This window comes from Tetrao urogallus (genome assembly GCF_951394365.1).
Source record: "Tetrao urogallus genome assembly, chromosome: Z".
Lineage (NCBI taxonomy): Eukaryota > Metazoa > Chordata > Aves > Galliformes > Phasianidae > Tetrao > Tetrao urogallus.
This window is the reverse complement of record NC_136816.1, coordinates 349,921-614,123: the sequence shown is the minus strand read 5'-3', so window position 1 is coordinate 614,123 and position 264,203 is coordinate 349,921. Positions and strand designations below refer to the sequence as shown.

At 48.0% G+C, this 264,203-nt stretch overlaps 8 protein-coding genes across 11 annotated transcripts in view; 3 read left to right on the top strand and 5 right to left on the bottom strand.

Annotated features, from left to right (window-relative positions):
- Positions 1-1,966: 1,966 nt before the first annotated feature.
- TRMT10B (tRNA methyltransferase 10B) lies at positions 1,967-8,088 on the bottom strand (the record flags this gene model as incomplete). The annotated part of the gene is made up of 7 exons (XM_079548583.1): positions 1,967-2,130; positions 2,725-2,848; positions 5,899-5,966; positions 6,773-6,851; positions 7,225-7,377; positions 7,455-7,567; positions 7,671-8,088. The coding sequence occupies 7 exons, from the start codon at positions 8,086-8,088 to the stop codon at positions 1,967-1,969; spliced, it is 1,119 nt and encodes a 372-aa protein (XP_079404709.1).
- Positions 8,089-13,767: 5,679 nt separating this feature from the next.
- On the top strand, positions 13,768-26,790 carry DCAF10 (DDB1 and CUL4 associated factor 10; the record flags this gene model as incomplete). Its single annotated transcript, XM_079548084.1, has 7 exons — positions 13,768-14,060; positions 15,804-15,917; positions 20,937-21,134; positions 21,441-21,643; positions 22,368-22,478; positions 23,745-23,890; positions 26,422-26,790. 7 exons carry the CDS (start codon positions 13,768-13,770, stop codon positions 26,788-26,790), a joined length of 1,434 nt encoding a protein of 477 aa, XP_079404210.1.
- A 6,156-nt stretch (positions 26,791-32,946) lies between these two features.
- On the bottom strand, positions 32,947-39,190 carry SLC25A51 (solute carrier family 25 member 51; the record flags this gene model as incomplete). The annotated part of the gene is made up of 6 exons (XM_079548582.1): positions 32,947-33,861; positions 35,151-35,234; positions 36,180-36,198; positions 37,145-37,467; positions 37,746-37,980; positions 39,168-39,190. The coding sequence occupies 6 exons, from the start codon at positions 39,188-39,190 to the stop codon at positions 32,947-32,949; spliced, it is 1,599 nt and encodes a 532-aa protein (XP_079404708.1).
- A 6,567-nt stretch (positions 39,191-45,757) lies between these two features.
- POLR1E (RNA polymerase I subunit E) lies at positions 45,758-58,533 on the bottom strand (the record flags this gene model as incomplete). Its single annotated transcript, XM_079548660.1, has 12 exons — positions 45,758-45,917; positions 48,394-48,525; positions 49,390-49,471; positions 50,924-51,057; positions 51,774-51,870; positions 52,290-52,397; positions 54,133-54,277; positions 54,665-54,720; positions 55,499-55,584; positions 57,612-57,688; positions 58,293-58,396; positions 58,473-58,533. The coding sequence occupies 12 exons, from the start codon at positions 58,531-58,533 to the stop codon at positions 45,758-45,760; spliced, it is 1,242 nt and encodes a 413-aa protein (XP_079404786.1).
- A 9,132-nt stretch (positions 58,534-67,665) lies between these two features.
- On the top strand, positions 67,666-69,690 carry ZBTB5 (zinc finger and BTB domain containing 5; the record flags this gene model as incomplete). Its single annotated transcript, XM_079548461.1, has 1 exon — positions 67,666-69,690. One exon carries the CDS (start codon positions 67,666-67,668, stop codon positions 69,688-69,690), a length of 2,025 nt encoding a protein of 674 aa, XP_079404587.1.
- Positions 69,691-79,492: 9,802 nt separating this feature from the next.
- GRHPR (glyoxylate and hydroxypyruvate reductase) lies at positions 79,493-85,285 on the bottom strand (the record flags this gene model as incomplete). Its single annotated transcript, XM_079548495.1, has 9 exons — positions 79,493-79,685; positions 81,622-81,752; positions 82,073-82,208; positions 83,103-83,207; positions 83,786-83,874; positions 84,418-84,534; positions 84,848-84,920; positions 84,998-85,128; positions 85,209-85,285. The coding sequence occupies 9 exons, from the start codon at positions 85,283-85,285 to the stop codon at positions 79,564-79,566; spliced, it is 981 nt and encodes a 326-aa protein (XP_079404621.1). The 3' UTR covers positions 79,493-79,563.
- Positions 85,286-103,281: 17,996 nt separating this feature from the next.
- Positions 103,282-206,207, bottom strand: ZCCHC7 (zinc finger CCHC-type containing 7; the record flags this gene model as incomplete). The annotated part of the gene is made up of 8 exons (XM_079548408.1): positions 103,282-103,727; positions 104,161-104,278; positions 108,897-108,992; positions 128,399-128,434; positions 139,300-139,470; positions 141,142-141,267; positions 142,380-142,423; positions 205,523-206,207. The coding sequence occupies 8 exons, from the start codon at positions 206,205-206,207 to the stop codon at positions 103,282-103,284; spliced, it is 1,722 nt and encodes a 573-aa protein (XP_079404534.1).
- A 26,236-nt stretch (positions 206,208-232,443) lies between these two features.
- The window catches only part of PAX5 (paired box 5), a gene marked incomplete at both ends in the record, with an annotated part of 107,753 nt that continues 75,993 nt past the window's right edge, over positions 232,444-264,203 (top strand). For 2 of the 4 annotated variants that reach the window (XM_079548811.1, XM_079548810.1), the window contains 5 exons: positions 232,444-232,489; positions 237,368-237,533; positions 241,468-241,665; positions 246,087-246,151; positions 247,241-247,369. In XM_079548811.1, coding sequence (XP_079404937.1) covers positions 232,444-232,489; positions 237,368-237,533; positions 241,468-241,665; positions 246,087-246,151; positions 247,241-247,369 — 604 coding nt within the window. Of the gene's footprint in view, positions 232,490-234,081; positions 234,125-237,367; positions 237,534-241,467; positions 241,666-246,086; positions 246,152-247,240; positions 247,370-264,203 lie in introns of those variants that run through there. The other 2 variants (XM_079548812.1, XM_079548813.1) reach the window with 2 other exon arrangements.

Sequence of the window (264,203 nt, the reverse complement as noted above, 5' to 3'; positions counted from 1 at the left end):
TTGCAAATATAGAGAAGGTTGTCCCAGGCTGGGGATGCAGCACCATATCCTGTCCTCCTGATGTACTTTCTGTGTGTCAGCCTTATCTATTTACAGTTGCTAATGCTGAAGAAAGTCCCTAATCAGCAGCCTCTCCCTTGCTAGCCTTGCCACAAAATAGCTACCTACCGATCCCTGTCTTCCAAAAAAGGGGATAAGTCTTGAAGACAGAAGTGCCAACTTTGCAGCTGTTGACATAACCCATTACGCCAGCCTCCCTTGAAGGCACGCTGCTTTTCCTGACCTTCTCATCAATAGCTGCACAAAGTGCTAGGTATGCCTAGCTAGATATGAGCTATTAGCCCTTAAACCTATCCTAATTGAGCACCTCTAGTGAATGTGTGCTATCCAGTGCACATCCTCAGCAATCTGGTAGTAAAGAGGGTTGCAGCATGTCCCTGACTGCTGGTGCCTGACCCGGGGACTTGTTTGGGAAGGGTGATGCTTGCAGGTCAGTCCCTGCACTGTGTGTTTGGGATGGAGGGCTCTGCCCAAGCAGCAGGCAGCTTCCCAGCCTCCTTGTTCCAGGCTCTGGTAAAGAATGTTCCCCACATGCAGCAGTGAAAGATGGAGGCAGCTGAGGAGGGGTGGGGGGCAGTGGTGGTGTGCTGGATGGGTGCTCTAGCAGCACTAAGAGACCCCGAACCAGGGAGATCGTAGAATCACAGAATGGCTTGAGTTAAAAGGAGGGGACCTTAAAGCCCACTCAGTTGCAGTCCCATGCTGTGGGCTGAGGCTGTGCAGCATGTTGTTCAGCCTGGCCTTGGGCACCGCCTGGGATGGAACATCACAGCTGCTCTGCCTAACCATGGGCAGCCTGCTGTCCAGGCTCCAAAGGCCAAAGTGCCTTCAGCCACATGGCATGGTAGGTGAACAGTTCACCCAAGGAGGATTTCCTGACACTTCATCAGTGGCAGATGGTTTCAGCTAGTATATGGTGTTGCCCTGCAAACTGAGGGGCTGAATCAGGAAGTTAAAATCTTACACTGAAGCCAAAATGCTGCCCTTGCTATCCCGGCAGAGCTGCAGTGACATCTACCTATCTACTAACAGCTGATGAGCATGGAACACAAATACAAGGAGGAAGCCCATAGCAAATAGCAAAGCAACAGGCACCTGCAAACACAACTGCAGCCTCTAGGGGAGGAACCACCTTCTGACAGTATGTCTCATGAATACCAAATTCCTGGTGGTGTCAAAGGCCCTTGCTGTGAAGGGGAGATGAAGATGGAAGCAAAGGTGACAGGAATTTACCTGCAAAGCCCTCTAACTCCTTCTTGGACAGTCACTGATAGTAGGTTTGGCTTTTCTGTGTACTTCTAGGATTTTTTAACTGACAGTGGCTGAAGTAACATTCTTTTATGTGCATCAGAAGTGTTCTCTGCTCAGGCCATAGCGAGTCAGTATGTGACTATGGACAAGACATCAGTTGCTGTAAGGAGGCAATAGAAATTTAAATACTTTATTTTAGATAGACTGTGACCAGCATGCATAAGATTCACTACAGCCTTCAGCAGCACAGCAAGACACCAACTCTTCAATACAAGTAGGAAGAAAATATGATGCACCTGGGCACTGTTTCTCTATTAATTTTGGATTGCTTCCCATTCTGTGCTCAGTTAGAATAGTACTGTCCTTTTCCATGGGAAGGACTGTTATTAACTGCTGTGCTCTATGATTCTTCCTATTTAATCCTGTTAAAAAAAAAAAAATCCTACCAACTCTGTTGATCTCAGGGCTCAGCTGGCTTCTGTTTTCTGTTCAAGGTGCAAAGTCATTTCCAGCACTGTGCTGCTGAGGCAGAATTTGTCACTCTTGCCAAGGTCCATACGTAAGTAAATTTAGGCAGAGCTGTTTTCTCTGCACACATTCACACTGGTGCCTCTGCTTGAAATATGCAGTTTGCTACTCTTGCTTGCAAAGCTCCTTAACTTTCAGGAAATAAAGAGTTTTCTTGTGCGTTGTCATGCTGAGGTATTTTCACTGATTTCTCTCCATCTGGAAGCACGTAGCCTTTTCCAGGAGAAACTCCAGCTTTCAAAGCATCTGGCCAACTTTGGGTTTTGTAGTAAGTCAATAAGACATCAAAGACTGTTGGGAACAAGAAGATGTACCGTGCTCTCATACTGTTACAAAGGCAAGCTGTAATAATCCTCCCCTAGCCGGGAAATATCAGGCGATGCCAGAGGAAGGTAGCGTGGAGCTTTTGCTGCCTTTAATTTTAAATCTCATGAACAAACGTGTGAAGTAGCTTATCTGAGAGAATATAATGTGTTTTAATGATGACTCTGTGAAGCTGACTGGGGAAAGCAGAGGCTTTATCAACCAAGCAAGCTGCCTCCAGTTACCCTGCTGGGTGCCATGCCTTGCTTTGATTCAGATTGACATAGGCCTGTCTTCCCTTGCCTGGAACCTTAAGCGACTTCTAGTAACAGCACACTCCTTGCACTGTTAATTGTTCTGTGCACAGCTGGAGTGGTGTAGCCCTGCTCCTCTCAGAAAAGGCCAGTACAGAAAAACAAGACTTTTAACACGGCAGTAGCAGGCACAAGGCCTCAGAAAACAAGTGCCTGCTATCACAGTTTCCCCCACTACTCATTATCATGCTTCCATTACTGATGACTCTTCAGGATGCAATAGCCTCAGCCACCCGGGCAGCGGGCAGGACACAGCTCAGCCCCTCACCTTGATTAATTGCCAGTGTCTCCGAGTAGTAGTTCTTGGTGTTCGTGGATTTTACCATATACTCACGAATTGGGAGGCGGGCTGTTTGCAGGGACTGCTCTCGTGCCCTTTGCAGGGTCAGGTTCTGCAAAGGAAGCAAGGGCAAGTTACACAACAGGCAAGGGCAAGTTACACATCAGAATCATAGAATCACCAAGGCTGGAAAAGACCTCCAGAATCATTCAGTCCAACAGTTCGCCTATCACCAATATTTCCCACTAACCCTCACTACAACATCTAAACATTTCTTGAATACTTCTGGGGACGGTGATGCCAGCACCACCCTGGGCAGCTCATTCCAGTGCCTGACTGCTCTCCTGGAGAATTATTTCCTAGTGTCCAACCTGCACCTCCGCTGGTGCAACTTCAGGCCATCACCTCTCATCTTATCACTAGTTCCATAGGAATAGAGGCTAACCCCCAGTCACCACAACCTCCCTTCAGGAAGCTGTAGAGAGCGATCAGGTCTCCCCTGAGCCTCCTCTTCTCCAGACTGAACAATCCCAGCTCCCTCAGCTGCTCCCCATAAGACCCCTCACATCTCCATTGCCTTTCTCTGGCCAAGCTCCAGGGCCTGAAGGTCCTTCTTGCAGTGAGGGGCCCAACACTGAACACAGCACTTGAGGTGGGGCCTCGATAGGGCTAAGTACAGGGGGCTGATCCCTCCTGCTCCTGCTGGCTGCACTACTTCTAGTACAAGCCAGGATGTCATTGGCCTTCTTGACCACCTGGGCACACTGCTGGCTCATGTTCAGCTAAATGCCAGCTAAAGTACGCAGATCATTCTCCTCTGTGCAGCTTGCCAGCCACTTTGCCCCAAGCCTGTAGCACTGGGCTTGTTGTGGCCAAAGCACAGGTCCTGGCATTTGGTCTTGTTGAACTTCACCCCACTGGCCTCATCCCAGTGATCCACCCTGTCCAGATCCCTCTGGAGGGCCTGCCTGCCCCCAGGCAGATCAACACTTCCTTGCAGCTGGGCGTTACCTGCAAACTGAGGATGAACTCAGTGCCCTCATCCAGGCCATCGCTAAAGGTGCTGAGCAGGCCCCAGTACCAGCCCCTGGGGAACACCACTGGTCACAGGACACTGGATGGCGCTCCATTCACCACCACTCTCTGGGCCCAGCCCTACAGCCAGCTCCTTACCCAGCCATGAGTGCACCTGTCCAAGCCACGGGCTGCCAGCTTCTGCAGGAGAATGCTGTGGGAGACAGTGCCAAAGGCTTTGCTGCAGTCTATGCAGACCCCTCACCCACCAGGTGGGCCGCTTGACTGTAGGAGATCGGGTTGGCCAAGAAGGATCTGCCTTTCATGAGCCCATGCTGGCTGGGCCTGACCCCCCGGTCGTCCCACACACACAGTGTGATCTCCCTCAAGACAATCTCCTCCATAACCTTCCCTGGCACTGAGGTCAGGCCTGTAGTTCCCTGTATCCACCTCATGACCCTTCCTGTAGATGGGAGTCACACTGGCAAGCCTCCAACCCTCTGGGACCTCTCCAGCTGACTGGCAGATGATGGAAAGTAGCACGGCAATCACTTCCACTGGCTCCCTCAGCACCCCTGGGTGGATCCCATCCTGCCCCATGGACTTGTGGCAGTCCAGGTGGAGTAGTAGGTCACTGTTTCCTCCCGAACTGTGGGGGTTTGCTCTGCTCACCATCTAAGACTTCCAGGACAGGGGGTAGAGCACCCCAAGGATAATGGACAGATGCAAAGGCACTGAGAACCTCAGCCTCTTCCTTATCCTCAGCGCTCACATTCCCCTCCACACCCAGTAAAGGATGGAGATTCTCCTTGGTCCTCCTCTTACTGTTAACATACTTGCAAAAAAAAGATTTTCGTTCTCTTTTATCCCAATGGCCAAGTTGAGTTCAAGCTGAGCTTCTGCCTTTCTGATTTTCTCCCTGCACATCCTAACAACTTCTCTGTACTCTCCCCAAGGTATCCATTCCTTCTTCCATAGGAGGAAGATTCTTTTTCTCCTGGAGCCTCAGGAAAAACTCCCTGTTCATCCACACCTGTCTTCCCTGCCAGCTTGTCTCTCAGCACAGCAGGACAGCCTGCTCCTTTAAAGACTTTGTCCTTGAGGAGCTTTCAACCTTCCTCGACCCCTCTATCCTCCAGGGCTGAATCCAATGAACTCTCCCTATAATGTCCCGAACATTCAAGTCTGCCCTCCAGAAATCCAAGGCAGCAGTTCTGCTGTCCCCTTTCTTGGCTCCACCATCAGTAACTCTACCATTTCATGGTCACCTTAACTTTAACCCTCCCCCTGTCCAAGACAGCTCCTGACCTCCACATCTCCCCGCCAGTCCTTCTTTGTTTCTGAATAGCAGATCTAGTGGGACATCTCTGGTAGGCTCTCTCACCAGCTTCAAAAGGAAGTTATCATCTCCCACACACTCTAGAAGCCTCCCAGACAGCTTCTTCCACATTGTGTTGTATTTCCAGCATGTACCAGGGAAGGTGAAGTCCCCCATGAGAACAAGGGCTGGCGACCACGCAACTTCTGTCAGCCGTCTGCAGAACGCCTCAAGTCTCTTCATGCTGGTTAGGTGGTCAGTAACAGACCCCCACCAGGATGTCTGCCTTGTTGGCCCTTCCCTTGATCCTTACCCACTGGGACTCAATCCTACCATCTCCAGCCCCCAGCTCAACATCAAAGAGCTCTCCAAAACAGAGAGCCACACCGCTGCCCCCACCCTTCCTTGCCTGTCCCTTCTGAAGAGCTTACAGCCATTCACTGCAGCACTCCATTTGTGGGAGTGATCTCACCCTGTTTCTGTAATGGCAACTAAGTCATAGTTTGCCTGCCACAGAATGGCCTCCAGCTCCTCCTGTCTGTTGCCCATGATGATGTGCTGGTGTAGATGCAAATCCATAGCATGCACATCACTTGTGGAACATGCAGCTGTGAGCCTGGAAACTGCAGGAGGGTTGATTTCACCAGACCATTCTGGCCTCAGCCTGGTGCTGGAGCCAAGCAGAACCTTGGGGTTCTGTGGGAAAATGGATAGTGACGCAACAGCAATGGTTCCAAGCAGCAACTGTGACTGCTGCCACTCGGATGTCTCTGCTCTCAGTCAAGAGTGAGGCAGACAAGACCTTCAGGTTTCAACAGCTTTCAACCCACCTTATGTATACTTTCATCCACCAGGCCTCCGAGCACGTACACTTTTTTGGGATCAATATCTTCAAGGACTAGAAGAAGATAAGCACATGCTCATGCAACAGTAAAATCATGCACTGCACCATTCTTCAGGAAAGGCCCATCTTACACAGGGAAGCCCAAGCCGCCGTCACCCTTCACCCTGCCTGCAGGAAGCTGAGGCTTCTAAGGCAGCAGCATCTGCCTGAATCTGCTGGCAGTGTGACAAGGCGAGAGCAGATGTGGGCTGGAAGCAGAGTGCAGATGCAGCTCTAGAGGCAATGCACTGCTCCTTTCATCGTTGTCCTGGTGAGTGCAATCCTAACCGGCCCCACAGGCCCTCCCCACCGCCAAGGTCACCTGTGGAAACCTCCCCCCACCTCTGCCAGATCCTTATCAGAGCTGACCCTTAAACCAAGAAAAGGATCTGTGTCCCCACAAACACGTGGCCAGGTTAAAAATGGAAAAAAAGGAGAAAGTCAATTACAGCAGCAAATGAACCAATAAAAGGAACGGCGCAGACATCACATCATTTCAAAGAAAGATGCCCTTCACACCACGTACACAACCACCACATCTGCACTTCTCTGCCGGCAGGATAACAATCTGCAGGCATCTAGAGAGTTTTTGCATTGTTTTTGCTGCAGATGGATGCAGCCCTCACACAAAACCTCATTTCTTCCCAGAACAGACTGATGCAGGAGTACGCTGAGCACCAGGTCTAAGAGAAGCCTTCCTCGGGTAATGAGAGAAAGGGAATGATTGGAACTGAACCACGTGATGCATGAGAAACTCCTAAAAATAACGTCTAGAGGATCAATCTTTGCCTCCATTCCCTTGAGGCAAGTGAAACACTTACCGTTCTCAGAGTCAGGAGTGAGATAAACAATTGCATCCAAAGGGAACAGATCCAGGTAGCTTTCTTGAGTCGTATCCATCTGAAAAACACAGCACAGTGAGAAAAGCCCATGAGCCACAGTCCATCTGCCACCTGCCCCTGCCCAGACAGAAGCACTCTAGAACCAACAGCACTGATTTGGGTGTTCATTGCCTACAGCTAAAGGCAGAATAGTGGAACCGAGAGGCCTTTATTTTTTTTTTTTTTTTCATTGAGAATAAATAGCTTAAGAACCATTAAATTCTCTCCTCGTGAAAACCTCTAGAAGTGCTTTTAGATAGTTATGGCGTATCTTTCTCCTTTTAAATAAGACTGCAATACCTGAGAGACTCAGGAACCTCGCAGTCATTAAGGCTGGAGAAGAGCCGTCGCCGAGCCCCCCCTTAGCCCCCCCTCCGTGCCAGCGCCCTTACCAGGTATCCGGAGAAGCCGTCGTTCATGCGGAGGCACTCGCGGTGGATGGGCGACCCCGGCACCAACTCGGTCAGGCAGAGCCAGAAGGGCCGCTCGGCCCGCCTGTTAGCGCCGTACAGCCGGCGGATCTGCGCTGCCAGCCGGCTCGTCTCCTTCCGACAGAGCGGAGCGCCGCGTCACGGCAGCCCCGGGGCGCAGCGGGGCTTCCCAGCGGCGGGCCGGCACTTACCTTGGGCGTCATGCGGTCGGCCACGCCGAGATCCACGCACAGCCGCGGGCCCGCCGCGCGGGCATCCAGGAGCCGCTCCTCCGCCAGGGCCCTGCCACGCTGCCGGGCGGCTCCTGCGGGGCACAGCGCGGAGGGCAGCCCGGCCCTGCCCAGCCCGGCCCTGCCCTGCTCGGCCCTGCCCCGCCCGACCCTGCCCCGCACCCCGCGCCAGCCCACCTCGGCCCTCGGGTCGCCGCGCTCTGTTCCGCTCCCGCTCCTGCGGCCGCCGCCGCCGCCGTGCCGCCAACACGCGCTCCCAGCGCCTCCGCTTCCGCAGGACGTTCCTCTGCGGGGCGGCACGGTCAGGCTCGGGGACGTCGCCGCGGCCCCCGCTCCGCTCCGCTCCGCTCCGCCCCGCACGCACCGAGCACGGAGCCTCGCCGGACCCCGTCGGCCCGAGCCGCAACAGCGCGAGCGCCCCGCGCGCCGCCTCCATCTCCGCTTCCAGCTCCACCGGCGCGGCTTCAGCTGCCGCGCTACCGCCCTCCATCGCCGCCGCGGGGCGGGACGGGGCAGGACGGGGCGGGGCCGGTTCGGCTCGGCCTCCCGGCTCGGCCCCCAGCTGCGCTCCGCGGCGGCGACGGAGGACGGCCATGAGCGGCTCCCGGCTGCTGCGCGGCCTGCCCGTGAGTACGGGAACCGACCGACTGACAGACCAACCGACCGACCCCGCCGCGGGGCCGTTTCCTCCCTGTGTCCCGTGCTTTGTGTGTGTATGTGTGCAGCTGTGGGCCGCTTCCCGCAGGCTGTGCTGCAAAGCCCCGGCACTGCTCGGTGCGCAGGAAAAGCCCTCCGGCCCCGCGCCGTCGCCCCGCCGTGCTTTGGTTCGGCTGTGTTGCCTTCCTGCTTAGTGCTTTCATGCTGGTCGGTTTTCCCGTGCTGCGGTCCCGTTGCGCGCACGGACGCTGACCTCGCTCCGCTCTTCGGTTCTCCCCGTTACTCATTGACGCTGTGGCAGGACACGGACGTTTCTGGAACGGCCCTGGGCTGGCACCCAGCTGCACCCGCAGCTGCGCGGCCGGCAGGGCTGGTAGCCATCAAACATCGCCGCGTGTCTGCACGGACTGCAGGCGGCAGCTCGTGTGAGCACCGAGCCTTTCTTCCCCATGGCTTCGGTGTGACAGTGGTATTTGCCTTTACTTTGGTGGCCCGAATCTGGAGCCGCTTCCCCTCCTGCAGGAGGGAGACTAGCTTTCTTGGAGTGAGATGTATCAGAGAAGAAGAAAAAAAAAAAAATCCTGAATCCTGTAGTGCTGTCAGCCACTGCAGAAGGAAAATTTCTCAGGGTTCAGGTTCAGTGGTGGTGCAGAACGAAGGCCTGCAATCAGCCAGGACTGCATGCAGCCCAGTCCACCCTCTGACATGGGCATGCAGGAAGGCGAGGCTCATGCAGGCCCGGTGTCTGCCCCGTAGCACAGCGCTAGGCCAGAAGCAAGGCTGGGTTTTCTTTCCCGTGTGCCAGCTGCCCTGCCAGCAGAGCACAGAGGGATGCGGGCACCCGCAAGTCCTGCTACAGCACCTGAGAAACAGTCTTCCCCTACCCCCAGGATGATGGATGTCCTTCTGCATAACAGACTTTCCCCCCTCCTCTCCCAGCAGCATCTTCCTTTCCTGGCCTCCGGGGGACTCCTGAGAAGGCCCCCCGTGGCTGCCCAGCGCCATGCGTACAGCACCAAGGATGACAGCTCTGTCAGACCTATTGGGCGATACCCAGTGCCAAATAAGAAGGACATGCCGTATGATATCGTGGAGCTCATGGAGGAAGTGGAAGTGAAGGTAAAAAGCTCTCGTGCAAAATTCTGTCAGTGGCAGACATCCACTGACATACGTTGTCGGAGACCAGTGCTGGACCACTTGGATACTTAGATGTCTTAGCTTTGTTGCATTGCAGCAATCTCAGGGAAGTTTGCATATGAGCAAAAGACAAATACAGTGTAGTGAGGAAGAGTGAGCACTGATTTCAGATGCAGTGAAGGTTCATAACAGAGCAGTGGATGGGATCAAATCAGCACAGAAGACTTGGGATTCCAAACAGTGCTGCCAAGAGATTCCTAGACAAACCATTGAGCCATGGATTAAAGGGAAGGAGCCTCCCCATAGTTAATTAATAACTAGCACAAGTGTGAGGCAGGAGGAATGCACTGGCTCTTGTTCGTGAGAGGAGACTGCTGGAGGAGTCTGTTACACTTGAGCTAGGCTGTCTTTTCAGAACACCTTCCAAACAGCAGCATATAGGCTGGCAGGGCCTGCGGACAAATGGAGTAATCACAACAAAAGTGGAATTTGCAGAATTGCAGTGGAATCTCGCATGCCTGGCCATCAGGGTGGCTGCAATCCTGCACTGAGTGCAACAGCACTGTGCCAGCACACACCTTCAGGGTGTGCTTGTACCTCAGACAGCATGGTGTTTGGCTTGGGTTGACTGTCTCATACCCGTAAACGTGAAAGGAAGAGGAAAGCTCCAGGAACTGTTAGGCAAAGGGTCGTAGCAGCTGTTGTGCAGAGTTGGAGCAGATTACAATCTTTCGGTTTGGAAAGGATTTTGTCATGATGCCTGAGGGCTGTATGACTGTGGTCATTGCTGGCATGGCTGAAGTGATCAGGGCTGCAAGAAACTGCAGCAGCGCTTAATTAAGGACAATATTATTGCATGATTTTTAGTCATGTGTACAAATAGGCTCAAAGCCCAAGGAGACTGGGTCTGTGGAGATTCCCTAGGACTGCAGTGCAAACTACTTGTTCTCTAAGCCTAATGTGTGAATGTGGCCTGCTGTGCTCCATGTTAAGTTGCAACTCTTGACTGGTTTCTCCTTTTCCTTGAACAGACTGGATTTCTGCCCAACGTGTTCAAAGCCATGTCTCACCGACCTGCTGAATTCAGAGCTTTTTTTGCTTATTACAATGTCATCATGAACAAAGAGACAGGTAAACCATATACAATCACCCCAAAATTGCCCTTTCCTCTATAGATGTAAAAAATGCTGGAACCAACTTCTCTGACATCCTCAGGTTTATTTCCTCACCATTGCTTATCCCAGCTCACAGCTCATAGTTAAGAAGCAGCCCGTGAGAATAGCTGAGCTACCTCATGACACTGTGCTCTGTGTGACAACAAAGGAAGGACAGGCTGCTTCCTGAGGGAAAGTGGGTCAGGAGCTGAGGGCAGGCACAGGCATCAGGAATAATGCTGCAGTTTCACACCGCTTGAGCAAAGTGAGCACAGTAGGTCTGCCAGTGGTGAGCATGCTCTGCCAACAGTCCAGATTTCCTAGGTAAGGCCTAGTGTCTGGTCCAGGATCCACATCAGCATGGTTACACAGCCAGGCACTGCAGCCATATAGCTTGGGCTAAGGCCCTAACACAGAGACAGCTCCCTGGGGGAGGGGAGGTGTTCCAAAGCTATTGCTCAGGCTTCCTCCAGCTCTTTCTTCATGATAAACGTTACCTGCGAGCTCGCCATGAGCCAGATGCAAAAGTCGCTAGAGGGTATGCTTGCCGGGCCCTGACAGGCTCTGCTGTGGATATGATTCCAAATGCAAGTGGATCTCCGTATCCTGCAGACACAGAAAGAAGACTGTTCTGCTTTCATATACATGGACATCTGTACAGCAGGTCTTTAGCAACTGACGGAACTGGGGATGTTCAGTCTGGGGAAGAGCAAGCTGAGGGGAGACCTTATTGCTCTCTTCCAGCATCTGAAACGTACTTACTGCAGAGCAGAGTTAGTCTCTTCTTACTAGTGACAGGTGAAATGGCCTCAAGTTGCAGCAGGGAAGTTTAGGTTGGATATGAGGAGATACTTCTTTACAGAAAGGGTTGGTAAGCACTGGAATGGGCTCGGTGCTTGAGTCACCATCCCTGGATGTGTTTAAAATCCATTTGGATGTGGTGCTCAGGGACATGATTTAGCAGAGGGTTGTTAGGGTAGGATGGTTGGGTTGTGGTTGGACTGGATAATCGCGAAGGTCTTTTCCAACCTGAGCAATTCTATCATTCTGTGATTCAGGTGGCCTCCAGGTGTCCCTCGAGTATGGAAGGGAGGGAGGTTGCAGCAGTGCATCTGGGGAAGGCTTCATGCAGGGAATGCTGCGCAGTGTTCGAGCCTTTCAGAAAACAGTTGAGGACTGCTTGTTCCTCCCTCCTGCTTCCTGTGCTGTGGGGCACTGAGCAGCTGGTTCTCATTGCTTGTGTTGTAAGGGTCTTACATCAGTAAGATCTGCGTTCTGTAAAACAAGCTGCTGAGCAGACTGCTCCTTAGCCTTAAAGTAGATGGGAGCTTGCAGGGAGAGTCCTTGTGGGCAGCAAAGTGCAACTTTTTGTTTCTCTCACTGTGATATGCGCAGTTTATGCATGAAGGTTTCTGCTCTGCTTGCACTGCTGAAGTGAAGCCCAAGCTATACAAGGGTCTTTTTTCTGCTCTCATTCCTGTGCTGCTTTTTGATTGACTCTGGAGAGTCACATGGAACTACCTGGCATCACACCCTTTTCAGCACTTACCCTGAAGTATCAGGAGTTGCCACTTTCTATAACTGAATTGTGTCAGAGCAGGAAGTTCTCTTCCCCTGAAAGGTTTTAGTAGTATTTTTCACTGTCCTGGAAGATACTTGTCATGTGCAAATATTTGTCCTTCAGTGTGAACTCCGGTTTCAAGAAATACTGTTTCTAACGATCTGATAAAAAGGCAGAGTATAAGAGCTGACATCGAGGTAAGGTAAGTTCCTCAGGTGCTGTGGACAGTCTTGTTGTGAAGCTGTTTGTGAAAATGATTAGTACTGATTCCAAGTATAACAAAGCACAGCCACCTTCTCCAGAGATTCTTTGGAGAATCACTGAAAAAGTTGTGTTTCATCTGTGTGGTGGTCACTAGAAGTTCTCAGAGGCACAGTCCTAGGGTACCTCATTGCTCCTCTGTGCTTCCTTCTCTGCCTTCAAAAGCTGCAGCGTTTTCTTGCTTGAAACGTGATTTTAGAACATTGCAGTAGAGTTATTATTACCCCAATGTGTTCCTTATCCTAATGAGATGCCTCCCAAACAGCGATCCAAGTTAACTGATTCTCTGGATCTGTGGTTGAAGTCTCCTCGTGTGCTTTAAGGAACTCTGGCCATAGTGCCTGCTGCCTGTCCCCAGAGACCCGTCTTCCGTGTTGCCCCAGCAGTACTTGCTGCCATGGATGTTTTTTTTTCTAACAGAGTGAGCTTAAATCCTTTTCTGTCCCTGTAGGGCGACTCAGCAAAGCGGACAAGGAGCTCATCATTGTGGCCACAAGTGCTGTGAACAGATGTCCCTACTGCGTGGTCGCACACGGGGCGCTTCATCGGATATATTCCAAGCAGCCGACGCTGGCTGACCAGGTCAGTGGAGCACGGTTCTTTTGGGGAGTAGGGATGATGCTCTCAAACGTATCTCTCCTCGCCTCAAGCTGTGACCATTAAGTCTGTGTGGCTCCCAGCGAGAGCAGAGAGAATCACAGCGTCACAGAATTATTAGGGTCGGGAAAGGCCACTAAGATCACGGAGTCCAGCTGCCAGCCTGTCCCCACCATCCATCAGTGCCGCAGTTCCTGAGCACGTCTGGGACGGTGCCGACTCCAGCACGTCCTGGGATCGCCCTTCTGACAGCTGACCGCTCCTTCGGAAAAGAAATTCTCCCCGATGCCCACGGAGGGACTGACGCTGGCATGCCGCCATCGCAGCACCGCATTCTCCCATTTCACTGTGCTCTGCCTCCTCTCAGGTCGTGGTCAACTGGGAGCTGGCGGACCTGAGCAGCCGGGACCTGGCGATGTTGGAGTTCGCCCTCGCAGTCTGCCGTGCAGATAACATCACGGAGGAGCACTTCCAGAAGCTGGAAGCGCACGGATTTGACCGCGAAGACGCGTGGGACATCGCCACCATCGCCGCCTTTTTTGCCATGTCCAATCGCATCGCCCATTTTGTCGATTTGCGCCCCAACGAGGAGTTCTACAACATGGGCCGGACGCCCCGCCAGGCGGGCAGGGACGGCGCCTGAGGCCGCCTTGCGGCACGGTTCCCTCGCGTTGTTTTGAACGTATATAAAAGCAACGAATGCCGATGGCGGCCGCGAGTCTCGCTTCTTCGCTTCTCTTCAGCGCCGGAGCGCGGAGCGGCGCCTCGGCCCGCTCGGGGTGACCCGCGTGCGGTACGCGCTGCAGCCGGCGGGGGGCGCCGCGGCCCGGAAGGGGGCGCCGGCGCAGGCGCGGAGGGCGGAGGGAGGCGGGAGGCGCGGCCCGGCGATGCCCGGCCCGGGCGCGAAATGAGCGCGGAGGCGGCCCAGGCGGGGTCCCGCGCCGGCACAGCGGCCCCGGGGCCCGGCCCCGGCATGCGGCCGCCCTCCGCCGCCCTCTCCCCGCGGACGGCGCCGGATGGCGGCGGTCTGTTCGGGTGGCTGCGCGGGCGCTGCCTGGGCCGCAGCGCCGCCGTGGACCCGGCGCGGGACAGCTTCCGCGCCATGACCGGGCTGTACGGCTCCATCCAGCCCGCCGACTCCGTGTACCTCAGCACCCGCACGCACGGCGCCGTCTTCAACCTCGAGTACTCTCCGGACGGGTACGGGCCGCGCCCCGATCCCCGGCCGTCGCCCGGGCCCGGCGCTCCGCGTCCAGCCTTGCGGCGCGGCCTTTGGCTGGTCTCCTGCTCTGCCGGCCTTTGGGGCGGCTCTGGAACGGAGCTGTCCTGGTCGAGGCCTCGGGGGGCTGCAGCACCTCCCCTGTGAGGACAGGCTGAGGGAGCTGGGCTCGTTCAGCCTGGAGAAGAGAAGCTGCGGGGTGACCTCATTGCAGCCTGCAGTACCTAAAGGGAGCCTACAGACAGGAGGGCAGTCAGCTCTTGGGAAGGGGAGATGGCAGCAGGACGAGGGGAAATGGTTTGAAGTGGAGGGAGGGGAGATTTAGGCTGGATGTCAAGGGGAAATTCCGTGCTGTGAGAGTGGTGAGGTGCTGGAACAGCTGCCCAGAGAGGCTGTGATGCCACGTCCATCCCTGGAGGTGTCGGATGGGGCCCTGGGCAGCCTGGTCTAGCATTAAATGGGGAGGTTGGTGGCCCTGCATGTGACAGGGCGTTGGAGCTTCGTGATCCTTGAGGTCCCTTCCAACCCTGGCCATTCTGTGATTCTCTGAGGTTTCTCTGGCGCTGCAGGGGATGGGAGTGGCGCGGCAGCCCGAAAGGTCTGTTCAGGAAAGTGTGTGTAACTGCAGCCTGCTGTGCGGTTTCACAGTGGGCTTCCTTGGCAGAAAGGCTTTCCGTCTCACATTGAGCTCAGCGGTGTCCTCGTTCGCACCTGAGATCTGTTACCTCTGCTGTAGCTTAACATTATTTTTCATGCAAGTTTCTGGCGTGAGAAGTTCTGCCTTCTTGCTGTCCCCTGTGCGCCTGCTGTTTGTGAGGCTGCACTGTGGACTGAGCCACAGATCTTGTCTGAAAATAAGCCCAGCAGTGGCACGGGGATGTCTCCCCTGACTCGGCCTTTTGTTGGCTGGCTGGCACGTTCTCAGCAGGCCACAGGTGCTGTTAGGCAGAAGATAGCAGCCTGGCACTGAACCCCAGTTGCCTTAAGGTCAGTTGGAACAGCTCAGACCTCGTTTGCTTTTGTGGTGGTTCGATTCAACTCAGCAGTTGCAGAGCAGTCGCAGACCTTCTCTGACCTTTGGTCTCTTGGGATTTCTTTGTAGCCTTCCTCAGCAGAGCTGGCTGTAGTGAGCAGAGCTTCCTGTTCTCTGCCCGTTCTCTTGCTGACACAAAGCAGTGCTCTGAGCTGAGGACCAGGATTGTACCTGTGAGCTGTTTGTTTGGCACTAGTGAGATCTGCCCCATGAGCCATAACAATCTGAGTTGTTGCGCTGTTGGGGGAGCATCTTAGCTTTCCTGGAGGTTGCCTTCACTAATTTAGCAGGGCAGGCTTAACCGTCACTGTAGTGATGGTGTATCAGACTTTTCCAACACATACAGAGCAAATAAATATTGGTGCTGTAGGACAGGCTAGACAGCCTTCCCAAACTGGATGGCTAATGATCTGATGCTAAATCTAGACTGTGCCTTCCTCTTGTCTTTGACCAGTAACAACACTGCTGTATCTAGAAAACTCTTTTTGTCAGAGAGCTCCCTTTTCTTTGTGCATTAGTATTGTGTCTGACTGTGATTCCTTACAGTACTGCTGTGATGTGAAGAGAAGCCAAGCTAAGTAATGTTGAAGTTATGTTTCCATGAATCTTAGATCTGGAAGTTTGCTGTGCGTGTGCGGGCGTTGTGTTCGTTCGTCAGATGCAAGTGTTAATGTTTTGTTCTCCCCTGCAGGTCTGTGCTCACTGTTGCTTGTGAACAGACTGAAGTGCTGCTTTTTGACCCAATATCTTCAAAGCACATCAAAACTCTCTCTGAAGCTCATGAAGATTGTGTAAATAATATCAGGTTGGTGAAAAGGAGGAAAAGATATCATTTTTCTCTTACTGCAGTTACTTCTCTACTAGAATCACAGAAACTTCTGTAATCTACAGAAGAAATAATAAATAATAATAAGGGTGCAGTAAGTTTCCATTGCTTTGGGTAGAGTGGTTTTTTGTAGCTGTTAGGCTGCAGTTTTGTGTTGCTTTCTTTCTGCATTGGAGGCTGCATAAGGCTGGGAAGGGAAGGAGGAGAAATCTGAAAGCAGCGATGGTGGTATGTAATGCTGCCAGGTGTTCTTGTTGGTGGAAAAGCTGCAGTTCGTGATGGGAGAAGGGTGTTGCAGTACTGCTGTCTGATTTAATTGGTCTATGGAGTGAATGAACACTAAACACGTAGTGAGTACGCATGACTTCTGTTTGGAGTGCAGGTTCAAAACTGTAGTGAGAGAAGGTGCTCGTGTGAACATGGTTGGTATTTTGATTTGTAAGAGTAATTGCCTTAGCTGTGTGGAAATGTCCAAAGTTTGGGGTCTTAAAGAACAATTACAACATAGAAGAGCCAGAAAATTGAAATGGCTTCTGTGGTTTGAGTGAATCTCAGCAGTTACGTCATAAGTCATGTGGGTGTTTCTCAAGATGCAGTAGGAAGCAGCAAACACAGGAATCTGAATTATCTGTCTGTTTGTCACGTGACGTTTTTCCTTCTTAATTCTGTTATTTTTACTTCTTCTTTGTCTGAGGATAGACTTTCACACGTGAATTTGTTCTCGAGACAGTTTTGTGACCTGGTGAATGACACTGCTGCCTCTTTCACTCCTCAGAGCGAACAGACAGCATTCTGAGCATTTCCCTCCTGCAAAGAGCCAAATGAAATGTGAGGTATTGATGCCTTCACGTGTTCTTTAGACACAGAGATGTTTTTCACAAAGCACCCATCCTTTTTAATAGAGGCTGAAATTTTACATCCAGACATGCATTTTACTGCATGTCTGTCAGAAAAGCCGAGGTGAGAGCTACCTGGCACAAACAAAAGAGGTGCTGAGAACGCGCTTTTCTGTGATGGAAATGCAGCTTTTTCCTCTGTCTTTGTAGGACATTGGTGTCCTGTGTTTTCCTGGATGTCTGCATTTCTTATCATAAGCTTAGCTACAAGCAAGCTCGCTTAGTTCTGTAGAACTTGGTTGGTGCAGCACTACGGACATCCATTGTAACTTTCCTTACAATTGTTGAGTTGTGCAGGCTGGAAGAAAACCTTTGGGATCATCAGGTCCAGCTGTCAGCCTGGCTGCTGAGCTCCTCACTAACCTGCCTCTTAGTGCCAGGTCCGCACATCTGAAGCACCTCTAGGCTTAGGGTCTCCACCACTTTCTGGACAGCCCATTCCAGCCCTGTAAATATATGAAGGGGCACCCTGTGCCAGATGCCTTCATACATATGTCAGAACAGGGAAGTATGTACTGATGTCTTCCATCACCCTTCCCTGTGCTGAGGATGTGCGTATAATCACGTAAAGTAGACGTGTTTTGCATGTGGATTTGGTCAATTTTTGAGCTGATTTAAGTGTAGTTGTTGCCCTTTTCATGTCAGAATTCCAGAAGTGTTGTTCTGGTCATACCTAAGAAGGTTTTGAAGACTTGGTAGACTGAGGCCCTCTGTTTTATGCTTGTTTTTGTTCTTTAAACACCAGAGACAGTGGACCATTAATCTCTATATAACTTTCTCTCTGGCAGTTGGTTTTATGTGACTGAATCATATGCACCTTCTGTTAGGACTTCATCAATTGAAACAATCTGTCTACTTTTTCATTCCAAACTAGTTGTAACTCCCCATGTCTTTTCCATTTCTTCTGAAACCTATTTGTGGTGTATGAAACAAGGCTGCATGCAGCATTCGAGACCAAAGGAAATGGTAGATTTGTACAGTAGAAGAGATGTAGTTCGTTTCACTCTCTTCTTAAAAACTGCTGTCTTTTGTTTGTTTTTTTGTGTTTTTTCCTTTCCTTGTAGCTACTTGGCATTGAACAGGCATGTTGCTGTTGTGATTTAACACTGCTGGGTTGCCAGCTGCTCTCACTCCACCTAAACAGTAGAACAAGGGGAGAAATAAGATGAAGAGTTTGTATGCTGAGATAAGGAAGGGGAGGTTGCTCGCCAATTATTGTCGTGGACAAAACGGGTTCATCACAGAAAGGATACATTTATTGCCAGTTAATGACAAACTAGAGCAATGAGAACTGAAGGCAAACTAAAATCACCTTCCCCCTGTATCCGTTGTCTTCTGTCTGCTCCTCAAGCAGGGCAAGGGAGTGAGGAACATGGCTGTGGTCAGCTTCATCTGTGCTGCTTCTCTGTGGCCACTGCCCCTAGTCCTTTGCTGTCCTTCCCAAACCGATCCTGCAGGGGCTTCCCAGGAGCTACAGCTCTCCGAATGCTTCTCCAGTACATAGCTCCATCTCTCAGAGGTGGAGAGCTGCTCTGGCACAGTTCTGGCACAGGAGGCAGCAGCTCCCCCAGATCTCTGCTGGACCACAGGCTCTGCTCTGTGAGCTGCAGTTCCAGCTCAGGATCTGCTCTGTGCGATCCTCTGTGGCTGCAGGAACTTCTGGAAAGCACCCTGCCGTCCTGCTCTCACCTTGGTGGCTGCAGGGCTGCCTATCTGATAAACTTTATTTTCTGTAATGCGAGCCAAATAATTTTACCTGCTGATTTTCTCAGCCAAGTAACTTCTGTCTAAATATTCTTTCAAAATGAAGCTTTTTCTTCACTTGGTGTTTTTGAATATAGACCTGCTTTGTCTTCAGTAAGCTTCTGACTCGGTTTGTTTCCTAGTAATGATTAGTGCTGATTTTTGTTCTTCTACCTTTTTGTGTGGTAGTCTTTATGTCAGGTACGAAGTCAGCCTTATGTGCTGTTTCATTTTGGAGTGATAGCTTGCATTCAACTTTATCTGGAGTCAGGATGGTCAGGATAAAGAAATGCCACCTGATCATATTAAGACCTTAATCTGGTAAATGCATTAATCCTGCTAGTGTGACCCAAGTTCATTCCCACTTTCTCATCTTCTTACATGACATTGTGACAAGCCTGTTACCTTTGAGGTGAGCAAGATCTCCAGACCCACAAAATGCAAAATGTTTGGTGTGCTTGGAGCACCGCACGTGGGATACACATTCATTCCTGCATCAGGGAGTAGAGCAGAGCTACTCTTTGGTGCATCAGTGCTTTGCAAATATCTTGTGAAATACTAAGCACTACACCTCTGATTCTTGCAGCATCTTAACAGAATGTTGCATTTGTATTGCACGTCAGAATTTATTCTCTAATGCACATCTGCAGTGAAGGAGTCAGTAAGTTTGGGTAGCTTGTGTCACGTCTGCAGTTATTTCCAAAAACAGTATTTTTGATACCTGCTTTTTTTATTTGAGAAGCACAATTGCATGTCTTTAGATTCAAATACATGAGCTGTACTGAGGGTAAACGAAAATAGGAGCAAAAGCCTCTTCTTTGTCTATGGAGACTGTTGAGACTGCTGCAGGTGGTAGGTAAAGTTATGGGATGCAGGAGGCTTACACGGCTCAGTCCCCAGGCTCTGCAGCTGGCAGTGAGCAGTGTCCTAAGGCTTTGTGAAGCCAGATGAGCTCTCAAGCAAAAGATGTACAAAGAAGGACTGAAATTTAGGTAAGGTTCTTGGGAAGTAAGCAAATAATGGCTGTGTTTAGGTTTTAATCTCATAATATCCAACACAGCAGTACTGTATGTAGTGTAAACCACATGATTAGGAGAAGAAGCCACACGTAGCACAGTTAACTCCATTAGTTCTCTCAGAAAAGAACTGTTAAACACCCTGTGTAAGACATTAGGGCCAGTGTTCCAGTGTGTTCAGGGCAGGAGTGCGGCTGGTCTCAGCAGTCTGCACAGAGTTGTAGTCATGTCACAGATAAGTTGGAAAGGGTGTCTGGAGATCATCTGACCCACACAAGAAATGAATAGAAAAGCAGGGTATTGGGCTTGTTTCCGACTTGTTCACCAGCATGCTGGGATGGCGACCCCAGTTCTCCGTGCAGCTCAAGAGGCCACTTTTGAAAATGGGCTCCTGACAACCAGCTTCTGTCACAAGCCCTGTGGTGAGGGCTGTGTTCTGCCTGCTGTTGTGAAGTCAGGATCTTACGAGACATTTCAGACGTGACTGGCTCAGTCGGGTGCTGTGTGAAGTGAAGACAAGCCTTCCAAAGCGAGGAGGAGTTTGGAGGTTTGTCTAAAGCTGGTGGGCTCAAAGTGTTTCAGCAAAACCAGTGGGCCAGTAAGGGATTTCCAGTGGGAATAACAAAAAGTGCCATTTGTTTCAAAAATGTGGTCTCAGCAAAAGAAACTGAAGTGTGTGGTGGGGAGAAGGAAGAAGTTGTGAAGAGTGCCAGGGGAAGAGTGAGGGTAGGTGTGTGGATGGAGATGAAGAGAGTCAAGAACGTGTCTTGATTTCTTACAAACTGATAGGATTTTGTGTGGTCTGAAGCACGCCTGTCATCTGTGTGTTTTCTGGTGTTGCTCCTTCTCAGTAGCAAGGGGATCTGGTAAACAGTGGGGAGGTGAAAGGCATAAGGGGCCGCCAGATCAGTCACTTTGAACGTCTTCCCAGGGACCTCAGAGCTGGCTGCTCTTAGGACATTTGTGCTTTATAAAGACTTTCTGAGTTTCAGTACAGGTGAGTACTGTGCAGGTGGGTAAGTGCTCTAGTTGCCACAGGGTTTCTTTGTGTGCCTTTGTGCTGCTGATGGTTGTGCAATCTTTAAACGATCTGTAATAAGGGGGGAGGGAGGGGAAGAAAAGAGGCTGCTGCTGTACTGCAGGTTGACTGGCTTGTTACTGGAGATGTCCAGATGTGTAGTAGCACAGTGCTGTTTTTTAACTATTTTTTTTCTTTTCGTTGGCAAATATGCTTCTGCTACGTGTTGATTCTTTTCTGCAGCCTCTATTGTTTTTCCTGTGTTGGCTTAAGTCCTGGATGACTCATACTGAAATTAGCCACAGTATTTCTCTCCCATTTTCAGGTTTCTAGATAATCGGCTTTTTGCAACTTGTTCTGATGACACTACAATAGCACTTTGGGATCTGAGGAAGCTGAACACAAAAGTGTGCACTTTACACGGTCACACCAGCTGGGTAAAGAACATTGAGTATGACACCAATACAAGACTGCTGGTGACATCAGGATTTGATGGAAATGTGATCATCTGGGACACAAACAGGTGTGCGGGCATACTTGTGCTGTTACATTTCTAACCCTTGTCAAAGCTTTGCACTGCCTTGATATATAGTCCAGAAAATAAAAAAGAGTTTTCTGACACTTCAGAATGTAGGTTTTTCCGTTCTGGAAAGGATTTCCTCACCGCTGAGATAAGTCTGAGCTAAGTAGGGTAAAGACAACATAGAAGAAGAGTTTTAGGATTGACCAAGGTGCTGGGCATGTCCTGGGCTCCTGTAGGCACTGTTAGGGATTTGAGTCACAGTCCGACTATTTCTTGGTTGTATTTTCTGTTCCCTCCCCTGTGCAGGTGCACTGAAGATGGGTGTCCCCACAAGAAGTTTTTTCACACCCGTTTTCTTATGCGAATGAGGTTGACACCAGACTGTTCCAAAATGCTGATCTCCACATCCTCTGGCTATCTTCTGATTTTGCATGACCTTGATCTAAACAAAACTCTAGAGGTTGGCAGCTACCCCATTTTAAGAGCTAGGAGGACTGCATCAAGTTCAGGTGAGTACTTGTTGAAATGTCAGTAACAGCTTCTGTGATAGAATTCTTGTGTTTTCACTTGGCAGGCAGCTAAATACTGCGCAGTCACTTGCTCACCCCCAGTGCTTTGGGGTAGAGAATAATATTAAAAAAAAAAAAGGTAACGCTTGTGAATTGAGATAAAGGCAATGTACTAAGACAGAAAAGGAAGGGAATATAATTGTAGCAGTAATCCCGTGTGTATATTTGCAAACAAGTGATGCTCAAGGCAAGGCAATTTTTGGTATCAAGACTTTAGCACTACAGGACATAGTCTGGAATTTTGTCACCTCAGGCTTGCATGGTGGTGCCCTTGTTGTCAATCAGCAGACCTGATAGAGTCCTGTGCTCTAAGACTTCACTGCTTCCTGCTGTTGTGTGACAGTAACGGCAGAATAGAGACAAACTACACTGTGGGGTGTCTGAGAAGCTGGGAGGAAAGTTCCTGCCCCATCTCCTAGTAGTAGGAGCACATCAGAAGCAATGAGTGCAGCTTCCCCCTTGCTCCCCATAGTATGATATGCTGGCATTTAATTTGTGTGAAGCACAACCAAATGGTGCTTGGTGACTGTAAGCAGAGCTTTGAAAGGTGTTCTGTTAACAAGATGCCTTTACTTAGCATGGCAAGGGAGAGCTAAGTGAAGGATGTGTGTAGTACACAGCCTGTTCTTAGCTTCTGTGTTCACGTGGCTGATGCTGTGTGCAGATATAACATCCTCGAGTCTGTCCAGTCCTCGAGCCGTTGGTTCCCCATGTCACCAGAATGATTCGAGTCCACTGTCTGAGAAGCAGATGTCACGGTCCTCACAGCGAGAAGGTAAGAAGACATAAAAACGAGCAGAACAGGATAGCAGGAAAACGCTGTTTTTCTTTGTAGCCCTTATTGGTGTTATATGAGCTCTGATAAACCAGTGAAGTATCACTGCATGCCGAAATCGAGAGTTGTAATCATTTTTCCTCCAAGAAAGCTGAAAGCAGCAGTGAGATTTTATTACGTATTAGTACGTTATTTTTGTTATGCAAGTGTGCTGCCATTTCCTTGGTTGTTTTGTTTTCTTGTTGTTGTTTTTGTTATTGTTGTTTTGTTTTTTTCCTAGCACCACTTGTGTGAGTGACCTTCAGGGGGGAAAAACCAACAGAGCGGAACATAGTTGTGTTTTGCTTTTTGTTTCCCTTAGTGATGGCGATATGCCTGTGCTGTTTCTCCATGAGAAGTCAATAGCATAGGAAAAGAACAGGCACATTCATCCTAAACGTTGACAGAATGGTTTTAGAAGTTTTGTTACAAAGCCAGCCCTGCCTAAATTCAGAACTATGAACAAAGCTCAGCACCAACTTGGCAAATTCACAAGTGTTCAGAAATCTTTAGTGAATCGCTTGCTAATGTCAAATAACAGCGATGGTAAACTTCAGTTACTTGTGGCTGTGAGTTGTTCCAACAAACATGAAAGAAGGGAGCTTATCTGGACCCCAAGGCAGGAGTTACCTGTGAAAATCTCTTTAAAGCAGGCAGGGGAGAGGAGGCAAGATACGCACAGCTGAGCAGGCTTAGCAGAATTCGAAGAGGCCACTGTACAAGTTTGAGAACGGGTAGTTCTTAGAAAAGAGAGCATTCAGGATTTTCTTTAAATGATGTATCTGTGTGGAAGTTAGCCCTAACTTCAGTTCACAGCATGGGATGATTTGACACACACCCTGGAAGGTAAATTTCAGAAAAGGACCCTAGTAGGAATCGGGGCTGAGCACACTGGTATTAACTTCAGTTGCATTTCATAAAGCTGCAGTCTTTGCCAGCAGTCAGACGAGGCTGACATGGCCTTCACCTCATGTCAGCAACAGGGTGAAGCGAGGGTTGAAACAATGTGTAGGCACTGAACGGGCTGCCCGGGGAGGCGGTGGAGTCACAGACCCTGGAGGTGTTGGTTTGGATTTTGTGTTGAGGGACGTGGTTTAGTGGAAAATGTTTGTTGACGGGTGGATGGTTGGACTGGGTGATCTTGGGGGTCTTTTCCAACCTTGGTGATTCTGTGATTCTATGAACGTGCAGAGTTCCTTTGGACTCACAGTTGACTTCCCTTCCTAGGTGGATCACCTAGAAATAGTTTGGAGGTCTTAACACCAGAAGTTCCTGGTGAGAGAGACCGAGGCAACTGCATTACATCCCTACAGCTACATCCGAAAGGGTGGGCTACCCTTCTTCGGTGCTCGAGTAATACAGATGACCAGGAGGTAAAACAAAAGGTTTTGAGCAGATACTTGTGAGTAAGCTGTATCAGCTGTGCAACTGTATGGGAAAACCTGACTGTGGCATAAACTTGCGTTTGAATAAAGAAGTTTGATGGTAGGCAGAAATTAATAGTTTTTAAACCAGGATTATGAAATGTTTTTCTGATTGAAGAGTTCTTGTACAAGACTCTGTGTCCTTTGTGCAGCATTCCTTTTGCCAAGCTTTAACGGAATACTTTTTATAGCGTACAGCTTGGCTAAATGTTTTCAAACAGTTCTTGGCCTCTCAAGCATGTGACTTAAAAATATGTACCTCCCAAATACAGGAGAAACGAACTTGGAAAAAACAGAAGACTACACAGTTGTACAGTGGTGGGCATGGTTTAAGTAGAGCAGAGAAGCTCCTCTGAATTATTCAAATGCATATCCATCGATGTCATCTGGTTAAACATCTGCTGTGCTGACAGACGCTTTCTAGTGGCTATGAAAAGCTTCCAGAGCATATTTCTGCATTTGCTTAAAACTCCCACACTGTAGGTTTGAACCTTATTAACAACAGTGATATTTAATGTAATTTTTAAAAAAGTGATCTCAACTCCTCTTAAAAACTGTGGTGTGGGCATATTGTGCAGCAGAGTAGGAGATCCTCCAAAGTAGTGCAGATGGTGTCAGTGACAGGTGACTGCATGCTGAGAGGAGGCATGAGGGACCCTTGGCCTCCTGGACAGTCCAAGAAGTTTTTTTTTCTACCAAGTGCCTGCATTCGAGATAAGAGGAGGCAATGGTTGGCTGGAGGACTGCTACCTGTCCTTGCTTTTTTGAGTAGAGTCACATGAGGCTGCATCATGGAGACTGCAAAATGTTTTTAACATTGATCAGAGACTTTATGTCCCTGAAGTAGCTGGCTGAACGTTGGGTGCCCCAAAAGTAATCCCCCCCATTAAGTTCCATGGGAGCCACAGCAGCTACTAAAAGCACAATTCCATAGAGCAAACTCTCAGCTGCAGAACACTATTCTTCATCAGACTCACCGTGATCAGCTGTGTGTTTTTGCCAGCAGTGCAAGAGCCTGCATGCCTCAGTTGCACACATCTGCACAGGCAGAGGTGACCCACTGTTGCCACTGCTGAAACGCACCACCCAGTGCCTCTCTGTGCCCACATCCACTTTCTGCTCCCCGTAAACCTTCAGCAAGCATTGATGAATGCCACTGGGTGCCATTTTTGTCTGCATGGAGGAATTAAATTGCACACCTCATTGTGGTCTCCCAGTGCTTGAGATTCCACTGGACAGTCATCTCGTTATCATCTATTTCTCTGAAGCTTATTTCGGTATTGTTATTCTGACAGTTGTGCAGATCTCCTGTCTAGCCTGCCAAGATGCAGATTTTGCATATATACTTTTTCAAAATTACAGATAATTCTTTAAATACCTGTTACACACGTGCTTAAGAAGTTCAGTCAATCTGATAATGACGTGAGTTACTTGTTTATTTATTTATCTTGCTTTGGAAAGAAGCCTCGCTTTGTACTGGCAGCCTACAGATGTGTAGAGAGCCGAGTGGAAGCATAGGAGACCTGTTTGACATTTCAGTGCTGGTTCTGTAAACTCACCACCAAACCACTGTGCAGTGTAGGATTTTCTGAAAGTGCCATTGACCGACCCAGCTAAACCATGCTGGAGTCCCGGTGTCTGCCTCACTCTTCTCTGTTAATGTTAATTTGCACTGTTCCCTTTGTCTTTACTTCAAGAGAGGGCAGTGAACAAAACAAAGAACTATCTTCTGTCTTGCTGTGGAGAACTCAGATTCAGACACAGTGTAAATTTAGCTGGTAAATGGAGTGGATTTTGCATTTGACTTGCGATTAAATAATTAGATTAAGCACTAAAATCCCCCATTGCCTCACGGGCAACAAGCTGGATATAGGTCTGGTAATAGCATTTCTTCTAATGCTATTTTTGTCTTGTTTCAAGATTTTCCTCCTTTTGAAGTCAGGGGCATAAGGTGTCCAAAGGCCATTCTAAATTGTGTGAGGCTGAATTCTGCTTTTCTATAGATTTCATTTGAATGTTCTACTACATCAGAGCAAAATCCTGTCTGGAGGAGCAGGCTTTGTTCTTTCCAGGTGAAAGAGATTGTATTTAGACACTAAAGCAGAAGAAGTTTTGATCTGCTTTACATAAATTGTTCAAAGGGAAGAACTGGCACAGGTTGCCCAGTGATGCTGTGGATGCCCCCTCCCCGAGGCATTCAGAGCCGGGCTGGATGGGCTGTGAGCAACTGGTCTAGAGGGAGGTGTCCTGCCTGCAGCAGGGGGTTGGGACTGGGAGATCTTCAAGGTCCTTCCAACCCAAAGCACTCCATGGTTCTGTGATAAGGAGATGCCAGACAGCCTGGCGGTGCTCGCAGTAAGTGCTTGTGGAGGAGCAGATAAGCAAGAGCGTTGGTGGCTGCTCTGTCAGACGCTTAGCGTGCAGCCAGGTGAACGTGTCCGCAGTGCTTCACCGTCTTTCCTTTCTCTCTCTCCCTTCAGTGGACTTGTGTCTATGAATTCCAGGAAGGCGCCCCCGTGCGCCCCGTCTCGCCTCGCTGCTCCCTGCGCTTGACTCACTGCATCGAAGAGGCCAACGTGGGCCGGGGTTACATCAAAGAGCTCTGCTTCAGTCCCGACGGCCGGATGATCTCGTCCCCGCACGGCTTCGGGATCCGCCTGTTGGGCTTCGACGCGCACTGCAGCGAGCTCGTTGACTGCTTGCCCAAAGAAGCCAGTCCCTTGAAAGAAATCCGTTCCCTGTATTCTCACAATGATGTGGTACTGACAACAAAGTTTTCTCCAACCCACTGTCAGATTGCCTCGGGGTGCCTTAGCGGACGCGTTTCTTTGTATCAGCCAAAGTTCTAGGCGCACTGTACATCAGCGGGACCTTCACGTGTTTGTGTTCTAACTTCAGCTTAGTTGAAGTGTGCTCTTTTGAAATCCCGTAAACCCGGACGAGATCATAGTTCGCGTGGTCTCAGTGATAATGGTGTGAGTTCCTGGTGCAGCACTGTATGCATTCTCATACTGCATCTGCAAGTCAGGCTCCATGCGTTGTGTTTTCGGCCTTATAGGCAGACCTTAGCTGCTTCTGACCCTGTGCCATCAAGTCGTCGTTCTGTTTGGTTTTGTACTGTAGTACTTGCTGGTAATTTTCTTCAGCATGACTTGAAGTGGGCTGTCTGGAAGAAACATAGGTGGGATGCAGGTAGGAGCTCAGCCACCACTCACCCAGGCTTCCCTGGTGCAGCAGCTCTCTGTTCCAGAGGACCTCTCCCTTTCTGAAGCTGCCATACGGTGATTGTTAGATATTGAGCAGGCTTTGTGTGTGCTAGATTAGTTGGCACAAAAACACAGAAAGAAATTGTTTTGCATTAATTTGTATATTTTTTTTGTGGTTGGCTAGAAAGTTGGTCAGCTTTCTGTAATGTTTTGCTGTACTAAAAAAATCTCTGTAGACTGCTTTTCCTTGAATTATTAGTAGAAGGAAGAGGCTCCCAGGTAACAGCAGTACAATTAGGTGACAGCACCAAGATGCACCAGGGGAGGTTCGGGTTGGGTGTAAGGAAAAACAAGTTCTCCAGAAGAGTGGCCGGGTGTTGGAATGGGCAGTGGCCCAGGGAGGTGTTGGGGTCACCATCCCTGGGAACGTGCAGGAGCTGTGGCACTAAGGAACAAAGTCAGTGGGCACGGCAGGGCTGGGCTGGGCTTGGGATCTTCGTGGTCTTTTCCAAACATAAGGATTGTATGGTTCTACGGATTCCTCAGATTGAGTCAGAAATGCCTGGAGCAGAGCAACAGGAGCTGAATAGGTAAAACTCTTCAGCTGCATCCGCTGCACATGAACCTTAGGGAATGTTTCTTACAGTGTGTAAGATTAATTGGCAACTTTTAGTCCTCAGCCAGTAGGATTTCTTTTGTGGGAAGCTTTCCACATCAGTTACATAAACCTTCATCCTGTGTTGGAGAATGAGCAGCACAGAATTCTTGCTTAGGGCCATTAGGTCTTCTGACTGCTCTGCACCTCATGTTACAGCAGGAGTTCCTTTTGGGAGTGTCTGTAGTACAACCAGGCAAGTATTGCTTCACAAGTGTAGTCACTGGAGCAGATTAGAACCATTCCTGTCTAAAGATCTGTGTGGATTTAACTGGGGTAATTATAAAATCTGAAATGTGATTTAAGGGAGTATGAATGCCAAGGTTTAACCCTTAGGTTCATCACAGGCTCCCAGACAGGTGGGGGTGGGGGTTAGGGTTGGGGGGTGTCCCCATGGGCTGGCACAGGCTGCTGCTGGGAAGGAGCCCTGCCCATGGCATGGTGCTGGGCCCTGGTGATCCTTAAGGATCTCCGCTACAGTATTTAGTTTTTGATGAATTTTTATTTAAAAACAAAAAAACAACAGGAAAAAAAACTCTTCAGCACTGGGTGTTTGATAATCTGAGGACTGTTAGTTACCTCCTGCACTGGGCTTTCAGTACCTCCAGCGGCTGGCTGCTGAAGGGCTGCCTTCAAATAGCTTAATGTATTGACAGAACTCCCATCAAATTATCATCTCAGCTGGAGGAGCAGAGTGCCCTTAACCTGATGTGCAGCAGCCCGTGGTCTTCTCAGACAACAAAGCGGTGGAACATTTTCAGACCTTCTGGGCTGCTCTCTCATTGCTGCCTTGAACTCAAGAGCACGGATGAAGTAACAGATGAGGACATGCCTTATTTTCCAGGGCAGAGCATCAGCCTTGGTTTCAGACAGTTGTCACTTTAGAATGCTTTTGGAGCTGTGTGCGAGGAGCACGGTTCTCCAGAAGGATGCTGTTTGTGTGTGCAGCTGAGCTCGGACATAACTACTCTTCCCATTTCTCTGTGGTGAGCTTTATCTGGAACTGGGAGATTGCAGTCATTTGACTACTCCTTTTCTGCGGTACTCGGAAGTTTTCAGTCAAATCTAACATATTTCACCTGTGGGTTTCAGAAAGCACTAGTAGAAACACCAGTGAATGATTTATGACTGGGATGGGTTGCTGTTTCACTGCTTGGTGGAAGCAGTGTTATTCAGGTTTTGTCTCTCTGAATCATTGCCTTGTGAAGAAATGTGTTGCTGAGCTTTTAGATTCACTCTAATTAGCCAAAAACGTTACCGTGCTGAAAAAGACGAATCCCTAACCTTGCACTCGGAGTGTCCCAGCTACATCAACCTGCCTGTCTCAAGCATAGGAAATTGTTTTATTTGATGTATTAAAGTCTGCACTAAGAGTGAAGTACAGCAGTGGCTTCAAACGTGTTTACTTTTGACCTCTCAAGCGTTACAGCGCGTGATAGATTTTGCAGTCTTTCTGAGCAGGATGGAGCTCCTTGATTGTAAAGCATGCAGATATGTTTTCTAAATGCATGGTTTCGTATTTATTGATTTCCACAGTACAGAAATTCCCTCGTTCACGGCACAGCTGGTCAGCAGAAGCGGATAGGCTGCGTCGTCGAGGTCTCTGCGTGGCACTGTCAGCTCTCAGCGGTGCGTATGGAACCAAACCAGTGCCCAAAGGTAGCTCTCCTTTTGTAATAGTCCAGTGGCTGTTGTAGGAGTAAATGCATTTCCCACCTGTTCCATTGGAGGTTAGTCTTTGCATCGTTGTAGGTCTGTTACGCGTTTGTAGGAAAGGAGGAAGAAACCTTTAATGGGACTGTGAAACGACACCCACGTCTGTGTACTTTTCCTGTGTGTGAATTTCAGTGTATCTGCATCCACTGGGCATCATCGGTCCAACAGGGGTAGTTCAGGGAAAAACAAAACCTCCATCAGAATTACTGGGGATAAAGCACAGTGATACTGACACTCATCTGTTTGCACTCTTTGAGACTTGGTAAGGACAATTTGCCTACCACCAGAATTGGAATGTAAACGTCAGGTTTTTTCTGTGTTTGTTTTTTTTTTTTTGTTGTTAATTTGGGCGACACTGGCGTGCAGCAGGTCGCAGCACTGCAAAGTGTGGACCTCCTGCTCTGTAACTTGCCCTCTTGAAAGCTTTTAAGAATTCTAGTTTACAAGATTCTAAGAAGTAGGAGTAAAAGAAGGTTGAGAACCCTAATATTTTTGTCCTGCAAGAGAAAGAAACTTCTAATTTCCTGATCTCGGTCAATGGTGCATTTTCTTATGCACTAGGTATCTTCATTTAAGTGTAAAGTTTTTAATACTAGAACAAATTGTGCATGTAAATATTTTGAAATACCTGAGATTTCGTAGTATGAAGTGTAGCCTTTTCATACAATATAAAAGTATCAGAACTGCTCTGAATATATTGTACTTACAGCCGTACAGTAACTTACTATTTGTGGAACGTTTTCCTTGCTTGCATAATAAATTAAACATTTAATAACTCAGCGAATTAAAATCTATTTTAATGTATTTGTCTGACACTGAGCTGTGTTCTGTAACACTCACTGCTTCTTGCCCGTTCACTGGAACTGAGGGGGAAGGAGCCACAGCTGGAGTGACATCTGCATCTACGTGTTTCCCTCTGGTGTTGGCCGAGCTTGAGCACAGGTGTAGCATGATGTCCTTCCAAGGGCCTATAAAGCCAGGCTTAGGGGCAGCTGCAGTAATTGCAGATGGTAATTACACAGAATGGCTTGAGTTGGATGGGACTTTGCAGCCCAAGCAGTTTCATAGATTTGGAGCAGTCTGGGTTGAAAAGGACCTTAAGAGACCACCTGGTTCCAGCTGCCCTAACTAGCTGCACGTGGAAGCGCTGACAGCTGGTGCTGTTAGGAGATGAGCTCTCCTGGCCTCCAGACAGCAGCCTTTAAGTCACAGACCATTTCCACTCTGGAATCTCAGCATGGTGTAGTTACTCCTGGTTGTGATCAGTTTGATAATACTGGAGAACAGCCTTGAACCCAGCCCCAAGTAACTGAAGCAGCACAGCTGGCTCTGAGCTGTCTGCCAGGATGGCAACACAGCCTGCTCAGTGCAGTTTCCCACATCGCCTTGTGTGTGTAGCCTTTGCTGTGACAAAGCTCTCTGTCTTTACTCCATACGAGTTTGTTCTTTTAACAAGTAGAAGATCTGTGATTTGTTAAACAGACAATCACTGTTGCTGTGCTGCAAAACCAACTGTAGTTACAAAGCAAAACAGACTGTGCTGGAACAACGCTGCACAGCCAGACAGCAACAGATAAGAATTGCGACTGACATTTTCCCAACTGTAATTAACACCATCCATTAGAGACAGCTTATTTCAAACTGTAAGCTCTTCAAATTACATCTTCCATGGGGAAAAAAATCCACTTCCTTTATTCCATCAAGAAGAGATTAAATAAAGTCACAACCGTAACACTGGTAAAAATCAGATTCTGACAGTGACAAACATCCAGTAAACGTTTTATTTCAACGCAAATAACCACAACATTCAGATACAGCAATGCTCATTTGTGCTGGGCCCTTTTGGGCTGTGAAGCGAGGGACCTCATTAGGACCATAATCATGACACACTGATTAGAGCAAGTATTTTGTGACAGTTCAGCAAACAAAAAATAACCATCACTACAAAGCTTACGAAAAGAGTAACTTGGTAAAAGTTTATCCCCATCTTTCAGAATAGGTGGTGAGGTTGTTTTGTTTTAATTTTTTTTTTTTTTGTCTGTTTTTAAATACAACATAATGACATAAAGTTCCCAGGACAACCAAGTTCTTCATTAAGACCCCTCTCCTGGTCTGGCTATGCCTATCCCCCTCCCGCTCCTTTCTCCAAGGCCTACAGCCTCACATCTCCCCCCGCTCACATCTGTAGGACGCAGAACACACATTTCTGTACACCTTTATCTGCACTTGCCCACAGAAGTCCATCCGTGCTTCCCCAAGTGCTGCATCATTCCAAAGGTCATCTCCGTCTGCCTCCTGGTACTACAATCACAGACTTCCCCCCAGTGGGTATTACCAGGAACTTAATGATGGTGCCACAGTGCAGCTCTGTCTTACAGAACTGTTAAACGCACACGTCAAGGAGGCAGAGCTCCGGCTTTCCTGTAAGAAGTCTCGTTGTGATCAGTTATGGCACAGCTCTGGTGAAACGCAGCCATCTGCGAAAGATGAGATACCTCTGTAGAAAAGAGCTGCCCGAGAACTACTTTCACAACAGGAAAATACAGGAAAATGAACTCTTATAATAAGCACTACAAAAAGAGACGTCTTCTTTCTGGCCTCACAGCTGTAGAATAGAAAAAGAAGTAGTAGAAAAAAAAAAAAAAGCAGAACAAGCTCCGCATTTACAAGTAGAAGGATTGTAACAAGGAAGGACACTTTAAAGCTTTCTCATCTCTGCTGTTTCTCTCCTTCCACTTTTCCCTTTTCACGTTAAACCACGTGCGTACATACGTGCACACAAATGTGAGTCAGGGCACACCGAAGGCAACATTCAGTACCTGCTTTTATGCTGCCGAACGAAACGTTCTGCTTGAAGCCGAGCACCCAAGCGGCCAGCAGGAGCCTTGGCACAGGCTTCATTTAAGCACAGCACTCAGGAACTCTGTCATCCTCCTCTGGGGTCGGTGTCCATTTGGCCACGAGCAACGGTGAGCACTGAGGAGCCTACATCTGTCTGAGCACGTAATCTCACGTCAGCATTCTGAAGTTCATCACATAAGGGAATGAATTTCCATCAGCCTCCCCCTGACTTCCGTGTTCTACAGGGCACACAGTGGAGCGCGCTCGGTCATGGAGTGTTAGGAACTTCTGGGAGTGATACTGAGCCAGCCGCTGGGCTGAGTGATGAGTTCGTGGGTTTTTTGGTTTTGGTTTTATCTGTTCATCTTGTAGTTTCATTACGGGTAAATCCACCTGCCAGCAAATAAATAATATAAGAAGCTACTCGTAATTGCACCAAGGTTTGGATGTACCACCGTTCACCCCATATGCAGTGAAGGCCAAGACTGAATGCCCTTCACACTATGCAGGCACTGCTCCCAGGGATCAAGCGTCATCAAATATGGCAAAAACCAAATGAATTGAAGGGACGAAGGAAATAAGTGTTCTCATAACAGCTTTAGCAAGAACTCATAAGTTGCATTGATTATGCCCCAGGATAGGACCGAACGATGGTAATTCAGATGGGCTCCCCTGAAAAGATTGATCAATTTCCTGTCGCGCTCCAGCCAGATCTTCACAAAAACTGTCGAGAAGGACTGAAATTCACCCCCGATCTGAGCTTGCATGCGAGCTTTTACAACATTCATTGGGAAGAACAAGAATCCCAGCATGGCACCCAACAGCCCGCCACAAATGAAGTCATTGACCAAATGAGTGCTGTAAGAAGTTGCTTCAGGCAGACATTGTTTAATAGGTCCTCTGAGGCCAAAGAAGAGTACGTTACTGGGCCCATTGCGGAGCAGAATAGGCACCAATCCCCGGTAGTACTCTCTCATCCCATAGACTTTCAGTACCTTGAAAGCCTGGTACGTGTTTGTGAACTTATCGTGGTGTTTGTAGTCCTGAAGCAAAGTCTGCACTCGCTCAAAAGGAGTAAGAACAGCTTCTGTGGTCCCTGCAAGCACTGCTGCCATGCTGCGTGTCAGGAGCTCGGGAGCAGTCGTGTGGCTGTGGAGCAAGGAGGAGAAATCCTCATACAAGCCGAACATGAGAGCCAGCGTGGTCGTCTTCTGCATTAAGGGAGGGAGGATGCCACGGTAGAGATTTCGAATTCCATCCTTCTGCAGCTGATGTATCGCATCCTTTGTTTTCAGACCATACAGCTGCTGTCGAAAGAGGACCTTCTGGATGGGAAAAGTAACTGCTATGTTGGTGAAGGCCGCACAGTAACCACACAGGTAATGTTTGCTGGAGGTAGCCGTAACGTCACTGCTTGGATCTTCCTCTGAACTTCCTGGGGAAAAGCCTTCTGAACCCATCATACTGTCTTTCTTATTGCTGTGTACCTCAGTCCTCTTTTCCTACATCAAAAAACAGAGAAGAACGCACGTGAGCAGAGCTGCGGATGGCCCAGCTGCTTTCTCTCACACCAGCACCCAGCACGGCACATCTGAGCAGAGCCCTTAAAACCTGAAGAGCAGTCAATGCCAAATCTTTCAGATGTTACGCCCTTTTCTGCAAGGGTCTTGGAAGCACAGGTTTTCCTCCTGGTGTTTTCTAATTGATACAGAAACAAAGAGGGAAACAAAATGACGTATGAATCTCTTGTGTGCTACATGACAGCTGACAGAGGGAAGCTCACCCATTCAACCTCCCACACTGCACGCCAGGGAATTCAGATAGCACACGGTCTGCTCTCAGCCTGTTAACAGCAAAAAACACAGCACTGAGGGTGGAGGCAGAAGAGAGTCAAAGGAAAAACAAGCAAACCCACCGACACACACACTATTTCTATATAGTCTGATCCGCAATCATAGGATTAATTTAAAGGACAGGCAACTTCTAACACAACTTTGAACATTTCTAGCAGGTCCAGGTAGTCAACCTGCAGGTTCATCTGCAGAGGAAGATGCACCTGTAACCCCTGCTTGATTTTAATGCAGAGAAGGCCTCAAGCTACGGCAGCTCTGAGGGACCCCTGAACAGAGAACGCCTCTCTACACTGAGCAGAGAAGCTCCAGAGTGACCCTTAGGAGGCAGTACTTGAACATCATTTAAACAGGGATCGCTGACTCAGCTGTTACAAAGTGCTGACAGCCCCTGGCAGCAAAGCGCGTGCAATTTCAGAGGCCTTAAAACCATACCAGGAGTCAGTCCTCCAAGTAGGCAAGAGCTGCCACTTCTCTCACTACAGAAGCCTGTACAAACGTGAAACTGTTTATCTTCAGCACTGCGGAGGCAAACTGGACTCTCGAAGTCACATGATGCTTTACTTTGACCATGTGCATTTTCTTCTGAAAATGAGTTGCATACATCTCTGTGGACTGACTTTTCTCCTGCACACACTATGTAATGCTTTACAGTCTGACACGTGTCCAAATCCTAGAATGGCTTGGGTTGAAAAGGACCTCAAAGATAATCTGGTTCCAACCCCCTGCAGGTCGCCAACCAGCAGCCCAGGCTGCCCAGAGCCACATCCAGCCTGGCCTTGAATGCCTGCAGGGATGGGGCATCCACAGCCTCCTTGGGCAACCTGTTCCAGTGCCTCACCACCCTCTGGCTGAAAAACGCAGTGTTTGTGTTGATGAGAAAGCTCACGACAGAGAAAGAATTCAGTTTATGTGGCTCGTGCACTACGCCATATACACACCAGCTCACAGCACCTTGTGGATGACAGCAGCTCTATCTGCACGCAACGAAGCAGCCACACCTGCAGGTACACTGGTCTCCTCCACTGGAAGGGGAACAGTGGGACGAGAGCTCAGCTCACAGTGCGGAGGTGCCACCAGAACACCGCCGTTACACTGAGCATTCAGAAGCCTGTGCCCAGGACATCAGTTTTCCCCTAGAAATAAGCTAATAAGAGACGTTTGGTTGACTCTCATGGCCCCTCTGGTGGGGCTGCTGGACGCAGAACAATGCACAGTGCAGCGACACCCCCAAAGGTGAGCCGTATGGCTCAGAGCTGGGGAGCAGCAGGTGTTGGGCACTGCGAGTCTGCCCGGCAGTGCTGGGGGCAGAACCCTGTCTGCAGACAGCCTGCAAGCACAAACCACCTACTGATGATACACAACCCACTTTGTTACAAGCCAATATCAGAGTTCAGCTCTTAAAAAGACAGCGAGAGGTTTGGGTCTATTGTACTGCCTCCACACAGACCCCCAGAGCTGCAGCAGCATTCTGTTTCCATGCAGGATGTTCCCTCCCGCATCTGAGGGTGGGGACACACGCAGTCCTTTCTGACTGTGTGCCACCCCTCGACCCCCACTCCCCTGACACGCACACGTGGCTCTTCTGCAGGACAGCAGCCCACCTAGCCTCCAGCTCACTGGCTCAGAAAGGCACAGGGGAAAGAAAGCAAAACAACAACTTTTTATCTGATACTGCCTTTTCACAGAATCAAATTTATGTTGAAAAAGAACAGAAACAATATTTTAATTTTTAAATGGAGAAGACCTAAGATCACAGAATTGTATGGACTAGAAGAGGCCTCAGAATATCAAATCCAGCTTCCCTGCTGAAGCAGGTTTCCTACAGCAGGCCACCCAGGAAAGCATCCTGGCAGGTTTGAATATTTCCAGAGAAGGAGACTTCACCACCTCTCTGAACAGCCTGCCCCACTGCTTTGTCACTCTCACAGTAAAGAAGTTCCTCCTGCATTCCAGTTTCTGCCCATTACCCTTTGTTCTATCACACCACTGAAAAAAAAAAAAAAAAAAATATCTATGTTTCAGGCCATTACTACTGCTATGCTCCACCTCATCCCTTTGTCTCCCACCTCCCTTCAGATATCCACAAATGTTTACCAGATCCCCCCCCAGTCTTCTTTTCCCCAGGCTGAACAGCCCTGGTTACTCAGCCTTTCCTCACACAGGAGATGCTCCAGGCCCTTTACCCTCTCTCTAGCTCTCTGCTGGACTCCTTCTAGGAATCCCTGTCTTTTTTGAACTGGTGAACCCAGAACTGGACACACTATTTTAAATGTGGCCTCACCATGGCAGACAAGAGAATTAGGATCACCTACCGCGACCTGCTGGCCATGCTCTTTTAATGCACCCCAGGCAGCCTGCAGCCTCTACTGGTGCATATGTAATTCTCAGCCAGGTGTAGGACTCACACTTGTTCTTGTTGAAGAGCATCGGGTTCCTCTTTCCCACTCTCCAACCCGCCCAGGTCTCACAGGAAGGCAGCACAGCCCCCTGGTGCGCCAGCCACTCCTCTCAGCTTTGTACCACAGGAAACTTGTGCACTCTATCCCTTCCTCCTGGTACCTGATCAAGACACTGAACGAGCCCGGCCCACCCCTGCCGTGCCCACTGAGCTGCGTCCATCAGCGCCACACCTCCACGGCTCCGGGACAGCTGCACAGACGCTGACCCCACCGCTCCCTGCACATTCTGTCTGACCGCCCTTCGGAGAAGTTTTTCCCAGTTCCCCACCTGAGCTTTCCCTGATGCAACCTCTCACAGAATCACAGAATGGCTGGGTTGGAAGGGACCCCAAGGATCACGAAGCTCCAACTCCCCACCAAGCTCCCCATTTCATACCAGACTCCATCCAACCCGGCCTTGAACAACTCCGGGGACGTTCGGGGCACCCGCAGCCTCTCCGAGCAGCACCCCTCTCTCGTCCCGTCGCCGTTACCCGCAGCAGAAGCCGAGCCCCAGCTCACCGCAGCCTCCTTTCGGAGAGCCGCAGAGAGCAGCGAGGTTCCCCCCGATCCTCCCGTCCTCCCGCCGCAGCCATCGCAGCTCCCCCTCCCGCCCCCAGCGGAATTCCCGACCGCCCGCACTCCGTTCTCCGGACTCGCTCTCCGCCCAGCCCGCAGCCGCAGCCCCGCGTCCCTCACCGCATGTCCCGTCATGCGGCGGCCGGTGCGGATCCCTCGCCCCGCGGGAAGGCCTCAGCGAAGGCGCGGCAGCGCAGCGGGCGGCGGGAGGCTCCCGCGCCGCCGGACGGACGAGGACCTGCTGGCAGAGCGGACGCGGAGTTACGGGGAGCGGAAGCCTGCGCGGCGCCTCCCGGGCCCGCCCTCAAGGTCAGGCGGCGGCGCGCCGAGCCCGGATTCCCGAACCGCGCCGCCCCGCCCCAGCGCCGCGCCGCCCCCAGAGCCGGGCCGGGCCGAGCCCAGCCGGGCGCGGCACTCGCGGCCCGGGGACGTACCTGCAGCTCCAGCCATGGCGGGGCGGGACCGGCCCGAGCCGCGCGTCGCGGTGTGACGTCCGACGCTGCGTGATGACGTCACCGGCGGCGCCGGGGGGAGGAGCCCGCCGAGGGAGGCGGGGCGGCCCCGCCCCTCCCGCAGCCAATCAGGGCGTGGCGCGCGGCGGTGCGGCGGCACGCGGGGTGCTGAGCGCGTCTCGGTGTGCCGCGTGTGCCGGCGGCCGCGGGACGACCGCGGGTCTCCTGGGTGAGGCTTATGGCATCCTGCTACGAGACCCTTGGGTCGGTGAATGATGCTAGCTTGCAAATACGCGCTCCTGGGGGAGAGGAAGGCTGCAAGCTCTTCCTGTCACAGAGTCACAGAATGGCCAGGGTTGGAAGGGACGTCAAGGATCACGGCTCTCCAACCCCCTGTCACGTGCAGGGCCGGCAACCTCCACATTTCTTAGCAGGCCAGTACTGTCCCTAAGGAGTGCTGCTAAGCTCCATCCGTTTGTTGAAGGAACGGTTGGATTTTGTGTGCAGGGACGTGGTTTAGTGAGAGCTATTGGTGATGGGTGGATGGTTGGACTGGGTGATCTTGCAGGTCTTTTCCAACCTTGGTGATTCTGTGATTCTGTGATCCTCTAAGTTCTGCCTGCTCCCGCAGGTGACTTCTGGCCCATGATAAGACTGCAGAAGTGCCTAGAAGTAACACTGTCAGCAGGGAAGAAAGACAGCAGATGTAACTAATGAGACGTGATCCTTAGAATCATTGAATCGCTAAGTTTGGGACAGACCACTAACGTAACTGAGTCTTCCCCAGCCCACCCCCATGTATCTATCCACATGTCTCAGCGGCATGTTCCTCGAACACTTCCAGGGACTGTCACTTCATCCCCTCCCTGGGCAGCCTGTGCCAGTGCCATGCCACTTCATCAGAGAATAAAATTTTCCTAATACTCAGCCTGAATCACCTCTGAATTGTTAGCACTTGTTAATTCTTGTTAATTAATGCTTGCAGCGCCGTGTCTCTGATGCCTGACTGCTGTTCTGTATGTGCATACGAGCTTCTTTTCTGTGGAAAGACTTCATGGTACTTCCAAGAAGTCCTTGTCATGGACAATGACCTCACCATGTGCTCTCACTTTCCAGACAACCTCAGGCTATGTCCAGTTAACAACTGCAGCTTCAAAACTTGAAGCTGTAGATCCACGCTCCTGGGACACACCAAGTGAGGCTCTGCACCTTCAGCTGGTCCAGCATCCATTTACACAGTGTGCCAGTGGGGCAGTCACTGCTGGGGATAGGAATAGCATGCAAGGGCATCATAGGGGAAGAACAAAGCAGTTTCCCTTCTCTGGTTACTCAAGACCTGCTGGGTTCAGCCAGGGAAAGCACTGAGTTTGCAGAAGACCTGTGGGCAGCAAATGAGGAGTGCTAAACCCTTGCTTCAAGTTCTGGAGGCTGTGAGGTAGGTAGTAAAAATGAAGAGGATGCTCAGGCTGTGTACATGCTGCCATACCAGACCCGCAGCCTGAGCCCCATGCTTGCCAGTATTACATTCAGCAGGCTTCAAAGCAACAGACTGCATGCCCTTCAGAGGACTCCATGCTGAAGTCACAGAATCACAGAATCAGGGAGGTTGGAGACCTACAAGATCATCCAGTCCAACCATCCACCTATCACCAACAGTTCTCACTAAACCACATCCCTCAACACAAAACTCAAACGTCCCTTGAACACCTCCAGAGTCGGTGACTCCGCCACCTCCCTGGGCAGCCCATTCCAGTGCCTGACCACTCTTTCAGACAAGCAGCATTTCCTAACATCCAGCCTAAATCTCCCGTGGTGCTGCTTGAAGCCATTCCCTCCAGTCCTATCACTGTTACATGAGAGAAGAGGCCGACCCCCAGCTCACCGCAACCTCCCTTCAGGTAGTTAGAGAGCAATGAGGTCCCCCCTGAGCCTCTTCTTCTCCAGACTGAACAATCCCAGCTCCTTCAGCTGCTCCTCATAAGGCCTGTGTTCCCTGCAGTGGGAGCTGCAGCAGAACAAGGAGCCGAGGCTTTGGCCAGCTCTCTGCAAGGCTGCATCATCCAGCAGTGCTTTCTCAGGGTTGAGAAGGGAGGAATCTTCATTTACACATGAGGGCAAGCAAAACTGGAAGGAATCATCTTCTGGGATCTGTCCCACGCAGTGCTGTGTGTTCAGAACAGTAAGGTGCTGTGAAGGCTGCTGTGGGAACTTCACTTCACTTCACTTGCTGCTACTCCCCTTCTCTCCCAGGCACAGCTTGGTCTGCCTGCCTCAACAGAAGGCTGGTTGCTGGCAGCCCCTGCCTTCTGCCTGCAGTAACCTCATGATCGGGATTGGAGACATTAACTTGGTGGCACACTGGAGTTGTGTAGTTAGCCTCCTCCGCCTGTATATGCAGCTCTCACCTTGCAAACACATTCCAGTACCTAAGTGGGAGGCAGAGCAACTTGTTACATAGGCAGAGAGTGGCAGCACAAGGAAGAACGCCTATAAACTAGAAGGGGAAATATAGGTGAGATGTCAGGAGGGAATTGTTTACCCACAGGGTGGCAAGGCACTGGCACGGGCTGCCTGCAGATGTGTGGGAGCTCCATTCCTGGGGGTGCTCATAGCCAAGGCTGGATGAGGCCTGAGCAGCCTGAGGTAGGGGTGGCAAGCTGCTGGACACAACATCCCTTCCAGCCCAGCCATTCTGTCACTCCATGGTGACAGTCTTCTTGACTGTCAAGAGCAGCAGATGGAGCCTTGCACTGGCACAGCGTCACGAAACGCAGGACTTTCTTTGCATTATAGCATTTTGTTTAATGCAACGAGTGCCCCTGCTTCCTTTCCAGAGAACATCTGGTGGGATGAAGGCTGGCCAGGATGGAGCTGCTGTGAGGATTTTGCTCCCCTGCACTGCAAGGCTCTGTCAAGACAAAGGGTTTGGGTCCAGGAACACCTCAAGTTCAAAAAATACAAATGAATATTTTCTGCAAGGTGTGGGTTACATTTTTCTGATTTTGCTGTAACAGTGCTAGTTCTATCTCTGGGTCTTCGGTCCCTGCAGAAGGACTGCAGGATGCTGCTGCCCAAGCAGTGCAGGAACATGTGCAGGAGTGAGCAGGCACCTCCAGGACAACTTTTTCAAGCTGTGCCCTACTGAAATGACAGGATTCGTAGGGCAAACCCAGCCTGTCCCCATCGTGCCTGCTGACCACGTCCCTCAGTGCCACATCTCCACGGCTGGCTGGCTCCCATCTCCAGGGATGGTGACTCCACCACCTCCCTGTGCAGTACATGGGTATCCATCCAAGAGGACCTGTTTGAATTAAGAATGGCCTTCAGCTGTGGCTGAGCTGCCGTGAACCTACCTGACTGGCACTTCAGGTTGTGATCGAGGCAGAGAGGTTTCAGAGATATGATGGTGGCAACAAGGACAGCTGTGCTGTCAGCTTCCAGCTGTATCCTATCCTTCAACTGGTGTTTCTCCTTGCCCCTGCTGGTGGTCATGCTGAGGAATGGCATCCAGCATTGCAAAGCTTCAGGGACATTTCTGTGCCTTTCAGCAGGGTGCCTGATAGCAGACAACAGCATTCATTCGGACTGTGAGGAGGGAGTGGGCATTTGTAAGGGAGCCAATCCCTTGTTCTGGTGCCATGGTGGAAGACAGATTTCTTTACACTGCTCCTTAATGAGTGAACTTTTGCAAGCAAGGTAATAAATCAGCACCATGCTGTAAATTGTTTGCCCCACACCAGGCATTGTGTTCTTTGCCCCAGTACTAGGGCAGGGTCTGGTCTCTTGTTCAGCAAGCTGCAGTTCCTGCTGGCTGCCACCCAGGTCGTTTGCTGGCGGTGGCTATGGGGAGGAGCGGCCTTCAGCCCCACTGCAGGCTCATGGTGCTCCCAGTGCCGTCCCATGTCAGAAAGGCTTTGGAGAGCATCGTTGTTCGGTCCAGGCAGCACTTTGAGCAACAGCCGGAGCTGTGGGAGGGAGAGGCTGCAGGCATGGTAGGAAGGGAGAGTTGGCACTGTGTACCAGAAACCCACAGGAGGTAAAATCTCAGTGTGCCTCAGCCCTTTGAGAGTGATTTCTTAGCTGCTGGATTAATGACCAGCTTACCCTCTTCTCCAGCACCTGGGAGCAGTTGTGTTTCTCTGTGGTCTCCTCTTTCTTGCTTGTTTGAGTGACCTTCCTTTGCTTTTATTCTCTCCACTGCAGTGCAGTAAGATACACGGTGGCCTTTGCTCATGCACTGTGGTCCTTGGCAGAGGAAAAGGCATCATCCTTAGCAATCAGATCTAAAGGAATAAAGAAGCTGGCATTAATATTCTGCATAATACAATGCCTACATCTTAGCTCGTATTCTCTTGCCTTCATCTGCTAGGAATGATTCTTCCCACTGTGTACATTTTTGTTTGGTATCAGTTGCAGATGTTAAAAGCTTCTTCTCTGTTTTACTGCCCCTTCTGCTCTCACCATTCTGTGGGTGGTAGAAATAGGAATGGCACAACTCACTGCTGTATCCTAGGATGGACCAGAGGGAGGGATGAGCACAGTGCTGCCCAGCAGTGTGACACACCACCTGCCTGCCTGGCCTGGTGAGATGGCAGCACCAGGATGGCGCTGCTCCTGCAGAGGTGGGATTTGTGCGGCAGAGACTCCTGTCTCACATTTCTAGGAGTCTGACTTGTCTTAGCCACCAGCTAGGGACCTGATGGTGGGGTAAAGTCTCCTGGGCTTCATTCCTTCTTATTTATAGTGACTGCTGCCATTTGCCCAGGAACCCTGGGGACAGCACACGGTGATTCTGCTGCAGCATGGGGCCTGACGCATGCTCCCTGGTTGCCTTTCCCAGCCTGGCACTGCCCGTGCTCCTTCCACCCTGTTCAGCGTTAGCACCATTGCTGCCTGCCTGCTTGCTTTGCATCTTCTCTATCCAATGCGGTGCAGCTCCAGCATGTTTCTGTGGGGGCACAAACCTACGCCCCATGCTGCTGCCCACTGAAGTACAGGCACCACAGGGCTGCTGCAGGTGATCCACCACCTGCTGAGTCTGCTCAGTGCACAGCCTTCTTGCTGTGGGACACTGTGAAATCCAAGCACACAGGACAGCAGTAGTCTGTAGGAGTAGGAGGTAGTTTCATCCTAAGGGGATGCAGACTCCATCAGGTGTAGCTATAAGCAGGAGGTTGGGTAAGAGGTGGAGCAGAGAGGCCATGCTGCAGCAGGCAGCACCGTGTGCTCCATCTCCTTACATTTCCCTGCGTGTGCAGATGCAGCTGTTCACCGCAGAGGACAGGATACTGTTTGGACAAGCTGTATGCCCATGCTGGTGGCCACGGGTTCATGAGCCCCTTCTGCTTTTCCAGTGGCTCTTATTACGTATTTCTCCATGCCTCTTCTGTGCTGTTACAAAAGTATCTCATTGCCATCATCGGGCTCACTTGCAAATGCCTCTTCCACATCCACACAGGTTAAGCTCAAAGCCATTAGCAGTTCCATGTAATCACTGCCTCCCTCTGTCATGAGTGTAAGGCAAAGTGGAAAACCACTCTCAGCAGTAGAAAAAAACCACCCTCATTAAGAGTATTATCTTGTTAAGCAGACAGCATGGGATGGAGAAGCTGCATTTCATGTGGCTGCAAGACCCCTTCCAACCCAACCTTGTGGTGATTCCATGAAAGTTATGTTGCCTTCATCAGCAGCAGAAAGGACAACTAGGAAATGCAAACTGGGAGACAGTTATACCTGGCATCACTCAAGAAACACAACAAAATAAATTCGGCAATCAAATCAACAGGACACTTGGGAGAAATGAGCTGGCATAACAAAGCCACTTTCATTTATCTGTCATTTGCTCTCTCCCATTCTCATTCACTGCAATCCCAGCAGCCTGTCCCTGGAAAACATGGTTCCCTCTGGTAGGAGACAAAAAGAAAACTGTCACCAGAAATGATGCCTACCTGTGCACAGTTTGTACAGATGCCAGAGCAGAAACAGAGTTGTTTCCCTCCAAAAGTAAACAGGCAAATAGAAATAAACTGTTAAAAATAAATATAAGTAAAGAGAGATAGCTCTGATACTCAGTTCTGCCTGAGCTGCACAGAGCAGGTTTGGGTGCTGGTGGATCCTTAAGATCCCATTCAGAAATCCTAGCATGACAGAACCACCGTGCCTTTCAGGAATAGAAACAGTTCTGACCTTCCTGGCAGAGCCTGTAATGCAGAGGTGACACAGTGACAGGCATGCCTGTACGCCCATGCTTTGCTGCTGCCCCCCCAGAAGGAGCTTTACCTCTGCAGACACTCTGCCATTCACTTTCAGCTGACAGTGCCAAAAAGTGATGACACGAATAACGCGTGCCTGTGAAGCAGGGGTATTTCTCCCTGGTAAGAGAGGGCTTACAAAAGTCTTGTAGAGAGACGTGACCCAATTTTTCTTTGGGTTGAATGTATGTTTACAACTCTATTCAATCTACCTGAAAATCTGCACATAATGCATTTATCTCAACTGAAAATGAAGTCCCAAATATACAAAAAAACAATGATTTGTTTGGAAACCTTGGAATCTGTTCTCAAATTTATCAGATCTGCTCACAAGGCTGTGGCTAGCCGGCATACCAAAATGCATGGAATGATTTTACCATAACTGGAGCTTGCCCTAATTTAAGTCCCATTTCAAGTGCTGTTGTTGTCTGAATCACAGCACAGATAAGGCGATCTCACCTCGGGGAAGCATGTTTAACTCACTTAAACGAGCAGTCAACAAAAATGCCAAATCTGTCAGCCATGTTTAACCTTCAAGTTCTGGCACAAGTTTTCCTTCCAGTTCCCTAAAGGACTCGATTTCACTTGGCAAATCATAAAGATTTTTTAGTATCTAACCCTGACTTTGCTGCTTTCCTTCAGGGAAGCCAACGATGACCTGCAGCAGCATCCACACTTTTAAGGACCCCAAGAACTGGCGATGGTTGGACTTCACCAAGTTCTAGCTATGATGATGATTTGCATGACATCAACCATTTTCTTGATGCCTGATGCAGTGACATTTTGTAAAAGTGGAGTTACCAGTGGTAGCTACGTCACCTCCTATGGATTTTATACATCCTCTTTGCACTGACCATTGCTGGCTCACCATCCGCAGCTATACCACATGTGCTGACAAGAGTTAAAGAAAATCACTCTTATGTATTTTTTTTACTGCTTCTTACAAATCAGAGATATAGCTGTGCCTCTCAGTGGCACCAAAGGAGCCATTTCTTCAGTGACATTGTATTTGTTATCAACATCTCCAATGAAAACAACCAGCAGTTATAAATGTAGCATCAGGACTTTTACCTACTGTCAAAACTTAATATTTGAAATTAGCATCTTTACTCTCCAATTGCTTTTTTTTTTTTTTTAATACAGATTTTTCCTGTTGCCTCAGTTCAACCAGCAACAGACTAGTGAGATAAAATTATTTTTAAAAAATTTTTTTGTTTTTCAATCAGGACACATTATATCTACCATGCTTTCCATTGCTTAACAAATTCAATGTCAGGAAATGATTTTGAATTTTTCTGTGATCAGGCTTCCTGTCAGGTAGCTAGCTTTCACAGTCCAGTTTAATTAAAAAAAAAAATAAAAAAAATGTAGAGGTGACTTTTTCCAGTTCTACCACTTTATTTTTACACAGCATCTCCTGATATGTGTGGAATGTGGCAGCATGTTTCTGCATATAATGTCTTTTGAAATCGTCATCTCTGAAAACTGACACACTTTCTTCCTAGCAAATTAAGCACAGTGCCATATCATTTGTCTGTGCTGCACTGCACCCTCCCCACGTCCTGGGGCCAGGCTGCTGGGAAGGGCAGATCTTAGGTTGAGGGACGAGGTTTAGTGAGAACTGTTGGTGATGGGTGGACTGGGTGATCTTGCAGGTCTTTTCCAACCCTGGTGGTTCTGTGGAACGTCTGCTCCCATCAACTGAGAGACTTCAACAGGGCTGTGCTGTGATGCTGGAAAGCCAAATCCAACAGAGAAGAAGCATCCCCGTGATGCTGTGTCTGCGGAATAGCTGTTGAGAATGAAACTGTTTCACCCCTGGTTTTTAGTTAATCTTTCTGCGTTTCCTCTGGCTTCCCGAGGCTTTCTGCACAGGCAAAGGGAGAGAGAGGGTGCCAAGCTTGTGATTTTGATCATTCTCAAGTCCTGGCATCCCCTTTGCCTTGGAGACCTTCAACCGCATGGCCCTTGCAATGTCCATCATCCTGGAAAACAACAGAAAAACACTGTGTTACTGGGGCAGAGAGGCCCTTTGAGGAAGACACTGCAGAAAGAGAGACAGCTTTTTCACCTCGAGAGAAAAGCTAAGAGGCAGAAGCAAGCAGGATGTCTGCTTGCATCTCAACACAACAACGACAACATAAGCTGGAAGTATTTAAAGACTACAAGGCAGAGCCTTGCTGTAGAGGCTAAAACACCACCAAACTGGACACAAGCACCTCAGAGAGTATTATAAACCCATGGTGCCTTACTCAGTGTACACCAGGCTTGGAAGAAAAAAAAGAAAGCAAGCAGCCTGTACTAGTTTCCCAATGGAATCTTATACTATGAGTGACAGGATGGAGAGAACCTAGAACAAAGGAAGCATCTTCTCTGGAATGGATGCCCAGGGAGGTGGTGGAGTCACCGAGCCTGGGGGTGTTCAAGGAAAGGCTGGATGTTGTGCTGAGGGACATGGTTTAGTGGGAGCTGTTGGGAATAGGTGAACGGTTGGACTGGATGAGCTTGAGGTCTTTTCCAACCTTGGTGATTCTATGATTCTCTTAACTGCTGAAATACAGCAGTCCTAGATGTGAACGGAAGGTCTTGGTTGAGATCTGTACTAAGTAGGGCTTGGTCAAGATGTCACAGGCCAGAACATACCTGGAGACTTGTCAAACACAGAACAAAGCATGTCTAAGCAAACGTAGCAAGGACATGAAAGTCTGGGACCATGAGGACACATCTCAGAATCCTCTCAGCTGACTTTACATCTTTGAAAGACAAAAAGATTCAGATGGCAAGAGATATCTGGTGCTATTCAAACAAACCTCCCACTCTAAGCTATGATCATTCCAAGGCTAAATCAAATGGCTTTTGGCCAGATGCCTCATCTTCATTTTTTCCAACAGGTTGCTGCTTCCCTCACTGTTTTTCTTACCACCATGCTACAGTCTATGCTCCCAGCTCCAGTACAGCACTTAAAAGCAAAAAACTTTGGTATTAACTGCAGAAAATGTCTTTTATTGAAAAGCTTACTTGCAAATAAAATTTTAAAAAGTATAGAAAACCAACACCAGATTACACTGTTAAAGCCACTATTAGGCAACAAAGAACAGAACTGGAGGCAAAACCCAGAAATCTTTGCAACAGGTTTGACTATAGAGCTTAAAAGAACAAGAGGCAGCTAACAGCTCTGATAACTTCCAGTTATCCCAGAATCTCTAAATTAAATCCTTCTAGGAGAAGCCCCAGCTTCTAGAATGTTTTTCACAGTGGTACTGAAGGGGCTTTGTCCTTTCCGTTCCTTCCCAGCGGCATCACCTCTAAACAACCCCAGTGGGAAAGATAAACGCAGTGGAGCTAGGCAGCAAGTGTCTTTGGAGTCACCACAACTTGCAGAACAGGAAAGGCTGGGACCCTATCATACACAGCTGAGCAGCTACCAACAGGGCCACCCGACCCACTCCCAAACAGAAATAACAAGCTCAAGCATCATCTGCCTGATGAGCTAATGTCTGCTGGGAGATTTCCCAGCAAGCTCAGCAGGCTGGCTGATTAGTTATGATCAATTCCTGATTTATTCTGCAGGAGCCAGAGAGATGTTACAGTGCAAACTGCAGTGGAAGAGCTCTCAGTGCCAGAGAGCTGTCAGGCTCTGCCTGACACCTGCAGGCTTACGCACGTCTTGCAGCTAGCAGCACAGAGACACCACCTGGCAGGAGAAACGTTATTTCTCCACAGAAAAGTTAAGCCTAGGGAGAAACTTCCCCAAAATTGAACATGACAAGCATTGTTTGCCTGGATGCTTACACTGCAAGTTGTTTTCTACCCGTTCACCTTCACTGAGCTGGCACTGGGAGGAGCAGCCAGAGCGCTGTGACATCCAGACACTGTGACAAACTGAAGAGATGATGTGAGCAGAGCCTCATGAAATTACATTGCAAAGTCCCACACCAGGGGAGGAGCAGCAACTACATGCCTGCAATCTGCCTGGGAGACAGAAAATCTGTTCCTAGCTTTCCAGCTACAGTTGGATACAAATCTGTACTTGCATCCAAACTGGTAACTAGCTGACACAAGATCTCTGCAGAAAGAAGGGATACAGGGGACTGCTCAGTGAGGAACAACGTGATTTAGCAGACAAGAAACAGCACTGGGTAGCACCTGGATAGGTTTTCTGCCATTTTGATGCTGCCTGCCTTAAGTTTTCCCACTTTCAAATAGACGAAAAGCCTTACAGTGCACCTGACCAGCTTTGTGAAAGCACCCTTTCAAAGCTCCGAGTTGTTTAACCACCCCATTACATGTAGCAGGGCTCGAATTTAAAACTTCAATACAGAGTCCAACTGCAATTTAGAAATCTCACAGCAGGTATCACTGCACTATTTGGGCACAGAAGAGGCTCCAGAACTCTCTTCCCACAGATTGCTTGCACGAGGACCATAGGCATCTTAACAGGTGTGAGCAAATATAACTCACCTGCTTTCATGGAGCTTCAAGTCATTCTGCAGGACAGTGAGGTCTATTTGGAAGTTTTTAATGTGCAGAGCCAATGCAATGACATATGCTGCAATTTTAGTCTTCAGTGATGCAGAGATTAAATTCTGAACACTAAACAGCAAGAGTGAGAACAGATGAAATGCAGAGAGTTAACAAACCCAAAAAATAACCATTTATGAGGTGCAGGCAGAAATGGAGCCCCAGTTAGCTATGACAAGCATTTCCTAGGCATGAGAAAAGAGCTTTAAGCAACACACATCTCTGATCACAGGGGCCTTCAAGGTCTTCCTCACCAACTGCCTGTTTCTGTTCAAAAGTGGAAATGTTTACTGGCTTACAGACCTGATTAAATCACTATCTACTGACACTTCTGCCTCCCAGGCACACTGGCAAGAGGACAGCAATGTGAAGCTGAGCTGAGGGTACTCACTGCAACCATTAATGGCACCTGAAATACACAGCACACAAAGCAGGTCTGAAAGCACTTATTTTGACTGTTCAGCTCTGGTCTGAGTCTTTACAGACAAATGCTCCCTCTGGCCCATTTGGACTCAAACTTTCTTCTTAACGTCCGGTTCACAGCAAATAGCAGCTGTATGTTGGCTGAACCATGGCAGTTAGGCTTGTTTTGTGCAGAGGCTGTTGGATTCTTGAGGAAATGCACTGAAGCAACAGCTATAATTCTTCTCACTCTTGCTGATAAAGTCAGCCTGGTGATGCTGGCTAAATTCACAGGCACAGGCTTGTTTATGCACACATGATTCTGCCTCTCCCAGTTACATTTTAGACCTGCATTATTCATGGATGAACACCAGTCATAACAGAATATTCTACCTGCCCTGGTCTGCTACTCAAGAGAAGCTTCTGCTGTTTCCACTTTGGTGCAGTGTTATTTGATAATGACTCTGTGGCCCTTCAAGCTGTATTCCACACCATTTGAACATCAATAACATCAAAGCAATCACAGCTCCTTACCTGCCATTGTTGTAGGTGATTGAAGTGAAGTTCTTCATGATTTTCCTGCTAATGATGTGAGGGCATTCAGGACCCATCGGATCTAGGATAGAAAGGGGTTTCACAGTGAGCACCAAGACTAGTTATTTTCACATCCATTTCAAGCCTTCTGGACTAATTCCTGTTGGATGACTCCTGCATCTCCACCCATGCAGAAAGATGTTTACAGACAGACTTACCTTCCTCACCCATCTTCCCTGTCACTGAAAATGATAACGTTGGAATTTTTGTATGAAACAGGAGCACAAGGTCTGTGAAATACAGCAAGTCCTGAAAACTACAACCAAAACATCTGTGTGGTGCTTTTGAGAAAAGCAGTTCCTGCCATTTCATAAGCAACATTTTGAAGACTGTCATTCACATACTGAGATATTAAGCAAAGTCTGACATGAACCCCCATTCTTGAGAACACAGAAACACCTAAAGATTGCACTGTGTATGTATGTCTCTTGCAGCTAAAAAATGGAGGCTAGATGAGGGAGAATGCTGATAGTTTCCCGCCTCCTGGCTCAGGAGTAAAGTTTGATAATACAAAACGTGTTTTTGGGTACAGAAACCATGAACTATCAACAAACGAAAAAAAAATCTCAAATTCAGATCTAAGCTATTTTATCTCCTACAGATAGGATCTCACAGCAGAACCCTGATGTGTGACAGTTAGAAAGGGACTGAAAAGAATGACACTTGTATCTCCCAGCAGATGCAGATCTAAAACTCCACAGTGACATGGAAATACTGACCCTCATCATAGAATCACAGAATCCCAAGGTTGGAAAGGGGCTGCAAGAGCATCCAGTCCAACCGCCCTCCCATCGCCACTGCCGCCACAAGCACTGAACCAGATCTCGCAGCTCCTCATCCAGACGCCTCCTGAACACTGCCAGGGACGGCGACTCCACCACCTCCTGGGCAGCCATTGCAGTGCCTGACCACTGAGAGAAAAAGTTCTTCCTTATGTCCAACCTCAACCTCCTCTGGCTCAACTTGCGGCCGTTTCCTCGGGTCCCGTTTGTTGCCTGGGAGCAGAGGCCAAACCCCTCCTCATCACAGGGAAGTTCAGGAAGTTGCAGAGTGCAGTGAGGTCTGCCCTGAGCCTCCTCTTCTCCACACTGAACAATCCCAGCTCCCTCAGCTGCTCCTCATAAGAACTGTGCTCCAGACCTCTCACCAGTTTTGTTGCCCTTTTCTGCACACGCTCCAGGGCCTCAGTGTCTTTTTCATAGTGAGGGGCCCGAAACTGAACACAGCACTCGAGGTGCGGCCTCACCAGAGCTGAGTATAGGGGACAATCACCTCCCTGCTCCTGCTGGCCACACTGTTTCTAATGCAGACCAGGATGCCGTTGGCCCTCATGAAACAAGCTGAACTGCAACTGCTGCAGGTAGCCATTTATCAAACGGGTAACTCCAGGTAGCTTCAGTATTTGTTATGATAGTAACTACAAACCACGTCCCAGCAAGTAGTTGAAAAGGGGAACAGCTGAAAATTCTCTTACGCTTCTTCTTGATGATTTTCAGAAAGCTGAACTTAATAAGGATGTCCAGAAACCACAGGCATCGAGCTATGCGATCCCTGCTCTTCTCATCAGCAGGCAGGAACTTCAGCTCCTCTAAGACAAAGGAGCAATGGCTGAAGAGGAAAGAGAGGAAGCATGAGGACCAAAGAATCAGGGACTAGCTACTTATTAGAACCGTACACAACACACCCTTAAATTCAATGCACAGCTCTTTCAGGTTAGAATAGTTCCCTGGATACTAATACTAATGCTGTGTGCACATTTTCTTTGTCCACCAGTCAGCACATTCCTGCTTGTGGCACTACACAGATCCCTGCACTGCAGAAACCACAAGTTTCTGCCTAGGCACAGAAGGGAAGCAGTGGAAGTGAGCTCCTGCTTGTGCTTTACCTGCTTACTTCAGCACCAGGACTTAACACAAGTCCATGTCCATTTGCAAAGCCACACCAAATTCCAGTTACGACAGTATGTGGTGCTCAGCCACAGGCATGCCATTCTTAGCACAGATCTGTGCCCCATACCTAGGCATCTGCCTTCATCCCACACTTTGGATTTACTCCCTATCTTTCCCTATAATCAGTTCCCAAAAGGACAACTGCACTGTTGCACACAGCACCTTTTCTCCCATAATGTTACACCTCCACGCTTCCAAAGATAAGCACAGAGAGATGGCTGGACCTAATGTCTTCCCTTTGGACTGGAGACTGTAACTATCCATACTGCGGAGCTGCTAAAGCTGCTAACAGCTGCCATCCTGCCTGTAAGAAGAACCACATTTTCACAACGCCAGCTATTTTAGCTATTAAAAAGCTGCTTGTGTAAGTATTACCTTTTCTCTTCTGTTTTCTTGGTGATTTCTTCTGGAGTGATGTTAACAAAAGCTGCTGCTGGATTCTGCAATGCTTCATATTCTGCTGGGGACAGAACTGGATGGACTTTAAAGAAAAAAACACGAGGACCTTCTTTCTTTACTGGTTCTGAATAGCTCATAGTGAGATACAGTCTGTCAGCTCTTGCTATAGGAGGTGTGGGGCAGGGAAGTGGGGAAGAAAATTATAAATCAGCAGGATGTGACAACAGAACTTGCAAGCGAAACCAAACGTCTCTGAAGTATAGTGGCTCAAACACAAAGAATTTCTCATACTTTTGGCCTCACTGCTATGCTTAGTTGAATGGCTCCCAGCAGGCAGGCACAGTATCCCCCTCTTTATAGGAAGGAAGAAGAATACAGAACTGAAGGCTCAGCTCTGCTGTCACATGCCTAGCAGCACTTTCTCCCACATGCCAGATTACCAACAAGGAAGTTTACAGGCAATGGAGACCACACTGCCTCAGAAAAAGATACTGTCCTCAAACTTGTAAACATTTTCTGGTTTGTCAGCATCTTCATGACATGGTGGTAGGAAAATGGACATGTTCTGGTCATCATCTTGGGCCACATCCTGGATCAAAGCTTTGGAGTGAAGAAGAAAAGAAGACAACATTTGGACCATGCAGACAAAGCCATAAAGAATACAATCAAAGTCCATGACTTCTTGTAAATACAAGCCAACTCAATGGGGACTTTGGATCAATGCTAGTTGATAGCCCCTGCTCCAGAACAGGTAACTGGAACTGTTTAGTTTGGAGAAGAGGAGGCTGAGGGAAGATCTTACTGCTTTCTACAAATACCCAAGAGGAGGTTGCAGTGAACCTGGACTCTTTTCACACGTATTCAGCAACAGAATGAGAGGTAATGGTCTCAAGTTGCACCAGGGAGGTTTAGGTTGGATATCAGGAAAAATTTGTTCTCCCAAAGTGCTCAAGCATTGGAACAGGCTGCCCGGGGAGGTTTTCAATAAATGGGTAACTGTGGCACCGAGGGACGTGGTCTAGCAGGCGTGGTGGTGATGGGTTGATGGTTGGGCCAGATGATCTTAAGAAATCTATTCCAAACTTAACTGATTTTGTGATCTTGAGTTGGAAGGGACCCACAAGGACCATCAACTCCAACTCGACTCCTGGCTCTGTACAGGACCACACAAATCTCATACTGTATTGCTCAGAGAGCGTTCCAAGTGCTTCTTGAATCACTTCTGTGAACTTTCTGCTACTTAAGATTCAGAAATGCCCTAGACTAGAAAAAAATTCAAGGCAAGAAGTGCTCCAATATGAACTGATTGGTACAATAGCACCTCTTGTTTCTACAGTGTGTAAAAACATTGTTTTGACACCTGGTGTCCCAATGGACATCCATTTGGCCCAGAGAAATTCGTCAAGCACAGCAAACATGGAGTATGGAACACAAGGGATAAGAGTTCTGAAGCTGATGAGAGATGATAGTCAGCAGATGTCTCTCCCATTCATAGCTAACGCAGGTTAGAATCCCACAAGCACTGCAAGAAGGGAGCTCTGAAGGTCTCAAGTCCAGCTATCTGTTTGGACTAGGAGTGCCTCCAGCACTACGTCAGAGGAGCCCTGGCTTTGTACAGGCTTTGGAGGTCACCTAAAGAACAGTGATCATACACCTCCCTGTAACCTGTCACAGAACTGCACTACCCTTCAAGGCAACAAGTCTCTCTCTCCCACAGCCTGGAGATTACTGCAACTTCTGCTGCTAACACTTTCTGTAAAGCCTTACAGTGCTGGGAGAGGTTAGGCTCTGACTGCCCTTTCAGGTAGCTGTGGACTGTTGCAAGCCTCCCCGTGGCCTCCTCTTTACTGGACTAACCAAACTCAAAATGCTGTGATACTGCTTAAGTCAAAAGATACTATTTAGACCATTTTCCATACGCTGTGAACCTTTTTGAACCTTTGAACCTTTTGTTAATGAACAAACAGTTAATTAGTGACCCTTCTCAAGCCAGGTGAATTTTATGTTGGTAGAGCAATGGATCTACTATCTAATGTTGGTAGTCCATGGATCTCTAGAACACCAACAAAAACAGGCAGAGATGGACACTGATAACACAGGAGCTTTCCCTCACCCGTGCAACGCCCGCACTAAGCCCAGCCAGATAAAAAAGCAGCTCCTTTTCCAATAAAAATTGGCAAGTTCCTCAACACGTGCCCATCTCAGCAGTTAAACCAACCACCTACCTTCTTAGTCAAGGAAAACACCTTTCTTCTTCCTGCCATATTTGGCAAGGAATGGACAGGAAGAAGGTAATTGTGATTGCCTTCATCAACATCTTAGACAACATTCTTACCTGTTACCCCCTTTGCATCTATCACATCTGCTGCTGCTTTTGTCACAGCTGTATTGAGAATATCATTGCCCACTGCATTCATTCGCCGAGTGTTCAGAGCTCGCTTCTGCTTGCTGGTACCAAAGGCTTCAATGCACAAATCCACCTGTGCGTAACAGAGAAGCAAATGACAACACACTGCTGAACTCCAGACACTTTGCATGAAGGAAGAATACCCAGATAGCCACTGCTTGTTCCACATTTACACTTTTACAGTAATCTCAAACACATCACTGGGTACAACCCAAGCATACCACAAAAAATGCACGAGGGCGTGTTTTGCCTGGCACTGTGGACAAGGCTAATGTAGTCAGGAAAACACTGCTAAGCTAGACACTAACAACATGCTGCCTCAAAAACTTTCAACGCACGCAAGAAGCGCCGGCCCTGCAAAGTTTGTCCTGCAGCAACCAAACATCTCAGCCTCAGACAAATATCTACCGCTGCACGCTGGATAACTACAGCAGAGTGTGATACTGGGTTTCAACCTTACCTTTTCCCTGTAGGATTTATTCTGATAATCCCTTGTGTCATCAGGAATTGCATTATCTACAAAAGAATAAAAATTAGTATGCTTGGCTTGCAGCAGGCAGGAAAGTGCATGTATTTGGTACCCCTTGAGCTCTAGAACATTACAGAAGGACTAGGTACTCCACTTCAGGATCTTCTCTACAGGATTTTGTTAATAAAAGAATATATTGAATACAAAAGATCGTGTACCTGAAAAAAAAAAAAAAAAAAAAAAAGAGGGAGAAGCAGGACAATTTTTGCTACAAAATCTCAAAGTGTAATACACAGATTGCAGCAATACTAAACTCCTATTGCCCACAAAAGAAAACAGTTTCTTAAAGATCATATTCTTAGGGTTATTTCAACTAGATTCTGTAGTTCTGCTGGTGAAAAGCTTCTCTCTTTTCCCCCCCCCCCCCCCCCCCATCAAATGACTCAGTCTGATGATTTCATTATTTCCAAGCTTCCCTCAGCAGGAGAAGGCTGCAATTATTCCAGGCAGTGACAACTTTTTTTCTAAACCTGGTATTCCCAACCTCCCACCCCAGAGCTCTCTGCTTAACCCCTTCCCTGAATTTCAGCTATGATCTTGCTCCCTTCCTTCCCTCTTCTTTCATGCCATGCTATTCCCCAGGTGCAGAGAGAGTGAAGCATCCTCCTTCCCTCATTCTAAGACAGTACAGCAGAAATGAGGAAATAAGAGTCGGAGGAAACAGAGGGCAATGCTGTCAGTAGCCAATTAATTAGTTGCTGAATGCATACATATTTCCAGGATGCTGTGACCTTGATGCCAGGGTTAAATACAGACTTGTCCTACCTGACAGTAAGGGTTGCATGTTGAATATTTCAGCATTAAAGACTTCCATTTGCCCAGAATCCTTGTTTAAAACGCCAAGAAAATACCTGGGGAGAACAGGTGCGAATGATTACCAGTGACAGACTCAGAGCTGAGAAAAATGAATTTGCCATCTCCAAAACAGGTTAATTTCAATCAAGTCAAATCCTTCTCATTTCACACTTCAGAGGAGCAAACCCAAACAGTTTGCGCTGCTCCTCACCACAGAATCATAGAACAGATTCACAGAATCCCTACAAAATGGAAGGGACCTTTAAAGGCAGCTCCATCGTGCTGCCCAGGGCCTGACTCAGCTTTGTTCTGAAGGTCTCCAGGGACGGGGCATCAACCACACCTCTGGGCAACCTCTTCCACTGCCTCACCACCCTCACCGTACAAGATTTTTTCTTTATATCCAACTTAAATCTGCCCTCTTTAAGCTTGCAGCCATTTCCCCTTTTTCTGTCACCACAGACCCTGCTGAAGAACTCTGTCCCCTTCTTTCCTGTAGCTCTGCTTTAGATATTGAAAGGCTGCTACCAGGTCACATCAGAGCTGTCTCTTCTCCAGGCTGTACAGACTCAGCTCTCAGCCTGTCCTCATAGGACAGCTGCTCTATCCCTCAGATCCTTTTTGTATCCCTCTTCTGGATGTGTTCCAACAGCTCCATGTCTCTCCTGTACTGAGGACTCCACATTCGCACACAACTCTCCAGGTGAGCTCTCACCAGCACAGAGTAGAGGGGCAGGATCACCTCCCTCACCCTGCTGGCCACATATCTTTTGATGCAGCTCAAAATGGATGCAGTTCGCTTTCTGGGCTGAGGGCACATTGCTGGCTCATGTCCAGCTTCCCACCCACCAGTACTCCCAGCTCTTTTTCAAAAGGGCTGCATTCAGTCCTTTCATACCCCAGCTTGTATTGGTAGTGAGGGTTGCCTCAACCCCGGTGCTAGATCTTGCATTTGGATTTGTTGAACGCCAGGAGGTTCACCACTGCTCAAGCCTGTCTAGGTCCCTCTGAATGGCATCTCATCCCTCTGGTGTGTTGACTGCAACCCACAGTTTGGTGCCATCAGCAAACTTGCTAAGGGTGCACTCAACTCCACTGCCAGTGTCACTGATTAAGACATTAAAGACTACTGGCCTCACTACTGAACTGTGGGAGTCACTGATCTCCATTCAGACATGGAGCTATTAACCACCTCTCTCTGGACTTGATTCTGCATCCCGTTCTTCTCTCATTGAACAGCTCACCATATATTTTCAATTTGGAGAGAAATATCTAATAATCCATATCATGACCCTCTCAAAAGAACAAACACAAGGACATTAAATGGCTGGAAGTCCCTCCCCTTAAGAGTTCTCTGTAATTCTGCTTACTTTTCATTGTGTCACCCCACTTTAAGAAGTCCCTGTAGTCAGAGTAGAGATAAACCATGAGCAAACAGTGCAGGACAAGTGGAGCACATTCACAGGGTACAGCATTTGCTAACAGGAGCCTGACACACACGTTACAAGCACTTCACAGCTTTGCAGGTTAGACATAACAAAGTAAGATGGTTTTACGTTGATTTTCCACCTACTCAAGAGGTTCTTCTACCAGAGGATGAGAAAGATCTCCCATACAAAATAATTCTCACGAATTCATGGGATTTGCCTCAAGGCCATAGAGATCACCTTCGTAAACCTGGACATTTCACCAAGGCTTCCAATTACAGCATGAGGCACAGACAAGTTATTAATTCATACAGCACTACTGTACTGTGGCCCCAAGTTGAATGGTGACTAATAATCCACTGGGTTCCTGAATAAAAGATGCTGATCTTGGAAATTAAGAAGGAATAAAGCTGTTGTCCCTAGGTTTCAGCTATGTGCAGACATCTTCCCACCTTTTTCTCAAGCAGAGCTATACTCCACTTATGTGTAAGCAGCTGCCAGGAGCGCATGTCTACTGCCCAAATCCTCTGCATTCACATCATGGGCTCAACGAGAACTCATCAGCCAGCTCTACAGAAGGCTACAAAAATATTTTATTTGTGCAGTTCCTCTGCCTTCACCTCCCTGTTTCTGCCAGAGTTGCCAGCTACCCATACCTGCATAAGGAGTTACATTTCATAGCTCCACTGCTGAAGTTATTCCCCACATATGAAAGCCTTTCAGTTTCTGAAACCTGAAAAACAAAGGAAAATTGAGTACATTATTTAAAAGTGCATATTTCCCTGCACAAACTTTATTCTCTCTCGTGACACAAAGCTTGACATTGCCACAACCACCATATCTTAAAGCAGCGGAAGCAGTGTGTGAAAGAATCAATAGAAAAGAGCATTATCTATTAGTCAGCTTCAGATACTAACTGCAATGCTTTAGGTTGCTTAACACAGTTACTTAAAGCTTCTCTAAGTCTACAAAACAAGCCTTATGGATATCAAAATGTGCCAAAGGGCAAAGAACTGTGGAAAGCCATCATCAGAAGGCAGGGGAGCTCAGTTTACAGCAGTTTTCCACGCTGCATTCAAACCTTTAGTATCATGTGGTGGCTATGATTAGCCAGCTGAAAACAGAGCTGGCACAAACGGCTCTGACATACACATTTTTAAGTATTTGCGTCTCTACTCGGGCGTAGGATATTCCCCCTGAGGATTTTGGCTCAGAAATCATTTATTCGTCCGCTGAACCACGCATGCGGACAGCCGCAGGAATTAACAACGCGCTGCCGCGCGCCGATCACATCCCGTGAGAAGGTACGCGGGGCCGCCCAGACCGCCAGGCCTTACCAGGATCCTCCGCCTCTTCTTCCGGGGATTGGCCACATCGCTGCTCCGGTAGAGGGAGAAACGCACGGCGTCGGGCCGCTGCAGCCGCCCATTAGAGAACGTCACTGCGGGCAGAAAAACAGGCCGTGAGCCTTGCCCCGGCGCTGCTCGCCTCCTAGCCCGGCCCCGCGCTCTCCTCACCCAGCAGTGCCGGCTGCTCCTCCTCAGGGTCCCCACGGTAGCACCACGTCGCGGCGGCCATAGCGCGGTGCTCGCAGTAGCGCGCCCGGCTCGCTTACCACACGGCCCGAGTGCCCGCGCTGCTCGTTGGCTGCCGCCGCGGCGTGATGGCGTCACTTCCGGCCGACACGGTGAGATCGCGTCGCTTCCGCTCGAGGCGCAATTACGCCTCATTTCCGGAGGTCGAGGCGCGATTGCGTCATTTCCGGTCGACGCGGCGAAAGGGTGGGAGTGGGGGTGGAGTCACGGGAGCGGGCTACGGGGCCGCAGGGCCGAGGAGCAGGGCCGCGCCCGGCCCTTCCCGCCGCCCAGTGCGCCGCTGCTCCCCTTCCCACAAGCCGTGCGGAGGCAGCGGCTGGGGGCGGGGATCGCGGGTGAGCGGGTTGCCTGCGAGAGGCGGGGTGGGGGGGCAGCTGGGGGCTCGCGGGGCGGTGGCGCGCGGGGCGGGGCGCGGCCGGCCTCACGCGCGTGCGCCGGGCGCGGCTCCGCCCCCAGACAGAGAGTCGGCGCGCGGCGGGTTTGGTGCGCGCAGGGCCCGCGCGGACGGTGAGCTGGGAGCAGGGCCGGGGCGGCCGTCTGCGGGAATTCCCGCCGCTGGGATCTTCTGCGGGCCTTCTGCGGGCTGCCGGTGTCCGGCCCGGCTCCGCCGCAAGCATCGCTTTACCGGCGCCGGAGGTGGAGCCTGGAGCAGAGCTGTTCGGGTCTGTAACGGCGGCGGTGCGCAGGAGCGGTCCTCTGAGGGAGGGATGCAGCGCCGGGATGTTTTAACGGGAGGGGGGGGGGAACGTAAGGGACTCCTGGCGTGCAGCCTTGGCGTGTACGGGAGCCGTCTGCAGACAGCAGCCGTTCCCCGGAGTTCGTGTGACGGCCTGGACCGCGGGGAAACGGATCCTGAGGTGGAGTGCGAGAGAGCAGGCCTTCCTGTCTCACGTTTGTGTAGTTACTGCGTTGCTTGTCGTAGCTGTGCTGTGGAGGATGGCGCTTGGGAGGGAGGTACTGACTGCACTGATAGCACACGGCAGCTCCCTCCCTACCTGGCGTTTCTGGCAAACGGCTCAGGGCGTCTGTTACAGGCACCTCACAGCTGGTGGGTTGTGTCTCATGCTGACAGACCCGTGCGGTGGATAAGCTGGGAGCCATTCTGCTGCTGTGGCACTGTGCTGTAAGTCTGTCTCTTACAGGGGAAAAGTCAGTCGGCACTGATGTCTGTATTAAGCACAGCACGCAGTTCTGTCTTGGAGCTGACTGAATGTGCTTAATTTCTTCCTCTGCCCTTTTGGAATTGTTCAGAAGGACTTTAATTCAGCATCCGCAGATGAAAATTATGGCAATTGTTATTTAATAAAATATTTCCATTTCACATCATCATGTGTGCTGCGTAGGTTGCTCTGAAAGTAATGCCTCCTGTTTATTTCCATGGAAACTACAACAGATAGATCACTTTGGTTTGGCCATTACCAAACACCATTTTTCAACACTCTCACCACCATTAGCAAGTCATTCTCTCCAGTGCTGAGCAAGGACTCACATGCCACCCTCATCTAAATCTGCACCAGTGGAGGTGACAGGTGTCACCACTGCTGAAACGCATCATCCATCACCTCACTGTGATGGATGATGCACATCCATCACACACACCCTCTCTTTGATCTCCATAAAAGTTCAGCAAGTGTTGATGAATGTCGTTGGGTGCTGGTTTTTCTGTATGGAGGAATTCAGCGGTACATTTCTGCTTCATATGCGCTTCCATGTTGCCATTTTGTCAGACTGCCCCTCTACCTGCCACCTGTCACATGGCTGTAACAGAATGTTGGTGTGAAGGTTCAACCTCTGCTGCCATCCCACCAACATCCAGCTATGGCGTTCTGGGCCAACACAATAAAATAGAAGGCATTACTTTTGGAACAGCAGTCATGAAATACACGGAGCCTTGTAAGTCATTCGTGTAGACTGACTTCCTTCTGTAGGTGGAATGACATGGTTAGAGTTTTTTAAGTGAGTTTTGGAAAACCATAAGTAGATAATTCAGCCATTCTCAGATAAAATCCAGCAGCCTTTGGTTGGATCAGTTACGTGGATACAGTTACATCCTTAGGTTGAAGAGAAGATACTAAGGCAGCCTTTGTGGAGATGACAAGTAGTTTTTATTATTCTGATACATGGCAAAAACAGTTTTCCATGGCAAAAACAGTGTTCTTCAGCAATTGAAACTAGTTTCTAATTCTACCAAGTATTTAAAGCCTTTCACCAAGGCGCTGTGAGAATCATCGGGGAGGTAGGGCAGAGTTTGTTTAAAAACTTTTAGTAAATAGCGAACTGGAGGAGCTGGCATTAGAATCATCATACTGAGCGAGCAGATGTGATGGTGATGCTGAGCTGCCTGTGCCTGCTTTCACCTTTGGTGCTCCGTGCAGCTCTCTGGTTCTGCCCGTTGTTTGTAATTCCTGTGCAGTGAACCGAGATTCCTGTGTGGAGAAGGTGGCAACCGAGTTTTCTTTTCAATGGCCGTTCTCTGAGAGCAGGGTGGTTCCTGGTGCGTGCTGCCACGGAGTCGTGAAGCAGGAGGAAGGTTGCCTGAGCTGGTAACTGTACATTCAGATTCTCACTGATGGTAGTTCATGGCAAATGGGATCCTGGGCTCCATCAGGAGAGGGGTGGTCAGCAGGGACAGGGAGGTGATCGTCCCTCTCTACTCAGCTCTTGTGAGGCCCCATCTGGAGTACTGTGTCCAGGTGTGGAGCCCTCAGTACAAGAAAGACAGGGAGATTTTGGAAAGGGTCCAGAGGAGGGCGACTAAGATGATCAGGGGGCTGGAGCACCTGCCCTATGAGGACAGGCTGAGGGAGTTGGGCTTGTTCAGCCTGGAGAAGAGAAGGCTGCGGGGCGACCTCATGGCAGCCTATCAATACCTGAAGGGAACCTACACCCAGGAGGGGAGTAAACTCTTCAAAAGGGCTGACAATAGCAGGACTAGGGGAAAGGGATCCAAGTTGAAGGAGGGAAGATTTAGGTTGGATGTTAGGGGGAAGTTCTTTACAAGGAGAGTGGTTAGGCCCTGGAACGGGCTGCCCAGGGAGGTTGTGGATGCCCCGTTCTTGGACGTGTTCAAGGCCAGGTTGGACGGGGTCCTGGGCAACCTGATCTAAATGTGTATGTTTGGTGGCCCTGCTAGACAGGGGGGTTGGAACTACATGATCCTTGAGGTCCCTTCCAACCCGGGTGATTCTGTGATTCTGTGATTCTGTGATCTTTCCATGCCTTTACACGCCATTGTTGCCAGTTTTGTGCAGCAGCCTTCCCTGCTGTCCCCTGCATAAAAAAATCAACTAATGATGATGATGATACTAGTTTTGTTAAAGTGTGTCATTGTGTCACTCCTACAAAGCCTTTGTGTTGTTGGGAAGTTTGTTTTCTCATATCTTGATACAGTTTTCTGGCTTCCTAGACTGAAGACCAAAAGTAGAATCCATCTTTTCTTCTTTATTGATTTCCTGGAACCTTGCTTTCGTAACTTTTAAAGAAACTGTTGTCTTTAAGTCAGTGGTACTGACCTTGTAGCTGGAGCAGTAATCTGAAAGAAGTACTGTTTAGTCTGTTGAGAGGTCTGTTGCACTGTCTGTGCAGCACTGTGTGTGTGCTGAGGAGCTGCAGACAGCCTTCGTGGCAGATAGGATATCAGAGCACAGCCACGTTCTGTTCTCTTACTGAGCCTTCTGCTGAAGTGTGATGATGCACCCTAGGGTCCAGAGAGCGGAATGTGCATCACAGAGCTGGGAAGTGGTGAAGAAAACCATGACGGCTTTCACAGCCTGCCATCAAGATGCTATCAGTTCTTCTGGGTAATCAAGAGTGTCTAAGAAATACCTAGCATTTTTTAGAAAGCTTTCAGGTGTTCCATTTAGAGCTGCTGTTTGCAGCTGACAAGGCTAGGCCGTTGCTGCTTATTGAGAGGCTAGTGTTGCTATAGATTGCAATATGGGTTTTTAATACTTTTCAAATGATGAGAGAATATGACATTGTAAAGTAAACTCTCCTCTGGAAGGTGGGTGCAGTCAGCAGCAGCTTTTGCAGTGCAGTTTTCTGATTCTTAGGCAAGTGGTAATTCATCCTCCCTGATTGTATGGAGACAAACGCTATGAGATGAACGATGTGTGACACCTGGCAAAGCAAAAACTTAAATGAGCTGCTCTGAGTTAAATTGTCAGTCATCAGGATTGTTACTTGCTGATGTTTTTCTGTGTCATTTTCACACACAAAGAATGCTTTTCACAGCAGGCATTTGGCATATTGGTGCTGATGTGAAGGTAACATGGTGGCTGCTTTAGTTGTACGGAACAAGGCCGGAATTCATTTAAGCTACTGCTAAGTAAAGATCCCCTTTTTCCCACAGTTTGGAAATGCCATTAGGTCAGAGAGTGAGTCATGCTTCAAAGTGGTCAAACTTGCTCAAAATGTTGAAGAAACTTAGGGTTTCTATTTCTTTCTGTGTCTGGTTTACTACTATCCATCCAGCCTGATTTTCTTATTTTTATTCGAAAAGCATGACTGCCCGTGGGGGGCTAACTGCTGTTACCAGTTATTCCTGTGTAGATCCAGATTTGTGCTTCAGACTTTGCAAAAGCTTTTTCAGAGATGCTTTAATTGTAACACAGTGGTTAAACACGGCACAATTCTATGGTAATGTTTTGTAAAATGTGATTTTAAGCTAATTGCTCAACAGTTATTAATACTGTATTGGCACACTGTCAAGTATTGGCTTTCTTCTAGGAATTCCTGCAGGTTTGGCACTTTAGAATAGCAAAAGCACCTAAATACATAATTTTTTGTGAATGGGCTCAGAGATGCAAATATCCTTTGTTTATATGATGGAAAAAAACAAACAAACAAACCAAAAAACCTCAAGGTTTTTTTTTGGTCTAGCTCTTAATTGCGTATTTCATGTGTATCTGTCGAAGTGGTGCCCCTGGATCAGGGTAATCACAGACAGGAATACAGTCTAGGCAATTAACTGATTGAGAGCAGCCCTGCAGGTGAGTTGGGTGCTGTGGTGGGCGGAAAGTTGGGCATGAGCCAGCAGTGTGTGTGTGCCCAGACAGCCGGCTGTATCCTGGGCTGCAGGGGGTGGCAGCAGGGCAGGGAGGGCACTGTTCCCTCTGCTCCGCCCTGCTGAGGCCCCCTCTGCAGCACCGCGTCCAGGCCCGGGGGCCCCAGCACAACAAGGATGCGGAGCTGTTGGAGCAGGCCCAGAGGAGGGCCACGAAGGGGGTTGAGCACTTCTCCTGCAGTGAAGGGCTGAGGGAGCTGGTCCTGTTCAGCCTGGAGAAGGGAAGGCTGAAGGGAGACTTCGCTGTTACCTTCCAGTTCCTAGAGGGCCCCACAGGGAAGCTGACTTTGACTCCTCTGCAAAGGGTGTAATGGTAGGACAAGGTGTTTAAGCTGAACGAGTGGAGACTTAGGTTATGTATTAAGAGAACATTACTCATAGGGTGGTGAGGCCCTGGCTCAGGCTGTGCAGAGAAGCTGTGGGTGTCCTGTCACTGCAAGTGCCCAAAACCAGGCTGGATGGGCCCTGGACAGCCTTGTCTGGTGAGACACGAGCAGTCCATGGCAGGGAGGCTGGAAACACCTCCACTACCTTGAGCACACTGTGAGTCCTGGCTGCCTGAGCCAGGCAGTGCCGGTGAGACACAGGCAATGCTGTGGGGATGGGCTGAGAACTGAGAACATCTGCCAGAGGCACACAGCATAACCCAAGAACATCTCAATAGGTTCATACCTCACAGACACACTCAGCCAGAGGCCAGGTACAAGCTGAGTTGGGCTAGGCTCTGCCATGACTCAGTGTATGCAGTGGAGGGCCGTGAGGTTGCATCCATTGCCTGGTGACATCACACACTGTTAAACCAAAAACTCTTGCTGAGTGCTGACACCCGAGAGCTAGAGAGGGACACTGTCAGGAGGGAATTGGCAGGACAAGGAGCACTAGTTTAAAGAGAGTAGATTTGGACTGGATGTTTGAAAGAAATTATTTCCTATGAGGGTGGTGGACCACTGACTGGTACAGGCTGTCCAGGGGAGTATTAGTGCCTGTAGCAGGGGGTTGGAACTGGATGATATTAAAGGTTCCTTCCAACCCAACCCATTCTTTGGTCCTATGATATGATTCTAGAAATGTGATTCAGCAGTAACATTCATCCAACATTCCCTGGGTCCCTAGAAAATGAACTGGAAGCTGTGAGCTTCATGAAGGCTGCAGAAACTGGCTGCTGGATCCATTTCTCACAGTCGGAAGCATCCATGTCCTAAATCTGGATAGATGCTGGTCCATTGATGGGATACCTGACTCAGTCATAGAATCTTGGCACTGTAGGATCATGGAATCGTTTGCGTTGGTATCTGCAGAGAGACAGTTGGTATCTGCAGAGAGACGTGTAGTGCTTGGAGTTGTTCTGAGTGGAATGAAGAGGGTGTGCTGCCCGTGAGTGCTTCAGGGGAGTCTCTGTGGCCAGGTTTTGCTGAAAGTTGAGGTCTGACTGAGACCTCAGGACCGTGTATGCCAGAAATAGACCTATCAGAAACATTTGCTATTGACTTAGATACTTTGCATATATTTACTAATCTGAAGTAGTCCATATCTCACACCGTACTGTATGTGTATGATATTTAATATGTATATGACTCAAACTTAGCTTTCTGCTTTTCAAACGAATCTTGTGCAAGACCTCAAGTGCTCTGTGGGGTCTGTGTTTGTGGATTTTGGTTTGAGGACTTTAGCCTTTATGGTGAAATAAAAAAATGTGAAGCCAGATTAGCACTACTTGAAGCACAACTGGAGGTTGTCTTGTTCCAGGTACACTGAGGGCTCAGTCATTTTTCTTGGTGGCTTCAAGCAGGAGCATTTTCTGATTCTGAAATCACATCTTTCCCATCATCTCTGGCTCAAATGTGTTACTTTTCTTTTTCCAACCAGTGTGCACTGCACATTGGTTTGAGTGCATTATTGCACCATCTGGAGAAGGAGGCTGTTTCCTCAGACTGTTTGTTACAGGCAATGCGTGAGCTCCGTGTTTTATATGTATTGCAGTGCCTGAAGCTCTGTGAGATGACCTGGAATTACGCAGACTGGGGAGTGCTTGGCTGCCTGTCCTGCTTTGCACCTGATGACCCTGGGAAATGAAGCAGTTTTTGCTGGGTCCTGCACTTCTGTGCATCTGCAGTGAAGGTGCAACAAGAACAACCTCTTTTTCAGTTGTAGGTGCAGCACACTCTCCTGCCTTGGCTGCCTTTGCAGGAGGTGGTGGTTGTGGTTCAGTGCTGATACATTTTGTGAGGCTGTTGTAGCTGAAAAGCAGTGTTGATTCCAGCCTTCAGGAGAAGGAGCTTCTGTGTCTTGTGCTGGTAGGTTCTTGGTGTTCTCTAGGATCTCCTGTCTACAGACCACAGCACTGGACCTGGGCAGGTCATCCTTGAATGTTAAATGGTTGACTGGAGGGAGAGTGAGTTGAAAGGAAGTTGACCAGGATCCAGGTCCCTCAAGCATAAGCAGTGATGGTAGCCTACAGGGAGAGGGAGAAATAATTTCTTTGGTGTTGGGGCAATTGCAGGGCCTCCCTGTCTGCTTCTCCTCCTCTTCCTAAACTCTCCCTAGATCTTGTTTTTAACTCCTGAAGCCATGGGCAGTGTTCTCTCTGGTGTAACACCTGGCCCATCTCAGAAGCAAGCAAAGAAGACAAATAAGGAGGTGTTTAGCAGTCCATTTTTGACTTTCCAGAGAAGCCTTCCTCCAGGCTGCAGAAGAGGAAGTCGTAGCATGGTGGTGGATGGAACAAAGCAGGCCATTAGTTTATCCTGACGTGCGAAGGCAGACGGCTGTTTGGCAGCACTGGTTGCTAGAGCAGCAGTGTCCTCTACAAATGTTGTATTCTGCCCCTGGGGCTTGTAGCTCTTTTTGCGTTCCCTCTATGATCCTTCTTTCTTGTTGCCTGATGTCACTAAGTTTCAGGGTCTGCTGCCTGGTTCCTCTGCTATTCAGAAAGAATGCAGAAAGGATTTCCTCACTTTTCCACGTGTTACACTTCTCTTAGAGAAAATGTGCAGAAATAAAAGCTGTGCCATTCTAAAATCTTTCTGTCCTGGTACCGTTTCTGTTTGAAGATGCCCCGCTTTACTTTCAAACATTTGTAGTGAGAGAGAAATAAAATCACTTGCTATCTGTATTATTGCATCTTAAAAAAAACAGTTTTGTTTCAAACTCTTCCATTTTATTACATATCTTACTCTACAGGGATAAGGGAGATTGACAGAATACTTATTTAATCTCATTACAGTGCTTACTTGGGGCATTCAGACATCGTAGCCTTTGTGTTGCTGAACTAAGGGATTTTTGATGCCTCAGTAAGGCTGGACCCTCAGCCCTGTTGGAAGGCATAAAATGCAATTTCCTTCAGCTTTTAAAATACCTAGGAACCAATTAAGGTCTGAGGCAAATGCTTCTCAGCCATCTCTGACTTCTGCTGGCAGGAATTCCTGCTTTTCTGTGTTTACGTAAAGCTCCATTCTTTTTGTCAGGGAGCAGGGTTCCCAGTGTAGTGCAGTACATGGCGAAATCTTCCTCAGGCTCGTAGCTGTGGTGTGTGTTGTGTGCCGTGGAGAAGTGGTAGGCAGGTGAGTGCAGCTGCACCTTTGGCTTGGGAACGTCAGCTTGATGTTTTTCTCCAGTCTGACAGCTGGGAAGCAGGGGGTGCTTAGTCACATTTTGCATGACCTAATGATTACAGGTTTTTTTGTTGTTGTTTTGTTCTTTTAATTAAACCAGGATTAAATATTTTACTGAAGAATATCTTACAGTTTGGATGGCAGTTAACAGGAGGATGAATGGCGTTGCGCAGCTTGCAGTGGAGCTGCCCACAACAAGTCTGGCACTGGGGTAGCTGTTGTGCCGATAGCTCCATGACAGTCTGTTTTTCTCTCCCATGTGTTCCTTTGGGAGACGGCTAGTTCTGATACAGCAGCGGTGTGGCAGTTGATGAATTGGTTACTGTGCATCTGCCTTTTAGCCATCATCTTTCGTTGTTAAACCCAGTCCCTCTGTGACTTAGGTAGAACCTCAGCCGTTTTTAATATTATTGTCTCTTCTCTTCTGTTTTATAGGATCATGGATTTTCCGGGACACTTTGAGCAAATCTTTCAGCAGCTCAACTACCAGAGACTTCATGGCCAACTTTGTGACTGCGTCATTGTGGTGGGAAACAGGCATTTCAAAGCCCATCGCTCCGTTTTAGCAGCATGTAGTACACACTTCCGAGCTCTCTTCACTGTAGCAGAAGGAGATCAAACCATGAATATGATTCAGCTGGATAGCGAAGTGGTGACAGCAGAAGCTTTTGCTGCCCTCATAGACATGATGTACACTTCCACGCTTATGCTCGGAGAGAGCAACGTTATGGATATCTTGCTGGCTGCATCTCACTTGCATTTGAACTCCGTTGTTAAAGCATGCAAGCACTACCTTACTACCAGGACGCTGCCGATGTCTCCGCCCAGTGACAGGGTTCAAGAGCAAAACGCACGCATTCAGAGGTCTTTCATGCTTCAGCAGCTTGGGCTGAGCATTGTGAGCTCCGCGTTGAATTCCACTCAGAGCTCAGAGGAGCAGCCGAGCGCCATGAGCTCCACGATGAGAAGCAACATAGAGCAGCGCTCCGCTTTTCCTATTCGCCGTCTCCACAAGCGTAAACAGTCCTCTGAAGATCGGGCCAGGCAGCGAATGAGGCCTGCCATAGATGAGGCTGTTTCTGACGTGGCTGCAGAGAGTGGGCAGTCGGTTGTTCATTCACGGGAAGATTTCTTCTCACCAGATTCACTGAAGATAGTGGACAACTCTAAGGCTGATGCTGTCGCTGATAACCAGGAGGACAATAATATTATGTTTGACCAGCCTTTCGGTGCTCAGGAAGATACTCAAGTGCCCAGCCAGTCCGACAACAGTGGAGGAAATATTTCACAGATGTCCATGGCATCACAGGCAACACAAGTGGAAACCAGCTTTGACCAGGAGGCCGCGTCTGAGAAAAACAACTTCCCATGTGACAATCCAGAGGTCAGCATAAATGAAAAAGAGCACATGAGGGTGGTGGTTAAATCGGAGCCCTTGAGTTCCCCGGAGCCTCAGGATGAGGTGAGTGATGTCACTTCCCAAGCAGAAGGCAGTGAGTCTGTTGAAGTGGAAGGAGGAGTTGTGAGTGCAGAGAAGATAGAGCTGAGTCCTGAGAGCAGCGATCGTAGCTTTTCTGACCCGCAGTCTACTACAGACCGGGTAGGAGATATCCACATTATGGAGGTGTCAAATAACCTGGAACACAAGTCTACTTTCAGTATCTCCAATTTTCTGAATAAAGGCAGAGGTGGCAGCTATGGAGCTAGTCAAACTACTGATGACAACATTCCGAATACAACGAGTGACTGTAGAATGGACAGTGATGCTTCTTTCCTGATGAGTCCAGAGTCAGGGCCCGCTGGCGGTCACTCGTCTGCCACAGTCTCTCATGTTGAGAATCCCTTCAGTGAGCCTGCGGAATCCCATTTTGTTAGACCAATGCAGGATGTGATGGGTCTTCCCTGTGTACAGACTTCTGGGTACAGGGCTGCGGAACAGTTTGGTATGGACTTTCCAAGGTCAGGCTTGGGCCTGCATTCTCTGTCGAGGGCGATGATAGGCTCTGTAAGAGGGGGAGCCAGTAGCTTTCCTGGCTACCGCCGCATAGCCCCCAAAATGCCTGTTGTAACCTCTGTCAGGAGCTCCCAGCTGCAGGATAACTCGCCTGGTTCCCAGCTGATCATCAATGGGACCACTTCTTTTGAGAATGGGCATCCTTCGCAGCCTGGTCCTCCGCAGTTGACACGGGCGTCTGCAGATGTTCTTTCGAAATGCAAGAAAGCCTTATCTGAGCACAATGTCTTGGTTGTTGAAGGTGCACGCAAATATGCATGTAAGATCTGCTGCAAGACTTTTTTGACCTTGACGGACTGTAAGAAACACATCCGTGTGCACACAGGAGAAAAGCCTTATGCCTGCCTGAAGTGTGGCAAACGGTTCAGTCAGTCCAGCCACCTTTACAAACATTCCAAAACAACCTGCCTGAGGTGGCAGAGTAGCAACCTACCTAGCACTTTGCTTTAACTGCTTGCACCTCCTAGCCTGAATGAGAGTGCCAGTACAAACTCTTAACTCTCTGAAGCACTGCAGGAGCATTAACACTATTTTGCTCAAGCTAAGAAGCTGCTTTCGTAGGTCTGTGAACAGTTGTGTGTGGTTGTGCCACACGCTAAAGTCTTGATTCTATAAATTGGGGATAATACCATACCTACCTCACAGGGGTGTTGTGAGGATTAGACAACTGTTAGCAAATAACTTTGAGGTCCTCAGAAGTCTGTAGGTATGTAAAACATTATTGTTACGTACATGCAGGCTTGGGGCTCAATGGGGATACGGTCCCTACATCGAATTTCCTTTGCAAAACAGAAGGGTGGAGGGAGTGAGAGTGTAATTGTCTCACAGAATAACGGAATGGCATGAGTTGGAAGGGACCTTAAAGATCATCGAGTTCCAACCTCCTTGCCGTGGGCAGGGTTGCCACCCACTTGATCAGGTTGCCTAGAGCCCCACCCAGCCTCCACAAATGGGGCATCCAGAACTTCTGTGGGCAGCCTGTTCCAGTGCCTCACTACCCTTGATAGTGAAAATTTTCTTCCTCATATTTAATCTAAACCTATTCTCTTTTAGTGTAAAGCCATTACTCCATGTCCTACCATTACACTCCCTGAGGAAAAGCCCCTCCCAAGGTTTCCTGCAGGGCTCTCCAGGTATTGGAAGGCTGCAGTGAGATCTCTCTGGAGACTTTTCTTTAGGCTGAACAATCCCAGCTCTCAGCCTGTCTTTGTCAGAGAAGTTCTCCAGCCCTCCAGTATCTTCGTGGCCTTCTCTGGACCCACTCCACCTGCTCTTTGTCTTGTACTGGGGGCCCCAGACCCAAATACAATACTCTGGCTGGGGCCTCACAAAGGCAGAGCAGAGGGGGACAGTCCCCTCCCTGCCCTGCTGCCACCCCCGTGTTGCTGCAGCCCAGGATACAGCTGTCTGTCTGGGCTGCAGGCACACACTGCTGGCTCATGCCCAACTTTCTGCCTACCAGGAGCCCAAGTCCTTCTCCACAGGGCTGCTCTCAAGGAGTTCTTCTCCCAGTCTGTATGTGTCCTTGAGATTGCCCCTATCATTGTGCAGCATCTTGCACTTGACCTTGTTGAACCTCATTAGGTTCACACGGGCCCCGATCTCAAGCTTGTTCAGGTCCTTTTAGATGGCATCCCTTCCTTCTGTTGTGCCAACTGCACTGCTGAGCTTGGTGTCATCAGCACGTGTGCTGAGGATGCCCTCAATCCCAGTGTCCAGGTCTTTGAAAAAGACGTTAAAAGCAGCGGTCCAAAGATGGATCCCTGGGGAACGCCCCTCGCGACCGGCCTCCAGCTGGACGCAGAGCAGTGGACCGCAGCCTTTGGCTGTGACATCCAGCCGATTCCTTATCCACGATATAGTCCACCCTTCAGGATCTAATTCAGAGATAGGGATGTGGTGAAGGACCCTGTCAGGCATTCCAGAAGTCCAGGCGTCAGTCTTTCCCTGTTCACTTGTTCTGTCACTCCGTCATCCAGAGTGGTCCAGGCGCAGTCTGCCCTTGTTGAAGCCATGCTGGCTGTTTCAGATCACCTCCTTTTCTGGCCTGTGCCTTAATGTAGCTTTCAAGAGGATCTGTTGCATGATCTTTCCAGGCACAGCTGTAAGGCTCACCAGCTTCTAATTCCCCCCAGTCTTCCTTTTGATCCTTAAAAAATGAGTCACCAATCACCCGGGATTTCACCTGACAGCCTTGACTTTTCAAATACGATGGAGAGTGTCTCAGCAACCACATCACACAGCTCCTTCAGAACCCTGGGGTGCCTGTCATCCGGCCGCATGGACCTGTACATGTTCAGTGTCATCATGTGGTCTTGTACTTGCTCTTCTCTTACAGCAGGAGGAATTTTGTCCCCCCAGCTGCTGCCCGGCGGCTCAGGGATGTGAAGGTGCACAGATATGAGAGACACGGGAAGCCTGGCTGCCAGTGGACAGGCCAAGAACTCACTGATTACCTCAGCCTCTTCCATCTCAGTTGTAGGCATTTCTCCCTTCTTGTTATTCAGAGATGCCCTCTCCTTGGCCTGTCTCTTCTGACCTATGTACCCCTCTTGCTAATGTTCCTTGTCCCTTGCCAAGTGCAGTTCCAGCTGTGCCTTGGCTTTTCTGATCCAATCCCTGCACATCCTGACAGCATCCCCGTGTTCTTCCCAGGCCACACGTCCCTGCTTCCACAGCTTTTGCATTCCCTTTTTTTCCCTCAGTTTGACCAGCGGGTCCCTGCACAACCACGTCAGTTTCCAGCCTCCTCTGCTTGATTTCTTGTACTTGGGGATGGAGAGATCTTGCGCTCTCAGAAACGTATTCTTAGAGAGCTGACAGCTCTGTTTTGTTCCTTTCCCCCCCCCCCCCAGGACAGCTTCCCAGAGGATCTCATCCAATAATTCCTTAATTAGCCGGAATTTTGCTCTCCTGAAGTTCAGAGACCTGCTGTTCTCCAGGTCTGTGTTCCTCAAGACCATGGACTCAACCAGGGCATGGTCACCACAGTGCAGGCTGCCTGCAGTCTGAACCTCTTGAAGGAGCTCCTCTGCGTTAGAGAGCACAAGCTCCAGTAATGCTTTACTGCCGCTTGGTTTGCCTAATGCCTGGGCTGGGAAGTTGTCCTCCACACGTTCATGAAGTAACATATTTCAAGAATGAGAAACTGAAGTGCAAATTTCCTTTTTTGTTTTTCTAAAATATTTTGTAAAAGTGAAAGCATTTAAATAAATAACCTGCAGAAATCAAGTTGCTGCATTAGGTGTGAACAGTAATGCAGGGAGCTGTTTGCTCCAGCTAAGGCAGATTGCGTATCTTGAAAAGAAAACCAACTTTGGATGCATCTGTTTGACATAGAATGCTTTAAAGTATGCTAATTATGAAAATAGTTTAGGGTTCTGAATGTATGTTTGCTTGTTTTGTAGTAAAAAACACTGTGTAATGAAGGTGCTTAAATTAAATCCAAGAAAAAAGTAAATTTTGGACTTACATATCCGGATGTATATATACTTGGAATACTGCAAGATCTGGATGTTTCACCAATATTTTTCTGTAGAAACTTGTATTAAGTGATAAGTGAAGTATGTTTCTTGTTTGTGCTATTCTTAGCAGTATTTTAACCAATTTGTATTTCCTATCTTAAAGTTCCATACACACAGAAGTCTGGAAAGAGCTTGTCTTTGTCTGCTTTGTTGTTTTCAACGAGAGGGAGTTAGTGATGGTGGTTTTTAGTGCGTAAAATAGGCTCTTGCTGCTTCCAGGCACGGCCGTGGTCAGTCCGGTCCGTGCCACTGCCCGTGCTCACTGTTCTTCTTTGGCACTCTTCAGCTGCAGGCTTTAATTTCCCCTCCTGCACACTCACTTCCCCTCAGCAGCAGATTGTCCCTCGGAGCAGAGCAGAGGGATGGAGCCTCGTTTTCCGTGTTTACTTACATCTCTACGTAAGGTGTAGCTATCAAATCCAGTCTTTCTTTTGAAGTAGTGTCATAAATTTTCTTTCCAACAACGAAAAAATCCCTAGCATACACTTAATTTAAAAAAAGTAGCACTGTACACTTTGTAAAGCAGAAATTGAGCAACCTTTATTCCTCAAGACAACCACATGTGTGTTATAACTTTCTCCCCTGCCATTGTAACTAATAGCATTTGCAGTCTCTTTCCCTTGCTAAAGGTGCACATGGACTGCCAGCTTTCACGTCCTGGGTTTCTGCGAGACGTTTTGGAGCACTTCTGCTGACAAATGTTCTACCATGAAGGAGCTGGATCGGGGCTTCAGCACATCATTCCGCCCAGGGGACGCAGATGTTTGACGTCACAGAGGAACTGATTGCTGTTAATTTAAATGTATTTTCAAGCTTTCTCTTTTTTCTTTTTAAATTCTGTGGGTAGTAAATGTATCCTCTGCTATGGTACTCAGCAGTCTTAAGGAGTTTGTGCTCCTTAGCGAATAATCTTAAACGTTTTGGATTTCCATCAGAGTAAGCAAAATAAAATCCTCCTCCAGAGTCCCGACAGTCATTGAAGAGGATGAGTTACGAACATCATCGAGGCTTCCGAACCAGACATTGTCAGACCAAAGGAAACACAGGAAGCTTTCTGCATTTGGTTTATATGTGCAGCAGCAGTAAGCTGAAGGGGGAACGTGTGGGGACACCTCTCCGCGTGGAGAAGATTGCCACATGTCTGCCCGCGTGTCATTGGCACCTTGAGCAGCCCAGGTAAGGAGGGGCGTGGAAACACCACGAGTGATTGGCTGAACTCCCTTACTTAGTGGCTGTACTCCCAGCCCGTGATCTTCAAGGACGTGCAGAAATGTGCCGCGTTTCTAAATGGAGCAGGATGTGCCACGTGCAGTTTGATAATGTTGTGGTGTAAAGGGACCGAAAGCACTGAGGTATGCTAACCGATCTCACTGGAACATCAGTAAAATGTAGAATTTTGTACCTTAATCTTCTCTTCTTGTCGCGCCTTATCAGTAGCATTCTGGCTGATTATTTATCCTCCTTGCATTTCTACCAGTTTGTTGGGGATTTTTCTATTATTTTTTTCACTGTTTCCTACAGTGCTTCTGAAATCCTACAGCAGGTAGGAGTAAAGAAGCGGTGTGAGTAAGGAGGTTAATTAGGAGCTAATGTTGAGCAGGTAAACATATTAAACTGTACATCTTGTCTATTTTTTAATAATAAACTTTCATGCTGTGAAGTATCAGACCTCGTGTGGGAGGACTCCTTTCTTAAACAAAGGGTTGCATTTGGAGCATCCTTGAAAGCAGCAACCTCACATTTTATTTCTTCATCCCCACCCAGCACTTCTGGAGGAGCACACGCAGGAGTGCAGCTGGCTTGCTGCTCGCCCTGTCTTCCAGTGTGCAGCAGCATCTCAGAACAGCAGCTCCACTTCACTGTCCTGAGCTGCAAAATGCGGAGCTTCTCACCTCCATGCCTGATAAACAGGCCAAATATCACCCTGACTTCTGTTCAAAACTTTCCAGTGAGGCCCTGCCTGAAGATGTCAGCATCTTAGCACTGTGAAACCTCCAAAAATCATTTCTGTGCTGCTGTGTTCTGCTTGCTTTACTTGTTATCCTGGTGCATTTGCCAGTGGATTGACAGAACAACATTCGTGTGTTATCAGGTTGGGTTCTTACTGCAAAACATAGCAGTGCAGAATCAGAATGCAGGCAGACAAACATTCTTGTGCTCCAGTGCTCACAGCAGGCCTGCATTTGCCATTTGAGAGGGCACATATTTAACCAACGAGCAGTGGGGCAGTACTTGAGCCAGCAGGGGTCCTGCAGGATGGTGGTCTCCCATCCATTCATTGTGAGCTGCTCCCCCTGGCTCACATGGCTGCACTGCTCAAAGCTGGGCTCTCTTCTGCCTGCCTCTGTGCTCTGGAGGCAACATTAGGGATGCTCCTGCAACTTGTTTTAGATGCCCTACTACCAGCCAGCGGGCTGCCAGGGCTCCTTGCTCCTGCCACAGCATCGAGGTGGGGGGATGTGTTGCCTGGATCTCCTTCCTCAAATGGAAAGTTGGCAAAGGGATCACTTGAAAGCTTTTGGATTCTGCAAGTATTCCCCCCTTTCCCATAGAAACGTTTCACATTATTTTCAGCTGGATCATATCCCTGATGGAGTCCCCTCCTGGCAACGGACCGAGAATAAGTGGCTGGGTAACAGCAAGATTATTTTTGGTAGCAGCATTGAATGCCCATCCATGACCTTCCCGGCTTACAGCAGGAGGCAGCTGAGGTATTTGAGCCTGCAGGACTGAAGGCTGGCGTGGTAGCTTGCTTTTCGAAATCTATCGATGCTGAGGAGCCTGAACTGTTGTGTGATACAACAGCTTTAGGTTTGATGGGCAAAGGGAAAGTAGTGCTGAGGAGGGCCAGGGAACACCATCACCTTGTGAAGCACTGGGGAAAAACCTCAGCTTTGTCCCAGAGGAGGTTGGGAGGGCTCTTCAGAGGTAGCACAGAGCTGTAGGAGGATTTGCTGGAAGGTGCTGCTGCTTTCCAGTGAAATGCAGGTAAAACCTGACTTTCTTTTTTTTCAACTTCAGCTCTGGCCAGTTGTGCTCATACCTGTCCATGGGATTCAGGCAGGGGTGGAGGACAGGGCTAGCGTTTTCTAACTGGCAGCTTCAAAGCATTTTTAGAAAGCAAAACATTTTTATTAAAAGGACAGAGTGACAATTTGCATGGCTGCCAGAGCAAAAAGATCCACGGCTGTGGAAAGTGCTGCTCTTGAGGAGACCCCATGGCACAACACCTGAAAAGTGCTTCTCCTACTCAGGCAGTCTCCGGTGCAGCTCTATCAGTGCTCCTTGGCACACGTGGGGAATTGGTGCTCGGGTTTGTATAGCAGCTCTCTTGCACTGAACTGTTCCTTGTCTCCTGAGGGATCACGCTGAGCTTTGAATAACTCTGTCAGAGTCCTGAATTATGGCAGTAACTGCACCAATGCCAGGAGCATTCGTGCAGGCCAACAAACTCGCAGACGCTTTTTCATCTGACACAGCAAAGGTTTTCAGTGTTCAAATAAATCCTGATGATTTCTAGGAAGTTTCCAACCACCGAAGTGCCCAGAAACATTTTCTTTCTGTTTTCCAATAGCTACAAACAATTCCCTGTCAGGTAGAGGTTTGGGCAGAGGCCTCCCTCCCCCGGGGTTGATAATACAGGCACTGTAACAAGGTCAACATGATAATTAGTCAAGCACTGATCTTTTGTGCATAATTTCCTTATCAAGTATGGGGCCTGACCCACTTAATGCACGACATTTTGCACCTCCCAGTGGAACTCACGACCACCAAAGGCCCCTTGGAAGAGCCCTATTTTAACACAGCACACACACGCAGTATTTAATCTGTACAGCAATTCTAGGAATAGGGGGACACTTGGTGGGAATTGTGTGAAACTTCACAAATGCTGGATGTAAATCATGTGTGCTTTGCTCCTGGGCACGCTCATCAGGTGGAGCAATCACCCATGCACCTGGAGCTATAACAAGGAACGCCTGCCTCTTCATGCTACACTGCTGTTTCATTCGCTTTGCTTGGTAACGTGACAAACGCATCGAATGCTCTCTGGGCACGAAGCACAGGTCTTTCTGCAACTAGCCAGCATTGATAACTAATTAACAAACATCTTCCAGTAGCTTCTATTACTATCAGAGTATGGCTCATTGAGCATCAAGAGAAAATGAAGCACAGAATCTGGCCTTCCACAGGACAGAATGGCAGCACTGTGCGTACAAGGAGAGCTCAGCAGAACTCCCAAGCACAGGCATCTCTCTTGGTTTCGGGTTTTGTTTTTAGCTCAGCACCCTGCAGCATTCCCTCCCATCTCATTCTGCAGGGATTTTGGATTACTGTGCAGAGTGGGGGCTTAGAAAACAGTTCCTGGTTGTCTTGGAGCTACAGACTCGAGCTCTTTCATTCACACTCACTTCCCAGTGCTGAGCACTAACAGAGAGCGAATTAAGCAATTGAGGCACACTACGGTTCATTCCCATCCCAGACCGCCTCTGGGATGGCTGGGCAATGGGAGCAGGATTGTTTCTGGGCAACCTGTGGGTGCATGGCTGAGGCCTGGAGCTGGCTGGAGGGTGGCATGAGGATGGGGACCAGCTGCTGTGTTGGCAAGGGGTGATCACCCTGCTGCAATGTAAGCTCTGAGCAGAGAGCCAAGAGCTGGCAGCCACTGTTCAAGCTGCCCCATCTGCCTGGTGAGGCTGGTGGTGATAGACAGCACCTGGAAGTGGGCAATGGGCACTGAGATCCCGCTGTCATCACCATCACCGTGCGGTGTGTGCACAGCAATTTCAGTGCATCAAAGTACTGTGTAACACCAAACACCCTCAGCAAAGTGTTAAACATTGAAACCTCCCTGTATGGGCTATCTAGAAGATCCTGGTCAGTGTGCTGCTGGACTTTGATGGGTACTGGCCAGGGAAGAAAGGAGCTGAGTGGCACAGATGAATGGGTACAAGAAAAGCATTCAAGCAAAGCCACTCTCATCCTCATACGTGTGTCACAGATGGGGAAGATGAAGATGTGGTCACAGAGATGGCCAGCTGAGAGCACCCACTCGGAGCTGGGGCAGGACCAACCCCTGGTGGCTCCCAGCACTTTGCACTCAGTGACCAGGTGGCTGCATGCAGGGAATGCACTTTTTGATCTTAGAGGTCTATTCCTACAGTAACAATTCTGTGATGCTCTAATTCCAAGTATCCAGCTGCAGAACCCACAGCACTGTTGTCTTCTGGGGCCTAGTCTCATGCTGTCTTGCTCTGCTTGCACTCATGGCTTTTTCCCTTCCCAATGCTCTCTCCAGTCCTCCTGGGGCAGCGGGTGTGCAGCTGGGTGGTACTCAGCTGATCTCTGGGGTTAAACTGCAGCACTATTCTCCGTGGCCACAAACTCAGTTTGCCATATGGGCATTTAAGGTGAGGTTTTGTCTACTCCCATTTCCCTGGAACTAGGAGCTTCAAAAATGCTGAGTCTTGCACAGCTCAGGTCTATCAGCATCTGGCTGCCCTGAAGCCAAGCTGCAAGGCAAGTGTGCTCACTGACAAACAGAGCTCACGGAAAGGATGTAGAACAGCTCTGCTGTTCCATCCTTTCTGGAGTGCCAGCAGCACCTGCAAGTCACTTATGCCCTTCCTTCAAGGTTCTCTAGACCAGCTTAGCACCTGTTGGGCAAACTGGTAAGCGTGCTGCCTGCCATGCAGCCCTGTGCACTGCAGCTGTGTGGCAGCTGGCAAAGGAGAAATGCCCCTGTGGACACCCAGCACACATGCCTTCAGAGAAAGATTTCCAATGGACTGTTTTCAAATGCATGTTGAAATCCTCCTTCCAGTGCCACACAATGACACAATGTCTCAGACACCATTTGTTCCTCTGAAGGAAACGGTATCATCTTGGTACACTTCCCCAAGCGTAAATTCACAGCTTGGGCAGGGTGCTGCTGAGGGCAGGAGAACAGCACTCCAATTCTCCTGTATGGGAGAGACAGACTACAGCACAGTGAAGCCCCAGATCCTTGAAATGTGCTCATCAGTGCTCCTCCCGAGACTTGGCACCTGCCCACTTCTTCTTTTGCACTAACACATGCCATCACAAGCATGAGTGAAAACTGAGGCAGGAATTACAGAGGGCAGGAGAACTTCCCCCTGGCGGAGGAGGCTCTGGAGAAACACTGCTCTCTACAACCACCTGCAAGGAGATTGTGGCGAGGTGGCGGTCGGCCTCTGCTCCCAGGTAACAGTGATGGGATGAGGCGACGGCCTCAAGTTGTGCCAGGGAAGGGTCAGGTTGGATGTTCTCAGGAAAAACTTCTCAGACAAGGTGATCAAGCACTGACAACGGCTGGTGGGGTCACTGCCCTTGGATGTGTTCAAGGAACACATGCAGATGTGCAGACTGCCACTGAGGGACGTGGTCAGTGGTATAGTGAGGGTGGGCTGGGTTTGACTTGGGGATCTTAGGGTCTTTTCCAACCTCAACAATTCCATGGTGCTGTGATTCTGGATGAAAGCTGAGAGCTCCAGTACAAAGCTGAGGGGCCATTCTCACACTCACCAAAAGCACCAGCATTCACCTGCCCCGCTTACAGGCACTCGTGACGCCAGCGCCTGGAGGCCTGTCCTTCCCAAGTGAAAGGCACACACCACTGTCACTGCTTCTCTTTAATAGCTACAGCGCAGTTCTCTTGCTGCAGACACTGTTGACTCCTCAGCTGCAGAGCAGGGGCGCAGTACCCACCCGCCTGCTCCGCCAGGCTGGCCCGTGATGCTGCATCCGTCATGGCGACCTGGTGGCGATGCAGGCGCAGCCCTCACAGCAGCAGCTCGTGGGGCATGGACTCGCCTCGCAGGCCGGCCAGCAGGTTGTCAGCAGCCAGCACTGCCATGGTGCTCCGTGTAGCATAGGTGGCACTCCCGATGTGCGGCAGGATCACTGTGGGCAAAGAAAGGGTCACGGCGTGGCCGCACGCTCGCTGCCCTCACGCTGCTTCCCACTGCCCCAGGGGTGTGCAAGCAGAGGGTCCTCCATCAGCTGCTTTGATGGAGCTGGCAATGAGCATGCTGCTGCCACACACATCTGACAAACAAAACTAACTCATTTACGGGTGAAGGCCAGCAGGCAGCAGCGCTCCTCCTTTCTGTATTCAGACGTGGTACTCAGCTTCCTGTACCATAGTTTGTGGCAGATGACAGAGAAACATGCAGAAATTCTCACTCTGCAGCCTCACTACTGAGCATCTCCACTTTCCTACAGGTACAAACCAATGCATACGGGGGCAGAAGCCCGAGAACAGTTCAGAATATCGGGACCTGCAGGCTCCTGGGTATGCAGGAAAGGTACGTGTGATGGCAAACAGCCCCTACAGACTGCAGAGCTATGGCACAGTCAGGGCAGGGATTTTTATTTTAACAAAGCTCAGAGACAGAAAAAAGCTGTGTGACAGAAACACAGGATGGGTGAGAGCAGCACGGACCTCTGGGCCATCTGTCCCAACCCCTGCTGCAGCACAGACTCCCAGGCGGGTTGTCCAGGCAGCTTTTGGTGATCTCTGGGGACGGAGACCTCCACAACCCCTCTGGGCAACCTGTGCCACTGCTCTGTCACCAGCAAAACACAGCCCACTCCTTTTAGCAGTGGTAAGAAACATGCCAAAGTTGCTTTAATGGCACATGATTAGAATAGTAGCAATGATTGGGTTCTTGCTCAAGTTAGAGAAAAGCCTGCACTGCAATCTCTGTCCATTTTATAACAGTCAGCACCTTAGGGGATGCAGAAACACAAATACCTGACACACTGCTGAGTGTGGGAGGTGGGAATTGGGCTCTGCCCCCAGATAACAGTGACAAGATGAGGGGTGGTGGCTTCAAGTTGTGCCAAGGGTGGTTCAGGTTGGATATTAGGACAAACTTCTCAGAAACTAATGGAACAGGCTGCTGAGGGAGGTGGTAGAGTCACCTTCCCTGCAAGTGTTCAAAATGGAGATGTGGGACTGAGTGATACGGTTTGGTGGGGATGGGTTGATGGTTGGACATGGTAATCTTAGTGGTCTTTTCCAACCTTAACGACTGTGCGACACTATTATTTCAGAAATGGACATCCAGACATGGGCACGTCCACATTTTCCTCCTGACCTCCCAACGATTTGTTTACTGAAGAGATTTTTCCTCATCCAAAAATGTCCTTCCTTGACAGAGGCATTTTGCTGCCGTCTGAACCCTCACACAGAATATTGGTCCTTCAGATGAAGGCATACACACAGGGTTTCAGGTTTAGGCTGCAGCATGACCAAACCAAGCACTTGGGTGCACAACAGGATATTGTCCATTGGCTCGGAGCAGAGCAGGTTGACTGGGTGAAGCACGGACAGCTAGGTGGAAACAAGCACCCTGCCATGCTAACAGCAACAAAGCTGGAAAAAAACAGAGTTACTCTGTGCTTAGAAACCATTCTTTCCTCTCTGTTCCATTTCTGCCTGTTTTCTGCCTCTAGGTCTGCCTTGCCTGTAACTGACAGCAGCACCTGCTCATATTAAATTCCTTTATGAATTTCAGCCCAGCTCATGGAATGCATTTGAAAAAGGTTAAAAGACACGCCAATCTCAATTGCTTTCTGGACTACTGAAATACCTCCCTAGCTTATTTTAGATTGCATTGATAAGGTCTTTAACAGCTCTCCACACTGCACAACTGTTACCTAGAAGCTGCTTAAATACATGATTTTCCTTTCTGCCACAAACACTGAAGCTCTTGTTCACCATCTTCAAGCCCCCAAGGAAATGAGCCAGCAGGTCCTCCGCCTTGACAGCAGAGGTGGCTCCCCAAGCAGGAGGAGGCAGGGCAGGGCCAGGGTGGCCAAACACATCACTTACCACAGTTCCTGAGTTTGAGCAGAGGGTGATCAGTGGGCAGCGGCTCCGGCGTTGTGACATCCAGGCCTGCAGCCGCAATTTGGCCACTGACCAATGCATCATACAAATCTTCCTGGTTCACCACAGCCCCTCTGGAAAAAAACAGGGAGATGGGCTCGCACAGCTCCCACGTGGTGAAGCAAGTCCCTGCGGTCATCTGCACTTCCATCCACTGTGGCTGGACACGGGGCCCTGGGCAGGCACAGCGCCTGTCCCCCCCAGTCAACTTATCCTGACTCTGTCTGGATCCCAGAGCCCTCACAAAGGAGGGGGTGGGCTGCAGGGTGGGCAAACGGCCCTTCTGGCTGCAGCACGCTGACTGCACACGCTGCCTGGCCTCACAAGGTGCACCCTCAGCTGGCTCAGCCACCACAGCCACAAGCAGGCTGCCACAAGACGGGGCTGCTGTCACCTGCTCGTGTTGATGAACACAGAGGTCTTCTTCATCTTGCTGAAGAAATTCTTGTTGCACATTCCCTGGGTGTCGGGAGTCAAAGCACACGTCACGATGACGAAGTCCGACTCCTGGGCCAGCTTTGTGACTGGGACTGGGAGGAGAAACACAGATCACAGCTCTGCTCACAGCCATCACCAGGATGCCTCTGCAGCCCTTCTAACACATAAGGAACACCAGAGAGAGAATGCTGCCCTGCAAAGGCTGTGCCAACCTTTTTCTACAGATGGAGAGACACAGGTCAGGCAGACATGAAATGAACTGCACAGAGATGCTGCTACAGATACAATTATGGTGCTTTGTTTTCACATCAAAATTTATCCAAAGTGAAATCTAACAACTTCAGATGTCTGTCCCAAAGGCGGGCTCAGACTGTTTTTCATGTTCACACAACAAAGTACTGCCATGACAGTTTATACCAACACTAAATCTCTTTCCACATTACAAGCTCTGACTCATGCAACTTCCACTCTTGGGCCAGAGAGCAACAGCTTCCTCTGAGCAGTGGAAAACACAAGGAGCAGAACAAGGTCTAGCAATGACCATGCAACAAGAGTACAAACTGGAAATGTGCGAGCTTTGGATTGAAAAATTAGCACTTGATGCAGGACTTGGGACTCCAGCAGGCCTGCAGAGAGGTCCTGTGTGCCAGCTGAGGTACTCCCAGGATCTGCTGGACCGTCACATCCGCTTTAGAGCAACAAGTTAAGGACTGTGTTTGTTTCCAGCAAACCATCCGCCATCAGCAACCAACAATGATCAGTCCCTGCCCACCCTCCCTGATGGGGCACATTGCAGTATCTCACAGGGTCAACCGTCAGACTCCTCTGGTACCTTTGCAGCGGTTCAGCCCAGATATACTGAGCACTCTGCTGAGCACTGACATCCCCTGTGACTCATGTGCTGCAGGTGGCATCTCCAAGCTGTATCAGACATGCTGCTTCCTGCCCTGCATTTGAGGACTGTTGGTTTCATTCATTTTTCTTACCAAACTCAGCTTGAAACTCTGCAGCATTCTCTGGTTTCGGCTGACTTCCAGTGTACAAAAAGTTCTTGACCCCAAATGGCTTCAGACGGCGGGCAACTGCCTGCCCTAGAAACGAGAAAGAAAATGCTGTGCACCCTTCAGCATGCAGATGGTTTAGCTGCAAGCCAAGCAGCTCGTGCAAGACAAATCTTGCCCAAGGGTCTCTGCGGTGTGCCTAGTCAGGACTGCTCCTGTGAGGCTGCTTTGTGTGGTACACGTTGTGTGTGGGGTGGATGCCTTCTGCAGCTCCTCAAGGGAGCGAATGCTCAGCCCTAGGATATCAAACCTGAAGCCACTTTAGGCAGCAAGCCAAAACGTGAGGAAAGAAAGAGCAATCTGCTGACAAAGTGAACAGCTGAACGGGTCCTGTACTTTGTCAAGCTTTCTGTTTGCTTAACTGAAAACCAAGAGGCCAATGTCCAGTTTGCTGTAGCATTTGGGTATGGTGGATGCATGTGAATGAGTAAAAAGCTTTAAGAGTCATGCCTGATGGATCAAGAGCTGCTCAGAGAGGCTCCACCAAGCCTTCCTTGCTGTTCTAATAGATTCCAAATAAGTGAGCACAGGGAACAAACCTGGGCTGAAACTCTGAAAGCAGCCTGATGTCAGCAGGGGCACACACCTGGTGCAGGACACACGCTTACCTATTCTTCCCAGACCTATGATGCCCACCGTACTTCCAGACAGTCCATAGCCACACATCCACAAGGGCTTCCAGGTTGTCCAGCCACCGCTAGTGGAGAGAGTGAGAAGGAAACTGATGTTAATAAAGCAGCAGTGGAAGACCTGCCTCAAAACACAGGACTTGGGCAAGAAAATCATGAACCACAACAGTGTAGAAGGCGAACTTGACCGCCACTGGCGGGTGATGTGCACCCTGCTTCAAGCCCGTGGTCTGCAAGAGTCTGCTCTAACTGCAAGTATGCAGCAGCAGCCTCAGGGCTGGCTGAAATGACGCTGCTGAGCACAGCCCTGGGACAAATGCTGGGCAGTCAGCTCTGGCCACGTCCCCAGGAGCCCAGAAAGGACAGAGTGGCTCTCAACCACCGATCACCCATGTATCCACAGCATGCACAAAAGTGCTCGGAGGACGCTTCTGCCCCTTTAGCAGCCCTTGAATGCAGGACTGCTGTGGGCTCTGTTACCCTGCACGACTTTCAGTGCCAGCGTGGTGGAACACCAGCTTCAGCCCCATGCCATTTGTCGGGCTTCAGGCGCATTCTCCCACAGTGCCCGACTCTCTGCAGCCCCGCTCCAGCACACAGCACGCACTCACGTCTTCACCTCCGCGACAGCCTCGGGCAGCCGCCGGCACGTGGCGAGGAGCAGAGCCACCGAGAGCTCAGCGGTGGCATCGGTCAGGACGTCAGGGGTGTAACCCACGCGGATCCCCCTGCAAGGAAAGCACCGGGCTCAGCTCCTCCACGTCAACGCTGCCGACTCTAGCATGCAACCTCTGTTCTTCTGGGAAGACCCCCCCCCCCCCCCCCCCCACAGGAGCGTATGCAGCCGCGGGAGGGCATCCCTCCCGAGCCCTTCCGGCTGGGGCCTCACTGCAGCACAAGGGCACAACCCCCCTCGGGGCTCCAAGTTCTGGGGTGCAGGGGATGGACCGCAGCCCCCCGCCCTCCGTTCCCGGCTGGACAGGGAAGGGCGCAGTGACGAAGCCGCGCGCACCCGACGCGGCCGCACGGCACCGAGGTTACCGCTTCTTGATCTCGTCCAGGGCGAGGTGATCGAACCCCACGGACATGGTGCTGATGACTTTCAGGCTCGGCCCTGCAAAACACCGCCGCTGCAAAACAGCTGCGCACCGACTCCCCCCGCCCAGCCCCGGCCCGGGGCCGCGCACCCACCGGCGGCGTCCAGCACCTCGGCGTCGATGCGGTCGGACAGGAGGCACAGCAGCCCCTGTTTGCCCGCAACCCCCGCCAGCAGCTCGCGCCGCGGGACGGGCTCCTCCGAGTCCCACTGCTGCACGCGGCACCTGCGGGACGCGGCCGTCAGCGGAGCCGGACTTCATCCAGCATCCCGCATTCCCCCGGCCCGGCCCGGCCCGGCGCTCACCCCGCCGCCTCCGACAGGACCCGCATTCCCTCGGCCGGGATCCGCCGCGTCACGAACACCGCCATGGCCCGGCGCATGGCCGCCCCGCAGCGCCACCGCACGGCCCGCGGGGAGCCCGGCAGCACAGGAGGCCGGGCAGAGGGCTCGGCGAGCAAGTGAGCGGGCGGGCTCCTCCCTTCGGCGGTGCGGGAGCCCTCGCTGAGCTTGGTTAAGAGGGCCGTGGCCGGAACTTCCCGTGCAAAACAAATCCCGGGGGGGCAGAAATATCAGACGTTCTGTTTCTGTGGTGTGGTGGTTGTGCAAATGCACGTGAGTTCTCTGCTCCCGATTGATGGCAGAGCCCGCGGAGAGGAGCAGGGATAACTGTTAGGAGCCCTGCGACCCGCGGCAGAGCCATCACACCATCGCATCACAAAAGGTCACTGCAAAGCCGGGCTGCTTGCGACGAGCACACGGAGAAGCTGTGCAGAGCTGCCCGGCTGCGGGAGCTGTGGCAGATCTGCGGTGCAGATGGCTTGGTGAGCAGGGTAAGCAGATGGAGGAACAGACTAGGCATGCAGACACACTCACGCACGTGTCTATCTATACGTGGCCTTGGGCTCCATTAGGATCTCCTCGAATCCCTTGCTGCCTCCACGAGCCCGAGTGTGCTCTCTGGAAGCTCTGAGGCTGCCACCAGCTGCTGCCCTCTAGAGCAGTGAGCTCTGTCTTTGCCGCCCCAGTGATGGTGATGATGTCCTTCACGCAGGAGGGACTCCTGGAGCTGCTGTAGGATGTACATTACCACCCAGCACCACCCCCAGACAGCACCGCCTGGTGCAGCGGGATGCTGTGTCACCAGCGTTAGATGATGACAACCTGTGCTGCTCTTGGTGGGCCTGGGTGCATCCCTGTGCCACTTTGCTGCTCTCATCCAGCCCTCCCCACACCCAGGTTGCCTGCTGGGCTGCATCTTCCTCGCTTTTCAGCTCCCGAGCCTGCGTGCAAGCACAGCTCTGTGATACAGGAGGCACGGCGGGGCTGTGGGGTGGACCCAGCCAGTACCTGTGTCTCCTAGCTGAGCACACCCAGCTCACAGCAGGACTGGAATTATTGGCTGAGCAGAACAGACGGCTCCACCTGCAGCCCCAGCGTTCATCTCCTACTCCCCCTGCCCAGATGCCTGAAGCACTCAGGGCACTCCAGTCTGACACACGGCCTGCACAGCAGGGCTGACCCGCTGCCTGCTGCCTGCATGGAGGAGGATTGCTGCCACTGGCAGGGCTTCTGCCCTGCATCACCACGTTGGAGATACGGGCTGTCACTGCCTGATGGAGGCTTAGCGAGAGAGCTGGAGAGAGCCGGAGTGTGCAGCTGTCTGATCTCAATGGCTGTTTTGTAGTAAACCCAGAGAGCAGAGACTCGCAGTGCTTTTCTCTGGCACAAATCATCTGTGCTGTGTGAGCTATCAGCTTATCTAACAAGTCTGTATTCTGCCGGTGGGATTTTCCTTTATCACGATGCACGCCTGCTCCTGCCGTCAGCATGCTGTCAGATTAGGCCAGCAGAGGCCATTGTACTTTTTCATAATTGCTTGAAATTTCATTGTGCCATGTGGAGCTGAGTTATCATTAGCACTGACATCTCCCTCTCTTATCAGGGAGAATTCATGTCAGCATGTGTGCTGTCCAGCATATCCCTGCACTGCCGCTGCTGCAGGGTGCTGGATCCTTTCCCTTTCCCCTCCGGCCACCCTGTCCTGCTGCTGGAGGTGATGTGTGGCTGCTGTGGGGTGCTGTGGGCAGCTACTGAAAATAACAAAATTTTGGCCGGGTCATTCCATACATATGGAATGAAAAGTTTCACATATGTATGTGCAAAACTATAAAGGCTGTAAATAGAAGAGTTCTGGAATTGGCTTTTTGCCTGTTTTAACTGCAAAAGCATACAGGTCCTGCTGAAATGCTGCTGGGTCCGGCTGTCCTGCCCAGCACGCGCAGTGCAGGATGCATAGAACGCAGTTCTGTGCACATCCCTCAGGAGAGCTCTGCAGGGCACTGCAGCCCAGAGTTGCTCCCACTGCTGTGTCCCACCAGCACTGCCCACCAGGCCATCCTGCACAGCCCAGCACTCTGGCTCTCTGTGTGACCACCTGCTGCCTTCTGGAGGATGCACCACGCGGCCCTAAGCAGTGCAGGAACCCTTTCCTCTCCTTGGTTTTACCCAGATGCCATTCAGCCCAGTGTGTCATTATTCCTGTCCCATGAGACAACCTGGACAGAGGTTCCCAGTCTCTTCTTCCTGCTTTTACAGCAGTATTGCACACAGGTGTGTCTGCATGTACACACCTGCTGGTGCCGGCGTCCTGCCTGCACCTGGGCACCTGATGGGTGCAGTCCTCTCTCTCTGCCAGTTCTGTGTTGGACAGTTGCGCCTCAGGAAGGCTCTGAAGCAAAACTTTTCTGAGAGGTAAAATGAGAGAGAGGGGTGGATGCCAACTCCTTTCCTGAGCTGTGCTGGTGGACAGAGCAATGAGCACTGCACAGCACAGCCCATCGGCAGCAAGACGCGTGGTCTTGCTCCATTCTGCCTCACTGTAGGGCCAGAGCTGTCGCTTACAGGGCTGCACCATCCACCTTCTCTGGTAGCAAAGGGGATGAGCTCGGGATGCCAGCAGCTTGCTCTGTGAGTCGTAAGCAGGAGAAGGGTCACGAGGACCGCACCGCTTGACATCGCGGCTGTGAGAAGGGTCAGAAAATCAAAGCCTGTGGGTTAATTTGCTATGCAGCTGCCTCTGGCACTGCCGGCCCTTTGTCCTTTGGTTGCCAGGTAGGTTGAGGGTTTTGCAGAGCTCCCCGGGGTGCTGCAGGCCTTGTAGGGACCCCTTGTAGGGGTGAGGCACAGGGTGAGGGCCCACAGAGGTAGGCTGGGAGAAAGAGCTCTTTGTGCTGTTGCTCCTTCCTGACACCGTCATCATCTCTGGTGGGGTCACTCCACCAAACAGCTCCTGGCTCCCCGGGATGGCATGCCCATTTTGCAGCACAGGGAAGCACATCACCCCCTCACCAGACCAAGGCTGGGCTTCACCTGCCCTGCAAGCCCCCATCCAGTCCCTGTCTGAGCATTTCCTGCTGCCGTCCTGACCCCTGGCACTCAGCAGAGGGAATCCTCTCCTCCATCAGTAAGAATCCATCCATGTGCCAGGGCCGGTTACCTGCGGCAGGGCTGGGGAGAGGGACTTGACGCAGCACAGGAAACAGGCTGCTGCTGACAATGGAGCAAAGAGAGAGCAGCAGGCAGATGGCGTGAATATTAGTGCATGGAAATGACGAACACTCTGAGAATTTCCCAGCGCACTCCTGGCTGGCTTGGGCCCGCTTTTATAATTAATTTATGGAAAGCACCTAAGTTGGGAATAAACACCATCTCACAAATCCCTCCTAATCTCCGCCTGTATTTTGGAGCGATACCCTGAAGGTATAGTTTCTTACAATGATTAAACTGTTTTCCTTTTCAGAATTAAAAAGGGCTTTTTTTTCATGCGATTGAACAGAGCATTAGTTGTCAGGACCAAACGCAGACCTGTTTTAGATGCAATCCATTGTTGCGAATGCCCGGATGGGGTATTTCTCCCCCAGGCTGCCGGATGCCAAATCTGTCACTGTTTCCATTTTGGATTCATGTATTTTAAAGCAAAATGTGATTTGATGCGTTGCCAGTCACCTGATGGCTCAGAAGCACTCTGGCATTAGCATAAATCTGGGAACTTCCTTTAGAAAAGAGATGTAATTTTCATTGAGCTGTTGCTTCTCATTGGTGATGGAAGCAAAACCCCCTCCCTGGGGCAGGATGTGCAGAACATGCCTGGGAAGGTGTCTGCGATGAGGATGTGGGACGTGTGCATGCCACTGGGTCTCTGGGCTCATGCAGGCACTGCAGCACGCTGTTCCATGCAGCCTTGTGTGCCAGAGGAAGCCTGCAAAGACCCAGGCTCAGCTCTGCATTTGGCTGCTGCCTGCGGAGAGGCTCCCACCACAAGCCTGAGGGGCTTCTGATGGCTGCAGCCATGGGCAGACCAGGGCATCTGCATGGAGCTGGGAGCTGGGGCTCCTCCGGCAGTGAGATCCAGGCAGCATCTGAGGGCATGGGGTGGGTTCTGCAGGGAAGGAGAGGCCTTTATGTTACCTTGTGTGCCTTATCAAGTCCTGACACGGAAATCAAGGTAGGAATTATGCTGGGCGCAACCTGTCCCTCTGATTTGGCCTCTGTGGCTCAGTCGTGCACAGGGAAAGCCTTTTCCTTGTTCCCTCCAGCACCATCTCCTTGTAATGGCTAATGGAAAAACACTGCAGCAGCGCAAGATCCTCTTACTCTCATAAACACAATGACAAGGCTAATCTGCAGCAGGAGCGGGTGCCCAGCCGCACGTCTCGGCTGAGTGCCTCCCTTGGATGTGCTTTGAGTCGGGCAGGTGTCAGAGCAGGAGGCAGCTGGGAGCAAAGCCCAGGCCTGGGTGCCCGCTCTGTGCTGCCGCCTGTGTGCGCTCGGCTATGGCCTTGCAGGAGCCCAGCGGCTCTGTTCTATGCATAGGAGTGCTGGGTTTTAAGGCGCCTTTTCTGTTGCTTTGGGAAAAAGAGAGCACGAGGAAGATCAGGTGTGGCCTTTGCATCTGGAACACCACAGCCGTAATTAAAATGCTCTGGAAAGTGTTTCACTCCTACAAAGTAAGAAACGGTTTTGAATATTTTGCCCCATTAATTGCACGTTAGTTAAACGCGTGTTTTTATAGCATGGATTTTCGCCCACGTGCAGTTCACAAACCTGCATGTTTAAAAATGCATTATACCCTTTAATGCACAGTAATTATTAGGTAGAAAAAGATGTTTTCTGGGCTCAAGAGGCAACAGAAGGAGGTGATGGCAGGGTGCTGCACCGGCCCTGCCTGCATCGGGACAAGTGGTGGGTGCCTTTCCGTCAGGGTGACCGTGTTGTGTTCAGCAAAAGCTTAAATCTGATCAGGCATGGGAAGCAGTACCACCAGCATTTGGGATAGAGCAGGCCGTTCCTGCCATGGCTTCAGTGCTCCAGCAGGCTGTGCTTTTCCCAGTCTCCAGCCACCAAGGCAGCCACGAGCCTGCTTCTCCCACAGCGTGGAGGGGGCAGCCAGCGTGCGCGCAGCGTCCTCCACAGCTGCTGTGCCTCACTGTCTGGGAATCCAAAGGATCTCCACATGGCAGCGCCTGGGGGAGTGCAGGAGAGGCAGGAGGGAGCGGCACTGCAGGGCGTTCTCTGGGGCACCAACATTTAGCGTTGTGTGGGTGATACGCCTGCTCTTGTTCCTCTTGGGAAGACCTGCCTTGATGGCCTTCCTGACAGAACAGCCAGAGGTCCAGGTGACTGCAAGCCACCGCATGAGCTCAGCTGCCTCAGTCCGGAAGCAATACAGTCATGGAATGGTTTGATTGGAAGGGATCCTTAAAGATCATCTAGCTTTGAACTCCTGCCATGGGCAGGGACACCTTCCACTAGACCAGGCTGCACAAAGCCCTGTGCAACCCGGCCTCGAGCCCTTTTAGTAAAGAGACTCTCTGGGCAGCCTCTGGGCCTCACACTTACGGTGACTGTTTTCCTCACATCCAATCTGAAACTACCCTCTTCAGTTTAAAACCATCACTCTCTGTCTTGTCATTACAGATCCTGGTAAACAGGCATTCTTCAACTGTCTTACAAACCTCCTTTCCGCACTGAAAGGCCACAGTGAGGTCCCCCCAGAGCCTTCCCTTTTCCAGGCTGAACAAGTCTCGCTCCCTCAGCTTTTCTCTGCAGGACAAATATTGAATGGTATTGGTCCCAACACAGACCCTTGAGTGACAGCACTTGTTACTGCTTTCCATTTGGACGCAGAACCTCCGACTCATTGGATGCAGCCATCTAGTGAATTCCTGATCCATCTTACAGTCTATCAATTAAAATAATCTCTCTCCCATCTAAATACATGAATATTGCAGGAGACCACATAAAAGGTCTTGCAGAAGCTGAGTTAGATGACAACCAGCTCTTCACTTTCCCACTGATGCAGTCAGCCCATTGTGGAAGGCGGTATATGAATCAGGCATGATTTGCCCTTTGTGAAGCCATGCTGTCCCTCTCTAACCATCTCTCTGTCTTTCATGTGCCTTAGCATGACTTCCAGAAGGATCTGCTGTGTGATCTTACCAGGCACTAGTTTAGTCTGGCTGTAGTTGCCAGGACCTTCCCTAGGAGCCTGTTACAAATATCTGTGACACTCCCTTTTCACCTTTCACTGGAGACTTCACCTGGCAGCTGTGAGTTCTCAGATATGACGGGGAGAGGTTCAGCAGCTACATCCGCCGGTTCCCTCAGGACCCTAGGATGTACCTTGCTGGATGCCACGGAACGTTGTGAGTTCAGGTTCCTGAGGCATTTTTTGAATCTCATCTTCTCTTGCAATGCGATTCTTGTGTTGGTTCTCATCCCTCACGGGATGGGATGGGCAGCCATCCCTGGTGCCTTTTGTTTTGAAAGGCTTTGGGGCAGGAGGTCCTGCACCCTTTGCCTGCTGAGAGCTAGGGCAGCTTTCCTGGACCCAGAGGGAAGGGGGCATGAGCCCCACACATGGGGATTCCTGCATGTCCCAGCAGCAGGGTCCAGAGGCAGGAGTGCAGCAGCTCCGTTCGGATGTGGTGCTGCTTTCAGCAGTTGGTCTGTCTGCGGGCTTGTCAGAAACAATGCACTTACTGTACTGTACCAGATTGTACATCTCTGGGTTAATTGTTAAACTATAATACAAAGGACGTTAGGGGTTTGCTGGAGTTAAATTTTAATAGCAAGCCAGCACCCCTTTAATGACATTTTATACATTTAAATTGGGCATGATCCCTTTGGGAACAGTAATTTTATTCATAGAGATTATGTCTAATTTGAATATAAAAACACCACTAAAAAGATATTGGATTTGCTATTTTTCACTTGCAGGAGCTTTGGATTCCAATCTTCCCAACTGACTGGAATGCAGTGGATTAAAAAAAAAAAAAAAGTTAAGGAGAAATAAAAGCCAACAACTCTCATCAAGCACCATCCGTTGCTCCTTGGCACTCTCCACACAGACAGAGGCGTTTGCCTGTTTCCTTCAGCAGAGGAGGTGTCTGTCATCAGGCCTTTCACCTCCCCATCTTTTGGCTGAGCTGCTGCCTCCTGGCAGGTGTCTGGCACCTGTACATCCATCAGGCAGTGCCAACAAACGGCCATAGGCTCAACCCTTTGAAGCAGATTCCTGACAGTTCAGTCAAATTGTCAAGGTAGTTTGGGGAGGGTTAGGATTGGGTTGGTTCAGAGTTAGGCTTTGGGTAAGGGTTAGAATTACATTTAGAATTAGGGTTGGACTAGGATTGGGTTTGAGTAAGGGGGCTATTGTTAGAGTTAGGGCTCACTCCCCCTAGGAAAAGGCAGGGAACCCTGCCGACCCCTTGTTTTGTGAGAGCAGACTGTCTCACTTGTCTTTTCTTACTACTGCAGACTCACAGATTTAAAATCTACTTATGCTGAGGTCACTGCCCACCATAAGTAAAGCAGACTTGCACACAACCAGCCCCAAGGGGAGGGCACGCAGGTGCACCTGGGTGGCTTCTGCAGGCTGCTTCCATAGATCTCTGTCATTCTTGCTCCCAGAGGTGCTGCTCCCAGAGAGCTGTCTGTCTGCTATGCAGTCCATGCCATCAGATTGCTGCTGGGGATGCTGAGCCAGTCTGTGCACGCCCCTGTTCTGGGTGACCCTTGCTGTGCAGTGCACATGCTTGCCCTGCTCAGTGCTGCGGGAGCTGCTGGAGGAGGAGGGCAGTGGGCTCACCAGGGAGGTGTGCCAACGGAACACAGCCCCCCTCCCACCAAGAGACACGAATGGACCAGCAGGGTTTCACCCCCCCTGGGTCCTTGCAAAGGCCCTGAGCACAGCTTGTTACTGGAGCACAGCGCTGTGATGTTGCGAAGTTAGCACAGCGGGTTCTGTTCCACCCTCCCCGAGCAGGGGACATTCCCTTCAGCACAGCGGAGGTGATAACAGTGCTGACACTGACGTGAGCCTCCGCAAGGCTGCAGCCTCATCTCCGAGACAGGATAAACTGTTTGGCCTTCGGACAAGATTATTTCTGTTCGGAACAGGATTGTTATCACTTAATTGAAAATAATTATCCAATGCAAATTGACTTCAAGTTGGCAGGCTGAGTTGAAGAGATTGCACGCTTCCAAGCTGTCCTGAGCGGAGCTGTGCCAGGCTGCACGGGGCAAGGTGAGAGATGGGACTGCCAGTGGAGCTCTGTCTGCACTGCACAGGGTTTTGCCTGTCTGGCCTGCCCTGTGCACCCACCAGGGACACGTGCAGCCCTGTGGCGGGCTCTAGGCCCCCTCACTGCGTGCTGTGAGTTCCATCTGCACAGCACTGCCAACACTGTGCCAGAAGGGCTCCGGTGCAACCAGTGTCCCTGGAGACTGATCCCAAAGGTAATGGGGGGGGTTAATGAGCTGGCACGCTGTCCTTGAGTCTGCACCTGAATTGCTGCATACTTGTGGGGTGTCACAGCTGCACCTGTGTCCTGGGAAGGGGACAGCTGGTGCCACAGGCAGCCTAGTCCTGAGCTGGGGATACAGAAGCCCTCATTGAACCAGACAGAAACAGAATCATAGAGCCTTTTCAACTGGAAGGGACTTCTAAAGGTCATCTAGTCCAGCTCCTCTGCAGTGAACAGGGACATCCACAGGTCCATCGGGAGCTCAAAGCCTGCAGTGCCTCCAGGGGTGGAGCTTCTACCACATCTCTGGGTTCTGAGGTTGCAGTGCCTCACTGTCCTTACTGTACAAAATCCTTCTTCCTTATAGCCAATCTAAATCTCCCCTCCTTAATTTAAAACCATTTCTCCTAGTTCTTTCACAGCAGACCCTGTTGAAGAGTTTGTCCCCTTCTTTCCTTTAGTTCCCCTTTAGAAACCAGCAGGCTGCTCTCAGGTCTCCTGGAGAAGACTCCTGGAGTCTTCTCTTCTCCATCTGTACAGCCCCAACTCTCAGCCTGTCCTTGTAGGAGAGGTTTCCATCCCTAGAATAATTTCTGTGGCCCTCCTCTGCATGTACTCCAACAGCTCCATGTCTCTCCTGTGCTGAGGACTCCACATGTAGGTGCAGTGCTGCTGGTGGCTTTGCACATCCTGCTCTTCCCTCCCATGAGTAAGCAATTGGCCATTGACAGTTCTGCATGTCAGTGTGCTTGCCTGGGAGTTTCCAAGTGTGAGCAGGGCACCCTGCACTGCTCTGCTCCGCACCCTGCACTCCAGGCACGGTGTTCACACTCGGCATGTTGGGAACCCTGTGCCTGCTCTGCTCATCTTTGGCCTCTCCCTTTTCTTTTTTATTTCTGCCTGAATGGGTTCGGATGAGACGAGATCCTCCCTCTGCAGAGGCACAGATCCACTGCAGAACGCCGAGCTTCCGCAGCACCCTTACGTGCTTTGACCTGACTGCTCGGTGCAAGATTAATTAAAAAAATATTTAAACGCAGTTTCATCAGGAGTGCAAAATACTTCTGTGGAAATCTCCATCAGGAGCCAGCAGAAATGAGAGTGTGCTTTACCTGGCAAAGCACAATTAGACAATTAGACAGTCAAATATTGTCCCAGTTAAAGACTATTAATTTTCCTTACATTTGTCATGAATTAATTTTTTTTTTCTGGCTGTATAAACAGTGTTTCATTTATAAATACAACCGTTTCCTTTACACTGAAAAATTAAATTTGCTTTGATAATGAACTGAGGCGCTAATAATCATTTTGCAATGCAAAAAAGTGCAATTACTGCCCGCCATGCCTCACATCAGCACCGACACAAAGCCAGCCTGTGCTCCGGGCAGCACCTGCTCCACGGGAGCTCAGCACAGTGCTGTGCCTCTTCCGACCCTCACCAAAGCCGTGGGTAACACATCTGAGCTGCAACGCCCATACGGAGGGGCACAGGCTTTGCACAACACGTGCAGGCAAAGCTGTGGGACAAAATGAAGGAGCACAGAGCACAGAAAACACAGCAGTGTCCGCTGCAAAGCTCTGAGCACACAGTGGGAGGAGGAGGAGACAGAGCTGTCTTTGGTCACGGGCCGGTATGGAGGTATCTCCTATAAAGTGGGACCTTCAGAGCCAAGCCCTTTGGAACAGAACAGCAACGCATTCTTATGGGACCTCGTGCTTGGGAAGTCTCAGCTCTCAGGAAGAAAGGTGGAGAACAGCTGCAACGAGAGAAGACCCGTCTGCCCGAGGCAGGGCCAGGAGGGCACAGCAACGCTGCCAGCACAGCCCCGCGCTGACGGCACCTCAGTGGCCTCAGCAGTGAATTCTCAAATGTTGGATGCTGCTCCTGCCTGGCGCTTCCTCTGGATGCAGTGTGACGTTGGAGCACATCCCCTTCGTGCCTGTGGCTCAGAGCACTGCTTTGGAGCAGGCATGGCAGCTCCAGGCAGGCATGCAGCACTCTGGCATTGGCAGCCACATTAGGGCAGCTTCCACTACCTGGAATACATCGGTGCTCCCACAGCTCCACGCAGTGCTGCTCAGGCATGCCTGATCAGGTGAAATCCCGGGTGATTCTACCACAGTATGTATAAAGGCATGAGCTATTGTGTGTGCATACGTGTCTAATACGTATGCATATCAAACAGACGTAACCATATATTTTAGGCAGACGTTGGTGAAAGGAAGGATTCAAAGAGGAGCCCGCCTATCTGCTCCACTCTTAAAAAAAAATCTTTAATTCTTCCCCAGTGTACACAGGCATCCCACAGAGACTGCACCTCAAATTGAAGCACTCCTTCTTTCTTCAGCCTTGCTGCAAGAAATCATAGACCAAACACTCCCTTCTCCCCTCTTACTCCAGGGACGGCTGCCCCCATTACCAAACAAGACTGCAACCTTTTGATCCATCCATCTTGTCTCTTCCACCCAGCCCAGGCTGAGCTACAGCCACTTATTTATTCACGCAATGTAGGTTTCCTCATGCTGCTTCACCAGTGCACATCAGCTGTGACCTCGAGTCTCTGCCCTCTCCAGGGATAAGCATGTTTTTTAGTCCCAGGCATCTCTGGAGTAAAGAGTGACAGTTCTTTAAAGGAGGGAGTAAATAGCAGGTGGGAGGAATGACAGGCTGAAGCACATTTTAGTTTAATAGGATAGAATGGAGCTTGATGAAAGTAGCCCAGTCTGCAAGTCATCAGGTCCAGGACAGAATTTTAACGCTGTGCTTTCCTTTAAATAGCTGCTAATGCAGCAATGTGTTTTGCTAGTAGAAAATGCATCAGGCCTTCTTGTTGCTTTCAGCGTCCTGCCCTTCCAATCTAAAGCAAATTCAGCTTTACTGTTGCATTAACTTCTGTACAATTAACTAATTGCTCAACAGAAAGTCCACTGATAGCTACAGGAGCCTGCCAGGATTAAATGCTTTGGTTCAAGTAGCAGAAGGAAGAGATCCACGAGTGGAGCCCAGCACTGTGGTCAGGGAAGGCTGAGCACCTGGACCAGATGCATGGCACGGTAAAGCAGAAACAGCTTCCTTGTCTGTGCAGTTCACTGATAGGCAGGGCACAGATTTGCTCCTGGGTGTATGGAGTGTCCAACACTGTGGGATTCCATCTCCTGGGAAATACGGTTCCTACTACAGCCCTGCTGATTGACATTAGGGCATTAGGAAGATCGCATGGGTATTGGGAAGAATTTCTTCTCCAAAAGAGTGTTCAGGACAGGCACAGCTGTCCAGGGAGGTGGTGAAGTCACTGTCCCTGGAGGTGTTCAAGAACCCTGGGGATGTGGCACTGAGAGACATGGTTAGTGGGCATGGTGGGATGGGTTGGGGTTTTCTTTGAAGCCTTTTCCAACTGAGATTCCATGCAACAGGTCCTTTCTGTCTTGCTGCATGGTACTTCTCCCACATTTGTGAAGGCTGCAGCACTCAATGCAAGGTTTACAACGGTTATGTTAATGTAGGGCAACTGAGCAACAAAACTGAGACAAACAAATGGAAGCCTTGGTTGGAGAGCAGTTAGTGCGGGTGGAACAGGACAGCCCAGCACACGCAGTGGCACATAACTGTCCTGGTTCTTTACTCCCCTTAACGCCAGCAGTGCCTGGACCTGGTCACGTTTGACACCGCTCCACCCAGCAGTGGAACAGGACAGCGATGCTTATATAGTAGAGAGGGCAGGACCAATCTACTCAGAGATACTGCAGAATGGGCCCTCAGCAGCCCGCTACCCATCTGCTTCCTCAGCAATCTCTTTTCATCTGCAGCTCATGTTTGTTCAGCTCATCCTCAAACCCTGCCAGCGATTCTCCATCCCAGCTCAGACAATCCGCTGCGGTCCTCTGCTATCCTTACCATTTCAAGGCCTGTGTTCTTAGTGTCTTATCCCCACCTGCTGTATGTTGACCCTGGGCTTTGTTGCCCTGCTCACTCCATTAAAAAAAAAGTCCTCCAATGAATGCTATTTTCACACAAGCTTTCCTCTAGGAGGAAGAAAAAGAAGAGTCTCATCCATTTCCATCTTTTCTTGCCGGCTGCGTTATCTGGAACCCCTCTGATTCTGCACGCTGCACAGCAGGTTTGCTCAATCTGGAAGTGTCATGCCTGACAAAAGTCAGACATGAGCTTGTATCTTACTGCGCCACAGCCTAAGAGGGCTTGCAGCTAACACCCTGCTTTGTATACACTGCTGCATTCTCTTTTTCCATTTACCACAGCTTTGCTGCCTCTCGGTCAGCCTGGGAGATTTGCTGCAGCCTTGCTTCAGCAAAGCAAGTTGATTACTTCCTGGCCTTCATCTGCAGCATTGTGCTCACTGGCACAGAGGCCACAATCTACAGTCAGGCTTCTGAGGATCCACCCAGCCACTTGCAGCAGTTACTGACTGTGCTTAAATTCTTCATCATTGGGTTCCCAGGACAATTCAGGCACATACTCAAATCTGAAAAAAAATCCATAAAAGAGTCCAATGTCAAACAGGACTGGTTAAGGCCACTGAACTTCAGAGGAACTACTCAGTTTGGACTCCTGGCCGATTTAATTCCTGTCAGAGTAGCCAGGTACCTCAGATGCAAGACTTAGGAAAACTCACCTGTTCCACATCACATTGCACGTGGGCCACTAGAAGACATCAGTACCTCTGAAACAAAGCGGCTACACTACTGCCATGACTTGTACATCAGAATCTGCAGTATTTATTTATATAATTATCTTGTAATTTTTAATATGCATATATTATAAATAACTGGTCTGACTACAGAAGAAAAGAAGGCACTGAGAACCTCAGCCTTTTGCTCATCCTCAGTGATGAAGTTCCCCACCGCATCCAATAGATGTGGAAGATTCTCCTCGGCCCTCCTCTTGCTGTTAACATATTTGTAAAATCATTTTTTATTATCTTCAACGATGTTGGCCAGATTAAACTCTCATTGGGCTTCCCTCTACATACTCTAGTGACATATCTGTATTCCTCCTGAGTTGCCTGATCCTTCTTCTAAAGATCATAGATTCTCTTTATCTCCTGGTATCTCAGCAAGAGCTGCCTGTTCAGCCGGGCTGCTCCTCTTCCCCGTTGGCTCATCTTACAGCACAGGAGGGCCTGCACCCTCAGGATTTTCTTCTTGAGCCACATGCAGCCTTCCTGGACCCCTTTGCCTTTCAGGACTGATTCCCAAGGGGATTTTCCAGGTCAATGTTCAAAACAATTCAAAGTCTGTCCCCCCTGGAAGTCCATGGTTTTGCTGACCCCCTCCTGACTTCACCAAGAACAGAAAACTTAATTTCATGGTTGCTATGCCCAAGACAGTTCTGACTACCTCATCTCCCACCATTCTTTCTCTCACAGGTCTACAGGGCACATCTCCTGGTAGGATATTTTACCAGCTGTGTCAGGGTTGTTTCCCACACACTCCAGGAACCTCCTTTGCACTGCTTCTTCTGAGCTGTATTGCATTTCCAGCACTATCAGGGAAGCTGAAGTCCCCCCATGAAAAAAGGACTGGTGATTATGTGACTTTTGCCAGTTCCTTGTAGAATGCAACATCCATCTCTTCATCCTGGTTGTCTCTAACGGAGCCCCACCAGGATTGCTGCTCCTGCCTCTGCCCCTTACCCACAGGGACTTGATCTTATCATTCCCAGCCCCAAGCTCAAAACACTGAAACACTCTCTTCCTTGCCTTGTCTTGTCTTCATTATCATGGAATCATAGAATGACAGCATGGTTGGGTTGGATTAGACCTCAGCCCCCCACCAGCTCACTGTGTCATGGTCCAGCTGTGGCTCGGGGCACTTCAAGGGATGGGGCACCCACGCTTCTCTGGGCAGAGCCTCACCGCCCTGCAAATAAAAAATTTCCTTCTCACGTCTGGTCTCCCCTCTTTTAGTTTAAAGCTGTTACCCCTTGCCCTATCTCTAAACTCCCTGAAGAAAACTGTCTCTCCAGCTCTCCTGTAGCTCCCTTGAGGCATAGGAAGGCTGCTATAAGGAGCGTTCTCCAGACTAAGAAGCCCAGGTGCTCCTGTTCTGACTGCAGTACTTCAGGTGGCATCTCATAAGACTACACAAAGGAGAACCACCTCCGTCTCCTTGTTTGTCACCCCGCTGCTGATGCACTGCAGGATACAATTAGCTTTCTGGCCACAGTATAAGCCCATGTTGAGTTTCTCATCAACCAATGTGTCCAAGTCCTTCTCCTCAACGCTGCTCCCAGTCCACTCAGTGATCTACCTTTGTGAGTGCTTGATATTGCCCCAGTCCACGTGCAGAACCTTGTACGGAGAGGTTCACACGGGCTCACCTCTCAAGCTTGTCCCAGTCCCTCCTGATGGCATCCCTTCCCTCCAGCGTGTTGACCGTATCACTCAGCTTGGCGTTGTCAGCAAACCTACTGAGTGTGCATCTGATCCCAACGTCCACATCACTGACAGATGCTAAAAGTGCTGGTCCCAGTATGAAGCTCTGACTTGTAACTGTGTTGACCACAGCTCTTGAGTGTCCCCATCCAGTCAGCTCCTTGTCCACCAACCGCTCCATCCACCAATCCATCTCTCTCCAATTGAGAGACAAGAATGTTGTGCAGGACACTGTCAGATGCTTTGCACAAGGCCAGGTAGATGACGTAAGTTTCTCTTCCCTTATTGTTAGTAAGCATTAATTCAATGTAAATACATAACAAGTTCATGTAGCAGCCTCGCAAGTTCAGCAATGTCGGTACTTTCACACTTCTGTATTTCCCTAGGTTGGGCATTTCAGTGTGTATCATTTTCGCATTACCGCTGTTGCCTCTCACATTTGCTAGCCTGCTAAATAACCCATCATCACATTAAGCCATTGCATAACACCTGCATAAGCAGCAAGTACACTGGCCTTTTTATTTCCTTGTGGGATGCTTTGCAAATGAGGAACAGAATGTTTAGGTGAGCGTTCTCAGGGATAGAGACACAGAGAAGATCTCCATGGGGAACCTCTCAAGAGCATCACCTCCCAGGTGGCACCAGAAGAATGTTCCTCTGGTTTTCCTGTGTAGGAGTGGCTGTGAAGTTTTCCTTCACAGCACACAGCACAGCAGCCGTAAAACACCTCCTATATGGATCAAGGGCTCCTCTCCCTCTCTCTCTGATGTTAACTGCAGTTTGTAGTTCTGTCCTTGGTCTCTCGGACACCGCAGAAAACACAGCAGTTTCAGTATTGGAGGAGTAAAGCAGAGGTCTCCCTGCTCTTCTACTGATGCTCTTCTACTGATGTTCTTCAGTAAATGAGCACGGTGAATGTGAAAACTCTCCAGAGCACAGACACACTATTGTGCAACGTAGAGAATGACAAGGCCAAAATTCCACTGACCCACTTCTGTCTTAAACGAAAACCAAATCAAACTACAACAAAGATATTACTGAACATTTGCCTCAAAAACAGCAAAGAAAATAATTCCGGGAGACGCCCTAAAATCTGCCTCACTACAGCTTAAGGGAATTCTCCCCTGCCTGTTATTGTAGTTTTGTGCTTTCCAGTACTCTCTGTGGGCAGAACCACCAGCATGCAGTCTTCTGAGATTCATCTTCTGCTCACACTTTCTTAGTGCATACGGTTTGCAGCCCTGCAGGCTGCTGATGTGCAGGGGTACAACCACACACACAGTGGCACCTGCCGATTTCTGAGCTGCCCATCACCTGTAGATGGAGAATCAGGAACTCCCTGAATCACAACACTTCTGTCCAAGGAAGTGCTACAGGACAGAAGCTCTGAGGACGCATTCTCTCAAGCTCCAGGTGGCCACTGAGTGAATGGGGCAACTGCTGGATGAGCTGGAGCTGACCTAAATACTGAATCCAAAACTCTCCTTCTGTATGTACCAGTCTGCATGCTGTGCCAGCTGAAGGCTGCTGGAGACTTTTGTTCAAATAGAAAAATGTGTTGGTGAATAAAAAGGGATGTAAAGCACAACACATGGGAGAAGGTGAGTTCAGTGTTGGGGTCTTTTCAGGATGTATATATTTTTAATAAGAGGTGAAAGTGATTTATTTTTTTCAGCCAAAAGGAAGTTTTTAATCAGGTAATTGATGAAGTTGAGAAGAAAGACATTTCAGCCACCAGCACGAAGGCACTTACTCAGAACTGGGCACTGGGTTCTGAATAAGATGTCCTTGACAAGTCCTGACAGTTCTCAAGCATTACATGGGTTTAGGTCTGCCGAAAACAGCTCTGGACAGAGACAATATGGCACTGAAATACTGGTGTTGTCATTTGGGACCCTGAAAAAAAACAAAAAGCAGGGAGCTTACAGAGAGTGGAACAGTTCTGGTGGAAAGACAGCCCCCATTTTTCTGTACTGCAATACCCTTCTGATTCTCCTCCTCCTATACCCATGCATTTGCACAACTTGCTGGTTCTTTCCAATTTCTCTGTAAGCAGAAAGAGAGGACGCCTAACTTGACGAACACGTGCAGGTAGTTGCTTCCTTCTGCTTAGCAAAAGTAGTGGTATGCTGCAGCACAGGTCCTGAACCAACAAAAACAGGAAATCTGGCAGCGCTGTAGTTTCAGCTCAAAATAGGGGAAGCAGATAGTGTGTTCTTAAGTAGTTCTGCTTGCCAATGAGACAATGTAGAGCAAATCAGTGGTTATGGGTATCCCCCATGTAAATTTTTATTTGAATTATTCATTTGGTCAAGCATTTGTTGTTACAAAACTTTAAACAACATAAACGTCCAATTCTACAGTACAAAAATAACTGTCTTACAAATAACTTTAATTATTAAATTTTAGCGCATCGTGTCTGGAATCAAACACACTTTTCATGCTCTACCATTTCTGCAGACACAACCACTCCCACACCAAGGGGAACAGTGACATATCTAACATGAGATGTAAACTCTGCTGTATTTTCTTAGCTGCTTTCTCCTGCTGTTCTAGCCAGTCAGCAAAGAGGTGGAATGTGGTCAGTCAGAGCTTGCCCACGCTTGGCACCCAGAGCTGTGGCACTGATGGTGGTGGACCTACATTGCAGAGCAAGGCTGGAGACCGTCACTTCCCAAAGCTTAAAGCAACACCTTCACAGCACCTTCTCAAAGGGGCAGGATGCGCCCTGGAGAGCGGCTGATGGGAACACGCACATCACACACGGACCCAGCTCCTGCTCATGCAAAAGCTTCCCTTCAGTGTCAACACGAGTGCCGTGCCAAGATCCTGCTATCAGAGCTACATCTCACCAGCAAAGAAACAAATCCTACCCAAAGCAGCAAGGGCCTTCCCCAGCCCAGCCCCTCACATTACAAGCAAAGGCAGCAAACTTACACGAGGACTGCTGAAAAAGTACAGTAATTCCAGACACAAATACTAAATGCTCCCTGCCAAGTGAACAGCGCACAACAGACAAAGCATCTCTTTTGGAAGTAGAGAAGGATGCTTCTTGTGTGACTGGGGCCTGGGCATGTCCACCCAGACTCAGGGACATACTCAAATTCAGTGTGTAAGGGGTGACAAAGAACAGGCAGAATCAGGGCCAGCAACTGTCAGTGCTTCCCATCTACCTCCTCACCAGCAGGAGGATTTCTGTTTAGACTTTTTCCTCCTCTGTTTTATAAGGAATAAATTCTCATTGATATCAGGACTAGCATCCCTCTGTTTTTTCCTTTTCTTCTTCCTTTTAGCAGCTTCCAGAAGTTGCTGGCCATACTCCTTCTTGCTGCCATGCGCCTGGAGAACAGACTTGTGATGTTTTTTGCTGCCCCTGGATGTCTGCTTATGATACCCTCTAGGGAAGTTGTCCTCCATCTCGTGGCCCCTTTCAACATCACTTCTGTGTCTTTTTGCTCTCTGTTTGTCTGCCTGGGATGACGACTTCTTCTTCTTGTGATGCTCATCTCTGTTACGTTTATTGTGCTCCTCCCAAGGCTTTTTCTTGCAGCCGTGCCCTCCATGTTTTTCTTCCTGCCATGGTGTCTCTGGCTGTAATGGCAGAAGGCCAGCTTCTTGCAGTTCTGTAAAACAGATCAGCTCACTTCAGTACCTGCAATGAAAACCTGAAGCCCCGTGCTGGAGCCACTGTAGTTTTCCCTGTACAGGGTGTCTCAATTTGGTAGATTTTTTTGAGGTGGTTTTTTATTGTCCATAGACAAGAAGCTTACTGACTTACAGTTTAAGCCTCCTCTTGCTAGTTTATTACCATTTCAATGTCAGCAGAATTAAAACATCTGACAACACTCACCTAGGGGCATTGAAATGATGTATTTCCATGGTACACAGAAGATTAAGGTCACAAACCTCTTACTACTCCTGGAGTACCTTTCCAAATTCCTACTGCTTCTCGCAAGACATGGAAACAATTCAGCAGTACTTCAGAAAGCAGCAAGCCCGGGAGAAAATAGTTCACAGAACTGAAAATAAAAAGGGATCTCCCAAAATGTGCTGTACCTGTGATCTTTCTTTTTAACCTGTTTGCTCTCCTCTTGAGGTCACATTCATCGTCGTAGTAGTGGATGAATGGAGAAGCAGGGAACATGCTTCCACGCATGCGCTTCTCAGAGCACTCCTGCAAAACACATTTTAAATCACTAGATGAGGCTGAGTTATGATTTCATGGGAAACAAAATGAGCAGGACTCTGCAGGTGCTGGTCTGTACCTACAGAGGATGCTGCAACCAATTCTTTAAAAACTGATAATTCTACTGATTTTCAACAGTTCTTTCAGCACACAAAGAAAAACATGCATTCCATGAACCAACCTGCAGCTGCCTTGCAGCAAGTGGAAGGACTCACGTGCCTTCCCACACTTATTACCGATCTGCAGCAGTCTTCAAGGCATAGAACTAGAAGCAGGTAGACACCAGGGGAATGCGCGCCAACCATGCTGCGAGATGCAGGCACAGGGCGTCCTGCCCGAGCTGGGCCAGCTCCCACTGCTGCCTCTGCAACTTGCTCTCCATCACGACCACAAGCCTCATCTCCTCAGGTCAACCCCTCCAGCTGTGAGGGGGCTTTTTCAACCTGTATCCCTTGGAGGGAAATGCAGGTGCAGAAATGTGGCACATTCAAAAGGTGTGGAGGGGGTTAAAGGAAGGAAAAGGCAACGAGGAGGAGCCCAGGGCAGCCCCCTCTGCACACTGCCAGAGCTGTGTGTCACTTTCTTACAGATGCAGAACAGAGTAAAATGCCACAAAAGGTTCTGCCATGCAAAGACATCGGGTGTGCTGGGAAGAGAGCCCTGAACCACCCACTGCTCCTTGGATCACATCCACGTGAGCCCACGTCACAAACACTTCATTGAGGAATGTGTTTCTTTCCCTGCTGCACTCACAGTGTTTTGGCAATGCCTGTGGGCCTGGCTATGCTTCCTATGGATTTGCTCTCCACTTATTGGATGCAGCCCAGATGTAATGAACTCTGGGCCTGCCATTCCCCATAAACTACAAGGAGCTTTTGCTCACTGCATCTCCACGCCATCTAAGCAGCTTTCCTTCCTGCATTTGTGACTTCAGCCATATGAGACCTCTAGGACTCCCTTTCCCTGTGTGTCCTTCTGCACTCTCCTCTCTCCCTTTTAGAGGAGCAATACATTAAAAATGCATTTCATACGTATTTCATATCCTCACCTCATCTTTAAATGGCCTTTGCTGGGCTGAAGTCAAAAGAAGGATTATTTTCTGTGGTGTCCTTCAAGGGAGCACTGCTGGGTTAGACCAGACTTCACTCTGCACACCTCAGCCACTCAGTGACCGCAGGCACCCAGCACACCCCACGAAGACACCTCCTCCCTCACCACTCCTAATTACCTCCTCAGGTTTAAGGGGAGAGGAAAGCAGTGAAATGAACAGCTGAAATACTTCTGCTTCTTGTGAATGGCACCAAACTCAGAGCAGGCTTCGTGCTGGGCACAAAGCTGCCTGCCTACCTTGAACAGAAGAAAATGTAAGCATTGCCACGGAGGTTACTGAAAGCAACACGGTTTGGCTTTCTGCAGGAGTACCTCAAGGCACATTTCTCCTCCTGTGATAGCTGTGAAATGCAGTGGCTGGGATGCTACACAACACCTTTGGCTTGCCCTGCAGAAATACAGCCCTTCATCACTTCTTGTTTTGCTCACTTGTTGACATGGAAGCATTAGTGAACTGAGCGCCACCAAAATTAGCACTCCTCTTTTCTGCTGAAACATAACTTCACAGAAAAATCAACTGCATGTCCAGCAAGCACTGTGCTGTGCCCTTCCTCCCAGGTGAGCTGCCACTGCTGCCACACAGTTTGTACTGTTCAGTACTCCTGGGACAGTGTTTGCCACTGGAGGGGACATACAGAGGATGGAAAGCAGAACCTGCTACCAGCCTGCAGGAGGAATTTTCTGTGACTGGCGTATTGTGATGTGAATGCAAAGCACATCTGCAGTTACTGGTCAGCTCCTTATCCATGCTGCCTTAAAAACTTGCTGCAGCCTGAATAATGTAAGGGGCTGTGTCCCTGGTTGGTTTACCTCCTCCTCAACTTTCCTACAGAGATGTCCCACAGAAGAGCACATCTTTGCCAGGGACTCACAAACACAATGGTTTGGAGGTGCGGATGGTTCAAAATGGACTGTGATGGGAAGTCTACTAAAGAAAACAAGATCTTTTCCCTTATTAGCACTGTAGCTCATTATGTAGAGTTTAAAAATACAACTGCATTAATAAATGAGGCAGCAAATATAGTAAGCACAACTGCCAGGCATTAGAACCTTTGGCAGCTAATGCCATAATTACTTCAATCTCTGCACACCCCCCACGTGTGCTCCACAGTCACCTTCTCACACAAACTGTGCAGTTAACTGCAGGATTTACCAACTTCTTTGCTCTTGCCTGAGTTGCTTCTAACGAAGAAAAAGAACTTCAAATGTTCCTAAGCTAGATTAAATGGCAACATGAAAAGAAGCAGACTGCTGTGGGAAGCGCTGTGTTATGTCCACACAAACTAACAGCAGCAGCCTTCTCTTCTTGGTAGTCTGTTATTCCTCTGCTTTAAATGCTCAAGAAAGGCAGTGCAGGAGGGTTCCTGCAGTGCAGAAATGGGAAAAAAATGTTAAGAGATGCTTATCATCACCAGTAATGTTTACTGATAATGAATTTCCAATAAAAACAAACTAAAAAACAAACAAAAAACCTCCAAAAAACCCCAAACTTTTTTCTTTTAATTATAGCCAAGATTTTCAAGCTCTGTCAGGGCTGCTCACTGCATCAGTGCAGACACTGACTTTGACCTTAGTTTTCTTGGTCAGTGAGAGCTACAAATCTCACACATATTGCCTGTCCAGCTGGATCTCCATAAATATGCATAGCAGACCACCAGCCCCATTCCTACAGCCATTTGCAAAGAGAAGGTTTTGTGATTTGAAGGCAAATACCCACTGATGATTATACAATACAGTGCACATCTGGGATGCTTTTCTGTGCATACTGGAAGATCTGGTGAGAATTTCTGCCCTTCTGCATTATTACTGACTTCTCAATTTTCATTCAGTCACTGCTGAGGCTATCTCTGCTCCTCGCATGCTAGGGAAAATACTCTTATCTTTAACACTGATAACTGTAAAATGTTGCTCTTGTCTCACTTTGTTCCCTTACTTCTGTTATACAATTTGTACCTATTCCATCCAAGTAACAACCATCATCTCCTCCCAGAAATGAACTAACCATTTTCAAAGCTCATTTGTAACCATGTATTGCTGCCTTCCTTGAATGCCATTTTTAGGGCAGTTTTGTAAACTGTTCTTCGTCCACTGCCAACAATCACTTTCACTTTTTGTTCAAGCATGCCAATCCAGGTCTCACTGCATACCTTCATTTCAGTGTATACATTTCTGGCAGTGGCTTTATTCTGTCTTTGTTTGGTCTCAGAGCTACCTTTAAGGAAACTTTCATTTACTGAATATCTTACTGAAGTCTTATATACCAGACAGAACAAGATGGTTCTCTTGACTACAGTGCCAAGGTCTTGAACTGTCATCACATGTGGGGCCATGTCTTCAGCAGACACCCTGCACACAAAGGCAAGGATTTGGATGACATACCGCAGCCAAGGTCATGCTGCAGTGCTCGCATTTCCCACAGGTTACACCAGGCTGCTGATGCCTCTTACCTGCTTTGGACTGGAAGAGCCACTTATTTCCTGCCTCTTCCAAGGCATCTGTGAAGGCAGCAGCGTGTCCATATTACACGCAACGGCCTCAACATACTGCTCAAAGAGAATGACTTCATTTGTCTCCAAAGACTGCTTGGCATCAAAATTTTTCTTTCCTCCTCTTTTGGATCAGCCAGGAGAACACGCAGGCAAAGCTGCCCTACCTGTCCCACTTATCATCCACAGAGATTACAAATTTAGATGAAAATAGTGGCATGCTTTTCAGGAGTGAACACACAGAGCACGCAAGAAGGAATTAGCTGACAATTTACTCTCTCTAAGCAGTAGGAAACAATAAGCTTAACCAACACACATGTAACACTCGTCTCCTAGAATATTTGCGGCTACTGAACTTTTAAAAAACCCCTTTACCTTTTGAGCTAGATATCTGCACGGCCAGAGCTGCACTTGTCATGGTGGGAGGTTAGAAAAGGTGATAACATTTGGAACTAATACCAGAAGATGCAGCACAACTCCAATTTTTAATGATCACCACCTCTGCACCTTACAGCATGCCAGTAAGCTTAATTCAGCTGCTACAAACTGGGATCCTCAGAAGAGGCAGAAATGGAGAATTCCCAAAACAGCAATTCCAGTTGCTGGGCTGACTGCTGTAAGCAACCTTTTGTGATGTTGAATGTGGCAGCAAGTAACTACTGCTTCATTCCATAAACCGTGTGAGAAATGGGAAAAAATATAGCTCTGTTTAGTATCTGTCCATTACATATTCTTTCTCCCAACTTAAAAACCAAACCAATAAACCTGACTCAGTAACTCCTCCTTTTTTTCCACATCTTTAACATCAGATCATTGTGCGAAATCACTGCACGATGGCCTACGCTGATTTCAACAGTGCTGCAGACTCACAAATGTTTCATTAGAGCAATCCTGTGTGCAACATTAGCTTGACTGCTCCAGCTCTTTTCTCCAGCCATGATCTGTGGATAGGGATGAATTTCTATTCCAGAGGTACAGCCAGCACTGAGGCAGAGGCTGCTGAGACTTACATATCCAAAATGTCCTTTCCGGGAGCAGTTGTAGCAGTACACGGCAGCTGAGTGCTCAGAGTGGGAACTGGCTGCCTTGATTGGTCCAGGGTTTGTCTGAAAGAGAGAAATTGGTGACAGCTGGGTCAGGCAGTATTCCAGATGCCAATTTAAAAATACATTAAATGACTGCATAATTTTATTATGCTTAAATCAACCTATCCCTACTTGCTGTTGGAATACTGAGTTTGAAAAGAACCACGTTCCTGACATTACTGCAGTTACGTAGAGCAATGTAATTGTGAGCACCACAAATGAGATGGGAAGAGACTGGAGACTGAATGCTCAGCATCCATTCTGCCCGGCCATGTTGTTTTGGCCCTGAATACAGCCACACGGGCTGCCGATTTATCCACCCCCCCTCCTGCCTTCCTCCAGCCTTGGCCGCCTGTCACGCATGCCCTGCAGTCCCGCTGGGAGGGACAGGGCCACCAGGTATTGCCCCCACCAGCTGCATGGCCACAGCTGTCACTGCAGAACGAGTTCCTCCTAGCAGAGCTCAGAGCAATGTGGCAGAGATGCGACTGAGACTCGGCGCTTTCACTGGCTGCGCTCCCAAACCTACGCCTGCTCCAAAAACCACAGCAAGAAGCACAGTCACTCAGGACTCAGGACTTCTTTGGGGCCACCCCGGTCCTCAGTGGTGGTCTGGGGGTTGACCATGTGGCAGACCTCTCAAGACAACCGAGAGGTTTTTGTCTTTAAACCCTTACAACTGCACTCATCCACTGTGAAAGCTACTGTGTCCTCATGCACAGCCTCCAAGAGTGACAGCAGTGCTTCAGAAGCAGGCAGAAAGGACAGAAATCTTCTCATGCCAAGTTTTGGTGGGTAGGGTCACCTGACTGTGAGCCCCTTCAGCCTTGACTTTAAGGATGTGTTGGAGATCCACGCTCCCCAGATCATAAAAAAATTTACCAACGAAGTGATTTCTCACATATTTCTCATCCATGTCTTACAGTGACAGCTCTCCAGGGGTACGTTAGTGAGTCGCTAAGCTGGTTTAGTTTTTCAGGTTTTTCCTTTTAACATAGCAAAGAAAGAAGTCAAACCTCTGCATACACCTGAGGAAAGATCTATGGGTTCTGTGTTTTGGAAGAATCACCCATATTCTAAATAGTTTTCAACGTGGACAGTTGTCCCAGCAACAATCTCCCCTTTGGCCAGGGCTCCTAGAGAGCAGAGATAAATCTTGCAGTTGAGACCCTCCTCTGCATTCCTACTGCAAGGCATTTCACCTCTAGAAAATCTGTTTTCAAAGCTGCTGTCAGCTGATGCCCGCAAAGGGAGGCTGCTCAGGCCCCAGAGCACTCCTTCAGCCAGTACCCATCTGCCCCACAGAGATTCCCACAACCAGAGTGGCAGCACCATACAGTGGTGAAAAATAAAGCCCAGACCACAACGTCACTGTTCTGCCAGCTAGTCCATAATATGCGCCACAACTCCACCTGAAAATGGCTTGATTGTATTGCTTGGTCTTTGCAAAGTTACAAAAAACATGCATTATCCTAGAGAAGCAATTCTAAAATGCTGCCTGGAAAAATGCTGAGTAGGGCTCCTCCAATGTAGTTACGATTTTGGCCACTCCCGGTGCTCTTGTACTGAAACTTCATTAGTATTTCTTTTGGGTTCCAAACGCTACTACTTTCCAGGGAGAAAAAGAAGGAGGGTCTCCCACTGTTTTGCACTGCTCTTTTGAAAATCAGTCCCAGACGTGTGGATGCCAGCAGGCATGGAGCATGCTCTCCAGAGCACTGCAGTGATTTATATGGCCACGTTAGTAAGCAAACTGCGTGCATGCACTCCTCCAGCAGGTGCCTCATTCTAATCCAAAAGTTAAATACACAGCAGCAGATAAGATCTCACCTGACTCATAAATTGCACTTGACATTCGTACACACTGGTGTACACTTCTATGCACTTGAAGCTCCCAGTCGCTTACAGAGACTCAAAAGCCAACAGCTGCACCAGGAGCTGCCTGTGCTGTGAGCTGCCCCACACCACCAACAGGTTCACGCAGAGCTGCTTTCCTGCATTTCAGAACAACCGCGTGCAAGAGATGCCCAGATGTCTTCCTTTTCTGCTGTACAAGAGTGCTTAAGCCTCCCCCACTTATGGACATACACCCATAGACCACAACCTCTCGCTCCGGCCCAAGCCAGCCCATTCCTCCTCCCCGCTCCCTTTTGTCCAGCTAATGAGAAAGGTCACATTTAGGGAAAGAAATTGAAGTGGAATACTCACTGCTCAGATTACAACTCTACATAACTTTACTTCCTTCCGTAGCCAAACAAAAAGGAAACCTATGTTATAAACCCTCTGTTTTCTTACTACTTAAGGCTTAAAAAAGCATCTGAAGACTCCAGCCATATGGGCACAAAATAAAGTATTCATGAACGTAGCTTCTCTATGTTATTTTTTTTTTTGTTACAAACATTTAAATAATCTATATTTGTAGGGTGATATCTTGGAGATTACTTCACTATCAATATATAGAAGTAATAACCTGGTAGATAGCATTACCTATGAAAGGTCCATCCCATCTGCTATTCTTGCTGAAAGCTTTTCATGCACCAGTAAACTCAGTAAATATCAGAAGATAAAGCATAAGCCTACCACGCCATGGATTTACTCCTAATGTCTCCTCAAAGTGCAGCCTGATGCAACGATTACAAATGATTTTTCTTCTAATGTCATTTTACATAACCCTTTTTTCTGCATGAGTAGTTAGTGTGGAATGAATGAATGAATGCCATTAAAACAGTTAATCATTATCTGGGACATTGGCCTTCCTCCCTTCTCAACTAGGAATCTCCATGACAAAGGCCAAGAGATCAAAATGCCAGGGCTGCCTCACTGGCCTATTTCTGACAGTAATTTTTTATGCAAATCGACCTGCTGGGCAGCTACCTCTGTGACCTTGAGGTCCCCTTATCTGCTGCGACTCGGATCCAACGAGGGCTCGCCGTTACGAAGCTCATTACTACTTAGGGTCTGCAATCTGCCTAATTCAGGACAACCTTCCCACCTCCGCTGTGTAAATTTCTCCCTGCTGTATGCAACACGTGCGCCGCACCGGTGCCAAGGGCCAGAAGTGGGACCTGTGTGCAACTCCAAGAGCCCCTGCCTGACAAGCACACCTCGAAGACACACATGAGAGTAGCTCTGCAATTAAAGGATGATGCTTAACTGGCATCCTTCACAATTCAGACTCATATAACGCCACGCATCTGACCTCACGAATCATCAGATGCAGCTACAGCCCGACCAGTGCACAGCCACCCCCAGGAACTGGTGAGGATGCACTTGACTCAGGCTGATCAGTCTCTTCTCCAAGCCACTCTTGGAGAAGCAACAAAGCCCCTGACATCCAGGCACATCTCAGAAGAGCTCCCAGTGCCACCCAGGGGTGACACCAAGGCTGCGCCTTCCATCGCTTGGTCTGCTTCTATCAGCTGCTGTTCCACCCCTGCGTGAGGCCCACCCTCGTTCTGTGTTTTCCATCACAGTCATCGGGGCAGCTCCACTGTGAGACAGCAATTCTGCAACCTCCTTACAGCACCTCAGGACTTCTTGCTGCAAGGCTGCTTTGCAGCACCCCAAACCTCTCAATGCCCCTCATGCACACCGCTGGCTGTGCTCACACCCAGCCTGTCTGTTTGGCTTTACTCTTCTTTTTGCCGCGCTCCAAAGACGAATGACAGCCTGCAGAAAGAAGGGGTCAAGGGCTGTGTGGGCAGAGTGCATCAGTGCCTGAGCCTCAAGAGCTAAGAAGGTGCTCCACAAAACAAGCGTACGAGTGCCGCGCAGTGCAGTATTCACACTCTGAGAGGTGAACAAGGCGTAAGACTTGGACTAAAACTCACCAGCACTCAGACTTTACCAATTTCCTGAGCCACTGGAAAACAATTATCAACTGAATCACCGCATGCTGCATCTTGCATGCTAGGACTGGACAGGGAAATGATCCAAACAGCTCCAACACGGAAAAACATTTATTTTCCCTTTACAAATTATCATAATCTATCCGTATACCGACCGAAACAGTGGCAGGTTGGGATCATTTCTGTATATTACAAACTGCCAATATAAGATACTGCGTTATACTGTAATTATACAAAAGGTTTTTGATGTTGTTATTTTCTTTAACCATGTCATGCACCCAATAGACCCGCATTCCGTTGGGTAATTCCTTAATTAGGCAGATTTTTGAAACAAGTATTATGTACACACCAGACCAGAACGTCTCCTTTGGAGTCCTCCAGTCTATCAGGTGATTGCATCATTAAGCCACATGCTCTACGTAGTAAAAATCCTTATGAAAATTCATTAGAGAAACATACTGGGCTCGATGCATACTAATACATCAGAAACATTCACGTTTCGTGTTTCGATTTCTAAACCCCACAAGTCCAAACAATCATAAACACATCATTTCTTTACCAGATTTAATTTCCCCATCTCGCCGGCTGCCTGAAAAAACTTGCTTTTCCCAGAGGAGTGGTGGAACTCCCCCAGGCAGCGAGCTGCTCTGTCCCAACTGCACCCAAGAATCTCACTGCAACTTGCCTCTCGCCAACGAGCTTACCAAACGTATCCTAACACCCACAAAGCACGGTGAAATATCCAACAAACAGCAGTAACACTAAACTTTTTTTTTATTATTCCCTTATGCTAAATAATCCATATCAAATGGGCAGGATTTTACTTCTGGCTGTACAGTGAGAAAATCCAAAGCCCTTTCCAGAAGAAGGAACGTAACACACTCAGTCCACAGCAGGCACTGTAAAGTGGACGTTTCCTACAGAAACACGACCTTTATTTAATGCATTTTAAATAGATGCAAATAGCATCTACAATCCACTATGTCAGAACGTTACAGTGAAAGACAAAAAATACATCACGCACTCGAAGGAAATTAATGTAATCTTTTGATACTCTTATGAGCACAGAAAAATACACTAAAATATTAATTCAAGAAGTCTCTCATGAAAAACGGATAAGGAAACCTCAAGTTTGTACAGAACGCGAATATATGCAAGATGGGAAGGATAACAACAACACAATCCCCGAATGCCTCAGAACCGTGGTGGTTTAAAAGGCATCCCAATTTTCTCCAAAGGTGGTGGCATCTATCCATTCGTCCATGGCTAATTTTACACGGGATGCAAAGCGTTATTTAAATGGGATGGCGCATTACACTCCAACTATTTCTGACGTAGCTCTCAAACTACAAACCTCTCTTTCTTCCATTTTAATTTTAAAGTAAGTTAGCAAACACTTCCTCCTTAATCCCCGGGGACGATCTCGGCAGCGACACGAACGTGCAAATTTATGACAGCCACACAAACGCTGCTCCGAAGCAACGCGTGACATTAAGTGAAATCGTTTCCTGGAAAGATATTATAGGTATCTATATTTTATTTGCCATCTTAAACATATCTCGGGTCTTTATGACCTTATTTTTAAAATGTATTTCCTTTTTACATTTCCTGGTGCAAATGGACTGCATAAATAAGCAATGTGCTATGAGGCTTCAGACTAGCCGATAAACCCTTTCAATTTTCATGCCAGCTTCTTCTTTTGTAATTCAAATCTGGCTGAAAACTGGCAGCTCTGAAAACTGAAACAAGCACTGCCACAAATACCTTGTAATGCTATCGACCTTGTCTGCCCATGCAGTGAGAAAGGGGGATGCATATGTGTCTGCAGTCATCCAGATAACACAACTCATTTTTTTGGGGGGATAACAGAAGCCAGCCCCGGACCGCGCACCAAAAGCAGTCATTACCAGGCAGGCGGAGAATAAGTCTCTTCAAAATACACGCCGCATTTAAAAACGTATACAGGGCTCAGCCACCGCTTTCATTACCAATTTTAATTTAGCTCCTTCAGTTTGCCAGCCAGATAAACTCTTTAGTGCTGTTTTTTAATCTATTTGCCGCATTTTTATGTTTAAGATTATAGTAATATGGGACGGGAGAAGGAATCACTTCTGGAGGAAATAAAGAAATAGATCCGCTTATCGGCACCCATCAGAAAGTTCATTAATCAGCAGGGCTTTGTGCCCCCTAAATTGAAAGGTTAAATAATCCTCTCAGGAATATTTCTCGGCACCGCCGCCAATTGTCCGGAGAGAAGCTGCCATTCAGGGTGCCGGGGATCGGTGACAGGGTATTTTACCACCGCTTGGACCCCAGACAATGATGGACAAATGGCCTGGCGTACAAAGAAACCTTTTAGTACACGGCTGGAAGAAGGACCACAAGCTGTGAAGTGGGTGGGGAACAGCACCGCATCCACAGCCAGACGTGGCCACAGCACTGCACAGCACTGCACGGCACTGCACTGCATGACACAGCACTGCATGGCAGTGCACAGCACTGCACAGGACAGTACTGCACTGCACAGCATTGCATAGAACAGCAAAGCACAGCACAAAACTGCACGGCACTGCACAGCACTGCACAGCAGGGCACCAAACAGCACAGAACTGCACAGCACGGCACGGCACTGCACAGCACTGCACAGCACGGCACGGCACGGCACGGCACAGCACGGCACGGCACAGCACGGCACTGCACAGCACTGCACAGCACAGCACAGCACTGCACAGCACTGCACAGCACAGCACGGCACTGCACAGCACAGCACTGCACAGCACAGCACTGCACGGCACTGCACAGCACAGCACAGCATGGCAATGCACAGCACTGCATGGCACTGCACAGGACTGCACAGCAATGCACAGCACAGCACAGCATGGCACTGCACGGCACTGCACAGCACTCCACAGCAATGCACAGCACAGCAAAGCACGGCACTGCACAGCACTGCACGGCACTGCACAGCACAGCACACAGCACAGCACAGCACTGCAGAGCACGGCACTGCACAGCACTGCACAGCACAGCACAGCACTGCACTGCACAGCACAGCACGGCACTGCACAGCACTGCACAGCACTGCACAGGACAGAATTGCACAGCACAGCACGGCACTGCACTGCACAGCACAGCAGAGAACTGCACAGCACAGCACTGCACAGCACTGCACAGCACTGCACAGCACAGCACAGCACTGCATGGCACTGCACAGGACAGAATTGCACAGCACTGCACGGCACTGCACTGCACAGCACAGCACTGAAGGCACTGCACAGCACAGCACAGCACTGCACAGCACGGCACTGCACAGGACAGAATTGCACAGCACAGCACGGCACTGCACTGCACAGCACAGCACTGCACAGCACAGCAGAGAACTGCACAGCACAGCACTGCACAGAACTGCACAGCACAGCACTGCACAGCACTGCACAGGACAGAATTGCACAGCACAGCACGGCACTGCACTGCACAGCACAGCACTGAAGGCACTGCACAGCACAGCACAGCACTGCACAGCACGGCACTGCACAGCACTGCACTGCACAGCACGGCACTGCACAGCACTGCACAGCAATGCACAGCACTGCACAGCACTGCACAGGACAGAACTGCACAGCACAGTACTGCACGGCACTGCACTGCACAGCACAGCACTGAAGGCACTGCACAGCACAGCACAGAACTGCACAGCACAGCACTGCACAGCACAGCACAGCACTGCATGGCACTGCACAGGACAGAATTGCACAGCACAGCACGGCACTGCACTGCACAGCACAGCACTGCACAGCACAGCACAGCACGGCACTGCACAGAACTGCACAGCACAACACAGCACGGCATTGCACGGCACTGCACAGCACAGCACTGCACAGCACAGCACTGCACAGCACTGCACAGCACAGCACTGCACAGCACAGCATGGCACAGCACGGCATCACAGAATCACAGAATGACAGAATTGTAGGGGTTGGAAGGGACCTCCAGAGATCATCGAGTCCAACCCCCTGCCAAAGCAGGTTCCCTACAGCAGGTCGCACAGGTAGGCATCCAGGCAGGTCCTGAACATCTCCAGAGCAGGAGACTCCACCACCTCCCTGGCAGCCTGTTCCAGTGCTCCATCACCCTCACTGTACAGAAGTTCCTTCACACATTGGTGCAGAACTTCCTGTGCTGCAGTTTCCGGCCGTTTCCCCTCGTCCTGTCTCCACTCACCACTGAAAACAGTCCAGCCTCGCCATTCTGCCCCCCACACCTCAGATACTGACAGACCTGGATCAGGTCCCCTCTCAGCCTTCTTTTCTCCAGGCTGAACAGACCCAGTTCACTCAGCCTTTCCCCATAGCAGAGATGCTCCAGGCCCCTCACCATCTTGGTGGCCCTCCGCTGGACTCTTTCCAAGAGATCCCTGTCTGTTTTGTACTGGGGAGCCCAGAACTGGACGCAGTGCTCCAGATGAGGCCTCAGCAGGGCAGAGCAGAGGGGGAGGATCACCTCCCTCGACCTGCTGGCCACACTCTTTCAATGCACCCCAGGATGCCATTGGCCCTCTTGGCCACAAGGGCACACTGCTGGCTCATGGCCGACCTGTCGTCCACAAGGACACCCAGGTCCCTCTCTGCAGAGCTCCCCTCCAGCAGCTCATCCCCCAGCCTGTACCGGTGCATGCAATTATTTGTCCCCAGATGCAAGACTCTACACTTGCTTCTGTTCAACCTCATCCGCTTTTTTTCTGCCCAGCTCTCCAGCCTGTCCAGGTCTCATTGAAGCATAGCACAGCACAGCACAGCACTGCACGGCACTGCACAGCACTGCACAGCACTACACAGCACAGCATTGCATGGCACAGCACCAAACAGCACTGCACAGCAGAGCACAGCACAGCACAGCACGAAACAGCACAGCACTGCATGGCACTGCACAGCACTGCACTGCACAGCACAGCACTGCACAGCACAACACAGCACTGCACAGCACAGAGCACAGAGCACAGAGCACAGCACAGCACAGCACACAGCACACAGCACACAGCACACAGCACAGCACAGCACAGCACAGCACACAGCACACAGCAAAGCACAGCACACAGCACACAGCACACAGCACAGCACAACACACAGCACAGCACACAGCACACAGCACACAGCACAGCACACAGCACACAGCACAGCACACAGCACACAGCACACAGCACAGCACACAGCACACAGCACACAGCACACAGCACACAGCACAGCACAACACACAGCACAGCACACAGCACAGCACACAGCACACAGCACAGCACAGCACACAGCACAGCACACAGCACACAGCACAGCACACAGCACAGCACACAGCACACAGCACAGCACACAGCACAGCACAGCACACAGCACACAGCACACAGCACACAGCACAGCACACAGCACACAGCACACAGCACACAGCACACAGCACAGCACAACACACAGCACAGCACACAGCACACAGCACACAGCACAGCACACAGCACACAGCACAGCACACAGCACAGCACACAGCACACAGCACAGCACAGCACACAGCACAGCACACAGCACAGCACACAGCACACAGCACAGCACACAGCACAGCGCAGCGCAGTGCTGGCCGTGTACACTCACGCTCATGTCTGCACTAAGCTGAGCGCACACATTTGCAAAGCCTGTGAAGTTGGCAGATTAGGGGAACTAAGGCCTGGCCACTGTTATTACTCAAAGTGCCAGGGAGCCCAACGATGCCCAGACTGTAATTTTTACTGTCATTTCCAATGATTTACAGCTTCCTCTCCACAACCTCTGCGCGTGCACGGATTGCTTCTCGGTGCTTGCAGGAGGAGGAGGAGGAGGGAGCGCTGTGTTCTGAATAACTTCAGGGGTGGCTGCTCTTAACGTTTACTTGGCAGGGCTTCCCAAGCACACTCTCTGGGAGCAGAAGGAAGCAGCAGACAGTGCTGCTGGAGAGTGCGAAGCTGCACAGCGCCGTTGGGTGGATGGTGATTCTGTTACCCAACAATCATTTCAGCCTTTTTTCTTAAAATTGCTTAAAATTGCAGCTTCAACCTGCACTGCCTTTTACTGACTGCATTTTAGAAGCATTTTCCTCACACTGCCAACATGTTAACTCTGCACCTTCTCTCCTCACAGGTTTTTCACATATTCCCTAAGAACGCTGCATCTTTTCAGGCACACTTTTCTTCCCCAGCTTTCTAACAAGTGACATCAACCAGAACATGTCCTTGAAGAAATGTCTGATACCTTATATTGTAACTGCTGACAAACACCTTCCCACGTCCTTCTCACACCATTATTTTTACAAACTATTCTGCCCCATAGGCTTCTCACTTTGGAATGCCCTGGGACATTCTGAATAGTCGGCAGCTTCCAAAAACGGATCCCAAAACTTCAGACCTTGCCTCTCACACATCACATCTACACCACAGTATGGTGATCAGAGCTCTTTACTCCATGCCAGCTTTGGAATATCTCAGGGCTATCACTTTCCCATTCTTATCGAACAGTCCCAAGAAACCCTTCAGTGCATGTGTATGTCCAAGCACAGGCACCTAGCACTCATCTTTCTAAACGCTGAATAAAACAACAAATGCACCTTAGGAGCAGAATTAAGCCACGTGGCCAAGAAACAAACTGAAACATCTGATGTGCAGGAGGTGTCCTCTGCAGAGCTGGACGATGAGGAGTCACTAACAGGCAAAGAAACACAAGTTCTGGGGAAAAAAAAAAAAAAAAAGACAAGCATCTTTTGGACTGGATGCTGTCTCACAGAAACCCCACTCTTTTTTTTTGGGGGGGGGGGGGGGGGGCTGGCGGGGAAGCAAATATATTACACAATCTACTCCGTAAATACTACCCTCTTCTTGGAAGTCTTTCCTTTGTCATGCCTGTGGAGAATCAAAACTTGAGCCACGTGCCTGCACACAGCAGTGCTGTGCCATACACGGTAGCACTGCTCTCCTACCGCATATTTGGCAGCTCCACAGCAGACAGAGCAGCAAAAGGTGCCTTGTTGAGCTGGAAGTACATCAGACTGTAAGGCAAAATAAATCACGAATCTGCAAGTAACAGTTCATCCAAGTGCTGGAGCTAAAAAGAACAGCCAGTGATGGTAATGCTGTGGTTCGTTTCCAGAAAGGGCTGAGACCAGCATACAGGTTGCGAATGGTGCCCATTTCAGAGTTACACATGGCTTTTGGATTCTGTTTGCTAAAGCTATGCATATCGTATTATCCAGGCAGACCACTGCTCTGAGACTACCTCAAGGAGTAAAGCAGACTAAGGGTCACATCCATACGGGCACATGGACTTGCACAGCACATCATTTACACATCATTTACCTTTTCACAGGATCACAGAATCACAGAACTGTAGGGGTTGGAAGGGACCTCCAGAGATCATCGAGTCCAACCCCCTGCCAAAGCAGGTTCCCTACAGCAGGTCGCACAGGTTTTGTTCTCCTGAATTCCTTTTACCATTGAGTTTGCAAAATACAAAAACAAAACCAGGGTAATTCTGTCACTGAGACAATTTTTTTACTCATACGACAGGGCTTAGCATGACGTTTTAATATTACTGATGTGATAGACCCTCTCAGAATTAAATCGCTCTTAGGGAATCCTAATCCGTAGATTATTAACATGATCAAGCATAACTTGAGAAAGTTACAGTCTGATGTGAGCTCTTAGCTGTCCCTAATATACAGATAATTGACAAGATGAGCCAGCAGTTCTGGCAGTGTGCATGGGCAACTGCTGCCACAGCACAGCTAAACAGACAGTTGTTGCTAGACACCTGTGAGATCTTAAAACAGAATTTGTATGGAACAGCCTCAATGCCACTAAAGCACGTAATTTACAAACAGCTACTGAGTGGAGATGTGTCAAGCAAAGTATTGGTCATCACTGTGATGTATGTGCAAATGCTGGGTACTTATGCTCCAGTGGGATGTTACATTTCTTTTATTTTGCAATGCAAAAAGGTAGCAAAATGCCTTTTATATTAACTACATAAAAGCATTGTTTCAATTTATTTTAAAATATGTGACAGATCACACATAGTTGTTTGTTTCCTACGGAATTTTGAAGGGGACTTTGAGCTCTAACAAAACTGAGAGAAAACACCTTCACGTGGAGCTCAAAGTAATACTTTGCAGGAATAAAGGAACTTTAATACAAATATTTACCACAAAATCCACTGCAGGAAAGAGGCACGGAAACTTTTTTTTTTTTTTCCCCTCAAATAGAAGCGTATTTCTGAAACACACTGCAAATCTGATTCCATCATGGAAGCTGTTATTCTCATTACTCAGACAGCTGGTCCTGCTAGTACCTGAAATAACAGAAATTACTTAAAGGACTGTGTAAGTTCACCTTCTCAAACTGGAGAGAGATGAAGATGCTCACCCAATTCATTAGCTCTGAAGAAAAGATCAAGTTGATTCTTCCTCTTAACAAAAGCATGGTCTCATATACGACAGGGACGTATTTCAGCCACGGTTCTTACCAAGATTCCTGTTTAAGTAATTGTGCAAGAATTCTGGTGTATCACACAAGTAACACACGCTGGGCAAAGAAAGTGCAGGGTGGTTTACAGATGAAGAATGGAGGAATTCCTGCCAAGTTAGCAGGGCTGGGCAGTGGCTCTGCCAGCTCTATTCCAGACGTGGCTCCTCTTCCCACCAGTGCTGCTAGCACAGCCTTTGCAGAAGCTGTGTGCTGCATAAAGAACTTCCTAGGCAATCACAAATGTAGAAATGCATAGAGCTCTTAATTTAATTTTTTAATTTAATCCAAGTTCTTCATTTCCAAACCTTCATCTTCTTTTCCTTTTCCCACTTACTGGCAGGGTGAAGACAAACCAGTTTTGCTAAAAGCACTGTCCCTTATATTACTACAAAATGCATATTGAGGTTAGGGGCTCTCTGAAGGATGACACTTACCAAACAGTTTGGCAAGGCTATTTGGAACCCCAAAATCAGAGAAATGGAAATTTACTTGGTTAGGTCAGGCAGGCTTTGCACTTCCCCAGATCCCAAACTGTTTCCAGAAATGCATTAAAATGCAGTCTCTGGTCAAGATGTAGTCAGCCCTTAACCCTCAATTTAGGAACATCTTTTATTTTATTTCCTGGGGAGGCAGATAGGGAAGAGCATGAGAGAGATAAAATGTTAGAGAAAGCATGCCTGCTTAAATGATTAAGGTAAGTGACAGCTGATTACTGTGCTGCAGAGGATTATACAGCCCATCCAAAACAGCCTCTCGGGTCTGTGCAGGAGTATGGAATTCCTGAGAGTCATTTCAGCTTTCGGGTGTCTGTAGCAGACCCAGATGCTGAGCTGGGTAACTCCCCTGCCCTCTGTGGTATAAAAGCGATCAGATAAGGACCTGAACTCTGCAAAAGGAAAGACCTAAAACTCTTCACCTCTTGCCCACAAAAGAAAGTGGAAGTGCAAAGGTATGTTTGTGTTTTACAGGTAACCAGCCTGAACTTCCTAACTCACGTGAACCAACACCCACGCTTCCACTACTCAGCACTCCTGAGTGCAGAGATGCCTAAGTTAAAAACCCAGCATTATCCCAAAAAGAGAGTCTCCAAGCAGCACTCTTTGTAGACACTGCATGCACGTAGAAATAATTTTCCTTTATTATTTCAGATACTTTTGAAGTAAAAAACGGCAGAGAACTCTGAGTAATGGAATTCCTAGCTGTAAGCTACTGAACAGCATTTGTGGTTAATTCAGTATGTGAAATTCTTTTTTCATGTGTGCCATAAAAGCTGTCAGAAAGAATACTGGCTTTTGTAAAATTGGTTAGGGTTTTGTTTTGTTTTTGTTTGTTTTTTCAAATTAAAAATATTTTCCTGACAACCTCAAGAATACCTGAAACTTGAAGGAGAACAACAATGTTGGACGAGGTGTAAGTAGCAGGGACAAAAAAAGCAATATAAACTGAAGTCCAAGAGACCTTTCAGACAGCGTGCCTCACTGTCCCCAGCACACTCACAGTCAGCAGAACAGCTGTGAAGCATCTTTATCACAGAATGCCACTTGCCAAAACCACAGGGCTAAGCTTTGAACAATGCACACATACAACTTAAAAACAAAATATGTGCCAGCTCCTGTGAACAATATTCCCTACTTTTCTCCTGGCGAAAAAGGATACCACAAATTCTCTGAAAATACAAAACCTTTCAGCGCCCAAAACACCACAAAGTCACCTCTCCTTCTTGTACCAAGTGTGGAGACGCCTCTTCCTTCCAGGTACTCCTGTTCTTCTCCCAGTAATTTGGGGCTGACTGCACTGCACATTACCCCACCGAATGGCTATCGAGTATTGACACACAAGAACCTGCACTGTGCTTCCAAAAAAAAACCCCCCCAAAACCCACAACAGTGTCCATGTAAACAAAGCTCTGTTTTTACAACAATCTGCAGGAATAACTTTTAATGTCCCACGCTAAGCCTGTCAAATTCTGAAATCCAGTGTATTTAACACAGACGTGACAACCTAGCAGCCTTGCAGGCTCGTGTCATGCCAAGAGCAGAGCAGCTGGCACTGCAGCCAACTGAGGCTGAATCTCTTCCTGAAAATGCTCCTAAACCTGCTTTTCACCGGCACAAAGCCCACAGAGCTCTCCTGCAAAACAAGTCTCCCAGGCTTAAATACCTCAGTCTGGAACGACATCTAAAATTTGCTGGACGCCACATTTAAAGGATACAGACTGACCGTGAGCAACACCGCTTACGTTTGCATCTCAGAGGAAACGCGGCAGGCCACGGGGGCTTTTAATAATGGCACACAAAGAAACCCAAGCGCAAAATTTAAACACAAAGGGTGCATTGTCCTTTCATGACTTTTACGCACAGAGGCCGAAACAGCCCATTCCTGCTTCACCTTCTGTGTAAGCGGATTAAACGTAAGATTAACAAACTGTCAAAAAGCAAGTTAAACGATAGCTTCTGAGAGCTGAGAAATTCCGGTGTTCGTAAAACTCTGTTGGTGGCCATCTTGGCCTAGCAGCTTCCATCTGAGCGAGCAGCAGACAGGGGACAGGAAGGAGTCCTTCTGCTGAGCGGCACCGGGCAGACAGAGGCGGGTGGAAATGGGCAGCCCTGGCAGAAAGAAAGCCCCATCTAAGCAGGGCATTTCTTAAACATGGGTGTGTACACTGAGGAACACGTCGAAAACAACAATCAGGCACTGCCCATTTCAGGGATGGAATTTCACTACTTCACATACATCTGTTGAAAGCGATGTTAGCATTGCTTGCAGCATTACGTCCTGTTTGGTGATGGTGCCCCTGCTTTGCTCTGCAGCTGGCCTTGCTGTGCTCCCCCCTGCGTACCTTCAGCCCCTCTGAGGAGTGAAGCAAATGCAATGCGTGCAGCAGAGCCGTGTGTTCTGTTTCATCTTCTGGTGCTGCTATCAGCTGCCACCACACAGGAAGACTCAGAGCTGCGCCTCAGCAGGTGCACGCCGTGCAGCCTCACACCCCCAGCGACAGGCACTACAAATGTTCTCCTCTACATTTTCCAGCCATGTCAGCCAACGAGGTGCCACGGACGCCAGCAGCCGGCCGGCTGGTGCGAGCCCAAGGCCTGCAACACGCGGACAGGCACTGGGTGGAAATAAACTTCCCTCCGTGAAGCGAGACTCCAGCTGAGTGTTATCTCCAGATCCACTCCTCCCAAGCACCATCCATGGTTAACACTTACTGTGGGACACGGCCGTCTCTCTGCTGCAGGCTGTCCATCCCGCGTGCTCAGAGCCATGTAACATGAAGCTGCCATGAGAAACACAGCTAGGCAAACAAATACCACCTTAAATGCACAACGACACTTGTGCACCTTTTTTTCCTAAAGAACGTGCCGCAAAATTGAACTGGGCAAATGACGACCGTAGGCACCTTGACCTCAAGTTCTTCCACTGACTTCTCTCCCTGAAAATACATGGCTATAAACTGGACTCCATTTGAGTACAGAGCACTGAATGAATGCAATTGCCTTCACGGGTGAAACACAAAAGAATGAGGGAATGAAAAAGAGCCAAACCTTCTGAGGGTGAAAAAGCACGCCAAAGCCCTGAAGATGTGGGAAGATGGGATGTGATGTGTGTTCTTGGAGCTAGGGCCGTATTTCCCTGGGTTTGTGGAACAGCTACCGTTTAGAAAGTCAAACCCTACGTTAAGTTTCCTAATAATCTACAGCAGTTTGCTAAGGACTTCGAATGCCATGCCTGTGAAAAAATTACATTTGCTATCATTTACCCTGTGGTAAGTCATGATCAAAACTATTTCTTCCGGACCTGCAAATGAAGGCTTGCTGTTATTACATGAATTGGTAATAACCTCTCTGATATCAAAACTGACCTATTTGATGAATAGAAATTTAAAATGTGTTTTGACAAACGCAATTGCCTTTTTCTGACGTAGGAGAAATACGCAGAGAGCAGACATGTTGAGCGCGACTTGTAAAACTTCTCCTTTGCCACCGTAAGGAAGTTGTTAGATACTATTTTAAACTACAGCAGCACCTGGCTTGTTTTGCTGACTTTGTTTTTTTACGCAATAATTTCACTTCACGGAGTTGAAAGAAAAAGTTTAAAGAAAACAACTTCATCCACTCACAAAAGCTTTGATTATCACAGAGCCCTTAAATTTAAGCTTCAGTGAATGCAGTATGACAATCTTTTATTCCATCAGAAGGCAAATAAACATATTCCACTTACGATCCTTCTTGCTACCTTAGCTGCTCGTAAGATTTCCTGCACTGCTGGTCTATTTCGGTTAGAACAAGACGCTTCTGCCCACATAACATATTGTTTGTAATGTGCCAAAATTTGCCACATGTAAACAAAAACCCACCACCACCCACACCAGCAGGATGGATTTACTGGATTTGTTATTTAGTCATTGTTCTAGTCAACCCACATTTCTGTGCAAGAGCTACAATAAGTCAATAGATGGCAGTCCATCGCTTAGGAAAGAGCCAGATTATGAAGAAAATCACCAAGAGCTCCACAAAAGAGAAAGGTGTAACGCCGCATGTTTTTAACAAGCATTCACAGTAATTAATTAGGAATACTTCACATAATGCAGAACATTTGGGCAACTTTTGTAATGGCTCTTTTTAAGTAGCATCACAAAAGTAGTGTTTTATTGAAAACTGGAAAACCTTGCTTTATTTGTGCATATATTTACCTGCATGTAGGACACTCCATTTACCAAAGTGTTACAATCTATTGGCTGTATCCATGACTAAAGCACAGGAAAGGCTGCTGTGACCTGTCTGCTTGTTAATGACCAGGTAGCCTACCTAGCTCACTAGCAGTCACAACACCGCGTTTTAAAACTTGTGTTATTTCTCTCTTAACAGTTACCTTGTTTGTATCAAAACATTTATTGTAAAGTAGGAAAACTATAAACAATGCCTACACAAAAATATTAATAAAATGATAAGAGAGTAAATATGAGAGTCGATATGAGAGTATCCACTTCTTAAAATTCTATTGAAATACACATAACACAAATTACTATGTCACAGAAGTTTTAAGTCTTCCAAGAGCACCGTTTGCATTTGTCCTGCTTTGGATGTGAGGAATATTTCAACGCAAAGAAGCCGTGACTCGCACATTTAAACAACTCACGCAATGCCACTTCTTAAGGTACAACCTAATTTAAAAATATCAAACGTCTTCTGCTACACAGGGTTCAAAATTCCAGCCTTAATCTGACCGCCAATGCAACTTCAAGCGAGTGATAAAGAGTCTTTCCCATGCAAAAATTGAGAAGTGCAAATTTTTTCCCAGGTACCACAAATCTGGGTTACATGCAGATCATTAGCAGTCCGCTGGAAAAGAAAAAAGATATTTACCAACAGCTATTGTCTGACTCCACGACTATGTATCTTTGTGCCTCCGTTCTGACTGTATTTCAAAGCACAGACACTGATTATGGTATTTAATAACACACTTGCATTCATAACCGCTCTGCTTTCCTACAAGAGCTTTTTGACAAACGTGACTTTTACGCAAGGTGAAGAACTCTGAACACTTCCTACAAAATTCGCAGCTAAAATTTCCTACTTCAGCTGCTTCAAACGCTACCAGCAACAGCTTGGTCAGCTCTTAGCTGCTCCATGTCTTACAAAAATATTTTTGAAGTGCTCAACGTCACGGGCTTTTTGAGGCACTGTCAATGGAAAGCAGGAACAAAATAAAACTAAATGCTACACCTCACTAACAAGAGAACTCACCACACCGCTGTATCTAACACACATACGTGATTTGGGACTTCAGGGACCTCAAACGTTTCAGAAATCATTTTTACACGCATAGGAATAATTATGACATAAAATGTTTACCTTCTGCCTTTAAACAATTTAAAAAATGCAAGCAGATTATTCAGCAAATGCTCCTTTTGCTCAACTCTTAACACACAGTATATCAATTCCACCCCTAATATGATTAAGTGCTCAGAGAGTGGAGAATTTCCAATGTTTTAAAATCATTACGTAGGAAAGACAAGCAAGAGGTTTTCAGCACAGCTTTTCTGTAATTGTTTAATTTAGCAACTTTAGCAAAGCCATAAAAAATAGCGTTTCGCTCTTCTGAAGTGGTGGAGGCAGCAAATTATAAACCACATGCCCCATTTACTGCTCCTAAGAAAATATGCACATCAAATACCCCATAAGGAAAGGTGCAGGACAAACTTTTCTACTTGATCTTGAATGGGGAGTAGTGACTAATACGTATTACTGCTAAATAGATACGAGTTAGATCTGGATAGCAGTGGCAGCAAAGATTCAGAGGAACGGGAGAAATTCTAATCTTTAAAGTCTTTTTTTTTTTTTTTTTTTTTTTGACAATTTTAGGAATTAATGTATTAAAGATTTCTGATGCCAAACCATTAAATATTGTCTTAGCCAGATAATTTTTGTTCCCAGTTTAACTAACTAGCCAAATCATTATGCATTTTGTTTTATTTTAATCTCTATTTTACACACAAGGAAAAACCTTAAGAAACGTATTGCTATAGTTCAGAAAGTTTTACTTTCTTGCTTAAATTATTAAAGGTCACCTAATGCATGCCAAAGAAGAAGCTACAGCTGCATTCTTGGCAACAGCAAATGATTTACAGAAGTTGATAAAGTGCATGTCTCAAATACACTCTAGTTGAGATTTATTTTATTCCTTTAAGAAGAGATCTCTGTCTTATTGTGAGCAATTGCCAGAAACTGGGATATCTGAGATGGGGGCATTGCTTTTGCTGTGCACGCCAGCTTAAAATTTAACTCTCTTCATATGTTTAAATGCAGTCATTGAGAGGACAGAATGCTGCAAGACACTCATTTAATGACTGCAGTATTAGAACAAAATCGTCAGCTCCAAAGATATTTAAAAAACACTGACAGTGTTTCATTGCATTTTTCAGTTCAAAAACTCCTCAGATGTTTATTATCTTCTCGCAGAAGATACTTGTCTATATTTTCTGGTCAGCAGTTCACAGAAGAGTAAATAGGTTGGGTGTAGAAGAAAATAAAAAAGGTGTTTCTACTTACTGTTAGGTGATACTGCCTCCATATTTCTGGGCAAGCCTGGAAAATAAAAATATTGATCAGCTAGGAGCATGAAACAAGGTGCTTTACAGCCTGTTGGTTTTGGCATAACACAGTATCCACCGGTGTCGGTCACAGGAAAATAAGAAGCTTAACTGAAAGGGTCTGCATTTCAGCTTCAAGAACCTGGCTAGACAGTTTAATTGAATTTTACACTGGTTTAACACACTCCCTGCCATTGTCAGAAAGCCAGTAACAGTTTTCGCTCTCCCCTTCTCCTCTGAAGGCTGGAAGTTTGGGAGAGCAGCATGCTCTTAACTATAAGAAGTATAAATACTGTAGAGCAAACAGAAATGAATTAAAACTCTACATTTACCGCCCTATTAGATTTATAGACTTGCCATGGAAATAAAATCACAAGCTACCTTCTTTTCATGGAGAAATGGAAATATTTTAGCATTTTTGTACAAATCTCTATCCTAATCAAAATATAATTGTTACACGTAATAATCTTCAGCAGCCTAATGTCAGATGAGTTGTAAACAAGAAGCATGGCAGATTGCTTTCATGTTTCAATTTCTGCAATGGCTTGCTTGCTCCTTCTCCTCCTTTTTTTTGTAACTCACCAGCCTTGCAAACAAACTTGTAGGGGCAGCCCATTGCAGAAATTTTTACAGAGCAGATTTGCAACCACAGCAATTACACAATAGACCTCAGGAATACGTGAAAGAAAGGAAAGAGGAAAACGTGCATTTTCTTCTTCCAGCAAAACAAGGACGTGTTAACGATCAGCGAAGCTGGGGGGTAATTTCTGCACGGCTCTTAAGGCTGCTACAAAATTGTGCTTATTTTTGTCTTCCTCTCCTCCCCACGAGCACATGCAGGAACAGTGGCACTTTGTTCTGAAGCAGTGCAGCTCTTTAGGGGCGCCTGCACAGCTACTTCAATGGAGGTCTTCTGCTTTTGTTTAAGACACTCACACTTTTATTAAAACAACTTCTTAATCACTTGAACAATTACCAACCTGGTTTGCCACTCTCAATTTTCAGAATTTTAAGAAGAAACCTCGGTTACTCCGTGGCTTCAACATAAATGCTGCAACTCTGTTTTCAAACACTGAAGTCTCTTCGGCTGCTTGCAAATCGGTACTAACAACATTTACTCGGATTTTGAATCATTTTTTCTCACGTCTCAACCCCTGCCTTCTTTTATTCTGATGGAGAACGCTAATTAAAAAAAATAAATAAATATGCAACACACCACAGTCAGTATTAGCCACCAAATCTCTCAAAAAATAAACCAAGGTTTTTGCAGTCACCCCATGGCACATTCGGTCAGTTTTTCCCACATGTGACGGAAATTATATAATTTATTATTCATTCTGTGAGCAACACAATTTTCTGCAGAAAAACCTACACTCTGCTCTTTGTAACGGTTCGGCGTTTGGCATCTTACTCCAACAGCGCGTGTAAATATTTGAGCCTCATGTTAATATTTCTATAAAGAAAACGTGTGAAGTAGCTCACTTTTCTAAGAGAGGAAAGCAGTGCAAGGAGTGACAGGTCCAACAAACTCGAGCTGCTTCCAAATGCAAACAAAAGGGCTTTCCTCCCAGCACAGGGCTTTGAGATGCAATATATAAACATCTCCTACTTCATAAAAAAAGGAACGTATCAAAGATATTGCCTTCCTCCTCAAAACTACCGAAGGCCCCAGCCACGCATAAGGCTGCTGCTCGTTTAGCACAGGGGTAGCAGGCAGTTATTTATACATTAGTTCTGGGTAGTTTTCGATTACCACAGTGTCCCCAGACTAATATGGTTGAAAAATCGCAATCAAAGAGGTGTCACACGCTGGCAAAATGCCACTCTGTGATTTGACCTTTACTACGCAGCAGCTATTTAATAATGGAAAATATTAGTTACTTTTTTGAATATGTATATATATATATAGGGTTGTTGTTTTTTTTTTTCCCCGGGACACAAAGAGGTGGTTTATACTGAAAATCTGAAACTCAGAGTGGGAAACGACAATTGGCACAGCCCTTAACAAATCCCAGGCATTGAGCCGTGATACCAAGAGGTGAGTTTTATTATCGCTGAGCGTGCTGGGGGCTGTGGGAGAACTTAAGGAAGGTACGGGGAAATTGGCCAGGCCTATTTCTTCACGCAGATGGTGATTCAATATAATACTTTTCATCATCATAATGATCACTTATGAAACATAAGACCCAGAATACAATAGACCAAACCAGATGCGAAACAACAGCCTTCTAAAAGCGATGCTTTTAACCGGGAGTCTTATTACCTCGAAGTTATTGTCTGTATCCTTCCCCACAGAATGACAAAATGTATGTCATTAGGAATTACTGCTGAATACTGAAACGGAACAACACGGTTTGCCATGGGAGAGATCACTAACACAACAACCAGAGCTGTGATTTACTTAGAAGTGCCTACCCACGAATGGCCCTCTTTAACGAGGACCCTCTAGTACACAGCGTGATGGCTACACCGAAATAAAACTGCATTTATTTCCTGCCCCAGCGATCTGACCGCGCCAGCGCTGCGATGCAGGAGCACAAGAGGTGATGGCTCCTAAAAGCAGTGTGGTGCTCGGCGGCCGCAGGCAGCATCCCAGCACAGGCGGCAGCCCGTCCAGCTCCGTCCGAGCGCCTCGCACGCCTGCAGCACAAAGACCCCTCAGAGCCAGCCGCTCCTGCCGTGCGCACGCCCGGTTTGCTGGGAGCGGTTATTTTTCGTACCCGAACACGAAGCGGCCTGGCGTGCCGCACCAGACGGATCAGGACGAGATACAGCGCGCGTTTTGACCCATATTGGGTTTTATCAGGTGCTAATTATTGTTTTACCAGAACAACGGCTTAATGCATCTGTTGTTTAATTCCCACTTCCCTATTCTCAAATGTGAACATCAAAGAAAATAAAACACTCAATCTGAAACAGCCCCTGACAGCAGCCCAGGACTCAAGTGCTCAATAGACGAGGCCCTTGCCACCAGTTCTCATATTTCCACAACAGTGAGCAAACACAAAACCGGCGCTCAGCGGCCTTTCCTCCTTTCCGCTCCCTCGGCCCGCCGCCGGCCGGCCGCAGGACGCGGCTCTGCTGGGAGCGCCGCGCGGGAAGGATTAGCCTCACTAACACGGCGGCGCCTGCAAATGCTGAGAGAAACCCCGGCACTGTATTTGGCGTATGAATAACCAAAATGCACGCGCTGACAGGAGACCGGGACGGGCCTATGGCTCCCCGGGAGAAAATGTAGCTGTGATGAGTGACAGGGCTTTCAGGAAATATGTTCACAATCACAGACAGTGAAGGCCATGACCTAGATCGTTTAAGAGCTTGTCTTGTCAAATTATCAAAAGCTTCTTCCTCTCTGAATAAAGAGTGACATAAGTGAGTGTCAGAAAGCTGCAGGCTGACAAGCCAAGCATACAATAACAGCATGCACGTCACATACTTGCCGAACACCGCCACGGCTAGCGGCAAATCTTAATGAGAGCGCGCCTGGCCCAGGAGACTTGGGTCCCTGCTGGCACAGCTACTCATCTCACAAAAATCCTTCAGCTCCGAGTCAGTTATGGTCTGACACAACGACTACAATTACTAAACACAACTTTTTAACAGAATCCTCTGGTGCTTTGTCAAAGCGGCGGCTGCGAGGAGCTGCCCCGCCGCAAGCGACCACAATAAGACAAAAGATTTGCCAAAACACACACTTTTCATCGCCTCCGCATGGGAGACGCCGCGGAAAACACACAAAGCGTCGCTGCAGAAATGCTCCTGCGCAAACAGATGTCGGGGCCCCTTCCCCACGAGCTGCGCTGTGCCAACACCGCTCCCACCGCCGCTGGGATTGAGGTGTTTGACTGCAGGGATTACCGACTCACGGCACTGTTTGCTTACTCTTACAATTAGACTGAAATTGACTTGGGGCAGGCGTGGAAATAAGGGAACGCTGCTGGCGGAGTGAGATCGCGAGGAAAAAAATAGCCAGAAGAGCTGCTTTCTCCCAGGGTGCCCCGTGGATGTGTAAAGGCAGAGGCTACGCAGCACCAGCAGTGCCAGCCACGCCAACACACAACCGCCCTTCCAGCACCCAACACCTCCAGCCTGCAGAGCCACGTCCAGCACTGCCGGGGATGGCACAGCTCTGCTGGCAAGCACCAGCACACACTTTGATAGCGACGAGGGCACAAGGGAAGCTGAGAGAAAGACTCTGACCATGTCTAAGCAGCCAGAAAAGGCCGTTTCAGGCAGGATAAATGAGAAGGCTGCCAACAGTCTGGCTTTTGGGAAGAGGCGCTGCTTCCAGGGAGCGTCTGTAGCGTGCATAAAGAGATGCAGCCAGAATCACAGAATGGCTTGGGCGAAAGGGGTGTTGAAGCTTATCTGGTTCCAACCCTCTGCCATAGGCCTTTTGCCACCGGATCGGGCTGCCCAGGGCCCCATCCAGCCTGGCCCTGAGTGCCTTCAGGGATGGAGCACCCGCAATTTCTCTGGGCAGTGGTCCCAGGGCATCACCACCCTCTGAGCAAAGAATTTCCTCCTAACACCTAACCTAAATTCCCTCTCTTTTACTTTATAGCCGTTCCTCCATGTCTTATCATTGTTAGATGGTGTAAAAAGTCGCTCCCTTTCCTGCTTATAAACTCACTTCAAGGACTGGAAGGCCACAATCAGGCCTCCCCAGTTATAGCACAGCTGAAGAAGGCAGGAGGTCTGGGCACTTCTGATGGCCAGTTCCAAGGCTAAGGAGTTCAGGCAACTCACTGATTATGGGTGCGCTTGTTCTTCCTAAGAATAAGTGGAAACACTGTTCCATCTATGCTTTTTGCCTCCTTTCTGCTAGGTCATCCTCTTTAGGAAGTCCTTTTCTCACCCACAGAGCAGGCAGACGTGACTGTAGAGCACAAGCCTCATGACATCCACCAGAAATGCCACCAAACTTGCAGAGCAGACTGGATTTTCAACATATGCATGTGCAAGCCTAACTATATAGAAATGTATATACATACACACCACGTGAAGTTACGCATGTGGTGCACACAAAGCTATGCAAGACAAGGCAGCAGCTCGTAACAAGGGAGACACGCATCCTCCTAACGGAGCAGCATAACACCAAACAGAGCAGCACGTGGAACTTTCAAACTGCTCAGCCTCACATTTTTCACGTAGCTACATGGCCTCCTGATGAAAGCACATCAGGTTCAGCTGCATCCAGTACAACTCTGCATCTGAGTCCATACATTCTCAGAGTTGTTTCAGGGAAAGTAAGTGCCCTAGTGGCTAATAAATGTATTAGCCTGAAATTGTTCTAAATAACTTTGAACATTTTCAAGTCTGACTAAGTGGACTTCCTGAAGTTGCCTCAAGTTCTCTGCTTGAGAAAAGCATGATGGTGAAGAGTCACACTGAAACAGCGAGCATGACAGCTTGTTTTGCATCCTTTGTGTCATAGTACATAGTACAAGAGAATGGCCTTTCTGGGAAAGACAAATTTTAACTTTTTTGGTTGTCTGGAGGAATGATGAGCTCGCTCAGCCACACGCATAGAGCAGAACTTGTGTTCTGACCTCTGCTTCTATGGGCAGCAGAAACATCGAAACTGGAAGGCTGATACAAAACAGTTGCAGTAACTGGGCTTTGTAAAACACTTTCAGGTTTTTGATAGAGCTCCATGGAGGGTTCTCACAACTCCTTAAAGAATGTAATTAGCAGAGGCTCTATACATGTACATCTCTTATCACAATCAGTTTGCAGCATGAAAAGAGCAGAGACTACCAGCCCACGGTCTCAACTGTAAGCTGATGCCTCATGATGCCTGAAGTTGAGGCAAGCATGCCTCCTTTCCCTTGCACACATCTACAGCCAGATGTTTTCATCGCAGTGACTTTCCAAGCTGGATGAAGTTTCTGTGTGTTCAGTCAATAACCTTCCAGGGGTTTCTCTCACACCAGCTGGCTCAGCCTCCTCTCCTGCCTCAGCAGACTTTGTGCATGTACTGCATCTTTTGGTAAGGATCCTCACCTCATAGGTCTCTTACCTCATTCTGCCTCTTCTGCACCCAGCTCCCCCTGCTTTCATTAGATGCTCCCTAATGACTGCTCTGAGATCAGCAATGAACAACTGACCCTCAGTCACTGCCTCCAGTCACAGAGGCTTTAGATCTTTACAGGTCTCTCTGTCATCTGTCTCTCAGGACAAAGAGGCAGCTGAGCTGAAGGATGCAGAAGAAAAGGACCATAACACCTACTTCTCCACTGCTTTCCACATGATTCCTAATATTCACCAGCTGTTTTCCACAGCTTCTGAGCAATGAAGTGATTTTTTTTTTCAATGATATCTTGTAACTCTAAAATTAAGTCCTGAATGGTAACGGTAAGCTCAGAACTCACTCCTTCCTATGTAAATCTGCAGTTATTTTTTTTTTTTTCCCCAGGTATTTTACATTATGTTTAGTGCTACTGAAATTCATCCAACATTTTATTGTGCCCTCCCTGCATTTATTACAGTTCATGTGCAGCTCTTCACACTTAGCTCATCATATCATTGACACATTAAATTCAGTCGTCTCCGCAAATACTGTCTTTTGTTGGCACTTTTTCCACATCACACTTGCATCTCCTGCTTTTATCCTTTTGATCCATGCCTGTTTTGTTTCCTTAAAAGCTTTTGGTCAGAAACTTTGTCGAATGGCTTCTTGAACTTGTAGACTACGTTAACTGAATCATGTTTACACAAACGCTTCTTGACTTTGTCCTGTGAAGAACCCAGAGCTTTCTAAGAAGCAGGGTTTTCTTTACAAAAGCCATCCTGAATCTGCGCACATAAATCGTATTTATATGCCCGTTCCAACACTTGATTTGTCATCACAGCTTCTGTTAATTTGCCTGGTGCACACATTGGGCTGACAGCACTGATCGCCCAACTCTTTCTGGGACCTGTTCTAAAAACTGCCACTGTGTTTCACTTCTTGACCATCTGCTGGTCATTCAGGCTTCCTGTCTTGACTTAAAGAAATGCCTACTGGGGCTGAGCCCAGTGTTGGGCTGAGGCGTCCTGTGCTGACGGCACAGGACTGTGCTGGTGCCATTCAGTGTAGAGTAACAGGTCCCCAGGTGCCACATCTCCACAGACTCCTGCAGACCCATCTCCATTGAACAGCTTTATGTTTAAGCATAAACATGTGTTTAATTTGCCTCAAGGGGGTCCAATAAAAACTCCCCAACTTTGCATCTCTAACTGCTTACCAGAAAGTGCTTGTAGAAATATACCCTTCGTAATACTTGTATTTAAAGGAATGATACTGTAAACATTGGCTATAAGCAGAGGTACAGCTAGAAGAGGACGAGCAAACTTAAATTTACAACATCCAAATACAAAAAGAAATAGTACTGGATACACGGTTTGGCATCTACCAAACAGACTTAACATCGTCTGCATACCTCAAACACTGTTGGATGTGGTAAGCCTGTAACAAACACTCCATTTTCTCTCTTTAACTTCTTACATCTGCTGCATTAACAAGTGACCTTCAGGAGCAGGATGGACACACGAACAATGCAATTCACTGTCCCTCTCATCCTCCTAGTAATGACACTGAGACAGCACTTCACAGGAAGCTTCCATGTTTGACGGGTGAGCTAAAGGGTCAAATGTGGGTCCTTCTCATATTTTTGTGTGCAAATTGCTTTTTTTTTAGGAACAGTATAGAGCACAGAAGTCTAATTAACATGCATCACGACTGAATTTGTGGGACAACCAAAACCGTAATATTGCATGAGGTTAAAAAAATAGAAACATACTTAAATTTCATCTAATTCACCTATGTTTTATTTCATAGCAGTTCATATCAGATGAAAAGGCCCTCAGACTATATGTCTTATCAGTCTGTGCAGCATTGCCACCACTGCTACTGAGAACACACAGTTAAGTTAAAGAATAAACACAACATGTTTTTAACCTGTATTTTTGAGCTTAAAAGAGAAATCTTCACATTACAGTCACAGCTAAAGCTTCTACTAAACTGAACTGTGACCTACTAAAAAGCACCTTAGAACCACAGCATGATTTGGGTTGGAAGGGACCTTAAAGATCACCCAGTTCCAACCTCCTGCTGTATGCAGGGACACCTCCCTGTAGCCCAAGCTGCTCACAGCCCATCCAGTCTTGAGTGCTTCCAGGGAGGGGACATCCACAGCATCTCAGGGCAACCTGTGCCAGTGCATTGCCACCCTTACAGTGAAGAGTTTTAAGAAACCATGTAGTTTGTATTTTTTAAATATATTTCAGCACTATTTATGTATTTATATGAGAAGTACACACATTTAAAAGCTGCGAAGAACTTTGTACACAAATAGAAAAGCATGAATATAAGACCTTTCCAAACTCTGTTCTAGTATCACTTAATTTCATGAAGTGACTATATCACTGTGACATCATTCTGCCTTAATTCTCCACATCTTTACACATAGAAGTGAGCCAGGAAAGCCTTCCTTGTTTTACCAGTCCCTTTTCTACCAATCTTCCAGTTGCTACAGGACTGAATACTTTCTTGCCAGTATCACAGAATACCTTTGAGTAACAGTTTCTTTCACGTTTGGAACATTCTTGCCAAAACAGCTTACCCAGCACTGAAACCTCACACAGTTCATCCAGAAAGGAAAAATGTGAAACACTGTCATGCCCAGCTTTGAAATACACTGCACCTCCTGAAACAAAGGTTGCTGGTTTGTGAATACCCGACGTTGCTGTAAAAAATCCTGTTTTACATATTTATATGTTTATTTAATTCATTTGTTTTATGTTTATATTGTTTAACATACATTTCTCTCTCTTTATGCACATGCACATCTGAAATATTGAGACAAGCTTTTATTGGGCTACAGGACAGCCAAACAGCAACGTTCAGTGGTGATGTTCAAAATGTCTAGATTTATTTCAGGACAAGCATAGTGAATGCGTGATGCTACGTTCCTTACGGCCAGGATTCCTGGTTTCTGTAGAGCTGATCACCACTGGCCGTATGGTATCAAACAACTTTCATGGGCAGCAGCAGCAGCTTCAGGCAGACAGTCAATAATAAAAGTTTCTTTCTTTCAAAATGCATTCAGAAGAATGTTTCTAAGCAAAGAGCATTCACACTGAAAAATGTGCTTCTGTAACCACATCTTAAAATGGTAAAAGTTTTGAGGAAAAGGTCTCTCCCAAATGAAAGCAGATGTCTATGACCTTACACCTCACATCTACTGCATAGAGAACACACTTTTTCTGAATGGCCTTTAATACACCTCAGTACACTTTGGATACTTGACCATTGCTTAACACTTCCATGCCTATTTTTGTGCTGGAGTTATTCACTCATTTATCCAAGACAAGTCCGAGTGCTCACTACAAAATAACAATAGTAAAATGCGTGTGTTTCATGGGGTCCTTCCTCTTTGCAAAATAAATGAGACCCTTTCTCTCCCCTTTTGCTGCTCAACTTGAAGCAAACAGTCAGATACTTGATAGGAAATAAAGCTGAAGATTCAATCTTGTAATAAGCATCTCACAGACACACGAAAGGAGCATTTCCATATTCCCAGCCAACAGAGACGTTATTACTGAGTGCAGATGCAAGCTTTTTTTTAAATATAAAGTATGAAGATCATCATTTGGACTACGTTCTTTTTTGCCTTATTTTGAGATAGAAGTAGTGCAGTATGATGTGAACAAGGAAGTACCACGACTGGTTACAGCACATGGGTGTCCACTCAGTCTGCAGAAGCTGCCCTGGCCCAGAAGGAACTGCTGGGTTTTGAATGATAGCAGCGAAGCAGGAAAACATCGCTGAGGTTCTTGTGGGCCTAAAACAAGTATCAGTAGATCCCAGACATTAGATGTTCCAGCTGCTCCACTACTTCATGAATTCTGTTACAGAACACAAACGAAAGGGCTGCTCACAGGGATACAGAATTGGAGAAATAATTGATTTCATCATTATCTTTCATCTTGCATGTTCAAAAATAAGACAGAACTCTACCAACAAACAGGAACAAACTAAGCTGAGGCCCATAACTGTGGTTGCAGACATGCTTCTCTGCAAGCCACCGTCAGATAAAATTGTTATTCATCTCTACTTACCTAAGAGAAAAACATACCACTTCCATTCCATTTGTAAAGCACATTTGCAATGTAAAATGCAGCAATCATAAACACCAAACCCACACAGACAGTAGTTTAAGCTTCTAATATTTTTCCTTGATGAATACGTAATCGTGGTAAGAAGTCATTTGAAACTCCTAGAGCAGAAGGGCTGCTCTACACCTTTTCTAATGTGCTCACAGCACGCCACGTCTTCTGATTTCAACTTCCCTGCACTTTTTCTTCACAAAAATGAGAAATGTTCCATTCTTTACCATCTGCTGTTATTTCCAATGGTTCTCCAAGCACACTCAAACACAGTAATCTGAGGTGTTACATTTAAAGAGTTAATTTATCACATATAATTTCCAGCATGTTTCCCCAGATGTTTTTAACCAGCACACTGAAACTGTTGGAACTGCATTTGCTAGGTTTTAAAGTCCTTTTTACTATGAGCAGTGAGTACTACAAAACTGTATCAATTGACATTTTTCATCACCCTAACTAAACTGGACAAAATTAAACTAAACTAAATATCAAGTAAGTGCTTACAGCACTCCAGTTTGTTTTCTTTGGACCACTTTTCATGTAAGCAACTACAACATTTCCACATGTTCATACAGACATGCACTCAATACAATGAAAGCTAATCTGAAATGACAGTGGTGCTTGTAAACTTCAATTTTTGACAGATAAAAAAACAATGGTGAATGTTTTGTTTGTTTGCTTTGGTCTTCTGTCATGGACAGTACTCACGTCAGCATAATGCCCCTTCATATCACAGCGACTGCAGTGCTTATTCCAGTAGGATCTCTCAAGACATTCCCTAAAATAGTGGCCAGGCAAACAGCAGTTCAAACAAAACCGAGCTGGACAAGTGTTCTGTAGATGACCTCTTTCTGCACACAGGCAACAAGGGGGAGTTTTCTGAGGAGAAATACAAAAAGAAGTATGTTAAGCAAGTACACTGCGTAAGATTTCAGAAAGCAAAACAAAACATCACAGGAGGAAATAAAGAAGAAAACATCCTAAATGAATGCCTGCCACCTACTAGGAAATGCAGACATCCTATGTCTCATTTAGAAACTGCAGCAAAGGTAGACTAGAAAGAGAGTAAAAGTTCAACTTCTGACTGCATAAATCCCCGTATTCTCCTGATTTTGACCTTGCATCACAAGTACTTGTCAAATGCTCCTGTAAGTAGTGTTCAGTACGCTCTATGAGCACTTATTTTTCAGGAATCCCTCAAAAGCTGAAAAACAGAAGTACATCACTGGAACATCACACCAACATACTGGCATAGTTTGTAAATGTGCTCTGTCACATCAACCACTACACTGGGTACGGATGGAGACACTCTTCTTCACATCAGCCCACATGGAGATGTCTTTTAGCTTGCTGAGAAACAGTGCAGACAGCACACCCACGTTCACCTGCTGCTGAACAACACCTGCACGGCCTCAAAGATCTCTCAGTTTTCCACTCTGACCTGCAGACTGGGTGCAGGTGGGCAAGAGGTTGTCAGGAGACACAGCCAGGAAAGCTGGACCGAGGAGGTAGCCCATACCACAGGACATCACGCTCCACAATAAAATGGGGGCAAAGGAGGTTTTCCAAAGTAGACACTGCTTTTGTATCACTTGCTTTCGTTCTTTTATCTACTGCTATTAAACTGTCTTCATCTTAAGCCCACATCTTTTTGTGCTTTTGCCTTTTCAGTGCTCTCTACCAATACAATTGACTGAGTGGCTGACTGGGACTGAGCTGTGGCCAGCTTAGCCCCGTGCTTTGTAACTCAAGCAGATACATGGATGCCCTCACAAACATAAAAAAGGTACTCTGGGACTAAAGCTGTATCTGTTTAAAACCAGTTTTCCCAGTGATTGAGTGCACCTTCGCTCCACGAGCTTACGTTTCAACTGCATGAGATGCAGGCACGGGACAGACGCTTTAAAGGAATCTGCTTGATACTAACATGCAAAGTTTCAGTGCAGGTAGTGGCCTCAAGGACTGAGGGGTGGATTTTTTCAGGCTTTGCTGCAAGGACTGATAAATCCAGACCCGCATGCAGCTGGCACCATTTCTGCACAACACAGTCTCCAAGTTTTAAATCTCCACCTCCTCCAACTCACGGAGAGTCGGAAATTTCCAAGTATTTGGCATCTATCCAAGCTGCTTAAAGCAACTCCATGTTCCTCACATCTCTATAACGTTATCTGCATTGTGGTTCATCACACAGGAATTCATTTCATTCATTTACGACAGGTGATTTTTGGAGTCCTTAATGCACTCCTTCTTGAACATAAATTTTAAACATATTTGATGTCTTAAAGCTAGTCTTACACTATGAAAACCTACACTAGGTTTTTTAGTTTCATAGGTAGGTACACTGTACCTACACCTACACTGTTATCTCTTTTTAACCTGCTTATACTTACGGATTTCTTTATAAAAGCAATAACCTCCTCAGAACAGACGGTTAATTTCATACAGTAAACCGACCTTGTGCAAGCTACCTTTCAACTCCAAGCCACCGAAACAAAATTCCTAACAGCAAGCAGGAAAGTAAAACAGCTGAATCTGCAACGCCGCGTTTACCTTTGGAACAGGACAGTTTTTGGACAAATGCCCTGGTCTCCCACAGTTTCTGCAGGTAACGTTCTTGTCGGCTGTGTAGTAGCGAACACTCGTGCGCCTCACGCTCGCGTAGTTACAGATCTGTGCCTGCAGAGAAAAAAAGAGAAAAGACATTTATCACTTCAACCACTCGCGGTTTGCTAGAAATGTGTAAGAGTCACTGCTGGCAGTGTTCAGGCAGCAGTCTAACACAGACACCATTTACACATCTGGAGTCGAACTGCACAATTCTGTTCTACACAGACTGGCAGTGCCTGGCTCAAACTTTCAGTTCAGGACATGATTTTTTCACTGTTTAAAACTACAGTCGTGAAATTCTGCTTTCTCTCGGTCAGCTGAAACACTTCTACTCACTGTGCAATTTCTTGATGAACTGGAATTTTTATCAGAATGCAAATATAATTAGTAGTAATGGCAAATTCAAGTCACAAGTTCTCTGAACACATGGAGGGAAACTTGGACAAAGTACAATATCATGTAAGTTTAGATAACCTGCAATTGTACAGGATTTTTTTTTAAAGAAAAAGGTATTTAACAACCGCGAATTAACACTGTGGACAAGCAAATCACAGGAGTACAACAACATGAGTTCTCTCACGGGAAAAGCTTTGTTAATGTCATCCTAAGGCAACCTGCCTGGGTAGGAGTGTTGGTCAGGTGGTTCCTAAGGTCTTTTTTGACCTCTATCGTTCTGTGAATGCATGACATAAACTGTAACAGCTCTTGGAAAGAGAAATCAGGAGATGGACCTTCTAGCTGAAGCTTACTCTCCCTGGGTGCCAGGGTACCCTCCAAAAATGCTTCCAGTTACAACCTAATAGCATTAATGGCTGAGCTGAGCCCTTCCTCAGGAACTGCAGGCTGCCCAACCGCCCACAAGAGACGTCCGGTGCCGCAGTAGGAGTAAGGATCGAGCTGTCACAAAACAGTTACTTCACAGAGACTGGGAAGGAAGAACTGAGTTTCCCATTGTTGAGGAGCTCCTGTCCTTTCCTCTCTTCACCACTATTTGTCTGCCTTCCCTGACAAGTGAATGTCCTCCTAACGAACAACTGCTCGGCTTCACCTGCCAACGGAAGGACATTCTTAAGGCTTCCATGCAAAAATCCCGGATGGATTTTCCAGGCCTGCTTATCTTGGTCAGCTTGTTAGTAAACACAAAGATAACAAACATGGAACAATCTGGTTGTCTGTGTTACCTCTAGGTCTTTATTACTGATGGACCAGTCCACATCAGTGTCTCCTGGAAAACAGAAATACAGTGAATTATACTTAACTTAAGGACATTTTTTCACAGTATATTCAGATTATGATTACTGATGTTACTGAAATTGGTAATAGATTCTGAATGTACCAAACAGAGAAACAAGTTCTATTTCCAGGAAAGGAATGCTATCAACCTGCCTGTCAGCAAATCTGATCCACCTTAAAATCAGGACATGCTCAACCAGTTGGACCGTATCAGCTGCTACCCTCTTTTGCCCCTTCATCCCTAGGGTACAGATTTAAGCAGGTTTCAATTTGTTCAGATGCAAGGAATCCAGAACCGACTGCAGAGCATGGCCAGCTTCAGTACGTGGGTTGTCTGAGTGGGAGCATACAGAACACAAAGCTAACACACAGCCCAGACATACCCTTCTTCCTGGTGAATTCAAACATTCTACGTCTTCAGCATGGCTTCTGAAGGCCGCATGCCAAAATGGCTTTATGCATAACCACAGCAACTAAGACTAATCCAAGTAACGCTATTCCAGAGCAGGGCCTGGTGAGGTGCAGTAAACAAGAACAGCACACTGAATGAACAGCTATCACACCATGACCTTCTGACACACAGAACTGGAGGAAGGAAAAATGAAAAATCAGAAGGAAATAAAAGGCAAAAAAAAACCCACAAAACACCCTGGAAGAACAGGGATGCAGTAAGAGCCATTCCAAAGTTCTGCATGTCAATGGTGTTTACTTCTCTCACTGTGCAAAGACGGCTGAACACTGCAGTATCTTTCTTACCATCACAGAGGATTCATGTCAACAGAATAGCTGGCTTTGCCTGCACTTTCACAGTAACTTACAACCCGTGTGTGAGTAAATCCCATGTCTGCAGGCTAATGCCAAGAGTTCTGTCCTCTGCCAACAACTGAAATCTGAAACATCTGTACATGTTATTAAAACAAATTGCAACATCAAGAATTACAATTATTAGGAAAAAAAAGCACTAAAGATGTATCTAACTTAGATTGTATTATTCATTTCCAGTAAAAGATGGGCGATTAGCAACTAAAATCATACCATATGCAAAATCACCTGTAACTGTTTAACACGGTGGAAAGAGCAGCCATGACAGCAGAGCAGCACGGTCCCAGGCTGCAGTGAGCGAGGATTCACTTACATGCAACAGCTGTGGGCACAGAAATGCAGAGAAGAAGCTGCTTGCCTTCAGAAGGCCTCAGAAGGTATACAGGGATCTCCAGTGAGGTTCCCTCACCTCCACTGCCTGCCCTTCAGTGAAGGCTGGGAAGGGGTGGATCCTGGCTCCAGCCCTTCTGGCCACTCAGGTACAGTACATTGCACTGCATGCACCCGAGCTCCCCTGGGCTGGCCCTGCCTTCCTACCAGGTGCTCCATCACTGCTTCAAGCTCTGCTACACCTGCAAACTAAAAAAAGTCATAAATTCACCTGAAACATAAAGCCCAGTACCCAGACACAAGGTATGTCCCTAGAACATATGGTGGGTGCTTTAGAATTATACCTGTTAGCGGCTCCGCTTCATCTAAAGTCAAGGCTAGCTATATCTGACTACTCTCAGCAATGCCCTAGAATATGTATTTTTTGCACTAACGCCAAAATCTCAACAAGCATCACACAGACATTAACAGCAACTTCGCTGGCCTACCTACAAGCAATTGGAGTGGTACATTATATTAAGTACGTTTAAGTCATAGCATGGATAGCAACTGGCAAAGCAAAAACTGCAATGCAAGCTCCAAATGCTTCACCCAAGCATCATTCAGGATAGACAAGACCACCATAACAAAAGATGGTATCACCCATCTCCTGCTCCTTCCAGGCTGCCTGGGTTCCAGCAGGGGATGGGAGGAATAGCACTGTTCAGGATGTCTCTAATGGAAGCTATTCGTGGGTATGCCCAAAGGAAAATTAGGCTTTCTGGTGCCTAGTCATTAAAAGTAAAGAAGCACACTTACTGATATATTTCAGTGCATTATTTATTACTTGGAAGCCTATTAAGAAAATTCATTCATAAAGAAAAAGATATTTGTAATTCAAATGAGTCCTGTGAATGCCACATAGAAAGGCATATGCAGGATGGTTGACAGGCTACAGATCAAAATTACCAGCAAATTAACTCCTGTTAATCATCAGACATGTCCTTTCTAAGAACAAACAACCAAGTTTCATTTCTGTGCTGTCAAAACCCCCATCTTCCCTGGGAAAACCGTGATAAAATGATTAAAGAATTGCTCGTGTTAGAAACTCAAATGGCTCAAATTAGAAAATACTCAGAAAAGCATTAAGGTACAACGCAGCACTACAACTCCATCGGCTCCGCCTCCTGCCAGCCATCCTCCTGCCCTCCTGCTGCCTCCCAGGACGATGCCCATCAGCACATGCAGAGCACTTTGCCCCCACTCTTCCCCCCGCGCTAAACTCCTCCATACCTGGATGTAAGACCAAGGACACAGTCCAACCCACCACCCCGGGCACTGCCAAGGGAAGATGCTCCGGGACCTCCACAACTCCAACCAGAAGCCTCAGATCCTGTCCCGGGACTGAGAAGGTAATTTTGACCTTCAGAGCTCAGACACAGAACAAATATTTGCGGTGATTGCTGAGTTGTGCTCCGTGGTAAACACCACCACAACAAAACCTGCTACCTGCCATTTCTCACAACATGAAAGCACGTCACGGTTCTCAGAGGAACGCACACACAGGATGGCTGTCTGCCTCGGGAGCTGAGGGGAGAAGTGCTTTCCTCCTCTTTCACAGCACCTCAGTGCAGCAGCAGCTTAAGAGCCATCCGGATAATCTCTGCCACGATCCCCACAGCTCTGTGAGGAGATTGTGCTGTCATCCTGCAGAAGCAGAGCAGACAGGATGTAAAGGGTCCTGCAAGTGCATTAGGAAAACCCCTCCAGAACATCTTCAAAAATTTGTTATACTTTCCCTTCTCATCTTCATTTGTTAATAGCTATCTTTTTAAAAATAATTGTATCAACATCTATGCCTCCTCTATGAAGTTATTTTCTTCAGGGCTAGCTATATCTGACCTTCTCTCAGTTGGAAGAAATGGCCTTGTTAAGTTGCAGAACAGAACAAAATGACAGAAAAACAGAGGCCAGAAAAAATGGCATGCAGGATGCATGCATGCAGTTCAGGTTAAAATGGAAGCCCTGAGCAAAGGTCTGCCTTTATGCAGAGCTATCTTTAGCTGCCTTGTAGGCCTCTACAAGAGCACACAGTGCACAACGACTTTGTTCCTATTTAGAAGAAGAATGTTCCAAGATCACCAGGATTCACAAACATCATTCCACAGGAATGAAAATGTGAATCTCAGAGCGGGGCTCAACATGAAGCCAGATTTGCAGTCGCTGTTCAACATGCTTTTAAGCTTTCTTTCTTTCATTTGCAAGATGGGAACAGGCAGGGAGGAAGGACAACGATGAGCTGTCAGAAGCTGGAGTTACCCAGAGGAACAATCCATTTCCGCAGAACAAAAAGTGACCTGGAATAAACAACAAACTACTCAGGATGTACTCTTACATCCTGTACTGCTGCTGATCCTAGCAACCAAACACATGACCCCCAGTGTGCGAACACGATGACCTTGTTTAGATTTTTACCTCTTCCAAAGTTGCACTTTTATTTCCACTTAGTGGAGCCAGAAGATTGCCAGGTTCTCTTCCCCTGCAAAGGTTTGTTTGGTTTCTGAACATAAAACCACTGTGAAACCGTAGAGCCTGGCTGCTCAGCTTTGCAAATGAAACGCTCCTTTTGTGAAATGGAAAAACAGGCCCCGTTGCCCCTTACAGCAGGAATATACATGCAGCCATTTTATTTACTGTATTTTATCAGCTGCCCTCAGAAATGGGCGCTTCAAGTTGTGACAATCTGCCACACAGACTGAAGGGAAAACACATTTCAGAGCTGAGCAATGAAAATTGGTCTTTGAGTGATAATTAATACAAGGACGCCCCAGAACGCAGAGCCCTAATTACAGCCCACTGTAAGAGCTCCGAGGTAAGGACTGTTTCAGACTTCTCTGTGAACAACATTTATAATTTCACCGCTGCTGGCTGCCACTGCAGTAACAAACAAGTTTAGGATGGGCAAAAGGTGATTTACTTAACAATTAGACACCTGCTGTTGTAACGGGTCACAGGTCAATACCTCTGTAACGCTGACAACTTTAAGAGAGCCATGAACTCCCACATAGGTATCAGTCAGTACCACCGGCAGAAGTTCAGCAGGAGACACTTCTCACCACCAAGAGACACGGCTGCCTCTGCCTCCGATGCCCTGCCATGCATGTGTGTGTCTGTGCAGACACACGAGCAGCAGCACACATTGTGTGTCGGTGAGAAAACACCTCCAGCGCTTTACTTTCAGCAGCCTTTCATTGACCCAGCGTGGTGTTTCCGAAAAGCATGAAACGATTAAAATGCAAACACACATTAAAATACAAACTTACAGTTTGCTTTTTCTAACGTGCATGCTCACAAAACTGTCCCTCCTTTCTGTCTCATGCCATCAATACTGCTTCTGTTAGACCTGACCACTGCTGGAAATGTTAATTCACAGAACTCTGTGGCTCATGATTTTCAAAGCTCAGTGCAACATTTGCGGAACAAAGTAGGTTTTTCTCTCTTTTTGGTGGGTACAAGTATGGGGACCACAGGAACAGTTAAATTCATGGCATGGTTGGTCTACCACACAGTCGGGGGAATTCTTTAAATAGAGCCTGTCACTCTCTTTGCCCATCAATGGGATTTCCTTCTCAAACTGCTGATTCGTTCAGGTACACAACAGAGGAAATTTCAGTTAACCTTTGTTTCACCCCAGGGAGAAATCTGTCTGTAAAAGTATAAAGTGAATAGATTAAAAAAAAAAAAGAAAAAGAGAAGAAAAAAAGAAGAAAAGCTGCAGGGTTATTCTTCCTAGTGTTCACAGCAGTCAACGTTAAACAGAGAAAAGGAGGCAAACGTGAACATTTCATTCCCACCAGAGAACAAGGTACAATACATCAGTTAGAAATTCCAACGTCTATACTGTGATTCTGAATTTAGAAGAGGAAAAACTGAACACAAATCTGTTGTTCCCACAGGACACATCAAGAATTCGTTTTCTGACTATTTCCTATATGCTTGAAAAGGACTAGCAACTTACTTTGGAGACAAAGTCTTGTTAGTTGTTTGATTAAGCTGTCTTAAATACCTTTTACATTCTAACAACCCTTGGTCACAAGAAAAGTAATGAAAGCTACCTCAGGATTACATATGGAAAAAATGCAAAAACACTTAAAATTAGAAGTACAGCCAAAAAATAAAGGGAAGTTTGGGCAAGATTACTGACAAAAATGGCACTGTGTGGATCTAAACTGCACATGAAAAGGCCCGTTTGAGATACAGCTGCAGTTCCAAAGCTGGAACAACCACTTTCGTTCTCGGTGCCGCTCATCTGACAACAGCCTTCAGTATCAAACTGAACGCCACTACAAACCTCTTCCCAGCTACCTTGTGACCATTTTCAGGCAGAACTTGGGCGCTACGACCATGGGGCACAGCAGACTAGAAAGCCTCGTCTCCATGGAGCTGATTCCTGGTGATCAACAGGATGCCAGAACTGGTTCTTTACTACATCACTAGGACAGTTTTACCTTCTGGATTGTTATCGTGCAGCCAGCTAAATGGTGATACAGAGCTCTTCCAGGGAAGCAGCTGCAAGCAAAGCTGGATGCTGTATGAGCATGCTAAATCTTAATCATTTAATCGGCACTTGAAGAGTGGTACTTATCACAGTTATCTGCATTAAGAGTCCCAAAGCCTAACCAGTGTCTCCCACTGTTCTGATGAATTTACAGACTCCTCCATATAGAAGACTAAGATGGTACTTAGTGCATAAGACGGGAGACTCAAGAGAACTTTAGTTCACTTTTCCAGTACTGTTTTAATGGAAAATCCACAGCTGAGATTTGTGAATCTACTGTGGCATCGTATCACACCTTCATTGCATCAATATAAAATAAAGGAGATACAAATGCAAAAGGTGGAACAAATTCCATGAAGTGTCCTGGAATGAGGTCTCTATTTTGGCAAAGCCACTGCGCCTGAAAAAAATACCATAAGAGATGTGGTCGCAACATTATGCTCCTCGCCAAAATGGAGGGCATACAGAATTAAAGCTCCCTGGAAATGACTGCTTCCTACTTCAGCTGGAGCACAAACCTAAGGAGAACTGTAAACACCAACTGCCTTTCAGCAAAACAGCACAGTTCTTTTCATGCTGCTGTTCAGAAGAAGCATGGAGCTAAACTCCTGAGTTTGAAAAATAATCATGCGGAGGATTATCTGGGACACAGATAGCTTAATCTGGGCTCCTGTCTCTATTTTTGCTCTGAAATCTAAAACGCATTTAACAGAGTTTAAAAGACAAGCGTATTTCAGCACAGGGTTACTATTAGTCTTTCAGTACAGGCTAGGATTTAGGTTCAATTTTCATTAACATTAGCATTTAATTAATATTGTGCATTAGGTGAAATCATTCTGGTTCTAACAATTCCTGCCTGCACTGAAGGTCAGCTGAATCTCCCACGTACAGAGATGGATGATGGAACACAAAAAAAAGACCGAAGTGTGTCCAGGATGATGCAGAGCTGGTGTGGCCAGGCTGGAACGGCTCCTAAGGGGACAGTGCTTTCACATTCTCTCCTCAGGAACATTACAATGAACTCTGCAGCCCTTGTGCTTTGATTCTGGTTTGGCCCTTCTGCTGTTTGTAAGAGAAGCAATTTGTAGACTGTTAACAAAACAGAACTTAGACCGTGCCCACAGTTTCTAATGGTGTTTTCACAGACACAGCGGAGGAAAAACCTCAGCACTTCCTAAGATGCAAGTGGAGGTGTGAACCCCTGGGTGCTGAACTGTCACATTTCCAAAACACTTTACGAGTTTTTAAAGGCAGTGTAGGTCTCAACAATGATCATTAGCAGCCCAACAGTGGAAGCAGAACTGAACACGGAGATGTTTGGGCTGCCTTCACTCCCAAGTGAAACAAATACTGGAGAACTCAATCAAAACCATGCTGAACATTACATTTATTCTGAGAGCATAAATGCAGTTTGAGCTAAAGCTAATATGGAGATCTGGAACAGATGGAATCTACTCAGACTTATCCCTAAATGTGTTTTGGTTATCTAAGGACTGTAACAAAGAAGGAATAAAAAACACGTACAGAAGATTCTGAAGAATATTCACCCTGAAAACAACACTTCTGCATTTCAGTAGAAGAAATTAATTTCAGTTAATGGATTTTCCATAAGCTAAAAGATCCATCAGAGAAAACCACCCCATCTCCCAGTGGGAGGCACGCACTGCACCTCAGCACTGCCGTGCCCACACTGCATCGTCCCCCAGCTCATGCTTGACAGCACAACCAAGACAGGAGAGGTGACCTAATAACAATCCAGGCCTCCCATCGCGAACCACAAATCACAGATGCTGCTGACAAGGTGTAAAGCATGACGTCATTTAGTGAGAAGAAAACTCAAGGCTTAATGCTCTGCTCCGATGCTGCTTTTCTGACCTTAATATGACCCGGGCAGATTTAGTTTAGCCCGTATCCAAAAGCACTCACCACAAAGGCTAAAATGTCATCTCAGCACCTTCCCCATGGTTTGTAAGTGCACATCAAAATTACGTACACCTCTGTGTAAGAAACGTGCAGATGTTGTACTGAGGGCTGTGGGGTAGTGGGCAAAATCAGTGGTAGGTGATCCTGGAAATCTTTTCCACCCTTGGTGATTCTGTGATTCTTCTGAGAGTCACCAGCACGGGGGTTTGTAGTTGGTCCTGTTGAAGATGTACACCACTCTCAAACAGCTGGAGGATCACTGAATGCCTCAGGCTTAGCAGTGCCAAACAGCATTAGCATGCTGAGGATGCAGTTTTGGCATTCATACTTCCTATGAATTATGTTATGCTTTGAAATGCAACGAAGAACCCATTATTTTGGTATACTTTGCTTTGTATGAAGTAAAAGCATCCTCTACTTGGAACAGAAAATAACTATGATGAACTTCACTCTTTTGCTTGCAAAAGGGAAGCGTGGAGGTCCCCAGAAATCTTTCATACTGGAAAAACAGTATGCTAGGAAGTACAACTACAGGGCAACGGAAAATGAGCTGACCTTGCTAAATAATTCTTACTGGCTAGTGGGACGGTTTTATCCGTGCTTGAGGACCAAAGCAGAAAATATGCCACTCTTTCCTTCTCTTCCCTTCCCCCGCAAAAAAAAGGAGAGGGAAAGTGGGGAAGAGGAAATGTAACCTCTGCTTACAAATAGCAAACATCAGTTTTCACCAAGATTATATCATTTCTGCTTACCTAAACATTTCCCACAAGAAATAAAATTGAGACCCAAGATGTCACCTCCTTTTCCTGTGAACACTGGAACAGTGGTCTCCAAAGTGGGGGGCACACACCCTGCCCGGAGGGTGCACCAGCCACTGCATGCAGAACAGGAACAACACAGAACCAAGATATTTTATACCTCCAATAAATTAAAAGGAGATGTATTTTTTTCTCAATCCTCTCGCCCTTTCTTACCTCCTTTTTTGTTTATGATTTATAGTGTAAATAATATATCCACACAGAAGTATATACATATTATATATGGACAACAAACAAATATACAGAAACCGGGGCTGTGGGCAGAATTTTTACTGACAGAGGATGCATGACCAAAACAGTTTGCAAATCTCTCACCACAGCCCGGCTCTCCCTGCTAGGTCTTTGCCCAACAGTAAAACAGAATGAAGTCAATTTTCCCTCGTGAAGCCTGCAATGGATCGAGAAATGCAGCTCCTCACATAATGTTATTTCCAGATCCTCCCATGGTATGTTTAAAAGACCAGGTATATCTTCCCTTTGATCAAAAAAAAAGCTTATGTCCTTTGCCTGCAGAGGAGAACACGGAGTAACTGCAGCTGCCACTTACACAGTTGTGTCAAACGTGTCTTGTGCAATATCTAAAAGGCACTTATTTATGCTTTCAGATTGTTTTTACAGTCTTGGTTTTGTTTCTGTTTTGCTTTTTTTAAATTTTTTCCCTCCTCGCAGATACCATAGCAATAGGAAAATCCTCCAAATTTCTACCAAACCCAGTATGGACTTCAATTACATTAGTGAAAGGGACAACTTTCTTCCAGACCTATGACACGCGAGGCCCTGTAACAAGGAGAGCCTTTCAAGCAATTAAGGTCCTTGATAACCTCTTCCCAGAGTTCCATCATAAAGAGGGCAAGGAAAGACAGTCCCAACACTCCCAAACACTGCTGCAGAACGGTTCCTTTCTGGCCACCTGTCCTTTTTGCACCCAACGTCACCAGGGCTTCAGGGCACTGCTGGAACTGACCAGTGTGGCTCGCAGTCCAGATGTTTATCCTTGCAATTCATTTTTTCCCATGCACTCAGCTGTTCAGGACAGTTGCCATGAATTTTCCAGTCGTGAAGGTGAAGTGTTGTGCTGTGCTCGCCTGGGATTATCGGAGTGTGAAAGGTGGAGGCAGGTCTTATTTTTAGGTTTTTTTTAATACCAAGGACTGGTTAAAGCATTTCACTGGGAACTGCTCCAAAACGCTGACACCAAAAATGATATAATCTGATTCTGAACTCCTGCATCTCTGGTAACACCGCGGACGTGCAACAGAAGTCAGAGGAAAAGTAAGCCCTGTTTCTAATGAACTGCAATTAGACAACAGCAATGCAGATGCTCTGAATGCACCATTAACCAAGTTTCAATAGCCAACAACCATTAAACTAGAACCACAGTGCTTTTTGTTGTACTCCGTGCTCTGATTTATACTTAGAAAGAAGTGATATATAAACGTAATCTGTGTTGGATGTAATTACTGCCCTTATCACTGTGCTGCAAACAATTGCCATTAAAATTCGAAAGTCCCGTTCTCAAAAAAAAAATTAATTTTTTTCCAACTTTTGGATGAATAAGTAATGAGTAAACATCAGATCAAGACAGAAGTGCCTGACTCACGTTACACCAGGTGGATACTGCTCAAGTACTTCCACGACCCATGGCTGCGCTCAGGAGTTCACACTGCGCCGCAACAAACAGAACTCACAAATCTCTTTGGTTGTAACTTGCTTTTTCTGCATTTTTATTCTGAGAGTTCAGTAACCCCTCAATGAAAATGAATGGAACGTATCTACTGAATAGTGGTGTGAAATTATTTTTAAGTTAGCTTTTTAGGAGACAGTTAACAGCAATTCTTCCTGGTGCTGTCAGGGCTGGGAAGAGGGCTGCACGCAGACTGCTCTCACCTGAACTCAGAGTGCTTCCAACTCTCAACAGTCCTGTTCGAAAAAATCTATGCAGTTCATGCTTACAGACCTCTTAAAAAACTCTTTGTATCTTCTTTCTTAAAGCAAACTCCTTATGTTTCAGTGTTCATTTTTTAATGAATAACATCCTTTAAGATTAGCGTCTGCTTCAATCAGCTCGATAATTTCACGCCTGGGACTGAAATATCTGTATTAATCCCTGCATGCTGACTTTTTCTCTTTTTTTTCTTTTAAGTTTGGATTTAAGTCAATCTTTTCTGATAAAGGCTAATCAGTTTAGTCCACATACATCAAGTGAAAGTCCCTTACAGTGCTCACCACATAGAGTTACGATTCTACTGTGCAACATTACTGCATATACTTTCTGTACTGCAAGCCAGGGCAATAATTTCTGAAATCTTTGATTCAGGTTTTCCCCTTTTCTCTGCACAATAAAAAGGGTATCCGAATCAGTGACGAAAAGCTGCTTGTGAAACAGATCCTGCTTCAACCTAGCAACACACAAAAAACTAGCCCCATCACTGGGGAAAATTATCAATGCCTCATTTAAAATGTGCAACCAACCAAATTTCCTGAGCAGCGTAGTAACTCGTTGCTCCTTTAAAAACAAATAATACAGACACTCTCTCAAACTCCCACTGTCTTTCATTAGGTTCTAAGTATAGAGGAAAGAGACAAGAAAAGCAACAAAACGTCACGTCTGAGACCGAAGCCCTCAGCAGTACAGACTCTGAACTGGGAAATGGAGTCACCACAGATCTCATGAAAATGAATTCAATTTCTAGTACAGTCTTGAAGAGCTGAGAGCCAGAAACATAAGACAAACCTTGCAAGAGATATTCGTGATTGGAGATGGCAGCGTTTAACGGGTAACTTCAAACAGACCAGGTAGACATCAGAAGGCAAAAGAGAAGACAATTCATCTCTACCCTCTTGTCTTCAACGAGTCATCAAGCGTGCTGAGCCAACACTGCAGGCCAGCACTGCATGAAGGCAGTATTAACGTTCGTAGATTTCCAAAGAGAAGAGCTGCAGTCCTGTCTTATTTGTCATGTCTTCATAATGAAATGATAGCCACATCTGAGAGGCTTTATTTGCTGTGGTTTTATGAGACTGCCAAATACTCGCAATATAAAACTGGTTTCTTTTTTTTTTTTAGCAACACTGATGGTTTTGGTAGCGAATCAAAGTCAAGACATCTTCACCTGAACCTCAAAAGCTATAGGTGTAGAAGGGATTTGGGCTGGAGTAAAAGCCCACTCCAGGGACTGTTGTCAGCAGAGACAATATTGGTGAGGAACAGCACTTCATTACATTAGTAACAGAGCTGCACTGGCAAAAGTGCATCACCGAGTGCAATGGGCTCATCTACACAACAGCGTGTGACCTCACACTCAAGTGGTTTTACGCACGCGCCTTGTTCTGCTGGCCAGCAATTACCCGAAGGTTTGGCTCTGATGCTGAGTACAGTTTATAAAAATGCACCGATTACAAACCAGGCTCACAATACTCTGCCCATAAACGTCTTCCAAAATGAAGGTGCGATAAAAGACAGCAAAACACTAACACGTGTGGCAGTTCAGATGTGCGCTGCAAATAGCCTCTGATCATTGTGTTGGAAATCCGTGAGCAATAAAGAAATTCCTGGGTGCCAGCCATCGTCCCCTCTTTTAATGCGCACTGGTGGTTCAGAAGAATTGGTGTGACTGAATTCAGAAATATGTTTTGCATAAAAAAATTCTACTGTGTGAGGTTGAAAGTCATATACAAATTGCCAAGAAAATGCCCAGATAGTAAATACGGAATTCCCTGCTTGCACATTTGCCTCAGTTTAGCCTGTGTTCATATCAGCTCAATAGCTCAGAGATGAAGGAGGTAAAAATGTAACTTTTAAAATGTTTTTTTTCAAAGAGAAGTGCAGAGGGAAGTATAAGAGAGTAACAAGCTGGAATTCCTGATCCACTAAAACTCTTGAAATGATTTTAGAAAATGAAAACACAGTACAAAACTAGAAATGCAGACACTGAAGAGAAATGCATCTAAGCAAACCAGTTATTTAAACAAAACTTTATACCGTTCACCAGCATTATCACAGTGAGTGAAATGAGGGGGGCCATCTACTTACTATTAATCTCAGAAGGGAATGCACAACTCACTTGCGCATCATTTCCCTCTCTTGGAAATATAAAGAATGATAAATTAACTGCTTGCTTGAAAAGAACAAATCTAAGGAGTTGTAGAAACACTCGTTTCCTTTTTTGCTATTGTGTCTGATGACATGCTCTCTGAATTACATACCTGCCTCCAGCCTTCATTATTTTTGTTTCATTATAATGAAGATTACACTTTGACTTCCAAGGTTCGTCACCGTTAAAAAATCCTACATAACCCTTTCTTTTCATTGCAATCTGAGTACCGTAATAAAGACTCTCTCACATCCTTTCTTTTTACACATATTTCCTCCCCCTCCACCACTGCTTTGCAGTGGAGGAAAAAAACAAAACAAAACAAAACAAAACAAAACAAAACAAAACCCCAAACCCTCCTAGAAAAAAAATACACACACACACAAAATAAGAAAAAGGTATTTTTCTATTGACATGGAATAGACAACTGGAGGGCACTTAAAACCCAGAGGAGGTTTCAGCGCCGTTATGGATTTCAAGGGGAACACGGTTGGTTTGGGGTGCGTTGGCGATCTGCAGCAGGAGAGGAGCAAAAGCAAGGACAAAAAGAGAATATAAATGGCTTGATCGTACACAACATTTCCGCTGTTGAAAACCTACCAGAGGGCTACAACATCCACAACGGCCAATTTTTTAGTCCAGTCTCCATTTGCTTTATGAGGCACCCATGGCACTCCACAGAACCGCGGCCGGTTGGTTGTGTAAACACAACCAGCGTGATTGACGACGATAGGCGGAAGTCTTACGGCCCTTCCACGGTAAATTGCAGAGGACTACGTGATAATAATGGCTGTGAGAAAACATAAATAATAAAACAAAGGCAGGCCGCGGTCTCCCACTTCCGCCCCTTTCATTTCTCGGGCGGAACAAATAAGCTGCAGGGCCGGCTCGGCACCAGGCTGAAGATCCCCCGGATGGGAAGGCACCGGTGGGTGGCCCAGCTGCCTCCCAGCCGAAGCCCTCGGCAGGGCGCCGTGCCCCGCAGCCGCCGGGCCAGCCGACCAGCCGGATCCCGACGGGCTCCGGATGACCGCGCGGCACGGCGGGCCCGGGACGGCCTTCGCCCCTGGGACGCGCCGAGCTGCGGAGCGGGCTCGAAGCTGGGGGCCGGGCGTTCCGGGACCGGCCCTGCGCAGCCCGGCGCTCCCCGGCACCGCGCGCGGATCCGCGCTGCTCACCTCGTCCCGCGCGCGGGCTCCTGGCGGGCACCGCGCTCCCGCTGAAGGTTTGCACACGCACTGACACGGGAAGCGGGCTCTCACGCAAGACTTATGGTACAGTTAGCATTTCGAACATCTACGGCTCCGACAAAAAAAAAAGCAGCGGGGTTCCACTTTAACAAAACGGCGTTCAGCTGTTTTGTCAGGAGCAGTTTTACCTGCTGCAGTGTGCTGTTTGTTTGGACAAAAGAAGGTACTACAGTAATCCCCCGGGTTATTTTGGGCACAGTTTCCAAAGCTTTTGCACATGACTGCAGGCTTTATCCGTGTCAAATAATAGAACCTCCTTTTTTTTTTTTTTTTTTTTTCTTTCTCTTCTTGAATTCGGCCGTTCTTGCACTCAGACAAATTTTAAAAAATTAAGTTTCTGTAAAACACAGTGTTATCTTAATAAGTTCAAATATTATTAGACTATTCCCCTGGGGAAGAAAAGCAATATGTTCTAAATTGAGTAGTTGTACGTTTTGCAGAAGGTGGCTATTTTGAAATTAAGAAATGCAAATGATTCTACAGTTTGCGTGCCTCAAAGTAAAAAATAACAATATTAATGTTGTAAATGGAAGCAGAAGATATTACCGCTTACACACGAGCGTCGGGATGCTAAGGAACCCAAAGCAATCCTCAGTCTAAGGTTTTCAATGGCACAGACTAGTGATCACAGGATGCTGGTGATACTCTCCAGTTACCCTTGGCAACCCTTCTCAACTGTAACGATGCTGCCCTACAATAGCTTTCACTGGGCAGCTTTCTCTTCACTTAGCTGAATGCTTTGGGACCATCTGCGTCGGAAAGCATAAAAGGCCAGCCTGCCTGTGGGCCCGTCACTCTGAACACCACCTCTCTGACCCCGATTAAATACAACTTTCAATCCCTTTTGTCCTCCCTGTTGACTTCTCCTATTAAGGGAGCCCTTCGACAAAGAAAGCGGAAGAGTGGACTAAGTGCCCCCAAGAAAGGTGATGTCTGATACTGCTCAACACAAGGATTAGCAAGCCAATACATAACAAAAGCAAGTCTGGGGGAGGGGTAAAGTGGAAAAGAAAAAAATAGTTTTAGCCAGGTCTTTGACTAATTCAGTAGGTACACAGTTCAACAAATAGCTATACAACAGGCCTGCTCTGAAAGAAACAACCACTGAGGAACAATAATTTGAGGAGATACCTTTCGGCATCGTGACACAAGGCCGTGACATTGACAAGAATGGTAGATATATCATTTGCTCCTTAAGGTTTATTGAACTGAATTTTGTGGATGGGGACGTGGAGAGGGGACGTGGGGGGGGCACAAGAATAATGCTGAACACGTTTTTTAAGGAAAGACTGCTTTCTGCAGGAGGTTTTCCTAAGGTATCTTTACTTCAGTCACTGAAGCTTACTTTAAAGGCAACGGCACTGAACTACAAATGTCAAAAACGATGTTTGCTAGAGAAAACCTTAATTGCTTACCAGAAAGAGGTGATCGTTTCCACAGCTATAGTAAGAAGCTATCTGCCTTTCGAATGTATATCGCATCTTTGCGAAAAAGAATAAGCAGCTGTAATCGGATCCCTTGCTGAACCTTTGGCTCCGAAGACCTGCAGTTGCAAGAGGGTATCCTAAGGAAACGACGACTGCAGGCACAGCTCCTGCTGTCAGCGCCTGAGGGTCCTCCCAGCGACCGCCAACCACGTTCACCCACGCTGCCTGGCAGTGATTATCACCTGATTCTCCTGAAAGAAAAGTCAGAAAACGCCACAGAACTTAAGGTATCACCACTGAGGAGCCCAAAGCCAAACAGAAGGGACTTCTGCAGTGAAGCAGCATAAGGGATGACTGCAGATTTTATTTACACCTAGACCAATACAGAGAAAGTAGCAGTGATTACAAGAGAGAAAAACGACAACAACAACTTCCCTCATAGCAGATTGGAATGCACAGCCTAGCTGTGTTTGCACGAAGCAGCACAGTGTAAGCCCTGCTCTTCTCAGATCCCTTGGTGGGACAAATCATTACAAAGAGAAAATCGAATTGGGGATTAAAAAAAAAAAAAAAAAGATTTGGACAGATCATCAAAGCTGCATTCACTTGCCAGCCATCAAGAAAGTCACATTTGCTATTTTCATCAACATGAACTACTGAGAAATTTAGTTTCCCCATATAAAGTGCTTTAAATATTCTTACTGGAGTTTGCTCCACACAGGCATCAGCACTGCTGGCTCTATCTGATCCTTCTCACATAATCTGCTTCTCCCAACTCCAGCACTGCTGTCACACCTTATTTAACAAATGACTGTTCTCCAGGCTGCACTATGCCCAAAACATTCCTGTGCTGTGTCTTTAACACAGTCTACCAGATCACATTTTGGTACACATGCTACCTTTAAAGCAAAAGACAGAATTACAAAGAGAGCCCTGCGGGTTGAGCTGGTCCAGGCACACAGCACAGTGTGGCTGCCACCAAAGGAGGTTTCTTCCAGCTCTGGCTAAGATCAGCATTCAAGCTTACTGCAACTGAAATCGCACTGGGAAGAAGCTACGCAGCAAAGAATTTACATCAGCTCGCTTCTCCTGGGGTGGTAACAGTAGAAGTGGTGTCACATCAGCCGTAACAGCTGCCGAAATCAACAGTCAAAAATGGTGCGTTTCCACCACAGTCACACATGGGTGGCAAGCAGAGCAACGGCGGTGTGGAGCTTTCCATGCAGTCCCTCTCAAAGCACTGCTACAGAAAGCTCTGCTGCAGTGTGGAGCTGGCACGAGGTGACAGAACAAAGCACACTCTAAGAGTTGTAGGCAGAAAGCAAAAATGATCTACTCAGAATATGCTGACTGTACGGCTGTAATACAGAACCTCCCTTGCACATAAATCAGTTAATAACCTGTGTGGTGGGGCCAGGATTTTACCAGCCATCACTGCACACCAGGAGGATCAGCACTGCACCATTCCCCAGTAAAACTCCTTGACTCCAAAATAGGCTCCCGGCCACACCAACCCTCCTAACTGTAAGTTATGCTGTACCAAATTCTGGCCTCTGAGTATGCGGTGCAACATGAGGCACAGCTGCCACGTCTTGAACTTTAACTAGGTGAGGCACAAAGAACAAATAACTGCACTATTAACCAGCAGGTAAAGTTTACCACCCCAGGCACTGTTTCCATACACCACTTTATCCAGTGTTTTTCTATGGGTTCTAGCAGCAGCTCGGGCAGAGCTTTTGCAGAAATCGGGTTTTCACCGACAGCTTTATTAACATTAACCACATTCCTTTAAAATTTTCTTTTGAAATTTAACACTTTATTTGGCATAGTCAATTTAGATTACAGATATATTTCCTTCTTCCTCTTTTTGTCTTTTTTGAAAGGTTAAAAAAATCCATCAGTAAAGTCCCCAAATGGGCGCCACTGAAAATCGGTATTTCTCTTTGCACTCAAGAAAGTAATAGATGGGAAGCTGTTTCTAATAGTTTTACCTTCTGTGTTATCTGGAGAAAAACAGATTCATACATACAAAGTGGACTGTTTCACAAGATAGTGCTGCAAAAAATGAAAGACTGTTACAAAGTAAAAAGTGATTATTTCAGATGAAATGAGAAGCTCCAATGTCAACCCTACTGCCTGAGTCAGCAAAAAATCAAAGCTTTGCATAGAATAGGAAATTGGAGATTTTCCGTAAATTTACATTTCTTTTTGCTGAGCACATTTTTGCTCGGACGTGAAAGAACTTCTTAGAGACATTACTAGTTTCAGACATTGCTTTTTGCCACAGGGCTGTAAAACGCGGCTGCTTGGGGCTAGAATTCCATTAGTACAATTGGAAGAATTCATACATTAATGCCAGACATGAGCCACAGCGGCCGTGGAAGTCAGCTATTTTTCAGACCCGTGCCTGTGGATAACATCACGCAAATGGCCTTACTTATTCACTGATTTTTAGATCTCCTTGGCCGCATTAGGAAGCGTCCAGCAAAATCTCGAACTTAAAAACACAAATGGTAGCCCCTGGAGCTGGATGGCGCACGGAGCTGCAGGCAAAATGCAGACGTACGCGTCTGTCATCCTGCGTGCCGCTGCAATAAAGTCGAGGAAAACTTGGCCAAAACAACACTGCGCTGTTTATCGGAATGAGCAATATCTATCATCCACCTCCCATATAAATAACGTCATGATTAGATAACTAAATACGTATCGTTTTGGTATTACCGGCTGTCCACAAGAAGTTCCTTCTCTAGACTACCCTCATGACTGTAAATCTCAGAAACCTTTGAAGAAATTGAAATTGAAGAAAGTGAGAACAAGTAAGTACAAGAGAGTAAAAATCCTGGTCCTGTGTAGGACCGGCCCGCTTTGCCTTGTCTGTTACGTGCAGAATCCTCCCCACACATCCTACTGAAGAGATGCAGCGCATGCTCCCTCAGGCCAGCACAGCATCACGGTCACCTCCCAAACTTACAGAACATTTATTTCAGGGCAGCATAAGAAGCCACAGTTCTCCACGTAGTACGACGATAAAGCAACATGAAAGTGGATAATTCCCCAAGGCAAACCAGACTCTGTATGTAGGGTGCTTTCAAAATACTTCAGAAAAACGAGACACCCGAGTCCTCAGGCCCTAACAGTTTGAAAATCAAAACTTTTCTCACAGTAGCTGCTTTTCCCATGGCCATTCCTTATGTATCTCCCGAACTTCTGAAAGAAACACAGAAGCGCACGTGAAGTCACCATCTGAAGCACACCTAAAAACTCCGAGTTGATGCGGAAAAATCTGTTTTTGTGAAAATGTTCTGTATTTCAGAGAGAAACCCAAACACTGCTCTCCAGCCTGCGCCCGGTGCTGTGCACTGCTGCTACCTCCGGCGCTGCTTACACCCCAGCACAGCACACAGCTGGGAGCACGGCCTGCCCTCACACTCTGTCTCCACGGAAAGCCCTGCAGAAGAACCGGCCTGAGCTCTGGGATCAGATGGAGCCACTGAGGCCTGGCTGACTTCCAGGTGCCCAAAGGCGGTTTGGCCACTGCGTAAGTAAACAGCAAAAGGAATCCTGCAGGAAAGAAAATATGCTCACTTTGTGGAAAATATGCTTCACCTTGTGGAATAGATTCCTCATTTTCAGAAAACAACGTTACACAACCTGCTGATTTATCCACGGTAACAAATATCCACAGTGGCACTCTAAACTAAAGGCACTGAGCTTGGTTTAGTCAAGACATCTTTTAATAAACAACTTTTTAGAGACAGCTTTTAAAAAAGCTGGGATAAGACCGGTTGGTGTTTGCCTCTTTGCTCTGGCAGGACATATTACTTGTGTGTGATAATCTCTCCTCGTGGTTTTGTCTTTTTTGCCGATGACAAAGCAGGGTTTTTTGGCTACTGACGAGAGTGCCCAGCATCTGCAATGCAGACAGACATCTCAAAAAAAGGAAAGCTAGAGGCAGAGAGCAAAGTTGAGCAGAAATAGCTGGTCGGAACTACAAAAAATAGTGCAAAACACAGAGGATCTAGAATTGTTTTCTCTTCCTGTCACCTTCCCTCAAAAAAATGGATTTTATGAGCAAGTGACCTAACTTGAACTGAACTGTTAGCATTCTTTGCTTAAACCCAAATGCAAACCACTCTGTTCCATCATACCAAATGCCAGAACCATATTAAGCACCACAAACATTTATCAGCTGCCACTAAGGTAATTTTTTCTTAATTTCACCAAGCAGTAACACGTATGACTGGGCCAAGAGAGAGGCAGCAGGCAGATCACTTCTGTCAGTCCTACGGGGACAGGTTTGGAAAGAGGAAGGAAGAAGAAGGTGCTGAGGGCAGGGAGGAGGCGGGGAGCGCTGGGTGCCGGCGTTACGGGCCTGCTGGCTCTGCCTCTGCCAAGGGCACGAGCCCTGGGGACGGCAACGGCTGAGGCCAGCGGGCACCGACAGTGCAGAAATCAGCACAGCTTTTGTCTGAACAGCTGACAGAGAGGTGAAGTGAAACTAACCTAAAAGATGCCAGACTCGAGGCCAGCGGAAAGGGCAGCCCAGCCACAGCTCAGCCATGAAGGGCGAAAGGAGGCCTGGGGTGTGCAGAGGAGCCCACCTCAGGGCACTGTCAGCACACAGCGTGGATCGCAGGACCGAGCCAGTCGGTGTGCTGCAGGGATGGCAGGCATCGGAGCTGCCATAACAGAAAGGGCTCACTGAAATGCAAGATGTACCTAAAGCACACAACTGCTCTGCCTGCCAAAGATGGCGGAGGATGTACAGGGACGGGACACGAGGAAAGCACTACAGATTCGGGTGACTTTGGGCTGCAGCCAAGGAGGGCAAACATCAGAGGGAAACATTCAGCCCACTGCCCTCAGCATCCCATGGGGCAGTGTCAGCAGCGCCCAGACTGCAGAGTGCTGCCAGCAAAAACTCACCAGCTCAGCAGGGAGAAAACAACAACAAATCCTCCTGTGGGAATGGAAATAGTAGTTAGAAACAAAGTTCTGACAGCCCACAATATTTCAACACAGTGAACAGGGTCTCCCTTTCCCCCTGGGTTCCATACGCTGTGAAAAGTCCGAGGAACCTCTAATCTGAGCTGGGCTGGCCGAGGACACCCACGTCACCTTCCTATTCAGTGGAAACCTTGACAGTCAGCAGCAGAGCTCATCTGACAGAACAGCATGAATACTGCGTAGGAGTGGTGTAAGAAGAAATGCTGCTCGGAACACAGCACTTTTGTGGGGGCACTGATGTGGTTATCAGTATATGAGCAAGAGCCCAGATTCTCAGGATTAGGTGACAACTTTACGTGAAAGCTATTTTCATGGATTATTTTTTTTTTAATTGCATTTTCACACTTCAAAAATTGAGTTGTTTGCAGAAGAACAGTGCCTGACAGGAATTTGTCTTCACTCACACTTGTAACTTGAGTGCAACAGAAGAAATGCAACCAGTGCCCTAACTATGAATAACAACAAACAGAGCAGAGTGACCCAGAGAGGCATGAGCACAGGCAGTACTCACAGCAGCACTCATCGTGTCCTTCTGCCTACACTTTCTGAACATAAGGCAGTACTGCCAGGACTCTCTCTGCAAGCAGTAATAGAATATCAGTTAGAAGAGCTGATTCCAGGAAATAGTTGGTACTGTTTGCTGCCATGTCCCCAAGGCGAATTTACCTCCAAGCTGTTTATTCCTATTCACTCTTCTAGCAGTGACATATGCTGCGAGGAAAAGACAGAAGCATAAGATAATTCAGACATTTGAAACTTTTACCTCAACAATTTCTGAAACATATCCTTTCCATTCAGGTTTAAGAAATAAAAGGAGATACAGAATGAGGTTAAGTGCATCTTTTGTTGGTAACCTATCTTCTCCCCATGGTCTCGTAAACAAGCTGCTTTCTTCAGAAATACAGCAGACCTTCAATTTAAATTTATGGAAAGGCTGAACCAGAGGAGCCCACACTCAAATAATTTTAATAACCTATTAAGTTGCGACTTCAGATTCATTTTATAACCGTGTACCTCAGGGAACAGCACTATCAGGATAAAGATAGATATTTTTTTCTTTTAAAGATAAATAGCATCATTAATCTGCAACATTTCTTTTCTATTATCTTTCAAAATGAGGAGTTATTTTGTTCTGATCTTGAGGTAATTAGCCTTCATTCACTAGCCAGAAAATGTCTGTGTTCTGAAAATTAAAAATGTGTCATTAAGTGGAATTTACCATAATGTCATTTATCTTTATATAGTTCATCAGTGACAGCAATGGGCCTGGGAATCCATCAGCTTTTACCAAGGAAGCATTAAAACAAATTGAAAAACAGAATAATCCCAGGCACTCTTTAACACAGTCAAAGCCATTTGGGTAATTAAATAGTGGTATTTAAAGTTTTAATTTAGATTTTCCCCTCTGTTCATCAGCAGTCAAATGAGATGTTCATATTCATAACTGTTTGTAATAAAGGGTTTCATAAAGCAAACGGAATATCAATGCTGTTAAAATTAGAGAGAACACAGAGAAATCTATCAAGTGTAAACAGGGAAGTTCATTCCTACCGCAAACTATTTTCTAAGGTTACATCGGGAATAAACCCTTGCTGTATCTGGCTCACTTTCCATAACAAAACTGCATAATTTCTTTCATGTCTGCGCTCCTAGTAGTCAAAACTAACTTCATTTGCCTCTTGGTTATGAACGTCTTGTTACACAAAAATGCCACCTTCAGGAAGCGTACAGCGTGCTTCCAGTTCCACTGTGTTTCGACCGCTTGCACATTCATCTCAAACATCTCCTATCCTCTGTGTTCACCTCTTGAGATGGCAGCCTTCCGTTTTGCTCTTGCTGCCATTGCAGTGCAGCAACGCGCCCAGGAAACCAGCAGGCATTACGAACAATGCCAGCGGTCGTTATTTATGAACTCGGATCACTGACAAACAAACTGCACGACTGCGCTCGACTTCAGGACAATTTTCCGGCTGTACTGGAACAATATTATGGCAATACTGTGAAAGTCTGTCAGCGTTTCTGCTCAACCTGGAGTGGCTCACACGAGCATCCCATCTAGCACTGCAAGGCTGAGTCAGCACACCTGGACGTGCCACCACTCAGCAGGAAGATGACAGCTCTGATAGAAAGGCCAGCAATCCTGCTTGCAGAGAGTTAAAACACAGGTCAACGTCAGCTTCAGGACACTGCTTTAAATTTGTTAATTGTGGTTTGATCACTTAATTACAACTTAGATGGCAGCAGAACCAATCTGTAAGAGCTTACCAGTTCGGCTCAGTAAGAGCAGTGATGGTGCTCTTCTGCAAGGCTCTGTAATGGTGTGCTGTCTTTTTTTGCCATAATTAAACCAGAGGGATAGAAAAAATAGCTCCTCGTTTAACAGTTTCAACTGAAGCAAGTTGGAGTAATGCAATTTTCAGCACACATACTTGCTCGCCATCGCCCTACTGTCTATGGCACAGCTGGTTAAAATACAAAAAAACCCACATCTTCTCTGTTCTGGGTGCAGCTGGACTAAACTAGATCAAAACTGTCAATAGCATCTTGGTTAATAATATCTGTCCTCATTCCCAATGGTAAAGAGAGTTGAAGTTTCAGCTTCTCTTGTGAATGAAGTCTAGCGATTCGTGCTCGCTCCTCTTTTAAAAAAGCAGGCAACTTCAAACATAGCACTTCATTTGCAATGTTACAGAGATTCTTAGCAGTGTGTTTTGGCAGAACCACCTGAGATGTTTTACTTTTCATCTGAGATGTTCACTTTTTTTGCCTGGAGCACTGGACAGAAGTCATTACACCAGGCAAGGAGAGACTCTCACTCAGCGCCACTAGAAACATTAGAAACCTGTCCACCTCTGGTATTTTTCACGACAAAACCCACAACACATTCCTACTAGGAAAACTGAAGAACTGGAGCATTTTTGCCATGACCTCCTGCGTATCAGCAAAGAAAGTGAGAAGTTACAGCGATGTCCTGACTGTGACTAGCAGCGGATAGAAAACAGCTGCAAGCATGTTCTTCAAGCAGACCTGCGTACCAGAGTTCTGAGCAACACATTACCATCAGCGTGGTGTTTGGAGAAGGCACTGTGTGCCCCAAACTGCTGGCTACCCATTGGCGTTACATAAATAACGAGACTTTCGGTAATGTGAACTCTATTCTTGTAACATTTAGCTTAACTTCCTGTGTCTTTGTGTTATTCAAGGAAGTGAAACTCATGCATAGCATGTTTATATTATTCCCCGTTATAGTAGACTTGCAGACAATGTCAGGTCTGGAGAGATAAGGGCTGCCTCTAGGACATGAATTCTCATGAGGATTAGACAGCCACCATCTGGGGCCTTCCGTTTATCTGCTGCAGCTGCATTCTAAATATCGGTGCTGGGTAAAAACGAGCGTCGGCCCTGAAGTGCTTAACAAGTCGCTGCAACTTGGTTTCAATTACAATTTGCTGCCTTCTGAAAAAAAGTAAAATTGGAAGAATAAATAACAGCACGACCTCCCTTCTCAAAAGCGAAGTGTCAGTGAATGTTGGTGGCAGCTCCCAGGCTAGGAGGAGCCGCCCTCAGTCACATGGAGTTATGGTGAGCGGCCTTGGTACAAAGGCTTAATAAGAAAACGGGACGTGGTGGAAAGGATCAAAGTTTCTGACGCGCTCTCCTACTGGCACTCACAAGAAGCAATACTTCCAAATTTCTGAAGTAAGCAGAACGACCTGAACGTCGTTAGGTAGTCTGAACATCTACAGTTTTCTGTGCAGGTGAAGAATCTGAAGCATTTGTCTGAGGCATTAAACGTCAAACACGTTAGAATCCCATCATGAATTTTTGTTCTAGGCATTATGAGGAAATGAGGGAATTGCTAAATCACTTGCACTTGTTCCAAATTGAAGCCTGCAGACAAATAAATGAAACAAACACAGAATGCCCTCTGCTGTGTTGGCCTAGCAGCAGAAACAATCCTTGCCCACAGATTTTTGGCAGTTTCTTTAGACACTTTTTTCCTCCTCGCTTTGCTTATTTCCTGCTGCAGCTGCATCATTTTTTTGGTGATTCTCTTAAGACGACTAACAGGGAGCTACCTAAAAGCAGTCAACAAAGGTTCTTAAAATTATTCAATTATTTTTATAAGGAAATATTAATGATGACAAAACAAACGGCAGGAAAAAGGGGGAAAAAATGGTGTGATTTCCTGGTGTGTCTTTCCAAACAGATGCCTCACAATGAAGATGTCTCAGTGATTTCTCAGTCTTTTAAAGCGGGGTTTTGCAAAATTACTCTTTGGTTTTGTGTTAAGGTGCTCCTCACTGCACTGCAAATGTGATTGCGACACAATTTATTACCTTATTTGGTGCCCCCTCTCAAGTTCACTCCACTTCTATGCAGAAGTACGCAGCTTGTTTTCCAGCACCACCTCTCAAAACAAGGCGTAGGCCAAAGACATTGTGGGGGCGGTCAGAGAACGCGAAGAACCACCTCCTCCTATCTACTTTTCACAGCAGGCATACAGCACTTAGCCTAGGTGTTACAGTCATTGGAGCTCCGAGGCTAACCCAACCTATGAGTGAAGAGCAAATACCAGCTGGAAAAAACCTCAAGCTTTTGTGATTCCGAGACAACTTCAGAAGTTCCTCTCTTTGAACGTGAAGCCATTTTCCCGAAGCTCGCTAAAATGGTCTACACGTTTTTGTACTGAGTACAAGGAAATTGAAAGGTGAAGTCACCAAAAGAAATCAGCCAAAGAAAAGGACATGCCAAAACAGTGGAAAAGAATTAAATGCACGGCCCAGCATTTGCAATAAAGCCTACAAGCAGCCCATGTGTTTCTGAAGTAGATGGCAGGCATTTCCAAATGAGACGCCCTGTGGGATAGCTCTAAGCAGCCTGCAGGCCTTCCCTGCAGCAGAGGTGCTGCTTTAGTGCTGGATACTCAGCACTGCTCACCCAGACCTGATGGTTAGGTATGTAAAAAACAGGCACTGCAAACTGGATTTCTAAATGCATGCCAAAACCTTTAAGCCAATCCGAGTAATAAGAAGCCTGATTTCAAGCATTTCTTTTTTAAAACAAGCTCCAAAACTTAGGCACTACAGACATACATCAGGAGTCCCAGGTGTGCCCTTTTCCCACCCAAAGCACAAGTTCCACTAGCTGTCCTGAAAATACGGCTAGACTGATTGACAAGCTTGTATTTTCACCATGAGTCACCACAGCTGCTTTGTTACTGAGCCCAGGATTCATTAGATTGCCGAGGCTAACTGGCAGGCCTTACAGTTACTGCTGTGCAAATCCCATTTAAATCAATTCATGGAGAAGCGTGCAAAAGAAACATTAACAAATTTCTTATGAAAGACAAACAGAAAAGATCTGATGTAGCCAGTAGGCAACAATGGCCTCAATAGGGCGACCGAACGCCACTCCTCAGTTCACAGCTTTTGCCTGAAAAAGTCTTTGCATTCACTGGGACATGGCTTCACGCAGCTCCAGAGCCAAGAATCACGCCGGCACTTGCACAAACTCCTTTTACTCAACCTCCTCAGATGCAAGCTTCAAAAAAAACTTCTGGACGTGACGTAAATTTCTTGTCCCCTGCATTTAGAAGCAGTGGGGTCTTGTAGAAAAACCTGCAAACATCAGACTTGGATACAGTCACTGGGCACAGAAAACATCCCAGTAGAGGGAAACAGATAAAATACAGTGATCGAGCTCACAGGATAAGCATTTTCGGAAGACTTCAACACAAATGATTTGGTACAGGAGAATCCAAGACCCATGAAAAGAAACATCACCTTCCGTTTCAAGCAAACCCCTGAAAACATGGGTCAGCCACAGCACATGCCTTGGTCAGGAGGCAGAATGGGAACACTGGGCTGGAATCACTCAGCTGTTAACTCAGCTGGTTTTGCTCCTGCCACCGAGCTGCCCAGCACCGTGCCAGCTACCTCATAGCAGATCATCTGGCTGGTGCCAGTGCCCCCCGCTGCCAGGCCCGTTTTCAGCTGCAGCAGCTCTGGTGGCCCAGCTATCTACCTCATCCCACAGCAACTGTGCTGGTACAAGGGAGCGGTCAGGACGAGCACCTGAGACACAGGAGGAGGGACTCCACTGACTGCGTGTGTTCAGTACACCGCAAACAGACGCTGAATCCAACTGCCCACTGGAATAAAGGCGACAAAATACCATAATATAGAAATACCAGTTTGCAGGTATGCCCACCTCTTTTTGCAACACAACAGAGCCAAAACACAGAATAACAGCAAAAAGCAGCAAACCGTACCACTTGTTCACAGTTGCTCTATTTCACCCAAAGGGTTGGCGCTCTGACATATCGTTCTATGGTTCTGTGATGGTCTCCGGGTCCCTTCCAGTCCCAGCCACCTTACTAGGCACAAATACAGCTGCACAGCTTGGAACAAAAACTCCTTTGGTCAGCTCCCACCTCCAGCTGTGGCCAAGAGTAAGTACGCAGTCGGAAGCGTTAAGCAGGGCCAGCAGGCACTGAAACGTCTCCTGACTGCTCTGACTGCCCTCAGCTCCCTCTGACTGAGACTGGGATGCGGTCAGCGGCCTTCACTTTGCTTGCTGTTTTGCCTATGAGCTGTTCCAACTGTTTTACGAGCTCAAGAGCACAAATGCATTTTGTGGCATGAAGTTAGAAAGCTTAACAACATAGCTTGAAGAAGCACTTCTTTTTAAAGATCGGTTTAAGTCTATGCCACCTATGTACCAAACAGACAAGAAATGCCTTTCAAAATAATAATTTATCCACACAGACATGATTTTAGAGTGGCTCTTCACGTCATTATCCCTGCTGAAGGCCTCACTTAACAACAGCGGCTACAAGTAGTTGAGATGACCAAAAAGTATCGCACACAGGTTTGAATGCATTCATGAATCACAGTTTCCTACGACGGTAACATTTAAAAGCATTTCTGCATTCACAGTTTAAGTGCCTAAAATTCAGACTGTGTCTCCAAGAATATTAATATGTACAAGAATCTTCAGTGATGATGGAATGAAAATAATTGTCTTTCTACAGAAAGTCACGCCGTATGTTTTATCTTTTATTACCTGTCCCACTCTTGCCAGTTGGTGTTGGAGAGCAGTGGTGTTCTCGCATTGAGCTTAGTGGAGTTTCACCCTTCCAGCAATGCCAATCGCATTACTGCACTATCGCAATGAAGAGGGCGTGTTTGAAAGACTCTGAAAAGTGAGGATCGGGTGTGAGAAGGACAGCCAACACCGCCCTGACGGCACCGGGCTGCCCGTGGCTCATTTTAAAAGCACTTCAACTTTCTCTTCTGCGGGACTGAGATGTTACAGGAAAACCGCCGAGCCCATCAGCTGATAAATGCACACACCAGAATATTTTCAGCGGTTTTCTTCCACTTGTGTCCCGCTTTAGAAGTCAGACGGAAAGACATCCATCGGATTTCAGCCTCCTGCACTTGAGCAGCTCCAAACGCTCCCAGTGTTACAACTTCTAATGCATTTCCAATCAGTACAAAACGTTTCTAAAAATCGTTGCGCAAAAAAGTGGAAATGAAAGATCACGACTACGGAAGGCAAACTGCGGGTATCGATCTTACGTCAAGGAAACGCAGTGAGTTACAGTTCTTCCTGTCGTTTCTCGGCCTGCCCACGTGACGCCATCAGTCCCTGCGGCTGAGCGCACGTGCCGCCGGGACAAGGAGCACGCGCTGCCATCCGCCTGCAGCCAGGAGGACGAGGGATCCTCGCGCACAGCCCTGGCCGGGCTGCCATGAGCTGCAGCAGGGCTGCACAGCTTCACGCCGGGCGATGCCAATTCCAAAGTGCTTCCTCATATTCCTTCAGCACAATTAACAGATTCGTAACGACTTTTTTCTTTGCGGGGCCCACGACACCACAGCCACGACAGAGAGCAGCGCCTCCTGTTAGGACTCCCGCGCTGCCGAGGGGCGCCTGCAAAGCGCGGCCCGTTCCGCACACGGCGCCGCCGGCCGCGCCTTCCCGCCCGCTGCGACCTCCGACCCCCGCCGCCCCGCTCCGCTCCGCTCCGCTCCGCTCTCCGCCCGCCCTCGGCTCCGCGCCGACGCTCCGGAGGCGAATGAAGACGCGTTGAAATTTCTCTGGAAACTGTTTTAACAGCCAGTAAACAAATGGCGTCCCGCTGCGCTGCTAACACAGACGGCAACGCCATACAGTGAGATCCTGGAAATATTCAGGGAGATGACAAAAAAGGAGAAAAAAAAGAAAATCAAGCATGACTGCTTTAACGTGAGTGAAAAGGAAAGTACAATAGGTACAGCGAGATATATACGCACTTTATTTCGCCAGCGTGGGGCTGCGAGCGGACAATTATATGCTTAAAGGCTACATGCCCTAAGCTGGCTTAGCAGCCTCCGCGGCTTCAGTGAAAGCAGCATCTCCAGAAAACAAGCCGAGGACGTGTGGAAGGGGCCAGGAAAAGAAAGGCCGTCAGTATCATCGCTAACAGTAAATTTCCAAATTTCAGTTCTAATTCCTCAAAGTTGCCGGCGACATCAAAGCGCTGAGCAGCGCTTCCATGACTAAATGGATTAATTCCTGGGCACAACACAATCGCCGTTCTGCACACAGTCGCGTTGGACATCTAAATAAACAGCCAAAGCTCATTTTATGCAAAGAAAAGGGCCATTCTGAGGAACTACCCAAATGCTAAACAGTTAAATGAGTAAAAATAATAAAAAAGAAAAAAATACAGGAGAGCTATGTGGAGAAATGAAAGAAAGAAAACCTTTCTGGGGTGACACCAATTGACAAATGGATATCTTTGTTGGAGCTGCACTGCTATGCCTGTTTTATTTCTGGATGTCTTTCTCCCAGTAAATTTTTCCTGGCGCGGGGAGCTTATCCTCAGCCCATCTGACCTTTCTTAGGGATGAAAAGACCCGCTTGAGAAACATACGGCACAGAGAAGGAGGAGGAAAAGTTATTGTGCAAATCAATGCAAAAGTAGCACTTCTTATAGAAGCGGGGAGCTGTCATACTCCATAGCTCCAGGGGTCCGGCTGCCCCAGTAAGCTCCTGACAATGGTCTGTGCTGGAGGAATGAAAGGCGGTCATTTTCTAAATGCGCTGCGAACGGGAAGCAGACGTGAGGCTTGGCCTCCATTTCAAACCAGCCAGTGGAAGGCTACTGTAAAAGGGAAAGGGAAGCAGCAAAGGCACCAGCACTGCGAGGTGCAGCGTGCAGGTGTCCCTCTGTGGCTATTTTAAGTGTCAGCGCTGCATAGGAGCCCTTTTTGTGCAGAAAGGCTCCTGACTTTTACTTTCAGGAGGCGGAGGTATATATTTGCAGATGGTGAAATGGTGTGCTTTGTGGACACCTAAACGTAAACACTCACAAACCGTAAATCAGTGCCTTCGGAAGAAAAGTTACCACTGATTTATTTTCCTCAGTGTTTACCATCTCATAAGAAAACCTGCTGAGCTGAGCAAACAAGTCTTGTTTTCTCACGAAAGGAAACGATGTGCCCTTGCCTAGGCAGAGAGATTAGGATCAGCCTAGTTTCTGATAAATTAACATTTATTAGATGAGGGTTAAAATTAGCCTTGTTTTAGAGTTAAGAAGACATGCCTTGTCACCTACACAACCGTTCCTAGCCCCGATCCTTCTCCCAAAACTATTCCTGCATCTCAGAAGACCATTACTGAAGTAGGGTAAGAAATAGCCCTGTTTTAGGACTGGTGAAAAATCACAGCCTTTCAGGGCTTGTGCCCGCTTAGTTGTGAGAGCACAGCAGCGACAGAACGTCAGTCGTGTTCCTACATTACCGCTCTATTTCTAGCAGATTAAGAACCTCAGCACTAATAAGATTTCTCCCAGCACCCAGGTATCCTCCATCAATGGCACGCTACTGAAAGCAGTGCAATAAGCTGACCTCAGCGTGTTTTCTTAATCCACCCTCTCTAACACATTTATCAAAATTTCAAAGAACACAACAATCACCAGAGGCGTTAAGAAGGCTTTTTTTTTTTTCTTCTTCTTTTTTTTTTTTTTTTTCCCAGCAAGACAGTGCAACTTCAACACAGCAACCACAAACGAGGCTTCTCAGCATCTTTTGATGACTACTGGTTACTGCAATTCCTCACCAAGAGGGGCAGGAAATAATTAAGGGCAGAGAATGGCTGGCCACAGCATCTATATGTGGTGGCAATCTCGGAGCAGCTGCTTAGGGCTGGAAAACAGGAAAGTGTGCATTGCATCCAACTGAAATCAAGGGAGTCGGGTTACATGAAAATCTGACATGCTGCCTACTGCTTAAAAAAAAAAAAAAAGAAAGAAAGAAAAAAGAAAGTGACAAAGCCTAAAAGTAATGGCTGAAGGCATTTTCTGCTGAGGAAAGCTAGCTTGATTTGGACCAGCATTTTAATACGCATTTAAAAGTGTGCTGTAAAACAGTGCTCTCTCTTCATTTGCCCTTCTCAATTCCTGTTTTCAGTTTTCTCGCATTGTCTGAACTGCAAATGAGAAATTACCCGTGCCCAAACCACGCCGTTTAGAGCTTCATATGCTGCAAAGGAGTAAAAAAATTAAATTACTCCAGTTTGAGAGAAATATGGTCTGTCCTGCCTAATGCAAGTACTTGCTAAGTTCCTTTATAAAATATATCCTCAAGCACAGAAGCGAGCTGACATGAAGACACAAATAACTAACCCTCAATATCTAGCACAAATTTCCCTTAAACCAGGGCTACCTTATCCTTGAAAGTAAGATGCTGAATTCATTAGGCTTATATTCTATACTGCTTACAGAGATTTCTTTAAATCCATTAATACCAGTGGAACCAAACAAAAGTTCTTGAGATAAGCAGGTGTTGCCTGTTTTTTTAATGTCAGAGCACTTTTATTCTGAAGGCAAATGGCAGTTCCTGCCAGCTGTACTTGATGTGTTTGTAAAACCACAGAGATTATAAATGTATAATGTTATAAATCCTATTACAGTATATAATCTCTAAATTACATTCAAGTGGATAAAACAATAAACAGCTTGTTAATGAACTTTACATTTTTATAACACCACTTGCGCTGCACAGAAGAATTCTGTTATTTTGGAGCTTATGGAAACCCATTTCTCACAGCTATTACACACTCTGTGTTGTTTATCTTGGGAATCCGCTGCCTTGCAAGCGCCAGCCTTTGAAACGCGTGTTTTTCTCACCCACTTCCCTTTTAGCCCTTATGGACTTTCGCACAGCACTTTGCACGTCAGCAAGAAATTAGAAGTTGGGCACCCAGACGCACACGAGCAAAAAAGGCGCGCGCCTCTCCTCCCTGCTGCCTGGAATCTGGGCAGTTACGAACACAGGGCAGCCGTGATTTACAGGGGCAAGGAGAGCCGATGGAGCTCGCCCACAAACACCTCCAGTGCTACATCTCTGTTAGCTGTCCAGCTCGCTGCACAGCACTGAGGCACAGGAGGTCCAAGTTGGCTCAACAGTTTCAGTGTACAGCTTCCCTGATTGAAAACTTATTTTCTTCTCGTGTCAAGACATCAGGAAAACAGAAAAGGTGAAAGCTTTATAAGGTACTATTGTGTAAAAAAGAGAAAAGTATCTTTGTTTCAGTGGTTCTAAATGGAAGAACCTGGAAAAGCTTTTCTGCAATGGCTGAATGAGTTTTCCCGATCCCCCATAAATAACATGGAAACGAATGTAAATCTCTGAAGTCACAAAGCCGTGCCAGTGCCTCCTGGCAAGGTTTTGTAGCTTGCAAAGCCGCAACTTTCTGAACAGCACCAGAAGTAACACAGTTTCATTTGAAGAATCTGGCTTGGCAAGTAACATTAAGTTTTAGAATAGTTACAAACCAATCGAGGAAATAAACCTTAAGGAATAGCAGTCGGCAATTGTGAATATAATACATAGGAGACGGCACGCTGTTTTACAAGTTAAGGGTTGTAAAATCCTGGTTTCCATGTGACCTTTTTTATTTGTTTTCAACAGAAAAACGGTTAAGAAAAGGAAAAGATACATGAGATCACTGTCAAACAAATGTTGAAGTTCCAAACCCTTCTGTGACACTCAGAATTTCCTGAGATCGTGGCTATGTGAGCAAAACTGCCAGGGAAATGGGTCCCCTCAGATGCCAGACACAAACTGCAAAATAATGAAAGAATACAAACAACTGCAATCTATACTATAACTGTAATCTACTACTTGGTATTACAGGGTAGGCCTTCTGACCTTAGATGCTCAGATATGTACAGCCAAGTAGAGAAACTCAAATTACACAAATATTTACTACAGTAATTGTACAGTGATTATACTACTGATGCAGGCTTGGAACAAACAAACAGTATCACCAGAATACTTCAACAAAAATGTCTCATCGACGACATTTTAACAAGCTGTACCATAACCGGTGATTCAGCCAATAACTTGGTTATGTGTTCAGCTCACCTTCCACGCTGCGATTCAATTTAAAGCAGTCACTGTGGTGATAGCTAGGAGATATGAAAATCTGGTATCTTTGAGTCTGCATCGAGAAGCTGTGAATGAGGGAGTTAACAAAATTCATCTCCCCTTCCTCAACTTCACAGGATTTAAGCTCTCAAATTCTTTTTCCAAAAGGGATGGGGGTTCAGCATTTCTCAATGAAAGTATGCTTTTGCTGCAGCCAGACATCTGTCATTTTCTGTCCCCGGGCAGCTGCCTCTTCTCTCCATCTGGCCCACGCGGACACCGCTGCAGGCACGCAGTGCACACCCCTTGCAGTGACATACTGAGCTAGGAGATGAGCGCTGCAAATCTCAGCCTTGTTTTCCAGCAAGCAGAAAAAAATATTCCCAAGCTACAGAAAATGGTGCCTCAACTGCAGGAACTGGAAGATAATCTGCACAATAAGCTGCGTTCTCTCATCCTGTCTGTGTGCAGCACAAACCAGACTCGGAGCAAAGAATGCAATACCGCTGCAGAAGTTGAGACCACATGGCTTGCAAAGCTTTTCGATGCACCTGCACTGCGTCTCAACACTTTCACCTCCTGCTTCTGCCCAGTACAGCACCTTGCAGGCTCACTGTGAAAGGCCAGCTGACTGTCCTAGCCCTCTGCTATGTAGGCTTTTAGGGCACCACTTGTGGTTGCTGTCGGTGCTCAGGCCTGGTGCAGTACTGCAAAACTATCATCGTGGCAGCCTGAAACCGATTCTCTCATTGACATCAAAAGAGGGGAGTTAATACAACAAAAAATGCCTAGGAAAGCAAATATAGGTGAGAAAAAGAGATAGCAGTGGGACTACACTCTCTCAGATTTCATACGAAATACGAAAATTCGGTATGGTGCACAGACATGCAGACTCCTTTCTTACTTGTCTGCAGGCATTCATCAGAATTAAAATACTACTGTCTCATGGTCCAACTGCCAGCTCAATGGCTGCAGAAGTTAATGGTACGGCAGACATAAGGGAACAAACATTTGTCTCCAATTGTTTATTTAGTGCCACGTCTGCTTTTTAATCTCCAGGTCCTGTCTTATATGGCCCTGCGGCTGGTTGAAGTCCACATCCACACACCTCTTGTTATCCTATCTTAAACTATATTCTGGGATAAGGCCATAAATATATCTTGCTGGTCAAGTTTGCCATTTTTCTCTTCTGTAATTAATTCACAGGCAGCTTTACATGGCACACAGCTAGATTCCAGTTCTGCTGAAAAAACTAAAAGGACTCCTAGAGCATTACTTCTTCTTTTTGCAATGAATAGACTGAAGCTTTCAATTAAAGGAGGAGGAAAAATGACATTCTTCTAACCATCATTAGAGACGAACGGTGTTTCTCCGAATCCAGATAACTTCCACTGATCTGGCAGAGGATGACGGCAGAGCTGCCATGCTTTCCACCACCAGCACGTGAACAGTGGTAAAAAAGCAGTCTGAAAAGTGTCTCGTAAATATTACCTGCTGTGAGACTACAAAAGCGTTGCCTGCTCAATGAATCCAGGTGTTGACAGACAGCTTTCTGAAGTTTCTTAATGCTGATCCATACGCCCACCGAGCGGAGCAAGCACTGACATGCTGGCAGTCAGTGATGGCAGGGAGGAGTGAGTCCTCCTTGGGTGCTGAATCAGGATGCAACCAGAGGAACGATCCTCTCCTGTCGCTCCCTCCTGTCCAGCTGTGGTCAGATGTACGTTTGCATGTCTCTGACACGAGCAATAGGCGCCAAGATTTCAACGTGCTCGTGAAACTGTGCCGCAAGGAAGCCACCCCAGGTGTGATCTAAGTTCAGCTGTGACAAAACTGGATCGCATCACAACGGATTTAAAACTCTCTTTGACAAAGAAGTGGTTTGGAACAGCACACAGACCCAGCAGAAAAACAGCAGTATCACCTCCTGCTCCTTCTGCTGCAGGGACCTACTCAACTGACAGATATACACATTTACACACAAGCATAAAATTAAGTTTAAGGCCCTTCAAACTCCTCTAGGCTTCTCCGTGGGACTGATGGCAGTAGCTGACAGATGTCCACATGGTGGAAAGCCCAACCAACACCAACCACAGCAAGACGAGAGAAGGATTTCAAGTGCACTGCTCACGTGTGGTAAACCTGCTCTGCAGTCCAGCTCACTTAGCAGCTCTCCACGTAATTGAGCAAGCAGAACACAGTCAGATGACAAAAGTGTCCTACAGGCCCTTTAAAGTGGAGAACGTGGACAAGAGGACATCCCCCAAAAGAGATTCGCTGGGGCTTTTTTCCCAGCACTGAAAAACGAAGTAAGTACATTTTTTAAAAATGAGGATTGAACCACAAATACTAAGCTGAAGCACTGCTTATGGGTCCTCTGAGGCTGCTTTAAGTTTTGTCACATGAAAACACGTTAGAAGAACCTGCTCAAACAGCAATTTTTGTAACTAATTTTCCTTTGGGGTCGAGTATACAAAGTACACTCAACGTAGATGTCCTTGTTTAACTTCTGACTTTATGACTTATGCAAAGCATCACCTATTATTTCAGTGAAAGTCTCCTTAAATAAACTTTTCTAACACATTATACAAATGGAGGTTGTGGATTAGCGAACAGCGAAAGGTGAGGTCATCTGGGCCTATTGAAACAGCATTCTGAAACCTCACACACCAACAATAGCAGAACTCCAGCAAATCCTCTGAAGTACATCCCCTTGTTTTCCACACAGCCTGGATTAGTCTCGAGCTTCTCGATCTAAATATACAATAACCCTTTCACTCATATATAATAAGGAGAAATAGACTATACTAAAATATAAAAACGTAATAGATTTATTTGCACGCCATGCAAATAAAACCTCTTCTGCATTTACAGTACAGAATGCAAAACAATGCAAAACAAATGGCAGCAAAACAAACAGTAACAACAAAAAAAACCCTGCAACCAAAAAATCAACCAACAATAATAGAGTTTCCAAGGTCTTTAAATGCAGTCTGCCATTTTCACAGTACAGGAAAACAGACAGCATTCATGTCTCGAGCCAACAGACACAGAGGTGTGCAGTAGTGTCAAGGCTGAACTTTAACAAACCTTCAGGAGAACATGGGAGTAAGTAAATCTACACACTAAATCAGATCCAAAAGAAATTCTTCAGAATCTGCAGAAGAAAAAATGTATAGCAAGAGTTGCTCTTCTAATTTATAATTGCTTCTGGCCAAAAACAAGCTATGCCTGGGGGACAGGTCCTGCAGCAGGGAATGATGCATTCTGTCTCAACAACAGAAATCTCAATAATGAAAGGCCAATCCCCAAAACAAAAACCAAGAAAACAATAAAAATTGAACACACGGCTCAATTTGAGTTTTCCAAGATAATCTGAGAACAAGTAAAATGAAAATAAATTCTTGAGTAAGCTATAATTGAGGTTTAGCACACACCATGAAGAGGAAAGACCAGGGGGGCAGCAGTTTGCACAGGGAAATATCAGCACGGGGTATTTCAGTGCCACCAGCAGACTTTTATATCAGCATTTTAGCAGCACAATGCTGTGGATGTCTTTTAGACACAGCAGAGGACCAGGCCCTCAGTATGTGCAAAAAGTGGCTCGGGGTTAAGAAAATCAGCCCTCCAGTTTGTCTTCCCCAGCTGCCCTGATCAGAAATTAATTCAGACACATCTGGATTTCTCTCAGAAATTATCTTTCACCACCATAGGACAGGAGCAAGACTGAACAGCTGCAGATCTGTTTGTAACGCCTAATTCCCGCACTTCGAAAGAAAGCCCGAACAAACTGCCCTTTTGCGAGCAGAACTGAGTCAACTGCAGGCACAGAAAGCACACACGCATCCCTCACAAAGAAGGGCAGCTGCTTTCAAACCTACAGCTCAGGAAGGTAAGAGAGAAATCAAGTAGTTTACTCAGTCTCACGGAGAAGCTCGTCACACTAAACGGGCACAGATTCAGCTCTCGTGGTGCCCTGTCTCGCAGCCCAGATGTGCTACCAGGGCCCACATGCAGCTCCCCTTTTGTCAAGACAAAGTCTGCAGGATTCATGCCATAAGAGAACTGGGATGCTCTACCAGTAGGACATGCACCCAGTCCTGGCGACACCTCACATTTACTGCAATCATCATTCTCCTCCTTCTGACCCCAAGCCCGATCTGCTCACCTAGGAGCAAGCGAGCATACGGCATCTAAAAAAAACATTTAGAAATGTGACGTCAACGGAAAAATAACCTGCAGCAGCAAAAGGCAGGAGTGTGCATGCCTGACGAGCACGAGCCTGGGCGTGACGTACAGCACTGCACAGCACTGCGCACGGCTCCGTGCACGCACAGGGGCACCGGACGCAGGGCAGGCACGGAGGAGCGGGGCAGAGCCACAGCACGGAGCGGCTGCCCTGGCAGAGCGGCAGGCCGGAGGCGTGAGCAGCGTGCCTGCACAGCCGGCCATGCCTGCAGCTTGGGCAGCCGTGCCCCGCAGCCACTGTGACACCGTGCTGCCACGGCTCACCTTCACAAGCCGAGCGCCGGCTGAGATCACAGCCTCCTGGGTTTGCGGGCAGTTCCCTACTGCTGCTTTGAAGCTTAAACAATTTGTCACTTCACAAAGAACAGCTGCAGGACTGTCCTGCTTGTTAGAAACCCACCTCCCACTACATCCCGCTGAGTTCGTGCCAACCTTAAGCCTCCATTCAAGACAATTACAATGAATGCTGGAAGTGAAAAATCTGGAAAATCTGCTTCATTCTTCAAGGCCCTTATCGCTCGGAAGTATATTTCTCTCGCATGTGCCAAGAAGGAAAGCCTTTTCTATGTCGCTGGCAAAACTGTCAATCATCTTGATGAACAGCAAATAAATGAATGCCCAATGATGGGATTCCATATTATCCTTAAAAAAGAAATCCATCAAATAAACATCAACAGGTAAATGTTTATACCCGACAGCCATCAATTTCAGCTACCCATGCAAAGAGACAGGTGAGCTGGACTGGTAAACCTCGAAATTAGAGAGGTATTAATCATCTGCTCCCAGCCAACATAAACAGATGTTTTTTTTAAACAGGCAAAATCATCTCTTCCCCTGAAATTTATTTGCAACGGATAATGTTCTGTTACATTTTTAATCAAGCAGATGAAGTTACATTTAAATTGAAAATCTGCAGTCAACTAATCAGGCAAGCAAAATTCCAAGATGATTGAATGGCAGAACAGAGCAGACGCTGGCGGCAGGTAAATTGTGCAATTCACCTGTCAGCCACACCGCTTACTGTTCAGCAGCCACGCCTGCCAGGTAGGAGCAAGGCCCCAAGACAAAGCAAGGAAAGGCGCACCGAGCGCATCTGTAACCCCGCCATGTTTCAGGAGCACGGAAAAAAAGACCCACCTCTTTCTTTTAAAGAAGTTGCAGGAAACGTACACGGGTTATTCCCACCTGCCTCGTGCTGCTGCACACAGCCTGTTGGATAGCTGAGATCAGAACAAAACCTCTCCCGTTCACTCCACGCTAAAACAGAAAGCAGGACCAAACAAATCTAAAACACTGCAGGGGAAAGAAAAACGGTGTGATTTTTTGTTAACTCACTTCCTGGCTCTCCTACAGAAATACATCACACACTGCAGACCATTTAACTGGCGCTGGCTCCCTCCCTTTTAAAAACTGGTACTAACATACTGACTTTTACGTTCATTTATGGCACGTGTAGTTATGCGAATGCTGCTGTGACAGAAGGAGTACACATCTAAATAGATGAAACAGCGTTCAACTACCTGCTGCCTAAAGAAACACCCTAAAATATTTTAATAAAATTCCAGAAATGAATCTCTTTCAGCTTAATTTTAAAATGAGATCCATATAGCCTTATGCATGACATTTATAAATTATGCATAGCTACAATTTTTTTATGTCAAGACGAATAGGAACTGACAGCACACATCTGGAAAACTGTCAATTATTCTTGTTTTAAAGCATTCACACCTTTTAGTCTTTTAGCTACAGATGCTGAAGTTCTGACATTGAAGAGCAAGCGCAGACCACAGCACGCCCCGAGGCGCAGAGCCGCGCGGTGAAGCTTCGGGTGGCAACTCAGCTTTGCGCAGGGCTCTGCAACGCAGCGCACAAACGGTGCTCTTCCAAGGACCGGCACCGCTCCCAAAAAGCAAAACAAAGCCTGCAGCGCACTGCTGTGATCGCGCCAACGGCCCTCGCGAGCACCGGGCACTGCTGCGCGGCCGGGACACGCGGACTGCACAGACCCACCGCGCTCCGTTCTGCCGTCAGCTTCCTGCCCTCAGCCGCACTGCCAGTGCCGGAGACAGCCAGCACTGCCAGCACTCCCTTAGCCTGCAGCTAAAATTTGCCCCTGGACACGAGGCTCTACCACTGTAAAGACAGGCAGCGAGTGACACACTCAGGTTTAGAAGCACGGTATTTCTAAAGCTGTTCTTCATTTCTGTTACCATTCACAGGACAAGACTCATTTTTCCCTAACAAACTGTGTGGTTCTCGCACATTATTCCATGTGTTAAATAGCTGCTTCTCTAACAACAGGGAGTTCAACTGTTAGTTCAGCATGGTGTCTTCTAGCAAGCTTTACACGCACCATGGAGTCTTGGATCTAGATTAGGAAAATAGAAGTTGTTTTCAAAAAATCAATACAACAATTTTACGTTGGCATGTTTTAAGCGCTGCAATATTTTAGACACTGCAGCAGCAGCTTTAAAACTAAGATCTTGCTAAATAAACACCCAAACCCTTAAGAGCTCAGAATGACAAATTTAAGTTCTGCAGTTGAACTCTGGATCTCCAGGACCAACAAACATCTGCTGCATTTACACCATCCGCGCAGTTAAGTTAGCTCATACTTCAGACAGGGCTCAGTGCCTGGCTCTGCTCAGCCGCAGTACTGCTGCCTGCTGGGACACAGGTGGAGCTTCCGAAAGCCACATCCCAGACAAGTGCTCCATGTCCTTCACTACCACTGAGCTTCAGGGACAATAGGTCAGAAAGTCACTGAAAAGTGGGAAGCTGCAGAAAGTCCTGCCTTCAGGACAGCAGGAATGCAGCTACCAGCTGCATTTCGGACATAAATGCATGCATGCATCCATATGCTGAGCAAGAATTCATACAACTTCTCCCCCTGCTACTACTGTTTTCCAGTAGATGCAGCTTTGCTCAAAAGCCACAGGACCTCTGTCTCACTTTCCGAGCTTCCTCCACGTGAGCTGGCTTCTTTCTGTGAAAGCAGAATGCCTGTGGGGTGCTGGTACTCTCCTGCACTATCATCTGAAGCACGAATCAGAGGCTTTCATCTTCACATCTTGTACAGGAGCGCTGAGCCAGGCAGTTAATACAGTCAAGGAGGTATGAGATTACTTTCAGCTGTTGCTGATAAAAAATACTATTATTTCTTAAATGAGGACACTAATTACTCAGTACCAGTTGAAAAAGTTCTGTCCAAATGGTATAAAGAACTTCGTTTATTTGTCTTGAAGTGACGACAAATCTTGAAATTCTATCAACTTGAGATAGAAATGGTTTGGGAAAAGGGACACACTACCAATACCGTTTGTGATTTCACTAACACCACTCCGCATCAAACACGCCAAGCAGGTGGAACAAACCAAACATCACCTAGAGCATGTTACTCTCTGGATTTTATTAGTGTGATTCATCAGATGTGAAAAGGAAAGCACACTGCCTTAAAGCCGGTCGAGCATCTTCCCTGATCTTGAACTGAGCTGCCTGGGACAGATCCTGATAGCTGCATCTGAACGGAAACTGAGTGTCTCTGATATCTGAGTGTTGATTGGAGGGGCGGAAGGGATATTCACTAGCAGAGACCAAATAAATAAATAAAAAGTTTTATATAAATGCGAGTGTAAAGTAGAACTGTTAGAATTTAAAGCCAGACGCCACCAATCAGGATCTGGTGAAATTAAAGCCTGCCCGCGTGGCTCTAGAATTACGTGGCGTGGAACACGAGCAGGTACGACTTCAGTTCCACGGCTGCACTACTGCAGGCCTTGCACCGTGTGACAAACGGAGCCAAGATCCTCTCTTTAAGACCCGCTGCTCCATGGCCACGCCGCTCCTGCGCTCCTGCCAACACAAGGCAATGCCTTCTCCTCACCCTGACAGGCCGCCCAGCATCCAGACTCTCGCTGTGGAAGTTCCACACAGCCTGCGCCCTCAAACCAGGCTGAAATGCCCAAGCCATAACAAAGTGAACATTTAAGCTTGTGCTTAGCTTTAAGCCAAAATAATCCTAAATCCAGATGACATAAGCATACATTTGAATTTAAGCACGTTTGAGCGTTTTGCTGAACCAAAGCCTTCCAGCATATTTCTGTCTCAATCAGTGCACACTGTTCAAATTATTAATTAAATGCCTGGGCAATTTTAACACTGGATTTCATTGTTTTATGTACTTCAATTTCTTTTTTTCCTTATTCCTTGTGACTCCTGCAATTTTTTCCAGCATTTATCTAAAAAAAAAAAAAAAAAAATTACCATGTTTAAGCTGTATAGCAATGGCAGAAATCTATACACTGCTATGAACCTCATAGAAAAAAATCCACACATATTCCTAATCACATTTTGAAACAGCCAGTTTTTGAACTAAATTTCACGTCGAGTTATTATGTAAGAAATAAACTTACATTTCAAAAAAAGTAGCAATAAAAATCAGTATTCAAGTTTTAAACCTACACATTAGAGATCAATTTTTTGGAGAAATTCTTGCAAATTAAAGGTCTGCAGCTGTCTGAATTTGGAACTTGATCCCACAAACACTGAAGTTTCATATGCCTCATTCAGAAAACCAAAATTCCTCCATGGTTTACAGCCACAGTGAAAACTGGAGCAACAATAAACACCGGGTACTCAGAGCACTGCGGAGTGCAGCTGCTCTGGGCACAGACTCATTTCTACCCCCTCTGTCTCCAAATTTCAGCATTTCGTTACCTGCGCAGTAGCAGAATCTCACTCACTAAAAACCTCACGCACCCACATCAGCTGCTGAGGCAGCTTTTAGGACTGAGATTTAGAAAGTGACCGTGTTTGAGACGAGGCATGGTCTGCAGTACTTGTAACGGACATTCAGAACATTCAAATTGCCATTAGTCAGTAGCTAGCAACCAAACAGTGTTAAAGATGAGCACGAAGCCTTGGATATCACAGCCAAAAAAACACGCAGGTGATGTAAGTCCATATACCCCAGTAAACTGAAAAAATTCCTTTCTAACCTTTCACGGCTACAAATACCGCAGCACTGCACAAAGCAGCAAGCTTTAAGCTTTGCATATATTGTAGTTCCTCTGATATTTACTGTGTCTTAACACTGGTTTCTTCCCAAAATCAGAAAATGGATTTTGGAAACAAACAGGAGAGCATTATAATGACATTCTTATGACAAAATAAAATGTACCTTTGATTAGCATCAACATGAACTAAAAACAACCTCTGCCAAGCTCTAAGACTCGCTGGTTTAAAATGACCACCTCTCACAGTTATTCCTCCTCAAATCAGATGTTTTCCTGGAAGAGATTGGCGTGCAGCAGTTGCTCTGATTGGTACACATTTCCAACCAGTAAACACGAAGCTTGGGCTTCCACTGAAGCTGCAGAGGAGAAAGGAGAGATGACCTTGAGATGTACAAACACAGGGGCTGGGACCAATGGCCCCAGCTGATGGGAAGATTTCAGTTACCTGCGTCGCATTCTAGAAAACATCTTGTTCAGACTTACAAAACCGATTTGATGTGTCCCAGGAAAACTCACCCATGGCTTTCACACTTACTCCTCATTTTTAGGAAGGTAGTGTTTATTTGGAAACTAATTTGTACAAAAACGATTAACAACAAAAGCCTGTTCTCCTGCACTTGTGTCAGTCTGAGCTTTGGAGAGGAGGAAGAGTAAGTAGGTAAGGCACAGTGCCTGCAGAAATGAGGCAGGGCCGTCACTCTGGCACTGACCTCCTCATCTTACACATGGAGAATGCTGAGATCCAGCTGCGGGTGTTTCACGAGTACAGCTGCACTCATTGCTCTATGCCAACAACCAGTGTAAACCCAGCAGACCATGCAAAATTAATTTGTGCTACAAAGCAAATGAAGTGTGAAGATAGGAAAGCTACTGTAAGACATTAAGCTTCTAGAACCTGCGTTTGACCATTACAGTATAGCATCAGACTATCTTCTGAGACTTTGGAGGAAAGTTTTGTGCAGCAGCTGACTACTCTGACTATACAGTCATGGCCAAGCCTAAAAGGATACTCCTCATGTAAGCAGCTCAGCAAAACCTGTGCTGTCCGCACAGAGCCCTTCTGAGCGCCTCCCAGCCCTTCCCTAACAGCACCACTATTTTTACAGGACATTTCTTTACTTTTTAGTCCAAGGTTCTTTACGGGGCTTAAGGAGAACTTTGCACTGTAGCATAAAATAATGAGAACGTCATTCAACTGTCTGATTGATTTAATAGTTCATGCCCACCCCCTGAAAAAAAACTATCAGTGTGTTTGTCTCACTTCAAGCAGGATTTCAGAAAAACAGTGAAAGTAAGGGGGAAAAAACAGGCAGCGAAGCTTTTCTCTTGCAGAAGATTTTTACCTTACAGTATTGACAGAAGCAAACAGTTAGTGTTGATGCAATAATTGCAATGAAAATCTGAACTCAAGTCTTCTCCTCAGCTTACTACCTCGCTGGCTTCAAGGCAAACATGTTTTCAACATTTTTAGTAATATACTTCATATTAGAAAGTCAAAAGTGAGTAAATAGCATTGCTTGAGGAACATCCTATTCACCAGTTGTGGTATTAAAGTGAGCAGCAAAACATACTCAAGATTTAAACCAATAGACGGCGCACCTTATTAGTGATATTGTCAGTTTTCCCTGCTTTCACTTCTTTAAGCATCAGCAGGTGATCATTTGTTTTTAACCTTTAGCAGCCTTTAGCTTCAGTGTCTCATTTGAGATAGAAAAAGCAGGCAGCATACAGTGAGCAGTGATCCCAGCCTTGAGAATGCTCCGACATCTGTTTTCATCAGCAGCTGGCAGCATAAAGGAACACACAGCAAATAAGTGTCACCTAGAACTGCACCATGAATTGAGTCCATCGTTGTGGGTTACGAATGAAGTTGGTGTAAGTCATAATGAACCAGAGGAAATAAGTCTGGGCCTCTGTAATTTCTGTAGTTAGTTTATCATGGAAGACTTACGCACTGCTAAAATCTTCGCAAAGTTTCAGTGGAACTAGTTATATATATATCTTTAGCTCCACGAGGCCTTTGCTTGCAGTAAGACAGCCTTGTTAATAAATGGGCAGACTAACTTTTTAAAGCATCAGAGGAACGCCAGAGCAACAGCCTGAGAAACACTGAAACCCTCTTCAAACAGAAAACCTTCCTTCCCCTCGAAGTAGGAAGCACCCATAAGCCAGCTCTGCCAGACAAAAGGATGTGACTGAGGGCTTCCCTGGCCCTGTCTGAGCTGAGGGGACTTCATGCAGGACAAGCCAACAGCAAACGAGGGAAACTCAGTCAGTCGAGCTTCGGGTTTCTCTGCCCCAGATGAAGTACCTGCTCTGAGATCCCTCCTCATGGCCTCCCGGCCATCAGCACAAGGCCAAAACACCGTCTTACTCCTTCCTTTCACATCTTGCTCTTTCTCTCTGTGGACAGGACCGCTAGCATGGCAGCACCCTGGGAGTCACCCTAAGTGCTCCAGGCACCCGGGGTTCCAAGCTACGCCTAGCTTATCCAATGTCCACCACTGAAACAGCACGCTCCTACCTCTGACCACAAATGTACTGTGCAAATCCTAAGCACATGCACCTTGACTGCTGACAGATCCACATTTCTGGCCTTGACAAACACTGTTATCTTCCAAATTTCAGTCTGCATCACCTGGTATGGATTCTGGGAAACGTTTTGTGTTCCACTCCCTAGATGTGTAAAAGTTCATTCTCAGCGGAATTTTTCGTAACAGGTGGTTCGGAAAAAAGGGAGACAGATGTGTATAAAATGAATGAAGCACACACAAAACATGGCATCTGTTCCAGCAGACACAAAGACCTCCCATGGCACAGTGCAGGACATCATGAGGCCTGGATTCCACCATGAACCATCACAGTACCAAAGGGAAAAACAACATTCAAGCAGGGTTTTTCGACAAATTACTATAAAATGCACATCTCATAGTTACAGACTAATTAGAAGTTTCTCAGCTTGATCTAATATTCATACACTGTTCTTTTTACCACAATATGTCTACACACTGAGTTTGTTGGTTGCTGAATTTACAAACCAGGCAGTACCCTTCACCAAAAGAATACACAACGGGTGCAAAAACAAGAAAGGCTGTGCTATTAAGTCTCCAACATTTGAAATAAAATGATTGCTAATACAGAAGAAAGTCGGAGGAAAAGGCTATGGACTGTGGCTCCTCAAAACCTAAACTGGTGGCATCTATTTTATCAATATTTATGGCATGCAGATGGAGTGAATATGCTTACTTCACCATAATAACTGCACAAGCCAGGCTGTTCCATAAAGGGGACAAAATTTAGCGTGTATGTACTGCAAACTCCTATTTAAAACGTAAGATATATAGACAGAATGCACTTTCTCAATTTAAAGTCCGTGCTGTAAAAAAAATGGTGTAAAAGAACATTCTAACCACTTCTGGGTTTACTGTAAAACTTGCCTTCTGGGTAGTGCACACCTTTTTCTTGCAAGCCTTGAATGCAACCAACAGCTTCTGCACAAGTATCCATGCTGCATCAGTGATGCCCATCAGAAATACACCAAGAACTTTCGTACTACGGGGTTGTAATTACTGAGGTCATTTAATCTCCACATGCCCTTAAAATTACACCAGTCCTGCCAAAATTTCCATGACTGCAGGCTCATTTCCATTCAGTACCAAGAAGTCCTGCCTGAAGCATGCTTTTCCTGAAGCAAAACAGGTTTCTAAGACTTCAGAGATTACTGGATTTCTGCTTTTCCGAACATAAATAAATGCAAGAAAACTGCTACGCTACTACACTACAGACCCATGTGTTCAAAATCCTAACTACGATCAGCTTCTTCATTTGTTTGACCAAACGGTAGATGGCTGTTGGCAGGAAATTTATTTGGGTATGAATTACACATGTCACCATATTTACCACAAACGTGTTGTTAGGCATGGCGTAACAGCAACACACACGTGCAATACAAGATAAAAAGTGACAGAAGGTGTTCAGACATCTCCGCTGAACAGAAGGGGAACGCTGAACCCAGCCCTAGCACACAAGTAGTGCCCACATACCGCTGAATACCTGACAGCAGACCAGAAATTATCCACGTTCCAGTACTCAAAACTGCTCAGGACTGGCAGGATTTGTTCTGGGCAGGCACAGCGTTACGTGAACACCCAAGGCCCATTCAGCAGCACAGGCGTTTCGGGCCACCACAAAGTGCACAGGCTGACCACAGTGCTGACCTGCCACACATCACTTCCTGGGGCTTTATAACATCAGCAGTGCCCACCTCAAGCAAATTCCTCATGCAAGCAAGGTCTGTGCTGGTCCTCCTAAAAGCAGAGAGACAAGTCCTGCAGGTGGCACAGACAGTAAACTTCTGGCGAGAGCTGGTAAATCCTGCTGGAATGAAAGTGCACTTTGCAGGCAGCAGCCCTTCATTTCGTTTCCACAACACGTCACCTTCAGGCTTTTCTACTGACTTGGCTACCCCATCTTTCATGTAATCCAAATAGTCATCCTCTACACATAGCTGCAGTGGGCAAGAAGTGAAAATCATTCAGACTCTCTGGGCTGGTCCTGCCCTGCTTGCCATTCTACTCATCCACACACAACCCAAACAAACCTTCCCTTTCCTTGCAGCTGCAATGATCTTCTCCCTTCTGATAGATGTAACTTGTTCTGCAGCCAGCCTTCAGAATGCCCAACATGGTGACAAAGGGATGTGTTGCCTTGCCCTGTGGTGCTGGTGCACCTACCTCAATCCTCATAACAGTATCCCCACTCACTTTAATTGCCTGCTGCATGGCGCTGAGGAAGGGGCAGAGCAGCAAAGCAAACCCTACTCGGCTGCCACCAGGCAAAGCAGGCCTCAGCCTCAGCTCTGGCCCATGGCCCTGCCTCCCTCCTTTCTGCACAGGAGTAAATGCTATATTTTTCACAAATCTGCAGGAAAGAAAAGGGCTTCCATTCTCCCCGCTTTCTGAAAGGGGAAATAGGTACACTGCAGACCTTGGGCTTAACACAGGAGCCATGCTAGGTACCCATGTGCCCCAAACCACCACGCAGCATTGCTGCAGCAGCCAGTGAAACCCACAGCAACCATACACCCAACCCGACGTGGCCCTCGTACAGGGGCCACCAGCTTTACCCTGCAGCTCTGTTCACTGCCCAACCCATCCTCTGGAAGGGCAAAGACAAAAAGCACTACAGGTTGGATGACCAGAATTATTTAAACACCAGAGATCTTCTTAGATCCTGCCTGACAGAGTTGATGGCACCAGCTAACACTCGATGGGCTAGACAAAAACGTGCTTCTTTTCCTTCCATTCCACAAATATCACAAACTGTAACTGAATGCAGCACTTACGTCAGCATTGTAATATTCAACACAATCTCATAAACCCACCAGAATTCAAGAGATTCCCTTTCTTTGGCCAAAGAAAACAACCTGTAGTCATGAAATGTCATTTAACTGTTGTTTTCCACTTTTATTTTTCCCCCTTTCAACTTGGGTGTGACAACCAGTACACACTCCAAGGTCACCAAGTCCACTCTGGTAGCTATAGCCTAGTTTTCCAAATGTACAGATTGATAAAAATACTATTCCAACAAAACAGCAATTTCACCACATCTTTCAAACCACCACACACGCAACCAAATTGTTGTAATTACAGAGCAAAAGTAATTCCAAAGATGATTTTTCATCATCTGAAACCGTGTAAAAGCATTGTGGTGTGGTTAAGGAAACAGAAATGAAAGGTTTTTGGTTAAGATAAGTAAAGGCGATTTTCTCTATTCAGTATTTTACCTTTGTGGTTCAACTTGGAAAATTTTTAATCGGAAGCAGTAACAATAACAACAAAAGAGCACATGAGACAAACTGGCAGTAGCACCTTGCTTCTCTTAAGATCAAACGTAAGGGTTTGACATTTGGGACAGGGCAACCCAGCTGTCGGTCCCACGCTGCGCTGCTGGCCAGCAGTCCCTCTATCTGTTCGACTCCGATCTTTGCTGAGCTCTGGCATACAACGAGAGCAGTGTGCTTGTGCAAATAGGCAATTCCACCTCAGACACGTGCCTGGAGAAATATCATTAAAATGGGACAGCTGTACACAGTACCTGTTGGAAAATGGCATTCGATAAGAATTTACCAAGTGAGTGGAGGCAAACGAAGAGCACGCTGTGCTGCTGGCAGGGCTCAGGGCTGGCAGCGGAGTGCCCTCAGATGCAGTCTGGACAATATTTGGTGCAGCGTGCCTTTCCTTGCAGGGCCACAAAACGGCTCAGGAAACTGGTGAAAAGCAAATAAGCTTGCAGGTCTTCACACTACACATCTACATTTACCATACAGGCAAGCACATAAATTAGAAATTGGGAAAAATTAGTGGTTTGCCCCTGCGCTATGCAACAGAATTACCAGGCACTCTTTGAAGCAGCCTTAGCTTTTTGTCACACAGACTAGCCAGTGGTTTAGGCTGTAAGAATCCAGCCAGCAAACGCGTTAAAATGCCACCATTCTGAGATGCACAAAGTGACAGTAATCTCATTTTAAAGGAAGTCAACGAGATGACTGAGCATTTACAAGAGAATGTGACCTGTGGCAAGAATTTAATCCAACAACTGTGTGTTTACAAATTCCCCTGTGTCCCAGGGACGAAAGAGCACTTGTCCGGGACAGCCTCTGAATGCCAGCCTGCTCCTTTGATCCAAAGCAGCTCCTCCACACCACGTTAAAGGAGCCCTGCTTTACAGCACTGGTACAGCAGTAAGAGCAAGCCTTGAGCACTCAGATCTGATCTGTGCAGCTGCTGATAAATGCAAGAAGCTGGAACCCTCAAGAAAATAGCAGAGTTAGCACAGCCCAACAACTTGCATTATTTCCTCCTCCTCTCTCATTTATCCTCACGCACAAAGGACGAAGCACTGCTGCACCACAATGAACACGAGCTGTCCTGACACCATACAAAACCACACCAATGTTTTCACAAACCTGCATCTTGCTGCCACTGTATGAGACCTTAAATCTCTGACAAAGGATAGATATATTGGAAATTCAGTCATTATTCAACTTTCAGAATAAACCACGTATGATTCACATGGAACACTAGTTAATTTACCAAAATAAGAGTTTTCTTATAAACACAGTGGTCACCATCACTGTAAGCATTTTTAATAATCAGCAGTCAAAGCAGGATTTTATCTGCTTCCCTCCTGCTTTTTATTTATAGTTTTTAAAAGATCATCACACGTTCCAAGGAATCTGTCTCTCAGCAGTTAAACCAAAGAAGAAATAGCAGAGGTTACTGTAAAAGATATATTTTAGTGGCTCACATTCTGATAAATCACACCATGACTTCTGTAAAAGATTTATGACATAGCTACTGTGGTGTTAAACCACCTTTGAAGGAGTATGTTTCAATATACACGTGCTAACAGCTATTCCTGCTACAAATCATCCCCTAAATACACTTCTATTCCTGTGTACATTCTCCAACATTTCCCTCTTAAACTTATCTTTTTTTTGCATCAGAAAATGAGAACTAAATAAAATTGGAATTTATATTTGCCCATTTTTGCTGGTTTAAGAAGATTACTTAAATGCAAGAAGCTTAATATTTTGCAAATTCCTTTCATCCAATTTTCTGGTGCATTACAAGCCATTGATACTTTGGTCTGGGACAAAATGCAGCTGAACTTACTGGAGTTAACGTCTTACCAGCAGTCTCTGGGCAACAGCGTAACACAACTGCAGGCTTTTTCTGGAAGGTTGTTCTGTTGTTGACTTGTTTTTTTGCTTGTTTTTTCCTGATTGTCTATTTTGTTCAAACTTAATACAAAACTGAAACATACCTCTCCGCATGTACTGCACCTGACATGTTTTCTATTTAACATCTGCACACTTGGAAATGCCATATAGGCACAAATGCCTGGGTTTTGGTGTAAACTGATTAATTCATTTAACAAAATTTGTCCAAAAGAGCTGAAATCAACAGATACGTTTGTTTCTGCAGAGGTACAATTAAAGGTCATACTGAAGTTCTAGGCTTATCCTACAGTTCATATAAATGTTACAGAAATTGCTCGGCTTGCAGCTCTCCATGCAACTGTTCTCAAAGAAATCACATTTCCAGAAAGCTCAGACTTAAAATGCGAATAAGCAAGAATCCTACATTTCAGGTAGGCTGCAGAAACAGCAATTCCCATCTTTCCTCTGATGTCTTTTTCAGACCACCCCATTCTCAGTTTTACTTCTGAACTAAAACCACTTGTAAATCACTGATGGTTTTGTACTATCAGCACAGTTCTTCTCCCCTCCGTGCTCAGCACAGAATGCATTCTGCATGGATCACGGAGAGAAGCTGCACCAGTGATTTTAGACACTGCGACAATGCATAAAATGCCACTGAAACACGCAGCTCTGTACTTCCTTCACTATGTACCAAGAACACTAGAAAATACAGAACCGAGTGTATTTTTAACATACAAATTGTATTTCACTGCTTTGACCAAACAGCTGAAAAAAATCGCTTTTTTTAACACCGGGAATAAGTAGAGGTAACGTGTGTGGACTATACAGCTGAACATAAGGAGGGTGAACACTGTGACCTGAGTGCTGGTTGGATCAGCCACATCATTACTATATTGCTATCAACTATTTTCAACCGTAAGCAACATTTCTGCTCTGATCACCTGCCCAAACCACCAGCTCCGAGCCACGCTGCCACTGGACGGCAACGAGAACTTGAAGTTTTAAGCACGTGAGCAAGCTATGGAAGTCTGAAATGGATTCCCTCCTGTCATTTCAGTTTTCCTTCCTTTTTTCTTCTCACGTTTTCTTTGATCAGAAATGTCTAAACAGACTCTTGTTCTTCGTTCACTGCATGTAGAATTGCACCCTATATAGATCCCATTTTGTTAACAAACCTCAAATTTAGTAATAGACTTGCATTTTGGAGAACAAACTGAAAAGATTTTACTGACAGTCCAAATTTCCCATTTAGAATGGATTGCCATTTTTTCTTCTCTTTCACATCCTTGCATTAACTGCCCTTCACAACTATTTTCACGATTTTCTCATTAACAGCAATTATGCCATTTCAGAACAAGTCACCTAACGTGACATAAGAGCTACTCACTTCCTCTGAGACACAACGGTGACTTCATTCCTGTTATTCCCAGTCCGACTCACCCTGGAGACTCCTGACAGGCCTACATTGGTCAGCCACACGGATGCAGATGGCTGTAACTTTCACTGCAGGTAACACCAGCAGTCAGTATCCCACCCCACTTTTCCTTCTGATTTCAGGTGGTACAGCTGCAGTTAAAACTAACATAATCACCTCGCAGAAGATCAGTTATACAATACGGTTTACCTCTGCTGGCAAACCTCAGAAGCATAAAGGCGCACTGCTCTATTGCAGAACGTCTCCTGCTGTTTTGAGTTACTGGTAACGTAGTTTTTTAATACTTGCCGATTCTGTTGTGTGTAATACAGATTTGTATGGGCATACCTACTGTTCCCACAGCAGAGACATTCAGACCCTTGCTATTCGACTCCAGGCAGCTGTGCTGTATGCAGCAGGTACTGCTGGCACCACAACCCACCAATGCTGCGTTTCCTTTGTGTTTTTAAGTTCCTCCTTGCTGAAAAACAGACAGTAGCCAAACTAAAGAGAAATAAAAGTTTTAATGAACTTATCCTTAGTAATCAATCAATTCATTTTTAGTTTTTTTTCTTTTTGTTTTTAACAACACTGTAAGAAAAGTAAAAACTTTAAAAAACTGTCTTTTGCGTTCCTGAGAAGCCTGCTTCCTCCCTCACAGCACTGCAGACTGAAAGCCTCACAAACTGACGAAGGTTTAGTTGATCTCTGACATCCAGAAAGAAAATAAACAGGAGGTGGGAGGATGATCCCTCCAAGTCCAGGGGCACTCCTAGGCTGGTGTGTCTGCGCACACCCAGACTTGGTCCCAGTGACTGTGCTTGTGCTCCATGCCAATTTTTTCACTGTGGTGCAGCACTGGATGGTTAACAGCTGTCTGCCTTGCTTTGCTCACCTGCACTGACTTCCCTTCTCTGTGCTAAAACAATGTGAGCCAAGAATAAGTTACCTCTCCCTTTTCTCCGAGCTGATATAACTGTGTTTCATTACATCATCACACATTGCAGACTCTTTCGTCTGCTCTTTCCAAGCACAGCCCACTGAGTTAACGATTCTCAAACGTACGTTCTCATACAAGGGAGAGCATTTTTCAGCTTTTGTCCCTTAGAGACGTGTGTGCCACAACAGAATTCTATCACTGGTGTACAACACAGAAGAAAATAAGAAAACAAATTTCCTATTGGGAAGCACGGTGCCCCTGCAACATGAAGGCTCAGTATGGAACAGTGTGTACACCCCTCAGCTAGGACCGCAGGGAAAGTGAGATTGAGCAAAACTAGTCAAACTGGCCTTTTCCGACCATTCTGTTTTCTGAGGTTGCTGACTTTGTGGCCATTGCTAAGCAGAGGCTGTTTTAAGGTTAATTGTCAGTACTCGGGCTTAGAGTCCTCTGTGAGCAGTGCTGTTTCTGCCATGAAAGCAAAGGCTGTGAAAACAAAGCTGACAGCGGTCACACGCCCAGAGCTCCAGCAATGTGAGTCTGCCACATACGTCATCAAATGTCGAGAAAACATCGCAAGGAGAGAAAGAAGTCCTAATGAACCTCTCCGATGAGAAACTAATTGGTACAAAGTACACAGCAGCTTACATTTAATCCCGCTAATCACCACAGCGAAGACAAGCCAACAGCGCGCTTCTCAGCCACCGTGGGCGAGAAAGCTGAGCAGCATGACAAAGCCAACACCGAGCCTGGCCCAGCTGCAGGACTCCCATCCCGGCCAGCATCGGCACAGCTCCTCCTCAGTGCTGCCCTGCCAGGGCTGGGCTCCTGCTTCCTGGGCAGCCCTCACGTGCAGCAGGTGCACCCCGGTGCGCTCCTCTGCAAGCGGCACTGTGCCCATGGCTGCTGTGCTTCAGGCAGAAAGGGAGGCAGGGCTGACAGGGCGGAAGGGCAGGGCGGGCAGGATGGATAGGCAGGGCCAGCAGGCTCAGCATGCAGGGCAAGGGCAGGGCAGAGCAAGCAGGCAGGAGGGCAGGCAGGCAGAGCAGCCGGAGGTCCTGGTAGGGCTGGTGCTGGGCTGTCATGGGGCTGTGCACAGAAGCACGGAGGTTTCCCCTGCTGGGAACTATTTTGTTCTCCACAATCCCTCCTCTGCTGGGCTTATTCACCTTGCTTTATTTTTTAAAAGAAAAACTATAATGAAATCACTCCATTTTTAGATAAACTGCAATTAAAACAGCACCTGTTCCACCTGCAGAAGTGTGCTGCTCCAAAAAACACCCAAATAACAAAAACCCACAGCCCCAGAAAACAACTGGAAAACACAAACATTTTTACAATTTGTTTTTTACCGGAAGGGCACAGTGTCTACAACATTGCAAACTTTTTTTTTTTTTTTTTTTATTATCTAGAGATTGAAAATTTTCCAAAATACATTTTTCTTAAAATGACACTCCCCCCACCCCCCAAAAAAAAATGACTCTCACTACCAGCACCAACAGACTTCAGAAAAAAAACAACAAACCCACAGAGAACAAACTTTCTTCAGCAGCAACTCACCAAAAGAAAGGCACAGAGCAGCTCCTGCAGGGAGCTGAACAGCACACATTACTGATGTCAGCTGAGCTGCTCCGCTGCTGTGATGGCTGATACTCGCACTCTACTCACTTCTCAAACAGATATTCCTCTTTGCTATTTTAAACTTCATGCTACAACAAAACTATTAGCATCAAAAGCCAAGGAGAAATTCACCCCACAAGGCTGTGTACCTCTAGTATTTACCAGCTCAGTTTTATTGCTAGAAATACCAGCAGCACAGTTAAAACAGTCAGGAAATGATGTATGCCCCAAAAGCAGGAGGCTGGGAACAGTTCTGCTTGAAACTGGGCTACCACTGTGGGAAACCTATCGCATGGGTTTCATTGATCCCCATAAAGGCTACAAACACCGCTTCACATCTCACAGACGCACTTTGAAATGTCAGTGAAAGCCGTATTCAGACTTAGTGACTGCTTCCACTTTGGTTTTCTTTAGAAAGCCACGCATCAGGTATTGCACGCAGACAGAATGCAGATACAAAAGCTGAAGCTCGACCTACAAACCTAAAATTAAGCATCCCAATAAATACATTTATGTACGTTTACACATGTGCACGTGTTCTTATATAGTCATACCCATACTTAAGCGCAACCCCACGTTAGAGCTGCACAGAGCCGAGCACAGAGCTGGTTTCATGCCAGACTGAGCCCAGTGTTTTGAGGGGAGGGGGAATCCCCAGATCTCCGCAGCTAAAGTTTAAATGCAAAGATACACAGCTATCAGCTACCGGCTTACCTTCAGGGCAGCAAGCGCAGTGCCAGAGAACTACTGTCAACACAGAGGTAGAGGGGCACCCAGCACATCACAGCCTCTGCTTTACCAGGGCAGAGAAAACTCAAGAGTTTCACCACACGGTTTCAGAAAGAGACCGAGAAAGGCATCTGGCAGGGTCCGTGTCTGCCCCAGCACTGCCCCCCTCCCCCCGCACTTCTCCTCCTCTTGTGGTGCTGCGAGCTTTTTTAAGAAAAAGGATTCCATGGAGAAATATTTACAAAGTATTCAGACTGCCCGATGAGGGCTTTGCTCTTTTCTCATGCTTCGGGTCTCTGGGCAGAGGAGCAGCCACAACAGCCTGCGCAACAAGCTCAGCAACAAAGTGCAGCAAAACCCATCCACTATGACTGAAGGGCAGCTGTACCACTAAAAAATGATGCATCCAGCAGGGTTCTTTGAGTGTCTGCAAGTATTTCCCACTGCCTACACTTTTCAAGAACAGAAATGATCAAAAGGAACAAAACAGCAAACAAGTATCAGACTTGGCATTGTTCAAGACAGCAAAATAATTCACGGATTTAACTCAAAATGGTGACAAAATGTTTTTCAACAAAGGTTTGAAATGCACATTGCATATTATTTTATAAAATGTGAGGGTGACAGCTTTTACCATTCACACAACGTGAGGCATATATTACCATACACACAAGCAGTCCTGATTAGATGGTGCTCGTTTCCTTACTTTCTCACTTCTGTGAGTGACATCATTTCCCTGCGCACGCTGGAGGTGGTTAGCACTGCTGCACAAATGCAGAAAGGGAGACGAACACAACCACCGTCATACACAGCAAGGAAAGAGGAAGGGGTCAGCCTCGAGGACGCAGAACACTGGTGCAAACAACTTTCACGCAATAAAGGATCAGCTTATAGTTAAACAACAGCTAAAACTTCCACCTTAATGAGAAGCATCAGCACGAACTGGAAAACCCAAGGACAGAAGCTAAGCAGCACACCGTCTCCCGGCCCACCCGCCTGCAGCTGCCCTGCCCACAGCAGCCTCCTGCCTGTGGGACAGGAGGGCCGCTGCTCCTTCACTAGCACAGCAGGAGAGCAGGCAGCATCTGGTGCGGAGAGCAGAGGGTGTGCTGAGCCAACAGCACCGGCTTGCAGGGCGGGCTCTGGCCAAGCTCTCACCTACGCAGAGCTTGGCCAGAGATGTGAGGAGTTACTTCCATTTTCATCTGGAGATTTGAAACTGAGCAGTGTGAGGGGACAGGAAGTCAAACGAGAGACTGAAAGAGAGCTCAGGACTGCCTTCATCTTGAAATACGCCGGGCTGCTGGCTCACTGCTGGTGAATAACATCGTATGTGCCTCCACGGATACCGACTCCCTGCCCAAGGACACACAGTTATTGCTTAGGAAAGCTATTGCAGGGAGTTGTTCAGTATGAAAAACAGCAAGAAAACGCATGCAATGTTTGTAACTAAGCATACTGAGAGAACCAGTTACGTACACCAGCAGAGCATACGGGTGAGCATTAGTCACCCAGAATGTTACCTGCTGTTACACCAATGCACAGCACAGGTAATGTATCAGTCTGGGAATTTATTCCAGACAAAACTTATGGTAATAATAATAATAAATAATAATAATAATATAAAAATGAACTGCTGAGTACCAACTGTCACAGATGTAGTGTTGACTGTGATGGTATCACAATACAAGTCTTCTCTGCATTTGAGTAAGAAACTTCCAGAAGGATCTGCAGCACTGCACATGTGCCCATCTCACCAGCACGGCCCAGCAATTAAACCTGCACAGCAATTCCCGTGCGCGCCACAAAGACGCAGAGTGAGCTCTGCAGCAGAGGCCTTGCCTGCTCCAAAACATGCCAACTGCAGCCCAGGGGCTCACAAAATGAAATCTCTGCCACTCCTGTGAATCCCTGTGCACGTCCATTTTGCTCAGTGCTCTGAAGCACAAACCACCTTCACTAGGTGCTTCTGTAAGCAGGAAGACACGTAATGAACCATCAGCATTCAACCGTCATGTTCCTCCTATCGCCTTCAGATCTGCACTCTGTTTTAAACTTCACGGAGTTTCTTTTTCACCCACACTTGTCCCAGGCCCATATTTACTTGGCTCACACACTTCCACAGGCCAACTTCATTTTTTCCTTTTGTAAACTCAGATCCCAGTATATTCTCCATTGCCTCTGCAATACTTTTATTTTTTAATTACTTAAAAATCTCAAACTTCTCCTCTAAGAGAACTGAATTAATTCCCCATCTGCCTTTAAGATTCAACTGCAATGAGAAGGGTTTTCCAGAGACCCAAACAAACAGGGACAAGGAAGAAAGATCAAACTGATGACAGAAGTAGCGGAAGAAAACACCCTTACAACAATTAACAGAACACAGGGGGAAAGAAAAAGAAGAAAGAAAAAAGAAAATAAAATGAGAAAAAAAAAAATGAGAAAAAAAGAAAAAAGAAAAAAAGAAGAAAAAAGAAAAAAAGAAGAAAAAAGAAAAAAAGAAAAAAAAGAAAAAAAAAGGAAAAAAAAGGAAAAAAAAGGAAAAAAAAGGAAAAAAAAGGAAGAAAAAAGAAAAAAAAAGGAGAGGAAAAAAAAAAGGGAAAAAGTCACTCAGAATATATGACCACATAAGCATGGGCACTCTTGCAGAAAACCTAGTCAGCAATCCTAAGCCACGGGAAATTTAAATTAGAGCCAGGGTCTACAATAGGCAGAGAAATCCACACAGATAAAAGGGGCTGCCAAGGCTGCAGGTAGAGTTAGTCAGATATTCTCAGATTTCCAAAATAACTTTATTAGTTTTATTAATTTTTTTTTAATAATCAAGAGATTAGAGTGTATCCACATTACACGGCAAAGAAGATTAAGCTTTTTTCCTTTAATCAAAATATCCATATGCATGCTGTATCTCCCAAACGTAGGTGGATTCCCACTGCTTATTACAGCTCTGGGGCGCGTTCTGTTACGGCAACTCATGCACAAAGCACTCCGGCACATGTAAGCAAAGCTCCCGTCCTGGCGCACAGAGCCAAGAAGCCCCCCGACCCTCAGAGAGCACCGCAGCGCTCGGCCCTGCGGAACGAGGATCCAGCGCCGGGCCCCACGGCAGAGCAGCAGGAGGCCCTGCAGGACCACCAGCACCGCTGGCGGCCGGCACGCTGCAGGCCCCCCGCGCCACGGGCAGGGCAGAGCGCAGGGCCTGGCAGCCGCTGATCGAAAACTGGACTCCCGAAGGACTGCTGTCAGAGCAAAACTGACATGCAGCCACATCCTTTTGCTTTTTACGGGCCATTCCAACTGCCCTGCGGCCACTGCTTCAGCCCTGGAGCTCAGATGACGCTGGGCTGAAGCTGGCGCTCGAGTCCGGTCCAGGACCGGAGTTGTGTTGGGAACAAGCAAACACTTTGGGTTTTTTTCTGGTCATTTTAGCGCACATTTCCTTTTTTACTGTTTAAAAATACACAGAGGGGATAACAGCACAGAAAAAAGAAGCACAGATGTGGTCAGATTTTTGAATATAGCACTGTGCAGAGGTAAAAGGAAATGAACAGCTATCTGCCTCAAAGAAGCCACTCAAAACACCGATAGCAAACAAAGGATGCTTCCCCCGAGCGTGGCTGGTGGAGATGAAAGCACACACCAAATTTATACGAGGCTCCCATTTCCATTTTGACTCCATTAGCAGCAGAAAACCCTGTCCTGCACCAACTTACAGGGAAAGGCAAAAATAAAATTATTTCAAATTGCTTTTAAAAAAAAAAGGCTTTTTTTGTTTTCATTCACTGAATGTTCAGTTTCCTTTTTTTTTTAATTAAATATGTTAAATGAGATACTTGTTTACTACAGACAAAAGCGGGTGCTTAGAAGCATGTCTAGGCTCATAAAGATGGAAAGGGATGCTAAAATGAGAAGGGGGAAAACCTGCTCTGGAAAAACTAGCTTACACTTTATTTCATGGACGTTATTTCCTGTGGCATAGGGCACTTTAATAGGACAAAATGCGATGTAAAATACCTCAAGTAAAACACTTATTCCTTGAATGCTCTTTTCCTTTCCTAACTATTATTGACCATTAAGCTTAAGAACATTTGCATTTAACCGAGTGCCAGAACGCAGTCCATCAAGAAATCACTTCAGGAGTTCAGGCAGACCACCTGACAAACACATCTGAGCAGCGTCTTGTAACAAGCTACGAACTTCAGCTGACTCTTGTACCTTCTGTTCTCAGCTTTATAGAAACACTGGATTGGAAACCAATCGGACAAACTGCACTGCACAAACTTGCCAGGCACAGAGAATGACAGAATTAGCCCCTCGGCTCCAAAAGGTGCTGCAAGGGGGGAGGCAACGGACAAGGAACAGGAAGGCAGCTTGTTTTCTGTACTCCATAGCAGCTGGACACTGATGCTGCAGCTTCAACAGCTGTCTTTCCAAAAGCCGCCGGGACAAAAATTCAGTGACAAACGGGAGAGGAAAAATGTTAAAAGGAAGCTTTTAATGAAGGAATGGATGAAAGTCTTCCAGCTGTGGGAGATTAACATTCTTACCGCATATACTCTTACTGCAAGGTGGAGAAAGGTGTAGGAGGGGAGAGCTCTCCTTCACAGACCCAGGAACTTCCCAGCACTAAAAATGAATTCTACACATTTAGTAAACAGCAGAAATTGTACACTTTCCCATGAATTCTAATCATTTAAAAATTCAGGAAAATCATACTCAAGATCTGGATCTTCCCGCACTTACAATGTCCAAGGATTAGGCATAGGATTAGGTTAGGATGCTTTTTGCAAAGCAGATGGCAGCAGCAGAGTACAGTGCTGTAAATGCCATGCAGGGAAGCCGTACGATGAGCAGCAGAGTGCAAGTAATGCCATCAGCTGTTGGTTGCTGCCTTCAGATTTGGCCTGGTGTGGTTGTTTAGTTGCCTCGTTCACTCCCAAGCTGGGTGTTATCTCACCACAGGAAAGTGAGGTCCAAGTATGGTGGGTAAAAATCCCTGCAGCCACACTGAGGACTTTCCCCTACTCCCCAGTATTTCTCTGTACACAGAAGAAAAAAGCTAGCACTCATCTTCACACCTCAAGTAATTAAAAGTTGGCAGATGTGGCCACATCTGCTCAGGAAACGACTAATGTACGACAGAAAGTTGCATTTCACAGAAATAGGGGGATAAATGCAGTGGTAGGCAAGCAATAACAAGTGAGAGGCATATAAAACCTCTCAAAAAGGAAGAGAACAGAAAGGGGAGAAAAAGCTTTCATCTCCGTTCAAGGGCACTGCTGGAGGACCAATAGCTTTCCAACTATTAAATGAAGACAGACAGGGCGAATGTCCAGTACAATTCAGAAACCAGAGCTCATTTTGCCAGAGAAAGGCTGTCTCTCCCTGTGACAGCAGAAAGCGACTGAAGCTAGAAGGCCACACAGGGAGCAGATCTCTCTGAGCACTGCAGGGATCGAGAAATTATGTTATTTGTTGATTAAGAATATTGAAAATGACAAGGCTGCTAGACTACAGCAAGGAAAGCATGTAAGGAGCAGAGCAGAGCCTCAGCACCTCTATTTCAGGCACTCAGACAAGACAGCAGACTTCTCCAGTGACGGACACAAGAGGCTGCTCCTACAATGAAGGAACTGCTCACGTTTCAGTCCCTGTTTCCACGGGAGGCAAACAGAGCACTGCACACGCCATCACCCTGCTGCTGGAGGGCCATGGACTCACTCACACACTCTCCTGGGGAGCTGCTGTGGTCCACGTCCTGTCCATACTGGCACAGCAGGCTCAGTGATTTGTACATTGCGCAGTCAGTGTAAGATTTGATCTTCTTGAGAAACTCAGACCAGAGGGCTGTGCAAAGATTATCTTTGAGAGGATAAATTTGCTAACACAAATATCATTTTTTAAATTCCCTTCTTTCCTTAGATTTAAGTCTTTTAATTTTCAACGAAGGAGTCCTTTAGAACGTGGGAGATAAGGCACTCTGAAGCTCAACATACAAATTATTGTTACTTTACACTAAGAAGAGTTACGGCTCCTATTTCCTAGAGCTATTTCGATACCTTTTTGGCTTACACACATATACAGAACACATAGTTGCTGTAAACCTCCGTCTCTGCGTCATCACCGCTACATGCACTGGAAAGCATGGCTGAGAGAAGCGTGCAAGCGTTAAGATGTTCTGCAAAGTGCTACAGATGCAGAATGCAAAAAGCTTAAATGGAATCAAAGCTGTGTGTATAACCAAACCCCACCTGTTCTGTATGTCTCAGCTCTCCAAGCACAAGGGTTCTGTAATGCATCACTGGGGTGAGGCTAGGCACAAGGGGGAATTCTCAAGAAGCCAGAAGTAGGAGTGAGAAAAAAAATCAGAACAGTTGCATTTGTGAGCTGCTTGTGAGACTGCGGCTTCAAATTCAGGCACCCCAGAAAAACATGCACATCTCGTACATTAAATAAAACATTTCTAGGTGTGAAGATTATGACAAGTTTATACAGCAAAGGAAAATTCTACCATTATCTTCTTAGAATGTGGCTTGCTTATTGCCAGTATCTAAGAACATGATCATCAAACATAATATTACATTTGTTAGTAAACATACCACACGACCCTTCTTGCTGATGCTAACCTTAACAATAATAAGAACCTTTAGGAATCTCCCTCAGCACACTGTTGTTAGAATAGAACAAAGAACAAAGCCATAAATTTTCATTTTCATATCTCTCCTAGTAAGCACAGTCATTCTGATTAATTCCATTCTGTTGCCCAAATGTATGTAACGATGACATTTGCTTACTGTCTCAAATGCTGTTTATACACTTTCCTGTCTTCTGTTTTTTGAGGGGGAGAAACTTTACTGCTAGCATCAGCAGTTTTAGAACAGAAGCCAAGGAAATATATGGAGTAAACTGAATAAAAGAAATGCAAGTCCAGGCCATCTGCCTGCCCGTTAGTTATGAGAAAAAAAATACAAAAATACCAGAAAGCATAATACTATGTACAAAATAGCACTGCTGCCAAAGAAGTCAACATTTGGCCCCAAACATTTGCTTTCCAACAGGTAATTAAAAAAAATAAATCCCACAAACTAACTCACTCTAGTCTTGAACAAAAAAGCAGAACACAAAAATATAAGATGATGAATGGAATTTAGCAACTTCAAGATAACTATTAGCAACTGCAGTTTAGAATAATTAAAATGATTTATGGGGAGAAAAAGTGACATACATTCAGAATATAACGTGTCTCACGCTAACTGCATGCTCTGCCATTCTTCTGGCATCGCACTGGGAATATGGAAGGCATTTTCCCCACCTCTGAAGTTTGGGCAACCACCTGAAGTCACTGAACAATCACCTGAGACTGAACGCACAACACAGTGCAGCTAGCAGCAGACCAGGATAATACACAAAGACGTACATGAGAGAAGTGGAGAAGAAAAGCGGCAGTGAACATTTACAGGCAAGGAAGAGATGCTTTAGAAGAAAAGAAGTGCTTGGTTTTCTCAACAAGTTTAGTGCCAGCATACAAACAGTAACGATCGTTTATAAAGCCATCTTGAGGAAGAACGTCACCAGTACAGCCTGCACACCCTACTATAGAACATTCCATTTCCCTGCATTCCAAGGACCATCAAGTTCCAACCCCCCACCAATGCAGGGCCACCAACCTCCCCATTTCACAGCAGCCCAGGCTGCCCAGGGCCCCATCCAACCTGGCCTTGAACACCTCCAGGGATGGACGTGGCATCACAGCCTCTCTGGGCAGCTGTTCCAGCACCTCACCACTCTCACAGCACACAACTTCCCCCTGACATCCAACCTCCATCTGCCCTGCCTCAACTTCAAGCTATTTCCCCTCCTCCTGCTGTTATCTATCCTTTCCAAGAGTTGATTCCCCTCCTGTTTGTACAGTACCCTGGAAGAACATTTTACTAAATATTAAAACACTTGGTATTAATCTTAGTGACTGAATTACTCAATGCAGAAAACACAGAAGAAGTTGCAGTAAATTTCAGAGAAACAGTCCCAGCTGCACCAGACCCTGGAAGGAGAGTCTACATAATCTGGTTCTTGGGAAGGGGACTCAGCACCGGTCTCCCCTCTGTGCCTTCCCATATCCTGTTACAGTTAATCCACTTCTACAGTTGAAATATCTTTGATCTGGCATATACCAAAGCCCTGAAAGGCATTTGTGTCTCCACAGCTTAAGGCAATGAGGCAAAGGAGACAGGTCAGATGGGCAAAATCTCAACACACAGGAAGAGAAATGACACTGCTTCCTAGATTATAAGGACTATTTATTTTCCTGCTCTGCAGTATTTTCAGTAAGCTTTTTATTGTTATGCCATTCCTGCCACAGATTTTGTATCTTCCATCCTCAAAATGACTTTTCCCTACTTGCCTCATTTACAATAATAAACCACTGTATTCTCTTTTTATCTCACACCATACTTGTCATTCACAACTATGAAATATGCAGGAACGTTTGAAAGTTCACAGCATGCATCATTTTGACATGGTTTCTGAATTTCTACCAGCAAAAATGTTGTTTTCACAGCTCCTTAAAAGTACATGCTTACATATATAACAATGTTATATAAGGCTATTTCCATCGTTTGTGTCCATCAATGCACACTCCCATTTGATTTCTGTTAATCCTTCAAAAACATCAGTGCATTTTACAACACCTTTTTAAAATACCAGTATTGCTGCAGACAAATCAATTCAGGTACAGAAGAATAAACAAGTGAGAAATAAAGTACTAACCTTCCCCAACGGGAGTTCCGCAGCCTTCAAGGTTCAACATTATGTCTTTGTCTTTGTCATCTGCACTGCATCCCAAAAGCATCCAGCTCTCAACATTATCGCTTTCAGATAGCACGCTCTCCTCCTCATCATTTGAGCTGTCATCTATTACCATCACCTCTTGGGCGGTGAGAGGTCCAGAACCAGCGGAGGGAAAATTCCCACTAGGACCTTGCCTTGAAACTTCTGCGCCTGATCCTGCAGTATGCAGAGCATTACGCTCGGTGGCTTTGGCACGACTTGCTATGGAAGATCCACAGGTACGCATTCTACCTTCAGCTAAAGGGCTTGTTGACTTTCGTGCCTTGCTTTTGTAAACACTGTCTTCCTCTGGTGTATCGGACAAGACAATGATCTCAGGGTCGTCCGAAATCTCGCCATCAGAATCGTGCAGTTCAACAATATTCTGGTCTTCAAGTGGTGCCACAGCTAGACCTGGACCCTGGTCTGTGAATTCCGCAACATCTTCCGCTTCTTCAGACACCTCCAGTGAGCTGATTTCAGCAAGGTTTTGGGAATAGTGGATCTGGCTGTAGAGATGAAATTCCACCTCGCTGTCAATGCTTGGCTCAGAGGATGAATCCTCTCGGTAAAGTTCATCTTCATATACATCACTCTCCTCCGTGTCTTCAGATTCGTAAAACATTCTGGAAACCAAACTGTCTGTAAGAAACACGAAAGACTGTATCAGTATGCTCATGAACATATGCCTGAAAATATCTTTCAAATGACACTTTGGTCAAAATTGCATTTCTGCAATTGCTAGGATTAGTAGTTGTGCTCTGCATTAGGCAGGCAACATAGAGCAGAGTTTACAACAACAAAAGACAGTGTTGTAAAAAGAGACAGCAGAACATAAGTAAGGGTGCATTTTGCTTCATGTTACTTATTACTTTAACCTAAACCACTCTGACTTCTCACTGCTGTGGAAGATCTCATATTCCAAAGCTTCTCTCCAGCCTGGATTCAAAACCAAGGTTTCTGTGTGGCTCAGGAGACAAGTGAGTTTCAGATCCATGTTTTGATTGTTCCTCCAATCAGTATCAGTGCTGCACACTTCGCAAATCATGTTACTAAGAAATGCCTTATGTACATATATTCTCTCAAGGAACTGGCAAGCAGCAGCAATATTTTACAAAATATGTTGGAGCAAATCTACACCTGGGCTGCAAAGTCACTTGAGCTGTCAGTTCACCATTTAATCCCAGGAGAAGAATTACTCACAGCATGGTGCAGAAATACCCCAAAACTGAGCTCAGGTCAGAAGGCAATAAAAAAAGTGTAATAAAGGTAAGCATTCAAATTTGTGGCCTTCATACAAACCAACAAGTCAGATGGTTCTGTCAGAACACAAACTGAGTTACAGTGCCTCAAAAAAGCACTTCAACATGAGGAAGGTACACCTGCAAGCAGTGTCTGCCCAGCTCCTCATGAGCCAGATCTCTACACTCCTACCAGTTCAGCAGTAGTTATCTACGACTTTTAATGGCTTTTTTGGCCGACCTAGGATTAAAGTCCAAAATGTCTCTTTTCTTGAAGGCAGCAATGCTGCTTCTTAAACAAAGATGCAGTCAGAACTGGATGATGGGACAGAGAGCACTCTCAGCAAGCCTGCAGACAATGCAAAATTTGGAGGAGTGATTTATATACCAGATGGTCACACTGTCATTCAGGTGCATCTAAGTGGACTGGACAAATGGGCAGAGAGGTTCCTGAATGAAGATAAATACAATGGCCCATGCACCTGGGAAGAGAGAGAGCTTGGGAGCCAACTGCCCAGAGAAGCAAGTTTGCAAAAAAGGACTGCAGAGTGGTACAAGTCTGCAACACGCCAGAATACTTTTACAAAAAAACAGTGTGCTGGGCTCTTGAAGAATATCGACAGAAGGTCCAGGGAAGTGACAATGCTCTCAGACGTGTAGTGTGGTTTTTGGGTTGTTCTCTGAGGAGCCAGGCACTTGATGACCCTTGTGGGTCCCTTCCATCTCGGAATATTCTACCACTTGTTCTCTTCACACCCGCAGCGCTGCGTACGGCTCTGGGCTCTCCCACAGCAGGCCAACATGGATGGATTTGAGTGAGAGCAGTGACTAAGACAATTAAGGGACGGGAGCATCTGTCACAGGAGAGGCTGTGACAGCTGGGACAGTTCAGCGTGGAAGACTCAGGGCGTCCTGCTGATGTACCTAAGAACCTGATGGAGGACTAAAGAAAATGGACCCAGGTTCTTCCAAGTAGTGTCCAACAACATGACAAGAAACAACAGGCACAAAATAAAATACAGATTTCTCTTGCAGATAAGAAAAAACCTTTTTATTGCATCGCCTGCAAAGGTTGTGAAGGCTCTACCTTTAATTAAATTCAAAATTTAATGGGTCTCTGAACAAACTGCACCCAGTGTCGCTGCTTTGACTCAGTGCAGTTGGAGTAGATCACCTCTAGAATTTCCTTCCAGCATCATCTATTCTGTGATGCTGACCAAGTCAAAGCTATTTCTGGAGTTCACTATATACCCACTAGCCAGACGTAAAATTCAGAGGTATTCTGAAGTTACTCTGCTTACTTCAGGGACTGCATAATTTAATTTACATGCACATATCATGCATGGAGAAGAGGAAAGAAGATACTTTCTCTAAACAGTCTATCTATTTCTGCGATACAGTTAGTCCTACAGAAGCCATCATGTTTTCTGGGAATGAAAAACTGCCAGACATCTGTTTTATGGTTATGAAAGTGACACGGTACCCTATACACAACTATAAATACTTATGCTTGGGAGTCCTAGGCATAAGTAATTTGTATGATTATGGTATTCAAAGAACCCACAAGCTCTAAGGCAGCTTTCTGTGAGCATCCCACCAGAGTTCCACCTTGATCATGATAAATTTGTCCTCACCTGCATTCCTGCTACATCAGAAGTCAAACTCAAAGTCAGAGGAAAACTTCCCCTGCCCCCCTCCCTGCCAACACACACAAAGAAAAAGGCAGAAACATGTAAGACACGACTCCAAAGCAGGAAAATGTAATGCCTATCATAGAATGGCTTGGGTTCTGAGAGACCTTAAAGACCATATACCTTCAGCCTCCCTTCAGCCGTGGGCATCCACTAGTCCAGGCTGCCCAGGGTCCCATGCACCCAGGCCTTTAACACCTCCCAGGATAGACAGCATACATTTTTTAATCTCACCTGCATAGCTGGTGAAGTCACTTTCACAATCACTCTCTCTGATCATATCCAAAGAGCATCAGAACCCTACTCTCTCATTTTTAAGTGGGATCACCCTTCCACATAGATCTTAACCTGCTCCAGTCCACAGTATGAGAATAAAAGCAGAGCTGGAACTAATCAGGCAAATTATACTATTAGACAACAGTTATGGGAAGTGAGGAAAAACTTTCAGCAAAGTAGGAAATCAAGGAATCCACCTGAAGCATGTAAAAATTTTAGTGACACCAGAAAACACAACTTAATTCACTCTTTCCTTTGTTCCTGTCAGCCACTGTACAAGGTCATATCACTTTAGAACCCACGTCATAGCTGAAAACATGCATCAAAACAAGACTGCTGGATCTGAAGTGTCAAAGAATATCCACGTAGCTTACTTATAGACACACCATGGTGAAGACGAGGATAAAAGGAGGCAGCACTGCACTACACTTACTGTGATCTAAACTCCCAAGTCTATTCAGTCTCAGGAGAGTCGATGGCTCGTCCTCCTCTCCTTGATGGTATGGAACTATGAGAGGCTCTTTGTCTTGCGCAGCATATGTCAGGACACTGAGAAATGAGAAACATCAAACATCAGCATCACAAAATAATGTGAAGATACCAATTTCTGCCATTCACTGCCGCAGAATTCTGGCAGCAGCTGCCTACACTTCCTCAGCATGAGAAATATGTGTCAAGCACAACCAAAGCAAACAAACACACTGCCTCCAAGAATGAGAAAAGAAGCTCAACAGAAAGATTTGCTGTTGTTCACATTGACAAAGTACAGCAATTTCTTACTAACATTTAGACAACAAACAACAGTAAAAATCTTTTTGCTACAGCAGGAACATAACACAGACTTAGGCAAACACCTGCATAGAATAGGTAATGGGCAATGCAAACAGAGCAAGACGGAGACAAAAATAAACCACAAAACAAGTTAAATCACTGGGTCATGTGAACACTCCACTCCTTCATCAACTGGAATCCTACTGCTATCTAAACACACTGCATGTATTTCCTCAAAAGCATCTGACTGCCTCTTTGGTAGGCCTTAAGAAGGAACTTCAAGTAAAGGGCCAATAATGTAAAAAAGAAAAATGAGCCAAAACCCAAACCACAGCAATCTGAGTTTCTCTTAACCATCCTTGAACAAAACTCCAGGTGGCTAATCTAGAAACTGCTTGAGGATGGCATCTTCTCAGGAGATTTGCAAGGACTGCTTGCCAGCACTTTTTGTTTGGTTCAGTCAAATAAAACATCCTTACTTGGTAAAAAAGCAAACATTGGCAGCTGTACAGCTGCAGTCAGAAAAGAGATGTTTATGGCGACTTGCAGGCAAAAAGAGATAAGGAGCACCAGCTAGTCAATCAGAGCAGTGATAAAGTTGCACGTGGGAAGCTACCTCTCAGTCAAAACTACAAATCAGTTTGGAATGCTCAGATTTTACGTGAACACAGAAGATGCTTCAATTAAGAGCCAGTAACATCCCCAGGCCAGTCTTTCCCATGTTCCTCCTGCTTCATCTGCTGTGTTTCTTCCCACCATCTCCTCCTTCTGTCTCCTTAACTACTTCTGCTCTCTTACATCAACTCCTGCACACTCACAGAGCTCACAGGACAACAGCCTCCTTCTCTCCTCCTCTTGCCATTTCAAATTCACCTGGTGCTTAACTTTACATACTGAGTCTTTTTTGAAAACAAACAAAGAAAAAAATATAAAGAAAAGGAAGAGATTACTTCATCCTCTAGCGCTGCAAAAATTACTTTTCAAATAAGTGCAGTATTCCCATCACAAACCGTCGGCCGAATTCCAGCATTTCAATTTCTCTTGCTTTCTGCTTGGCCTGTGCAGTAATATACAGTATAATATTTTATGACAAAGGCTGTATTCAAAATACAGCAACAAATATATTCTTTGGTGTCTTAATGAGTAAAGGAAAAACAAAATGCTTATAATCAGTATCTCTCATACAGACTGGGACAACTACAAAAAATGGAGAAGAAAGATATTTTGAAGAAAACACCAAAGACTTGCTAAAGTCACAAGTCACCACCAGAACAGAGGTTAAGATATCAGCACGGCAGCATCAGCAGTCTGTAAAGATTTGTGCAAAACATTTTTCTTTTCCAGTTTTCTATTTAGTCACATCTGTAACATCCAAACTGACCGGTACTTCAGACTATGAAGGCACAGCATCTGTACAGCCGGCACAAAATTGATAAAGGATTTACACCTAGAAGCACAGCAAAGTGAAATCCTTCATTTCACCTGCTAGGTGTTTCTGGGCCCTCCCTCAGAAGTAGCACACCTCCTTGTCATTGATAGAAGCCATCAAAAGCATCAGCTTTTACAAAGCACAACACCAAAATGAAGATCACCTCTGTGTTCTCGCATGCCCTATGAAGGCAGGCAAATCCCAAATAAACACCACAACAATATGGTCATTATCAGAGCTCAGTGTTGGGAGTCAGCTCTTTTCTTCACCTGCACCGTGTTCCTGTACTATACTTAACACAGCTCTCGTCTGGGCACCAGGGATAACCCAGCTGTGCTCAAAGCAGGAAGCAACAGCTCTGTCTGGGCGCCTGGGGTGAGAGGTGTTGCCTCAGACAGCAGAGCAGCTCCTGCACGGCGCACTGAAAGCAGAGCAGAAGTGCCCTGGGTGGTAAAACGCTTCGGAACAGCTTCCTGAACTCCTTGCCCACAGCTTTTCAGGAAATGAGCCCTGAAAAGGGCCCACAGCACTTACTGCCTCGGTTACAAACAGGACGCAAAAGACAGAGCACTCAGTGCAAAGCTCCCTCACCTTTACACTTACTGCTAGCTATCTCCAGCTAAGTTTGGCTGCTAGTTTCTCATGAGAGTGACCCGCACTGCTCTATGCTGATACAAAACTCTTTTTTTTTTTTTTTTAATGTCAACTTGTGCTTGAGAAAACGTTTATTTCCTGTCACTTTTTTATACATGCTGCAAATGAATCCAAAGGAAAAACCAGAACATTGGAATAGGCTTCTCCTAGCGGAGACCTACACCTTCCAGAGACCATCAGGAAAAAAAAGCAACAACGGAGTACAACAAAACGCAGAGCTTATGCCGGCCCTTGGGAAGGCTTTTCCCTCCGCTCACTGCGACGTCCTCAGCCGGGGACGGGCCTCGAGTAGGGACAGGGCAGGGGGCTCTGCTCAGCCCGGGCACAGCGCAAAGGCAGCGCCGCGTGAGCCGGCCCGTCCCACGCCGGAGGAAACGCGAGGTCCGGGCCGGGAGCGCCGCGGCGGAAGGGAGGTACCCGGCCAACGAGCCGGGCCCAGCGGCACGGGAGCCGCGGAAAGCGGCCCCGGGGAGCAGCGGGAAGCCGAGAGCGGCCGGCGGTGGGCCGGGAGGGAGCGCGGCCGGGCCGGGGGAGGCGGCGGGAGGGGGCAGGGCGGCGCCGCTCTCATACTCACTGCTGGCCGCACCGGGACACGCCGAGCCGGAAGTGGCGGCGACCGGCCCACCCCCCCCGCAGCACGTGTTTCCGGTCCCGCCCCTCCGCCTCCTCCGGGCGCGGGTTGGGCGGTCGGGCTGGGATGGCGGTGGGGCGGGCTTCGCCGCTTCGTCCTGAGAGCGGGGCGGCGGCCGAGGGAGCGGCACGGGCTGCGGCGGGGGAGGGCCGGGGGGCTGAGGGAAGGGCCGTGGCTGGACCGCGCAGCTCCGCGGGCAGCGTGATGCTAGAGCTCGAGGAGCGCTGGGGCGGCGCTCCTACACGGCTGTGCGTTTGGGCGCCGCCGGGCGAGCCGGGCTGGGGATCGGCCCGCCTTCCGACTGCGATGTTACGAGCCGAGAAGTCGGCCGAGTGAGACAGGTGCCCGGGGAGCAGCGAGGGGCGGATCGGGCACTGCTGAGCATCGCCGAGGAGCGATCGAGACCCGAACGGCCGAGAAGAGAGCGCCTGTGGGCACGGCGGGCTCCTCCCGCCCGGGCTGCCTGCCGAACCCTGTCGAGGCACGGCCAGATGTGTGCACGAGGCACCGTCCTGAGCAGTGGCGGGCTCGGAGGACACGGAGGACTTGGCCTCTCCTGTGCAGGACGTTTTGGAGGAGAAGAGAGCTGTCATGGCTCAAGTGGTGAAAACGGACGATCCTTTCCGAGGATGGGGCTTGCTGGGTGGAAGCTGCTTGATGGCGCACGGCTTGCAGGTGCTGGCATCCAAAGGGTGTTAAAACCACCTACACCATCCTCTCTCTTTAGCTCCAGAAATAAGTATTTTAAGTGGTATTTTGCAGAGTCTGAACATGTCTCTGACTGCGTCTATAAGGAACTGGCACCTCCCAGTGCAGAACAGCTGCCTGTTCCCTGATTAGCTATAGAGGAGTTTTTCCTCTTCTTACTCTAATCTTCTTGCAGGGATGTATTTGAATTTTAGAATTAACTTCTTCTACCCTGGAGAGATAAAGCAAGCATTGGACATTTTCGAGACTAATATGCAGTTGTATGAGGGATTGCCTGAAACCAGAATGTTTAATTGAACCTGGCTTTTCTCATCAATTAGTACTTCTGAATATGATAATTTCACCAAAAGTAAAGATTCTGAGCTGAATTTCTTTACCAGATGGTTTTATCTTCTGCTCTGATGGACAGAGGTTAAAGATTTTTCTATGCATCATGAAGACAAAAATGCAAGGGAGCTTAAAGTTCAACATGAGAGGTAAAAATTCTCTCTGTACAAGAATGTATTTCAGAAAGCAAATCAGCATTATTTAGGGAAATTGTCAGTGGTGTCCTGGTACCTTTCTGGATCATGCTAGAAAGCTGGACATACTGGTTATTGTGTTTTGATTTCTTGTTCAAATACTTGCAAATGGAAGAGCGAGCCATTTTCATTTAACAACTAATTCTTCAGAGCACTGCGTACTGTGAGGTAACTTTGTTTTGCCTTTTCCTCTTCTAAGCAGATCTGTTTAGGAGAAGGAAAATTTTGTTTTCAAATATTCTGTTGTTATTGCTTACAGCTTTTGGTTGAACTGCTGTAAGGCTGGTCTTCCACTGCAGGGGTATGCTGTGCAAAGCAGACCTCAGTAGCTGGCACCTTTAGCTGTGATTTAAAAATGGGATAACTGCAAAACCCATCAAAGATATGGCACAGGCTGAAGCAGAAGCCTTGGAGACCAGCAGACAGTCAACAGTCTAGCAAGGGAAGAGACAAGACAAGCACTTCTGTGTCCTGTGAAAGTAACCCCCTCTGCCCTGCAAGCACCGTGCAGCATATACTGTAGGGGTGGAAGGCAAGAGTGGGGGTTGGTCTGGAAACTCACACATCTGCTGAAAGTAGAAGGTACAGAGGTGTTGGAGAGGATGAAACTCCTGACTCCATGCTTACCCCCTGAGAGAGCTTCCTCTCTTTCCACAGGACCAGCAAGCCTTGTGGCCAGCAGTCCGGACTGCCAGCATCAACCCTGCTGCCTGCAATTGCAGCTGGGGCAGGATGTGACTGCCAAGGACAAGCTGCTGTGAGTGTGATGTGGTGCAGCATTATTTGTGGATGGGGGGGAGGAGGAGGTACATAGTATGTGCTGCTAAGGAGGACCAGTCTTGCTTTAGAGTTTAAACAGGCCCAATTTGTCATTCTTCTTAATGTCACCACACAATTTCTAATGCTCCCATATGTATCTGTGTATGTACATTTAATGGGAAATGTTCTCTTCTGTCATACCCACAAAGGCTGGCTGACTCTGGACACTACCAGCTGGCTGTTTTCCCAGATAACTGCCTTGGCAGCTCAAGGTAACATGCTGCTGATGCTGACCACAAGGGATCATTCTCTTAGGGCCTGCTAGCAGCCCTTAGATACTAGGCATGGTGCTGAGCATGCTTTCCCAGTGGACACCCAAGGGACAGCCCAGAGCTTTCACTTTCCATTTTTGTAAGCCTTTATATAGGGACTTTCCTAATACTGCATTTTCAACATCACTGGCATGTAATTGCAGCCTGTATGTTGAGCCTGGGAACAGCAGCATGTACATGTTGGCTGGAAAAGTGTCTTTGAAGGGCAAAATGATCCAGTTCTCTCATCCCCCAGGCTTTGGGCCAGTAATGAAGAAAAATGAACAACCTGCAAGTAGGAAGGTTTTCTTTCCTAGCTGCATGCAGGCAGACCCTAGAAATAGAAACAGAACTATGGCACCTGATATATGCAGCAGGTAATTTCCAGCAATCTAATCATGATACCTTTCAGAAGAATACTGTTTTTTTCTACCTCTACTTATTACAAAAACCCTCTCAAATGTATCCAAAATTAACTGTTGTAAAACAATTGTAGAACGTTGCAAAACATTGTTGTTGATATGACAAGAGGATGAAACTGAGTTGTAATACAATAGGCAATTGCCCGGGCCCTAAGGACAGTGATGCACATTCCTGTCCTGAGGCTGTCTGACCCTGCTGCCCTTCACCAAGCTTCGTCTTGATGTCCCAGCCCAGCCCTATTTAAACACGTTTGTGATGACTTTGTGATGGATACTTGGCAGTCAGTCGTGGCGTGGCTCATATTGCTCAGGTTTGCATCAGTGTATATGGGTAAGGGAAAGCAGCACAACATTTTCCTTCGAGCGCATGCCAGTAGCATTCATAGCTAGCCTCCCTCTGTGAGAGTTCGTGTCTTTCCCAGCACTTGCAACACAGCTTTTTCTAGTTCAGCAAATTCTGTGTGCAGTTGAGGTTATCAGGAGAAAGAATGACTTTTATCGAGCCTGTGTTGAAAACAGCCACTGCTGTAAAGGGCACTGAAGCACAGTAGTTTGTGTAGCACTAAATTTCTGACTTCGCCTTCATACGGTATAGAAAAAGTAAGATTGCTTGCTTGCCTTCATGTCTTTTACTCCTTTTTTTGAAGAAACAGCCCTCCTCAGAGCTTGTAGGTCATGCTGTCCAAACCGCCTCCATCCTCGGGGCAAAGGGCCATAGGTCCGTTGTACAGATGTGTACAGGCTTATGTTGCTGCTGTTCTGGGTTGCCTGCACTAAATGCAATGGGATTTACATGTGATGCTCAGGCAGTGGCAATTTCACACATGCTCCCTTTCACAATTAAGCAGACTGAATCCTGCCTCGTGAACGATGAACTGTCTTGCATCTGGACTCAGTGCAAACCTTTCACATCCTCTGAGCACCTCCCACGTGGTACGCACTGACTTGTGCAGCAGCTGGAAGGCCTTGAGCATGGAGATTCAGGCTCCAACACGCACGACCAGCTGGAAGAAAAGGGCTGGCAGCCCCTTTTTGTCTGGTTGCTGATGCTGTGAGTCCTGTGTGCCCCACATTATGCTGGGTTTTGCTTCCTGTGGGGAGGACATTCCCTTTACCTCCACTTACAGAACCCACAGCATTCCAAGATTCTAAAGATAGATGGGAAGATTCAGAAATGCTGCAGAGGAGAATTTGCAACATCTCCAACTACTTGGAGACACTTCAGGTCCCTGTATCTTCCAGACTGCAGAACTCCAGTTGTTACTGCACCACAAACTTTAAGCACTTTAAGAGTAAAAGGGAAAAAAAGTGGAGATATGTGTGTAAACTGGCATTATTCAGTCCAGATGCCAGTAGGTGGCACCCAAGAATGTGCAGCTCCGTCGGTAGGCTTTGTGCAAGCCTCACTGGTTGTTGGCTGCAGCACCTCGGGCTCTCAGCCTCTGCTCTCCCTGCGGCCACGAGGAAACCTGCAGGACTCTTGCTCTTCTTAATGTACGATTTCAAGTGCTGTAGGAAACAGTGCGGAGAAGTCCAGAATTATGCAGAGTATAACCCAGTGCTATTTGTTGTTAAGGTGTCCATGCGTGGTTGCTGCTTTCTGTTGCCTGTAGGTTCACTTCACATCAGTCCTGTGTGGTGAGATGGCCCCGAGCTGCTGATTCCTGTGGGGCTTGCTCAGAATGTACAGCTAGATAGAGCTGTCTGAGAGCACTGCTGGGGAATAACACGAGTCTTGGCCACGTTACTGGTTTTTTTTGCAATGTTTCTTCCAGTTCAGAAAAATGTGAGAAAGCAACTGAAGAGTGCAGGCCTGCAAGGAAGTCAAACTAAATGTGCATAGCCACGTTTTTAAGATCTTAGTTTTGCAGTCCCGCTGAATGTTACTTATACCCAGACTCATGTAAGGAGATGGGTTGTGTTTGTGACTGGTTTCCTGTGCTGAGTGATGCTGTTAGTGGCTCGTGCAAGCAGTGCCCAACAGCCATAGCGCCTTCACCCAGCAGCTGCGAGCAAGGATTGCTTTTGTGTGGTGGTTAGGCTGAGAGTTTCATTTACGTTGGTCCTAGTCTGGCAAAAAGCACACAGTTTAGGGGATGAGGCAGTTCTGTCCCTCAAGGTGTGAAGGCAGAGCTGGCTGGGCAGAAGGCCTCTCGCAGGGCTTCGGGCTGCAGAGAAGCTGGGTTTGTCCGGGGAACACCAGGCAGGAGACCAGGAGAGCAAGAAGGAGAGAAAACAGATGAACCACTAGCGGACTAACGAGGTGGCAGCTGCGTCCTGTTGTCACCTCCGGTTTGTTGTGCTCACCGGCTGAAACGCCCTACCCAGGAACATCCCTTTGCGCTGAAATGGGGGAAAGCCGTCGCGGGAACTCCGGCAGACCTCGAGGCGCTGGGCAGCCTCCCTGCCGGATCCCACCGGGGAAACCTCCCGACCCGGCGCTGCGCGGCTGTGCAGCCCGCACGGCGGCCGGAGCTGCGGCCCGTCCTCACCTTCACGTGCGCGCCGCAGGAACGGGAGCGCTCAGACGTTAATTAAATTTCCACCCACCACCTGGCCCGCTCCTCCTCCTCCCGGTGCTCTGCTTTGCAGCTTCAACAGAACAGTGGGAGAGGGGAGGGAGCGTAATTACGGAGCTCCTCGGAGCCGGCTCCGCGGCGCCCCGCGGCTCCTTAGTTACAGCTTCGCCTGCACCGCTTCGCGGAGGGTCGGCGGGGGGCGGGGAGAAGGGAGCGGGGGGTGGGCGCGGCGAGGGCGGGCGGCAGCCTGCGGGGCGGCCCCGGGGAGAAGGCAGGGCGAGGGGATGGAGAGGCAGGGAGAAGGGAAGAAGGGAAGAAGGGAAGGGAGCGAGGGAAAGGGAGGAAGGAGGGCCGGCGGGAGCAGAGCGTGGTTTGTCTGCGGGGCGGTGAGGATGCAAGGCGGGCGCCGAGAGATGCTGAGCGCTGCCACTGCCCGCACTTCTCCCCTCGGGGCAGCACGCGGTCCGCTCTCCTTCTCTGGCGCTGCAGAGCAGGGCTCGGGCTCCCAAACCCCGTGCGCGTCCCTCAGAGCGGTTGTGAGGAGGGTGGGTTCTGGAGGACGGAACTGCTTTCCCAACATATTAAATCTTCTCTGAGAAAGCATTTCCTTTCCCAAACCACCCTAATTTTCTCTCAGAATAATTGCAGTGGTGTTCCGACTCTCTCCCAATTCGAGCAAATAAGAATACTCGGCATTTTCAGGTGAAAAAAGCCCTTTCTCCTGTAAAGAGCCAACGTTCTTGGTGCGAGGACAGGCGGACCAAGCCAGCAAGGAAGTGATGCCGTTGGCTCGACTTGTCCTTGAGCAGCCATCCACTGGAAAACAGCATTTCTGCTGCCCCCTGCTGCAGGGGTCCTGTGCCCGGGGGAAGGGTTACCCTTCAGACGCCGCAGGTCTGCCAAAGCAAGTCCTTCAAAAGAGTGTGAAGGGGTGGAGAGGGTGCACGTTTCCAGTGTAAAACTGTTTTGAGTCCACCAGCAGCTTCTGCAATGCGTAGATGTGCATTTCCTCTTCTTACAGAAGGGAAGGGACAGCTCAGAGCAGGTAGGACTCTGTTCTTGAGGTCTTGGAGCTGCTCTCTGCCAATAGTTAACTCTGACCTCGTGATTTCCATTTTGTTTTGGCAGCTCCCAGTCATTGTTTCTCTCTTTCCCTCTCTATCTTTTTCTTTTTTTTTTCTCCCTCTGGAAAATTTCCCTTAAGGAACCACCGGTGATGACCCATGGGACAGTGCGTGAATGCTCTGCATTGTGCAATGCTCTGACATTTGGCATTCCTATGGCGTTATCCCCCATCAATGCAGAATAAGTTGTCAGAGCATGAAATTGGTATTTTTACATATTCTTAAGGTACAGATGTCATCTGAAAGCCATGCACAGGCATTATGATTAAACTCTCTGTTTCATTCTCTGCCTATGAACAGGTCTGTTTGGAAGATTTCTCTCCTTTTGGGGGGTTAGAGAGAAAAGACGTAGCCTTAAAAAGTGGCAATGCTACCTGATATCACCATCAAAAGGTGAAAGCTAAGTTTAAGGCACTGTGCACTGAGTGCAATATAGACTCATAAATGCAGAGCAATAGTGTTCAATTCTTAGCACCTGTGTTCCTGGCGTGGTAGCAAGAAGCAAACAAGTACCAGATGGAATATAATCAGTGACTCAGTTTCTTGTGCCAAATATATCAACGTGTTCCAAATCAAATCTGCTCAGGGCGTACAAGTTTGTTATTCTACGTTAATTACTGCCTAAGAATGGCAGACCCTTATGGGAGGATTAGTATGGCTAAACATAGTGTACATGGAGAAAGAAGAGGAAGGGCATGAGAAGGTATCCACGTGGGACCCCAAATCTTTGGTTTGGTTTGTTTGACACAGAAGGATGAGGACCTTTCCAAAGTTTCCTGTTTGGAGGCAGGTCAGGTGCCCTACCTGTGCTGTGTGCCCCCCCTTGGAAACAAAGCTTGGTGCGCACTGAAACCAGAAGCTGAGCAGTGTTCTCAGCTGGGATTTTGTAGATCAGGCTGCGTAAAAGCTGTGAGCGTCCTGCTCTGACCTCATAGCTTACCCTGCTGTGGGCAGAAGGTTGGACTGGAGACCTCCTGAGGTCTCTTGCAGCCTGTATTGCCCTGTAGTCATGTTCTCTCCTAGGCAGAAGTTAAAAGAAGAGGGTGTTCAGCTTTGGCATGACAGATCTTTCTGCTCAAATTCTTCCCAGCTTTTGTACAAAGAGTGTTTAACTCTGCACAGAGCTTCATCCTGTGCTGCTGTTTGCCATGCTTGGTTAGAGGTATGTCTGCAGTCCATGAGCTTCAGCAGGGTTACAGGGTTACAATGCCTTAACCAGCATTGTAGTGTTCAACGAGTGAGAGGCTAGAGAACTACCCCAGGTTACAGCTTCTCTCCACACTTACCAGAAAACAAAGCCAGGCTGGATTATCCTTAAAAATAAGTTATGCAAAGCCGTCATCATCCAGGCTCCTCCTCCCTGTCTTGCTCACTGTCCTCCCAGAAGCTAGTGCTCTACCAGCCAGTTCCAGCCAAACGTGGTAGAGTGGTGACAAACTCGAAAGGAATTGAAGTCACAGGCATTGTAGGAAAACCAACACATCTGTAGAGATGGGAGAGTTAGATTTCTGTCCTCACAAATCACAGGGCTCCCTGATGGGCTTGGCAACAGTCCGTATGGCTACCTGGCTTGGATGTGGTCTGGGAACGGCCATGTTATGAGTTGCCTCTTGCTCAGTGATGGTTGGAGGGGGTGAAAATGGCTTGGGAGTGCTGTCAAAGGAAGCTGGGAACACAGAAGCTGCTGAAAGGATAGATAAGGAGATGTGGGAGAAGAGAGGAGAACTCCTCCTGTTTGTCAATAAAGTCAGAAAAGGAAATGAGAAGGAAAGTGGGTATGTAGTAGGGAAAAAAGCAGATAAGGATACAGCAAACACAAAAACAAAAATTGTGGAATTCACTGAGTTCCATTAGTTGTTAGAGAAATTGCTAGCTGATTACATTCTTACTCTGAATTGAAGAGGATGGAAAGATGTGATGGCACTTTGGTTGTAAGCACAGAACATACTCCTAAAGACAGTTCAGGAGCAAATTTAGAATGCTGTGGACTCAGTAAAATGCTAGAAGACTTCTGAGGCTGCTTTATGGTTATGATGTGGCTGTGTGTTATGTTCCAAAATTCCCATCTTTCAACCAGATGTCTGACAACAGTGTACATAGCTTCTGCTTGGCCACATGGTCCGCGTGAAAGACCAATTCCAAGGGCACTGGGACTCTCTGTCTGCAGCCCAATCCGAACCCCATCACAACCAGAGCAAGGTCTGCCATGGTCTTCTGAGCAGATGAACGAGCAGCCCCCATCCAAGTGCACATCCACAGCTCACAGGTTGTGATTCTTCAGGTAGGGGTTCAGCAGGGACTTGTAAGGAAAGTCTCGTGGAAGACTGCAGAGGTGTTGCCCTGGGGACACCACTTTGTTTCTCTCCCCTTCCTTTCTGCTCAGAATCCTGCCTGAGTGTTGGTCTGGCTGCAAAATGCAGCAACCAGGAGTTCAGCCAAGCCTCTGTGGCTGAGTCCACAGGGCACACCAGGACATATCCAGGAAGTGAAGCCTTTACACAGGTGCTGTGCCTCCAGTGTCACCGACCATCAAAAGGGATGGGAGCAGATGAAAATCATCTGCTTGCAGAACCTCAGTTCTGTTGCTGATATCAATATAATGCAAAATATGAGAATGAGTCTCTTTTGGGAAATGAATCAAGGCCAAATAGCTTTGGCAGCTGCTTAAGCAGTGCTCTGTGACTGCAACAAGATTGCTGTCTTGCACGTTTGGCCCAGGAAGCAATGGGCAAGACAGCCTTTCTCTACAAGCATCAGTGACCGTGATTGGCTTTATAACCACAGGTTTCCCTCCAGTGCACTCCATGGGGCTGAAGATCTTCTTCACCAGGCCCAGCAACAGACATAAATGTGAGCACAAATTGTTTTGCCTGGGACGAAAGGACACACTGGACCTTTGGTGTGGCTTGTCATTGCTAAGATCTCAGAGACTTCTGGCCAATTGCATGGCACACTTAGATACATACGTGTTGTCATCAGAAGCAGGCCAGCAGAGGAGAAAATAACCCATGAAGTTAGTGTAAGAGGGCATGGCAGAGCTAATGGGCAACTTGCACTGACTGAAGGAAATGTTTGTTTTTCCAACCAGGAGTAAGAAGTTAATCCTGATAGGGAGAAATCTGTTGTGGTGCTCTGCAGGATTTCTCTTACTTCATTAGACTCTGACACTCTGAGGGCAAATCCACATTGTTACATTGTCACTTCTGCCTGAAAATATGTGCGCCAGTGCTTAATGTAAGCTTATTTTTCCTTCTTATTTTGTGAGTGTAATTGTGTACGAAATTGAACGGAGGACTTTTATTTACTTGTTAGCAGCCAGTGGGTGTCAGGTCCTATCTTCAAACTAAGGTATCACTGCAGATTCAGAGGCAGTCTGAGCCCAGGGAAGATGTGCTGCAAGCTCTGTGTGCCCAGCACGCTGTCCTGCAGTGGTGTGACCCATCAGCATGGCAGCAGCACAGCTCCTGCCTTCCCTTCTCTTGGCAGCACCCACTGAAAAGAGTGCAGCCTGTCTGCAGCCCTGCTCTTGCTCAGTTGACCAAGCAATCCGTATCCCCATGTACCAGCGATCTGTCATCGTGTTTGCCTCTTTCCCACTCTGCAAACTGCATCAGTTTCTGCATCATCTCTTTCAGTAATTGGGAGAATTGCCATAAGTTCACTTGCTGGAGCATGCCTCCAGGAGAAGCCATCCCCTTGTGCACGCCCTGGGTAGACACACTTTACATCTAGTTGAGCAGCTTTTCCTCTTCCCATATGTAACCACTGATATCAGGCACCTTCCCAGCAGGTGCTGTAGCTGCTTCTGGAGCAAGGCAAACCATCATCTGTTGCCACGCTCACACTGTGCTGAGTACAGTGGTGGATGCTGAGGCAATGGTCTGGATGCTGCTTGTGTGTGTTGCCGGTGTGTGTGGAGCCTGCTGCGTGGCTCTGGCATTGTACCATGCTCTTCAGCTGCAAAAGCCACGATGCAGAACAAGGGGCAGATGTGAGAGCAGATGGGTAGAGAGGGACATGGCAGCCCCATGTAAGGCTACTGGCGAGAGAACCTGTGCGTATCCCGTGGGTTACAGGAGAGGCAGAGGTCCCGCACTGACACCTGAACAAAGCTCAGTGCTCACTTGCTAGACGTGCCACTCCCGAGCAGAGGCTGTTGCAGGAGCGCAGGGCGGGCAGCACGCCGAGGAGGAGTCCCAGCGGGGACCTCAGGCTCTGCTACAGCGGAGAGGGGCTCGGGAAATGAACGCGGGCTCCCGACACCGGGGCTCCGTTCGGATAGGCGGAGCGGCGCGGGTCCCTCAGTAGTCCTGCCTGGTTCCCAAGGGCAGGGTGTGAGGAGGGCCGGGCTGGGCACAGGATGTGCGCAGAGGCAAGGGCTGCGCTGCCGGGTGCCGGGCACGGGGTGGCCCTGCGGGGAGCCGTCAGCCCCGCGCTGCCCGGACTGCGCTCGGATCGGCGCACCCGGCAGCTCCGCTCCCCCAGCGCGGCGTCCGCACACCCGCCGGTGTCCGCAGCGCTCGGTGCCGGGCTGCGGCAGCCCCGTGCCCGCCACTCACCTCGCCGGGCACGGCCGGTACATCCGGGCGGGTGAAACAATCCCGCTCCGAGCTGCGCCACGTGCAGATGTGACAGCCGAAACATCTGCGAACGGCCCTGCGGAAACTTCAGCCGTGGGGCGTCCCGCAGCCCCGCGCCCCTTCTTTGCTTTTCTCCCCGATAGGAGCGGTGGGGCGGGCGCCGTGCCGCGCTGCTGCGCCTCATCCCTGCGCCCAACGCCCTGCCAAAGAGCAGCGCCTGCACGGAGCGGCCGTGCTCGGCCGAATCGCTCCTACTCGCGGGGTCGGGGCAGCCGTCCGCACGCTGCGACCCTCCGGGAGCGTGGTAACGCGTGGAGCTGCGTGGAACGAGGGAAGGGAGTGGAAGAGGGGCGCCGGTGGGAGATGCCCAGAGGAACATCTGCTCCCTCCAGCAGAAGGGCAGTTCTCTGGAGATGAACCCCATGCCTTCTGCTGCTGCCCTTCGGGATGTCCCCACGTGGCGGGGCCGACTGCCTGGGCACGAGGCACCTCACGTCGTGTGTAAGGAATGCGGCAGTTGCGGGGTTACTGCCAGCTATCAGGAAGATGTGCGAACTGAACTGACCCACACAGCACTGCTTCCTCTGGGAGGCAAAAGCCAAGGAAGAGGGGAACACCTTCTGAGGGTGGCCTGTGTGCAGAGCAGTTGAAATGGACATGCTGAGCTTATGAAAATGACACACGCAGGGCTGAGATAGGAAGGAAGCAGAAGAAAGATATCTGTGGCCAAATATAGAGGGAAATCCCGCTCTGAGAGCCTGTGGCCCACCTCCGCTGCTCATACATCAGTGAGCAGTGCGCGGCACGCATGGCTTTCTGCAGGGGAAAACAGTAGTGCAACGTTCTCAGGGAAAACCTGCTTAAAGCACTGCTCCTAAGAAAGGCAATTTTGGAAAAAAAAAAGTACAACTGTGCTGGGAGTGCAGCAATGACTGCCATTTTTTGAGGAACAATGATTTTTATCAAAGGTTTCTCAGAAGGAAAAGAAAAAATGAAATGAGAAGAAAAACAAACAAACAAACAAAAGAAAACCTTTCCTTGAGTGATGCACGTAGTTTGAGAGATCTCTGCCAAAACTTTTAGAAGCTGGTAAGGTGGTGAGCAGTGAAGACCTCACAGTGGGAAGTGACGGCCGTGCTCAGCCGGGCGGTGGAGCTAAAACTGCCGATAATTAGGCAGGGAGGCATGCGTGGCCCTGGAAGCGACACGAACGAGCTGTCGGCAGCTGCCCTGTGACTGCTGGGTGGCAGACAGAACCCATGGGCTTACCTCCTCTGGAGCTGCTCCGCTCCTCTTCCGCCACTTCATCTGCAGCTTCAGCAGCCGCCTGCAGCAGGGGCAGAGCTGCCCCTTGGGAGTGGAACGGGGCCACGCAGCAGTGCTGGAGATGTCCACAGCCAGACTGGTGTGAATGCAGCCTGGCATCCTGCTGTAGTCCATCTGCTGTGAACCGTTCACCATGCAGGAGGGAAGTCAGAACTTTAACACAGGAGGAGGGAAGAAGCTTCTTGAGATGAAAACCATGGAGTCATACAACTATACCATGACTTGTGTTGGAGGGGTCCTCAGAGGTCATAGAAGCACAGAACGGTTGGGTTGCACAGAACCTCGCAGCTCCACCCCATGCTGTGGTCTGGCTGCTCCCACCAGCTCCGGCTGCCCAGGACCCAACCAGCCTGGCCTTGAATGCCTTCAGGAATGGGGCACCCGCGGTTTCTCTGGGCAGCAGGGCCACTGCCTCACCACCCTCTGAGTAAGGAATTCCTTTGTAACATCTAACCTAAATCACAGAGGAGAGAGGGGTGCTCATGTAGGCCACTCAGGATCTAAAGGGTAAGGAAGTGAATCTTTCTCCTGCTGTTCAGTGGAAAAGTGGTAAGAGGCCCCTGACAGAGCTGCTCCTGCTGGGGCGTGCTGGGGGACAGCCCTTGTCTCCTCCTGAGGATGTAGCAATGTGCTCTGCTGGCGCTGCTGAAGGAAGTGCCTTCGCTGCCCATGAGAGCTGTGTTGGTGTCTTCCAGCCCTCGTGACAGCAGGCAGAGCTGAGCAGGTTGCAAGGCAAGATGGAGATCTGTTGCGCCTGTGGTGGTGTTCCCTATGAGCAGGAAGACGTGCTCTGCATGTTAGTAGCGAAATGCTGGAGGTGCAGGAGTGCTCTGGTCATGGCAGTGCTGCTGAGAATGGCGTGGGCTGGAATGGGATGCAGATGGCAGGGCTACATCCCAGAGCTTTGGGGTTGGACAGCTGCTGTGGTTTGTTTCAGCACTGCCTTGTCCGAGAACCAAAGAATCAAACATCTTTCCAATCTTTGTCTCACTTATCTGTAATTCACCAATTTTGCACTGTTGTTGCAGTGATTTCTCTTATAGAAGCACAGATGCTCAGGCACCGTTGACCTGAAAGGGCTCCTGTGATGTATAGGTGCTATGCATGTGGAGTCCTAAGGTAAAACGTTTGGGGTTGCCTCGATGCCAATCTGCACAGCATTGGCTCTCAGGTGACGTGAATTCACATGGCTTCTCCTGCTGCAGTGCCACGGAGTTTCCAGGATGTTTTCCGAGGTATTTAGGTTTATTTCAATGTTTACAACGCATTTGTTGTTCATTAAACATATTTACCCAGGCTAACCCAACACGAAAGAAATTATCTTGTTTACACTGGAATCTTGACAAAAAACACAGGCAGAAAAGGTAGACAAACACACACAACCCAACTGCGGTGTGGAACATCGATTCGCTGCCACTTTCAATTTTTCTCATTAGAACTTATTTTATTCGAACGTAACTCAGTACTCTGTGTAAATGTGAAGTTGTTAATCTTATTACTGTAAGGAAAACAAATTAATTATTATGCATGATATTGGAAATGGGTTGTTAGGCTGCCATGGGGAAGATTAGGAGAATACACTCATTACTTCAAATGATATCTGATGTACACGCGCAGCTCTGTTCTTAAATCACTCGCGGTGCGCTGATCGCAAAAGCAGCAAGCAGAAGAGCCCTTCTTCTGCCCGACTGCCGAACGTCAGCCGTGCACTGGAAGCTGGGCCGGGGGCTGCACTCAGCCTTCCGCGCGTCGCAGTGCCGGCGCTGGGCAACGGCAGACGAAGCTGCTACGGAGGCACAGTAGATGCTGCTGCGTCCGAGCGCAGCCGGCAGCCCGGGAGCTCCTCCTGGATCCTAAGGACGGGGCTGTGAGCGGGGGGGGAAAGAGGGGAAGCATGGCAAAGCGTGACACCGCCTGGCGAGCCTCGGGTCTCAGTCCTCCCCCCGCCCCTTGGCAGCCGCTCTGCCCCCTCTCAGCTCGGGGCAGAGCCTCCCTCGCGTGGGCACCCGCGCCTGCCTGGCCTGCACGGAGCGGCTGAAAATGCGCTGCAGTTCAGGTGTATAAGCAGCCAGCTCCTATTCCAGCATTTTTCACTCAAGCGTAAAATAGAGGGCAACAAAGCCATGAAAGCAGCAGGTCGCACCCACGCACTTTGCCGTCTCCCGCTGCCGTGCTGCAAATGCGGCCATGCCGTCCCGGCAGGCAGAGCAGAGGCTGAGCAGCACTGGGAAGCGCTGCCCGGACTGCACGGAGGGGAATGGAGGCACCCGCCCAGGAACGGCGTCGTTACCGATCTCCGCTTTTGGGGGCGAGTAACACTGTGCCCACCAGGAAGCAAGGAGTAAAAAGAACCCTCTGTGCCCGGCGGCGGAGCTGCTGGAAGCCCCGAGGTCAGCTTCTATCAGAGCGTGTCCTGCCAGGCGCGGCACAGACACAGGGACAGACGCAGGGACAGACTCAGGGACAGACTCAGGGACAGACTCAGGGACAGACACGTGTGCTCAGCGGACGCGGTGCGGTGTTGGGGGCGGTGCTGTGCGGAGCGCTCCGGCCCTCCGCGCGGTGCTCCGTGCGGGGATGGCCGCCCCGGGCCCCATTCCCGGCGCCGGGAGCTCTGCGTTCCCAGCCCTCAGTGCCGTCGGAACGCGCCCGGCCGCGCTCGGAAGCCCTCCGGTTTCCCTTCCTAAGAAAGAGTTGTAAGTGGCTCTTCACGGCGATTAGGGCTCTCTGTCGAGCAAATGGGCCGAGAGCTATCGCACGGCTCTTCTTTAATTTCCTTCTTATTGATTTCAGAATTTAACTAAGACAAAAGAAAAAAGGTTTCAATTACAGTGCCACCTTTTTGTATTTCACACCTAATGATCCTCACGCAGCGGTGTAATTGGGGGTGAGCGGCGTCGGGAGTTAATGACAGATCCCGCGCTGCCCTCAGAGCCTCCTTTAGCCACAATTCACCGCGCGGCGACAACGAGAAGAGCATCACCTGCTCCGAGAGCCCCGCGCCCGAATTAGAGCAATGCAAATAAAGAAAGAGACAGTGCGCCAAAAATACCCCCAGAAGGGGAAAAAACAATCTCTTGTGGTAACTGCTCTCAGCGGGACGCAGGGCTGAAGCTGCCCCACACCAACGGCCTCGAACGGCTGTTTGCGTCCCGCACGGAGCTCTGCGGGGGCACGGCGGGCCCCCGGCACGGCGGGTGGTGTCACTGTGTAGGGCACGGCCCGGCTTCACGTCGAGCTCACAGCAATGGGAACGCAGAGCGGAGCAACGAGGGGACGGGAGCTGCCCGTGGGATCTGGGGAGGCATCTGGGGGGTATCTTTGAGCAGGAATAGGAAACTGGGGAGCATCGGCCTCTCTGGCCAAAGCGCCTCTGCTCCACCACGCTGACGGCAAACACCCAGGCTGTTTTTTGTGGCACTGAACAAGTGTGGCCGCCTGATGCCTCGGGCACATCCTGCTAGGGCAGGTCGCTCTCCTGCCCCCGGCCCAGCAGCAGCACCCATCAGAGGAGCCTGATGTTCCAGGCACCGAGCCAGCCAGAGCCTGCCAAACACAGAGCTGACGGCTGTTGTACCAGGACTGCTGGGCACGGAGGAACTTCTGGTTACAACAGAAGAGCTTGAAAATGTACGAATGTATTCATCCCCGCTGGCCTCTGCCCCTCTTACCAACACGCATGAGGGAGTGGCCGTGCCGCGCAGGGCTGTGCGAAGTGGGTGAAAACACACCCTGAGGAGGTCTGAAGTTGGCTGCTGGAGCTGTGGGAGCCGCGGCTCTCCTGTGGGACAGCAGAGGTGTTGGGGAGAACCTGCCGGGGGCACATGCTGTGTTTTGCCTCTGAATGTCCTCTGGGAAATGTTCCGAGCTCTTTGTCTGGTTGGGTGTGAAATATATTGAGATGAAGAATTTTTGGCAGCTGAGGTTCACCCCTGCATCTGTGTATGTACATGGCAGCACGCTGATGGAGACCTGTGACTACTGACGCATCACCCAGGCAGTGAGGGATGCTTGTTGGGATCCTGCACTGGGAGCTGCCTGATGCCTATCCTGTCCGGGTGTCTGATATGTGTTATGTGTTACGTGGTTGAGGCTGAAGCCCAGCAGCCTTTTGTCAGTCTGCAGAAGAGAATAGGTTTCTTATTATGAAACATCAAGCAGGGAGGACCCGGGTCCTCTGGGCAGCGCTTAGGTGCATCTCCCTTGGGCCCCACAGACCCCTGGGTTTCCTGACCTCCCTTCCTCTGTGTGCGTTTCCAAGCACATTCACATTGACAGGGGGCTGACATCAGCCATACTACCCTTGTTGCTGGCAGCTAATGGAAGTAGACTGCTCGGTGGCACACCTTCCTGCCCTTCAATCTGTATCTTCTGGTGATCTGGAAAGTGGAGGCATCAATCTGACATTTTTGTGATGCTCTGATAAGAGCTAACACAGACCCTGCAGCACCGATGGACTGGGACAGAGGTTTCTGCTCTGGCACAGGCATCCCTCTGGGAATGCTGACCCTGGCTGCTGCATGCTGTGGGCTGAAGGCAGTGCAAGATGCGGTGCAGGCAGCAGAGGTACCATGGAGGTGCAACACACGCAGTCGTCGTGCCATGAGCTTTCTCTTCCCCACTGCCAGGCAGCAGAGCTGCTGCAGCAGGGCGGGTAGACACGAGCACCGCTCGGAGTGAGCATAACAGCTCTGGGTGAGGGCAGAACAGAAGCAGTAATGCACACTGACCAAAAAGGAGAAGTCGCGGCATTTCCTGCCCTTCTCTCATACTCTTAAGAACAAAACCTGCCGTGTTGCCAGCTGCAGCCTCGCTGCGGGATCTAACTGCTGCCCTAACGTCGCATCTCCCACCATCAGCCCCCGGTGGTGGCACCGCTGTCCGACGGGGCCGACGAGCTCCTGCCTGGGGCTTTCCTGCACGGGACAGCACTGCCGTGGGTTGTCCCTCCCCGCCCCATCTCCACCCTGGGCTGCCCGCACTCTGTGCCCTGAGGGTAGCGGCCGTCACGGCACGGAGTGCCCGGGACAGTCCGGATCGCACCACCCGCTCTGGCTCCGGTCATGGGCAAACTCGTCCCGGGGGTCCGTTCGATCTAGGCGGCCTGCCGTTCTCCCGCAGTGGTGTTGTAAAGTGAAAAAAAACAGACAGAATAGGGAGCCTGAGGCACTCTCGGGAGAGATGGATATTTGTGCGGCAGCAAAACGCGCCCCGCTTGCTGCCCAGGGGCAGAAGAGCACCGGCGTCCCCCGGTCGGCCGGGATGGGCGCTGCTGTGTGGCCCGGAGGTGACACAACGCAAAAGACACGAGGTGTGCTGCCGAGGCTCAGGGCTCTGCGCGGCCCTCTGCCCCCGCCCGCCCCGCACCGCACTGCGTCGCCTCCTGGGAATGGGCTGCCCGGTCCCGGTGCGGGCAGTGCCGAGGGGAAAGGCTCTGCCGGCGCTCCGCTCCCGGGAGGCCCCGAGCCGGGGCTGTGAGCTGCGAGAGCGCCGCGGGGCAGGGGAATTGCCCTTTCACTTCCGAGGTCTGTGAACCAGACAGAAAAAAAATCCATGACCTCACCACCTGAGGGAAAGCAGCAGCGACCCTCTAAAGGCCCCAAAACTCAGATTTACGCCGCTCCGCAGCATTTCTCCCCGCTCCGTGCGTGTCGGCCGCTCGCCGCCCGCAGAGCACGGCACGGCCCTGGGGATGCTGCGGGCCGGGGATGCCCTCTTCCTGCAGCCGTGGCTCTGCGGTGCCCTCGTCCCAGTGGCTGTCAGATACAAATCCGGGGTCGTACCGCGGAGCTGCTCGTTGGAAGAACGGCACTGTGGTATTGTTTGGAGTCCCCTCCAGCTCCCTGAGCCGCAGCCCCGTGCACAGCCCTTTCAGGCCCTGCCGACCGCAGACGTTTGCTGCCAGCAGAAGCGGAGCATTTCTTTTCCGGGAGATACCTCCAGCCCCGGCCCTACTGCTGCACAGCCGCCGCGGTGCGCGGGGCTGCGGGGGCACCGCACTGCCTGTCGCTGAGTCCGAGCCCCTCTCCTGCGGACAGAACCGAGCGGGGACTCCCATCGCCCCCACCCCCACAGCGCACCACCCGGAGCCGACCCCCGTACCCCCGTCGCGTCTCTCAGCCGGCGGGGCACAGGGCGAGAGCCGGGGCCGCAGAGCCCTGCGTGCTATTTTCAAACGCGCTCGCACCGCGCAGCCCAGGGGCAGCGCAAGCCCAGGGAGCCGACAAAGTCCAGGAGTCCAAGGGCGTGTGCGAGGCAGCGGGCGGGGAGCCTGTAGGGGTCCATCCCAGCACGGCTTGTTGTTCTTGTTTGCTTCCTTTTAAAATTATTATTAATGATCTTCTCTCTCTCTCTATTTCTTTTTTTCCTTCCACTTCCCGTGCAGAGCAGCGCTGCTCACACTCAGTGCAGGTGCAGCGGGCTCCATCCCTGTGGTTATTGGTGTGTGAGAGAACCGGGGGGAGAAGCACTGCTGAGAGGGGCGGCTGAGGCGGGGGACGCCGCGCAGGAGTGGGCTCGGGTCTTTGCATGGACTTCATTCGTTCCATGTTCCCGCGGGAAGGGGCCGGGCAGCTCAGGGCAGGGGCGCGGTGCAGTCGCTCCATGCGGGGCTGCCCCGGTCTGCCGCTGCTTTCCGTTTCTCTTTATTTCCGGGAAAGGAAAAAAAGTGCTTTTTTTTTGGAGGGGCTCTTATTTCGTTTTTTTTTGTTTCTGCTTTTTTTGTCTGTTTGCTCTTTTTTTTTTTTTTTTTTTTTCCCCCGGGCAACCACGCTGACAAATAAACGCCGCAGCCCCTGCAGCCCCCCGGCCCGGCTCCGGGTATCAGCCGCCCTTCGCCTCCTTCTCCCGGCCGTGACACGCAGCGCGGGGAAGGGTAACGGGGCCGCGCAGGGTCCCCCCGCTGCCGCGGGACAAAGCCACATTCCGCCCCCGCGGAGGGGAGCGAAGAAGGGGAAGTGGGCTGCAGGCGGGGGCGGCCGGGCGCGGCCGGGCTGCGGGTGTCGGCGGGCCCCAGGCGGGTCCGGTCCGCGCGGCGGCGGGGTTGGGGCTCGGCAGGCTCGGGTGCGCCTGGGGACATCCTGTGATGCTGCAGCGCACAGGACATGATCTCACATGGCGAGGGGCTCCGCGGCTTCTTAATCATTTCACGGTTCCTTCAGAGGCTTTTTTTCCACCTAAAACGTTTAGTTTCAGCTCAGTGAGCGGCTGCAAAAGCTCTGCGGGGAGCGGAAGGGTTGAATTATTCTGACCTGAGAGAGCCACGGAAAAAAAAAAAAAAAAAAAAAAAAAAGAGAGAGAGAGAAGAGAGAGAGAGAGAGAGAGAGAAAAGGAAAAAGGGAAAAGAGAAGAAAAGTGAAAAACAGAAAAGAATAAAAGAGAGAACGAAGAAAAGATAAAAAGAAGAGAAAGGAAAAGAAAAGAAAAAGGAAACAAAAAAGAAAAGAAGAGAAAAGAAGAGAAAAGAAGAGAAAAGAAGAGAAAAGAAGAGAAAAGAAAAGAAAAGAAAAGAAAAGAAAAGAAAAGAAAAGAAAAGAAAAGAAAAGAAAAGAAAGAAAGGAAAAGAAAAAAGGAAGAGGAAATAAAGGAAAAAAGAAAAGAGAAGAAAAGAGGAGAAAAGAGGAGAAAAGAGGAGAAAAGAGGAGAAAAGAGGAGAAAAGGAAAGAAAAGGAAAGGAAAGGAAAGGAAAGGAAAGGAAAGAAAAGAAAAGAAAAGAAAAGAAAAGAAAAGAAAAGAAAAGAAAAGAAAAGAAAAGAAAAGAAAAGAAAAGAAAAGAAAAGAAAAGAAAAGAAAAGAAAAGAAAAGAAAAGAAAAGAAAAGAAAAGAAAAACGAGAGAAGGCAGCAACACACTACGTGCAAACTTTTCCTGTCTCCTTCCACCAACTCCTCCAGGATCGCAATGGATTTGGAAAAGATCTACGCGGCCACGCGGCCCGGTCGCACAGGTACGGAGCGGAGCGGCGAAGGGAGCGGGGGACGCGGCGGCCGAGGGAGCGCAGAGAGGCCCCGGCCGTCTCGGAGCCGCCGCCAGCGCGGTGAGCGGTGCCGTGGAGGCTGCGGCGGGGCGGCGGAGCGGTGCCGTGCGGGAGCCTCGCGGACTGCGATGAGCAATGCGATTCCGCACCGATCGATGGGGCCTTTATTGGTTAAATCGCCCGAATAATCGCTCCGTCGATACCGCACTGCACTGCCGCGCCCGCAGCGCCGTCGGGGGGGGAGGGAGGAGGGGGCGGCGGGGGGCGGTGGAGGGGCGGCGAGGACGGCGCACCGGGCCGCGAGGCTGCGGGAGGGGCGCGGTGCGGGGTGTTTCCCCGGCCCCCGGCCCGCACTGCCCGCCGCCCGCCGCCAGCCCGGCGCACGTTCGCTCCGTTCTAACGCTGCCACGCCGCAGCGGGCAGCCCTCCCACGGGGGGTCCCGGCCCCGGTCCCGACGGGGCGGGCTGACTGCTCTCCCGGAGCCGGCGGCGGGCAGAGCCAGGGGTCCGCGGGCAGGGAGCGGGGCTACGGCCGGGGCTGGGCGCGCCTTCGGGGCCCGGAGAGCGGAGGACCGCGGCGACCCCGGAGGGGGCGGGGCGGGGCGGGGCACGGGACACGCCGCCGCCGCCGGGTAAAGCCCCGCCCCCTCAGCCCCGCCCCGCCCCGCTCCGCCCGGCTCGGCGCCGCCCACGCCCCCACGTCCCCATTGGCCCACGGTCAGCCAATGGGAGCCGGCGCGGTGCAGCGGCCAATGCTGGCGCCGCAGAGCGAAGCGCGGCGATTGGCCTCGGATGGTGAGTGACGTGCGGCGCCCCGCCCCGCCTCTCGTTTCGCCGCTGTCCGGCGGCGCGGTGCTGAAGAGCCTCCCGCCGCGCCTCCTCCGCGGGTGCGGGCTGGCGCGTAGCGCGGCCGGGGGGCAGCGCTTGGCCGGAGAGCCGGGCGGGGCCGCGGGGTGGAGTCTGCTCCAGCGCTCGGACTGCCGCCCCCCCCTCGCCCTGCCCCGCCGCCCGCCCCCGGCCCGCCCCTTCCCCGCCGCCCCCCCGCCCTGCACAACCCCGCGGCGCCGGGGGCGGGCAACGCGGGGCGCGACGCTCGGCTCCGCGGCATCACCGCGACGGCACGGCGAGCGGAGGCGGGCGGTTCGCTCCCCACGCTGCCGGTGCGGCCCCGACGGCGGCCGCCGACGGCCCCGCCCCGCCGCGCGCCGCGCGCCCCCCGCCCCGCCCACACAGCCGCCACAAGTTCCCGCAACTCGCGCGGCCCCGGACGCGGGGTGCTCCGCGCTCCGCCCGCAGCTCCCAGCGCCGTCGGGGCGCACCGGGACGGCCGCCCCCAGCCGCCGCCGCCGCCGCCGGGGCCGCGCGGTCCGCGAGTGTGGGGGCGGCGGTCGCGCCCCGCGCCCCGCCCGAAGGCGGCGGAAGGAGCGGGCGGTGCCGCCGTTGGATGCTCGCTCGCCGAGCCGCTCGCTCCTCTCTCCCGCGCCATCAGCCCGCGATCTCCGCTCGCGCTGAGCGCAGCCGCCGCCGCGAGGTGCGCTCCGCGAGGCCGCCGGACCGCCCCGATGGAAATACACTGTAAGCACGACCCGTTTGCAGCAATGCATAGTAAGTAGGCTGCCTGCCCCCTCCTATGGCGCGCCGGGCACTGGGCGCTGCGGGTGCGCTCCGAGCTCCACAGTCCGCGGGGCGCAAACGGAACCGCGCGTTGCGGCCGAGTGGGAATGGCGCGGGTACCCGATGCCGCTCCGCGCCCCGTGCGGGGATGGTGCGGAAGTGTTGCTTGGCGGAACCCCGCGCGGACTGGAGCGCCGATAACGGGCGGCGGCGGCGGGCGCTTTGTTCCGGGTTCGTTTTGATTCTAATTTATTTTTCCTGGGATTTCTGCTACGGCAGAGAAGCCTCTCATGCTCATATACTCACGCACGCTCCAAACTGTATTTTTTTTAAATTTATTTATAATCCTCTTCGATCAGTGACTCGCGGCTATACGTACACAGGATACATGTACATATATTCCCCCAGGGAGAAGCGCTCCCGGCGCTGCCTCCAGACGGAAAAGTTTCCCGAGCGATACTGCCAAACATTCTGATGCGCATTCATTAAACCAAAATAAACGCAGCAGCGCGGAGGGCCGTGCGCGCGTCAGCCCTGAGGAAACAGGCGCTGCTCTGTGCTTCGCGCCGGAGAGAGCGGCGGAGCAACGGCGGAGCGCGGGGTCGGCGTGGCTGTGCCCTTTCTCCGGGTGCGGGGAGAGAGATCCTCGGCGCGGCGCGGCGCGGTGCCACCGGAGTGCGCGGTGCCTTCAGTGCTGCGTTACGGCGGGGGACGTTGGGGCAGAACGAATCTCATTTCCCGGTGCGCCACGGCTCTTTCAGTGCCAGAAATTTGTTTTCGACATAAAACGCCGAGAGCGAGGGCTGCGGGTCTGTGCCTCTTCCCTTTCCGCCTCCCGCTCCGTTCGTCCCCGACCGTCCCCTGTCCGTCTGCAGTCCGGGAGGCGCCGAAGCAGCGGGGCGCGGGCGGGACGGCCTCTGCCTTCCCCCAGAACGGCGCTTCCTAGAGCTTTTTTGTGCCTCGGGCGAATCAAACGACACTTTAAAAGGGAGAACTCCAGGGGCACCAACAACGCCCTGTCCGGTGCCGCGGGGCCGTGGAGCTCACCGAGTGTCCTAGCGAAGGGCTCCGGGTGCGAAAAAAGCGCTACCCCGCACTCAGCCACAGCTGCGGGAACGAGCTTCTGCTGCGGGAATTCGGTTGGAAAAGGAAAGGGAAAAATCTCTTCCCTCTCTCTGACCCCGCAGCCGCTCACGGGAAGATCGCAGCTCTCTTCATCCTCCAGCTTTCGCTTCGCTCCGCGCGGAGGGGCTGAGGGAAGAGGAGCGGGGGGACCGGGAGGGGGCCGGTGAACGCGGCGCCCGAGAGTGCCGTGCGGGATCCGCCGCGCTGCCCCTATCCGAGCGGTGGCACCCCGGACGCTGACGGGGCGTCGGCCGCCGGGGGTGGGGGCCGGGGCCGGTCGGGAGAGCAGCGGCACTGCCGGCCCTATGCAGGAGCCACCCGCAGCCTTTGTTCGTGGCGGCTGCGGGGTGTGCGGCTGCACGGCCAGCCGGCCTCGGGGTTGCGTCCCCGCCTGGAGTGACACCGAGTCCGTGTCCGAAGAAACCCATCCTTCTCTTCCTTTTCTTCTTTCCTTTCTTTCTTTTCCTTCTTTCTTTCTCTCCGTTTTGTTTCTTTTTTTTTTTTCCCCATCTCATTTCTTTCTTCCTTTCTTTTATTATTTTTTTCTGTGCCTTATTTCTCTATTTCCTTCCTTCCTTCCTTCCTTCCTTCCTTCCTTCCTTCCTTCCTTCCTTCCTTCCTTCCTTCCTTCCTTCCTTCCTTCCTTCCTTCCTTCCTTCCTTCCTTCCTTCCTTCCTTCCTTCCTTCCTTTTTTCTTTCTTTTCTGTTTCTTTCTCCCTCCTACCTCCATCCCTCTCCCATCCTCCCTCACCCGCAGATTTTCATCACTGGCACTGAGCACATTGCCTCTGATTTCTTATATCGAAAGCCGCCGATAGGTGCCGAGCTCGGGGTCCCACTCATTTCCACGTTGAGATGTTGACCCCACGTTTTGCCCTCGCTGAAGCGCTGCGTTTCTCTCCCAGCTCGGTCGGGCAGCAGTTCCCGGAGTTGCTGCAGTTCCCGGGCCGCCGCGGTGCCCCACTCCGCGCTGGACACGGCTGGTGGCACATCCAGGGCTCGACCTGGCCGCGGGGATGGGACGCTTCCACCGCCGGTACAGGCGGAGCTGCCCTCGCCCCGCAGGTTGCAGCAATCACGCATCTCACGTGGATTAATTATGTGCCTTGACAGCTTTGGAAGGTGTTGGCAAAGTTTGACATCAATATATCAACGGAGAAATGACTTAAAAATTAAAATAAAAGTAGCTTTTTATTCCTTACTTTTTTTATTAATTCTTTTTATTTTTATTTTTATTGTTTTTTTTATTTTTTTAACTCCGTGAAGGCATTTGACTTGTCAATTTATTCGGGACCGTTCGGGTTCCCTGTGCAAACAGGGAGATTTTCTTTTATTTTTGTTCCAGCATTGTCACCCGCGCTGCCCGCATTGTTTGTTTTCAATTTCCCCACTCCGCAGCCTGAGTAATTCTGATGGTTAGCGCCACGAGGGCTAATTGCATTTTCTCACTTGGCGGACGGAGTGCTGCCTTCACGTTCACGGGTTTTACGCAGCTCCCCCACTTTGTCTGAGCGGGCTCCGTGTCCCGCCGGGCACCTCGCTAAGGAGAGCAGTGCCAACCTGCTGCAAGACGAGAGGCGTTTCATTTGTGGGATGGTAACGCTACCTAAGAGCGCCATAAATTTTTACGGCTGAAGCCACTGTTTTTCACTCTCGATTAACTTCAGCAATTTGGAGGAAAAAAAAAAAAAAACCAAACACAACCAACAACCCCCTTCCCCTCCCCCCCAAAAAACACAACAAAACAACAACAACAACAACAAAAAAAAACCCGACGCGTTTAATTCCGGAGACCCCGAACAAGCAGCGACCGCAGGGCTGTAGGAGCCCCGGGCCGCGCGGCGCTCGGAGGAGCGATGTCCCCACGGCCGGGCCGGGACTCTCGCTGCGCTCCCGCTGCCGTTTCCCCAGCGGAGGGCTGCGGACCCCCCGCGTTGCGCGGCGTAAAAGGGGGTGCGGGGCTGCGGGGAGCGCGGCCGCTTCCGCGCCGGAGGGAACGGAGCGTGGCCCGGGCGGCTCTGCCGGCGCCGAGGGCGGCCGCGGGGAAACGCGTCCCGCCTCTGACCGAGCCGCTCTTCTCCTGCCCCTTCCCCTCCCCGTGTGTTGCAGGACACGGAGGTGTGAACCAGCTGGGGGGCGTTTTCGTGAATGGCCGCCCCCTGCCCGACGTCGTCCGGCAGCGGATCGTGGAGCTGGCGCACCAGGGGGTGAGGCCGTGCGACATCTCCAGGCAGCTCCGCGTCAGCCACGGCTGCGTCAGCAAAATACTCGGCAGGTACGCAGCGGGAGGGCGTCCCGGGCCTAAGTGGGTTCGGGACTCGCGATGGCCGCTCCGGGTTTTGCCAGCCCCACGTGGAAAAGAGGAGCGCTTTGTATGCTTTGCCCCTCGCACAGCCTCTAACGGGCAACGCTGACGCAAAGCGGGCTGTGCCACATGGGCCAGCTCTGCCGTGCACAGCATGCATCCCACACCTGTCTGCTCTGAGCACGTGGGAACCCAGCGGTCGTCTCCAGCATGAGGGAGCGGAGGTGGAACAGAAGTCACCATGCTGTGTGCTGGAGAAGACTTCCTCTGGGCGGTTCCACCGCTCTGCATGGCCGGGACGTGACACCTGCCTGCTCACACACAGCTCTCTCAGAAATCCACCCCACTGCTCAGTTTGTGCCCTCTCCTACTCCTGTGCTGGAACATGAGAGCACGGAGTGCCAGGAACTTTATGAACAGCCTTAGATGGTGGGATTTTGGAAATACCTTTCCGTTCAGATCGAGGTTGCTCAGATCAGTGTGGTGACAGCACATTACTCCCCAAGTCTGTGGTATTTCCTGGTTTTGGTTTAAAAGATGAAACCGATTCTGTTTAAGAATGCCGCAAGCACCATACAAACATGAACATCATGTGCATAAACATACGCGTTATGTGCAAAATTTGGAGCTACCCATGTATTACATATTTACATGTATTTTTTTCTCATGATGTATTTTGTTTGATAATTTCAAACAGTTGCTTTCTGAGATATTTACTAAACTTTAACAGTTAGCTTTGTTGCTTAACATTTTACTGTTTGTATGTGTGCCCTCCCGCTGTTTCCCACTTTTTGACCAATTTCCCTCACTGACCATTAAATAGATGCAGAGGCTGTCAAAGCACTTTTTGGTAGCATGGGATCCGGCTCAGATTAGCAGCGTTTGTGATCTCTCAGTCACTTAAGTGCTCAGAAGCAAACGTGATTGGTGTAGTCATGGGCCCCTGGTTTCATAGATGGCAGCATTCTTGTCCCCACAGCGTGCTGTTATCTGCAGCCAGCTTATAGCTGCCGGGTGCTATCTGCATGCCCTGCATGGAGTGCTGCTGGAGGAGCAAGCTGCCACACCGTGCTTCCACTCTCAGTCCTGCGCCTCAGCTGCACAGAGGCACTGTGGTGCTGGCTTCATGCCTCCCTCTGGGCTGATGCTGGAGTGGCTGTAGAAACACCACCAGCTTTACCCTTAGAGATGGAGCTTCCCTTGGGCTTCCCATGAGCCCGCCATGGGCTCTGCCTCTCTGGAGCACTGTGCCTGTGCTCTGGTGGCCTCTGTTCCAGGTGTGGTGGGGAAGCTTTGCTTGGTGCTGTGAGTGTCCAGACAGCCCCATCAGGACTGGCGTACTGAAGAATGGGCGATGTGTTGATGGTCACGGAGCGTGGTGGTTTTAGTGCTGCAGGTTGGAACAAATTTATCACTGGGCACATCTGCAGCATAGAGCAGATAGTGGAGCTCCAAAGCTTTGCCATTAAAGTTGTCAAAACTAAATCGTAATTTCATACCTCATTATTTTCATAACTAATAATTACAGTGGGCAAAATGTCACTGTAATTGGAACTCTGTGCGTGTGTGTGAAAACTGAGGATCCCTGTGAAGCACACTGCCCCTCGGCACGTCGTGATGGGACTCAGCCTGGAGCCCCTGGGCCTTTTGTGAATGGGATGCGGCTGCTGCAGCAAGCCTGGCCCCAGAGTGGAGCTGGGATGGGTGCTCCATGCAGCCCTCCTTTGCCTTCTGCTGCTCCTCGCTGGATTGTCTGCGTGGGCAGAAGGCAACAACAGAAGTGTCACCGCGCACTGGGCACCCATGGTGACTGCAGGCTGAGTGTGAGAGCAGGCTCTGGGTGTGAGAGCAACCTGCATTGATCATGTGTGTGTTGCTGTGAAGCTCGAGGCAGCTGGGGCAGGTTGGCAGGTAGTGGTTTGGGTGCTTAGCACTGTGTTGTCCCTGTCTGGATCACTCCATATCCTGTCCGACATCATGGCCACCTGGGCTGTCCCCAGCAGCAGGGCTGAGCCGTGGGACATCGTGCATGGGAGCAGTAGGGCAGTGTGGCAGGAAAACACCAAGGCATGTTGTCCCATCTGCGGTGATGGCTGGTACTGAGGAAATGGACTGAGGAAACAGCATTCTGTTGCACCATCGTGCGCTGCACAGCTTTTCTCCATGTCCTTTCTTAGCAGAAAGATGCCACCAGAACAGGGGATGAAACCAGGGATGCAAGGGTTAGGGAGGTTTGTTGTCCAAGTGTACCATCTTACGGTCCTCTGGAAACTAAATGGGAGAGCAGCTTAACTGTACCCCTGTTGCACTAAAGCATGTTGCTGGGCTGGGTTTAGGAATGCCTCAAGGGTTGATCTGTCTTTGACACTTGAAGCTGCCCATTACTAATATTGCCTGAATGGCTGCTGAGACAGTCTGCATCTGCACCCAGAATGTTTGCGAACATGCACAAACGTTGCAGTGCCAGCCCTGTGCAGGACCTGCACACAGAGCTCTCCCTGAAAGACAGAGCCAGCAGCCTGGCAGAAATCTGATGAGCACTGTTGTATGTTACAGTCAGACAGACTTTGGCTGTGCAGCCTGTTTGTGTTCTGCTGTGCTGGAAATAGTTCAGAATTTATTATTATCATCATCATTATTTTGGATATAATGGTTATGTCAAGTAACTGCAGAGAAAATAGGCTGATTAAAAACAAAAACAAAAACAAACGTGCTGCTCTTATCTGAGAGTCTCTTCAGAGCTCCTTATGAGAAATAAGGGCACAGAGCGATCACTGGGTGAGTTGAGGCTGTAAGGGAGCACAGCTCAGTGGTCGCTGGCTGGAAGGGGCAGCTCAGACAATGGCTGCAGAGACTGCAGATTTGTGTTTCATCAACAAAATTCACAGGACAGCAAAAAGTGCACAACCCTGAGAACACTGTGTGTGTTGTGCTCCCTGGGTGCTCAGCGTGATTTCACTCATCGTCTCCCTCCTGCTCCTGAGTGGATCAGACACAACATTTTTAACAGCATTTTCAAAGCTTTCCTTATTAAAAGAGAGAAATGTTTGGGGCTGAGGAGCTCAACTACCATGCTTTGTTGCAGTCCTGCTAAAAGCAGTTGTGCCCATGATTTGCATGCAAAAAAACATCCATCTGGCATATTTTGGTCAGTGTCAGGACTCCATCCTACCTGCTTTGCTTGTATGACATCAGCAGAACTGTTTGCACAAGTAGAAATCGTATCTGTGAGGAAGGATTGCAGAGCTGGTCAGAAAAACAAACCCCCAAACAAGCTGAGCCCGTTGGGAATGCCAAGAACTCCCCTTTCCTTAACATTTCTCATCTGAGCTACTGGAAGAAGCATACTAAAAATATATCTGTTATGAAAAACATTAACTGTTAAAGCAATAGCATGCATATTAAAGCCACAAAATGTGGAAAAGGCATGCCAGCATATTAGCTGCTAATGTGCAAATAAAAGATGATCTCATGCCCTCGCTTCACGATGAAATGCTAACAAGTTGTAGATGTTGGTGACAGAGTATTTCCTTAGATACAAGAATTTACTGCAAAAAATGGTCTTTGGTGAGATTTGTTTCTGTTATTGCCAGAACCTCTGATTAATTACACACATTTTCAGTTAATTTTGGATACCAGCACGCCCTTTAATCTTGCGTTGTTTCTTTTGTCTTTCTGTTATGAGAAAATATCTGTTCCCTCCTATGGCCCAGTTCCAATTACTATAAGTTAATCTATTAGGTGATAAAGCACTACATAGACAGAAAATGTGTACGTGAAAGTGAAGATGTATCTTAGGATTTGCTGGGGTTTGGTTACCTTGAAATTATGTTCTCTACAAATCTCGAAGCGTGCCTTCTGTCTGCCTGCGATAACTGAAGATTTGCTTTGGATGTTGTCCCAGGTATTATGAAACCGGGAGCATTAAGCCTGGAGTGATTGGAGGATCAAAACCAAAGGTCGCCACACCCAAAGTTGTCGAAAAAATTGCAGAGTACAAACGCCAAAATCCCACCATGTTTGCCTGGGAGATCAGGGATAGACTCCTCGCGGAGCGAGTGTGTGATAACGACACCGTGCCCAGCGTCAGTTCAATTAACAGGTGAGGATTTGTGCAGTCTCGGGAAGGGGCTTTCCTAGGAAGTGCGGTCAGCGGATCCTCATCTGCTAGCGGAAGCCAGGGTGTGTTGTGCTGTCTATCCAAAATGCAGTCTGCGTGCGTTTAAATGCCACGTTTAGGGTTGTGGAGCAGCCATGGGGCCACTCTGCTGGTGAAAGCATCACAACCATCAGCGTTCCCCAGCAGCAGCCAGGTTGTGCCATTGGCCTTTGCTTCCGTTCTGCCCTTTCCATTCTCCTGTTCGTGACTTGCAGTTCTTGCTGGTAAAGATTTGTGTTTGGTGGATCCCACTCAGTGGGAAATGCCTCTGCTCAGAGAACCCAGCTGCGTTGGGTGCTGGTGGTGACCTGGAGGAAGACTGGCCCCGTGTTGCTGGAGAAGTGGACCCAAAGCACGGCTCTCAAGGTCTTCCTGTCACCTACTGAATATTGCTGAACCTGGCTCAGAATCATGCTGGCTGCTGCCTGGTACTGTCAGCACGAATATAACAGGGAAATGTGGTTTAGTAGCGTCCGCGTGCTGAATGGAATTGCTTGAGTCGCCTTGAATTCCTGTGTGTCAGTGCAGGAAAATCTCATTTGAAGCCTTGTTCCCATGTGTGTGAGATCTCTCCTGGCATGGTGAGGCTTGCAGTTCTGAAGCTATGCTGATCTGCTTCCATCCCAGTCAAGGATTGTCTAAGGCTGTCACTGAAAAAGCACAGAGAAATACTGTGTTTTGTGTTTTGTCTCCAGTCTTCCTGGTCTGACAATAAGGGATTAACACTTGGAAGGAGAGCACTTCATCACCCTCCTGCACACCAGCAAACAGAACCCTTTTATTTTCTCTTGGGAGTATGCTTCCTACCAGGTTTTGGCTTCACTGCTCTTCGGAGATATTTCTCACTTGCACGATTTTGTGCAAATTCTATGAGTCTGTACAGATATCTGTAAAGTCCCACCTGTGTCCATGGACATGAAGTAGACTGATGCAGTGTTCTTTCATTGACTATCCTGACCTGATTTGCATTCATGGAGTTCCTGCTTGAGCAGCAGGAGTGGCTTCCCCAGCAGCAGTGCAGAGTATTGTCTCTGTCTTACTGAACTGAGCTATCCATCAATATGGTTAAGGGCAAAAATGGGTCAGTTGGCTCAGCCTTTGCTACTGCCTGGAAGTTCTTGTCTAACTTAGGCTCCAAAACATCATTCAGTAATGTTACAGATACAGAATCACAGAATCATAGAATTGCAGGGGCTGGAAGGACCCCCAGAGATCACTGAGTCCAACCCCCCTGCAAAACAGGCTCCCTACAGCAGGCTGCAGGTGGGCGTCCAGGCGGTTCTGGAATATCTCCAGACAAGGAGAAGCCACAGCCTCCCTGGCAGCCTGTTCCAGAGCTCTGCCATCCTTGCCGTGAAGAACTCCCTTCTCATGCACGTGCAGAACTTCCCGTGCTCCACTGTACGGCCATTTCCCCTTCTCCTGTCCCCACTGACCGCTGACAAGAGGCTGGCCGTGTCCTTCGGACTCCCACACCTCAGATATTCATAAACATTAATCAGATCCCTTCTCAGTCTTCTTTCCTCGAGGCTGAACAGAACCAGGTCACCCAGCCTTTCCCCACAGGGGAGATGCTCCAGGCCCTTTAGCATCCTCATGGCCTTCTGTTGGACTGTCTCCAGGAGATCCCTGTCTGTTTTGTACCAGGGAGTCCAGAACTGGACAAAATACTCCAGGTGAGGCCTGACCAGAGCAGAGCAAAGGGGGAGGATCACCTCCCTTGCCCCGCTGGCCATGCTCCTTTTAATGCACCCCAGGAACCCATTGCCTTCTTGGCCACCAGAGCACACTGCTGGCTCACTGCCAGCCTGTCATCCACCAGGACCCCCAGGGACACGGCGTTTTCAGTCCAAAAAACAATTGGAGGCATGGTATGGACACCATGAAAAGTGAAGGAAAATCCCATTCTGGCTGTTTGCAGATGACAAAGGGTAAACTTGGTGATCTTTGTGGGTCCCTTAAAACACAGCATATTCGGCAGTTCTGTAGTTCTGTGGATCTTTCATAAAAGTCAGCTCAAGTCCTGTTGTGTCAGAAGCATGGCTGCTGCTATGAGTAGCACTTTGTCTATGTAGCGATTCCTCAAGCTTTGTCCAAAAGCCCACCAAAAAAAGCAGTAGTAGCTTGGGAATGCAGTGGGACTACATACGTCCCAGTTGTATTTTGATCCGTTTTCCATTGTCTGCCTCCTGCTGCATCCTTGAATGTTTCTACATTGGCAATGTCCACACACTCATTGGCACTGCATCAGAGATGATGTTTAATTACCTATTGCCAAGTTATTTGGGTGGAAATCTCATTCTTTCTCATCTGCTTGCAACTCTGCTTAAGAACGTTCCTTTTTTTTAAAGATGTGAAGCCCCGTGTGAAACGCACATGGTCTTTGAGAGTCAGTCTGTTTAGAATTGCTTTTGCCAGTCCCGGAGAATATCTTGAAAACCCAAACTGAACCGTTGTGACAAGGTCACGGAAATTATGTCTAAACACTCGGCTTTAATGGCAACTCCTTTTATTTCTGTGGCACATTTGGTGGGGTCTGTCCTTACACACGTCAAGGCTTCATGGATAGCGCTGTCGCACACTGAGGGCAGGAACTCCTACTCTGAAGGCACAATGCCTTCTTCAGCCCTATGGTGGAAAGCCAATGTTGCCTTCTGGCGGATGAAGTGAATCCTCACCAGGAGCCACTCAGGATGTTTGCCATCTTGGTGGAGGCCAGTTGACCCAGCCCTGAGACTCCTGAACAGCCTATGCAGTACAGGGCAGGACAGACCTGCAGTGGTGTTCCACCAGTTCTGCTTCTGCTGTGTGGAGGAAGGTGATGCCCAGGGCTATGCTGGTGTCTTCAGGAGAGGTGCTGTCGCTGCTGGGAGACTGAGGGGACAGAGTGGTGCACTGCAAAGCCATTGTGATGGATCACGGGTAGCACATCCCTGCTATGGAGGGTACATTTCAGCAGATGAATTTGAGTTGCTGCCATCTTATATGAGTGAATAATAACTACTGTTATTAATTAGTAACATTAATTAATATTAATAGTAGGCCAATCCTCTGCAGCAGGAGCAACTCCATACGACTAAGGCTTAATTAATCATTATGATTAGCTTTGCTCAAATAAGCTGCCCAGCTGCTTTGACATGCTCCAGTCCCTGGTCTCTCCAGAGATGAGCAGTTCTTTGTGTCAGAAGGCCTCAGACACCCTTCCTTTGCTGGAGCACGAAGGAAGGCTAGGGCAGGGTTCTCTAGTATTGCTCATACAAGGACCGTGGACATCTTCAGCGTCCATGCCCCCTCTCTTAGTTGCTGAACTGCCTGTAGCTCCCACATGCAAGTGGCTGCTTTGTCCCACGAAGGGCAGGAAGAGGCAAGAGATCCATTGCTAAGTCTGGGGATGCCCAACTGCAGAGTGCTTTGCTCTGGTCCTGGCTGCCCGGTGGTAACTTGCTTTTGAGCGTCACCCTGACAGACCTCTCGCAGCTCCCCTCCCATTCTCCCCTCTTCCAAATTCAAGGCAGGCAGGAATGGTAAAGGAGTTTGCTAGGTAAACACAGAGAAATGCTTACCACAGCATTACTGCTGCGTAAACGGTGCACAGAACAGAGACGTGTGATGTGTCTGAGGAGTGTGCCTCTCTCAAGCACATTTTGATTCCACAGACGAGCTGTGTAATCCCTGGAGCGGCTTCAGACCACGTCTTTTCTTTTCTAGTGGGCAGGTGAGCATTTGATAGAGCACTTCTTAGCAACTCCCCTTTGTCCTGCAGCACAACACATGCCTTTTGTTGTTTCTGCTTCTTTGAACGGTTCCTGATTTACATCATTATAGCTCAGAGCAGAGGCTGTCCCCAGCAATGGCAATGTGGTTATCCAGCTTTTAAGATTAGCATTTAATCCAGCACTTTTTTGTTTTTAGCATTAATTTGGTTAAGCATAATCTTTTCAGTGGTACTGGGTTCTTTAGATGTGTGGGCACAGTACTCAGGGTGGCTTAGGAACAGACTTACAAAGGTGTTCAGGCAGCCCAGGCTGCAGTCTGGTGGGGTGTCCAGCTCCCTGGAGATGAGACATTAGGCCTCTGGGTGCCCAAGCGGCTAAAAACGTTTCTTTCTTAGGCATTAAGGACTGTGACCTCACAAGGACTGAAGCACCAAACTGCAGGATCTCAGGGAGCGTGCAGGAGTCAGTTATCCAAATGTTCCTAATGGCATGGGCTGGAAGCACAGATATGGCCCTGGGTCTGCACGCAGTGCACAGGAGTAATTTTTTTGTGTTGCTGTGGATATCCCTGAGTGACAAAACAGTGTATGATGTCCCCTGTAATTGATGGTTAATACTAAGAAGTTACTTCTTTTCAACTACAAACAGGATCATACGGACCAAGGTGCAGCAGCCACCCAATCAGCAAGTCCCAGCCTCCAGTCACAGCATAGGTGAGAAAAACTTTTCTATATTAAAAAAAGAAAAAAAAAAAAAGAAAAAGCATAATGGATTACAAATATTCTAAAGAACTTTTAATCATTCTTATGGACAGATAATTCTGCATAAAACACTTCAGCACACGTGCTAATGCACCTTCTTTGTCATTCTCCAAGGACTGAACATAGTAAAGGAATTTTATAAATACTGCTAAAAGGTTTTGAATTTTAGTGATTATTATGATAAATAGCTTTCACTGTGAGACAGAAAATTGAAATCTAAACCAACCCCCCCACTAATGGGGGTCTATAGAATGTCAGATAATTAAAGTAATAAATCAAGAAAGGGATACTTATTCATAACGTTTTCTGCATCATTAGTCAGTAAGTAGTTCTGAATGTGTTTTTTTTCATCTATCACCCATCCCTTCCATAATTCTTTGTGCACTTTGCGCTCTCGAGCCAATGGGTAGCAAAACTTCCCAAAACTTCAATTCAGGGGGAGAGCAGCAATGCTCAGCCAGGAGCCAGTGCTGGAGGGGCCGTATCCAGAGGAGCATCCTGGCTTTCTGCAGGGAGATCTGCCACAGCCAGGCGTGTGCTGTGCGTGCCTCAGCTGCTCCGTGTCTCCGTGCTGCAGAATGGGCATTCCCCCGCTGGCCTCTGTTAGCCAAGGCAGGCTCTGTGCTCACACAGATATCCTCCAGCAGTGTGGCAGCATGGGCTTGGAAATGCCAACATGATCTCTGAGGAGGCTGAGCAGCATCATTCCACTTTGTTAGCCTAGAGGCTGCTTCTCATGGAGAAAAAGTCAGAGCAAAATGAATTTACTTCATATTTTCTTTCGGGGAGCCTCAGAGCTTCTCAGCCACCTGTCACCCACGTCACCCCGTGTCCCACAGGGGTTTGCTGCTGTGTGCTGGGCTGCAGGCTCAGTGCAGCATCGGTGTGCCCACAGTGCTGGGAAAGACTGCTCACACACTGTCCTCTCTCTGTTCCCCCAGACCCATCTGCCCAGGGGCCTGAGTGGCTGCTGCCGCTCAAAGCCTTCGCCGGCCTCCCTGGTGCCATCCTGTGCTCTGACCTCTTGTCCTTGCCTTGCAGCCTCCACAGGCTCCGTGACCCAGGTGTCCTCTGTCAGCACTGACTCTGCTGGCTCGTCCTACTCCATCAGTGGGATCCTGGGCATCGCCTCTCCTGGCACCGAGAGCAACAAGCGCAAGCGCGATGAAGGTAATGGCAGCTGTTTTCTCCTGGGGCACTGAGCTGGTGAGGTGGGCCCCCTCAGGTGTGCTGGACATGTGGGGCTGGCAGGGCCGAGGCAGGGCTGCCAGTGATGGACTATGCCTGGTTTGGGGGCAGCAGCCCAGCCCGGGGTCCTTGTGCAGCCTCCTGCAGAACAGCACTGCTGTAGAAAGGGGGGCAGAGGATGTGTCACAGCTTTTGATCGCCTCCTCCCAGCTGACGTGGCATCTCCCTGCCAGCAGTGAAAGGGAGGGGAATTCACCTCGTATGGGTTCTGAAAACACCTGAAATTGAAATAAATAAATAAATAAATAAATAAAGTGAATAAAATAAAAGCCAGGGAAGTGTCCCTAAACACAAAAAGACAGAAAATCGTCAGTAGAGTGACGTGTGTGAAGGCATGGGAGATGTTGGTTGCTGGCTGGGGACAGTGCTGCTCGCAGGGAGGCCATGCATGCTGTTCTGCCGTGCCACCATCCTGCTCTACAGAAGATTGAGCTCCTGCTTCTTGCCTTTGGGCACCTGTGTAACCTGCTCCAACTCTTTTGGAGAGCCTCCTGCTGGCCTTGTGCATGCAGAGGTCCCATCTGTGCCTCTGAGGAGAGGCAGAGGCCCCTACAGAGCACAGAAGTGGCCCCAGGGGTTGTGAAGGAGGAGAGAAGAGGTGGTTTGCCAAGGACTGCCAAGCACAGGAGAAAGCAATGGCATTCACTGAGCCTGGGAGTCACTGGGGGCCTTGTAGGAACATGATGGATGTGAGACCAACCTCCCAACACCCAGGCGTGCTGGTGAAGGCCCTGGCACTGCTTTGCATTCAGCCCAGCTCATGAGCCATGTGAGGTGGGGACCACATGCGTGTCTTGTTCCTGCCTCTCCACCTCCCAGCCCCTGGGGCTTCCTGTGTGGGTGCAGGGAGAGGTAAGTGGGGTGGGAAGGAGCAGTGGCAGCACGAACCTGACTTGGGGAGAAAATGGGCAGACGATTGGTGAGGAGCCTGAGCTGTGGCAGCAGGAAGGAGGCTGTTTGCAGAGGAAATGCACTGCTGGATCAGAGTCATGCTTGGTTTGCTGAAACTGGGAGAGCTTTGTGGGGATGATTTCAGCCACGTGTGTGTGAGTCTACAGCTGTGAAAGTTCAGGTACTTGATAAATATATCTGTATTAATTAGATCTACCATTGCACACGTGATTTTTCCCCCATATCAAGGCTATAAGTGCATACATAAATATCTACGCTAAAGCAGATAGGGTAGAAATTTTGTGTTGTATCAGCCATGGAAGGAGAGAAGCATTTTGTGTTCCGAGACTGTCACAGCACTGTCTTGAAGTATCAGTTCTTAGATAGGTATTATTACAGAGACTCTCTTATTCAATCAAGAAGGAAGAAGTTCTCTATCTAATGAAGAAAAACTTGAAGTGCTTCCATGGAAAGACCAGGGGCATCTTTGAAAAATTCCCCAGTCTTTGGCAATTCATTATTAGAGAGCACATAATTTATAAAACAACTCCTGTTGTTTTGGCAGCAGGAGTCATGATCTGTGAGGTTGCGAATTGGACAGCACTGCTGTCTTCAGCAGACCACTTAAACTCCTTTTTTAAAGGCTCACAGCTGCAGAAGTGGAGAGGATTGTGAGGAACAAGCCCTTGTGCCTAACCAGCTACTTCAGCCTCTTTGTTTGAAGAGATTCCTGGGGAGACTCTGTGGCCCTTCCTCATCCTGCTGAGCAAGAGCTATCTCTGCACAGCCAGGCATGAGATGTTCATAGAAGAGTCCCAAGGCTCCACAATGCAGGTGGCAGAGAGGTGGATCAAACGCTGGTGAAGAGGAGTACGTCATCTCTAAGCTGCAGACTGTATCATGAAGCAGATGCACAAGGGGGCAGAGTTAACTTTACCTTCTCCTGACTTCTGAGAGCCAGAGGGAGACGACTTCCGTAGCAGTCCTTTTACATCATCTCTTTTTGATGCACTGCTTCCTTTCTTGGTAGCTGTAGGTGCTTGCCTGCTGCTGTAAGTCGGTATTCATGTTTCATGTATGAGTAGAGCTACAGATTGTACAGCACTTCTCTGGGCTGGGATGTGAAGAGAGGTGGACTCACCCCTTGGCTCTTCCAATGGCATTGAATGCTTTTTGTGATTTGCCATCAAGGTTTGTTCGTCTCACTCTTGACATTTTTTTCAGCAAATGCCACCAGTCTTTAACACAGCAGGGAGCTTGCTGGATAGCAACAGGGGCAAACCAAATCAGACAGCCTATTGGTTATATAACAGAAGGTGTCATTTTTTTCCCCTGCTGTAATAATTGAAGCAGATATGCCTTCATAGGGGATTAGTTGCTTTCACTTGTGGTTTGAGGACATGCTACTGGAGACTGACACAAAAAGCAGGCTGCTCTATAACTGGGCAGAGTGTTACAGAGTGTAACCTCCTTAGCTTCAAGTAGCAGATGCTGCTGGGAAGCAGTCTTGCTGTTTTGCTTTCAGATTCCCTTTTTTTAGCTGTTTCACATGCTTCACATGCATGTGGGCCCATAAATTTGGAAGAAGAACAGGTGGAGCAGAAAGGTGCAGATTGATCTGATTGAGCCATCCGGCAATCAGTGGTGTTTTTATAGGAAACCAAGGATGGACATGCTGGTAGGCAGTGAGGCCCTGTGTCAGAATGAGCAGTGTGTTCTATCAAGTGTTTGTAGCTGCTGGTAGAAAAGGAACTGATGTTACTGCAGGTTTCCATCCTGCTTACTGCAGAGCTCTGCAGATACACAGAGCCAACAAAAGCAGTTGATTCCAATAGAGTGACTTTCCCTGCAGGTTCATGCTGTGCCACTGAGAGGGATCATGAAACAGATGCACGTGCCAGACCAGACAGGAGCATCTGAGATGTTCCTGTGAGCTGATGGTTTCTCTGCAGGGTCACTCCTCCAAAGCCATGACAAAGCTCAAGACCCTTGTTTCCCTGAGGGCTGTGTGTTGAGCAGGAGGCATGCTGTGCATAATGCTTCTCTGTAAGCTGGATCAGTCCCTTGGGGCAAGGGAAGCATACGGGCTGACGGTCCTGCATGCAGCAAGATCAAGTTCCATAATGCAGCACAACCTTTTAATTCCAGTCCACGAGGACTTGAGCTGCTCAGTGTGAACACGGTCTGTCATTTGCTCTTTGTACATCAGGTCTACCAGCAAGGACTGTTGCCATCAGGAGTGGCCCAGGGACCAGTAGAGGGAGGCTCCTTTCCTGTACCCTTGTAGAGAGATGTGATTCTCAGTGAATTTGTAAAGAGATGCTGGAAGAATTGGGTGAATTTCTGTTCTCATGACTCTTCTTGCTTTATACAGTGCGTAGATAATTTCTTTACGTGGCATGAGCAAACACTGCGTCTTTTGATAGTTGGTTGCATGCCCGGACATTAGTCTTCTACCAGAAGACAGTTCTGCATCTGTAGACATTTAAATGTTCTTAGCAGGCTAGCCCTGTCCAAGCCCAGCAGCCTGGCTGATGTGGAAACATACTTGTGCTCTTGCATCTGACAAAAAACCATGGAATTTGCTGATACCAACAGGCAGTAGGGGCACTCTGTGAACATCAGCAGCAGCCGAGTCAGGCTGAAGTCTGTCTGCATGCAGTAGTCAGTAAGTTCAGGACATTTGCTGTGTCAGTCCAAACTGTTAAACCAGAGAGCACCTGTACACAGGCACAGCCACTGGCTGGCCCCATCCTGCTGTGGTTAGTACTGCCTCAGCGTGATTTTGTGCAAGTTGCCATCCTCCTGGTTAGTGTCTGCTATTGCAGAGATTGGCACGGTTTGGATCTTGCTTCTGCTGCTCAGCATGTGTGCAGCTAATATATGACAGAGGATAGGGGAGTTTCGTTACAGGCTCGCAGGCTGTGCTAGAACAGTCAGCCTGTTTTTCCTTGGGCAGATGCAGCTGGTGAAAGGAAAGAGCTACATGTAGCACTGAATGGCTTACATCAAAGTCTTTGCCAAACTGGCTCCACATGGGGAAATGCAGCCAGAAACAAGGCAGGAGAATCTAGCAAGAAACTGTCAGTAAACTCCTGCACAGGATGTGTCTGTCTGTTACCCACCCACATCCTCTTGCTGCAGGAGACGTTTGGCAGATTTGAGTACCTGCGCAGAGCTGCTCTGCTGACCATTTTTCAAATTCACTGGTGTGGAGTCTTCTCAGTGATGTAGGCTTATGGGGAATTGAAACTACCATGGCAGGAGACCTTTGTTTGTACAGGTTGTTTGTTTTGTTTCCATTTTCTGCAGGCACAGCCTTGTGCTGCTCTCAGCATCCGATACAATAATGTAGATGTGTATGCTTCTTTTGCTGAGCTCAGTTCTTTGAAATATGACTTTTCTTTAACTACAGTCTAACCATAGACTTTGTATGCTTAAAGGTAGTTGGGTCACAGCCTTCTGTTGAAGAAGGTAAGCCAACAAGAGGAGCAGAGATGCTAATGAGGATGAAAAGAAACCTCGTGCGTGTGTGTGTCTGCAAAACCCAATGCCTGATAAAGCCATTCCGTGCTATGATCATCACATTTTCACACAGGGATTCCCCAGGTTAAGCTCATTTCTAGGCATCCAAGCAGTACCAATCTGTGCAGCCTGCTGAAGCTGCAGGACACATTTCCCGTGGTGCCCATGAGCCAGTCTCACATTGAGGGTTTGTAAATTCTAGGAGTAATTGCATCACCAGAACAAGCCATGGCCTCCCACTGTGAATAAATAAAAACTGTAAGCATTACAGACAGGCACAGGTGAGAGTGCTGCTTTACAGAGCACTGTGACATCAGCTTCCAGGAGAGCTTAATGCAGAGGAAGGCCAACAAAAAGTAGGAGCTGACAGCAGAGGGAGAAGTGGCAGAGAGCTGCAGTGGGAAGCAGATCTGATGTAGCACGGTAGCCTGCCTCTTTCCCCTGAATCGCCTGTCACTTTTTGGAGAATGGGACTTGGCTACAGGGGAGATGAAAGACAAAGAGATGCCTGGAAAGTCGCAGGGGCTCTCTGTCAGGATACAGCTTTCCAAGGCTTCATAACCACAACGATCGGTTTCCAGGCAACTGATGATCTTAGTTCCCCTTTCTTTGAAGCCTGAGTTGTGGGATTCCTCTGGCCATACATGGGACACTCTTCCTGGCAGTCAGTGTTGAGTACTGCTGGTCATGGGGCACCTCTGGTTAAATACTGTGGCATGAAACCATTGAACAGCTTCCTTTCCTGGACAGACTATTGGGATCTTGTCTTACTCCAGACTACACGCTTGGAGCTTCCTGAATAGATTTTGGCACTTGAGTCTGGCAGCCCATGAGTGATGCAGCTCAGTGCAGAAATTAACTGCTGGCTGGGTCCCATATTGACAGAAATCCCTGTGACTCCTCTCACCCCAATAAGGAACTGAACGCGACAGAATGTGGTGGGGATTGATGTTATCCTCTTAGCTCTTTGTTGGGACATGGCAAATTTACAAATAACTGAAGCTTTTGAGGATCTAAATCTGCAGGGGAAAGAAACAGATCCAGAATGACTATGCAGGGAAAAAATGAAGGTTATGGAGAGGAAAAAATCACCTGCCAATATAAACTCGAACACTGTAATGCTGTACAGCCTAGCAGAAAGTCAGTCTGGGGAAGTCAGAGGAGGGACTGACGTGTGTGAAGAATGAGACTCAAAAGGTGTTATGTGCATTTCTTTATAGCTGTGATGTCTACCCAGAACATGGACGTATGCATATATAGACATGGCTATGGGCTTCGTAACATCCAGAAAGAAGTGTTGTGAAGTACATACACAGATTAAAAATCAAACTGTGGATTCAAGGCAGTCAAGTGAAGCAGGGGTATTTATTCAAGTCTGCAAAGAGGTTAAAGAGAAAGAAACTCCTACCCAGGGAGATGCTGGAGTTTACTTAAACATTTTCTAGGACCACTTCAGCTATGTTTACTCACTTGAGTCGTCTTTATTCTTGGAGATAATTCCAGTGACTATAATGAGATGAAGCCTTTGAGGAGAGTCAGGTTCTGCTGGGTCAGCAAGTACCGATTCAAATTTCTGCTGCTGATTCAGATTGTCCTTTTGCATTTAGGGATCGCAAGTGTGGTGAGCTGTTTGCACTGTCAGGTTGTTGTCTTCCCAGCAGAAGTGCTTTTCCCTTACCATGCATACACTGAAACAGTCCTTTTAAATAGTGTTTGCTCTAATTTCACTATTTACGTTGCAGTGCTGGTTTCATCTGTGTTATATCCGATCCAGTCTATATCTTTGAGGAATTTATGTGAGTTGATAGTCTTTTTTTTTCGCTCTCTCTTTTTTTTTTTTTCTTTTTAATTAAAGTATGAGAATTAAAAAAAAAGTTTATTCAGTGGTTACGCAGTTATGCCATCCCTCTGGCATAACTCCTGTGCCACTAGAGGAGCAGTGTTTGTGGAAGAGCGAATCGCAGAAAGCCTTAGGTTGGAGGGCACCTTAAAGATCATCTAGTTCCAGCTCCCATTCTTTGAGCAGGGTTGCCACCCACCAGATCAGGCTGCCCGGGGCATCCATATGGCCTTATGGATGGGGCATCCACAACCTCTCTGGGCAACACGTTCCAGTGTCTCACCACTTTCTGAATAAAAAGTTTCTTCCTAACTTCTAACCTAAGCTCTCCTCTTTAAGCTTAAAGCATTCTCCCTTGCCGTGTTGCTGTCAGACTGTGTAAAAAAGTCCAGTCCCCTCCTGCTTGCAAGTTCACTTCAAGTACTGAAAGTGTTCTCCTTGGAGCCTTCTCTTCTCCAGGCTGAACAAGCCAAACTCCTTCAACTTTTCTTCACAAGTGAGGTTCTATGGACCTCTGATAATCGCTGTGGCCTGGATCCTCTCCATCTTTTTTGTGCTGCAGGCCCCAGGTTTGGACACAGTAGTTCAGATGGGTCCTTACAAGTGCAAGGACACCTCCCACCACTTGCTCCAACCTGGTCATTGGCCATCCAACGCTTCCAGGGATCGGGCATTTGTAGCTTTTCTGCCAATCTGCTCCAGTGCTTCACCATCCTCACTATGAGGAATTTATTCCTAAATCTAAATCTACCTTCTTTTAGTTTAAAGCCATTAATCCTTGTTCTACCACTATGTGCAAAAAGCCATTTGAAACACTGCACCATTATTTCCTGTAGTTGGCACATCAGTATGATTGTTGCTGAGACAGGGTGATATTTCTGGAGCGGAAGGATCCGACTCCACGTGGTTGCGGTGAAGAGATCTGTGGGCCATCAATCAGTAGGGCCAATTCCACTGGCTCCGAAGGGCAGTGGGAGGAACGTGCTTTTGCAGCTTCCTGCGCTCCTCCAAGCTTCCCACCCGGTTCCCACACGGCTCAGCAAGGTTTCAGTAGATGTGCTGCTTCTGCCCCGTGATGCTTGTCCATAGATGGTTTAGCACAGCTGCAGCTCTGTGCAGAAAAGCTCTTCGCAAGACAGCTTCCCTTCTCAAATGAGCAACCTAGCAGCTGTCTTCTGTGCAGGGCGTGCATTTTTGTCATTTTCAGCCTCATGTAGCCCCAGTTTTCAAGAGAGCTCTCCTCTAGGTCTGCAGTGAAGACCTGCAGGTTTGCCACTAGCTTCACCTGAGCTGGGATTTTCCCCAGGCAATGTCAGTGAAAAGCCTGAAATTTCGGAACTCCTTACAAACCTGCTGTAGTTTCAGCTGCTCTCATCTGAAGCTATTGTGTGAGAGATGTTTTTAAAAGGTTCTCTCTTCATATAGGTCTAACTAAAATCCAGTTGAGGAGGAGATACCAGATTCCCTGATACTGTCAGTGCTGCTGCTGGCTGGAATTCCTTTGCTGGACTGCGTTTTCTGAGGAAAAGACTCTTGTGGAAAAGCAGGATTTGTCAGTTTTGATGGCAGTTTGCTCTAAGTGTTAACACAAAATGAAATAGATTGTGAATCTATTCACAAGTACTCGAGATGAGTCCTTCTGACTAACAGGAACTTGCCACCATTCAGAAAAGAGGAAATATAGAATAGAATCACAGAATCATAGAACCCTTAGAGTTGGAAGGGCCCTCTGAAGGCCATCTAGTCCAACTTCAAGGTTACTGAGATTTTCAAGTCAGGATTGTTTTTTTTTTAGCTGACCTTTCAAACTGATGAAATCTTGAATTATAGTAGATACTTTTTTTCTTTTTCTTTTTCTTTTTTCCTGGTAAGCAGACAACACTGAATCAGTGAGAGGCAGACGATGGAGTGTCTTGACACTGGATTTTTTTTTTTCCATTTCAGCTTTTTGTGCTGAAACATAGCTTTTTGTGTACTGTTTGTACCACAGTTTATTCATTGGCAGAGGTTACTGCACACTCGATTGACTGAATCCTGACCACTTTGTTCTCACCTAGCGTTTGTTTACAAAGCTATTCCATTATTTGAAAGATTTAGCCAGCATTGGAAAGAAACATAAAACAAGCTGCGAGTTTATTTGCAGCAGACTTGTAGCTGCATTTTCCTTTTCTATTTTATATTTTTGGTGTATTGGTCTCAGGTTGTAATGAGTTTACAGAAGTCTGGGCTCACACAGGCTATGTCTATTGTTTGAATGCCCCAGAATCAAGACAAGCACCTTGACAGATTGGTTGTAACTTAGTGATCAGGATGCAGCAGATCTTGAAGAGGCTGTCAGTACCTTTTCCATTATTCTCTACTCCTGCCAGAGGGTGGTGGGCATGGAGCGGGCTCCCCAGGGCATTGGTCATGGCCCCAAGATGCTGCAATTCAAGGAGCAGTGGACAGTGCTCTCAAGCATTGCACTTGGATTTTGAGTGGTGCTGGATGGAGTTGGGGCTCTGCTTGACGGTCCTCACGGGTCTCTTCTAACCTGGGATATCCTGTGACTCTGTGATTCTGCCTACAAAGGATGGTACTTTATTTGCTGCGTGCCTCGTTGGCGCACAGAACACCTGAGCAGAGCTTCTGTTTCCCAGCCGTGGAACTGCAGATAGAGACTGAGGAGGATGCCCTGTGCAATGTGTGTGCCGAGGCTCAAGTGCAACTGGCATGAGCACAGTGTGTGAACATGCCAACAGCCTCTGCTGCTCAGGCTTTGTGAATTTCCCATGCCTCCTCCCTGTGCATGGAGAACCTCTGCATGCCCGGTGACTGCCTGGGGTCTCAGACATGCAGCAACTTAGGCAGAACCACAGCAGACAGCAGAATATCCAGATGTGCTGCACAAGGAGCCAAATCTATCTCCCTTCTTGCTTTCTGAGCAGATTTTTCAGATGGAAAGAGTTGAGAAAATCCAGAGGTACAGTGTTCCTACCTACCCCAATACTAGGCAAAATTGTCTGATAGATACAGCATTCCACTAATATTTTCCTAAGCTTTAGGAGAAGACGTGTTCCAAATTGTGTTGTCATTTCATATTCGGCTGGATTCCTGTATTTTCCTGTCTGTATTTCTGTGCATTTGCCCAGATGATCTGAGGTTTGCTCTTTGTGAACTGCAGCTCTCCTGTTGTGCTGAGTGACTCTTGTCTGATGCACGCCACTGAAACTTGAGAAATCTGGCAAAACTTTCTGCTTGGAATCAGTTTCAGAGCCATGGTCTTTGATTTCTGTTTCTTCATCAACCTCAGTGAAGGAGAATGGCATGTAAATGGAGATGCTTGCTCAGCTGTGTTGTGTTCCTGTGTATGTGTGTTCCTAATTCTGTAGCAGCAGTCATCTAAATAAAGATGACTGTGACTTTGGAGATGGAAAGAATAGTCAAAACACTTGCACTTCGGAAACAAATCAATGTCTTTCTTCTGTCAGATGCCCAGGAAATTTAAGTATGTAGTTTTCCCATGTTTAATGTCACCTGAGAATCTCCTGAAAGATATTTGTACTTGAAGTGTGTTTATTGTAATTATCTTATGGCACTGGCAGAAAACAGATTTTTCTTTATTGCTGCAGTACCATGTTACAGGTTAAGGTTGGAAACAAAGATCTTAAATTTAGGTGCTTCCCTCTGACCCTGAGTTGAAGGGAAGTCCAGTCAAAATGCTGCTTCAGCTACGCACTGATCAGGCTGACTTGCAACATGCCAAAAAAGATGTCTACAGCAGAAGTCAGGGTTTTGGGCATTTATCAGGGATGAACGTTGGGGAAAAATGGTGGCTTTCTGGTCATGCGGCCACTACATACTCATGGAATTGCTTCCTGGTAGCTGCGTACTGTAGTGAAACATCAAAAGGCGCTGTCTGCTGCTGTCTGAATGCATTTGATCAGTCAGGTAAGGACTTGCTTCTGTTGCCTGTTGTGGTGGACCAGGGGGAGGCAGGTCTGACCGCAGAGAGGGCGCGAGGTGTTTGCACACACAGTTGCCCACATTGAAGGAATTGTGTTTGCTGAGCATTCTAGGTGCAGATACAGGCTTGTTTTACATCGGTTAAAACCACTTCAGCCCTGTCCAAATTCCATTTCTAACAAATTATGGTAAAACTGTCAATGTACTCCTGCTGTTTTTGCTCTCCTTGGCGTACAATTATCTGTAACAGCTACGTGAGGTCTGTTTGAGCGCTAGCTTTCAGATTCTTCTTTGTTTGGAAGGTCTTAGAACACAGTGTTGTTGTGCTGCATGATGTGTTTCAGCAGCTGGACAGCCCTGAACAAGGTTCCTTTGAATGAGACAGGTTTTGTGTCGGAGTTCTAAAAAAATGATATCCTGATTTGATAATGATTTCTCAACTGTGTGATATAAGGGCATAAAGTGCTACTGAGAAATAGATAGCTGGGGCAGTGTCTTGCATGCTAACTGTGAACCATCCAGTGATACCTAGCAGCTTAAAGTCTGATGGATGGGTGCATTTCTCTTCAGTCTTCTCTTACACACACCAATGCAAAGTGGAAGGAAGCTCCCAAACCAACCTGCAAGTGCTGTCCCATGCTCACAGATAATGATTGCTTGCTTCTGTGGTTGGAAAGAGCTCAAGAGCCTCCTGCCGTATCATCGGGACTCATTTGTGTTTTCTCCCATGTGTGTAATATATTTGCATAGAATCATAGGCTTCTGCAAAAGGGAACCTTTAAGGTCATCTAGCCCAACTCTTCTGCGATGAACAGGGACATCCACACCAATCAGGTGCTCAGAGCCCTGTCCAGCCTGTCCTGGAATGCCTCCAAGGATGGGGCTTCCACCACATCTCTGGTAACCTGTTCCAGAGCCTCACCACCCTCCCTGTGAAAAACTTCTTCCTTATATTCAATCTAAACCTTCCTTCCTTTATTTTGAAACCATTTTCCCTTGTCCTGTCACAGCAGACCTGGTTTAGTCTGTCCCCTTCTTCCTTATCGCCCCCTTTTCGATACAGGCTGCTCTCAGTCTCCTGCAGCCCTCTCTTCTCCATGCTGCACAGCCCCAGCTCTCAGCCTCTCCTCGTATGAGAGGTGTTCCTTCCTTGGGTTCCTTTTTGTGTCCCTCCAAAGGGTTTGATCCAAGTGGTTCACATCTCTCCTGTACTGAGGGCTCCACACTGGGACACAGTGCTCCAGGTGAGTCCTCACCAGCACAGAGCAGAGGGGCAGGATCACCTCCACCAACCTGCTGACCATGATTCTTTTGATGCAGCACAGGATATTGTTGGCTTTCTGGGCTGCAAGGTTGTGTTGCTGGATCGTGTTCAACTTGCCATCTATCAGTACTCCTGGTCCTTTTCAGCAGGGCTGTGCTCCATCCTGACATCCCCCAGCTTGCAATTTCATATCTGTTGTCTAATAATATTTCAAGTTTTAAAAGTGTATAACCTTCCTTCCTTCCTTCCTTCCTTCCTTCCTTCCTTCCTTCCTTCCTTCCTTCCTTCCTTCCTTCCTTCCTTCCTTCCTTCCTTCCTTCCTTCCTTCCTTCCTTCCTTCCTTCCTTCCTTCCTTCCTTCCTTCCTTCCTTCCTTCCTTCCTTCCTTCCTTCCTTCCTTCCTTCCTTCCTTCCTTCCTTCCTTCCTTCCTTCCTTCCTTCCTTCCTTCCTTCCTTCCTTCCTTCCTTCCTTCCTTCCTTCCTTCCTTCCTTCCTTCCTTCCTTCCTTCCTTCCTTCCTTCCTTCCTTCCTTCCTTCCTTCCTTCCTTCCTTCCTTCCTTCCTTCCTTCCTTCCTTCCTTCCTTCCTTCCTTCCTTCCTTCCTTCCTTCCTTCCTTCCTTCCTTCCTTCCTTCCTTCCTTCCTTCCTTCCTTCCTTCCTTCCTTCCTTCCTTCCTTCCTTCCTTCCTTCCTTCCTTCCTTCCTTCCTTCCTTCCTTCCTTCCTTCCTTCTTCTTTCTTTCTTTCTTTCTTTCTTTCTTTCTTTCTTTCTTTCTTTCTTTTCTCAGAAATCTGTTAGTAAGAAAGAATTTTTACTTCTCTAATTTCTGTGTTTCCTTCCTGGTTTGTTCTCAGAGTACTGGTATCCTGGTAGCTCTATTTCTCCAGACTGAGAAAGAAGATCTTCTCCTAAAAAAACCCAGTCAGAAAGGAGGAACAACAGTCCCTAGCCATCATGGCCTTAGCTGGCAATGGGAAAAGTGGCCAAGACCTAAAAATACATTGCAACTGAGTCAAAAGACTCTTTTTTGTGTAATGACTAAAGTGCACAGCTTTGAGTTTGAAATTGAGTAATTCTTCATTTTGTTCATTCTCCCTCTCTTGCTCTCATGATCCTTGTCACAGATGTCTTTTGGTGCCTCACAGATCACCACAGTGCTCCTTAACTGGTCCATTAAAGAGAGAAGTTCAGCATGGTGACGTGAAAAATCCATGGTGCCCCTGAAAGCTGGTGGCAGGCAAGCGAAATCAGTGTAAACCACTGGGATCTCTTGCTCTAGCTTGCCCAATTCAAATTACAGAGGTACGTCATCACTGAGGCAAGTTTTTAGTAGTTTGCATGTAGGATGCTGCGGGTGAAAATGCAGCATTTGTCCCCAGAGTGTGAAGTTAGTGTTCCTTCATCGCTCTATGGGCAGAAGCTGCTGGAGAGGGAGGTATCCATGGCTCGCCTTGGCTGTGGCTCAGGATGGAGCACCCAGCAGATAACTAGCCCACAGAACTTCCTGGCATTCTTACATCCCCCATCCTTCCTCCTACTATAGCCCAGGTGGAATACACTGGTGTATTCCATGCAGCTCACTTTCTTACTGAATGCATCATTGATACAGATGAGTCTACATTTTTAAACCAGTCTTAACTAAATTCATGCAGCTTCTGTCCGAAGGTCTGCTGTGTAGATAATTGCAAACCCCATGATAATCACCCTGGCACTTGGCAAACCCAGGATAAACTCCCTTCTTTTCTTTTTTCAAGAACTAAGGAATTTTTGGATGTACTACAAGCAAGTTACAGTGGATAGTACTTGGCTGATCAGAAGATTTTTACTGAGTTACAGTGTGCTCAGTTATGATTTCCTCACTTCACTGGTGGGGAAGCTGAGGCACCAGGGGTTAGAAAAATCTTGTGCAAGGCTTCAAGGAGTGTTGTGGAGAGCTGGGGCTTGGTACCAGGCTCATGGAGACCCTGCCCAGGGCCGCACTTGCAAACGCTGTGTTGTATCAGTGTCATTTACTCAGCATATGCTAGTCTTTGCCCTAGAGATGATGTACTCTAACACAGCCATGACTGGATTTTACTTCTCGTAGGCAGTGCATTTGTGGACATCCTCTTCCGTGGTCACAGGAAGGACAGTGCTAGCTAAAACACCTAACAAGAGAAACACTGTCCTGACAGGCAGGTTTTTTTTTTTTTTTTCTGTTTATTTTCAGGCTGATCAGTTCTCTTTTTGCTGGGTAATATGGCTGGCTGGACAAAAGCATGTGCACAGGGATGCGTTTGTTCTCACTTTGTAAATGCATCTCTGTGTGCAGTATTCTTCCCATGTGCACACAGGTTGTATACATACATACAGAACAGGAAAATAGTTGAGGTATGCATGTCCAGAGCTGACTGAACATGGCTGTGATGGGAAGACCTGGCCAAGAAATGGATATGAGAGCACGCAAACAGTGGGGAGAGCCCACTGGTAGCTTCTGCTTGGGCAGCTCGTGCCATCCATCACCGTTTGTCAAAGCCAGCTCATGTAGCTCTTTGTCACGGGAACAGCATATAAGCTCCAGCAGTTCTGGCCACGCTATCAGCTTTAGAAACACGGGTGCTGGAGAGCAGCAGCCTGAGTTAACAATAGTCTGTCTTGAAGGCATTTCCATGCGTGGAAATCTCTTTCAGCAGCTGATGAACATCGTAGGAAAGCAGGCTGGAGCAGCAGGAGGTAGCAGAGTGGGTGCACCATGTATGAACTGAAATCTGGGAATATGATGGTTAGCAGCACCTATTAAAAACAAATCATAAATGGCAATACCAGATACAATTGCACTGAGATGGCAGAGGTCCTTAGGAGTCCTGATGGGCTGCCGATAGCCGGTTGAAACAAATTGCCCGGTGCTGTGATACCTCAGCTCCCAATAACAGAGGGCAAATGGCCTTCTAGGGGGAGTTATAGATTTTCCTTTGAGATATGGAAAGGGAAATAAATTAAATTATGTTCGAACATAGGGTTCTCTCTCACTCTCTCTCACAAAAAGAAGGAGAGAGAGAAAGAAAAAAGGAAATGAAGGAAAAGAGACAGTAGCAGAAAATAAGCTTCAGCAGGCATTTGCAATTTAATTGATATTTGGCAGCAGGAAGCCAATCAGTATAAGTAAATTGACGTTATAAGATAAAAATGATCGCTTAATGGGCTGCCTTCCCCTATGGATGCGGCAGACCAAATAAATACCGCCGTGCCGGCTGACGCAGCGTGGCGGCTGTTACTGGGCACAGCCTGCTGCCGCTGAACTGGCAGGGTTCTGTGTGGGCTGCAGTTTATTTTTATGGCATCTGTCTACTCCCCGAGAGAAGGCAATGAGGGGTTGCACATTGATTGCTGCTCCAGCCAACGGCAGTGTGGAGAGAGGGCCGTAATTAATGACTTTATTTGCTGGAGCACCGCTGAGAACGATTGAGTTTGTTATGGTAGGAGCCGATGCCAGCTTTCCTGGAGGCACGGAGAGGTGTGTGAGTGCGGAAGGTGAGGAGAGGTCCTCAGCGAGATGTTGGCAGCCATCGCAAGGCTTTGGCCGGGTGGGTGGGATGTGCCCCAAGGACAGGGGCTGCTGAAGGCTCGGCGGCCAGGGGCATGCTTGCACGTTCATCTTCATGGTGTGAGGCTGAGCAGGCTGTAGGCCATTGCCCCACCACAGAAATGGGCAGAGCTGCCACGGTTTCTTTAGGGGAAACAAACCCTAGCCCATCTTGCAGTGCTGCATGGAAAGGCTCTGTCTTTCCCTGTCGAGTTGCACAGCCTGTCCCTCCCTTTATTGCAGCTCCCCATGGTCAGTGTGTTATGTACCTTCCATGCAATGGTAGCAAACCTTGCTTCTGAAGTGAAGTGTTTCTGAAGTGAAAAATTTCCTTCCTCCCTTTCCCCCTTTCTCCTTCCCTCTGTCCCTATGAATTTCAAAAAACACCTCCAACTTTCCCCTATTTGTTCTCCTGTTCTGCTTTAGCCAAGAATTACAACAAAGAATAAACACACCATACATAGAAAATAAAGACTCTCCTTGAATCTGATGAAATTTTACAGGTAAAGCTGTAGTATTTTTAAAAAATGTATGCTCTTTTGCCCTTCTTTTGGGGGCTGGCTGAGCTGGTCTGTTAAACCACATAGGATTGCAATAGAAAAATGCCCTAGAAAGTGCATGCAGTGTGCTGTGCTGCAAGCGCAGGCAGCAGTGTGGTGCCCTGCAGGAGATGGACAGGCTGGGTCAGCTGTGTTTGAGCAGAGATGGTCAGGAGATGGAGCATATGGTAGGCTAGGAGGGGTTGATGGTCGGCCTTATGCAGATGCAGCAATGGCAGGTGTATTTACTTTTGAGTGGTTGCACATATATATCTCTAAAAGCTGTTCAAACACTAAAATCATGTAGAACTGGAAAACTAAAATAATTTTTAATTAAGAGCGTCACGATGGGCTATTTCAGCTCATTCAGGATTTTCCCTGCTCAGGCTTCTGTGTAAGACGGTTCTTCAGAAATGATCCCCACTTGTGAACAAGGGCTCAGATTCAGTCAGTCTGTGATTTCCAATGGATGGAAAGCCTCAAAAAAAAAAAAAATCTCCATCCATGCGGATGTATGGTGCAGTCAGGATCACATTCGCTGCTGTTGGCATCTGTGGCATGGAGCAAAAACGAGAGAGACCTGTGTCTGTCATGCTGGACCTTTGCTCTCAAACCGACATTACATATTCATAGAAATTATTCACTTGCCGTCAGCTGGCTGTCGTGAAGAAAGAGGTAGCATTCAGACTCAGCAGTCCTTGGAAATAATTTGCCAAGTTCTGGTCATATTATTGCTGTCATTTTTTTCCTGGAGGAGTTAATGCATTATGTGGAAGGCGAATAAGGCAGCCCAGGAGAACTCTTGGCTCACACGTAGGAAAAGAACCACCTCTGACAGTGGTGTGGTGGAGCTGCTCCCCGTCCCTCGGCACTGCAGCAGGAGCAGCTCACCTATGGGAGTCTGCTGCCAGCATTCTGGTGGTGCAGCCCCAGAAGGGACCCCCAGCCCCCCCATCATCAAGGCAGGAAATAATGGGGATGCATACAGTCCACAGCTCCCTAATAGGAGTGTTCTTGTGATAAGCTCACTGTCAGGGGAATTGTACAGTAGACTGCTGAGTTTACTGCGTGATAAATAATTAATGTTTAGATGACACTAATTAATTACAGTAATTAGCAAAGAGCTACGCTATTTTCCCTTAAACGTAGGATCTTAGTTCATCATTTTTGTTTCAGTGCCTCAGAACGTTTAA